The sequence below is a fragment of the Tyto alba genome, unplaced genomic scaffold (genome assembly GCF_018691265.1).
Source record: "Tyto alba isolate M040663 unplaced genomic scaffold, T.alba_DEE_v4.0 Super-Scaffold_18, whole genome shotgun sequence".
Lineage (NCBI taxonomy): Eukaryota > Metazoa > Chordata > Aves > Strigiformes > Tytonidae > Tyto > Tyto alba.
This window is the reverse complement of record NW_024881280.1, coordinates 419,238-703,356: the sequence shown is the minus strand read 5'-3', so window position 1 is coordinate 703,356 and position 284,119 is coordinate 419,238. Positions and strand designations below refer to the sequence as shown.

Genomic DNA, 284,119 nt, shown 5'->3' with positions numbered 1-284,119 from the left:
CTATTCAGCAGCGCAAATGATCATAGGCAACCTGACTTCCAGAGCAGCTTCTTTCCATTTAGAGGGACAATCTCAAGTGGTGGACAGTCCTACGCCAGGTTTTGTTAACATTCATTTGCCTTCAGAGGTAAGAGCTTACCCAGAGACAGCAGCAGAGATGGTGCCTACCAAATGCCCCTGTATTAGCTGAAACTAGCAATTTACTTCATTACATTTTCCTTTTTAATCCAGGAAGGAACTACAGAAATATATGCTTCAACACACACACACACAAAAACCCAACTGCATACAAAACACTGCAGCAAAAGAACAAGATAAAATAGGAAAAACATTAAAGTCACTTGGAATAGCAGCTACAGCATAGTAGCCTCTTATTAAGGAAGGAGGAACAAGGGACGCAATGCACACATACCTATTCTTTACATCAGTGTGTCTGCTCAAGTAAGACCTTGAATTGTCAGATGAATGTACCCTGAGTTTTTGGTTTATAAATATATCTCATTTCTTTTCTTCCTTGCTCTTCCGCTCCAGGCCTCTAAAAAGTATAGGACCAAACACAATTTCCTCTCACGGTTTTGATTCATTCTTGAGAATGTAGATTAGAAGCAGGAAGCCAGGGAGACCTTGGGATGATTTTAATTGCCTGTGGTTTCTTTTGGAAAAGAGCTGAATAGATATGCAAGATCCTCTATGAAAGACAGATGGATGACTAAGGTCTACCTCATTATAAGCTACCACAGCACAAAAATGGCATGTGGCAGCACTCATTTGAGCAGACACAGTATCTTACCATCTACTCACAAAGACAGGCAATGTTAGAGGCTCTCCACAGCTGGACAGCAAGTTCTTGGGATGAGACTATGGTGTGCATGCATATACTGTGAAATGAATTAGGAATGGACAGTGAGAAAGGAGGGGAAGAAAAAGGGCAAAGTCCCGAAAGGATTAATTTCACAAGTTCAGCAACCATGCTTGCACTCCCCCAATAATGCACCTCTGACTTGGCCAGGAGGAACTTTTCCTCTGATGCAGAGCACCTACCCTTTGCCTCATGCTGTGTCTGCTAGAACTGCTTGCTTATTATCTAGGTTTGCACCTCACTGGCAGCCAGAAGGATGCCACAGACTCCTTTCATATGAATCATGGGAAGAAGCCACAGCTAACAGTCACTCTGCCAGAGGGAACCCTCATCTCTCATTTTAAGTTGACACTGTTTTATGCAACCAACCTGTTGTTCCTTGTTCTCAGGTTTACAAAGGTCTGTAAAGCCCCATTTCCTTAGGGTCTGGTTAACCCGTTGCATTGTTTGCATTAGACTGATTGCTTACTTGCATCTGGGTATGTTCTTGCTTTCCTGTGCTGCTGAGGAGGAGGAGCTGCCCAGTGAAGAAGGACAAAGAGAAATCCAGAGTTGCTAAAACCTCAGTTTGACAGGTTGGCCCATATACCATTCAAGGGCAGCAGCTGTTCTCTACCAAAACTCTCACTGCTATTACCACATAAAACATTTCCTTTGAGAGAAGTTTTAGGTAGAAAAGCAAAGTATAGAGATCAATACCTTTGTGTCACCATGACTTCTGAAGTTCAGTTAGGCCCTTGACTGAAGGGCTGGCAGTTTGGCAGACATGCAAGCAGCAAGTACGCTCGGTGGTACTGTCTAAACTGAGGATAGTGCTTCTCCTTTGGATGCTGCTTTGCCAAGCCCATGAGGTCAATTGACTCATTCTTCCCTTGGATTGCCAAGGAAAAGAAATTACTCATCATTTGATTTATAATTAAAAACATTTTATAAATTCATGAAAGAGCAAGCAGTTTCACTGTTCTAAGAATAAGTAGTTATATAGTGTCATTTTAAAGTTTTTAAAGAAAGAAGGATACTGTCAAAGATATTTGACAGCTCCAAAAGAGAAACATGAAGAATAAATTATATATGGAGATTAATGGATTTACAGGAGACATTTCAGCCTCACAAAGTCTTTGCAATTCTTTAATGAGATTTCTGATGTCCTCCTGGTGGAGTCAACGTTGAGGACATACCCAAATGGTACTTCATCACAGCAAGCAGCAGACATAGGAGGCACATGGCAGTAGACTAAATGAGAGACTAAATAATTTGGCTTAGGACAAAAGTGCTACTAAGAAATTATATTCAAATGACTTACAGGAGAAAACCACAGACATCCACAGGAAGCAATTTGTATCCTATTTTGCTGCTTTTAATACAGCTTGAACATAAAAGCCAGCATATTGAATCTACACTTTCCAAAACAGGGCTTGGGCAGGAAAGCTGTGCTGTATAGTTTGATTAATACAGAGCCAGAAAGCAGCAAGCTGGATGTTTGCTTTTATTAACTCGTTAAGTCAGCTCTGACTTCTGTAGTTTCAGTATACTTCCAGCACTTCTGGATTATCCAGTGTCATGATGAGCAATTTTTGACAGCCAGGACCTAAGAACCCAGACCCTGGTCTGCAGCACAAGGCCATGGACATGTCACTGCCTGAGAGCTGTCGAAGGGACGCTGAAAGAACGAACCCGACCCCAGCAGCAACTTTGCACTCTCCTGTGCACTGGGATCGAAGCTGCAGCAACCAGCTCCAACTTCAGTGGGCAATGCATCAAGATCATACATCATTAATACCAGTTAATGAAGAAGGCACTCTCTCCTAAGCATTACAAAGCCCTAAATTGAGACTGAACCAGGAGAAATCGGGAGAAGGAGATTAATTTCCCCAGGGAAAACAGAACCAGGCTTATGGAAAACCTCTGGACATCACAGGACTGGGAACTGTGACTTTCCAACAGCGCTACAGAGCATCATTACATGATGAAGTGTCTGAATACTAACAGTAGGGATGTGCTGTTAACTGCTCTGTACACAGGAAGAAGCTTCAGGTGGGCTTGCTCAGGAGCCGATAGAATTTTTTGGAAGACACATTACAGGGGAATATCAAAGTATTGAAGAGATTCCCTGGACTTTTGCTGCTGATGTTCATTGTTCAAGGGGACCAGAAAAACATAAGTAATTAAAAGCTCACATTTCTGGTTTTAGTACTGAATCTTTTATTATTTTATCTTTAATTTTATTTTATTGTTTCTGCAAGTTAAATAGATGTTCAAGGTAAAGCTTTGCAGATAATATGGGTGCTTGAGCCTTTTGTGTGGGTATTGGCTACCATTTTTTCAAAGTACTTACAAAATATCATTAAAAATTCAGACCTCTTGCCTCTTTCCTGTTTGTGTTCTGTGAATCACTACATGCACTGTAATGCAAACTGTACAATATAACATATCTATACTACCTGCATCCTGTCCATATTGTCACAGCATCTCACAAGAAACATGATTTCAGAGCCAGGCAAAGCCATCATTCCCCCCTGTGCAGGAGTGTTTTTAGCCATTTGCATCGTACCTGCAGTAGGACAAGGACAGCTGCCACATTTAAAGATGTGAAACATCTTTTGTGGCACTCATGACAGCAGAATGTTCTTGTAAGGGCAGCTTCCTTTAAACCAAGACAACTTCCAGCACAAGCATGAAAGCCTTTAGTCCAAATCACAGATGCACATAAAAATCCAAAAGTAAAGAGGGGAGACTGGAACAGTCACCACGGTTTGCACTAGAGGCACATTAAGGAGCAGTAAGGAGCCTTGCAGGGTGGCAGAGGTCCTGGATGCCCCCGACCCCCCCGGCTGTACCACTGCCCCACACATTTCCCCCTCGCAGCACCGAGTGGCCTTTCACTGGGCTGTCTGTGTCAAACTAGTTCAAATTCATCCTCACTGCCTGACAGAAGTGACCTGTGAGAAGCATCTGACAAGCAGTCATTTCATTGCTTCATGAAAGACGGCCCTATTCTGTGCCATTCAAGCTTGATTTTTCGCAAGAACAAGGATGTGCTGTTCTAAATGCTGCACTCAGCATCTTGGAATGATGCCTCTGATCAGGGGTGCCAGAGCTGGCAGAAAAATGAATTATTACCCAAAGACGGTCTCTTTGTCCATTTCTACAGTTTAAGGAAAAGATTCAGGCACTCAACCAACTGACTGCTTGATCCTGTTGTTTCTGTAATATTCAGGACCCTGATAGATTTCCAGCACATAGGCATGACCAAACTGTGCTTCTGAATCAAATGTCAGCCTACTTGATTCCTCAAAATGGTGGTGGTGACAGTGTAGGAGAGGGTGCTGTGCCTCCAGTGAATTAGAAATCACTTTGTGATAGACAAAGACACACTAAAGCAATGTTTTGCTTAAAAATGGCAACAGAAGCATGACTTGTGATAATTTTTTCTATAGGTTGTTCATTTTTATCTATCTTGAAATTGTTCATGAATAAATGAGATTTTTTTTTTTTTTTTATCAAAGTGCTTTGCCTGGAAAAGAAATTGTTTGCTAAATCATAAATATTTGCTCTTCTTCCCAGGAATAATCACCTGACTTCCTCAGACCAGGAGAGTACTTAAGCCACCCTTGGCTCATGCTCAGGTGCCTCCTTTTATAAAACTGAACACCTATAAATTGTATTATAGCAATTATAAATATACACATTAACAAATGGGGAGCTGTAAAATCTTGTGATGCAAACTGAAAACTAGACAGGCAGAAAACTACAGAAAGAGGGAGAAGGAAAATAAAAAAAAAAAAAAAAAACCAACCACATGACGAAGACAATGAGGTGAAACCTTCTAGCACACCCACATCCCTCTCTCCGAAACACACCGTGCACTGGGGTGCACTGGCTCGTCACAGTCCATTTCTCCAGAGAGAACGGAGTTGTGATTTATCATGCATTCATGTGTGCCCATGAGGTCTCCAAGGACGTTCTCATTAAAAAGACTGCTGGAAATCCTGTTGTTTCATTGCTGCCAGGTAGATTCCTACCTGCTGGCACACTCCTCTCACCTGCTTCACCAAACATCTCCCTGGCCAAATAGCTCCCTCTTCCCTTGAGCTCTCAGAGTGCAGCACCAAGTACGACCAAATCACACTCTTTAGCACAACTGTGGAGTGATTCATGCTTTATATATGTAGAACTGAGATCTCCAGGGACACAGGGCAACTTCATTCACTCTTCACTCATCCTGGGATAAAATACAAAACCCAGGATGCAAAGACTCCCCTTGAAATGCCTAAACCCTGTTTCCTTCTACCACAGGTCGATACATCCTGTCCAGACTAGACTCCAGCTCGAACCAGTCATATTTTTGCCTCTGTTTTTTGATAGGAACAAAATTGTGCTGTTCCAAATTCTTTAAGTGGAAGCCTGCTTCAGAGCCTCATTTTTCCTATAGTTAAAAAGTTTCTTCTGATTTCTAGCCTAAATGTATTCAGCACCAGTCTATGCCTGCTGTTCCTGTGCCAAGACTCTCTGTTAGCTTAAATTATTACTTCCAACACACAGGGCAAACCCCTGTTGGTTTTACAGACTGTAATCATATTGCCTCTTTGCCATCATCTTACTGTGCGACACAAATCTTCTTTTCCCTTTGTATTACATTTTCATTAAAGCAAACTGCCACTGAACATATTTCTTAAGTTCATCCTTCTTGAACACGAGTGACCAGAACTGCACTCTTGATGCCAAATAGACAACAGCTTTAATGACCCCCTCTACTGACTCTACAGATAGGATTGCATTTGCCTTTTCACCAGCTGCATCACATTGGCATCTCATGCTGCAAAGTACAGTATAGGTTTTCAAAAAACATATGGCACAAGATTAGCCCAATCTTTTTCTGCAATAAAATAATTGAATTTGTAGACAAAGCAAATGCAGCAAGTGTTATCTGAACCAAGCCACTAGCATCTTTCTCTGCTTCATTCCTCTCTAAATTATGAGCCCAGTTTACAGCAAAGTGGATTATGTTTAATCCTTAGGTGAATAACCTTGTATTTGGTACTGGTCCATTTTACAACATTTCTACTGCTTAATCTTCAAGGTCATCCAATTGCACAATATCTTGATCTTCCTTTTACTGATGTGTCTCACAACTTTGTGTCAGAAACAGAAAGCTATTTAATTAACTCTCTTCACTTTCTGAGCCAAAGTCACTAATAAAAATATTAAGCAAGATAGGTCCCAAGACTGCTCCTTGATAAAGTCTCAATAACCTTCCTCCAACCTTTCTTCCCCCTTACAGTATCACTTTGTGTCATCTCCCTGTTACCCAAGTGCTTGTACTACTTTCTAATACCTGTCTTCTCCAGTTTATCTAATTCCCTGTGAACCATGGCATCAAATAATTGTTTCTTGCATTTCTTTGCCAAGGCGATCAGTCATTTCACTACTTAAAGGCATCATATAAATTTGGCACAATCTCTGAAAACCTTATGCTGTATTTTTTCCTACTTTGCATTTGTTCTTGCTCATTCTCTGCTTCTTAAATTGGTCTATAGTCCTGCATACTTACCGAGGTTAGATTAACATGTCTGACTGTCTCTGAGATTTCCTGTTCTTTAGTTAAATGGTGCAAACTAAGACTTCACAGATTTGTTTGAAAAAAAAAAAAATTAAAAATCCTAATTTCCAAACTGCATCTTCATGTACAAATTGTAGCAGAATTCTGGGAAAGATACAACCAACCACTTAGGCATGCCTACTCAGAGTTTTGCATCCACCTTGAAAGTGGTAGTTGCCTCTCCTTCATACCTTAAAGCTACTAGCCACCCTCTCTTTGTTCACTCCAGGTGCTGAACAAGGGTGGGAAAGTATTGGCTTGATCAGGTCCAACTAAATCATCTTTTCTGAACAGAAAGGCAAAGCAGTTTCCTAGATTTGGAGCTTCACCTACATTATATTTCATTGTAACTCATTCTTACTGTGTAGTGCATCTTCCCCCATCCCCTCACTCTTTCCTTGTTCTGTATTATTTGATTGCAAGATCCTTTTTCTATTTGCTTCCCTTTGCTTTGAGTCTAGCTCAAGTTGTTTTTTGACAATTCTTACTTTCTCTCTAGGAGGCATGCAGTATTTCCCTCTTAGTTTTAAACTTTTGTGCTTATTTAAGCTACCCCATTAATTTAGACCTGGGGCCTAAAAATTCTATTTCTCCTTTTTAGAACTTTTTAATGTCAAAAATGGGAATCACCCACTGGGATAAAAGAAATATTAAGGCTGAACTTCTCTAATGATCATGTTCACCATAGTTTAAACATCTATCCTGAATAACTTTTCCAACTTAATTGCCCCAAAGTTTGAGAAGAATAGGCAGAACTCCCAGAAAAAAAAAACATTCATGTTGTTTCATTCCTCATTAAGTATCACATTCTGATATAGTTTCATTCTTAGAAGTTAAACAGTTGATTGTCTCCATAATTAATTCTTCCACTTTCTTTCAATGGCCAAGGGTGAGATCCATGATTATCTACTAAGTAAGTAGTACGTTGGCTCACATGAAAGACAGAAATGCCTCCCAGGGAACCCACATAATAAACAACAATAACAAAAGATGACAAAGCTCAGGAATAGTTTTTACTACTAAATACACATTGGAAGAAATGGGGAAAAGAGAAGACAAAAAGTTACAGTTATTGCTTGCTTGTTATCTCTGCTTACATGTATGGGAGTTCACACCTATTACCATGTCTCATTAGCAATTCCCCTTCCAGATACACCGGGCAAAATGGGCGAAGAGGTATTTATGTCAAAGCAAATTCCCTGTCCTCAGAGAGCTTCTGACGCTGCATTGCACTGGGGCGGCGAGGACTCCGTCTAGGCAGGGAGCTTGGGCCAAACCCTGCGGCCGCTGTCTGCTGGGTGCTCCGTGCAGACCTGAGCTCTGGCAGCTCTCCATTGCTTCCAGCAGGCAACGGCTCCAAGGTCAGAGTTAAACTGTCTCGCACCCTGTGGTGCCCCAGGCTTTCAGCATGCTCTTCTTCAGGCTCTTCTGGAGCAGTGAATTGAGTGGAGATTATTTTTCAACAGCATATGTCTCTTCTAACAACTCACATCATATGGTAAGCAAGGCAGAAAAATTGAACAGTACTTTTTTCCACTATTGAGTATCCAAGTAATATATTTAAGAAATGAGGAAAGGGATAGCATTTATATATAAATGCAGGATATAGAGTTCCCTCTTCCGTATGCACTCAGAAGAGTAGGGAAAATGTGCCACGGAGACATCTGGAGGGATTTCAGGACTTGAGTGTTTTCCATCTGGGACCATAAATAAAAAAGTACCACTGCAAAAATTTTCCATTTCTAGACCAGACAACAAAATTACCTACCCCAGAGCCATTAGATGCCAGAACGGGAAAAGACATCTGACTAAAATAGTCAACTATTTACATCTTCATTTTTAATAACTATTGATCAAAACTGAGCTGCAGTTATATGCGACAGTAGCTGGGGCAGAATTGGTAGCACACGCCTGCAGATCAGCCAAAAAGGACAACTGTCTACTACAACTACAAATGGCAAATCCAACAGGGACCGCCAGCACGTTTGTGGGCACAAAGCTGAGATGCAGCGAGTTAGCCCAGGCCTGATCCCGCTGTCGGCGTGCCCACCAGAGCCCTGCCCTGAGTGCTCCAGCTGGTCAGCACGACTGCTGCGTGAACCAGCTACGCTGCTCAAGAGACACATGCACTCCAATATAGCTGGAAAAAGCAGCTGACAGTGAAACTCTGGCAAGAGCCTGCTGTTGTACTGGCCAAATCCTAGCATTTTCTCAAAAACCCAAAGCGAGCAAATCAAAATTCCCTCTGTGGTCAAGCAGACTCTTGTACAAACATGGCTAACTTTCAGACAGTAACTGTTCTCCTCTTAGACCTCTGGCTCATTTCTGGAAGCACTTCTATAATTAATACTAACGGATTAGAATTAATACTACCACTAAGACTGATGTTTGGGAATCTGCCTGGGTAATACAGATGCCCATTCCCCTCAATTTTTAATGGGAACTGAGCATCCAAATGCCTTAAAACTTTTCTCTGTTCTCATGCAGTGCATAAAACCCCTTCCTTGAGAATATGCCCTAACTGCTGAGCACAGTCCTGGCTGAAGCAGGACCACGTTCTCCAGTGCTGACAGTGGCACACACCCTGGCCTGCCTCACACACACACATGCTCAAGCTGGAGAACATCTTTATCAAGCCGCTGCTCCAGCTAGTGCAAATGTTTTATACCAAACAAAGCAAGGGGTAAATCCAGCTTTAAAAGGGAAAAAATCTATCCTATACAAGTGTGCATTTTTCACTATAGAGGGTGATTTACATTTATTGCATGCAGAGAGAAGACTACATTTTTGCAAAATAGACATTTCTTTAAAAGAGAGTAATTTATAAATTGTTTAGAAAAACACCTCCCTTGAAACTATGTAGGGTATTTCAGGGTAATTCCATCTCCATCATTTGTTTCTCATCTTTAGGGTGGACTGGCCATCTGGATTCCCATACCCCTCCTCTTGTGGGACTGTCAGTCAAACCATCCCCACCTCCAGTGGTGAAGCATCAAGTCTCCAGCGCAGGAATTAAAACAGAAAACCTGCAAAGTGTCTAGAGCAGGACTACAATCTAACATAAGATTTCAGTTCTTGGCTTTCATTCCCTATACAATCCACTTCTGATCATGACTGGACAAACACCATACTACAATCCACCACCTCAGTGGCCTGGGGACAGAGCGGATGAATTACCATAAATGTGCTTCTAAACACTTCACAGTCCAGTGCCACCAGTTTGCAAGGCTTGAGCACCATTAACAGTTTTGGCTCTAAGACAACACATGGTTCCTGGCAGAGGCAGCACTGATGTTTACACTGATGTCACTTCACTGAAGAAATTGTCCTTCATCCACGTAGCATTGTCCTGGTTTAAGAGAGGATGTCATTTCCCATCTGTAATCTCCAGAAGCACTTCTGAGTGGCACTTGGATGCCACATTCGTAAGTGCTGACACCAAAGAACAACTTAAATGAAGAGATAATGGGGTAAACAGTGGCCTGTATATTTGCTGTTGTTTTCTTTTTTTCCCTTGCAGAGTAGCACTGCATGCAAAAGGAGTTCTGCATCACAATTAAATCATCATCAAAGAGCACTGCAGTCACGCTCTTACTCACAGTAACCTCTTAAGGTTCAGTGTGCCACCATTGCTACACGACTGCCTGGAAGGTGGAAAATTCAAAAATGTCCTTTCGTAACAAACTGCTTCCTATTCTAACTCACATGTGTTTGCACGGCCTGCCTCTGCCCCTAAATTTAATCTGGAGTTGATTCTTGGACTCTTCTCAAAAAACCCAAAAAACTATTAATGAAAAAAGTCACCAAGGTTTATACAATCTCCCTGTGAAGGTGCAATTTACTTAAACTTCATCTGAAATAACTACTAAAACACGAGATGGGAAGGACGCTAGACTGTCTGTGCTGGAAATACTTGGCGTTTTTCAGGAATGGTTCAGAAATGAACCAAGACTGAAAGCTATAGCAGCTTGTATGATCCAGCCCCACAGCTCTGCCACTTTACACAACACTGTGACAAGGGGGAAGGTGTGGGGGTCATGCCAAGAGGACCCGACTAAATCTGTTCTCTTCTACTAAACCAAAGAGAAAAGTGCCCCAAAAACTGCAAGTCTCAGATTCAGCTATAAAACAAGGTGCATCCAAGACTTTTCACCAGGAATTGATTTGGTTTAATATGTTAGGACTACATAAACAAGTGGTCATGGCAGCCGGGCACTTTATTGCCCCCCTAACCTTTTCCAGTGTAGACATGAAGCAGCATATATTAATCATTATAAATTTCCACCTAAAAAGAAAAAAAAAAACAATAAATGGCAGTAGTACCTCTAAGAGCTTATCCATAAGGGAATATTTCAAAACTATTTCAAAATCAACTAAGAATCTATATCTGAGGCACAACAGCTATCTTGCTTTCACTACCCATCTGCACACTCCCCTTTCACATTAAGGATTCCTTTTTCCAGTTTAGTGTCTGAAATGATTATGCCTAAACTGCACGACAGCCTTCTCAGTGTGGAAAAGAGTGTCGAACGCGGCAGGGGCAGAATAGTTGTTTCAAAACCGTGATTCCCAGATGTCTGAACCAATAAACCTGAGGAGAAGCCTTTCTCCTGCATCAAAAATGTGAGCAGCAATGGACCTACTGGGTGCCCCCTAGAAACTGCTGTCGTGTACATGCATATAACACAGGGGTCAAATTATCTCTTTCAAGGTGATGCAGGGATTTCATTACTTTGAAAATGATAGAATCCAGTAGAGGTGAGTCCTTATTAGATGGAGTGGTCAAGTGAAACACATTGTTTTATTCATGATGAGATCGTGACTGTATTATCAAAAAAGCCTACAGGTCTCCATTCAGCATTCCCTAATTTTGCTGCTCTGATTCAGACCAGATATCCCATTCTTTGGTTTTCCAGCCTTTCAGCCTTTCCCTCTTCCAACATATGGAAAGGAAGCCCACCAGACTGAGACCTGAATGCTTGACTTGGTGACTCAGTGCTCAGGACACTGACCTGAACCATACAATCATGGTGTGAAGTCACAGATATTTTGGGGCCAGCTGGATCTGATATGGTTGAATGGCACCAAGGACACTCCTGCCTTCAGATTTACCTACCAAGATGTGGGGAAAGAACAGAGGAGACTGAAAAGGGCTAAGAAATCTGGGAAATGAGGCCTCCATATTCCAGTCCTTCCTGTGGCTTACCTCATCAAAGCCCCTCAGCTGATCGCATAGTTCCTCAGTGCCACTGTCTTCTCAGCTGACTCACGAGAGCATCGGAAACTTGAGCACCTCATGGGCTCAGTGCTACACAAAATAGCTCTGGTGGGTTACCAGAGCCACCGGGAGCACTCAGGTTTGCAAAAGACTTGGAAAGCATCAAGAAACAGTGTGAGTGCACAGCATATAAAAACTTGCATGTTTTTGTTGGCGGTGTGACAGACCCAGTAGACCTTGGGTGAGGTAGGAGAGCTGCGGAGACATTTAAATGCCTCCCTTCATCACCCTTCACTCAGCACTTGGGTCTGCACAAACCCTCTGGTCCCCCTGTGCTTCTCCCCTTCTGCACCCGCCCCACACACTCTACATTCACATCAGCACTTGGAAGTTCAGTGCTTTTTGAACTCCAAACATCTGCCACCAAATTATTTCTCTCTCCGGTTCACCGAGCAGAGATTCTGCATCACTGAACTACAGAGTTTATCCACCGACAACAGGCTTATCACAGCAGCGCCAACCTTTTGCAGCTAAGGTGCGCTTATGTGAGGGGAAGTACACAAAGCAGTCTGAAAAAAAAGAAAGGGGATGGTTCCCCTGATAAATACAGAGAGCAGCTTCCCTTCCCCAGCTCAAAAAAACCTTCAAAGCAGGTATCTGATACAGTAAGCAGTCCATTAAAATGAGCCAGCCACTAAACGACAGTGGAACGCCTATGGCATGAGCGGATGTGCCCGTTGTGTATGCAACAAATTGATTAAGGTCCATGCTGTCACAAGGAACAGTCAATCAATCCAGAAAGACTGGTTGCTAATTTCTAGCCAGGAGGCAGCTTCCCCACTACATGGAGGATTATGCAAGCCTGAATCTATGGGCACGCTTTTCCCTTGATCCCTTGGCAGAGCAATGGGCATATGGATAACGCTTTTAAGTGTCCATTTACTGATTTAAATTAGAAAAAAAAAATAATCCAAAGTGCTTGTGACATCTACATGAATGCAAAATGAATTCATCATGATTGGCGCTATTACGATAAACAGCAAAAGCATTCATAATGGTAGGACATTTAAGAAGTAATGTGTTGCTGGATCCCTTGTCTATAAAAGTGATAATAAGAAAATGGGTGCATCACATAAATTTAAGAGGAACTCAGGCACTGGCAAGCTGCTACTTCAAAGGCTCAAGAGAGAAATACAAGTGCATGTGGTTTTTAGCACCTCAGCTGCAAAATGATTGTTGCTCTGTACTGTAATGGATGTTTTTCCATCTCTGAATCTAGACCACTTTCCAGCACAGAAATGTTCCCTATAGGATACTTGCTACTGCCTTATGCAATCTAATTTGCAGACATCTGAAAAGAGAGACATTTGATCATTCCTCTGGAAAATTTTACGCAGTCTCAGTAAGGTTAAGGACCAGAACAAGTACCTGTAACTGAATCCAAATCTCTTTTCTTAATTTGTTCATCTACAGTCAGGATTAAATCTGGAAGATGTCTAAACCACCCAAGTTTTTTTTCCTCAGTTACATCAGATCAACCAGATCACTGAAGGCAAGTACTGGCTACTATCAAACTCATCTAAGTGCAAAAATATGCGAGGGGAGTGTACGAGTGGGCAGGTACAGACTAGTAAGGCCAGAAACATTCCCTGGGACAGGTATCCAAAACCTCCCCTGCAAATGCTTTATCTGGGTTCAGTCTCAGCTTCACACCCTGAAACCCTTAAACTCTGTTAGTGAAAGCCTGCCTTAATAGGTATCTCTCCAGCAGAGGTACACAGGCAGGACATGGAGCACACAGTACTTGCACCACTCCATTTCAGCAGCACACAATTGCCTTCACAACAAAAGGCAGGGAAGAGGAACAATTTCTGCCTCTTTCTGTCTCCTCTTTTATTCCTCTTCAGATGCATGGCTCTCATGGGCACTCAAACAGCTCGGACACAGGCTCATCTTTTTAAGCTTTCCATCAAGAAACAACAAAGGAAAGCCTGGGAAGAACTGGGCCCATACCTGCATTGCCTTTCCATCTGTGCCAGCAGGCTGGTGCTGGTGCTGAGAGCAGTGCAGGGTGTGATGGCCCCAAGCATGGGAAAAAAATGGGGACAAGTACTCGGTGGCAAAGTTTTCAGCAACAGCTGTAACCAAATCACACCACCAGCAGAAGTTGTGCCAGCATTTGGCAATTCCCTTTTTCCTCATCCCTATGATCAAAGATTAAAAGTGCCTCAGGTTCCTTTTTTTTATTCATCACAAAAACTCGGGGAAGAAATACCACACGGGAAGCAGAGCACGTGGAATTGCTGAAGTAAATGAATGCAGCGCCACTGAAAACTGGGTGGTTGCATTGCTCTATACCACCAGTGTTGATTTTGGCTCAGTGCCTTCAGCACATTATGGAAATTGGAAGCCCTTTGGCCATTCCCACAGAGGACATGAAGTCAGCTCTCCTGTGAACCTCCTCAGGTTTGTGAGAAACCCACGATCCACAATAAAATGGCTCTTTTCCCTACTCCTCTGATGTTGTCCCTTACCTACTCTCTGTGATGAAAAACTCCGTGTTTAACACATACAGGCCACAGCAGGGTGATGGAGTTACATTTTACGCTTGTCCTATAAACTGAAAAAGAGTTGGATACTCTTTACTTTTTTATCTTTGAAAAGGGAAGAACCATTTTCTGGTGCTGTCTTAAGAGGATATTCCTGGGAATGCTTTGACAGCAAAAGCATTTATAACTTTGGCAATTTTATTTAAAAAATTAAAAGCTCACATGCTAAGAACAAATAGATTTAAGCTCTTATACACAAAAGCAACCTCTAGGTACAATTTTAATTAAACCTCTATGAAAGGTAGTGGTCTTTATGTTTTAAGCTGCTTTTGAAAATAGGTGACTGGGAAGGAGTTCTTCCTATGTGCTTTTAAAATGTGTCTTGATTTACAACCAATTTCACAAGAACTCGGCAAACAAACTTGAAAACATCTCCCTCTCATATTTGTTACATGGTGCTAATATACAAGAGACTCTCATTCAGCAGTTCTGCTTTTGTGCTTTCACTTTGCTTCAACATCAATGTTTTTGTAGAAAAATGTCACATTATGCCAAGCTATGCATCAGTCCCAAAGAGACACCGTTGTGTGTTTCTGAAAAGGAAACCAGGAAGCAACTAATAAATACACTTGCAAGGTGTGGAACAGCTGTTATTGCTCAGTAATATATAAAAGCATTGCTACAGCGAATTCGTAAGAAGAAGGTTACCCTGCTTTGTGATTTTTTGCTGGTTTACAAACCAGAGAATAACCGTGTCACACAATTCTTTTGCCATGTTTTCCATACAGCCACGAAGCCGCCCTGCGCCATTTGTGAACAACCTGGTGAGCGGCAGGAACCTGAGCCGGGCTTTGTGCTGTGCCTGGGCAGAGGCTGGCGGCCACCGCTCCGAGAAACTGCCCGAGCGCCCAGCTACGCCCAGGCCGTGTGGCTTCCACACTGAGATTTATTTCTCCTGTTGACTGTGCCTGGATTTTGGATAACAAGGGAGAATCTTAAAATTCTTGTTCCTTGGAGAGACATTATATTTGCAGGACATTTCTTCCTCTTTCAGAGGCCAGCTCCGCTACCAAGGCAAAGTGCAGGCAAGAGAGGCTCTTTCCAAAGTGCAACAAAAAAATGCACAGTGCCAGACTTTACCACGTGCAGGCACCAAGGGTAACATATCTCACTAAAACTGCAGATTTTGCAGAGTCAAAGTGCTAAAAAAAATTATCATAAATTTCTGAAAAGAAAAAAGTTAATTTGCAAATCCTGCCAGGTACTCAAGCTGGATGTCAAATTACAATCAGCTGAAAAGTTCTGTCTTTCAAATACAAGTCTTATTACAACCTGGCTACAACAGTGGCTGAGTGTACATTTTGCGTGTTTCCCCCCATATCTATCTCACTGTGACAGTAAAACAAACCAGTGAAAAAAAAAATCTTAAACACTAAGTATGCACCCTTCCTGTAACGGCCTTCCCTCTGCTTTATTGTGTACAAGGAGAAGGTAAAACACTGATAAGAGAACATCCAACAATATATGAGACACAGATTAAAAAAAGTAATGTCCCCAGTGACCTTCATGGGCTAAAACATGATATCGTGAAAGCCAGAGAAAGCGTTAAAACCAAAGGGGATCGGGGTGGTGTGACTGCTAGTTTAACACGCAGAGGACCCTGAGAGCAGAAGGCAGGCAGGCAGTTGGGTCACTCATCTTGTGAGACAGTTCACCACCTCCCATCCTGTATTACCAACCAGCCACCCTCGTGTAACAGCTTCTGGTCTCTCAAACCCTTGTGCCCCATGCAGAGGCCTTGCTGGACAGATATGCTTTGGCTGAGCACAGCTTATGGGTCCAGTGCAGCAGCACTGATGAAATTCCCAGCCTTGACTTATGAGGATGCCAGGAGGGACGATCTGATAGCTCATTCTAACCTCAACATGTGGTAACTTGCTGAAATCATGCCCTTCCCCTCAATGACTTCTTACCACTGCAAACCAGTGGAGCCTTCACACTTGCTTTATTCTAAGGAAGCATTGCCTAACAAATAGCAGCAGAGTTAATTGGCCTTAGCATTGAAATCATAGGCTAAGCCATAAATAACACTCCAGTCTTGGAGCAGAGGAGGTAATGTTTACATCTTTCAGAATAAAGAAACTTTTTCAATGTTTTTGTTTACTTAAATGGAGTGCTATCTCTGCTGACACAGACTCTGACCTGGTTTATCTACACTGAAAATGCAATTGCATTACCTACTCTTTGGCAAGAGAGACTTTTTTAAAGATCAAACATAAAGCAAGACGTTAGGGAAAAGAAACTGAGAACCTCTAAAATCTGGAACTGAAGTTTTAGAGTGGTGAGAAGCTATACTGACTATCAGCTCCTTCCACACTCACCAAGGAACCCCCGATCATCAGTCTTCGAAATTTAGTGCTGTTTTAACAAAGAGAGGATGAGCAGATACAACAGCATAACTGGGATTCTGGTACGCCTGCAACTTGATAAGAGAAAGTAATCAAATATTGTGATGCCAAAAGAGCTCTTTCCATGATTTCCCTTTCTGGAAGTATGAAAATCCTATTTGCAACTCAACTAGGATACAGCAGTATATTAAAAAACTATAAAAATTTGACCTTTTTCAGCTACATGACTGCTTCACTCTGAACTGATAACTCATCATAGCCTTTAAGAAAGGTATTTTGGAGAAAAAGAGAAACTATTACTCTCCCCTGCTCAAGAAACATAACCATGGCACTAACAGGATGACTGCAAGCCCTCCTCTGCTCACCTGAGAGCTCTTTTGCCCTGTCACTAACATGCTTATCTGTTTAGACTGTAAGATATTGAAGTTATACAAAATACCCTTCAAAAAGCATTTCTTGGGCATAGGGCACAATCTTGTCCTCTAAGTTTTCATGAAGTCCACCAAAGCAATGTTCTCAGGCATGCCATCCTTCCCCTGGCTCAAACCATGAATTAATAACATTTAACACATGATATCTTGCACAAATACCTCAGCACGTTACTAGCGTGTGCAGCAGAAGTGAAAGTGTCATGACTCTGTGATTTATTGCACCACTTCTACCTATGGATGCATAAGAATAATAAACATAACTTTACAACTTGGCACTATCTAGCTCATAAGCAAATTGCATCAAAATATACTTTCTAACTGCAGCTCATTACCACTGTGCTGAAAAAACATTCAACCTACATAAATTTGAAGTAGTGCTTCCCTACTCTTATTTCTGTGTATTGTCTGAAAGGTAAACGAGATATCATGAAGGCGAGAGGATAAGCCATGCTTTATTTATTTATTTTAATGCTAAAGCAGTTAAACACACAGCTTGCACGCAAGAGAGGTTCTGAATCCCCTCGGTAAACTATCAAGGGGTTTTACGCCACTGCACTCCATTAAAATAAATCAGTACCTTTCAGGTAAAAATCAATAGTGACATTCAAGACTCCACCATCTGGCACATCTCCCCTTTTGGGGTAGAGCCGACTTGTGGTTTTAACTTTAAAAGTATTTCTAGACGGTGACAGAGCTTGCTGTGGAAGGGTTAGCACAGGACACTATGGGGCTGGGCTTGGGTGTTGTTTGCACAGTCAGCTCAATGACAGAGATTCCTGACCCATGACTGGGATGCCTCCACAGACCGGCAGTGCTGGTAATAAATGCTGGTTGATTTTCCCCTGCGGCACTGGTCAGTGCCTCTCACGTTTTATGCGTCAGCAGGAGACTGCCCCTCACACCCCATGCTGGAAGCGGGGAGCTCCCAAGCTTTCTGTGCCCCGGACGTTTCAAGAAGATGTTTACAAGTAGCTCAGAAGAGGCAAAATCAAAACAGATGGTAGACAGATGTGAGTGGAGTCAGGAAGGGAATAGCTGCCTGGAAAAGTTTTTAGCACTGTCACTCTCTGACTTACGCAAAGCCAGCCCTCAGGCATTGACATGGAGCGGAGGAAGTCCTGCACAACCAGAAAAAGCATCTGCATTGCCTACACGGTGTTCAAGAAAGGCCTGAGTTTTCACATGTTGAACAAACCCCAACGAAGCCAACAGCACCTCCTTCCATTCCTCTGCATCACCATTTCACCCCCCTTCAGAGCACAACAGGTCATACACGATGGCAGCTCCCCTGCTCCCGTGCGGACGAGGGGTGCAGACCTTGCTCCAAGGGAGCTGCAGCATTGCGCCAACAGACACTGATCTGGACGAGCTCTGGACAATGATTATCCACATGTTGTAGATGGACAAAGAGAAGCAGACAGTAGAGGTTCATGCTTGCAGTCGTACAGGAGGTAAGTCGCTGATCTAAGGAGGGATTCCAGGGGAGCTGCCTGCCTGCCTGTCCTCAGCTGCTCTGACCACTGCTCCAGGCTCCCGCCCGAATCCTGGGGTTTTGCTGCTGACACACAGCATCAGGGCAAAGGATGATGGGCACAGGTTATCCGCCAGCTATTAGGAAATGAGTAAATGTCAGGTCTCCATCTTTTAAAATGAAATCTACTCCTGTATGCCCTTACCAGACAGCAGAAGATAATTTATTTCTTTAGAACAAAAACTTTAATATGTCACCCTAGCAGCCTTCTGCAATATGACCCCCACACTAATCTTATTAAGAGAGAGGTTACTGTGCTCTTTGTTGGTGAACAGCACATTAATGAGATCTCCTTGAAATAATCCCATCTCTAATATGCAGGGAAAATTACATTTTCCAGCGTAATTACTATGTCAGTCAAAAACCCCAACTCCATCATTAATTGCTTTTTCTCCAGATTCCAACAGCTTCTTGTCAAGCAGTAAAACTCCAGGAAGAGGAGCGGGAAAGAAAGCCAGGCAGTTCATCTTATTAAGTAAAACCAACAGTGTCTCTGGGAGGCTTTGCCTGGCTGGACTCTGTTGTTTTAGCGGTGGGAGCTGCAGACATCCCAGCGGGTTGGTCAGAAGTATGTCGGTCAGAAGTAGGTCATGTCGTTAGGGCTCTTCATTAGGGCTCATCCATCTGCCACATCTCCTCCCCAGAACCTGCGAGGCCACTTCAGCCGCAGCCCCTGGGGCACCACGCAGCAGAGCTCATCCCCAGCAGAGGCCCCGAGGCCAAACCGCTCTCCCTTCCAGCCGGGTCTTGCACGTGAGACGGGCTCAAGCCCAGCCGTGTCTTGAGAGGGCTGGCTGAGGAGAAACCCATGCCGTGAAGGGGTGCGTGGTGAGTTGGAGGGTGACACCCATGTCCTTCTGCTCAGCCCTGAGCGAAGGACCAGGGCAACAACAAGGAGGGAGTTACACACCATTATCTTTTAGATAAGACACAGAGATGCGACCGAGAGACGGTGCTTCCCAGAGAGTGTTTAATATCCCCTCAGGACCGGGGAGCGGGGAAGGCGAGGAGGGATGCTGCTGGGCAGAGGTGGGAGGCAAGGTGTCACGGGGGGACCAAGACCTACTGCAGCACCAGGGTGTGCGCCCCCATGACACCTGCTGGCACCTGCACCCTGCCACCACTTTGCTTGCCCTCGGTAAGGGCGTTTAGCTCCCTGCTTAAATTTTCCAGTTTGTTTTAAATAAGTAAATAAATTTCAAAGATGGTGGGCTCCCACCTTCCCATCTGGTAACAAAAGGGAGCTGAAGGTCTCCTTCAGAAACTGAACACAGGTAAGTGTAAACAAGGAAGCTAAACCTTACACCTTGCTTGTAAACAATACAGCTGTAACTTCCCTGTACTTTCATCTTCAATAAAATCATAAAGCTTTGTCTGAGAACAAAAAGACTATAAAGCAATAAAATATGGGTCTTCCACAGCCTCTATCAGAAAATGAGGTTTACATGAGAAGATTCTATGCAGATACACAAGTCAGAATTGGGGCTTTAGTAAAACATTAACAGCTTTGGGTCAGTAATCATTTATCAGGTGCTTTGTGCAGGAAAACGGGTGGCTATTGCTGTATATTGCTGCCAAACTGCAGAGGGGTTCTCCTTTCCCCCCACCCTAGGGGTTGTGAAGGATAACTGACAGAGCATTGCTTTTAAGTCAGGGGAAGCGTTAGTCAGCTCCAGCTGATGCACACCAGCTCCCCAGGCTGGGTAACTGCAGAAATAGCTCTGACACTATGTACACACCTAGTGCCTTCAGCAAGCTCCCTCTGACCCCAATAAAGCCTGGAAAACAGCACACAAGAAAGAACATACTCCTAACAAGCATGCACTTGCTAATAGACAAAGGTGAGAACAGAAAAGGTAAGATTTCTGGAGGGAGGCAGGAATATACCTAAGAAAAAAGGTATTTGAAGGAAAGAAATAATACACTAAATTAAGCCTTTTTAATCACTTTTCACTGAAGGTGAAAACAGGAAACAGTTGCAAAACATTAACCAACAGAAAACTTACCCATCTTGCCTGCAGGGAAGTCCATGGAGTAGGGGCCCTGAAACATCTGCCCAAGAGGAAAGGAGTAAAGGGGCCCCTAACCACCCAGATCCTTGAAAAGGGACAATGAAATAAAAGAAACAGAAATCACACAGCAAGGAACAGCTTTATTATGAATGGGAAGAAACAAGCCAGCTAAGAGGTTTCCAGTCCACTTGACTAATTGTTGATGCCCTGTTTTGCCAAAAATGGAGGAATTGTTTTTCATTAAAATTTACCCCATGAAAACCCTCCTTAAAAACCCAGAAGTGCCACCCAGTACCTATCCCACACAGTGGCAGCACCGGGTGGAATCACTCTTCTCCCTGCAACTAGACCTCCCTGGGGTTCCTATGTGACTTGAAATCAGCTGCACAAAAGAGAGATGTACCCAGACCTCCTCTTTGTCTATGCCACATAGCCGTTTCCAACAACCTCGAGCAAGTTGGCCATGTAAGAAGAGCAACAGCTGAAGAACAAAGTCTTGGCCACATTGTGAGCCCTATGCAAGGCCCTCAAGACATACAGACCGACCTGATAACTAGTGCTGATAGCCGAGCAGCAGGCAGCCTTCCCAGTGTCCCTGCCTTGTTACCACACAAGAACCTTATGCATCTCATATGCAAATAAGCCACTTTAATAAGATACACAACACCACATCAATTGCAGGATGCTATATTTCTCTACTTCAACCATTTTTAGCACAGAAGTTGCAGGGACAGAAGACACACCAGTCCTTCTTTGGGGACACACAACCAAGCCTGTTTTCTCCCCTCTCCATCATTTTATAGTCCCTTTTCCCAGGTGCTGATTGAGTTGCTAGCGAGGGTACACCTCGGTGAGAGTCGAGAGGTTTCTCAGCATCAGCCTTTAATAAAAAAAGCCTCTCACTGCGAGGGCCTGCCCCACCCATTAGCCTCTCCAGCAATACCCTGTTTTATTATTCTACACATGAAACACAACCCCTAGGGAGGGAAGAGAAGAAAACCCCGCACCAACAAGGTAACAAATGACCTTTCCTTTGTCCCTGGCCAATCAGCCTCTGGAGGCTGCTGAGAACAGCAACTCGGCTAGGAAGATGGGAACAAATCCCCTGTTTGCTGAGTGAGGGGGGCAGCAGGCGGCTTCTTGCGGCTGCGGGAATCTGCTCGTGGCCCAGTGAGGCGGGTTAGGGCCCAGGGAGGAGGAGAGATTTCGGTAGTGACCTCCTCCTTCCCCAGTCCTGCACACACTTGGCTCTTCCTGTCCCCGGGGACGACCAGTCCATCCCTGCAGCTTTGGGAGGGGGCAACCCTCCTTCCTTCTGCTGTCTGACGTCTAGCTGTCAGCAGCATCTTTGAGACTGTCACCTGGATGAGCTGTGTGTGTGCTCCGAGGGGTGCTGCACAATTCATGGCTCGGATTTTAAAAGCGACTCTCCCAAGCCCAGAGAGACTCAGTAGCAGAGACTAGAGCACCCAGCTCATTAAAAAAAAAAAAAAAGGGTTCGGCAGCATTAACTGCTACTTTGTCATGTAAATATTATTTATTTTTTAAATAACTGAATCAATTGGGAAAAAAAAAAAAAAAAAGAAAGATACCTACCACAGAACGAATTCTGACATGGCCAGAGAGCCCAGTTCAGCCAATACAAGGTCTGGAGCAAGATTTGAAAACGGGAGCAAAGCTGGATGCAGGCCACCATTTTATGTTGTTTTCGTTTGTTTGTTTGTTTGTTTTTTTTCACAGCAGCATTTGGATGAGATACGAGAAAAAACAGCCTTCCTCTAAGATCCCTTCAGCTCTTTGCACCCCTGAGTACAGACCCGTTGTTTGGGGAATCAAATTCCCCAAATTCAGGGAGACTTCTCAGCTTGGGGTGGGGGGGGCACACACAGAAGCTTTGAACCACCATGGCTGAACGAAAGTGTTTTGAATGTGCCTTTTTATTCCTGTGCATCTGACTCATTAACTGCTTTTTAAGAAATAAATTCATGTGGGTTTTTTTGTTTGTTTTGTTGTTTTGTTTTGTTTTTTTATTTATTTATTTTAAATATCGTATTATATCAGATGGGAAAACTTGTTATTTCAGAACGATCACATTACTTTAAGTTTGTGAGGAAAAATGAATGCATTTAAGACCTCACTCAGGCCTGCACCTCCTGCAACACAAAATGACAGGACATTGGCACAGATGCCACAGTGTAAATTCTCAGATAAACTTAAGTGATTTTATCTGATTTTTCATTTTTTTTACTCTGCACAAAGTCCACCAGCTGGGCTGGATCATAAAATGAATATGAAATTTGATTATGAACCATATGATATCAGCAGGAGCAGAGAAAGTTGAAAACTACATGAATGTTTAATATTGGACACTAAAGATAAACACTTTCCCATTCTCTTTTATTTAATTTCTCGGGCTTTTCTAATGCTGAGATCTCCCTCGATCTGCCCAGCCTGACAATCACTTCAGCTGTTAACAGGAACAGACTCACAACCAAACCCACACAAATTAAAAGAGTCCACTGGCCAATAATTAAAATGGGTCAGACCCTCATTACAGATTTCTGCCCCATCCATACTGACAGGTCACCCACTGAAAGAGCCCTTGTACAGCTCTCTTCATTAATTATGTGCAAAGTGGGTCGAGCACCATTTGAAAACTGAAAATGATGTGATCATGAAAAAAATTGCCTGGGTATTTGAAGAGTCAATCACATCTCTGGCAAAAATAAAATTAACAATAAAAACATGACCCTCTCCAAGGACTTTCATTTTATCTGCATGAACTTGTGGGCTTTCCATTCCCAGCTGATGTATTGACTATTTTTGGATGAAATGCCTGATCATTTATTGCTAAAACTCTACTCAACTATTAAAATGAAAATATATCAAAGAGAAAGGTAGGTCAGAGCAAAGTCTTTCAGTCAGCTAACCATCTGTTAGGTGAGAAAGGAGCACCACATTATAACTCCTCAGTAAAATTCTGCCTTTAAATCAGGCTGAGAAAGTAGCTCATGGATTCCTGCTGCTTTCATATGGTGAAACAACAGACGTTAGTGCCAACAGTACCAAAAAGGCGCTACCAGCAGCTCTGAAAGGGATGGTAGGACAGTTGGTGTTGGTATTGAGTTCCGTGGCTCCAGAGGGATATTGTTCCAGGGCACTGAGCCATTCTTACTAATAAGTAGTTCCCAGATTTCATAAATAATTATCAGATGCTTTCTGCCATAAGTCAAGCCACGGGAGAAGTCACTGTACATACCCTGAAGCAGACATTTACTGTGACATTTCTCTCCCCATGCCCCATCTCTTCTCCCTTCAGCCACTACTGATGACTCTGCAGCCACGTTGCCAGCAAGCATTGGAAACCCCCTGTGAGGGAGGAAGGCTCCATCAGTCCCTCCGGCACTTCCACACAGCAGGATCTTCTGGACTGCCCAGAGCAGTGCTTAGGCACCCCAAAACCCTACCTTGTACACACAGACCTTTGCAGCACAGCCGAGGAGAGACCTCCAAATAAATGCTCTACTCCACACTTACCTGTTCTATCATGTCCCAGTGATTCGCCCCACAGCCTTGAGTAGGGCTTGCTGCCTGACCAGTGCTTTCCATGGGCAGGAGTGAACAAGCCTGGGAGCTGAACCCCTACACTAGCTCTCATCTTCTCTCCAAGGTCTGTCTGCACCTATCTTATCTCTAGGGGCTCACATGGGCCAGAGCAACCAGGAGCTCACGTGAGCCAGAGAAACCAGTAGCTCCCTATATAGGTTTGAACACCATTGCGGAGCTGGCTCTTTCCAAAGACCTTAGGACTGATTTCCATGTCTCGCAGGCCCTCTCCATCACCTCACTGCTGTCTGACTAAGGGCTAGGAGACCCTGAAGTTTCATGTGTTGTTTCTACAAAGATCACAGAACTACTGCTATGGCTGGCTGGAAGAAAAGAAAACAAAACAAAACAAAACAAAACAAAACAAAACAAAAAAAAAAAAACAAAAAAAAAAAAAACAACCAATCAAGCAGAAAAATACCAACATTTTGTCTGTCCTCACTTGAATAAACTGTGGGCAAAAAAAAAGCCATTGTCACTGCTGCTCAAAGAAAAGCACTTGCCTCAGCAGACTAATGTAGAGGGGCTGGAAGGAGAGGTGTTTGTCTTGTTGCTCAGCCTGGCTTACTCTGAAAGGTGACACTCAAGCAGGCAATGTTGCCACTGGTAAGATAGATAAGAGCACCTAACACTGCATGGAAATCCCTCAGGCAGCAGCACCCCTCCGCCAATGGCTTTTGGCTCTCCATGGTGCTCAGCCTCCCTTAAGAAGGATACCCACACCCTGTCCCTTCAACATAAGCCTGTAAAGCACGGTGTTGTGTCTGTTGTGTCTGTTCCTGGGGTGTGTGCCACTCTGGGACAACCCAGCCTCTCCTCAGAAGTGTTTTGAACATGTTCATGAGCCTGTTTCTTGACATTCAGTGCTGTGTGGGAGCTCAGAACCAGCTGGTCAGGGCTCGGGGAAAAGCAGTCGGTATTTGGTTGGCAATACAAAAGAGACCTTGGTGAAGATCAGAATAGGGACAGCACAAGGCTCCACTCTTGTTTTAGCTACGGACCTGTTTTCCATCCTCAGGCCACTGTGAGAGTTGACCATTGACGCCACTGCACAGGTTATCCATGATCAAACAGCCGTAATCAAACATCCAAGTGGCTGAAGCCTCTCTGGCATAGAGGATGCTGGCTGAAATATCAGTATGGGGAAGCCTGGCAGGTTGATTATATCACACTACCTCAAACCCACCATGGGTCCCCTAAGAGGAGCAGGGTGCTGGACTCAATGATCCTTGTGGGTCCCTTCCAACTTGATATTCTGTGTTTCTACGGGCAGACACAGGAGGCCTGGTGCAGTTGCTCCAGCCACGTGCGGAGTATATCTGCAGACCCTGCGTGTTCTTGGAGTGGGGTCATCCAGACCACACCTGAGGATACTACATAGGGACGGATCAAACACTCCTGAGGTTTGCCCATGGCATACTTAGGGGGCTTGCAGGACTTGCTTCACAGACTAGATGATGTAGGCATGGCCTGAAGACAGCTACCAAAAGCTCTGTAACAGAACAGACTGGAAGAAGTTAGTGGTTTCCCAAGACCTGAGCTGCTTTTGATAAACAATTATCATCAAAAAGGAAGACAGCCCACACGTGCCAGAGGGACTTGCACTGAGGTGCTCACTGAACCCTTTTGAGTCAGCTGCATTTCCTGTGTGCTCTGTCTTTCTCCAAAAAACAGCATAATGCTCTGCCTGGCTGCTTGCTGCTCTGAACATCCTTCTCACCTCCTCACTGCACAAGCACCACCACAACCAGAGTAGAGTCCTTCACTTTGGAGAAGGACAACTGACCAGCTGTGGCTTCTGCAAAGTCTCTCTTCAAAGACAGTACTGAACAACATAACCAAGAACATACAGGAGTAAGAAAAGGGCTATTTGACTGAGAAATTGGCCAAGAAACTCTCAAATCTTACTTCAGCTTCTGGCACTGTTACCTCTAGAAATTTAGCAAAACTTCCTAGTCCCCATTTCTCTATATTTTAAATGGATGAGATTTGTCTTCTGGGACGTGCCCCATGTCATATGCACACCATAGAGCAAATATTGTTACTTGGGTTTTTATTACTGCCTAGTCTAAATGCTGATCTTTCCCTTCTTTTAATTAATGTGCAAAATGTATGCTTAAAATGTATATGGCATGTAGGCAAGTTCACTGAAGATGCTAGGAAGATCCTAGTAGAAAATGAAAGCATGAGGATTTATAGAGAAGATTGCTGTTAAATCCAAACTATCGTAAACTCAGATGGGCTCATTAAATCAATACAATAAGCAATTAACAGATCACTTCACATGTTCTGTTTTGGAGGAGAGTCTGTCAGAACCATGCTGAAGCTAACAGAGTGAGAGCCATGATTACTTAGCTGTTTATTCTGAAAACTAATTACTACTTTGTTTTATTAGAAATTAAATAAAAATAAAAACTTCATAAATTTATACAAAACACTTTCATCTTACATGAGAGCAGAAGACGAAAAGGACTCAGATTATCTGCACTGTGAGAGGACTTGATGCTCCAGTCCTACATGAATGCCTCAACATCATTTTGAGTAATGAATGGCTACATGCTTCCACCTCCCATGCTTCCCTAGGCTCATGTCACATGCCTGTGTTCCTTCACAAGTGCACTGAAATTAAGATAATGCAACAACAGAACAATGGGGCAGTAACTGAAAAAAGGAAAGAAGTGGCTGAAGTAATGCTCCTGCTCTTTGTGCCACAAAGTGACTGGAGAAGCATTTTGTGCATCCAACGTGCAGCAGCAGGCAAAGGATTAATGAAACAGATGCTTCAAAGCAGAAGATGTGGCTCAGGTCACCAATATGGATGCTTTACTCAGTGCCAATGCTCTCTAATAAAAATGCTAATGTTAAAGTGAAAACAGAAGCCAGAATCTCCTGTTATGTATACCTAGGGAAATTGGGAACTATTTTGATTAATTTTTTAATTAAACTGTTCTCACCTCAGCATGAGAGGAACTAGGTCTCTGTTCCCAGTATGGGAAAGCTGATCAGCTCTACAAGAGCAGAGTGTTTTTTCTAAATCTAGGCTATCCTTCCATGAGGAGTCCTGGCATAGGAAACACTGAAGGTCTGTATTCTAGCAACTACAAACTGCAGAGATGTTATCACTCGAGTTTCCAATTATTTCGTGTCTTTTTTTTGTATACAACTTACTACTAAAGCAAAGTATGGCATATACTGAGGACAAGAAAAGTGATATAAACATTATACGGAGCCTGTAAGCTGTAATATTGCTTTTTGACATATAAAAGTTAGGGTAAATAGTCGCCTGTCAAATCAAGCAAACCACTTGCTTTTCCATCATCCCTGGAAGATTTTGTGCTTGGGCTGATAGGCTTTTCCATGACATTTGCCATAGTTTAACATTTTCCCTTCAGATTAAGCAGGGGAAAGGTAAAGCCAAGCTGAACAGAAAGAAAATTCAGGAAGAGCAGAAGGAGAATAGAAAAATGTTTCTTCAAAACAGGAAGCTTCCTGTTTAAGCATCCACTCTTCAAACATATTCTTTGCAAAAACCCTTTTAAAATGACTAAGCATTAGTTAAATCTCCATTTGCAGCCACATCAATATGCCCCATCTCAAGCCATTTCTAATCAAGCTGAGACAAAAGAATGGCAGATGGGAAGACAATGGACAACTACTCCCTAGCGGCAAAGCTAAGCTATTAGCTCCATATTGGTCTGTGTAAGGTGAGTAGATTGTTCTGGTTCATAATTTAGTCTTCTGCTGGGATCCTGTTAACATCTCTTTACTGTGATGGAGACAGCTTTAGCTTAGCTTGGATTCCGCAAAGGCAGTCCAGGGTTGAATGGGTGCTCAAAGTCACTTTTGGAAGTTAGTTTAACAGACATTATCCTTGATACATAAAATTTAAGGCACTTGGTAGGTGATGCTACAAAAGCAACCCATGGCCATAAAAACCAGAATTAGAATCCAATATCACCAAAATTCTGAGAACTCCATGCAGGATCCATACACCATGTGTTCTACCAGAGTGTCAAAGGCTCATTTTGTCAATTTTAGGCCAGTCTCCAGCTTTCTTAGGGTTGTATGTGATGCTTAGAATAACTACTAACTGGACCTAGGAAAATAAGCCATGTGGAAAGAAAGTATGGTTTCTGGTATACCACAGTGTATTAGTGTTGCCAGCACAGAAATGGCTAAAGGACACGTGAGACTTTTTTTACGTGGCAGAGAGGACTGAAGATAAACGGCAAAAGCAAGTCATTCTGAGTTAGCCATTAAGGCAGAAAGATTGCCTTTTGCATTTCTAAAGGAGCTTTCATCATGCTACAGAGCAGCAGTGAAACACCAAGCCCATGCAGAAGGCAATGGTGTAAGATATAGGGAAGAGGAAAGACCAAGAACATAAGGGAGAAGTTCATCTCACGAAGGGCACACTTTAACATCGATACAAACTTCTGACTTCAAAAGTTTAAATATAAGATATGGACTTTTACATAGAGTAGATCATGTAAGCTAGGAAGGTGGTGCCTTCTAGTTGGTGCCTCCTCCTACTAGAAGGAACCAAACAACCTAGCTCTTAGGCCAGCACGTCCCGCTTTCGGACAATCTTCAGTCTCCACAGACAGTGCACCATGTCTATGGAGAGGGTGCAGGAGGAATTATGGTGGCAAGGGAATGTTTTCCAGAATTTCCAGAGTGCTTTGCTGGGATGGAAATAGAACAGGTGTCCCTGCTCAATGCTGTGTCATCGGTACCTATGGAGTCAGACTGCCTTTCACAATTACTCCTTTCTCTGCTGCAGCAGACAGCCTCACTGGCAGCTGCCACAGCCCAAGCAAGAAAGGTCTCATATACTCAGTTGCAAATTATTTCTAAAACCTGTTGCAAGGTCCCTGGGTGCTGCAGCCTCTGATACAAATGTTACAGTAGTTTCAGGTATATTCTATTTTCAAGGCTTATATTTAACTGATAGAGTAGCTCCTGATTTTTTCTTATTTTAAAGCAAACTCTATATATAAACTACATTGAGAGACAGAGACTGTATCTGTATATAGTGTATTTATATATAAATATATATACAGTATATAGATAATTTATAAGCTTCTCATTCTAACAGTTGTATCTTTTCATGTTACTACATAGGATAAAGAGGCAGAGGTAGAAGGAATAACACTGCCTATAATTGTCTGTAGCAGATAGAGGATCACACTGTCTGGGGCTCAAATGATTCAAACTTCTAGACAAACTGCAGCTGCAATTCTTAGTGTTATTTTAAACTCTGTTATCCCACTCAGACTGTCTTGTCACCTCTCTCCATCTCTGAGACACACACATTAAACCACAGTCCAATAGTGTTATCAGCAGCTTTGTCAACAAAATATATTTGTCTCCCTGAGATGGTGAAATGTGTGTCACAAATGAATGAGATTTCTGGAGCTCACCAGCAATCTACAGGGAAGTGTTAATTAGAACAGACTGAGACACAAGGAAGCTCAACAGACACAAACGAATTAGCCCCAACAAGTGTATCAGGGCAGCTCTGGGAAGGCCACACTCCATCACTGGCTTCAAAGAAGTTAGCACTCTTTCCTATTTCCTGTATTTAGTCTCAAAATGACATTAAAATACATGCCACCAGACCAAGAGCCCCACAACCGTATAGCAGGAAGATCTGCTTTTTCTCCATCAACCAGTTACCTTCATCAACTCATTCTCACTACAGTATTCAACTCAGGCTATCCACAGAGTCAAAGATCTTCAAGATTTCATCGAGGCAGGAGAGGGTGGGTCTTCCAAAAGGTAAGCATCCCTCCTGAGTCTCAGATAGACTGACAGTCTGCAAGTGCTACCAGTTTCCTCAGGGAATCTAGGAACATTAGACATCATTCCAGAATTAAACTAGACAGCTTCAGTGCAGAACAGCAAGGGCCTCTAACGGGTCTGGCAGGAATCTGTGAAAAGAGGAACTAGAAAGAGACATTCAGCATGTCATCTTATGAGATTACATATGTTACATTACCTGATGTTAGTCAAGAAAAAAAATGCTTCCTAAGTGTTGCATCAGATGTTCTCCAGATGAATTCCCATTTTTTCCCAGATGCAGCCTAGCAGATGGACTTGTGCACAAATAATTCTGTAAGCAGATAAATAAGAGGCAGGAGGTGCTAAAAAAAAAAAGATAAAAAATAGCAATTAGTATGAAGCATCATATTCAATGCTTGTTTCTCACATTACTGTGCTCATTAATTTCCTCACTTTTAAGGGAAAAGATTTCAGACTGAATACAGGTAATACATAATACTAGTAATCAATTGGTCAGCATCCACAGTTTCCCTAGCTTCTTGCTTATAGCTATAAAATTGAGTAATACTGTAAGCTGAAGAACCCATACCCACAAACACCTAAGACTTCAATAACCTGATTTGCTAAGTTTCACCTTTGTGCCATGGCTATTTAAAACACTATGTGTCCACCAGCTCATATTTCCCTCTGTCAGTGGCACAAACTCCATCTGGATTCAGGTATGTAATTCCTTTAATAAACACAACAATGGTAGAACTCTTTATTATCTCATCCTCTTACTTCTTTTGGTCAAGAACTTACCTCATCTGATAGGCACAAGCTCCACACCAGTCTAAATGTGCTTGACAAGCGTAAAAGAATGTATTGTTAAAACTGGTTCCTAAGTAAACAAAAGTCAAAGTACAGGTCCAGTCAAAGATAATGGGAACTGTGGATGCATGACACATGTTAAGAAGAAAACATTTCAGCATGCTTTTAGATACATGTGTTCAAACATTTTAATAAGCAGCACCTTTTAGCACAAATGGGATTAGAAGGACATTTTTCAACATTAATGCTGTGACCAGTCTCTATTGGCCCATACAAATTTCTCAAAGCATCTTATCTCAAAACTGAATTTCAGATACCAAAGAAGGTAATATTAGAAAAGCAGGGAAAAAACAGTGTTCTTGACTCTGCTGGGAAAAAAAAAAAAAAAAAAAAAAAAAAAAAAAAGAGAGAAAGACTAGGGTGTTAGGTTCAGCACTTTTGAAAACCATCCTTTCTGAAACAAACACCTAGCAGCAGGAGAGTCTCTCACCTGCTGTCAGTAGGGCAGACAAGACCTTACAGTCTGATGGCTAAGGGCACCATCCTCATATATGACTGGGTCAAGAAGGAGCTAACAGGCCAAATTCTTTTATTACTGCATTTAGATTGCACAACAATATATGATCACAGCAGTTTATGAAGGATTGAAATACATGTACATCCTCTTTAAGCCCTGTTTTGTTTCCTTCTACACTAGTAGAGAACTGGGACCAATATTATGTGCTCACAGCAACATCATGGCCCCTCCTGCTACAGAAAGGAGCTGATCAGCTATCCATTGTGTACTGAAGCAGATGGTGTGTAAATACCAGGAGTGTAACGATACCTAGCATTTCAGAGATCCCATTTCTTTCTCACAGCAGAGTTTAAATTAAACTGCAAATGCTGCAAAACACATAGGGACAGATTCTTTCTTCTCACAAACCACTGCAATAATAATGAACTCCAGTCAAGTCAACAAAAATAGAGGTGCAAATCACGTATCAGAAGAGAATCAACATTCTTCAAAGCCATACATGTTACAGGAGGCATCAAGATTACTTCTATTGTACGATTGTAACTGCATCAATCACATGAGGTCTGTGCAGATTGGAGTTTTTGCAATGGGCACACACAAAAACCACCTTTTCCCCTGCTACCCACTACTTTTACCCAGAAAAAGCAGAGGGACAGAACTGTACTAAGCAATCCTTGATTTCTAATTGCTTGGACAATCTGGAAGGGAATTATGTTACCTAAACCAAAGCAATCATGCAATTTAACATGCTTTTCATAGCTAAGCAACTAAACACCTACAGCATACCTCAACACACCTCAGACCACTTCAGGCATTTGCCTTGTAGGTCAGCTGAAGCCTTGTAGGCAGCAGTTTGAAAGACATTACATTAAGACACCTTTGCTTACAGATAATTTTCTTGTTGTTATTTAGGCATTTGCATGAGCTATGACCATGTAGATTATTTTCTCCTCTTGCTGCTAATTCCTCACCATCCATCAGGGCAAGGACAGAAATCTGGTCAGATATATTCACACACCCTACTATTTCTTACCTTTATCTATCACCCTTGTGGTCAACAACAAGCAATAGGCTTGCAAAAGACCTGAGACACAGGGTAAAACGAAGCCTGTGGTCAAGCAAAGAACCAGTTAGGCTCTTAGAAAGCAATTGCCATCTCTGAGACTATTCAACAGACTGGTGGCTATGAGAGACAGAATTCTAAAAACATGGTTTTCTTTTAATTATGATTCTGTGTCTTTCTTACTTCCCTTTCTCCTAGCAGAAATGGGTAAGGGAGACACTGCTACTTTTGTTTACAGTTCATTTTAATTCTGAGCTCAGAGAAGAGCACAAGTGAGATCCAGGCTTGCAATCCATTTCATTGTTTCGCCTGTACTAACACAGAGACTTAAGCCTGGCTTGCAAGCATCACTGCAAGCATCACATCGATGGACTTACCTGAACAAAGAGGAAAAATTAAAAAATATTTTGCTTCTTCTCCCTCCCCTCTAAGCACGCACATGGTTCTGAAAATCATTTTCCTTTTCCCTTGAGCAATAAAAAGAATAATCCTATGCATCATCAATTGCACACCCAAGAAATGAGGCACCAGGTACAAATTTGTTTAATACCTGATCAAAGGCTGTGTAGCATAAGTGAAACCAAAATCCTACCACTTCTGAGGCCGATTAGAGTGACACTAATATAACTACTCTGAAGTGCCTAGGTGCAAAGCATGTGCTGATTTACTCCTTTGGCTTTGGAAAGATCAGGCCAGCTCCTGTACAAGTCTACCAACCCGCTTTGTCAGAAAGCTGCACTAGGTCTGTCTGACTTGATGCAGCATGCTTTAAGCTCTCACGGTTAGACAAACTGATTATGAAATGAAATGTGATGATGAAATACACTAACTATCAAACTCCTAGATCAGAATGGTGGCTTTTTTATCCAAATTTTCTCATCTGAACAGTAAAAAATTGCTTAAAGTGTCTTTAGCACTTACTGTGTAACACTGTTGCTATGGTTCCCTGCAGCCATACGGGTAATTGGGAGACCTTGTGTAGGACACAGCTGCTCTGATTTGCTCCTCTCTTCGTACACACTGGGAAGAAGAGCATAACTAAGGACCAACTTTTTCTCATTGTTTCAGTCAGACCAGGAAACTCCCCCCAGAATAGTTTATTTTAGTCATTTCTTTATGGCATGGCAAGTTATAAGGGCCTTGGTGCACTGTACCTGATTTTACTGGAACAGCTGAGCCCATGTCTCTGTACTGGAAACCTCGTGGCCCACGTGGTAAAGCCATTCATGATCCAAAACCTATGCCCTTACAGTTTCTATCCAGATAGAGCAAGGTAAAGTTAGCAAACTCCAATTCTGTTTTCCCCCAGCACCCCAGGCTGTGTATCATTCCAAAATGTAGAAGGTACTTCAGGACCCATGAAGTCATCTTCCACAGTAACCTCTGAGAAATGACCAGGACAATGCAGCTTAATCTGGTGCTGCTCAGAAATTACAGACTGCACATAAGGGAGAAACCAGTTTCAGTTCATGTAGCTGAAAAGCAGAGACACAACAACATGCGTACTGAGTTATTAATGACTTATAATGTGGCAGTATCCAAGGTCCCAAGTCCCAAATGAGGCACATTTCACGTAAATCTTCTAAAGCCTGGTTCAAACGTGTAGGGCCCTTCATACACAAAAGCCAGGACATCCTTCTCTAATACTTGGAGACAGTCACTTGCTGCTACAAATTCTACTGTACAACCTTCGCTTTACATGCAAAGCCACCTGGTGCTAGCAGTAACGTTTTGGATTAGCACTGCTATTCTCCCACTGCCAGGGAAATAAAAATCTCACAGTACCACTCTCAGAGATTTCTGTGGCAACTCAGTGAATAATGGTAAAAGCAGCTGCAAAATAGCATGTGAACAAAAACTACAGAGATATAATGGTGACTCAACAACATTTCAATTGAGCTATTAAAGTGTCTGCAGTTCCTTTTATGCTGCAGGTGAATCAAAAGTGATTGAGCAGAATTAATCTCTCCCTAGAGCATTAAAAAAAAGTTAAAGTTTCAGTGCAGACTTGCTGGGCTCTTTCAAATCTGAGTTTCTTAAAAATTCCTCCCTGCTGTAACACCAATGAACTGAATGTCCAATGAATTGAATTTCAGCAGATCTGAGGTTTTGAGGACTGAGTTAAAAGAATTATGTGAATTAAAAGTATATATATTGAAATGATAACCTTCCAGTTGAAATATATAAGCCTTCAGGAAATACCGATATTGAACTGCAAACCCTTGGTGTCTTACCAAGCACCTCAGCAGTGCTAAGCACATGAGGTACTCGCCATGCCCAGGGAGCTCTGACTGACTGCATGAAAATTTTTAAAAATTCCATACTGAGACCACAGATATTCAGGCATGTGAACAGTCATTTTATAGGTTTAGCATTAATTTAAACACCTATTTAGGAGCCCCACATGAAGACCAGGCTCCACAGTTATGGCTTGGAAACCTATGGCCCCGAGTGATATATGTATATCCAGCACTTGCATTGTTTTATGATCTAAGAAGAGCAATTTTCCTCACCTTGCAACAAATACCAAAACTATAAACAGCAAGGGGTTTATGAAACTTTTGTTGAATGATGGACAAAGGAAAACAAATTGATGACTAAAATGATTAATGTGGAAAAGTCAAAGCTGTCTGGGGAAAAAACAGAAACCACATCACAGATTTTTAAAGTTTACAAGAAAAATACAATCTGCACATTTTCCAAATGTCTGGATAGGCTTCTCTTCTCCTTCCCACAACCACAGTTTCTCCTAAACAACTTTGTGTTTTGGGTTCAGAACAGGACTATAGAGTCAGAGGTGTTATATGAGACTTACTTCAGGTGCATGAACGATGAGATTTGGCTGTAAGTGAATTTTGGATGGCAGTTTATTCAACCCAAACCTTAGCCACCCGATAGTTAGCACCAAGTGAGCAGGCACTAAAACCAAATAAAAGCATAACATTTCTGAATCAGGAAATAGAAAGAAAACCAAATACATTCTAGGACAAATGCAGAAACCTTAACATAACTAAGGATAACACTGGGACATGTGAGGTTTTTGTTTGTATAAATTGCTAGCTCTAAGCACAAGTTTACTAATGGAAGCTGATTATCAAATATACCTCTTTGCAGAAAAACAGGAAACCCAGTTGTTTCAGCTGTTAGTGTTGCTGCTCCCTGCAAAATTCTTTCTTTTGAATGAAAATTCAATACATCTCTGCCAGCCCTCCTACGCCGCACAGAGTTGAAGAGAAAATTCAACTATTCTTCACCCACCTCTCTCTAGGACATCCCAGTATCATTCATTGCAGCAAATCCAGGAAGGCAGGGCTTTAAAATACAGACTTAGAGCTCCCAAAAATCAAGAGCAACTCATATCTCCATGGAATCAGAATTGTCAGTCTTACTGTGCCCTCTCATCTGTTTAGCTCTATTTTCTAAGGGATCAATTTAATTTTTGTCTTCCTTGGGTTTGTTGGAAGTTCTCCATATGCTCATCTGTGCCAGAATCCTAGTTTCTAGACATGTAATTACTCAAAATGACTTACAGCCTCCATGTGAAGAGCTATAATATTAAAGGAGTTCAATATCAAGGTTGCTTTGTCCAAGTAAGAGCACGGGCTGCTCAGACCTTCATTGCTCTCTTTGATTTCTACAATGTGCCTAAGCAGAGCTTTGAATATGAAGACTTCAGACTACAACTGAGCAAATCCATAACCAAAATCTGGCTTGTATCAGGCAAGAAAGGAAATCCTTCACTGATCTACCCTCCATGCACAGCCATCCAGGATCCAGGCAATGAAGAGAAAATTTAGAGATGCACAGGCTCTAGAAATTAAGGACAGTGTCTGTAATAGTAACAAGAGTTTATTTTTCTAAAGACACACATTCTGTCAGCTGAGTTATAAAAATTATAAAGTGCTCTTTCACTTTTTATAAAGCAACAGCATCTCTCAAGAATTTTATGTACAATACACCAGAACTCCAGTATTAAGTGGATGATGACATTTGGCTTTTTGCCCCTCATAACCACTGAAAATATGTGGGTATCTAAATGCAATTGCACAACTTGATCTGCATTATTACTCATATCATGGCTTATCACACTGGATACTTAGTGGCATTTATGAACATATTTAATGCTGATATAAGCAACACAAGAGTAAGCCAAAGAGTAATCCACTTTACATGTTCTTAGCTTTTACTTCAGGTTTGAGCAAGGCCAGCTCATTGAAGCCAGGTGTTCATAGAATCACAGAATGGTTTAGGCTGGAAGGGACCTTAAAGATCATCCAGTCCCAACCTCCCTGCCCCGGGCAGGGCCCCCTTCCCCCAGCCCAGGGGGCTCCCAGCCCCGTCCAACCTGGCCTTGAACCCTTCCAGGGAGGGGGCATCTACCACCTCTCTGGGCAACCTGTTTCACCACCCTCAATGTAAAAAATTTCTTCCTTATATCCAGTCTAAATCTACACTCATTCAGTTCAAAACCATCACCCCTCATCTTATCTCCACACCCTCTAATCCAGAGTCCCCCCCCACCTCTCCTGTCCCCCCTTTAAGCCCTGGGAGGCCGCTCGAAGGGCTCCCCGGACCCTTCTCTTCTCCAGGCTGAACCCCCCCAACTCTCTCAGCCTGGCCCCCCAGGGGAGCTGCTCCAGCCCCCCCAGCATCTCCGTGGCCTCCTCTGGCCCCGCTCGAGCAGCTCCGTGTCCTTCTGCTGTTGGAGACCCCCGAGCTGGCCGCAGTGCCCCCGTTCAGTTGCTTTTAGGTTCCTGCTGACCAGATTTTCCAGGCAGACATGGATTTCAGCCAGCACGGCAGCCACAGCAGCAGCCACTGCTTCCCGCAGGCCCTCAAGGCAGAGCGCACTCTGCTCCTCCTGCCAGACCAACCACCATGCTTTACCAAACTCCTGCTGAACATATATTTTTGCCTCTCCAGGTTACCTGCAGATCTTAGGAGAGAAAAATCCCTTTTTAAAGGACTGCCTGGATTCAGATAAAGTGTAACTGAAACAGGTAACTGAACTTTGGCTAAACTCCGGGAGATGGCCTCAGAACAGAGTCTGTACGACACTGTCTTGAAGGGGTAAATTTCACATGAAACTCATTCCCCCCTTCTTTAAGTGCATCCTGATCCTCCTCTAGGAATACGGGCCTAACAGCTCCCAGGATAGAGCACAGTTCTGCTGCGGGGCCCAGGGGCGGCAAACCCCTGCCACCTGTACAGAGCTCACAACGTCCCTGTGCTCCAGAGTGCTTCTGATCCCTGTTCCATCACCACATGGGGCGTCCAACGAGCACTGCATTCGTGAAGAAGAGATTCTGAAAAACAAAATCCCCTCTAAGAATGAATGTACGGCTTGAGACTGGTAGATATAGAGGTGGGATAAGCTAAAGCTATGGAGGCTCAACAAAACTGACAGGGTCATTTACCAGATAATGGCCACTTTCAAATGTCTTATCTCAGTTACCAACAATTAGGCTACAAGCAGTAAAAAGAAACTTCATTAAAGTCGTTTTATTTTCACCAGGAAGGTTTCAAAAACTAATATTAAAAAATGAAATCATAGTGAAAAGTAATTATAAACAGCTACAGCAGCAGGGTGGAGGACCATTTTCCCAACAAAACCGTGTCATTCCTTCATTGCTTCAAGGCTTCTTACCTTATGTACAAAAAAATTGTCTGGTGAAAAATCTGTTTTGTTCATTTGTTCCTGGAAAAAATATGCGAGTGAGCAGAGGCAGGCTGTGTACTTTAATTAGCAGAACCCAGCAATGTTCCTGTGGCCTGTAGGTACCAGTGAAGGACTGGGTAGGACAGAGTTTGTGGTCAGACAGTCTTGGATTAGATCAAAGAGTAGAGCTGGGAAAAGCAGAGAGGCTTTTGGGCACACAGATCATCATTAGGTGCTGCCTCTGTGCTTGAAAGCATCTTTGACTTTTCCAGCTGTATTTGCTGGTTTAATACAATACATTATCTCTGCAAACCTTGGATTGCTTATGTCCTTAGATTGTCACAACTTTGACAACACACCAAACAAAAATAATCAATGAACAAAACAAACCATGTTCAAAAACTGATAGTAGTTACCGGTTCAGCATGTTCCTAAATTTAAAGCCTGTTAAACTGATTTTCTTCCTTGTCAAAGTGTATGCTATACTTGGTCACAAAGTCCCAGGGACATGAAGTCTAGTTTCATGACTGATTTCCTTGTTTCATCACGGTAACTGATATGATTAAATAGTTTTCCTCACCAATTAACTACCTCCCCCTTCCCATGAAAGGCAAAATATGCAAGACTAGTATAAATATTTTTAATGTATTGCCTTTATCTCTAAACAAAGGTCTTTGAGACATAGGTCTGGGTCCTGTCATTTGTAGAAATAGAAGTGCAGGGGCAATGCCAAACTAAGCCTCTTTTTCCCTAGACTGACAGAGAGGAATTTGCCCTGCCAGAGGCAAATTAGGAGGAATGCCACTTATAGTACCAAACCAGCCCTGAACACAGTGAAATGACTGGCCATCTTTTTGGATCTGGCCTGTGTCTACAGATCTCAGCAGATAACTGGCATCACATATATTAAAAAGTTTTTAAAAGGTGCATTGAGTTGACAGAATGAGTCTCAAACCAGAGAACAACAGGAACATTATGCAGTTCATTACACTGACAGCTTATTTTGACACCTCTTATGCAGAAGATGCTGCTAATCCTGATGAATATTCAATATCCTCTGAGCAGGAGCCTGAAATGCAATGCATAAATTCACACCTTTCAAATAGGACATCTTTTGGAAGCCATCAAAATACAACTTTCTCCACCCATTTTCCCACTTTGGCTTGTCCTTTGTATTTCAATTAATTAAATATTACCTGCATGTGACTATATGTACATAACAATGAAAACCACTGTGTTCTCACAGCTCAGGCCTCAATACCAAGGCCATACACATACTACTTACTGGCACATGAACAAAATTTTTTTTATTTTTCCCCTTAACACACATTGTTCATGCAATAAAACAATTCCTTGAAATATTATAATTAATTGCATTTCATGGCAAAACAAACATTCTAAGGGAAATACAAGCAAGTAATTAGCATTTTTAATGGTATGTACCAGACCCCAAGGTTTAGGGGCAATGCAGGTCTCACACTTTGAGGTAGCCACCCCAAAAAAGCTAAAATCCCATGGATCTTCACTCTTACCATGGAAGCCTGAAGAGACAGACAGTCTTATGATCCAGAAGATCCTGGGGCTAAACTACAAAATATTCTTCTTGACTGTGGAAAGGAGAATCTACCAGAGGAATAAGATCACCAAATGCCAATCACTGAAGGTGGGAACTGAAAATAGGATCACCAAGAACAGTGACAGAATAGTAATTGCTACAGATGATTTACAGGACTCTGTCACAAGACACAGAAAGGCAACCTTTCCACTAAGCAGTTATCTGAGAGACATACTTGTGCTGAAAAGCAGGGTGACCTCTGTGGAGCTGGTGAATTCTGACCTCCAGGGAAAGTTTCACTGGCAACTGATGGACAATAATGGTATTATTTCTTCCCCTTACATCTAACTTCACTGTTTTTAATTTTGTTGTGACTTAGTGGGACCAGATTTCATTAACACCATTAATTAAATGCCAACAGTTCACAAGTGACAAGTGCCTTACAATAGTCAAAGCAAACATTTTTGTTTTATCCATGGAAGAAATGGTGGCAAAAGGAAGATCTGAAGAACAGTTCAGGCTTTGAAGCAAAATGCCAGGATGACTTTGAGGCTTAGTACTTATTTGTAAAACTGTTTCTAACCAAGAAGTTCCTGCAATGACTCTGGTGGAGAGATTCTCAAATTGCTCAGCATAAAACATGATGAGCACTCTGAAACCTTTTTAATTTATCCAAGTCCCTGAAGGGGAGTTTCCACCCAGTGCCTATATACTGTGCCCACTTTTCCTCCCGCAGGCATTACAACATGTCCTAGAAATGCACAGCCTCAGATTCTCTTCTCTTAAGGAGAGCAAGGTCTTGCAGAGGCAACAGCACTTCGTCTGGACCCTGTGAACTCAGACTTCTCTGTCAGAAGATTCTCACATCGGATGTCCTTGACAATGAGCTGAAACCTGGAGAGGCTGTTATCCACATTATCCACAGATAAGTGATGGGACCAGGTTGGTTAGGATCTACTCTATTTCACTGGTCAAAACTGGGCAACTTTCAGGGAACAGTAGCATGACTACAGCAATTCCAGTGCAACAGTACCAAAATGGGCATCTTATTTTTCTTCATTATCAGAAGTAAAATTATACAGAAGCCAGGAACCCAGGCCCAGAAGGATTTTTCTGCCAAGCCAGCACCATCCTCTTACCCCAAAACCACACAGCTAACTGTTGCTACCAGGAGCTGGCACAGTATATTCCACATGAAACACCACAAGGAAGCAAACACCAGCATTCTCCCATGAAGTCTGAGTTACCTTCATGGGTCATCTCACAAAGAGCACACTGCAGCAATATTAGAGTATTTTGTGCATTTTGCAAAGATACTTGAACTTGGGGAAAAAGTCACAGGCAAAAGGAGTGTGACCTTGCTTCAGAGGGGTTTTCAGTGCTCCTCAGAGCAGAGACTGCCTTAATTTATATCTTGTACATACAAAGAACATAGACTTAGCAAAATAGAAGCTTTGATCTAATTTCCACCTTTACCTACATGCACTTGAGCCGAGCAGAATACATGAGGTAAAATCTTGTCTGTTCAGGGTCTACTCAGAAGGACAAAGGAGTAATAATATTAGGACTCAGTGTTCTGGACAAAAGGACATCACCTCCCAACAGGGTCCCCTTCTCACTTTAAGAACTGAGGCAAAAAAATGAAAGGAGCATCTTTGTGTGAGCTTCTAAGAAGCTACTGAGAAGGCTGAGCTGTTTGAAGATTTAAAAAGAGGACCATGATGTTTAAATAATAGAATTGCTTTAATTAAGATTAATCAGAAGAAGAAGATATTCTTCAATCATCCAATAGGGTTTTTCTCGGGGGGGGACAAGGGAGAAAAGTAATAAAAATCACTATACTGATCAATATAATGGCTTTAACCAGATCATTAGATTCTTTCTCCCTCTGCGTTCCATCCGCTCCATACAGTATGGCCTCTGCAGCAAACAAGAAGGGATGCAGCAACTTTCATCCCTCTATAAGCCCTTTCATTCTCAGATCAGGTCCACCATGGTCAAAACTACATTCAGTCTCAATACTGATCCTTTCGACATATGTTTCATATGTAAGTCAAAATCAAAATTAACTGCAAGAGGAAATTCTAGAGAAACCCAACAGAGCAGAAGTACCATAAAGTGATCTCACATAAAGTGATTGTCACCTTCGGGAATCAACAGCCAACCTACCTTGCAGACCTCCTTCACTTGGGCAAACACAGCAGCTTACAGGAGCAACAGTTGTTGGCATTTGTATTGATCAGCCGGAGCAGGAACAAAGCAAGCTGCCAGCGGGGTTTAGGTGTGCCAGTTGACAGCACGTTCTGCAGGACATCTGCCTGCAGGGAAGCCCGACCCTCCTCATCCCCTACTCCTTCCTTTGAAATGCCCTGAACGCTCCTCACCTCACAAGCAGCTGGGTCAGGCAGCTGACCCAGGGGAAACTTGCGTTATTTTTCCTGGATTGCCCAGTAGGAACATGCCAAAGGAGCGAGGGAGTATCAGGCTGCCACCTCTGGCAGCAGAGTAGAGTGAGATCCTGGCTGATAGCAACCATGGGATCCTCTCCAGAGGGTGTAGGATCTGGCACACTTTCTTGGGCACAGATCCTCCTGCCTTTTTTCCCACTTGCTCAACTACTCCTAGCCTGTCTCTTCTCCTGTCTCGAACTAGAGTACAGCATATCCATCTTTGCTTGCTCTGCTCACCAGCAGGCTGGTCAGCTGTAAGCTATGGGACAGGCTTAGCCTTTCAGGGAACAGAAAACCTTAATGTTCATCAAGAAAACTTTGAAGTGACTTCTGCACACACATGATAGGGCTTAAAACTGAGCAAATTCTCACAGAGGGGGAAACACTCACTCATGAACTCAAAAGCCACCCCTCTGCCAAATCCCCAAACTGGCTTCCAAGGATTTGGGGCACTCCATCTTATGGAGAAAGCAGCTTCCAAGATGTGTTTGCTCATTTATTTTAACATAAAGCAACAGTGTTCTCCTAGTATTCTTCCTGAAAAAGGATGGACATTTTTTTGGATGGAAACCTAAAAATAACAGGATGAGATAGATAGCCCAGACAGAATATTTCAGACAAAATCTTTATGATTTGGTAACACTATAATCATCTGAGAACTGCTTAGGACAGAGAGCTGAGATGATCTTAGTAGGTGTACTATCAAAATTTCTTACTGCAATTAAAACAGACACAGAAAAAAAAATAATCCTTTAGAGATGATGCTAGATACTATCTGCAGGCAGCATCTTTGAAATGGCACAGGTCAGCTCTGATTATGGGCACGACTGGTACCAGCAGGTAGCTTTCTACGCTGTAGGTTTCCTTTTAAATAACATGGTTAGCTATTGGTGAAAGCCTGTGCGGAAAGTTCTCTTCAAAACTGCTCACAGGGCATCCACCAGCAAAAACTCACAAGGGTCAAGGGCAGGAGGCAGTACAGGCAGGCAGCTGAGCCAGCACGCTCCCTGCAGATGTGCTTATCCTATTAACCACCCATCCTGCTGGGTACAGAGGCTCTGCCTCTCACCTTACGAGGCAAGGATTGAAAGGACTGTGGAATTGGAAGAGGAGATCTAATAATAAAAATCAAGGCAGGAGAATCATCTCAGGTGCTTATCTGAGTGGTTGCTGTTTTGAAAAGGAGGAGAGAGGTAAGCAAAAAAAAAGAGCAAGGGGACATCCTCTTCCTGCCAAGGTCTGCCCTGCCCTGTCTGCACAGCAGCAACAGTTGCTGGAGTGCTACCCCGTCCAGATTTTGAAGTTTATAAGCCTGGAATGGGAATTTCTTCATTTGTTCTTTGTAGATTTATTTGGCTGCTTTCCAAAGCTCTGGTCTGCTCCAGGGGTGATGCATTTTGTTGTTGTTTCGAGAAGTTTAATTAGGCAACTGGAACCGAGTGCCAAAAATACCCTCTGCACAGAGCTCTTCCCAAAATAAAACCTGATTACTCTAAGTAAGGGGCATGCCTTGAGAGAATTTGCAGTCCTCACACTATTTTCAGCCCATCTTTTCTCTTCATTCATTTGGGAGCATGAAAAAAAAAGTAGAGACCAGTCAGATGGGGTTATTTCTCAGTGGCACTCACTGAGTATCTGCTCATCAGCTAATTGGTTTTGAACCTTCGGATGCTCATCTAGCATATATGTGGAAATTTTCTTTGCATGGGAGGATAGCAGAATAACTATGCATTTTCAATCTGAATTTAAATTGAATATCTCTCTTGTAGGAGGCACTGCGTGCAGTCAGACTGCTGTAAAGCAGCTTCTGAAGTCAGGGAAATGGCAGCAACGCGACAGCATCATGTCTTACACTTTAGAGCTACCTGCTTCCAACACCGCAGCCAAACTACTGCAACTTTCAACAACTTTTGGCTGCCACATTGCTCACCAACTGTTGCATGGTTAAATTGAGCATTGCCTTGGGAAATTAGAGAGTACTCACACCTACAACAAAATTCTCAGAGAGAAGGCAGGCAGTCTTCCCCCTTATACTGGCTAAATGGGACTTTACAGAATGAGAGATTAACCCAATCTTTGTTAGGAAGTCTGGCACTGATGCCTTCCTGGAAAGGATCCATCTTTCTAATGTCATGGAGAGAAGCCCTCAAGCTAGTGAAGCACTTTTTCCCTACTCCTTGAAGTTATATCCAAGTTTTATTGCTTTATAAACAGAAGAAAGAAAAAGCAACTTCCTTTCCCTTCCTCAAAAAACAACAGCAGCATGTCAAGTAATAACTGAATATAAAAATAAAATAAAAAAAAAAATTTTGGAAAGATCTGGGTCTGTCCTGCCAAAGCAGTTCTATGCTCCACCCCTGGGAAGGCAGGCAGATGCCAGCACAGCAGCGGGTGAGGAGATGTCCCCTCTCCACCAGAACCATACCTGGCCTTGCTCACTCCCCAGGCTGGAAATTCACAGCTGGGAAAAGTCGTCTGCTGTGAAGGACAAGAAGAGAGCACTCCCTTCCAGCCCTCTCCGTAACGACCAGACTCACTGATGGCAGGAGGCATTTTAATCCACATGCCACACCAAGTGCCACAGCCACCTTGATCTACAGTCTCCACACACCGGGTAAAATTCTCAAAAAGATTTTGGCCCCTCAGTGGATCAGGGAATTAATGAGGGGAGAAAGATCTCAGCCTTTGCCCAAAAGTCCCTGGAAACACAGCAAAGCCTTACTGAAAACATACCAGCTCCAGCAAGCGATCAGGACATTAAATTCTACTTTGCTCTCAAACTGTCCCTGCCTTTTGCAGTCTACTTGTTGGGTGCTCGAAGATCAAAAGTGCAGATGGAGACTTGACTTCAATTGTTTTGGTGTTTTGTTTTAGTTTTTTAAACATAGCTTTAATTGTTCTTTTGGGTTCTAAAAAAAATTCTGGCTGTGCAAAGGGAGATTTATATTCAATCATCCTATGCATCTCTGTAAAATGCAACTTTGTAAGATTTCAACCACTGTACTTTACAAAAGGAAAGCTTTCACTTGAGAACAACAGGTCATGTAATGCAGGGAGTGATACATAGAGTAGCTGCATAAACAGCTGCAGTTGAGAGAGGACTCAGCTCAGGGTTTCCTCCCAGCCGCGATTCTGGGAAACCACCAGCGCTGAGCGGCCAAGGGGGACGCGGGGACCCCATATGAGTGACTTGCCCAGGCTCAGATCAAGTTTATGGATGACAAGATGCTGAGTTCACATCTCCTGACTCTTGTACTTAGTTCTGTTGCTTTGCACCTTGTGCAGTCCTTGACAGAGGGCAGAGCAAGCCTGCTGACCAGACAGGACATACACACTTCTCTGTTCCTGGCCCAAGCACTCATAAGCGTAAAAAGCAGGCAATTAAAAACACATTTCCCCCTCCCAGCAATTTCAGGAACAGTCCTGCACAAATATCCAAGTCCATCTGTTTAAGAGGCAGTTTAGTTCCCTCAGAAATGATAACAATAGTGTAATATCTCATTAGCACAATGTGTACTTTACCTTCTGATGGCCGCTTGGTTGGAGTGCCAGGTAGCTTGGCCCATATAAAGGAGGGTTAATGAACAACAGTTCTTTTTCAACACAGCTGAAGAATACTTGATTTTCCATACATACCCTGCTAACACTGTGTCTTGCTAGAGAATATCTATTTCTTTAAAATCCTGGAGCAGGTGCTAGTTTCTTCACTGTGAAATAATAAACCTCTATAAGGAAATGATAAAGAAACAGACGATCTAAGAGCAACGCTGCCCAGCAGGCTTGCACTGTGATGTTGCCCAGCCATTTTATAATTAACAGTTGAAACAGTGAAATGCACATGCCAAACCCATGCAGTTTAACAGTCTGGAGTTCAGTGTGGGATTAGCTGTACCTAATCCTTCCTGCTCTTCTGTACAGCAGCTGCAGCAAGAACACGGGCTCTGCGCTGGCAGTGAGAAACTCTCCAGCATCTTCCCCACAGTCCCGATGCTTCTGTGCTCTTGGCACCTCCTCACAACTACTTTCTCTACCTCCTGCTTCCTTGTACCTGCCTTCAGTGTATTTATCCTTTGGTGACATTTAACTGTTGTTCCCCAAATTCCAGTTTATTTTTCTGTACCATTTACACTTAGCTCTGCTAAAAAGCGAGCTGTTTTCTCCCTAGCCTGGTCTTTGAGAGCTATAACCCCATATGGATTCCTACTTATGTGTTAGTTTAACATAGAAAAGATCAGTTAGAAAAGCAAAACAATCCACTGCCACCTCCAGCTTCTCAAAGAGCTAGCATTCTGGTGACTTCCCTTACTTTTGATGGCTGAGATAAGGTCCTTTTATGGCCATGAGGAGATTTATTTTCAGAATAAGCAGATCCTGAACAGAGACACTGGCTGTTTCAGCTTAGTGAACAAGGTGAAAAGTCCAGACACAGCAGCAGAAGAGATTACAGCGTAACAAGATGGAGTCATAGTTCACAAAGCACTCAGCATCTAGCAGTGCAGGTGAATAGGCTAATGAGTGTTCTGGGTGTCACTTTAACTGTCCTGCCTGGGAATGGGCCCAAAATGGTGGTCCCTTCACCACTGTGACTATTAGTACATCAGAAGCAGTAGAAAACAGAGGGAATTTGTATATTGTAATACATTCAGTGATTGCCAAGGAGTACGTTACATCCTGCTAACCAGGTCTAGCTCCAAGTGAGGACATGAACTATACCAGGCAAGCCCTTAATTTGCTCCCCTTGCTTACTGTCCCCACTAAACGAGGGTTCAAGACCACTCCAAAATGAATAAATATAAATAAATAAAATTTAAGAACTATGTATTTTATTATCACCATTGCAAATATCAGTCAAGAAAAAGAGTGGGGGTGCAAGTTAAGACAGCTGAGTGCATCTCTCTGCAAACGCTGCTGTTAGTAATGCAGTCACATCAGCAGAATTATATAGATCTACAGTGAATGTTAAAGCATCATCTCTGACTGCATGAGCCATAGCTCCCAATGGCTGTGTCAAGTGGTAAAAAAACCCTCCTAGACCTCTTCATTTGATCTTTGATTTCACTCATTCTTGGCACACTGTCCTGGCTGCAGAGCCAAAAATAAGCAAGATGCACGTGAATCATCTGCTCTCGACAGTCCCTGCCTTCCAGCAGAGAATCGGCTTGGCATTCCCGCAGCTCGCGGGTGGTGCTGGAAGACTCTTCCTGTGACAGAAACTCAGGGTGACCAGAAGGCACCTGAGGTAAGGTAATCCTCCCAAAACTGCCTCTTCCTGCCACTCATCAGCCCCTTCACCTCATTTTTTCTGCCCCACTCAGGCAATGAAAAAAATCTTACAGCGGTCTGTGCAATTACCCCCAAAACTGGCAAATACATTCTTTCTGCTTTGCTATTTCCTAAATGGTGCTATCATCCAGTGCTTCTATGGCCTGACGTATTTTCTGACTAATAGCACAGCTGATTATTCAAGATTGCTCCAGCCAGACCCCGCCAACCCGTCCCCCATTTTACTTAATGAATTAATCTGAAATTCATGTCAGAGAGTCTGATATGAAGCTGGTATAAGTGGGAACACTGAACAAGCCACTTATTAATAAGGAATAAGTACTTGCAATAGTTATTCTTAATGAAAAATAGAAGGTGGTAGTGATAGGAGTACTTGAGAGCTAATAATAGTGGGTTTAAATTACAGAAAGGAATGTTTAAAACAGACGTTAGGAAAAGCTTTCTAGTGCTCAGTGTAGGAACAGACTTGTGCTGACTTCCTGAAGAGGCTGTGGAATACCACCACTGAAGGTCTTTATTACAAGGTTACACAAATATCTGTTGGAAACGGCAGACACAAATGATCCTGCCCTGAGGGAAGGGCAGATTTTGATGCTCCCTGAAGCATCTTTCCAGGGCAGATTTTGATTCTCCCTGAAGCATCTTTCCATCTGTGTTTTTTTTTGTGGGTTTCTATGTTCTGCTCTGGCATCACTGACAGGCTGTGGCAGTGGCTGCGAGCTGCCACGGGCAGCCCCCTCCAAGCCTCACTGCCTCAGCTCCTGCTACTGCCAGACATGATTTCTCACATGTAAAAGCCTAAGCCACAGTCAAGAGCTAGTCCTCCATCACACTGCAAAGTTTTCCATGCAACAGCTTCAGCAAAAAAGGCGGTGGTCGGTCAAAACCAACTCCTGAGTGAGGTTTGAGCAAGGCAGGGCAAGCCCTGTCAGCCATCCCTTGGGCAACTCTATCTGCTGAGATAGGAAAAGCCCTGTAATCCAGGCTCAGCAACCTCAACACAGAAAATGTACAAAAAAAGCAGCATCACATGAACACAGCTTGTTTACTGTGTGGACTGGAGGTGAGGGTCGCGGCTAGTTTCCACTGGCTTTCCTGGATCACAAGGATATAGGTAAGCACCAGAGCTCCAATTCATCTTTAACCGCATCAGAAACAACTACACACCCTCTCCATCACATATATACTAAAGTAGCCCCAGGACTCTCCAAGAATAACAAGGCAATTTTAGGTTTATTTGGGTTTTCTTGTTTTGTGTTTTGGGTGTTTGTTTGTAATTTTTCTGGTTTTGTTTTTGTTTTTTAAACAGCTATCTTATCAACTGCTAAAAGCTGGAGAGAAACAAGTGCACTCCAGACAATTATGGAGGAAGTGGGTGGTTGGAAGTGACACAAGATGCTGGGGGCCTTCATGCAGGCAGGAACTATTTTTAAACCCTGATGTGGAATGTTTGTTCTGCTCAGAGAAAATCCATTCCCCCATACTGTGCCATGCCCACTCACTTTAAATTGAGTGACTTCAAACACCATCCATCTACTCTTTCTAGTCTCTACTGTAGGACTAAGTATGTAACTTCTTCATGGGAAGCACATTAGATCCAAGAGACTGTAAAACATTTTTTTCTCCGTGTAAGAATTTCCCCCCCAGTTGCTTCCTACCAGCAGTAGCACAAGTACTGACTCCAACACATACTGGCAACTAATATTTTAATCTCCACATTAAAAGCATGACTCACTATGGCTTTTTTCTCCCCACTCAGCTAACACATCTGACAAAGCGTTGGTATTGTTCCCAGTAATGGGATATTTTTTGAATGGGGGAAGGGAAAAGGAGGAAAAAAATCAGCTCAGATCCACCGTATCCCTATGCCTGCTGAGACAGGGACTGTCGGTGTGCCACCTCGTCTAGGATCAAAAGGCTGCTGGGTAAATCAGCCTGCCTTCCCAGGACGTGGGGTGCAGTCAGAGGGCAGGACAGCTACGATGTGTATGTTAGGCATAAAAATTAACATATTCGTTTAAGATCCTGAGGCACTGACTCCATGAGATCCAACTCCTGCTGCTGCAGAGGCACAGGGGGGATACCCCAACCTGCGGAGGGGCACTGGGGAGGGGAACTGCATGGGCAAAGCACCACTGACCTGATCCAACCAGGGCCCTGGCATCATCCCCTCGGTTCTTACCAGCTTCGATTGCTTATGAAAGACAGGCATATTGTCCCTGTCACTCATTCCTCCATCCCACCCTGCGGGAAAGCACAGCCTGTGCTCCCCAAAGGGGACGAGCTGCCGCGGCATCGCTGACCTCTCCTCCTGGGAGCCACCAGCCTGACCTACTTCTGCCCACAGCATAGACTAGAGCACCATCAGCACTGATTGCAGCTCAACACGATTGCAGAAAAATCCAGTTATCTCCTTGTTGGTACAAACACAGCCTTGTCCATACTATTAGTGCTATTTTTTTTTCTGTGGGAAATGCATTACTGATCAATACAGTATGTGCTACTTTGTGAGAAGATGAGTAATTGGATGTATTACGAACAGAAGGTCCTTCTCTTCTGCTGACACTATCCCTCACCCATTCTTTCTCCTCTGCATAAATTCTGCCTGGCATCTTAGGACTGAGCCAGTGAAAGATCTCACAGCCAGAATAAGATTCATGATTAGATCTTTACCTGCAAGTCAGGCCTCCTCAGTTCATAAAAATTCAGGGTTAAGTCTCCTCCTTGCCCCAATTCAAGTCAGATCCTTCAGCCCAAACTGAGCGTGGGGATGAACCAGGAGAGAAGAAAAGACTGTCAAATACAACACTCAGTTGCTTTATCACTATTATCATAATAAAGCTTTATATGCAGGCACTGAGGGTCTTAAATTAAATGTCAAATATTATCTGGAACCAGGAACATGAAGTATAGTTGCCTACAGGGAAAAGGAGCCTGACAGCCTTGCTCTGCTTGTCAAAACAGCAGTTGCCTCATTCAGCTTTTCGGGCAAATGAACCACCATTTGACAAACAAAAAGTTACCAGAATATACTCACTGATGCCTACAAAAAAAGAGAAAAGGAGGTGCTGGTAACTGTAGGGAGTAAGGGCAATTTTTAATTCCTATTCAGATGTTGAAAAGATTGATTTCTCCACTTGTAACAGTGGAACAGAAGATATCGAGATGTCTCTTTTATTATATATATATATATATTTTTTTTTTTTTTTTTTTTTAAGTTGAGGTCAAAACAAGGTCATTAAATCTTCTCCCGTTTCAGCTTGTCTGCATCTTCCTCACCAGTTAAACAAAATAAATGCCCTGAGCTTATTTCCCTCTCAGGCAGCCCAGGAACTGTTGCTGCCTTTTTGAATAGACTCCAGAAATCTTGCCAGCTGAAGTTGATGAAGTCTAGTTAACTGCTTCAGAATATTGATTTCACGTTTGTACGGGGAAATGTATAGCTGGAGACACTGCTAGTCACTTAGCCCTCCAACGTCCGGGGCCACGGCACAGTCACGCTGCTCACTGCCGTGCTGGAAACCCTGCTTGGTGGGGCAAAAGGTGGGATCCTCTAAAGCAGCAACTGCTACTGTGCCCAGAGCCACAAAAATACTCAACTTTCCAAAGTCTACAGCACTGATGAAAAGGCACATTACTCTGAATTGCTGATCATCATCCAGATTCTACAAAATGTTCTACCAAAGACAGAAATTTTGCTTTCAGAAGAGCAGAATAATTTAGATAGTAATAACTTCTCCTAAGCACCTGATTTTTGTCAACCAGAAGCATTGTGTGCCCCCACAGACGCAGAGAGCAGCCCTTCCAGGGTATGCAAGCAGGAGGAGGACACAGGGAGAAAACAGCAACTCCCAACTGGCCCAAGCGGGTGCACTCACATGCCTAAGCATGTGCTGGGAAATATATGGCAATTACAGCTGCCTCCCTGATGCATTAAATTAATTTTAAGTGGGGTTTTGGGGTGTAAACTGGAAACTAGACTTAGGTGCACCAGGAAACAGCTATGGTGTATGGCACACCTTACTTGGGGGAAAAAAAAAATCCATGGGAACGACTGTATTCTGGTTCAAATACAACACCACAGCTGTGCTTGGACATGCAGAGCCCAGGAAGGAGAGTAACACACGAGACACAAGTGGAGAGAGACCCAAATTCATTCTTGACATTTTATACTGAAAAAAATTCTTTCCCCATGCCCTCACAAGGGCAAACTTGGTGTCTGCAAAAGTCAAGCGCAGATATGTTAGCTGTGGGAGGAAATGGAAGAGTGGATGAAAATATTAAAGTAGAAAGTAAAGCAAGTTTCCACCATGAAAGTCCTGTTTGGGTTCTTACATTCTTAATCAACCTTTCTTCTCCCAGCTTGCAACAGAAAGTGCTAAAAAGGCTTTTTCCAGGATGAAGATTTACGAAGTTTACATGACCGCAAATGAGAGCAGATATTCTAGATGTGCTGAACTCTAGAAGGGATGCAGGATCCGCTCTGCCCTACAGCCATGAGCCAAGACTGCTGGCCCTCTGTTGTGGTTTAAGCCCAGCTGGCAGCTGAGCCCCACGCAGCCACTCACCCACTCCCCCCCCGGTGGGATGGGGGAGAGAATTGGAGGGGTAAAAGTGAGGAAACTCGTGGGTTGAGATACAGACAGTTTAAGAGGTAAAGCAAAAGCCGCACACACACGCAGAACAAGCCAAGGGATTCCTTCCCCCCTTCCCACGGGCAGGCGGGGGCTCAGCCACCCCCAGGGCAGCCGGGCTCCATCCCGCCTAACAGTGGCTTGGGCAGACAAACGCCGTCCCCCCCAGCGTCCCCCCCTCCCTCCTTCCTCCCCCAGCTCTCTGTGCTGAGCAGGACACCCTACGGTCTGGGATGTCCCTGGGTCAGCTGGGGTCACTGTCCCGGCTGTGCCCCCCCAGCCACTCGCTGGTGGGGTGGGGTGAGGGGCAGAACAGGCCTTGGCTCTGGGTGAGCGCTGCTCAGCAGGAACGACAACAGCCCTCTGTTATCGGCACTGTTTCCAGCACAAATCCAAATCACAGCCCCACACCAGCTACTGTGGAATAAACGAGCTCTACCCCAGGCAAAACCAGCACACATTTGAAAGTCTTTAATTAAAGAAATAAAAGGCAATTTTGGGCATTGGGGGGTGATGTTGGAATCCATCCAAATTATAGCGGAGAAAGGAAAGGCTGCGAGATTTGTAGGAGACAAAATCATAAATCTTCATCCACCCTTTGCAGAGCTCTAAAGTTAATGCTAAAAATAACTACAGCACCTGTGGGATTTCAGCACTTGGATTAATCAAGTCTTGCAGTGTTGGGGACGGGGGGGAAAGCAGCAGAGGAACAAAGGGCGGAAGGATTTCAGGACCTGAGTGTACCAACAAGGACACAACACCCAGAGAACAAGCTGCCGTTTGTTCCTGGCTAGGGCAGATGTTCCATAAGGATTACAGCAGGGGAAGGAAGGGGAAAAAAATAGGGCAGGCACAAAAGCACACTGAGAAACGGGCCAGGGTAGAGCAGAGCTGTCGGCCTTCCCTACCCACAGTATTAAAGCTTAATTAGTCTGAGATCTGTTATTAAGGTCCACAAGTCAGGATAGCCTATCCAGGAGCTGCATGTCTTCAGTCACAAATTCCCTCCATGGCCTATCAGATGCCTAGCATTGGCTTGCCACTGCTGTACAACTTCCACACCTGATACAAACTTCACAAGCACTGAAGTATGTAACTCAGCAGCTCAGAAGGGCAGAAACCATCATCATGCTCCACAGGAAAACAGATGTTGAGGGTTAGAGGTGGGAAAGACCTACTGGGGTATCTTGGCTAGTTGCTCTAGTCTCTGGCTTATGCTGTTATTTTATCCCATTCAATTTACATCAAAATAAGACAGCTAAGGTTCTGGTGTCTTCCTGAAAGGAAAATTATTACTGATTTTGAGGTTTGGGACTTTTTTGTAATGTGTGATCCCAATTTGTTTTTCCTTACAGTCATGAAAATCTTCTTGTACAAAACACTGTAATCTCAATCCTACCAATGTTTTATTTTACAAATATGCTGTGGATTAGAAGAAAACTCTCTTCTTTTATGTTTGCTTATAAAATGGTAATACTAGATGGTGGCTTTGCTGTCTAGCTTCCTCACTCCTGATGCCTCGGTATCTAAAGCCACATCATTTGATACTTCCATTTTTTGCTTTTGGTTAGCTAATTAGGATTTACACTAGCTGTAACCATCAGTGGCTCTTGCTCCAATGACAAATAGAGAATCCAGTACTATAGTTGTTGCACCTTCTCTCCTATTTCCAGAAAGACCTTGCCAGGCAACTTTGTCAAATTCACCCCTACTGATCACGTTACTTCTCGTGTGTTTCCTGACATTGCATGAAAGGCTGAGAACAACTTTGACTTCTTGTGATGCTCCAGTATGACTTTAGCTACAGCCTGGCAAAGTCTGGACCTTTCATGTGATGCTTGTCCAAAGCAATTTTATAACGAAAGCTAGCCCTTAAGGCAAACACTGTGGTACAAGTTTATTAAGAATTTGTCTGCAGTTCAGAGAAAAAAAAAAACAAAACAAAACAAAACAACAAACCCACACTTACCAGTTACATGTTCATAGCCAGAAAATTGAGGGGGAAAATATGATTTACTACCAGACACACTAGAAGCCTGCTTTCTGGGTTTTTCTGATTGGCAGGCTTAATTAGAGCTTAATGTAATGTTCAGATAGGCATTAACAATACACTGTGCTTAGATCAAGGAGAATGAAAGACAAGAGCAAGCAAGTGAATGCTCAAACAAGCAATCACTTCTGTAACTTACTTTTGGGTCTGTGAACTTGAACTTTAGCCTTTCCACCATCTCGAGCCTGAGCAGTTTTCAGCACAACAGGCTCTGTGCTGTAACGATGGGGAGCAGAGGGCACTAGACAGCACTTACTTCAACTCTACAAAGCACAACAAAGATTCTCAGTAAACAATGGAAGGCAGCAATTTTTCAGCTTATTCTATCAGCCAAGTTGCAGCAAAACTATGAATACATTAGCCTGCCCTCGTGGGACTGCTTTTGTTCAGTCAAAAGGACCAAGAAAGAATGAAAAAAAATTAAAGAAAGCATGAATTGGTAAAAAAAAAAAAAAAAAAAAAAAGGAATAAAGAATAGCTGCCAAGTGAACTGGGAAACATGCTAGAATGAAAATTAAATGCAATTGCACATGCAATCCATTTTTCTCACGGCTTTTTTGCATCCTTGTTAATGAAGTTGGGCTATAAGAAATATTCCTGGATGTTCCACAGCCACCACGCAAGTCAGTGCCTCAGGAGCTTATGAGGGTCACTCAGTCCTTGCCTGTACAGGTATTAAATTTGCTCTTTAGAATGCACATGAGTGCCTGATAAATTAATACTCTGAATTTCTATTTTGATCTATTTATAAATGGGAATAGAGATAAATTTTTAAAGTTCTAATTAAGGAAGCAATCAAGGATGCATGCTTCAGGAGAGAAAAAGTGAAATGTGAGGCACCTAAGGAATAACTGAAATATTTGTTTCTTTTGCTTCAAGTACTCCTGGCCAAAAATTGTTCCTCTTATTTGAGAGGCAGAAGCTTGTTGACAAATGAAAGAGTTGAGGCAGAATCTAACAGAGGCTTTTTCCAAAAGTGTTTTCTGATTTTATCTATGGCATTTAACAGAAGAGAATCCAAAAAATGTGCTGACACCTTGCTGGAGGGAGGCTTAGATAACTAACCCCTGACGAAGAAGTTGGCATCCACAATGTCAATCCTCAACCTCCCACCTAATCCTAAAGACACTTGAGTGTCTGCCAACAAATTACTTTAGATATCCTTCTTCCTCCCTTTAGAGAGGAGACCACCTAAGTCTCAAAGATCAAACAGCCTAGCAGCAGCCTTGCACATTGTTTTCCATTTAATTCATCCATTCTTCTGCCTTTGCCACAGGCAGACCACATGGAAAACAAAATGAAGCAACGGTCTCATGACCCCTTTGTCTTGCGTAGCCAGGACCCTTCCAACCAAGATCAGGCTCAGCAATGCTGTCTGCTTGGTAGACCTGAAGCCAGGTTCTTTCAAGAGAAGTGCTCCAACTCTTGGTCTGCTGACCCTCCTGGGGCAGGATTCAATCTCTCGGTATCTCCTCCTCTCTGCATAAATAATTAGGTATCAGTCAGAACACAGAAAAAGCAGACGATTCATTGCTGTATATCCCAAGCTGAAACAGGTGTTCTTCTTGGCATGGAAAACACGGGATAAAACTCAAACTGTATATTTCTCCTAAGCACGTCTGTCTGTTTTGCTGATGGATCTACATTCTGGCTTTCCTAAATCACTTTCTCAGGCAGTAACTGTTCTCACACATAACAGGGGAAGCCTAGGCCCTAAATCAGAAGAGTAATTTGATATTACAGTAGTTGCCTGATGACTCCAAAGCTGGGAGATGTGATGTTTAGACTAAGGCTCTTTCCCAAATCTAGCCTCTCACAGACAGCACTCTTGACAAACTCCCTCTTGTTCATAAACCAAAGAGTGGGAAGAATGCAGGAGGTCCTTTTTGTGTTTCTGCCCAGCCATCCACCTCACATACCAGCGAGACTACTGGATTTTGACATCAAGTTGCTGCTATTTTTGTTTTATCCTGGATACCACCCTCTACCACGGACCACCAGGGACGAGAGACAGCTACACCAAACCAGCACCATCTGCTATCAACCACCACTCCCAACTGGAAACAAAGAAGTGGTGTAGATATCCTGCTTAGCCATGGTTCCAGCCTTCCAGCCCAGGGACATGTCACAGCACTGATGAGGGTGGTCAGTGCTAGTACAGAAGCCTTCCAAAGAGAGCATGGGGCAAAGATCAAGCTAAATTGACTGTACCACTGGAGACAAGGGGAAGTGGGAAAGGAGGTCACCTCCCAAGGGCCAGTGATGGCTTCCAACAACGTGGGCTTTTTGGATGCACCCTGGCTGACCCTAACAGCACCTCTTCTGAGGCAGGGGAATGTTCCCTTGCCGTACCACCAGCTAACACTACCTCGAGATTTTTCACTTCATAGTACTTGTCCCACTGCTGAAGAGCCCCTCTAAACTCAGTTTAACAGACTGTCACAAAACAAAATCAAATCCTATTTCACATGTATTTGGTTTCTGGTGCATAGAAGTGGATGAATTTCCCCAGATCCTCAGCCTCCTTTCTCACTCTCTCTCTTACAGAGTGCAAATCAGTACTGCATCCTCCACTTTGGACAGCACAATTATCTCTTCAGCAATCAGCTCGTGACACAGCAAGCATAAACAGCAGCAAGAGATAAAAGTCAAAGGCAACAATGTTTTCACACAGGTGCCCCAAGTCGCCAAACAAGGAAACTATAAACTTACAACATATGGTATGCTGGCAGGATTGCTTCCAAATAGGTACTTTTTTTCCAAGCAGCATCAGTGTCAAGCGTCCTAAGGGACTAGTAATACTCAAGACAGAAGGCAGAATGACTTAAACGAGCCAAGAAGCATCCCAATAGTCCTTTAACATTCCCCTGAAGTGACTGATAGAGGCAGAAAACAAGAACAATTTTCTCCTCCCTCAAGAGACAGGGAACACAGCGTCAGAGGCTGATGTGCCCGCGTCCAGCCGTGGCCCGGCCGTGCTTCAGCAGAGCGGGGCAGGCTCCGCGCCGCGGGTGGCCCCTGCTGCAGGGCCCTTCTGCACAATGAGAGACCGTCCCGGCCGGTCCGAACGGCTGCTGTCTCCTGAGGAAGCATCCATAACCTGGGGAGTGGGCACGAGGCAAGGCGCAGCGGGGCTGCTGAGCACGGGCGGGACACGAGGCCTTTATGCTTATACAGCCACATTACGGGTGATGGGATCTACCCCAGTGCCAAAAAAATGTTAGTCATTAAAGCCTTTCCAGTCTGGACAAAGCCAACAATTTGAAGTATGCACAAATGCTAATCCAGTTTATTTGGCCTCCACCTGACCCGAGCTCCCTCCACGCAGAGGGAAGCCTACTGACGCATAGAGGTGGATGCTCTCCTGCAAACCACTTCTAACTAACAGTTTTACCCGTGCCAGAGCCCTCAGCCAAGGCTCACCTCACACGGGTGGTGTGGCCAGGTACCAAGTGCCTGGGAGTGTGACAGCAGGACACATGATGAACACCAGCTTGCTAGCTCATATCAAGAAAAATAGTACTCCAAGGAAATTAAACCTTTAGCTAGCAAATATTTATCTTGTCAGTAATGGAGATGGGAGCATCATGATTAGATCTGGGTAAATATAAATCAGCAACATTCCATTAATTTAACCTGTGTACATTATAATATAAGAGTCAGCATGGGCCAGGGGCAGATTCTGCACAAATTGCAGGGAGCAAGGGGGTCATGCAGTGACAGAAAAGACTGTCTGTAATCTCCCTGCAACGCCAAGCCAGCCAGGGACCACTTTGCTCCAAACCAGACTCCAGGGAAGAGCTTAAGAAGGTGAAGGTGTCTCAAGGGGTCAAGTATCTGTACTTTCTTTTAGTAGCAGCTTGAACTAAAGCACAAAGTGTGAGAAGGGATTCTTGCCTCTTCCCAAAGCAGCGATGCTTGAGACCAAACTAAACTCAGCTAGCCATGTTTCTTCCTGATTTTCTCAATTTCTTGCTTTGCTTAATGCCTGAAGACAGACACCAACAAACAAGAACACCCACAGCTATTAGCAACCTTATCTGTGTGAGCAGTTCTGTGGCATAACACTTCTTCTAGAAAAAAGGAAAGCCATGATCTTTAGGAGGAACCTGAAGCATTAAATACAACAGGCTACTCCCTAGAAGAATTCAAGTTACATTTCTCCCATTCCCCCAGATAGTAGCCCCCATTTCTCAGAAACTTTAATATGCCAAATTTTGACTGAAGTTGCAGCAGACCCTGGGCACAAAAGAGGAGCTGTTTTTATAAACCCTGGCGACTGAAATCCCAACTTTACATGTAAAATATGCTAAGTATGTAAGTTTTTCTCACCATGCTTTAATCTAGCAGGTGGAAAAAAAAACCCCCTCACTGGTAGCCTTTTTGCTAATGCTGCCATCTGAGGCAACACTTATGCTTTATGCACTACCAATAGCTCCTATAGCCATCCCATGGCAACGGCCTCCATCACGGTTGGGAGCAATTTGGAAGCCAGAGGATGTATATTTTGCTAACAAATCCCCTGAACCCATCTGTTTCCCTCCCACACTGGTGCAGGTCTTGAACTTCCCACAGCACCCAGCAGTGAAGGGACACGGGAGAGCACAGGGAGCGTGTGCTTCTTCCACAGATTGCTTTGTTAGCTAATGAACAACGTGAACAACGCTCAAGTGAGTAATAGACTCCCAATCCCTGGAGGTTCATCCGAATATCCCCCCTTCCACATCTATTTTGGTAGCTATAAGGTTAAGACTATGATTTAAAAGCCTCCCACTGTTTCGCAGCCAGCCAGCTGCGCCCCGATGGCTCGGGGGGGGGGGGGGGGTGCCCAGCAGCTGGCGGTTCCCCACCCGTTTGGGCAGCGTGGGGGTGGAATGCTCGGGCTGCCCTCGCCCCGGTGACCACCAGCCCCCCCGGGCCCCCGCAGCAATGGTGGGTGTGGATGCTGGCCCACCCATGGCAGAGCCCCACACACCCGAAACGTGCCCACCGGTGCAGCGAAAGGCACCACGTTCCGCAACGCACGCCCCCAGTTTCCTCAGGGACAGCAAATCCACTCGATGTGGCACAGGCTATTATCCTTAATCTTGTAGTTAATTATCAGTACAATTGGCACAGTTGTTATCAGTGCTGTCTGACACGAACATTCGGCAGTGCAGCCACACGCACTGTAAATCTTTTGTCTCTGGCTTGGAGCAAGATCCTGCTGCCGGGCTGTGTGAAGCCCTTTTGCTCCCAACGGCTTGCCCCTGCTCCCCCTGTCCCCCAGTTTTGCTCCTGCACAGCAGGGGATGAGGACAGTGCATCCTCCGGCAGCAAAATCCATCAAGAAAAATTCTCAGGGAAAAAGGTCGTTAATGGTCCCCTTTATTTATTCTGCTAAACGGAGGCTAACGGGATGCTATTAGCTGTGTCCTAGCTTTTCTAGGGAGATGCATTTGTGTTTCTGTTTCATTACAGCTGCACTCAGGCATTTTATTCGAGTGGCTCCAGCCAGCCCAGCGCTTAAGCTCACAGCCGCTCACCTTTTGCTTGCAGCGGCATCTTGGGCAGAGCGGGAGCAGCTGCGCCCAGGGCTGCCATCCCAAAACCCCCTTGCCTTGCACAGGTGAGCGCGGCCACAGCTTGCTCCCACACCAGCTGCGGCAGCCAGAGCCAACCTGACACCCCAAAATACCAGCAAGGACGCAGGGGCACCTTCCCACCCATGTGAGGGGAGGGCTCAGGAGGGGAACTGTGCCACGGCACACAGTTCGGTGGGGCGGTGAGCGCAGGCAACGGCGAGCAAAGACACTCGGGCATTCGAAGCTATTTCGGGTGCGTGGCCCTGAGCTTCCTCTGGTGCACTCTCACGGGAGTGGGCCGTGGCATTTGAACCCAGTGCTGCAGCCGTGCAAACCTTACGCCCGTGAGCATTTATCAGCTTGCTTTCATACAAAACTGCAGTTGCTGTCAAAATGCCACCCGGGCACCCATTTTAGCCCTTCCTCCTCAGTCTGAGCACGGCAGGAGGAAAGCCACTCACCTGGCAGCTCAGGAAACCCCCCCCCTGTGCCCCAGGGAATCCCTTGGTGGAGAAATCCCTGCTGCAGGTGCCCTGGGGAGGGATGGGTGTGGGAGAGGGGGATGTGAGCATTGTTCTCTGCTCCTCTCTATTTTGTAATATAACAGACCACCGCATCTCCTTGGCATGGTCCTTGGGGGCTTTTGAAATGAGGCTTGTCAAGAAAGAAGTCGAAGGCCCCAGAGAGCCATCTGATGATGAGCAAGCGAGTTTTTATGTGCTCTAAACACTCCCACCCAATTTTTCCCCTGCTGCGAGGCAGTCCACCCCTTTCAACATGCATTACCGAACACCACAAGCCTATTGGAAAAAGTGCTGGAAATGAAAAATGAAATGTACTCTATTTAGTCTTCAATTAAGGAAGAAGAGTTTATTCCATCTCTCTAGGGCAGCAAAAACTGGATCAGAGTGTTAGGTTCATTGAACATTAATGATCTTTTCCTATTATGCTAAATTATTGTTTCCTTAGCGAGTGATCAAATACAATAGCTTTATTAAAGCCCATTTCAGTTAGAAAAAAGAAAGTGCCTTTCTGCTGTGGCAGCTCTTATGAATGACAAAGGAGCAAGAGCCTGACAACAGGGTGACTGTTGGAAAGAAGGGGGGTGATGGTCCCCGCTGCTTCTGCCCATGCCCTCACCTTTCCCTGCCCCAGTGACAGAGACACAGAGCTGCCTGAAGGAGAAGCTAATTGCAGCTAATTGCAGCTCTGTGCTCACCGAGCTGCAGGCCCCTCCGCTATGCGGCAGGCACCCCTGGGCACGTCTCTGGTGGGGCCCCACGGGTATGCAGAGCTCACCCTGCCCAAAAATATCAAAAACCTTAAAAAGACATTTAGCTCATGACCCGAGCTGGATTAAAGCGCATGCCTTCAGCAGCGAGGAGCAAATACAGGCTGTGATAACGCAGTCCTGTGGGGAAAAGATAATCTGAAACAAAATGAGCTGATATTGGTGCAAGTCTATGGAGGCGATGCTACACTCCTTAGACAAAATTTAATGAAACAGTTTTAGTGGCGTTCAGTGGAAGCCACAGTCCAAGGTAATTACAGTGGCAAATTGATGTTCTGATATAAGTATTCTGCCGTTGAAAGGAAAGGATATGAAGCCATGGTAAATACAATAGGTATAAAAAGTAAGGTTGAAATTAAGTTAAGGGATCATTACAAACCACTTCTGAAATGTATTTATTTATACCACACCCCTCTGTGTCCCTCTCTGGCACCACAGTGCTCTTGTGAGACGATTGCCTCTCTCTGGCGGCTTGGCACTACCCCGCATGCTGTTCGCGAAAAGCGGGTGCACAGCCTCATCTTCTGCAAGAGGGAAGCACAGAGGCAGAGGTGTTGTCTCCAAAAGCCCCTGAGCTGTGAGCGGCTGGGTGTCCCCCCCCTCTCCCTACCTGCTTGCCCCCAGCGGGTGACTGCTTTGACCCTGCCGGGTCATTCAGCAGCCGGGGAGCCTCCTGCAGCACTCTCAGGTATTCATCTTCACACCGCTCTCCCGTGGTATTTAAAATGCCATTGCTCCTGAATCTGTGGCATACACACACACAAAGAAATTACTTATGTGCACCACGGCTCAAATCTGAGTGGGTCTGAGTGGGCAGTGGGAACGGTCCATGCCATTTGCATGGCGGGAGGCTCATGGAAGAGGGAAGGGAGACAACTGAGTGCTGGCAAAAGAATGCTGCTGAGCACATGGAGAACAACTCCAGCAAACCCCCGCCTCCTCAAGGGCACAAGATTTGCTTTAGTTCAACAAGTTACTTTTGAGCTATGAGAACTTCCATTTTAAAGTTGTTTCTCCCTGCCCCAATCTGTCTCTGTCTTGCCATCCATGCCACAGTGCCCTCTGAAGTTAAATATCTTGCTTGAAATCTCACCTGGATAAGGGGAGGATCAATAAGCTCTCAGTTTTGCATCCATGGCAACACATACTTTACATATCATTTTATCCTGAACAAAGGAAAATTAAATACCTGATGTGAAAAGAATTGAGGTTTCAGGGAAGGAGGTGGGGGGAAGGGAGCAGGCTTTGCCTCCAGGTGCAAACCTGTCACACAGAATCCTTAATGCAATGCACTTAAGAAAAGTGTTGATAGAGCAAAACTTGAGGCTCTGTGAGGAGCATATGAATGCCAGACTTATTTCAGCTGACACTACTCACAGTATAATGCAAACAAGCAGAGCTGTCACCAACCCTCAACAGACAAACATGCAAACAAATCATTTTCAAAAAGTAATAATAGAAAAAAGACACCCCCCCACCCCCCACCCCAAAAAAAAAAACATATCAAGAAAGATCAGACATTTACATTTTGGACTAACATTCTAAAGTTGATTCTGATCTGACTTCTACTGGCAGAAAGCTAGAAAATCAGTTTTCATGCTGCAGCAGTTTAAATCAAAAGAAAGTCCTTCCTGTGTTCCTGAACCCTGGAACTGTTGCTAATACTAGGTGGCATGTGTGATTACATTGGGTTTTATATCAGATGATCTACAGGAGGCTCACCTCCATCTAATGATTTAAGTTCATTACTTTTCTGTCTTAATAAAGGTATATTTATTTTCTTTTTTCCAAAATGCCTTGATTTTCTTCTGCTGTGCCCCTAGGATTTTATTTACACAATGACAGAGTGAGTAAAATGCATAGAACTATACATTTCTTGTATGGTTTAATTTTACAGTCATTATGATCCACACTTTAAAAAAGGCAAATTCCTACGCTCACAGCAAGGCAGTGGGAAAAATTCCTAGTTATGTGTCTATCCACATGAAAAAACAGCACTGAAATTGGAAGCCTGACACTCCCGCATCAACTGTGCCTAAGGAGCCGGAGCTTGGCCCGACAGGCTTCACCAGCACTGAGCTTCTTCCTGATCTCATGGTAATAACACATCCAAAGATGCTCTAGCTGATTGCTCACAAATGCAGGAAGGAACAAAGACCGCAGCCTCAACTGAAAATTTGGACAGTTAACACAGTGCTGTTGGGTAAAGCCTGATAGACTTTCAGCATACTTTATGGTTTTGTATTAAACCACGTCCCCAGGGTGAGGATCCCAGAAGAAAACAGATGTCGGCATGTAAGCTATTGATGCCACGTTTGTGCTTGTTAAGAACAGAAAGATCTAGTGTAAATATGGAGGAAAAGAGAAATAATTCATCTGGATAGTGAGGAGCGCCTGCAGTCCATTGAATCCACATTGCTGGTCTTTGAGACACGTGTCACACAAGGACTCTGGGAGAAATACGACACCAACAAAGATGTCACATTAAATATGGGCTATAACCATGCCACAGCTTTCTTTTACTTGCAGTTATGACCCCGAGGCTTGTAACTCTAATCCCAGGACTGTGTTACCTCTTCTTGGCAGGGAAGCAGCGGGAAGGCACAGGGCAGAGGCGCCGGGGAAGGTGGGTGGCAGGAGCGAGCTTTCTGCCAGCGGCAGCATGGGCAGCCAGAGCGGCCAGCTCAGGGGGCAGCGGGTCCTCTGAGAGGCTGCCAACAGGGGCCCCTTCTGCCCGCGGCAGATGCTGAAGGCTCCCGCCAGCCCGCAGTGCCAAGAACACCTCTGAAGCCTGCCCAGCGCGGCTAGCAGAAGAAAACTTGCGCCCAAGGATTGGCAGCTTTGGCGCAAGGCTCACCTTAGCTTGCCTCCACCTTCAGTGCAGAATTTGCCAGACCTCTCCCATCGCTGGCAGGGTTTTCCTGATGTGGTAGGTGCTCCAGCGCTGCCCGTGCCCTTGGCTTCTCCATTCCTGTTTTCCCCTTCTGTAACACAAGGGCAGTAAGAGACTCACTACAAGAGCGCTGTGATGCCTCACTCATCTTTGCAAAGTGCTCCGAACCTGTTGTGAAATGCCCTGCCAAAGTCCAAAGCACTAGTGCAACATCATCAGTGTTACCACAATATTTATTCTACTGCTATCTCCAAATGGTCCATACCATTATCATTAAGCATGAATATTATTATTTAGTATCTACCCATGTTGTATCTCAGCTCCTTGGCAGTTGTACAGAGATGCTGTAAATACTTTTCTTATATTTGTCCTTTCTCAACAATTTCAGGAAGACATACGTGCATCTGAAATGTTAGAAGTCAAAATTATGTCATTTCTAATGCACAAAAGGATCCATCTGGCACACCTATGTTTTTCAGCTATTACGCAAATTGAGCACTGAAATGTTAATGAGATTTGTGAGTAATTTGTATTAGGCAGGATAATTTTTAAAGTTGTTCAGTGAGTACACTTTTCTTTCTGAGACAAAATTCTCTTGATGGCTGTGAACATACTGATAGTTGCTGGAATTGAAAGAAACGGATGGATACTATTAAATTGACAGCAGATTGAAAAATTACAATGAAGAAAACACTTGTTTGCATTTCATCATAAAATAGCATGTCACATGCTCCTTACACCCTAGCTGGTGTTTCTGGGGCATGATGTGTAAGTACGGGCAGGTCCTCCTAGCCCAGAGTGGCAAAGATGAGGCAGCACGCCCTGCGGGGCAGGCAGACGTGTCTGCGTATGGTCTAACCTGTAGCAGCATGTGCGAGTATCAGTGGTGTCTGAGGACTTGCAGCAACATGTGGACAGCAGCAAAAATTATCTAGATGGTAAAGAAAAGGAGTTGAGCTGTTTGAACAAGGCGAGGGGTCAATATGCTCAAGTTCCCTTTCCAGATGTAGCATTTGCTCGTTACCACATAGCTGGTGGCAAGGCACTCAAATGCGCCAGGGTGTCATCAATAAGTGTCCTGGGTTTGAGCGAGTGGTGGGATTTTTTGATAGCAGGGGAAGGGGCTATCGGGGCGGCCCCCTGTGAGAAGCTTCTCGAAGCTCCCCCAGCTCCAAGTCAGCTCCACCTCTGCACCAAAACTGAGCCCATCAGCTGCGCCTCTGCGATAACGTATTTAAGAAGGGACGTGGTGATGGGCAGTCGGACTTGTGAGGAGGAGTTGCGGCAGCTGCGTGAACACCAAGGTCAGTGGAGGAACGGAGGAAGAAAGGGGGGGGGAGGTGTGCCGGAGCAGAGACCCCCCTGTATCCTGTGGGGAGATGGCAGGGCGGCCCCCCCCTGCCACCCATGAAGGTCTGTGGTGGAGCAGACACTAATTTATGGCCTGTGCTTTTCGCCTGGTTGATCAAGGTGCTGTGCCCGAAGAAGGGCGGGGTCTTGTGGGAAAAGGCAGCCCCACTGCTGTAATTCAGTGCTGGGAGGATTGCAGCATGCGGGGGTGTCCCACGCCGGAGCAGCTCGGGAAGGGCTGCAGCCGTGGGAGGGAATCCAGTCGGAGAGAATTTGTGGAGGACTGTCTGCTGTGAGAGGGGGACCACGATGGAGCAGGGGGAGCATGTTCCAGCAGCTCCCCCCACCACAGATGGCAGAAGTGGCAGCACTGACTGCACCCCCCATTCCCTGCCCCTGCACCCCTGGGGGAGGAGGCAGAGATATCGGGAGCAGAGCTGAGCCCGGGAAGAAGGGAGGGGTGGGGGGAAGGTGTTCTCAAGATGTGGCAATGCTTCTCTCTGTCCTACTCTGTTAAGTGTTGTTAGTGTCTGTAATAAATGCATGTTCTTTTTTTCTTCCCCTAACGAGTCTGCCTTTTGCTCGTGTCCATAAAGGGTGATTTTTTTTCCCCATCCCAGTCCTATCTCGAACCCCAAACCTGGCTCTCTGTCCCTTCTCATTGCCAGAAGAGAAGGGGGAGAGCGTGGCTGCGTGGTATTTGGCTGCTGACCAGGTTCAAAGCACAACAATAAGGATTTAAGTATTTTAAGTGCCATCAGAAGAGAGGAGTTCTCTGAGGCGTGTTCCTTCCTGCTGGCCAGGCTCTGCTGAACCTCTTGCAGGAGCAGCTGTCCCACCCCCACATTTCAGCAGTGTCCCTGTCCCAGACTTTCCTCCAGCTGAGCTGTATGCAGCTGCAGCCTCCCTGCTTCCTGATGGATCCTTCTGCTTTTGCTCCCCAGCTCCGAGATTGAACCCAGTGTCTCAGGAAGAGCCCTAGCTGCTGAAGTGCTGAGCATGATCCTGGCAGGGAGAAGCATCAAGTCTGCAGCAAGGCAATATATTTTGTTAGCAAATACATGGAAACATCTGCTTTTTTGCCACCCAGTACCTGCTAGAAATCACGTGCTGGGTTTCTCACTTGTGTCAGACCAGAGCTGCGCCTGCCCTGGCTCCTGGCCCCAAGCAGGGCCAGCGACATGGGGCTGATCCAGAGAGCCTTCTTCTCCCGGGGCCAAACAAAGCCTCCCAAAACACTTGCACTCCCCAGTGTCCTGATTGATATCAACTGCTGACACTGCGTATGCATCCGTGATCTATGTACTAACCCAAGCTGCCCACACCTTCGCAAAGCATCACCCATGAAGCAGCCAAGACTTAGATCCGTGCTTCAGTAGGTAACCTGCCTGTCCTATGCCTCTTTGATCAGACCCAGCTTTCCTGATGTCACCAAAAGAACTGTTAAGACAAGCAGGACTGCTGTGCTGTTTTATAGGAAATAAGTGTTGCCACATGAAGCAATTGTCTGCTCTCCCTTTGGCATAAAGGAGCTAAACATGACAGTTTGAAAGAGGAAAAAATGGTAGCCTGGTTTGTTAAGATTCCCAAGGAAAAAAATCCTTTTTCTCTTTTACAAAACAGATGAAGAAATATTTTTAAGGATTTTTATGGGAATAGCTTAATCTCAAGAAATACCAGCTGTAGAGCCTACAGTACAGTTACTGCAGTGTCCTGATTGTGTAGGAGAGGTCTAGAAAATGAAACTGCCTGGAGACTCATTATTGACAAAAAGTGCCTCATTTATGTGCCTTGACTAGGAGAAGGAAAATACAAGTGAAATAACGATGTAGACTATTCACTGACAAGTAAATTACATTTCTAATTTAGTTTTAATCATCTGAGGCACTAGTAGAAACATAAGGAAGGGAAATGGTTTGGTTTTCTCCTTAAAGGAAAACAGGAGACTTAACCCGCTTAACCGCTCTGTAACGGCCTCCAACCACACATCTTCAGTCAGACATTTCATCCGCTCCATAATAAATGACAAACTGGTAAGAAAACTGTCAGTCATCGATTGTGGTCTTTCGTTCGACAGATGACAGGCACCTGAAGAGCCTGGTCAGCAGCCCCTCTGCGTGAGCGCGACAGAGGGGTAAGTGACTGTCCTGGGCTCGGTCACCGGCTGGCATCCCACTAACGCCTCGTGCTGGTCCCCTGGCTGCTCCCGTCCCCCTCTGCACCGTGACACGCTGTTGGGGAGGGAATGACTCCGTGCTACCCACTGACCACAGTAACAAGCCCTGAAAGTGATATAGCTGGGCTCAGTGTCACACTAACAGTTTGAAGGTGTTTGGGTTTTTTGTTTTATTTATTTATTTATTTATTTATTTATCTATTTGCTGCTCCTTTTGATAAATTCCTACACAGGTATCTGTTTTTATGAGCCAGATGACTGCCTCATCTTTGGCACAACCCAAAATATTCCTTGATAGAGGAAAATCTCATAGTATCTCCTGTCATCCCGACTCTCCTGGCAGGCTCTGGTTAGCTGGGCTCCTGGCAGCCCGCTGGCTCACTCGGCAGAGAAGGGAGTGAGAAGCACCACTCTCACTCCCCCTTGCCAGTTCTAAAAGTGGGAGGTATCTTTAAATGATACTCATCGTGGATATACTCATCACCAGATTTTGCATCCAAATTGCAGGCAAATTCATGCTCTTACCCCTGCAGGGCTGTAAATCAGAAAAGAATTTAGCCCGTTACTTACATTTAACAAATGGCTAACAGAGGGCTTGGTTTTGATCTCTGATGTCTATCAAACCAGGATTATCTCCACTGAACAGCTGTCTTGCTGGGTAGCTGGTGTGAAAGGAAATAATACCATTAATATCCTCCAGCTCCTTGCATCCAGGTTCATCCATAATGTATGCCACCTGATTTTGCGCTGCACTGTTAAAAATTTAAAAATAACTTGTCAGATGAGTAAATCCTGTATGTTTTTAACAAAACAAGGGAAGTGATTACTCTTCCTTAGCTTGAACATGCTAAAGGGCATTGAAAAGTTTGGAGATGATGAAGGTGACCCAGGTAAACTAAAGCAAAATAACTAATTGCAGTCACTTAAACAAATAAATTCTGCGAGCAGACTCTTATCTCGCCTACAAGAAATCACGTATGGATAGAAAAATTCACAACAGCAGCTTTAAACTATAGTTTATTAATGCCCTTTCCCCCACAGCAGGACACAGAAAGGAAAGTGGCAAGACAGGCGCATTAAAAAATGATGACTCCTCTGACTGAAACATGGATATGCAGAAATACACCCCTCATCTTTTGTGCTGGGGTTGGAGATGGTGATATAAAACGTGTTTGTTCCTTACCTCATTACTGGGTTGCATAAGTGTGTTAGTGTCACTTGAGGTAAATGCTTGTCTGTCCTCACTACAAGGTGTTTTTTAAGATCCCAGCCGTGAGGGGAGAAGGCTTTTGGCAGCAGAGGGACTTTAAGGGAGAGGCGGTTGGTGATGGCGGGGGGAATGAACACAATGCCTTAGCGGCTGCCTTTTGCTCTCTGTGAATCAGTAATTCTACCTCCCGCACGTGCTTTTGGGGAACATGAGGAGCAGCGAGTGGCAGCAGCTCCTTACTCCAAGCCACACCAAGCCCAAACCTCTGTGAATCCTCACCGTCGCGCAGCTGCAGGTGCAAGCTCAGAGGATGCCCCGAAGCTGACAGCATCCCCTAGTCCAAACAGTCTGGGAAGAGCTGGGCTGTTACATGGTTCTATATTAAATTGTATCCGTGGGGTTTATGGCACTGAAAGGAAGCTTTTTAATGAACTGCTCACAACTCAGAAGGGGGAAAGTAAAAGCATTTTCAACATTTCATGAGTTTTGGTAAATAATATGGAATGGGTTGAACTAAATATTGAAGGCAGCGAAAATTATTGAGCATACATAATGTTGTGCAGGCTGAAATCCATCAGAAAACAAAAACATCTAATGACAGGTTTTGAAAATGCGCCCATGCTTTCAAGATCACAAATTGTCAGAGGTCTACGCAGGGGAAGGGCAGGTCCCCTGTACTCGAGTGCCAAAGGCTGCCTGGTACACACATGTTCCTCCTTGTTCTGTGGCGCAGGCTGCCTAGAAAAGACCCATTTCAGAGGCTGTTGCAGGAAACCTGTCACAGAAGGTCAAGAGAGGGGCTGTGGGGGACACACTGCCTCTGCACCCATGCCGCCTCCTCAGAGGATGTTTGCCATGTGCCATCCCCAGCATCTGCAAGGATTCAACTGTGTCTCTGCCCTTTCCTGGAATGCTTTCCCCTCTATTCCTGTGTCTGTCTCACAAGGTGGCACACGAGAATTCAGCAAACATGTCCCTTTGCTGCAGACACAGCTGGGGTGGAATTTGCCTACTCTGAAGTGCCTGAAAACCTATTTCTTTTTTTGAACTTTCATGCCTTTGACTACTTCTTTGAAAATACCTTCTGCTGGCTTGCCACCAAGGGCTGGCTTGACACTGTGTGACACTTAAAAAAGCCCAGGTGACAGAGGGTAGGCAGGAGTGATGATATCCTGGCAGTATATGGAACGGTGCAATTTAAATCTGCCTGTATTAACCGTATTACAGTATGCTGTAACTTACACTTCCCCAGCCTGAATTCTGCTTGCATCCCGCCTGAAACCCCCCTACCTGCATTTCGCTCCCTGGGATAGGAACTGGAGGGGTCTGGGTCTTCAGGACGCTTGCTCAATTTTTCCTGCGTCAGCGATAGCTGCATTTTGCAGTCAGCCTTCCCTTGGGTTTGCTGCTTTGCAGAAGCGGTCTGAGTGCCACACGCACAAAAACCCAAACCCCTCAAGATGTGGTTGAGTAGCAGGATCACTCAAAACCAGCCAGCCCAATGGCAGCGCCAGTCCCTCTTTGTTGTCCTATTACTGTCGTTCACCCTCCAATAATCCAGCCAGAGCTCTTTTCCTGGGGCACAGCACTGGCTGGCTTTCAGGTGGGGTTACTCTCCTTCCTCCACCTGCACAGATCCTTCCACACCTGCACGCAGCAGCGTGCCCGACGCACACGGGCCTGTGTGCACGCTCCCTCCCCGTAAGCTCATCCTGCACCTCCGCCGTCACACCAACGTGTTGGGAAGTAACTTCTGCTGCGCAGAGTGTGCATTATTTCAGCGGGGAGAGCTACGTTAGCACCCGGGACAGCGAGGTAAAAGGTTTCCTAGGTCACGGAGAGTCGACGGCGCGGCGCGGGCACCCGTCAGGCACTGCTTATGTGCAGCCCAGCCCGTGCTCCTGGGAGCTTCGCCGCCTGTCACCTGGGCAGCACAGCTCTGAAGGAGCAATTAAATTTTATACTGTGGTTGCAAAGTAGGAATAACATGCAAAATGGGATTAAGTCTTAATGTGATCTCATATCCAAGCTAGTCCCGGACCACCTAGTAATGTCAGTGAGAAAGTTCTAAGTATTATTACTATTAAAAAAAAAATAAAAAAAAATGCACTGCACTTCAAAGGGAAAGCAAACCACAACAACTATGCTGGTGATGTTACGGACATGCTGTACGCCCAGTAAATCAAAGTGTAACGAACTACATTTTCAGTGTCTTCCGCTGGCCCCCCGAGTTATTTCCTGAATCTCTGAATGGGCTGCCACGGCCTCGGCTGGGCAGAGGCGCGTGGTGCCAGCGGTCACCGCGGCTCCATCTCCAGGGCAGCGGCTTTTGTGTGAGAGGCGAGGGGGCCTCTGCGCCTGCAAAGAGCTTCTCAAGCAGTGATGGAAATTCTCAAGGGGAAACCAACAATGAAAATAAATCCAGACTGGAAATTACTTCAGATGCAAGCAAAGGCAAAGGAGATTTGTGCTGCGAATGCCAGTCCCGCTTTTTCCCCCCAGGTGTGAGCTGCACTGAATTCACCCAGGCTCTGATGCCCAGCGCTCCCTGGGGGTACGGTCACGTTGCAAGCACAATTTTGATACCCCTTAGGCAGTTCTCGGAAGCTGTGAAGTTGGCGCTCCCTTCAGACTTAGTAGGGTTTGGAGGCAACATCCCAGTAACTATGAACTCAAGCTGAGAGTAGCAACAACCCCCTACCCTACACGCCTCCTTAGATTCCAATGTAAGGAAAAATCTGGGGGAGGCATTTTGAATTGAATCGGGGAAACATGGGACTGAATGAAGTGTGCATGCAAATCACAACATCCTCTAGACATTTTGTTCCTGTTTTTCTCTGCAGCTAGTGTTACCCGTTAAGCATGCCAGTCTCTGCAGGGCTGCAACCCAGCCCTCCTGTCTCGCATCTGGGACAGACAGCACGCTACCCACCCCGCCGCCCCAACCTTTTCAAGACTCTCCTCAGATCTGTGCGACAGCCCTCATCTGACCGAGGCACCCGTGCAGCCAACCTGCAAGCACGTACTCCCCTGAAGGCCTGCGAAAAGCAGTGGGAAGTTAAGGGCATCCTGAAGCGTGGTGCTGAGCGAGGCCTAAAGCCCTGCAGCCCCACACTGACACACGCCGGGTCGCCGATTCCTCGAGCCTCGGGTAAAGTGCTGCCAAGCTGCCGGCAATGTGCAGCCAAAGCGGCTGATCCCGCTACGGGAACAACCTTCTACTCGCAACTTCTATGTCTTAAAGCCTTTTTGTTCTCAAACAAGCAATGGTCTTCCTTGCCTGTCCCGTTACTGCAACTCAAAGGAAACTCCACTGGAAGAAAGCAGAGTTAGACGAGAGCCACTGAAATGATACTACAGAAAGTTTTACCCCTTTGGTTCTGCAGGAAGATAGATAGTCCAGCACCAGACAGCATACACAGCTAAAATGGCATGCAGAAAGTGTACCAGATCACTAATTCACAAAGCACTGTTTGCCTTAAAGAAATCACATGGAAGAAAGTAATTTTTCTTTAACGTGATGGTAATTCAAAGCTTTCTCTGGCACAGAAGCGGATGATCTGCACCAGAAGAAAAAAAACGCAGCCGATGAAGTGAAGTATCATCATCCACCCAAGCTGTTTTTCTCCACCCTCCTTGACTAGAAACGCATTTCCGAGTCAGCAACAGCTTCTCTAGCACAGCATCTCTAGTTTCACACCAATTTACAACTACGCCATTTTTGAACACAAAACCTATGTCTAACTTGAGGTAGTTACCAGTCACCAAAAAGAAAACCACGTTTCTTCTCGAAAGGTGCAATTATCTAGGCTCTGGCTCTAAAGATATTGCAAAGGAGATTTATTTCCCATTAGCTGTCAAAACCACAGTAGTGCCATACTTATAGAAGTACTTAAACAGAAGTGAAACCATAGATGTTTGTGGCACAGCAGTTTGCTCTTCACAGTGGTTTAAAATTTATGCCAGCAGTTTATTATTTAAATGTATTTTCCTTAGGTGAATACAACAGAGCTGCTGCATTTGAGTTACGAAGCAATGCTGAAGAAGAATTAAGAATTACACAGTTAAATTGTGTATTATCATGTAAATGGAAAAGGAATGTCACGTGGGACTCGGTGCATTGTTCGGAGAGATAAATGCAGTGAACTATAAATACAAGTTCGATAGAGTGCCCTGTCAGTTAAGCAGTTAGATGAAAGCAAGTCTTGGGAGCTACTGGGTACATTTTAAAATAAGTACTCATACACACAGTTTCAATATCTAATACAGCTAACTAATCAGCCACTACTTTTGTTCGTAAAACTGCCGTCTTGTCCTATGAAAAAACAAAGAAGGGAAACACCGTAATGGCCAAAGATAACTGTCTTTATGTGAGGTTTAATCTACATAAATTATTATTATGTAATAATTTATAAGAATTTATGTTATAATTTATAATAAAAGCCCTCCTGCAGGTCTGAAGGCACGGCCCTGGGTTCGGGGGAGGGTGAGCGCCTGACACACTGAAGACAGCACCTACATGCACAGCGGCTGCTGAGCACGCTGCTGCCTTTGTCCAGAGAGGTGCCTGTCCAGATGTAAAAGAGATTATGCTGCTGTTTGATTATAGCAGGATACATACTGGCGTTTGGGGTTTAAAGAGGATTAGTTTGTCCTTTGTCCCTATCCAGGCTTCATTTTGAGCCATAAACGGCCTCTTCTATGAATACTGGTACATGTTAAAAAGCAAACAAGAGGTGCAGATATTTTGTTTTGTACGCCCGGTGCTACTGCTTCGCCCTATCTAGAACAAAATTTTTGTAGGAAAAAACCCAACTATTTTAGCAAGGCTGAAAAGCTTTCCCGTTCTCCAATTCTGCCTCAACCCTCCCATTGCAAAGACAAGTAAAATGGGAAGAGAAGACCGAGTACCAATACAACCACCCACCACCTCCGGAGACAGTAAATGCTTGACGTGACCTGTATGGAGAGGCTGGTGACTGGTGCCAGCACACAAAGAGGCTGACGTGACGGCAGCTAAGCCCACACCATCTCTATCGGTTTGCTGAAACCAACTGCTTCAATTTTCGCAGTGCGAGTCAAGGCAGTTCATTTCAGGCTTTAAAAAACGGACAAAAAAGTCTATTCAGCTGAAGTATGCAATAGTCACATTATTTGAGAGCTTTTGCCCTTTCAAGCGACAGATACATCTAGGAAAAAAAAGCAAGAGAGAAGGGCAGGGTGTGAAAGTTTAACTCTATCCCTCCTCGCCTCAGAGGGGACGAGTAAAAGTCCATTCGTGGTGGTGGAGCGTGAAGCTGGGAAGAGGCGCCTCCGCTGCCCGTCGGGGAGGACCGAGGAGGCGCGCACTTCCCTGTCAAAGCTCAGGCAAACATTCAGGACAAAGAAGGCAAAACATTAACAGACTTTACTGAAATATCAGTTTCTTTAGTATGTTACAGAAAAAACTTATGAACATATATAATGTACATAAAAGGCAGACTTTGTAAAATAAAAAGGTCTTTTACAAAAAAATCAAAAGTCAAAGTAAAGTGCATGAAACAGTTTTTCCTCCACTTTAACTATTGCATCAAAGTCTTAGCACACAGCAATGTTTTTAAAATCTGGGAGATCCTCTTGTGTCACCCATTAGCCAGTCACTTCACTGGTCAGATGAAATGGCGGCGATTACAAACAAACGCTTAAGAATCAGAACAGCTTTAACCAGATGCATCCACAACAAAGACTAAGAGCTAAGGGAGTACGGGCTTCCTATACACTTGTCATCGACAAGATTTAACAATCAGCAGAAAGGTTCACTCTCGTTAAAGAAAATCAGTAAGAAACAAGCTTCATAAATAGGGCAGTTTTGCTAGTTAGGGGCTCCCCTACTGTGCCATCAGTTCTTGGTCTATGAAAATCGACATTCATACTTAAATATGCTGTTGCAAAAGGAAGAATATATATATATATGTATTAAAAAAAAACCGTCTCCGCCCGCCTCTTTTGGAGGGAGAAGGCAGTCGACCACAATCCAGACAAAGGCGACAGCTTTCCCACGGGGTGCCTCCCGGGGCGGGGGGGGCACCCCGGGTCCGGCAGCTCGCTCCAGATGCGGGGCCCCGTCGGGTTTTGGGGCTCTGGGAGCGGCGCCCCGGGCGCGGAGCTCGGCAGCGGGGCCGCCGCCCCCCCCCCCCCCCGCCCCGCCGGGCGGGCGGCCCCGCGCGGGGGGACGCGGCGGGGCCGGGCGGGCAGAGGGCGCGGCCCCCCCCCCCCCCCACGCGGCCGTCAGAGCGCGGCGGCCCGCGCGCGGCAGTGGGCGATGTGGCGGTGCACGAAGTCGACGCGGGCCTGCAGCAGCTCGGCCTGCCGCTCCGAGAGGAAGCCGAGCCGGGCCCAGAGCGGCTCCCGCGCCCGGTACCGGCGGCGCAGCTCGGCGGCGGCGCTGCGGCGGCGGTGGAGCTCGGCGACGCGCCGCGCCGTGCCCTCGCGGAAGACGCAGACGGAGCGGAGCAGCGGCTCGTTGTAGGGGTCCCACATGGCGAGGAGGCGGTAGCCGTGCACCAGCCCCGCCTCGTTGTCCAGGAAGACGAGCCCGCCGTCGGGCCCGCGGAGCAGGTTGCTGGTGGCGCGGCGCATCACCCGCGGGTCCCACTGCAGGCTGAAGAGGTTGCTGACCAGGCGGTCGAAGTTGGCCGTCAGGTAGTCGAAGAGGATCAGGTCGCTCCACTGCACCAGCTCCACCAGCTGCGCCGGCGGCAGGCCGCCCAGCTCCCCCGCCGACAGCGGCTGCAGCCGCCGGCCGGCGCCCGCCTCGGCGCCCCAGGGCGCGGGGGCCACCACGGCCGTCAGGTTGTCCACCCAGCGCGTCAGGCTGACCACGGCGCCCTCGGCCCAGTGCGAGCCGCGCAGCTCCTCCCGCACCGGCTCCCACTGCCGCCCGCGGGCCTCCACCAGGGCGAGGGCGAGGGGCGGCAGCCGCTCCTGCATGCCCAGCACCCCGGCCAGGTGGTACGAGAGCGCCTCGCCCTGGATCTGCTCCGGGTTGATGCCGTACCGGACGCAGGCGCGGCTCCCGTCCGACAGCCGCGCCAGCCGGTTGGAGCCGCGCCCGCAGCCGCCCCGCTCCAGCGAGGCCACCCGGGCGGCGCGGGCAGCCGCCAGCCACGCCGCCGCCTCCTCCGCCGCGAACCCCGGCGGCACCCGCTCCTCCAGCTCGCGGCTCCAGAAGATGCCCCGCTCCACCGGGGAGCCGCCCCTCTCCTCCCGGCCCGGCGCCGGCACCGCCAGCAGCGCCCGGAAAGTTTTCTGCTCGCCCCGCGGCACCGGCGGCCGGCCCCAGCCCCGCCGCCCCGGGCGCGGCTCCGCCGCCGGCTCCGGCTCCCGCCGCGGCAGCACCGTCCAGAGCCCCGGCAGGGCGCCCAGCAGCACCAGCCCCAGCACGGGCAGCGGCCCCGGCGCAGCCCGCCTCGCCTGCCTCATCCTCCCGCCGCTCTCACGCCGGTGCCGCGGGACGCGGCGGCGGTGCAGTCCCGCCGCTCGGCCGCTGGCGCATGGCCGCGGGCCGGGCCGGGGAGCGGCAGCGGCCGGTGTCGGCGAGCCCCGGCGCAGCCCCCTCCGTGTGCGCCAGCCCCGCCGGCGGCCGCGGGCACCCGCACCACGTGGGGAGCCGGGGCGGCGCGCCCGGCCCGCCCCGTCCCTCGGCGCGGCCCTCCGCTTAAAGCGGCGATGCCCCGCGCGGGGAGCGGGGCCCGCAGCCGGCGGGGAGACCCGGGCGGCGTGGGAGGGGGGGCCGCGCACATCAGCCGGCACGCCTAGGGGGGGAGGGGACGAAGGGGAAGGAGAAGCCGCCCCCCCCCCACCCGAGCCGGGGCACTGGCTCCGGCGGAGCCTCCCGCCCACGGCGGCACGGCGGGGTCGCGCCGCGGTCACCGGCAGATCCACACCCCCTCCGCTCTACCCCTCGCCGCGGGGCCGGCGGCCGGCGGGTTGCGGGCGCAGAGGGCTCGCCCGACGCCGCGCCGTGCACGTGCAGCTCGGGGCACGCGTGGGCACGCACACGAGCAACACCGCGGGGGACTGACTGTGGGCGAGGCGCGGTCGCGAGATACCGCCCCCCCCCCCCCCCCCCCCCCCCCGGAGCGTCACAGCCTCCCGCCGCCCGCGGAGGGGCCCGCCAGTGCGTGTCGCGGCGTGGCCCCGCTTCTCCCGGCATTTCACGCCCCACGAGGGGAAGTTTGAAGCCCGGCGGCGGGGCACGGTCCCGCCCCGCGGGGTTTCCAGCCCGAGGGAGCGCCGGCCAGCACACCGCACGCTCAGGCCCTCGGAGGTCTCTAGGGTGTACGCCGCAAGGTTGGAAGAGCAGCTATTTCTGCCAGTTCCCTGCCCTCCCGAGGCAAGAAAACTCAGCTCTGCTCTTCCCGTATTTTACTGGAGACCTCGCTGGGGAGGAACGTGTTTGTGAGCCGAGTTAGATTAAACACCTCTCCCTTCTTCAATCTGTGCCGTGGCTATCCTCCAAAGCAGTTACTGGAGTTGGGTCAGCGAAGCAGAACCACCGCATACGTACAGATTCTTAAACATTGCAGAAACAATAGCCCCTTCCTTGCTCACCCCCTCAGCTCTCCCTGCTCTCCCGAGATACCCCAACTACTAATTTTCCAACCACACCACAGTCTTCCAGGTTGGATGGAATGCAAGTTATTTACTACAAGAAAAGGGGAATTCTCTCTCTTTTCCGGGATTCGTTTAAAACATTCAAACTCTCCTAACCCGCTGTAACACCTTCCCGAATTCCCCTTTACGCCGGGACTCCAGGGCTCCCCGAGGACGCTGGGGCTGGAAGCTGCCGCCCCCTCCCCGCTCCCCACGCCGCTCCCGCCGCACCAGCTCCTCCCGCCGGTCACGGCGCTCCGCTGCAGCCGGCGGCACCGGCAGGACGGGGCGGGCAGCCAGGCCCCGCCGCCCCAAATCCTGCCCCTCGCCATCCCAAATCCTGCCCCCCGCCGCCCCAAATCCTGCCCCCGCCGCCCCAAATCCTGCCCCCCGCCGCCCCAAATCCTGCCCCCCGCCACCCCAAATCCTGCCCCCCGCCGCCCCAAATCCTGCCCCCCGCCGCCCCAAATCCTGCCCCCTGCCGCCCCAAATCCTGCCCCCCGCGATCCCAAATCCTGCCCCCCGCCGCCCCAAATCCTGCCCCCCGCCATCCCAAATCCTGCCCCCCGCCGCCCCAAATCCTGCCCCCCGCCATCCCAAATCCTGCCCCCCTCCACCCCAAATCCTGCCCCAAATCCTGCCCCCCGCCGCCCCAGCGGGGCGCCCAGGCCGTGGAGATTGACTTGCGGGACGCCCGTGGGAGGTGAAGGGCTGCCTCCCTCCCGGGTGGGAGGGTCTCTCGGCGAGAAACGGCACGGAAGGGAGGCCAGGACGCGTCAAAAATCGTGGCCGATGCCTTTTCTAACAAGACGACCTCGCATCTAATTGCGACTGGTGTGACTGGGCGCGTTAGTGCTGTTGGGTCCCCTGGGCACGTAGGGGCTTGCTGAAATAAAAATGAGAAATAGTCACCATCCTGTCTTCCCTCAACACAAGCTAGAATTGTCCCTCTTGCTACCCACAAATTCAGGTCTGGTGCGACCCTGACCCCGACGCCTCGCTGCCGGGTGGCCCGTTAGGCTTTTGCCCTCTGAAGCCTCAGGGGCTGCACCGATGGCACCAGTTGTGTGACCTGGCGCTGGGTATCTCCACCGTTCCCAGTGCCCGCTAGAACAGTACCAGTACACTGAGCCGGAGGCTTTTATCCAACAGCAGGCTGAATATTTTCACCAAAGAAATGGCACAGAATTGCCTCTGTTCTCTGCCACTTTCCGGCTCGAAATGGCTTTAAGAAAACTCCCAGTTTGTTGGAAAAGGACTGAAAGCAAACAATGAATTTTATTCCATATATAGGTTGGATGTGTATTTTGATTTAAGTGAATTATTTATTTGCCTTTCAGGGTGAATTATGCTTACAGTGAGCATCCAACTGCCAGTACCTGCACTGGGAAGGCCCCCTGGAGAAGTACCATTGGCGTGGATAAGGACACTACATTTTCTGTTATTAAGGTGAATATAAGCTCCAAGTTATGCACGACATTCATTTCAATTACAGCTTGCCTCTTGTAAGCTAAGCAGTTAATCATCAGGCTATATTGTGACTGCACCCTTAAATCAAAATAGGGAAAACAGCATCTCCCCCCAAACACCCAGCCTCCTCACTACACCATTTGGAAGCCGAACAAGCCAGAGTTTTGCTGAGCCATCCCGCTGGCTAATAGTCCTGCTTATAGGTTGGAATATTTTAAAAACCAGACTGGTAGAGGGTTAAACATCAGCCAAGCTGACATGCTGTTCAATTTACAGCATGTTAAGCATTCTTGAAACTGTGATCACTGATATATTTGGGTCAATCAGATGTCTTGTTACTGCTTTGCAGACATTGCAATGAGCAGCTTGGAGATAAAGGAGAACAGTCTCCAGGCTTCTCAGCCCTATACTGGGGAAGGGAGAGCTGGCCACCCTCCAGACCCAGGATCATAGCAAGCAAAAAGATAACAAAATAATTTCTGGCTTCCCTATGTTGTTTCTTACATTAACTTGATTTTAGTTGCCTGACAAAGCCAGGCTTATAGAATACCTAGCTGCTAGTGTTTTGCACTGATTTTAGCCTAGTGAAGGTTTTGTTCTCCCCATTCCCCTCTTGCCTCCCAGTACCCAGCTTCCTGGTGACATGGGGTAGCTGTCACGGCAGGCAGCGGCGATTCCTCCCATCAAAGGCAGAAGAAACGGGGACCGAACAGAGACTTCAGGATTTCTCCTCTGCATTGAAAGCTATTTCGTACTCAAGCCAAACTCTAATGGGTTTTGGTAGGATTAGGATTGTGGGGCTTTACTTTTCTGGCCACAGCTTGTCTGTGCTGGACTTGAGGAGCCCTGCTGGCCAGGCTCACAATCTCTGCTGGGCACAGAAGGCTGGTGAAGCAGGCGCAGGGTGAGTCTCCGTTGCACCAGAGCCCAAAACTATCAACAGCTCCAAAGCACCCAGGGACCCACTGGTGCTCTGCAGGGCAGGAGGGAGCCTCCTCCTGCGGCTGGAGCTGCAGCTGGAAGTGGGGTGCCCACAGCAGGGAGGACAGCTTGGGAGGGCTGCCCCAGCCATGCATAGGCACCCTCTGGCTCAGGCAAGTTCTGGCCTGTGGTAGCATTGCATACCTTCCTCTGACGCTCTCCCACAGCCCAATCCATCCCCACCTTTCAGAGGCATTGCCGTGGAAGGTATTCCCCAGCACAGACCTTTCTGGACTACCAAGATTAGCGTGGGCACACCCACCCACCCACCCACCCACACACACACACACACACACCCACACCCCCACCCCCTTTCCAGGCTCATGGTCATTTCTCTCTCTTCACTAAGCACCGACAGACACTTTCTGTTCATCACTGCGTTGCCAGATCTACCTGGCCTCAACACCAGGTTACTGAGTCTGGTGGCTGCCCCATGAACCCCCACACTGCTGGGGAGGCTGCAGCGGGTGAGCCTGAGCTACTGCTTCGTGGTGACTCTCAGTAGCACAACACGTGGAAGTCCTTCATTTACTCTGAACTGTGGTTTAGGATCCTGGGTGGGGTGGGAATAGGGGCTTTTTACCCCAGTCCAGCATATTTTCTCTAGATTTCACCCTCCTAAGACTTTTTATACAGCTTGTTCTATTTCTATCCAGCATTTCCTCAGCTGTCCCTAAGCAGCTTGTTCCCACCCCTGTTCAGCAGCTTTGGTTCCTGGCAGCGAGCCAGTGCCAGTGAGCTCCCAAACCCCCGACAGCCAATTTTGAAGGGATCCCCGTGATTGCTGTGAGGAGAGGAGCACTGAGCACGTGGTGCAGTGCGTGGGCACGTGTGGAACTGGCGGCTGCCCTGGGGATGTGAAAGCTGCTGCAGACAGGCTGTAGCGGAGTGATGCCCCTGCTTCCTCAGTGCTGCATGTTCCCATCCCTCCACACTTCCCCGCTTTGTGTTTCGAGCCACTGGGTCAATGAAAATGTGGCTCTTGGGAGCCTTCCATCAGGGCAGTATCAGCTCTCCACCTCCCAGAAACCGATACCGGTTGATTTACAGCGCTCCTGCTGATGACAGACTCCTCCTGACACAGCCCCCGCGGTGCCAGCTTTCCTGGCAGCGAGAGCACCTCTCGCTGCCCGTCTGGGATGCCTGAACCTGCAGCCTCCCGCCCAGAGCCCCTCGTCCCTGTGGCCTGTGTGTTTTGATTCTTTCCTTTGCAAGGAAGTTACTTAGACTATCCGGCTAGGGGAGAAGAGTTATGCCTGCAGAACCGTCTAGTACAGATCCAGGGTTGCCATCAAAACAACGCTAATGCCAGTACAGCTCGTTTCTCCTGGGGAAGGGCGGGAATTTTGGAGTAAACTACATTGGCAAAAAGTTAGTGTGCCAAAACTTTATGTGCTTAGTGTCACTATAAGTTGTTTCCACACTAGGAGTGCTTTGTACAAATACATCAGCAACAAAGCCCGTGTATACGCCTGACTATGGCTCTGTCAAGGTGGATTTGTATTTCTCAACCTCATGATGAGATATTCCAGCAACCAAAGGGCAGGATTTAGAGCTGCTTGTGACTGGGGGAGGGCTGAAGAAGTTAAGGTGCTCTGCATTTCATAGCGGGGAGATGAACTTTAGAGACCTTGCCCTGCAGGCGTGTCGGCAAATTACAAACCTGGAAGTATTTACAAACGTGTTTCAGCCTGGAATAGAGAAATCTGGAAGCTTTGCTATTGCTTTGACTCCATAGTTGATTTTGCAGAAAAGCTCCCAGACAGAAGGGACTCTACAAGGATTTTTTTTTTTTTTTTTTTTTTTTTTTTTGTAATCTGAAGCACCATGTAGAACATGAAGCTAGGCAATTTCTGTACACAGAACTGATCCTATCTCCCCTGTACTCTGTAACTTTCTGTTTTTAATATCTGTGACTCTCTGCTTTTAATATCAAAGCAATAAATGAGTAAGTGCTTGAGCTCTTGTGCCTGGCTCTTGAAAGTGTTCATAAGACTTGTCAGGTGCCTGATGATGCTCAGTCAGTTAGGAGATCCGTTCTCATCCTTATTAAAGGTGAACTGCAAGGATAGAAAGAAATCTGTGTTACACTCAGGCTGATGTTCTCAGGGTCTCCAACAAGTAGGCTCTGCAGAACGGCCGTGAAAGAAATATATTGAAATGAGAGGTCAGCAGCATCCTTTATACAAATACAACACAGCCTCTCCAGACAGCTGATGGTTCAGCTGGGAGGATTTTTCATATAAGCAACATTAGGCATGATGGCCTTGCTTTTCATGGCTTGGGGTGAGATCCTTGGCTGATCTGCACTGGCAAAGCTGCGTTCTGGTGAGCGGCTCACTGAAACTTGCAGCATCCACATTAAAACAGTTCTGGGAGGTCGCAGCTCCCTGCTCACCCTGAAATACAGTTCATTCTGGGAGGAAACGCAGTAGCCATTTGTGTCCACCACAAAAAAATAATATTTTTTTTTTTTTTAGGCCAGGAAGTAAAGATGTTCAAGAAACCTCTTCAAGTGAAACTGCTGAAGTCATTTAGGGAGACAAAAGGTAATTACCACATGAAAGGATAAATTATGCAATGGGTACTGGCCTCTGCTTTCAAGCAGGGCTTCCTGGAGGGTCATAGGCCATGGCCTGCAATATTCATGTCATATATGTCAATAACTTTTCTCCTCTCCTCCTTCTGTCTGCCAAAACACATGAGTGAAGAATACTGTTCAATACAGTTCACAGTAATTCCAGGCACCTGCCCTGGTGTAGCACAGCAAGAGAGAGGGGAAACCCAAACTCCATGTCTTTCTAATAGGCAGAAGCTCAAACCACCTTGATGATAGCCCACAGATTTTCTTTCCTTCTGGCTCATCCTGCAAGCCCATGAAATTGTACTTGCAGTAGCATGTACGGTTTGGAGAGATACTGCCTTTAGGTGGAGACTCTCCATCACCTTCTGGTAAACTGGGCCAGGGGTTAAATAGCCTCACTATTAAAAATATCCTCACCTTAATGTGTTCTCCAGGCACTTAGACAGCCCTGTGATGGGCCCAGTTAAAAACTGAGATGGACCAGACATGACTAAAAAAGTGAGGCCAGGCTAAAGGTAGAGTTACTATTGTTACAGGAAGGAAAAAAATGGTCGTAAAATTTAGCTTCTACTTCAAAAATACACCCAGGACACATCTTGAACTTTTCAGCAAGTCCTAAAAAAATGCAGCTTTTGCACTGCCAGTGAAACCGTTCTAATTAGTCTTAAGGTAAAAACCCTGGCTGCGCCAGTGAAAAGCCAGCTGTTCAGCTCTCTCTAAGCGAAGCAGAGAAAAGGACCAGCTTAAATAGCAAACCCGGTTTCCAGGCCCCTAATATCTTCTCTCTGTGGTGTTGTCTGGAGAGGCAGCTGGATTCTTTCCAAGGACAGAGGAGCCCCTCCAGCTGCCAAGAGTGCTGGAGGGGGAAGATGCAGAAGAAAGGAACGGATGAATTCCTCGGACCTTTGCTTTTCTTCCCCCAGCCTTTCCCCTCCTTGAATGCGCCCTCTGCCCCTGCGTGAAGCTGTGAGGTGAGGTGCTGAGAAAGGGGGGGCAGTGTCCCAGTCCTTCTCCTTCCCGCTGTCAGAGGAGGTCCCCTCTGCTCTGTGCCTGCCTGGAGCAGGGTTTCTCAGCCGGGCCCCGTCTCTCACCACGGCAGGCACCCCAGGGAGCCTGTGGCTCGCCCCTCAGGGGCATCCCTGGCCCGGCGCTCAGTGCTGCGCAGTAGCCTGCCGAGCCAGCAGCGCCCACTGCAGCGTCTGCAGCACCCCGAGGGCTCCGCAGATGGGAAGCAAGTCTGCTACTGAGGACAGGTGTGGCCTCACCTCAGGTGTCAGCGGAGTCTTTTTCATCAGGACACACCGAGGCCCTCTTGTTGCTCGCGGGGGACTCTTCCTTTTCCACATTCTCTAGGGTTTTGTTTTGTCCATTTTTAAGGGACTCAGGTGATGAGATTTCCACCCCTCCTAGCTCTATCCAGCAGATGTCTCTGCTGGGAGCATTCAATGTGGCTGCAATTCCTATTGTAATAGTTTTCCTACACATTCCACCTGTTGTGATCAAATTATTGACTGACACTCTCAGTCTTCACTGCAGAAAATTAATAGGGTTTACCTTGATGCATGTAAGGACAGCCAGACTGTCTGAAGGTAAGCCAGCTGAGCCTGGATGTGATTTAGCTGCGTTAGCCCAGGCTCCCTGTCTGAGCTCAGAAGCCCGGGTTCAGGCACAGGAATACTGCCGCACTTGCATGACCAGCCTAAATTAAGACTCAAGTGGCCTTATCAGTTTGGGTCTCTGCAACCGCAGTGATCCCTACACCGCGGTCTGTTCTGCAGAGGAGATGTCCCTCTCAGGATCCCTCCCACTGATGGGGTGAGAGGCAGGAAGCAAATGAACCCCTGTAGACCTAAGTCACGAAGCTGTCCCAGTTTTGAAGGTCCCAGCTCATGATTTTTCTGTGATTGGGGTTGGTGACATTGAGAAGTTTCCCTGCTGTGCGCTCTACATCTTAATGTGACTCATTTAAATTTCTAAGCCTTATTAAATACAGCATTAACATTCAATAAATGTCTCATTGATTACGTATTTACTTATCTTGTATTTAACTAGCATTCTCTTAAGGAATGAATAAAGAGTCAGAAGCAAGCGATAGTTACTTCATGTGATTTAAAAGGAACTGGAAAAGTACCCTTCAGAGGTTAAGGACTGCAGTCAGGAACTGAATCTGCCCAATATCTAAGTGCCATAAACATTTTTATATTCAACAAGCTTTATTAAAAATACCACAATGCTTTTGTTAAATCAAAATGTATTTTAACTCAGAATGAAATCCAAACACTTTATCTACAAATAGGAAAGCCCTTCAGTTACTGCCTAGCTAACCCGGCCCAAAGCAGTACTTGGTTCCTCAGCCTGCAAAGCCGAGGGCTGGCAGCTAAACAGCGCAGCAGTAAGGAGCAACGCCGGTTGGTGGCTGGAGCTTTAGGCTGTAAAACCACAAAATAAAGATATGATTTACGGTTCTACTGTAGCTGGGCTGTATGTTCTACCATGTGCTCTGGTAGGATATGCCTCTTCCACCTTGGTGGGGAAAGAAGCGCAGTTCATCTTCCTCCAAAAGCCTGAGCCAGGTTTAGGACTCCTGACAGCCAACTGAAGAGCTGCGTAAGAGGTTCCATGTTGTGCCTACCACGTGCTGCACAAAGTGTGTCTTTTATCAGGAATGATGAAATACAGAAGCATGAGAGTGAGTCTCTCCCTCAGCCTTTCTTGCATCCAATAGTTTGGCAAAACAAGTGATGTAAATGTTAGTTTCTACAGCTGGCCCTACTGCATTTCGCCTCTGTGACAGCGGGTGAGCCACTTGGCTTGCTTGTGCCCCAGTTTCTCCGCTTGCACAATGGGCCGCTGCGAAGTTATTTGATGATGTCTAAAGAGGTCTTCAAGTTCTCCTTGAGAGCTGGGAAGAGCTGGTGGACACTCAGGAAAGTCAATGCAGTAAAAACTTATTATTTTTGTTGTTGCTCAACAGTGTCATTACATCTAACTCCGGATTTGTGTAGGGCTGTGTCCTTCTCATGGATCTCAAACTAAAGATCAGAAAAAAAATCTAAAAGTTTGGGGGGATAAATGAGCTTCCTTGTCTTCCTGACCGGCTACAGTTTATTTAGTCTTCATCCCTGCTCAGCTCCCCGTGATTGCATTTGAACTTCCCCAGTATGTGGGTGGAGAGGAAGAGCAGCACAGATAATACAGAAAAGAGCTCTTTTTCCTCTGGGGAACCAATCAACATTTTTGTTTTAATTTAGTTCAGTTTCCTTGCAAACGACTTTCTGCCTAGCTGTTGAACTTTCTGTAAACAGTTTAGTGAGAGTCATAAAATAAATCCCCTAAAGAAGAGAAAAATAAACATAGTCATGAGTTACTCTCTCTTCCTCCTGCTGTTCGTCAGCCATCACAGGAGCTGATTTTCCACTGACTCACAAAAAAAAAACAGAGCAGGGAGATAACTGGAGGCAGCACAAACAAAGGCATCATAGAGAATATATACATTTATTTTTTTTTAAGCTTAAAGTCCTGGGTGACTCCGGGCTGGAGAAGCAGCTGCACGGGCACGTGTGCTGCATCAGCCCCCGGCCCCCCACCCGGTTAAGATCACCAGGACCTACCTGCACCCCTCTCTGGCTCCCTGTCCTTACATTAAAGATTTCCTTTAAGGTCCTCTTTAGGATTTTGGAATCACCGACGCAGATACAGGCATTCCAGGCCCCTTCACAAGCTCTGTACCATATGCTTTTTATTCTGGGACAGAACTAGGTGTAAGAAATCCGTTGCATTCTCTAATTGCCCTTTTACACGGTTCCTCAAATTAAGCACCAATATGGAGCAATTCAGCTTTGTAGGGCTTGTATTGCCATGAACCCTCTCAGCGCTCCATACGGCAGTGTTAAGCCGCTGTACGGATGGGCAACCTGAAGCAGTTCCGTAATATGACTTTTGGTGCCCTCACCTCTGCCTGCTAGGGCAAAGGACAACAAGGACGAAGCCTATGTGAAGACCTTGGACCTTCTTTCTGTATATCCTCTCACCGGGAGCTACAGCACTCAGGAGCCCACATGAGGACTCTGAGAGCTTCCTGTATCCTGCTGCCAAAACCAAAGAAAGCACAATATTCGCCAGGTTAAATACGCAGTGTGGGGCTGGTGCTCAGGCTGTGCTTAAGACTACAGGTGCAGCATGCTCAGAGGGGCTCATATTATGAATTCTGCTCAGGAAACAAAATAATATTTAATGTGCAACACTCATTTTAATTGCTTTATTATCTTAAAATGTCAAGGTTGAATGTCCTCATGGTCAAACGCTCTGAAATGTCCAAAGTAGTTAAAATGCTGTCAGTGTACCACTAAGCGTCTTTACTTAAATGCAAGTTATTCTGTGATTTATTGTTTTTAGTAGAGCTTGACAGTCAGAATACCAGCATAGAAGTAAACAGCTTGGTTCTTTCAAGACTTGTCTGTATAGGACTTATTCTCCACCTTGGATGAAATGAGGCCAAGGATGCAAAAGGCACATGAAAACAAAGTGTTTAATCAATAAGGTGTTGAGCTAAAAGACAGCGAAACAGGGGAGGTCAGGTTCTTTTGTGAACAAGCAGAACAAGGATTTGGATCGTGCCTCTGGCACACACAGCTTGCACAGGATTTGTGTTTGTGGCACATGGGGCTATCACTGTGTGGGAGAAAGTCAAAACCACACAATCAAAACCAGTCCTTGTGATGAGAGCTCTACGGATTGGGATTTCAACTTTGACATGAGATAGTGACTGCCTTCTGTGCACGTGCACTGTGTCCAGAAGCCAAGGGCAGCCAAGACCCAGCTGAGACATTTACTGGAGCTCAGAGCCCTTGACACCCTCTATTCTTGGACGAGGTTGACTGTGCTGACTGGGGTGTAATTGGCAAAAAGATGACATCATCTGGGGTCTGGGTCTTTAAAATAAAACAACAGAAGATGGAATCAATCTTTGCTCCAGGGAAGCTGGTTGCCTGTAGGAGTTTCCTTCAGGCCTCCTTGGTAGGAGAAGTGTTGTGCTATTTCCAAGATGTTTCTATTGGTGAAAATCCAAACACTGAATTTAGCTTGGCTATGAACTTGGCTGGTGAGGGGGCAATCATCTGGGCAATTGGATTGGCTGGTGAGGAGGTAGGAACAGAAATCATCTGTAGCCTGGCACATAGAGAAGGGAGCTCAGGGAAGAGAAGGTGTATCCAGGGATGTTCCCACCCTGCAGTAATAAGAAACTTGAGCTGAGGATTTCCTATGTGCAGTTTCAGTACATGGTTGTATGTCTCCAATTTTTGTGAAACTCCCTCTGCCATGGTTCTTTATTTAGGATCCTCTGTAGGATCCTTTAAAATCCTCTTTACAATTTTGGATGCAACTTAAGTTTTTCCCTACTCAGGCTGTGATTTGATATTCACAATTGCAGTTCTGATGTGCAGCATCAGACAGCATTGCTTGAATGTCCATCTTGATTTTACAAATGTTTTTATATCCCCCTTGGTATTTAGCACAGGCTCTACTTTGACTTTCTCAGAAACGGGCAGGTTCACTAACGGCCAGGGAGCCTGGAAAAGGAGAAGATCCAGATCATTTTACTTAGCTCTCAGTCTTTACTTGTTGTGCTCCTTGTTGTCCCACTGAACAGACTTCATTCCGGATCCTGGCAAAGCCAGAGAGATTATTCAGATAGCAGAAATCCCAGCTGGGGATCTATTGGGAAGGTAAGGTGTGGCCCACCAGTCATTTGCCTGGGCTGCCCACCAAATGTACCGGTAACCCTTGCTCTGCCGCAGACCAGCCTCCCCCGTGGGGTCTCCGTGGGGCAGCCACAACTCTTGCCTGTGCTTTTTCAGAGCTGTGGCTCTTCACCACTCCTGCAGTGAGTTTCTGCACAGTTGTGCAGTGTTCTGGTAGCGAGGCCTGGGGATTCCCGCCTGCTGAGGAGCAGCACAGCTGACCAATATTTTCTACTTCCCTAACCATGATTTATCCAGCTCCCTCAGTCTTGCTGCTGTCGTTAGCCATCTTTTCTCCTGGGCTCTCAAGAAAGTCTAAATGAGAGATTTTCACTCTGAGGATTTTACCAGTTTCCCCTTTGCCAGAAACACGTTTTCCTTTCATGTGCAAATAAAATAAATAAATAAATAAACTAGCGATAATAAAAATAAATCATGGTAATATGGCCAACAAGCTCTTTATTGAAATTCCTTTCTTTCATGGGTTTTCCCTGTACAGCAACATAACGTATGAGTACTAGACAGGAAGTATTCATCCAAAACCACAGGAAAAGACAAATGGGTAGAAACCAGGAAAATTGTTTCAATTTGGCACAACATTTCCCATTTTAGTCTCATGAAAAGTTCCAGGAATGATCTTGAATTTGCTTCCCCTCAAAATTCATGAGGTTCATGAACAGAATTTGAATGAAAAAAGTGTTCAAAATTAGAAAAGCAGTGTAGAAAATGTCTGGGTTTGCATCACAATTTTACTTCAAATTTAATTTAATTTTCCCCACTTCTAAAATTATTTGCATTTTTAATGTAATTTCCTGATATATTACTAGCACGCACTGCTGCTTCTGATATATTGCAATATGACATAATACAGTAGCTGAAATGCTTTATTATTTTAATGTAATTTAGTGAAATGTATAATGTTAATAATTAGCAGTAGCTGTTACTTAGAGCTAGTTAAAACTTCATGCCATATTCCCTAGGGTATTTTATCGTATTCTTTCAATCTGTGCTGCAATGTAACAGATTGACACTTCGTGCAGCATAAATAACTTGAGTGCCAGAATGAGTCAACAGCGATGATTTGGAGGAAGCAGTGTTAACAATGCTGTAAGAAATAGCTTAATATTAGTGGTACTTTGGGCTTAGCTCATATTTTCCATCCCTGTATCGGCAGACACCTTACTAAGACAATTAAATATCCATTCATTACTTCTGTTTTCCAGATAGTCAACCGGAGGTTCAGAGCAGCGCAGTGATTCCAGGGCAACGTTAATACCTGGGATCTGCATTTTGTGGGTACTGCTGTGTCATTTCCACACCGTTGTTCCTAGGGGTTTGCAGGTGCCACAGGAGTCCAGCGCAAGAAGAAACATGGCCCTTAAACTCTACCCAGCCAGAATTTCCCTCTGAATTCTCTGGTATTCAGGGGATTGTTCACTCCAGAAGGCCCAGTTTATCTCTCCTCTTACACCCTCCACTTCTGGTCTCTCGAGGGACCCTTAATCTCACTCATCCCTAAATGCAGAGAACAGATTTCACTCCAGTTTTAAAATGCAGGCTGCAAAAGTGGGATGTAGCAAAGAAGGGGCCTCTGGTGTCACACCTTCCCCCTCGTCCACTGCATGCCAGCAAAGACCTTAGTGACAAGCTGGGTCTAACCACGGACCAGCACCTCTTAAAGGGCTGGCTCAGTTTCTACTGCCTTGGACTTTGGATCAGACCCAAACTGAGCAATTTCTTTTGTCTATATTCTTGAGTGGGTGACCCCTTCTCTCAGCTATGGCTCAGTTCAGCCGCTAATATACGGGTCAGCACTTCATGTGGGTCATGCTGGCCTTGGCCATCTCTATTGCAGGCGCAACCTGGGGGCAAGCATCCTTCACGGCAAAAAAAACCCCATAGGGTTTGCTATTCTGCCAGAGGATGGCAAAAGCCTGTTCCTCTCCCTGTCCTTGAGAGGACATGTTGACTCAGAGCAATGAGATGAGATGCACAGAAGTCTGTTTGCTTCCTCCTCTCTCATTCACTCTCAGCTGTGCTGCTATTCCTAGACATGGACCTAAATCTGAGCCACAAGCATTTACATGGCTTGATATTTTTATAGCAACAGAAACGAGTTTCCCTTTAGCCAAAAGTGGCTGGAATCCCAGGTCTGGAACTGTGCTGATGGGGTAATGTCTGGAAAAGTAAAAAAAAAAAAGAAAAAAAAAAAAAAAAAAAAAAAAAAAAAAAAAAAAAGGAAATCTCCAACATGGAAACACTAAATGCTATGGCAACAAGAGGAGCAACAAACAGGGCTTAAAGACACAGGCTCAGCATTAATTTAAGTGCTGGAATTAGAGAGAGGGAAATATCAGTAGTTTATAAAGTTATGTTTTATCTGGGATGAGGAGATGGTATCCTATGCCCTTAACCAGCAAGGCATATGCGCTAGAGGTAGACAGACCAGCAGAGTCCTGCTGCAGGCTGCTGGCTTTCATCAGAATCCCTTCTGGCCACTCAGCTGACACTACATGTGGAAACTGAGCTCTTCTCACATTATCCCTTTTTCCTGAGCCTTCTTTTCAGTCATGTGCTGTAAATACAAAGGAAGAAGCATATCTGTGTAATTTGTTAATCCAGTGATAGGAGTTGGCTGAACTGCTGCTGCCAAACCATCCGCTCTTGAGTCACGGAGAGATTCCTCCCCTCCCCGAAGAGCAGAGATTTTTCTCCAGTGAGCTATACTTGCTCTGTGCTAATTGACAGCTCCCTGTTGAAAATGATATATGTGTTCATGATATGCTGGGGTTTGTCCCAGTTTATCCTGGCCCTAGAGACAACACTTCACAGGTCTCCCTTCAACCCCTAAACCCCTGGCAACCAGATAATTTCCATATGTAAACCTTCTTACTTCCATCCAGAGTAGCCCAAAGGAGGTTTTTCTTGTTTCTTTTATTTCCTTTGTGGATCTGAATCTCTAACCATCATGGCACAGTAGTTTCCATTAAACATCTGGAGTGGAGAGACAGGTAAAAAGTAGTCTGAGGGCACTCAGTGGAAGGCAGGGGCTTTTGAAGTCAGGCCACAGGCTTCAGCTCAGCAGATCTGAATTTAATACGTTTGCACTTCTGCTACAGACTTCCTTTGAGACCCTTGGCAACGCATGCCCTTTCACTACGCCTTCAAGCTCTGAAGTATCTATGTTAGAGACCATAACCCATCTGGGCAAGGAATCTCTCCCGTGTCCATGTACAGCATCTGCCACAATGAGGCGTCAACCTGGGCTGAGACCTGGTGAAGCTACTTCCATGTAACCCCTGGGTGAACTTCTCGTGTAAGGTATTGGCAAGCTGCTCCCTTGCAGCACACTGCGTTGCAAAGCCCAGTGCCTGGATTTCCGGGCTCCTGGAGCTGCTACTTCCTAATGATGTACGCATAATAATTTGGAAGTCATCTTTGTGAAGCATATTTCCTTGTGAGAAACGGAGAAATTTTCCACTGTGTGTTTAACTGTTGGGTTTTTTTTTTTTAATTAAAAAAAAAATGACTTGACAAGACTCTACTTCTCAGCATCCAACGGCAATGACATCTGAATCTCAGGCAAGTGCCTCCATCTCTTTTTCTTATTCAGCTGCTCTGAGCATCTCTGCCTCAGACTGGCCAATTTTCTCCTCTCGCAAGGTGATACTGTGTTTCCCCACTGTACTCGCCCTTACCCCAGGGCCCTGTCCCAGGCTGTGAGGAGTCACAAGGAGGAGACATATGGCCTGAACATTTGCTGCTCTGGAGACAGGACAGGCTACTGCAACACACCGAGGCTGCTGTGGGTCACAGTGTGCGTGGCGTGAGCTGTCCCTGCACGTGTGCAGTGCACGATGTTTGTGTAGCACACGACTCGGAGCGCTGACCGCAGTGCAGCAAAGCAGGGAAAGCCACTGCGAACCTGCCCTCTCTTAGTGATGCTGTTTCTGTGTACAGGCTGCTCAGGGTTTGGAGAAAAGCTGTGCCAGGGTGGCAGGAGGGGACGGAGAGTAGTAGCAGCAGTAGAGGGAGAAAATTAAATTTTCATCAGAGTGAATTCCTCCCTCTGAAGAGCAGACTGAGGGAGCAACTCTCACCTTCAGCATGTTTCATAGGGCAGGCTAATCATGGGGGACAGGAACAGGACAGTGGATATTTCTCTCCCCCTGCTCTACCATTTGATCTTGGATTAGTTCCTTCATTTCTTGTTGTATGAGTTCCCTTTTTCTATAATGACAGGATAGGAATACCCTCCTTTGTGAAGTCCTTTGATATCTGAGGAGGAAAAACATCATATAGAAGTTACAGATTATTAGCTTTATTAGCGTCACAGCCCTCTTCCTCTTGGACAAAGTCTCTCATTTGTACAAAGAACATCACTGTTGAATAACTCTCTCTGGTGTCACACTGAACTATATCTGCTTTCATTGTACAGAAAGAAAGAGAGTTGTGTTCCTTCATTCAAGGACTTGTTAAACTTCTCAATGTGTGTCCTGGCAAGGCATCACGAAGAAGTGGGTACAAGGGTAAATGAGAATAATGACAATCTTTTTCTTTGGCTGCTGTCTCAGTGGATTTGTGTTCCCAGAGTTTCAGCAATTTCCAAGTAAAAAAAAAAAAAAAAAAAAAAAAAAAATCAGTTTATGGTTTTCTCGATTTCATCCAAGTTTCCTCAGAACTGAGGCCAGGTACATTCCAGATGAAGGGATCATTTTTGACCAAACTGCTCAGTTTCAAGTGTGTAACATTCATTCCATGCAATTTTGTGTTTCAGCTGAGCACATTTCACACAGCTCTGCTCAGGACTAGGGCTCTTGTTTTCCGCCAGTTCCTAGAGGACAACATAGTGCCAGTGCTTCCAGCCTCACTTGCCTGACCGTCTCATACACATGTGAGCAGCTTCTCTCTGTATTAAGCACTGCTAGAGTACTGCTCGAGCTGCAGTGGAAATCTCCGTGACACTGTTTCCTGATGCAACCCTGATACATTTTGCATGGATGTAGAACCCAACATTTTTGAAATAAGAGTTAGCAGGGTCAGAGGTTTTATGGTTCACATGAACGTCTTTTGAAGACTGAAATGCTTTTGTTTTTCACTATGTCAGCTGTGTGCCTCTTGTATCTGGAAGGCAGTCTACAGACCCAGAGTAAGAGAAATCAGCAAACTTTTAGAATCATAGAATCATTTAAGTTGGAAAAGACCCTTAAGACCATTGAGTCCAACCATAAACCTAACACTGCCAAGCCCACCACTAACCATGTCCCCGTGCACCATGTCTACACATCTTTTAAACACCTCCAAGGATGGTGACTCCACCACTTCCCTGGGCAGCCTGTTCCAGTGCTTGATAACCCTTCCAGTGAAGAAATTTTCCCCAATATCCAATCTAAACCTCCCCTGGTGCAACCTGAGGCCATTTCCTCTCTTCCTATCACTTGTTAGTTGGGAGAAGAGACCGACCCCCACCTCGCTCCAACCTCCTTTCGGGGGGTTGTAGAGAGCCATCAGGTCTCCCCTCAGCCTCCTTCTCTCCAGGCCAAACAACCCCGGTCCCCTCAGCTGCTCCTCATCAGACTTGTGCTCCAGACCCTTCACCAGCTTCGTTGCCCTTCTCTGGACACGCTCCAGCACCTCAGTGTCTTTCTTGTAGTGAGGGGCCCAGAACTGAACCCGTTATCCGAGGTACGGCCTCACCAGGGCCGAGTACAGGGGGACAATCCCTTCCCTAGTCCTGCTGGCCACACTCTTGCTGACACAAGCCAGGAGGCCGTTGGCCTCCTTGGCCACCTGGGCACACCGCCGGCTCATATTCAGCCGGGTGTGGACCAGCACCCCCAGGGCCTTTTCCTCAGGGCAGCTCTCCAGCCGCTCTGCCCCAAGCCTGTAGCGTTGCGTGGGGTTGTTGTGACCCCAGTGCAGGACCAAGCCCTGAGCCTTGTTGGCTCTAGTGCTGCAGCGAGCTGGAGCTCAAAACTGGTGGCCATGAACTGTCAAGCCAGCCTGGGCCATGACATCCTGGTAAGAGTTTAGTTGAGCTTATTTGAGCTAAATGCAGCTCTTTTCTTAGACTTTGGAAACGATTCAAGAGAGGAACAAATGGGTCCATGTCTTTTATTTCCTTTTCTAGCTACAAAGAAAGCCTGAAAGAGTTTTTATTTTACAGATATTTTGAGAGAACTTTTCAACAGATACTTCATAAATGAAAAATTCAGAACTTGTCTCTACTGTTTTTCCTGATAGACTCTCTGGACAGCTTGAGAACTAACAGGATTATGATATCTATGATAAAGGTAATAGCATGAATAGCTGAGAGAGGAAGTAAATTTTATCCAGGCTGTTTAAAATGCTGGGTTTTGTTAGTACATGTTTAATGCAACCTCCCCCTGTAGAGAGCTGGAGAAAAAAATATCAATTTGCTGAAGATTCACCTCAGTCTGCTCTATACAGCAAATACCACAGATATCCATGCAGTTTCACAAGAAAAAAGCAGTGAAGATGAGCCTTGATCTTTCTGACATTTCAAAAGTTAAACACAAGAAGAGAATGGAGACTTTCTGAGAGGGAGAAAAAGTCCCACTTTGGCCTTTTTTTATGTGTCTCAATAAGAAACAAGAAGAGCACAGACTCATCTTGTACTTCCTTTTGCCATTTCACCTATGTGCTTCTCCTTACAGCTCAGGAAATGTCAGAAATGAGCCACAGTCAAGGCAGAAGTTTCTGGCTGAAGAGTCACCAAGCAGCAAGCTGTATGCCTCCCCCTCAGCCTTGAGAAGCCAACCTTGCAACTGATTCTGGGCTTGAAAGGTCCTGGAATGTTTAAAGTAATGAAATAAAACAAAAACAGCAATTTCTCCGACAGCAGGGTTTTCTGGGAGCACTGAAAGTCCTGAACAAAGGTGTATCATCCAAACAATCATTTCTACCAATTGCTTTGCATATCTTGTACAAAATGACACAAAGGGAAAGCTTTGCCAGATGTTGCCTTACAGTGTTTTACCAAGGGTGAGAAGTAGTCAGATTTCTGCCTTACATCCTGCAGGAACTAGCAGTCTTGTGGAGAATTAAATCAGGGAATACAAGAAAAGGAGGATGTCTTCTGCTCAAACAAGCAGAATCCTGCAGATTTTATCCACAGTTCTGTTACAGAGTAACACAGAAGACCTGAACATGTCATCTGGGTTCCATAAGGCAAGCTTTTCAGCTATTTGCATTTGCTTTTTCCAGGTTCCTCACTTGCCACCCCAAGATTTGATCAGCAGGAGGGTGGACTCTAGCAGCAGTAACAGAAGCCAGTGGAAGTCTGCTTTGGTATTGTCAGAAGAAACAACATAATTTAAAAGCAAACAAAGAAACAAAAAAACTGTCTAAGCATCTCATTTTGGACCACAGAAACAAATACACTCCTGAGCTTAACCTGCCAGACCATCTGTCCAAGCCCTTCAACTAAAAAATGAGATACAGTGATCACCTCCTTGCTCAGAGCTGTGAGAAAGTATTAATTAATAGTTATGAGGCATGAGGGTAGGTTATTTATTCAAGTATGTTTAGAAGAAAGATATTCACAGTCAACAATCCTAAGCCCACTGTTGCCATAAAGAGGTTAATTACCTTCGTGCCTGCTTTCAGTCAAAATCCAGTCAGATGTATACAGATATCCCACAGAGATGCTGATAGCAAGCACACTTGTTAAGGTACAGTTTACTATGATGTATAGGGTTCAGTGTAAAGTCACAAATGCAGAGTCACATGTGTATGGCAGCGGGAGGATGTGGAAGAAAACATAATGCATGGGCAACTGGTCAGAAAAGAATGGAAAATAATACCTGGTCCATCACAGAGATGTTTAAGTCTCCAAGAAAGCCAAGCAACCCATATTTTATTGAAGAATGATCAGGGTCCTGCCTGGATAGAAAAGAAATAAAGTAGTTTTAGAGAGAGGGATCACACCTGCCTGTAACCCCTGGAAGGCTTCAAGGGGAGACCAGGCTTGAGAGCTGCCATGATCTGCCCTGCTGAGTACAATGACAGGCTACAGGTGAGATGAAAGGCGTACGGACAGAGACCCCCCTGCCAGGGGAGCATGGAACGGCTGCAATGAATGGCTGGGAGAAAGGCAGAGAGAAATGGAGGGAGGTCCTCCCTATTAAATCTCAAATGTTTTTTTTCCTTCAATTGCTTCACCTTCACCTTTTATAAATTTTGTGACAACATTACCTATTTGATATTCCATGAATAAATACTTCTATTTGTAACTAATCTTATCCTGGCTTGAGTTAAGAGAGATTTCAAGGCAACTGGATAATAACAAGGCACTTTTCACCCAAGGCTATGCCGATTGATAAAGTGGGATGTCAGGGACACTTTGATGGTCTCCCTTGCCCCCAATGCATTCTCCACATTGTGCCCCCAGAGGATCCATATAAGCCAGTTCACAGAGAAAGAAAATAGCTCTTGTTATACCAAATGATATGGCTGGAAAAAACTGACAAGCTTTTGGGCTCAATCATGCTTGTGTGCTTGAAAGCTTGTCTGTTTTTTCCAGCTATATCACTTGGCCTGATCAATAATTTTCCTCCTCCTGTGAACTGTGCCATATTATTAGTCATGTGGTTTTAATCATGTCTTGACCCTCTGTTACACAAGGACAATATGTTTAAAGAGGCTGAGTTAGGACAGAAAAAACAAAGGATAAGAAAAAGCAGCAGCTAATCCCTTATGCTAGTAATATAAGGTAATTACACTTCTGGAGACATCTGAAAACTCTGTAAGCCTCACATTTGATGGGTCAATTTAAGCTAGATTACGATCTTGATTATGACAGTTCTTTCCCTGAGGATAACGCAGCAACTGTGGCTGGTGAACACGCTTCAGTCCATGCCCATTCAAGAAAACATTTAAGGACCCATTCAATTGTAAGCGTTATCCTTATGAAGATAAGCATCTATTTGAGAGCTTTTTTGACCGTGTATGCTCCACCCTAGGAGGGGGTCTCATATTGCTGGTGCAGTTCGCCATACCAGCCAGCCACCACATCACAACTGGGCATCCCCATAAGATGCCCTCTCTTACTGGCTGTCTGAGGGCACCGTCTGGAGACATCCTGGGTTACCCTCTTCAGCAGGCCACTGTTGTGCCCAAAGTGCCACTGGAAGTGTCACTATGGAAGTGTCACTGTGCCATCTCTGCTGCTGCCATCCTGGGGTGTACAGAAATAAGAGCACCTCTTCCTGCCATTTCTGCCTGAAGGGTGTTTGGGATAATATTGTAACTGTCATGTCAGGGAACATAAACACTCCAGATGTAAAATCTTGCAGAATACAGTGATTTGCTTAAATATAAGCAAAAGTGCAAAAAGGTAGGAGACAAAGTGGTGAAAAATGCCTGTATCTTAGTTTTTTCTGACAGGCATTTGACCTGAACAACGATAGAAAATTACTTTGTTCCTCAGTCATGGTGTTTCTTTCTCTGTTCCTCTTTTCTTCCTTGCTATCAAAGAGCTTGCTCTGACTGCCTATTCCCACACGTTAGGAGAAGACCCTCTGTTATGAAAACATTTCTTTGGTCCTCGCACCTGCTAAGATTTCCTGTCCTGTGTGAATTTCCCAGTTTTATACAGCCCATCACCAACATCTTTGCTTTGATGTTGGGCATCTTCCACTTTCCACTTCCCCCTTCTCTCTTGCAGAGAAGTTGGAGGAGCTAAGGAACACTTGCAGCCACCCCCTTCTCCCAAAGTGTTTCCCTTAGGCAGCCCATCAGTGAGGTTTAATGACTGGCACTTGTATAGACGCTGCCAGGCTCACTTTCCATAGCAGAGCAGTTCTGGAAACCAGGGCTCATTGATTGGGACTGAAGCGCCTGCTCCAAAGCTGCGTTTCTGCTTCAAGTAAAGGTATTTGCAGAATGTGCTATGGAGTTTGCTGTCACGCTGGCCCAGCACCTGTTTAGTTCTGTGTTTCATAAATTAAAAGTTATTTTACACAACAGGTAAGATGAGTAAATCAAAGGTAATTTGCAATGCTAAAAGAATCTCTGCAATACTGCGTGCCCAAGGCTGTACCCCAGACCAACTAACTGTCTGGCAATTAATACTTAGAACACCCATGTGTTAGTTTCTGAAGAGTCAAAAGACAGTACAGAAAAGGTAAATGCTTTTCATGGGAAACCCACTATCTAGAGATTAATCTTCCGTAAATACATTCCTTATTCAGGGGAACTACAAAGAATAAAAGAAACAATGATGCGTTTCTGTGGAGGCTGAAGTTAGGTTTTCATTGCCTGTGATCTCCAGGGAGTTCATATTTATTTTGTCGAACATTTTACTAACACTGGGGAAATAATATCTTTTCCTGAAAATTCACCCTTTGTCACGTTGACAAAGCTTTACAAAATGATGAATCACTCTTTAGCAACAGTAGTGCTATTATTCCTCATTTGTAAAGTAAGCAATTTTTTGGTACAAGAATTTCAGACACCTCATAGTGATGTTGCAGTGGGACCTAATGCTTGCATATTTGAGCATATGATAAAAAAAGGGCATGAAGCAATCTAAAAAAAAAAACATGATTCCTGTGGTAAAATTAGGCAATGCTCACACTGATCACTCATACCAGTTGGGCTGCATGTATACTAGATGGTGAGAGCCACATCATTTTAAATAATGGGGAATCACACAGAGGAAGACAGAAGTTCAGCAGGAACCATCTGAGGCTGCAGCAGATGAGGACAGTGGTAGCTGTGCCAGCGCTGTGAGAAGCTCTGGGCTTGGAATAGCAACGGGTATTGAAAGGCATAAATCCAGTGAATTCACATGAGAGTAAAGCAGCGAGCAGAGGGTAGCTGGTTGCCACAGCTCAGTTAGACTTCCCTGCAGCCCCTTCTGAGGTGTCTTATGGAAGGCTAGAAAACTACCATGGCTGAGAAACTAAGTATATGGGTCAAAACTGTCTGAGAGATAGGAAGAAAGAGTAGGAATGAGTGTTTTTTTCCCGTACCTGACAACATAGGTGTGGCGAGGTGTCTAACATGGATGTGAAGCCATATGTAGTTTAATACACATGTTAAAGAAGGGTGAGCTGAGACCTAGCAACTGTGACAGGTATAATAAGGTTAATCTGATCAGTCCAGACCAAGGAATGTCTATGAGGAACTTGCAAAGGGTCCAAGCATAGTCTAAGCAAGGTTCTAGGGAAGCAGACAACACGACAAGCAGCATTCAATACAAGGCTCAGAAGAGTAAGTTACCCCTGCACTTCCCAGTTAGAGGTTAGTTATCTCAGCTCAGGCAAGTGAGCTGGGCCCTGTGCTGGGCAGGCCAAGGAGGTGGTGGCTGCAGTGGCAGCTGCATCCCAGCAAGCCAGCAAGTATGGACAGAGAAGAGCATGATCAAGAGAATGATGTGATGCTTTGATCTTAGTGGGATCGGCCCTGTGGGATACACACCTCATCCCAGTCACTGCATTTCACATGGGTGTTGTGGGACTAAAAGATGGGGAGGAATAGGGGAGGGACAGGGAAAAATCATTAAACTGGTGTCTTAGTAGCAATTTAAAAAAAAACATGAGAATTGACTTGCCAAAAAATAGTAACCTCCTGAATCAAGAAAATGCTAGAGAGGTATGGGTTAACTGTTCACCTTGTCTTTTAGGAACCAAAGGGTAATTTAGTGAAATAGAAGGTGGCCAGTTCAAATCTGACCAGAGGAATGATTCTTGGTGCAACATGTGGTTAGATAATTGATCATTTCCAATGCATACTTCTGGGAGCAAAAACATCAGTTTAAAGGGAGTATTAGACATAAATGTAGATAGCAAGAGGTAAGGAGTATAATTGCTAAACCATAGATACTTTAGGAATTGAGTTAGTAATTATTAGTGGAGAAAATGATAGAACTGCGAGCTGGAACAGGTTATCCCAATGAGTTTACTGTCTATATCTGTTGAAATATAGTCTGGTCATTTCTGGAGGCAGAACACTATACAAAGAGGATACTCAATCTTGTCTGGCCTGACTGTGTTTATGTGACAATATTCCAACACACCTATGAACCCTAGGCCTGAAAGAAAATGAGGGACTGAGGAGTGAGGCTTTTTGGCAGACCAGTTTGTAGTCCAGTAATGAAACAGTGGGGGATACTTCAGGTCAGTCCTGAAGTGCACTATAAGAGCCATCCAGTAATAGAAGTCATCCATTATCACTCAGGCACAAATATTTTGAAAGGAAAAAATCTGGACAGGCTTGGAAAAGCTAGCTGGCTCATTTTTCTGATGAGATTTCCATAGAGAAGCTACAGTATTTGAAAGGTTGCCAATTTTTAAGCAATCCTCTCTCAGCCAATTTCTTTATTTCCCTCCCCACACTACCAAACATGATTGGATCATATTATGAAAGTATCATCTGCCAAATTTCATCTCCAGTTAATCATACTGAACACTGTGACCTTATAAAAGAATCCTAAACTGATTAACCTGTTTACTCTGTGTCTACATACAGAGAAAAAAAACAAAACAAAACAAAACAAAACGTGTCACCAACTTATTTGGAGTACTATTTATTAAGGCATCCTTATTTATGTTTGCCTCCTCTTTATGCAGTTGATACGCAATACTTCAAAGGGAAAGGCTGTAAAAGAAAGCAGTGGTTCCACCTTAGCTGTGATCACATGGAGGAAGGTGATGATATAATACTAAATTCACTCCAGATAGATGGGAATATGCACATCTCTGTCATTTGCATGTTATTGTTCCCATTTGCTTGTTTACACTGTGGCCCATGTGGTTTCTTCTGGTTGGGAAAATCATAAAACATTTAAAGCAGCTCATCTGTGCTGGCCAGTAAGTCTTTACTCTGCTAAAACAGCTGAGAAGGGCTGGCACTGAAGGCCAGATCCTCAAGTGGTACTTACCTGCCACCCTTCTGGCATCTGTATTCTGCAGCCAATATTTTGCTTCATGATGAATGGCAACCTGAACCAGTGCAATCTGTCCCATGAAATACAGGTTTGCAGATGAACTCAATATCGCATTTTACTTTTTCATATGGCATTCAGTCCTCACATAAGTTCACCACATTTGGTTTGGGTTCACCTTATCTAACATCAGACATCCTAAATGTTATTGTTTACATCAAAAGTAATAATCTAAAAACCCTTTCTAATGCATGGAGAAGAACAGAAAACTCATCCTAATGCTGATTTTTAAGAGGGCTAATAAATCACATACCAGAAGTTTCTAGTTCTCTCCAGTTATAAGAGCACCTAAAGCACTAACTCTGATATCTGTGTACAGTCATCTAACATTTGGTGAGATGGATGCTATTCTCATGTCTGAAATGGAAGACCCATGAAAGAGTACAAAATGCTAGAGGCCAGGACTGAGATATATCGGTTGAATTGAACCTTAGATCAGGAATAGATGAGGCAGGAGAACCCATTTTCACTGATTGACTCTTGTTGAAAGAACAGAAATTGCAGTTATTATGAAAAGGAAAGTGATTGCTGTCTACCTTATTTATGCATTGTAATATTCCACCATAAGCAACAATCCAATTAAGTGGGTCATCGAGTTGCTATTGTAGGTTTCTGCCCAAGATCTCTTATTCATAAAGACGTATGTGACAGTTATATTTTTACTGCAGAGGGATAAAAGCTGCACGTGAAAACTAGTTAAACATTTCAAGGTGCTGGTATTGACTTTGGCTTTGAGATACTACTGTTACAACCTAATTGTCTAAAAGCCAAGGTTTACTAGGTGGATCAGGAAAGATGCAGAGTTTATCAATTTTAACATGCCAAAACATTTGGGAAACACAGCTGACGACATCAACAAGAGAAGAATTTCCCTCAGAGGTCAAACAGCTGGATGTACTCAGTTGTGCTCCTGTCTTTGACAGCGGCTACTTCCGAAGGCATAGAAAAGCCAGCTTTGGATAGTTATGACATAAACAAGCCATACAGGAAACTTTTTCTTAATGTTTGTTTTGATAGTGTTTGGGAAAATCCTTGTTCATAAGCACGTTTAATTCAGGAAAAATATTATATTTAATTTACAATTTTGCCCGTAGTCACATGGATCTAGATGATAAAGTTATTTGAAGCGGTGCACTCATATTAACTATGCCTATATTGTCTGCAAAGGATGGCCCCATCACTTCCCCAGGAGATGAATTGCCTATCTGCCATAGGGTGAGATTCCAGGCATGGTGTGAGGTACAACTGGAGCAGTATTTCCATCATCTATAGGATCATGTGTGCCCAGGCCAGCTAAGAGGTAAGGCAAGACAAGCAGGAAAGGTAACAAACCAGGCTGAGAAACACTCCAGAGGTTTCTGTTTCAACATAGCATAGACATGGCCTTCAATGTCAGACTAATTTGTATCAACTAATTATCAGGGTCCTTATGGGGCTGCTCTGAAGGCCACTGAACTCAGTAGTAGTCTTTCCAATCACTTCAGTGGCTTTGGATCAAGTTGTTTTGGATTAAAAATGAATGAAGAGGAATCCAGAATGGATGTCAGTGAACAGAGATTCTTCACATAGAAGACAATAACTGAATACAAACTATGGAATTATGGACAGAACCAAATATATAGGGAAAAACCTCACAGTAGTCAATAACTCTTTTAGCACAAACTAAAACTTCTCTACTGGATCTAAGACCGGTTCTTCCGAGGTCCTTCCTGAAGCAGTTTAGATTACTCAAAGCAGACTGTGTAGTTCTGTGTAGGCTTTTCTTTCCTTGCATGATTTTGTGTGTTATAATGCAATGGGAGTTCGGGAAGGTGTCGAGGAGCCATGAACAGATATTAGAAGTTTAAAGCTATGCTATTATGAGGCACATACTCTCATTGTGGTTTCAAGATAGAGGAATAATAACAAGCATGGAGAAATGTGGATAATCTAGCAAGACAGAGTGCAATGGAATAGACTATTCCTTTCTGCTTAAACTTGTAAGATCAAAGTCCTGCTGGAGAAAACAAGAATTGCTATTATTTCTTTTCTACTCCTTTTTGTTGATTCTTTTCTATGAAGAAGTGTTCAAAGTAATAAAAATCAATACCATATCTTTCAGCTTGCACACTATTGAATGCTAACAGTCAAGGGGAGCAACAGTGGTGTGGTAAAATCTTTTACTTTGCTCCAACAGAGTTTTTTCAATCTTTAAAGGGAACCAGCAGTGTTGATTTCTAATCCTGGAAGCTGCAACATAAATATTTACTAAAAACTCTGATATACCTATTAACAATGAATGTTGAGGGCCGTCTTTATTTCAAAACTCCTGTCACTCTTTCAATATCTCTGAAGTAGTGGTCTGGTGCTAGTTTGCTGGTAATCCCAGTGGGAAATCTGGTCTGATGGAATCTATTTCTTTTTATTTCTTGTGCAAAGCAGGCAGCACACTGCAAAAGGAGAGCCTCATTCCTGTCTGCTGCTGAGGGCAGCAACTGCAGCAATGATAGCAATGCTCCACATCTCTGGAGGTGAGGGAAGGCCAGCCCAGGACTCAGGCAGAAAGCTTTCTGTGTGACCCCTGACATTGTCACTTCTCCCAGTTTCAGTTATTGTTATCCAATAGGACCTTTAGGCTTCAAAAAACTCAAAGAGTATCATTTAGCCCCACTGAATTCAGTGGGATTACTGATTTAACCAAAGTTAAGCACACGCTTAAATCTTTGCTAGGTCAGCTTAAAATAACATTGCGATCAGTACTGCATAGTATCTTCATGGATATTTTAAACAGAGGTCTTATGATCTATACAAAGTCTTCCATTAATCTGAATGAACTTTTTATCTCGTTTTTTTGTGTATGTTCTTTTTCCTTGATTAACAATTTCTAAATCTTCTACATTTCCCCATTTTGTATATCTATAAGTAACAGAATTATACTAACATGCATTTTTTTTGTTGCGCTAGATATACAGAAGGTGATTTCCTGATACAAACATATCCTACTGCTTACTAAGCATGAATTCCTTAAAAGTGCAACAGTTAGTGATTTGACAAATAGCACAACAAAATTTCCTGTAAGGAAGAATTAATGTAAGGGTGGTGGGTGGGATCTGTGCTCAGAATTACACTCAGTTTAAATACTGAGGGACAGTATGTTACAACATATGATCTTTCTGATTCATATCCTGATATCACTGCCTAAAAAATGATAAAAGAAAAATTATTAGGAAACTTTTTTTTTTTAATAGTTTTTTAAGTGAAACAACAGTAGTAGTCCTGTATGCCATAGTTCAAAAATTACAAAGATGACATGGAAAATAACTATGTGGAAGCAGGATCATCAGGACTGCCATCTTCCACACTGATGTCTCATAGGGACAGAGAGGTGGACAAGATGCTAATTTTCAGCAACTTGCTTTTCAACACCTGGTTTTGCACTAGATGCTGATGACTGATTATTTAGTTGTATGACATGCAAGACAACTGTATGAAAGGTGAATGATTTCATTACTCCTTGGAATTAGAATTGCACAGTTGTTCCTAACCAGACTTTTTCACAGAACAGTCATAAGGACATTTTGGCAAATGTGACCTACAGGGACAGAGAAAGTGAGCCTTAATTTCAGTTTTTACGGGAATCAATGAAAGAAGAAAAGGAGATAACAAAAAACCTGCACTTCAAACTAAGCTCTTAATTTGTTAGACAGCACTGCTCAAGTCTTATATCACACCATTATCTAACTTCAATGCAGGAACAGCTCATGTGAATCATATTCCCATAACTGCTATACTTCTACATTTCCAGTTTGGAAAATCAGACATGCAGCACCTCTGAAAAACTGACCTTCCACCAATTACTTTCAACATACATTTTTCTGACCTTTATTTCATGCACACATTCATCTGGCTAGACCTCATGCTGCAGTGGTAGGCTTGCCTCCTAGGTGGAGCATGGTCAGGTCTCTGTCTCAAAATCATATTCTCTTCTTGACTTCCATGCTGACTCACATGTACCCAAAACATAAGCCCAATTTAAATAAAGCCAAAACAGTTACTAATTTTCTGTGTTTTGGTGATCTGCCTGAATCTGCAATACAGACTAGAAGTTTTATTCATTAACCTAGAAAGCCTTATTTATTAACCTATGAAGCAAAACTGTGTATCACAAGAATTAATCTGCAGGTTGTTCATGTCCATGTAGGGAAATATGCAATTTCAGCCCTTTTTTGTTATCCCCTTCAACAGTAATATCAGTGTCTGACTGATTGTTAAGTAGGCTTGACTACTGGCTAGTTGTAATTTCAAACCAAATCTTCTACCTGTTTCTTTTCCTACATGTTGCTATGGTGAAGATCATCCTAGACTGTATACAAAATTGAAACGCAAAAGGATCACTGAAAAAAACATCCCGACAGATGACATGAAATAACAACTGAAAAAAAGCATATTGCTTGTTAGGTGCCATTAAGCAGTCATATTTTTATGGCCATATTTTGCTGATCACCTGTCCAGAAATGTATTTAGAATCATAAACTTTAAACTACCTTGATTTTCCTGACAAAATCTTTTCAACAAATACAACCATTACCACTGTCATTACAAGTCCCATTAGGTCAGGGGCTGTAATGTCTGTTGGCACTACAGCTCCTAGCTCTTTTGGCTTCTTCCATTCTCACCTGTTTAGTTTTCCTGGACTGTGATGCCTCAGTGATTGAGGACTAACATCCCACACAGAGATGGGTATAGTTTGTGGAACTCAGGCCAGAAAAAGCTGACACCTGTAGGTGCCTGTGTTTGTAGGCGGCCGCAATTCTACTGTGGTTCATAAATGCTGAATATTGCGTTGCACACATTTGGCAGAACTTGAAGCCCAAAGGGCAAAGTATACTCCTAGAAAAGTATAAAATGTTCCTCAGATGTTAAAGTCTGGGATTTCTTTTAAAAGCTGTATTTTGAAGACAAACACTTTGTAATCTCTCCTCTAAAAGGACCCCGTTATCCAAAAATAATGATTGGAGGGGAGGGATAAAACATTAGTGCTAATCTTTCATTAACTGCTCTTGCTGCTACTCTTAAAGCTCCAGGTCTGAGTTTAATTTGAACATTATTTTCCCTCTGAGATACAAGCCCTTTCCATCCTCTCAATGAGTCCATTTTCTTTTACAGTGGTAAATTACAATCTTTCAGATGGCTTCTTCAGATTTTGTTTGAGTGGCATGGGCATTATTGGACAGTCACTGAAGTTCAAGACCTAACTCCACCAACCCTGATGGAAGCACGTTTGATCTCAGATGATTCAAATTCTTTCTTTGGCACAAGTCTCCACTAGTTTCAGTAGGAATCTTGCCTGTGAGAAGAGAGAGAGAAATGGGCTCCAAATGTTCTTGCAAGAAGGATGTCCTGTGAAGGCATCCAATCTGTAGTAGCATCACTGAATAACATAGAAAATCACAGACTTCCTTCCAGCAGAACCTCTGGAGCTTTGGAAGATCATCAGGGCCATTTGGGATGAAATCATCTGAGCAGAAGTCACAAAAGAAGAAAGTTCTCTGGTAATGTTCCAGTTACACAAATGAGATATTTCAGTAGTTTGTGAAAATGGGGGCAAATAAAAAGTTCACGAAAATTTCAGACTGAAAAAAAAGTCCTTCTGGCTCTGAGACAGTGATTTTACTTCAAGTCCAAATTGATTTTATTCAGAACTATACATTAATCCCTAATTATTCTTCACTGAGTCCTCTCAAGCAGGAGAGTCCAGAGCTTCAAGTACCAAATGGGGTGAAGTTAGTGTTCTCTTCTTGAACCGCCACTGCTTCAGGATAAGAATCTCAGCCCATTTCCCTTCAGATCAGTTTTTCCCCAAGATAAAACGGTGGTGTTCTTTCTGTTCTTGCAGACTGGACCACACAGTGTTTTCACGTCTCAGATTTGATGGTGGATTATTAGAAGTGCAAGTTAGTGGTATTAATTACACATTAATTTTTTCATTCAGTGGTCAATTTTTGCTAGGTACTTTAAAATTACTATTAAAATATGATAAGTCTATCCATTTTGCAGCACTCTGTTTTACAATTCAGTTTCAGTGGAATGTGATTTTCAAACCTATACTCTAAGTATGTTCAGCAATAGGGCAGATACAAACATCGCAGCCAAATGCTACAACGAGATTCCTCAGCAGCACAGACACATGGTTAAGAGCTTTTAGCTTTCTTTTACGAAGGATTACATACCGTCTGAAATATTTGGCCAGTGCAATCTGCCTGGTTTGGTCCCTGCCTCTTAATAGGAATGGAAGAAGTGCATTCAGGAGCACTGTGCAAGTAAGTTGCCCAGAGTAACACCTGGGGCTAAAGCTACATCCCACCAGAAAACTCATGTAAATAGGCCATGTGCAAATCTGTGGGATCATGGCTGAATTCACTTCTTTGGCTGCTGAGCCATTTTCTAAGGAGGCAGTGGATCCACATCTACACTGATTTTGCAAGGTGCCAAGCTAAGTTAAGCTAACCCTAAAAGAGGTGTCCCTGCAGAGCTGCTCCTTGTACAGAACAAAAACACAACTTCAGCTGTGGCCCTTGTGGGTGTGTTTTTGTCAATGGTTCTGGCCTTTATGAGAAACCTAAATATCAGGTCCTCTATGTCTGGCCTTAACAGTCTGTTTCCCATAGAGAGATTTCTGCTCAACAGCCTTTGTTTCTTCAACTTTTACAAAAGCCATGAACATTTTGCCTGTGATGACAGAGGTGCAGAACAGGAGCTACTATGCAATATAGGTGTGTGTGGAAACTAAATTACTCTACGGGTGTCCGTGGCGAGGTGCTGGCAGTGGGGGCTGCCCCATGCCCAGCATTTCCAGCCGGTTCCAGACAGTTCCAACTGCTGGATCTTCCTCAGCTGAGCCCCTCAGCCAGGCTGGTGGCACCTTGGGGAAAGTGTGTTTAAGGGCGGTGTCCTGGGTTGAGTGAGTGGTGGAGTTTTTTGGTAGCAGGGGAGGGGGCTATAGGGGTGGCTCCCTGTGAGAAGCTTCTCGAAGCTACCCCAGCTCCAAGTCAGCTCCACCTCTGCACCAAAACTGAGCCCATCAGCTGTGCCTCTGCGAGAACGTATTTAAGAAGGGACGTGGTGACGGGCAGTGGGACTGGTGAGGAGGAGTTGCGGCAGCTGCGTGAACACCAAGGTCAGTGGAGGAACGGAGGAAGAAAGGAGGGGGGAGGTGTTCCGGAGCAGAGACACCCCTGTATCCTGTGGGGAGACGGCAGGGCATCCCCCCCTGCCACCCATGGAGATCTACGGTGGAGCAGACATTGATTTGTGGCCTGTGGCTTCTGCCTGGATTAATCAAGGTGCTGTGCCTGAAGAAGGCCGGGGTCTCATGGGAAAAGGCAGCCCCGCTGCTGTAATTCAGTGCTGGGAGGATTGCAGCACGCGGGGGTGTCCCACGCTGGAACAGCTCGGGAAGGGCTGCAGCTGTGGGAGGGAATCCAGTCGGGGAAAGTTGGTGACGCACGACAGAGCAGTGTGGGGAATGCTGCAGCCCATGGGAGGGACTCCTGTTGGATAAAGTTTGTGGAGGACTGTCTCCTGTGAGAGGGGACCACGATGGAGCAGGAGGAACAAGTTCCGGAAACTCCCCTCACCGAAGATAAAGCAGTGGCAGCACTGACTGCACCCCCCATTCCCTGCCCCTGCGCCCCTGGGGGAGGAGGTAGAGATATCGGGAGCAGAGCTGAGCCCGGGAAGAAGGGAGGGGTGGGGGGAAGGTGTTCTCAAGATGTGGAAATGCTTCTCACTGTCTTACTCTGTTATGTGCTGTTAGTGTCTATAAATACAAGTTCCTTTTTTCTTCCCCTAACGAGTCTGCCTTTTGCTCGTGCCCATAAAGGGGAATTTTTCCCCATCCCAGTACTATCTCGAACCCCAAACCTGGCTCTCTGTCCCTTCTCATTGCCGGAGGAGAAGGGAGAGAGAGCTGCTGCATTGTGGTTGGCTGCCAACCAGGCCCAAACCACGACCGGTGGGCAAAAAAAAAAGTCAGAGAGGGAGAAGGAGAGAGGAAAAAAGTGAGAAACAGCCCTGCAAACAGCACAGCCAGAGAAGGAGGAGGGGGAGGAAGCTCTCCAGGCAGAGCAGGGGTTCCCCTGCAGCCCCCCAGAGCCCACGCCAGAGCAGATATACACCCCACAGCCCCTGGAGAACCCCACACCACAGCAGATGGGCATTTCCTGAAGGACTGCAGGCTGCGGACAGCCCATGCTGGAGCAGGGTGGAAGTGTGAGGGAGGAGGAAAGAGCAGCAGAGAAGAGCTGCAGTGGACTGACCCCAGCCCCAGTGCCCCGTCCCCCAGCACTGCTCGGGGGGGAGGTAGAGGAGTCGGGAGTGAAGGCGTGAAGTTTACCCTGGGACAGCAGGGGGGGACAATGTGTTGTTTTACTTTTCATTTTTGTTTCCCACTACCCAAATCTATTTTAATTAGCAATAAATTGAGTCGGGTCTGGTTTGCCTATGACACTAACTGGTAACCAGCTTCCCTGATTTTACCTTCTCTCTCTGTCGTGCTGAGCAGCGGGGCGGGGGCAGGCGGTGAGTGAGTGTGTGGGTGGGAGCTTGGCCCTTAGCCAAGGTTAACCCACCACAATTAGTATCTATAGATCAGACTGAAACAGCTATAAAGATGGTGTTTGAGATGTGGAAGCTATATGTTTATTGGCTGATTGTTACTGTATTTGCAGTTAGCATTGGTTCCACTGCTGGGAGCCAGGCAAAAAGTCAAATGACAGCTAAGTGCAAAATGTCCTTCAAGGACCATGTTATGTTGACGTGTTCTGAGTAGCACTATGTACCATGATGGCTAAAATCTTGGGATCTATCTCTGGTATTCTTATATTAGTATTTTCAAAGGTATGTTTGCATCAGTGTTAAGAGATGTAGAGAAAAAAAGATCATGAATAATCATGAATACTTTGGTATTGTATGATATGAAAGGAGGACAAACACTACAAAGACTGTTCACAGTTAAAAGTCAATAGGTTGGTAGACAGACAAGCATAACCTAGAGAGATGTCTGGATAAAGGAATTCACCCTGTGAAAGACCACCTGAAATTGTAATGGATTTTCCACTGTAATAAAGTACTCAAGGTTTCCATTGGCTACTGCTCTCAAATTTTTGAGGTTGCTCAACATGCCTAAGAGCTTTACAAACAGCTGTAGGTATCTGTTAAAGCTTTCTGAGATACTTGACTTTCTACTCTGAAGCAAATGACAATATTTCAACTTCCCTCCCCCTGCTGATATATGTAAATTTTGAAAACTTCCTACAGAAATGAAATTGAGAAAGTTTGATTTAGAACTATGAAAAATTTCCTTTGGATAGTATTGAAAAATTGTGCAAGAAAAATATTAGAAAAAATGACATATACTGCTATGAAACATGGGCTGAAGACCAGATAAAATCAGTATCATGTGCTAATAAAAAAGGGAAAACAAAATATGACACAAAGATAAAATCCAAAATAAATGGTTTCCTTTGTTTGGATTGAACATTTCCTCAACATCAACATGTTCTGACAAAACATTTCAATTTTGCCAAAATCACATTTCCTGGCAGAAATGGACTCTGTAAAAAGGTTGTGACTAGCTTGAGCGCGTGTATGCCAAGTGATTCCTTTTGTGTTCTGTGGTTTTCATCTGCTGTGAACTTCTAGTGAGCTTCATTCATTCATCGGCCCCACCATTAAGAATGCACGGCTATTTTAAGCATGTTGTGCAGGGGAACATGCCACTTGGCCAGCTGCCCGGTGAGGGGAGCGTGGGCCAGCATCCCCCTCTGCACCCACCCCATGCCCAGACCTGCTGTTAGGGGCAGCACCCTGGGGATGTGCCAACCCCTGCAAGCCCCAGGGCAGCATGTACGAAGTGCCTCCTTCTGGAGATGTCTGTAACTTCAGCTCACCCACCGCAACTGGGATGACTCATATAAAGAGATATTCACATTTCTGTTTCTTCTCCCTTTACACTATCTTTCTTTCTGAGATGAAAATCGCTATCTCAGAGCTGAGCACTGAGCCAACAAACCCATCACAAAAGGGATTGGCTGCCAGAGTCCAGAAAGGGTTAAGGCAGCAGTTGGAGAGGTTTGGGGTGACGTCGTGCTTCTGGACGCCTGAGAAGTCTCTTGAAGGTAGTTCCCCTCTGGTGAGGATGGGAGCGAGCTGAGGTCTGAAATCCGAGATCCCTCGCAGCCTGGAGCTGGTGAGGTCCCAGTAAAAGCTGTTTGCCTGCTTTCCCTTCCCGAGCAGTCACACCGCTGCACTGGCCTGGGCAGTATGGAGCGAGCCCCCTGGACACATGTAGGACTCACTCTCCTCCAGCTCCTGCTCATCTCCTGCTTGCCAAGAGGTACCGTAAGTGAATGTGTGCGTCCCCGGCACAGCCGAATGAGTCCCTTTCCTTAAGTGTGGTCAGAGGGGTTTGATCTCATGCACTGTCATGGGAAGTAGAGAGATCTGCAGGAATGGTAATAATAGAAAGAAGGGGATCTGCTTTATTTATTTTTTTTCTTGCTGGTATGGAGTGTGTGTGGGGGGAGGTTTGCCCAGGGATGATTTCCAGGCAAACTTAATAGCCTTAAAGCGAAACAACTGGCTGGATTTTTTTGCCAATGGCCATCAAGAAAAGGGTATGCAATCACTTCACTTACTACTGCTTTATTTTCTCAACGCTCAGTGCTAAGGAAATGATGATAAAAAGAGGCATTTAAGTCTCTGAATTGTAAAGCGTAATTTGTTTAGTTTGGCAAGACAGAGACTTTCCTCTCCAGCCCCAACACCAAGAATGAAGGCAAAGGAGGAAAAAAGTGAAGGGAAAAAAAGGAAAACAAAAGTCACACATTGTTTCCGATCTGGGCTTTAGTTCTGCCAATATTATTCTTTCGAAGGGGAAGCCTCGTTAAAGCAGAATGATCTTTTTTATACTCAAGCCTGACTCCAGCTTCAGCTGAACCAGCATGTAAGGTTTCTTCTTAACAAGGTTAAGCAAAAAGCATTTACTACCGAGTGCAAATTTGCTGTTGTTATGGCCACGAACGTGGGCTGTTCACACCTGGAGGTGGCTGGAGCTGCTTGCAGCAGCTAGCTGTCAGCGTCGCAGGCTGCCTTCTGGGGAGCTGCAGCCCTAAGGACGGGGCGGTGAGGTGCCCTCAAATCACCCACCCTTCAAGCTGCCGCCAGTGGCAGCACTCCTGGCAAGGTAAGTGACTCTTACCGGGGAGCTGTCAGGTATGCAGGCACTTCAGCTGTGGTGGCTATAAATAACGTGCGTCAAGGACAGCACTTCAGAGCCCACCTCACCAGGGTCTGCCTCTGTAGTGCCCTTCCCTGCCAGACCCTGGGGCCCAGGGTGCAGGTGATGGGTGGTGGCCAGGGATGTCTGCCTGCCAGGCCGGCCACCAGCACCGTCCTGCCAGAGCTTCCCCGTGGGGCACGAGCACAGATTGCTTCTCCACACCTTTGTCCCACATGCACCGATTTGTCCCCCGTGGTGGCCTGCCCCTCAGCCACATGCCACCTTGCACGCCGGCCGCGCTCCGTGCCATGTGCTGGAGTGGCACAGAAATAAATAGTCCTGCTGGTGGCAAAGCAGCCCTAGGCATGGGCTGCGGCTGTCCAGTGGCTCGATGGGCAACGAATCCTTCCTGCTGAGGGGACAGATGGCACGTCTCTCATGGCGAGAAGTGGGCAGACACTGAGCTGCCGGGGGCCCCCTCGGCAGCAGCGACGAGGGGAGGCAGGAGGAAGGACAACGACAGGCAATGCGAGCTTGCGAGGGAGGACACTGGTTCCCCCCAAAACCAGCTCCACAGGCGCCAGGAGCAGTGAGACAAGGGCCTGGGGGACACATGGAGGAGGGCCATCCCCCTCGCCCCCTCCCCTGCTCTGCTGCTGGTGGAGTGCCCGGCACAGAGCTGGCAGCATGAGGGGCAGCCAGGAGCTCCCCTCGGCAGCGGCGGCGGGGGCACTCAGAGGCAGGGGAGGGATTCAAAAGTGTGGTGGCCTTAGCATGTCAGGGCAGGTTGGAAAAGAGCATTTTGCCTCCTCCCCACAGATGTATCCAATTTTTATCCATATTTATCACACCCAGTTGCACAGGGCTTGCTTCAAGACTTGGGGGCAGGAGTCAGGGAGGTCTGGGAATTGATTTTTGGAATAAGCTTGAAGTGCAAGTGACTCATATTTCCTTAAAAATATATGTGTGTTTGTGTGTGTTTCTGCCTATCTAAACCCTTCCCAACTTCTCTTCCCCTCCCCATCCAGCCTCTGTCTAGAGAAGTGGAGGCCAGATGCACTCAGATGTATCCAGATGCATTCAATCTTAGCAAATGGGTTACTTCAGTTCACATGTTTAGGTTCCTAGCATGGACAAATGGAAAGAGGTTTGCTTTCTTTTTTGGAGAAAATCTGGGGTTACTCACTCTCGACCCTGAGGCCACCTCAGAGGGCTCCCAGCAGCCCCTGTAATCCTGCCAGTGCCCAGCACCTGCCCCTCCAGCAACCCAGAGGGAGCCCTCAGCACTGCAGTGCGGCGTGGGCGCTGCCGGCAGTGTGAGCTCCCGTGGGGACGTGGGTGCCCCTCTCCCTCCTGCAGGACCAGGGATGAGCTGCAGGGCAAGTGGGGAGGCAGGCCACCGGGCAGGGAGACAAGCTGTCAGCAGGGACAGGGGGCTGGCTGCCTGAGGGCATCTGCAGCCCTTGGTTAGGGCTGGGCTACACATCCCTGGGGAGCCGTAAGGAGTAAAATTTGAGATGGAGGCTCAGGGGTTTTGCTGCTGCCTGTCTGGATGATTTCTGTCTGGACAACATTAACAGGAAGTAAAACTGCCAATGTGATCCAGGTCTCGCACCATTACAGCAAGCAACCACTCACAACAGGTCCAGCATCACTCCTCCATGTTTATAACACAAGCATATTCTCGCGTTATGTGGTCATGTAGCTGCCTCTTCTCCACAGATTCCCAAATATTCTCCGCTGTTGAAGAAGTCTAGCTTTGCCCCCCAGACCCTATTAGCAAAGTCTGGGCTCTCTAACCTCATCCAGGCTGTCACTAACTCAAAAGTGCTAAATTTATTACCTGTTTCTGTTCCTTGTCTTGCAGCACAAAGCAAGCAAAATCTCTTCCTGGTCACACTAGCATAATTTTTATGGTCTGTCCCTAAAGGGAAAGGAGGGGATAGAAGGGTTTGCTACAAGAAAATGGGGAAAAGGAGCAGAATTTCGACTTGGGAGGTATGGAGTATGGCTCTATTTTGCACGATGCAGCTTACCACCAGTGAACAAGGGCTGCTGAAATGTAGGAATAAAGGGAAGGGGAAGTTTCCAGCAGCAACAAGCATCCTACCCTGGGGCTACCTGTCAGTCCTGTGGAAGCATAGGGTGGAGCAGGCAAGAGGAGGGCCTGCAGGGCATGCAGGTTTATTGAAAGAGGAAAATGGTGGGAATGCCACAACCCAACAGGTTAGGCATCACAGCTGAGGAAACGTTGGCTGAGCAGTAGTGAGATTACTGAGGCTTTAACGTGTAGAAAGTACTGACAGTCCAGTTTTCAGTTAAGACTGGAAATAGAAAACCCTAGAGCTATTTGTGTTAATGCTGTTTTTGCATTATCCCACCATTACAGCAATTAGATGGGCAAAGTCTAGACCTCACAAATAGGAAGCACAATTTTTATTTGGCTTTCCTTTTAGTTACACGGAGTTACTTGATTTTTATCACAGACAAAGCAAAACAAAGCAGTGTGGAGAGCAGTACAAGCCTTGGAAGTCACATGGGAAATCCTGTTAAGGACCTGATGGAGACCTCAAAAATAATCTTTTTATTGAACTAACAGTTCTCTCCTTGGAGTAGAAGTGTCAGGAGTTTATGCTTTGTTTGTCATAGCCTAGTTAAGAATAGAAGCTTACAAATGTAAAAAAAGCACTACTGTAGGAGCACGATGAAGCAAACCTACAGCCTACAGGAAGAACTTCAGAACTATTTATTTCTGAATTTATAGCTACTAAACACTGTATGACAACAGGAAACCTGGAATAGAGACCCTCCTATTTGAAAACATTAGGCAGACCTCAATTCCTGAATCAAAGGAGAATGTGCATTAGCCTTTTTTTCTATGTGAAACATATTCTGAATTGTTAAAAAGGTAGAGTTTAAGACAACAGTGGTCTCATCCAGCAGAACACAGTTGTACTTACACTAAACAGGCTTTCAATGCATTTCTTAAACAGAATATACTTTCTGTAGTAGTTTAGTCTGCTTTCAACACAATCCTGCATTTGGGACAAAAAAGACAGTTGAGTTAACACACATTTATTAAGTGGACAGATTCAGCTTAGTATAGTTGGTTTCCCCCTGTGTTCACACACTGGCTTTGATTTTTTTTTTAATGGAAATCCTTTCTGGTTTCTCCCCCCCTACTCTTACCGCTGTGTGAAAGCACACGCTAATGGCCAGGAAAGGATGCTAACTGACTCTATAGGAGAAGCAGTCTAATTATTTAGCAAAGGTCTGCGACCCATAAAGTAAGCGCACTGAGTAAAACTAAAACAGGGATGTATTTTAGCTCCTCTTTTAATTAGCCCAGCTGCTAAAAAGAATAATAGGTACATAATTTCTAAAGAGAAGCAAGGGCTTTTAGAAACAGCATTATCCCTTTCATCCTCTTAACACATCGATTAGGAAAATAGGCATCATTTACACAATAGGTTATCTGAGGCAAAAAGAGGTTAAGAATAAAGACCTGCACTTTCCTTCATTATTAATGGTTTCGGCTATACCATTTTCCAAGACCCCTAGTAAAAGCCTCTCAGAGGGAACATCTCTTTCCTTCCGAGGTCTACTCCTCTTGGCCTTAATGAAATCAAATGAAAAGTTTTACTGTTCATCACAGTGGAGCCACAGTTGCACCCAACATGTTTCTCATTTCCAGATGACAAATTCTAGATCTCGTGTGCTCAGAGCTCTTCTTGTTGTTAACATCCACACACTTGATACCTATGGGGTAGGACCCAGCTTGCTCATCTGTGCAATGACAGTAGAGCTGAGTAAGTAAAGAGCAGGATAAAACAGCAATAAAAATGAGACAGACCTAAAGAAAATGTTGGCTGTTACTAGGTCTCACCTCTGTTGGAGCTGTTTTTTCTTTAAATGAGAAAGCTTCAGTTCAGAATTATTACATGGCCAAACATTCCTTAGTATGAGCCTTAAGAAATTGCTCCCTCAAACTCAAAAGCTCTTTTTTCTGCAGAAGGCAGTAATTGTTTTTGAGCATCATGCTGAAAAATTTAAATGCAGTCAAATAAAAAGGGGCAGGTTCTCATCTATGGAACATGAGCTGGTTGAATAATCACTTTGAAATAGTCATCCTCTATGGACTCCAATTTTAGAGACATACCTGTTCATACCTGGTTTTATTTACAATGCACTGTTAATTAGTATACCCCTTTTCAAAGTAATTTGAAACAATACTTCTTTGAACCTAAGTAGTGTTTTACCAATGTGCTGATGGATAAATTGAGGCATGGAAGGACAACTTATCTTTGCAGGGTAACAAAATGGACTTGTAGGATGGGAACTTTCATCAGTTCAGACCAACATATGGCTGTCCTTATAAAGCACTTACTTTCATCTTTCAGGAGTCCTGATAAATATATATATCCAGCAGGGTCCTAAGGTGCTCTGTCTTTTGGAGGACTGTAGAGCACATTTAGGTTGTAAAATTTTCTTTTTTTTTTCTCCCAATGACAGAAGGAGATGGCAAACTGGTTTTCTGCTGGATCTGTCCTCTGATCCCCCCACGTAGCAGCTAATACCAGCACAAAGACAGGGAGTAGGAATGGGAAGTCAGGGAGAGAAGAGAGGAAAGTGTCCCACCTCAGCAGCAGCATGGGCATATATCAGCTTAAAGTGACTGCAGCCCCAAAGAAGTCATTCTTCCAAAGAAGTGGAAGACACAAGAGTTAATTGGTGTAATCAGGCTTGCTTCAATTCACCTTAGTTCTTAGCCATATGCTTTTCCCAGCTCTTGGACCTTTGGGACAGAAATCCCCTTTCTACCTAGCAAGGTATCTATGACTGACAAATTCACCATGGCAAAAGACAAGTGTGCTGAAGCTGAAGTTTTACCATGATGAGCCTGACCCAACCCTGAAGCAGCAATGTGCTTGTAAGTATGTTCTCACTGTATATCCCACAGGATTCATCACTATTCTTTCTAGCAGACCTTGTATTGAATAGAACTAGTGCTTTAAGATGGTCTTATCCTTGCAGCTATTTTCTTATTACTTGGGCATCCTCTTTGAACTCACTGGCATACGTAACTTATCTCCAGTCTTAAGGGTGAGGGCTAACGGGGCCTTCACTTATCTTCCGAGGAGACTTCTTGATTTTCAGAATGGTGTAGTAAAAACTACCCTTTTGGAAGGTTTCATTTCCACTCAATTTCAAACACTATTTCTCTCAAACCTCCATCACAACCCTTCCCAAATACTAATAAAATAATTTCTTGTGTGGTTTTTATCACCTAATTTTCCAAAGTCCTGCCGTTTGGAACAGGATAGTATTTGAGGTTTAGCAAGGACAAAGATGGCTGAGTCATATGTGTGCCCAGACCATAAGGGTGATAGGAAAAACAGACACTCTTTGTGTGTGTCAGGGAGATAATGACTACATCACTAACTGTTCAAGCTCCTCTGCTGCACACCAGGCTGCCCAAGCACATCTTGGACAAGGAAGTCGGCATGTTTTGAAAAGGTGAAACAAAAATAAGAAGCAAAAAAGGGAATTCTGGGCCAGAGAAAGTGAGGGATGTAGGTGAGCCTGGCAAGACAAATCAGAGCTGGATTTGCTGCAACTTTGTAAAGGACGTTAGTGACAGCAGAAGCTTCATACTCCACCAGATTAAAACTAATTACCCTCCAAGCTATTGCAGCACGTGGAATAACCTTCTTCCACTCCTTCACTTCACTAGCTCCCGTGGGTTCATGGTACAGAGGCAGGCAGGCAAGCACCACTTTTAAAAAGGCAAACACTGAGCCAAGTCAAAATCAAGAGCAAAGGCTGAAAGTTTCACCGTTGCACTCTTGAGGATCTGTGGAGAAACCGAGGTCCTGCTACTGACAGGGAAAGTCAGTAAGCACTGAACTACTCAGAAAATGGGCTGTGCATTTCATTTGATGCCAGCTCCTTTGCAGATGCTCTTCATCTGCTTCTCAACAGCTCAGCTCCCAGCGCTGGCTCAGCAGAGGCCAGAGCAGGATCAGTCAGCCCACCCCTCCACACGGTCCTGCTGCACCTTCTCCTTGCTGCAGCTCATCCCCCACATGCAGGCTTTCACAGAGGAGGCTCAGGGCCACCTTTCGCTCCTCCAAGGCCCCGGCTCAGCACTGAGGATCAGGGGAGGTGGCAGCATTGCTGTGATGAGTTGCCACTGCTGTAACAATGCTCAGACTGACACCGCTAGCAGGGAGGACACCGAGTGGGAACATCCCCTCCTACTGCCATCTTACAAAGGCTAACAGCATTTAGGATCTGAAACTTGCTATAGGGAGTAGGCAGTCTCGCTAAGTGCAGAAGTCGGTGAAAAACATGAACGTGTTGCCATCCAAACCTGGAAATGCATGAGGATTACCAGCCTCCCTGCGTATGCCTCAGTGCTCATCTCCCACCTCACTTCTACCTCAGGCTGGACTGAAAGCTTCGGGTGAAATGTTGCATTGTGCTCTGCCAGGCTCTGAAGCCAGGGAGGTCTTCCCTCTGGCACCTTCCCTGGAGGTTCACATGCTTTCCCAACACAGCCATTTCTTGCTTGGTTTCCATGGTCTTGAGCTGCTTCCATGTGTACTGTTTACGCCTCAATTCCATGGGCTTTTCTTCCATCATTAAAATCCCATAAATTAATCCACTGTTTATTTGCCTGTCCAGAGACTTGTTTGTTCTTTTTGGCTAAACATTTTGCATGGGTTGTCAAGCAGCTCCTTCCTGCTTCTCCCACAATCAGGTCAAGCCACTTTCGGGACTGTGTTTGATGCTGGGAGATGCAGCCACTGCCTGCAAGCCAGACTGCCTGCTTTGGAGGATTATCAAGTCAGGCCTACAAAGCACCCCACAATTATCTCTGCCACAGCTGGCCAAGGCCTGACTTCCAGTATTTTACACAGTCAGTAAATCTCCCCCGACTCTTCCCTGACTCATTCTCTTCTGTTTTGGGGTAATAATAGCCAAGTGTGGGTGTGGGGAGCTGCCAGTGGTTACCACTCTCCAAACACACAAGGGGGAGTGGGGTTATGCCTTTTCCTCCCTGGAGCCCAGGCTGAGCTCAGCAACACAAACATTCATTACGCATGCTAGCAGCTCTGAGAACCTCCCTCTTAAATTTCTGAGAGAAATGTTTCCTTTGCCTTTTGTTCCGTAGTCTGGAGATACTTACGCAAAACAAAAGGGATCCTACCATTATTAAAGAGGTGCATGAAGTCTTCATGAAAATTTCTTTAAAGAACAGCTTCTACAAAACTTCAGAATAGATTTCATGATTTCTGTGAAGAAAATCTTAGAGGGGATCACTTAAAAAAAAAATCTCAAATGCACAAATTGCCTTGTCGAGGCTATATATGTTGCCCAAACTGCAGTACCTGAGAACCTGAAAGGGAATTAAAATGTCACTAAACCAAAAGACAGTCTATTTTAATTGTCTGAGTTGAGACAAGGGCAAGAAGTGAGCAAACAGCATTCCTAGGTAGCAGCAAATTTATCTTTACAATTATTTATGGGCCAAGATCTGCTGCTCCCATCTTAACACTAAATATTACCTTAAACTCAACTTACTCTACAAATACATTCATTCGATTCACCAAGAGTAAGTGTGGCATTTGCCTTTTGGCCCTGCTGTGTACACAAACTGTACATATAAATATCCATATGCACACAGACTCACTCTCTGCACACATACAAATACATGTGTAATATTTCATAGAAGCATAGAGTAATTTAGGTTGAAAGGGACCTTTGGAAGTCATCTGGTCCAGCCCCTCTCTCAGAGAAGTGCTAACCTGGAAGATATGTTGTGTTGCTCACAGCCTTATCTCACTAGGTTTTGAATTCCTGCAAGGATGGAGACGTGCCTTAGTTACCCCAGCACAACTTTGCCTGTGAACATTCGGATCATTTTACAGATGGCAATTTCTCTTGGGCAATTTACAGCTACAACCCACATGGATATAGACATTTTATTAATACGCTTTAGCAATCTTGAGAGAAATTAGATTTCTAGGGAAACATGAGAATTTGAAGGAAGCTCCCGAGTGTTGGGTAGTTATTTATTACTCAGACTTTGGGGAGTCCTCCTTCAACAAGGAGTGAGACCCCCACCCCCACATACCACAGAAACAGCTATTTTCAGTCATGTATGGTGAGATGTATAAAACTGAGTGTCAGTTCTAATAAGATAATTAGACACGTGTAACCAATTTGCCCTGGAATCTGAATAAAATACAGTTCATAGATAAATGGCTTCATTAAAAGAGAATAATAGCCATAGGTTAAGAAGTCCCAACTTGGCCAAGTTGACTGACTGCTGTTCTGGGAATTAGAAGGCATGAGTTTAATTCTGGCTCTGCTATTGTTTTTTTTTTTTTTTTTTTCTCTGGGACCTTGAGCAAAGTCACTTTACCTCCCTTGTGCTTCAGTTTCCCATCTGGAAAAAGGACTTTGTAGAGCATGTCGAGATCTACAGGGAAAAGGCTATATAAGTGCCAAACACCAAGGTTATTTTGATGCAAGAATTTATTATTGGAATAAAAAAATTACAGAACCTTATTGAATGCAGAAACGGCTTTCTTCTTCTGTTTGGAATGATTATGGGGGTGGGGAGGGGGAATAGAAAGATTTCAGCACAAACAGCAGCCTGGTTCCCAAACTCAGAGCAGTGGTGGACTCTCCCTGGTCAGTACACCAGACACAAGGGAAAGTCTCAGTTCTGAAGAGCCTGGGGGGCTGAATTTCATTTCCCAGCCAAAGGGAGAAAAATGAAGAAACAGTTTTGTGGTCCATTTTTTATGGGGCCAGTAAGTATCATTAGGGGAAAATATAAGCTTCCAGGAACTAGGCTTCATTAGGCCGTGGAGAACCAAGTGAGACAGAGCAGCAAGGTTCAGTGGTAGGGAGCTCCAGCAGGTACGGTAATTAGGTTATGAGGCACAATGAAACAAAAACCAGCAGTGTGAGAAGGGAGCCAGGTACAGGCACAGGCGGGAGTGCTGTGCCTTCAAGATGTATGGCTTGTTGCAATGATGAGGCAGCCCTGTTACTCAGAGTTTAAAACAAAAGAAAAAAGGATGTTACCTAACCACAATGGAAAAAAAAAGAAAAAGGGGAAGGAGAGAGGGAAGAAGAAAGAGATAGTCTCATTATGTTTCTGTCATGTCTTGTCTTTCTAGTTTGCTCTCTCTCTTTTTACCATCAAACTCCATGAAAGCAGTCATCAGGTCTGTCAGCTGGTTAGGAGACATGCTGACAGCACCATGTGCTCATTAGATTTCACTTTGTAGAATTTAGACAGCCTGCTGGTGAAGAAAGATGGGATCTGCACTTAGTATGGCAGTCCAGAGTCACAGTCTGAGGTCGTTTCCTAAAAGGGCACTTCCAGCATAGCTTAAATATCACCATATGAGCCTATGCTAAATCATAAAAAGATATTAATAATGTTACCATATTAGAAATGCCAGACAAAGTGAACCTTTAGAAATAATGAAAAATCTTGTTTCCTTTGGCAGTGAAGCCAGCTGTAACACCATGTACTTCTGTGTGAAAATAGGGAGTGGAACTGGCTAAAACCCAGCCTCAAAATCGGCCTTTCCTGGTGGACACCCTAGTCTTCAAGAGTAGCAAATTCACAAACAGAAAGATGACCAAAACATGCTATTATAACTTAGATAATCTATACTCCATATGAGTGCGTAAACCAGTCCTGCAATCTGAAGAAGACTTGCTCATGTGACATCATCCTCTGTGGTTTTCTTAAACTATTTTTCTCACCACAGAAGTGAGAAAGCCTTCAGGGAAAAGACTGAAGTGGACACATTCCTTCCCTCTGGTCTGTTTACCTCCTCTGGCTGGCACTGCAAAACCGCCTGTGTATTCTTTAGACACCCAAACCGAGCTGACATTTTGGCCACGTGTTACCACGTAGTTTGGGATTTCCTGGGCTGGGATTTCCTCCACCAGCCTCATGACACACATGATCTGACAAATTGCTGAATAATAGATCCTGTCAATCCTTGGCAGATAATGGATTATTTTCATGTGTCCCCCTCTCTGTTCCTCACTTGCAGAGTACACGGTGATCAATGAAAACTGCCCGGGTGCCGAGTGGAATATCATGTGTCGGGAGTGCTGTGAATACGACCAAATTGAGTGCATCTGCCCAGGACAGAAAGAAAGAGTGGGCTACACCATTCCCTGCTGCAGGAACGAGGAGAATGAGTGTGACTCCTGCTTAATCCACCCAGGTATGTTTAGGACCACATTGTGTTCTCACCAGATCTTTGGCCAAAGCATCAGCACCTAATGGTAGCTGCTGGGCAGTGGGGTGGGAAGGGCAGGCACATCTCACTGGGGTATGGGACTGCCTTGCATCTCCTCAGGAACTCTCCCTGCCACACTACTGACATTTGGCAAAGTGCCCCTGCATCACGTAGAATCACTGCCAGAAAAAAAAAAAACAAAAACAAAAACAACACTTTCTACCAGCAGTGTTGCCCTCAGGGCATCTTGGGCAGGCTTGGGAGCTGCCAAAGGGTGACGTTGCAGATGGCTTCACACCAGGAGTGTTTTGTAGGTGCTCTGGGATGATTTACATCCCCAAAACCAAAAGGGAGAGATGACTTGGAAGTCCAGCTAGCAAGGAGGAAAGGGCAAAATTGAGAGCAGGAGGAGACAGGACCAGGTTAGAAGAAATCAGAAACCACTTGGTCTGGGCCTGAGCGGCACCAGCATCCACATTCAGACTCCTGAGACAGGCTTTTACAGTTGGAGCAATGAGATTGAGAGATTTGGGCAAGTCAGACTAGGAGTTTGGTTCCAAATTTCAGAGTCTGAGCTGCCTAGGGTTTGGGGGAGGAGGTTGGGTACGGTTCAGTGTGGAAGCTGTTAGCCCTGCAGCAGTCACTAACATCACTAGCATTTTTTGTAGAAAAGAGAGGCTTCTCCTCTCCCCACAGGACAATCCACCTTGCCTTTCCTCTAATGCAGTGGCTCTCCTTTCAGGCTGCACCATTTTTGAGAACTGCAAGTCCTGCCGTAATGGTTCCTGGGGAGGGACACTTGACGATTTCTACATCAAGGGGATCTACTGTGCAGAATGCAGAGCTGGCTGGTACGGAGGGGACTGCATGAGTAAGTGTCCTACACGGGCAGGGAGGTACGTCAGGGACAGGGAGTGGTGGGACGGAGCCAGAGCCATGCTGTGCCTTTCCAGTTATTCCTGTACAGTGACTTGCAAAGAGCACAGGCAGAGAGGGCAAAGACAACCAGGGAGTAAGCAGAGCTACAGTGGGGAATACTTTTCTCCCAGTGCTCATCTGCTAGGGATCGGCCTGGGCCTGAAGTCATGGGAGGTTACAATCCTACTGAACTTCTGTTTTGGTTTGGTTTATTTTAAAACTTTAACTACTGTGACTTTGGAAATCTTCTGTTCTCTGCATTTCTTGGACATACTTCAGCAAAACTAATTCCCCAGAGGCCTTCAGCAAAGCGTAAACACTTACAAGGGCAACAGCTATACCAAAGAGCTTCTCCTCTTGTCCTCCTTCAACCCCTGGGCTGCAGAACCAGCCCCAAGGAAGTCCCAGTACTTCCTCCCTCCTCCACACAGCTCTAACACACTCCAGGGCAGCTCTGGAAAACAGCATCTTGCAACTGCAAACAGTGCTGTGATGGACTGGGAATGTTCCAGGCTCTGGTAGTGATATCTGAAGCTCTTATTCCCGAGGGTGTACAAAAGCTCCCACTACTCGGATTTTGCTAAGATGTTGGTCCCAATGCTATCTCTCAATAACATATTCCATAAAATAATTTGAAACACTTTAAGACGAGAATTTCCTTTACCAATTTCCCATCAGTGAAGGCATAGCGTCTCACCAACACTCTTTCAATTTTTATTGACTGTCTCTGCTCACATTTCAGTGAAAGGGATGAAAGCAGAGTCTGTGTTTCCTACTCTGTTCTGTCCATTACGCACCCTAGTCTTGTCGCCTCTTAGTCATTGATTTTAAAGCACCAATTGAACCTGCTTTCCTAACACAGCTCATGACCATTCAGGAGATGAAAGCAAACAAAATAAAATCACTGCTTCAAACAGCAGAATACGGGGAATCAAGTTTCGGCAACAGGGCTAACTCAACCTCAGCACTTCAGAAGCTGATAAACCGAGTCCCTTGCAGTTTATGGTGTGATTTCTGAATAACACTTTAAAGTCCCGTTTGCTCTGGGTCGATGCTTGAGCTCCCCTGGCACTTTTTATAAGAGCAGAGCCAAGAAAGAATCATTAGCTCATCAAATCCTTCCTCCCTCTGCCTCAGTAGACTGGCTGGCTACAGTATATTTCAGCCTGCTCTGCTGATTTGTGTTTTAAAGCAAGTACACCCTCACACCGACACCTATTTGGACATTTCTGTAATACTGAAATTTTGCAGAGCTTTCTCTGATACTGTTTTTTTCCCGTTACTTACTCTTCCGAGGGCAGCAGCGTGACACCCAGGACGTGGTCTCTTTTGTGCTGTTCTGCAGTACTTCAGAGGCGGGGAGGGATGGGCAGACAGCACTATTGTCTCTTCCACTGCCAAAGGGGAGCACCGGAGGCAGTTGCGTTCCCAGCACGCTCCTGAGCTCCCTTGCTCTGGCTCTCACAGCTGTCTCACTTTGGGCCTTGTCAATAGGCCGGGGACCGCATTGTCTGGCGAGCAGGCCGTAGCCATGCCAGGTGCTGGCCTGCAGCTATACGGACATGCCTCTGTCGGATCTGCAGGGCAGCCAGCCGGTCCCCTCTCAACGACAGCATGCACTGGCCGCTGGAGCAGTGCCCGTGCTAACGCTCCACATGTTGGAGAGCGCAGGAGGAGGCATCCATCTCTCTTTGGTGCCTGCATGCGGGATCGCATCCGGAACTCCGCAGCCTGCCCCAGGCGCCTCGCCGGTGGCAGAGTGCCAGTTAATCCTGGAAACACACAGGAGCGCAACCACAGTAACGGGGGGGTGTGTGTGTGTCTGTGTGAATGTAATCTGCCTACTTCATCCTACACTGCGAACGCCAGTGCCCCCTGCTCGCAAGCGCACGGACGGCCTGCGAGACCTGCCCCGACCAAGACGGTCGGGCACACGAGCTGCAGGCAGAGCTTCTCGCCGCGCCCGGCCGGCGGCCGTGGGCAGCAGCGCGGCCCCGGCGGCCAGCCAGGAGGGCTCCTGCTGGCACAGCGGCCCTCGCAAGGGGCCCCCGCATCCCCCCGCCCGCCCCCAGCTCGCCCCTGCCCCTGCGCCCGGCCAGCCTGCCCGCTGACCCCACGCCTGAGCGGTTGCTGGCGGCTGCCCGAGCGCGGCGGAGCTGACGGACGGGCGGGCCGCCCGCCCGGGGAGCGCCGGGCTTTTGTCTCCCTCTCGCGGGGTGCGGGCGGCGTTGCCGCGGAGCACCGGGCCCCAGCCCCGGGGCTCCTGCTCCGGGAAGCGGCTCCCACAGGCGCCGCAGGAACCGGGCGGCCATGCCGACAGCCCCGGCCCCCCCCTCCGCTGCCGCGGCGGGCGCTCCCCCGCCCCGCCCCGCCCCGCCCCGCCCGCCCGCCTTGCCGTTTCCCTCAGGCGCCGCCGCGAGGTGGCGCGCGGCGCCCCCGCCCGCCCCTGTCAGCAAGGCGGGGAAATGGCGGCGCGGGGGGGAGCGGGGGTGAGGGCCGCGGGTGCGGAGTGCGCGGCTGCAGTTTAGCCTGGGGGCAGGATGAATGCCTGTTTAATGCGGCGGCGGTGGTGGTGTGGGGGGCAGCTGTGGGGCAGGCGCTGGTTACCCTCAGGGCAGCTGCCTGCGCGGCAGCCCCACGCCCCTGGGGTACCCCGTCCAGCGCCGTGGGCTGGCAGCACTGCCCCAGCTACAGGGCAGCGGTCGTGGGGCTGCCTGCAACCGTGAGGACAGGATGAGCCCCCGGGGGAGTCGTTTCTGGGAACTGCCAGCAGAAGCAGTGATGTCCCCGGAGTGCCGCGGCATGGCCTGGACCGTGGGGCCGCCCGGTTCGTACTGGCTGTTGGCACAGCCAGATGCGTGGACATGGTTGAAAAGTAGCCAAGGGACTCCAAATCATTTGGCAAAAAGAGAAATGGTATAAGGTAGTTCAAAGGAATGTTATTAGGAAGAAACCGCACTGATGAATAGAGTTAATTGGGTCCTGGGACATTTCCTAGTGGGACTGTTGATTGGATTGGGCCATCATCCCCTAAAAGGCACATCAGAACCTAAAACCAGATGAAAAATAACCCTGTAGGATCCTTTTCTCTGTACCCTACACTCCAACAGCTATTGTCAGCCTCTGATTGTCATATTGCTTGAGAACACATACTCCATCAAAGCGGGGAACAAGGGGGTGTTATCCAACAGCTGTCCTGAGCCTCACTGTCCGAATGTGGTCCCTGTGGCGAACAACAGTACTTGTAGTGTTAGAGACTTTGCTGACATTAGTGTTTCACATACTACTAGCGTCTGACAAGCAACAGGTAGCAACAAGGCATGACGAGTGACAGCTGCCTTCCCACATCAGCCTGTTTCTGAATATTAGTAATGTTTCTACTGTCATTCTCTGTTCACTCATCTTGACCTTTGAAGGAGCCCCACATCGATCCTGTGGCGATCAAACAGCAGATAATGAGTTCTTACCAGAGGTCTCCTCAGGACCTCTCCCTCCACTGACCCATGGGTCTCAGTGGGCTACAACTCAGAGGTCTCCTGAATTGTTTTCTGTTAGTAACAAGCCTTGGAGGAAATCTTAGAGTGGCCCTGAAAGCTGACTATTTTTTGGGAACAGGAACGGAACAAGGATGCTGACACTCTGCCAAAGTGGATTATTTTTTTGGTAAATGAGGCAGAATTTGCCAGCATTTGTGTTTAGGATGTAAATTATTTTTGAGAGCTTTCCAGGTCTCCCGCAGATTCAGAATGGGAAGAGAAAAGACTCCTTTTGATCAACAGATGATTGAACTGTTGGTCTCGGGAGTCATCCTAACTTGTACTAGAAGAGCTGGAGATACAAGAGCACAGATCTGATGTGATTGCAAAGGTGCTTCATGTGGAGAAGGTTGGTAGCAAATCTGAGAACATTCTTTTGGAGACAGTCATTGAATGGCTCCTCTTTGGCCTCTGGACCACCTGCTTTGCTGGCCAAACCTACTTCCTTGGCACTAGTGTTCAGAGAGTTCAGGCTGTACCACTGCAAAAACAAAAGTGTGTTTAGTATGCCATGCATACAAGTATCTCTTTGGACCATTTCTTTGGCTTTCCTTTGTTAAAGGCATTGAAAACTCAAAAGCTTTTTGGGATGAAAGGGAAACTTTCTTTGAGGTGGTCCAAGCCCCCTGTCAAACCATCTGAAGATTTTTAGCAGCTTTGTCTCAGGTTGTTTTTGAGGCACAAGCCAGCAGCAGGACAAGGTCCTGTTTCTTGCTGTGGGAAGGAGCATTTTCATGTGCACCACAGCAGATCCTGCTGTACTTGCTGAATCCTAATGTGGTTGCTGGGCACAGTCATTAATCCTTGCCTTTTTCAGAGGGAACTAAGCAAGCCACAGAGGAGAATGCAACACTTTTGAGGAACTCTTCTGAGCAGGATTTCTATTTCCTTGGGTCCTGCTTAATTAAGGGTAACTGAGGGTAAATGAACAAAGGGTATTTCATTTGAGCAACACTTTCTGAAGAAGAAAGGGGAGTAATTGACCTGCAGTTTTCACATTTCCCCATAGACCAGATTCAGCAGGACTGATTTCCAGACACTAAGATCAATGGGAACCGCAGATGCTTGGTACTTCACCAAATCAGGTCACTGTCACCCTCTTTTCCCAAAGGAAGGAAAGTCCTGAGACGAGTGTTAAAACCCACTGTTTCAGTAGGAAACATTCATCTTGTGTTACTAGTTAAAAGTTTAGGGTTCCTCTTTGGAAATAGATGTAAGGAGCAGGGCTTTCTGTTGGACTAAAAGGTAAAAAGAAGCAAGAGAGTAGCTGTGGAGGTCTTTTGGGTCATTTGTCTTTTTACTAACGCTCATTATCTGTGGTGTGCAGCCTATCAGAGTCCCCTGGTTCAGTGATGCTGTTAGACTCAATTGCAATTTCTGGGTACAGCCTCATCCCCCAGCAAAGCAACAGAAGGCTTACTGGGGAATGTAGCCATGTACAAGACTCCATTCAGAAAAATGTAGTCAGGAAAGTAGCAACTGAGAAATTAGCTCTGTTTGGTGCTTAATGATTTAACTCTGCATTTTGCTAGCACTTGCATTTACAGATCACAGAAGGCTCTACAAGGATGACTAAACAACTTTTCTTCCACAGAGAAAAACACCATTAGCCATAATTTATAGCTGGGAGAAAGGGAGAGGCTACCGAAGGTGAGAGAGCTCTCTGGGCTAAAAATGTTCAACATCCAAGACGAAGAATTAGAACAACTATACCTGGACAGCTGCCTAGGGACAGCTGCAGGATAACCATGAAAAGATATTGCTTCCTCAGTGTGTGACCTTGTCTGTGGTTTGTTCAGGTCATTGTTCTCTGATGGTTTTCTCAGACTGGGCACAAATGACCAGAGTACCTCGTCTTATTCTGTTGATGCTGGGCAGTGAAGTACATTTCATAGTATGGTGAAAAGACGAGAGTGACACAGGCAGAACGGGACAGGAGGAGAGGAAGGATAGGGATGAACCTGAGAGAAGGGATGAGGGCTGTGTATTACATATGTCTTACGTTGAGTGGAGGAGCTGTGGTGGTTATATGTCTCCATTGGCATGGTGGCATTAACATGTAAGGACAATGTGGTGAATTCTGAGGACAAACAGATGTCTCCTCTAGGAATACTTCAGCTGTTTTTCCTCCAAGAGACTCCTTGTGAAGGACTCGGAACTGTGATGTTGGGTGCAACAGCTTGTCCTCTCATTGTTTCACTCAGTTGAGCTAATTAAAGTGTTCATTGTACCTTTGGCACTTTCCAACTAGCTTCCTCAGCTTCAGTGGTTACACAGGTCAACAAGAGATCCATTAAAACTGTTCTGAGCTGGAGCATCAGCTAGGTGGGTGGGCAGGCTAATCAAGAGTGGGGCAAAAGCTGTAAGAAATGGCTTCATGGGTCTGCATTGCAAACCAGGGAGAAGCAATCAACTAAAACCTTTCTAGGGGCGTTCTTAGCCTAGAACTTCAATAGCCTATACTTCAATAAAGTCATAACTCTTTACAGCCATTGTGTGGCTGTCCCATTATTTTATATACTGCCTTGTAAGGAAGCATGTATCTTCCTAAATTACTCTGTCTTCTCATTCCAGTGTTGCTTCTACATGTTGTAGTAGAATTTCTGACAGAGAATGGCCATGATATTTTGTTGCAAGGTTTGGACAATCCAGGCCTGAGATCAGACTGCTAACAACACCTGTGTTATGAGGATGACCTTGAAGGGCTGTGTTGTGAGGAACTGTATCTGTTAATGAGGAATTTTCTCAGCTATGTATCTGGCTAAGCTAAGCACAAGTATGCAGCAAACCGCAAGATGCTTGTCTATCACAGTTTCCCTTTGGGTGCGTGATAAGTTGCTTATGACCAATAATCCAGGGGTATGGGGGGCGTGAACAGCTGGTGCTTGCTGTGCAAAGTATATAACCAAGTGATTCGGGCAATAAAGTGGGACGACATGTAGCCGCATCAGTGTGATTGTCGTTACTCGGGCCACTCTCTGTATTGGGACCCTCTTCAACATGTATTTTCTTCAAATGCTTCTTGAAGGTCCATCATACAGATTTTTTCTTTTTTTTTTTTCTCTCTAGGGTGTGGGCAGGTTCTTCGGTCTTCTAGAGGTCAGATTTTGCTGGAGGGTTACCCACTGAATGCACGATGCGAATGGACTATTCATGTTCAAGCTGGATTTAACATTGAATTAAGGTAGGTCATACTGACTTTTTGCCAGCACTGGTTTCAGGTGGACATTGGAGCATGTGGATAGCCAGGAGTTAATGAGGATCAACATCCGGGAGCCCTGGGGCAGTGAAAGTACAGCCACCACTTTGCATTTGGTGCCTCAGCTCTTTCCCCTGGTCTAGCATGTGATGGGCAGCCACTGCACAAATAATCAATGCTGTGCCTTCAACTCCCATTTAGGACAGCTGGATGCTAGGGAGAGTTTTTCAGATATTGAGCATGATGTATCTCTCTAGAGCCCTCTTCAAGACCTTGATACCAAAGCACCTAATATTTTCTGAAGAGTGTACCAGACTGAACTAAGACATTCTTTGAAGAAAAGCTGTAGGAACATTTTGATATGATGTCTCATTCCAGGAGAGAGTTGTCCATGGGACCTGCATTGCACTTAGCCTACATTTTCCCTCTTATTTTTCTTTCACTCATTTTACCAACCCTGTCCTCTACCAGCCTCAGTTATTCCTCTTACCATTCCTGTGTCTGGAGGGTGTGGTTGGTTCTCCTGCAAGTCATTGCTCCTCTGACCTGTGTATGCTTAGACCTGTTAACCTGCCCCTGCTGACTCAAGATCACAGTTCTTGATTGAGTATCCTGCCTGGTGCAGGAGAGTCCCTAGTTGGGGTAATTAATACTGTTTTCACATGTGTGTAGCAGGGAGCTCACACATGTAGCAGGAAGCTTGGTAGGGGATTGTATTCAAAACCCACTAGCTAATAGAATAAAAACAGTAGTTAAAGCCTTCACATCAATATTTCACCAGCTTTGGATACCAGGCAAAAGAACTGTGCTAGATACGCAAACAGATTTCTTCCTATACGTTTAAAGAGAGATTTACTATTTAATAAGAGGAAGTGAAATCAATTGAATAGAATAGAAGAGCTTGTGGCATTCCCACACTAGTGCCCTTTTCTTCAGACTTGCAAATGCAAGCCTATTGTGTAATTATGAGCAGCTGCAATTATTGCCTGAATAGCGTTGGAGCCTCTCGACTCCGGAGAAATGTGTAGGAGACACGGGGGAGCAATGCTGTGAGGAGGAGTTTTGTGTTCTTACGACACAACTGTGTATCAGTCTCAGCAGGTATGAGCTGTACCTACCTTTTCTTAAAAGATGTTGGCTAGGCGTATGATTTGCACAGCACAAGCTCGGGGAGGTGGCAACCTGGTATTTTTTACATTTCTGAAAAAGGCTTTGCCAGTTGTAAGGCTGAAAAAGTGCTTCAGGATCTACAGGTGTCACCTTGTCTTCACTTTTATGGGGGTGCGTGTGAGCGTGGAAGTGGATGCACAGTCACTAGTGCAGGACATGCACATCACTAGTGAATGCACCCATCTCCCGGAAAAGAGTTGACAGCCAGGTGGCACCAGGCACAATGTGCAAGAAAGGGAGGAAAGGCTATTTTAACAAAGGACACTAGATCCAACAGCAGTACTTGCTGTGGCTGCAGTAAGGAGACTCTCATCCATTTTCAAGGCAGAGGAATGGGGAGTGCTGTAAGGTAAACTGACAGGTACTAAATCTTTGGAGAAATCAGACCTACATTCTAGACCCTGAGCACCACCCACATGCATGCTAGGGAGATGTTAGTGTCACGTGAGATCTGTACAGTTCACTCTGCTTACCTTTGCTGTTACCAGAAGATAGAGAACTTTAACGAGGGACGTCCTGCAAAGAGTGCCTTTTTTCCCTGTGTCCATCCTTCCTACAGTCAAACAAACACAATACTAGGCATCTACTTGATGTGACATAATGTTACATTCTAACTGTGAAAGTCTACAAGAGGGCAGCCTGAGCTACCAACCTTTGGTTGTCAGCAACTACATTTATCTGAGCTGGGTAGCACTGGAGAAGCCTAAAGCCCTGTTCCCAGCCTGAGCTGACCTTGATGTCTGGGTGCCTAAAGATCCCCAGAGATGACACAACACTTCTAGGGAAAGATCAGGAACTGTCCTGAATGTCCACACTTAATCCTGCTACCCTGCAAGTCAGGATGCATATGAGGAAGCCTCCAGGGCAAACACACAGCATGAGGACCTATATCTACCTCATGCAAGGTAACCCTGGAGTGTGTTCTGAATCAGCTGAGGTTATCAGGGTGGACCACCTCAAAGCTGGCCATTGAGGTAATTCAGCAGTTACTGTGGAAAACTGGTACATTTAGCCTAAAGCTTCTCTTATTAGGCTGTTCCTACATAGAAGGGCAGGTACAGCTAAGCAGGCCACCAGAGTCTTCCTCCTGGGTCTACCATCCATGCTGAATTGTGGCCTTCACTGCATTTTCATATAAACATGCTGATCTCCTCTTGTGTGCTAGCTCTGCTTAGAACTGTAATGCACAGCCAACTTTGTACTGAATCAGCACAACTGCTAACAAAAGAACTCATTTTTTCACTCTCTGTGCACAAATCATGTTTGCTGACACTGATGGCTTGCGATGGCAGGGATGGGGACAGTGTGATACAGAAGGGGAACAAAGTGGTTTGTCTCTGCTTACATAGGGCAGGAAGAGTCAAACTCTCAGGAGCACATATAAATCTTCCCTTGCTTCAAGCTGTGCCACACAGTCCTTTGGGGGTTGGCTAAGCAGAGCTGTTTTGATAAATGGTACCCAGATTGTGGTGGTACTTTGTTTTTCTGCTTTTTTCCAGCCCTGTTTTAATTTGGATTGTGATGTATAGGCTCCCTCAGCCCAAGCCATGTCAGAGATGCCATACCACAGTAGAAGCAGCTCGCAACTTTCAATCATTTTCTTTAATGCCTCAGCAGAGATGCAGTTTTAAATATTTTCCTTTGGCTAGGAACTTTCCTCAGAGTGGTTGGTGAATGTAGTCAGACTGGATGCTGGCACGCTTAGTTTCATAATGTCCAAGAGAATTATAATATTGTTACAGTTTCACAGGTGAGGGAACTGAGGTTCATTACATTGGCTGTACCTGTGATTTAAACAGCAATAGACCTCGTGGTCTGTAAAGGGTCCTGTCAACCCCGGGCCATAGCCAAGAGGCTTTGAAAAGCTTTGGCAGGTTTCCTGACCTGACAATTCTGAGTCCTTATCATGGGATCCCATGTCATCAGTACAGTGTATCTGATTCTCTGTTAAGTTAAATAAAGTGCAAATCTGTACCCCCTCTGCCTTTCACATCTTCCACTCTGTTTTTATAATTTTTTAAAGCAGATAAAGCAAACAATTAAAAGCAATATTCTGTGTATGGCTCTTTCATTCTGTGCCTTCACTGTGTACGAGTATCTCTTGATATTCTTTGTTCAGGAACACACTGCTAGACTATTATTTACATCTATAAATAATACTACTCCCATTACATGGTGGGCATCCCAGAAACTTTCCTTCTGTACTTACACACATACGTAATTTTAATCAGCAGTGTACCTGTTCAGAGAAGTGGTAAATATTTTTCAGATTGAGTCAGGATAAACTGTAGCCTGGTAAGTGTGACGAGGATGAATGGGTTAATTTGTATTGCTCTATATCTTCCATAAGGGTAGATCCCTGGGGTATGATCCACCAGTGAAAGAATGTTTGAAGATGTAGTGTATAACCTGATGCCTGTGAGGACATGTCTGGCAAACCTGACAGAACTAGAATTCAACTCATGCATTTTATGCAAAGCTAGGTTAAATTAATCTCTCTATTGCATATTTAAAGCAGATGTCCTTTTCTTCTTATCCTACATTCCACCAAATGATTTAAAAAATGAGGGGCTCAGCTCCATTGGTGTAGCTTCCTACAGCTGCTCATTCATTTCTCTGTATGTAGTGTACTCCTGATGCTCTAAACCCAACCATATGACCTGGAGAAAGATAGTGAAGAGGCTTAAGTCAGCTCATAAGTCAGAGAAAGGTCATTTCACAAAACATGGGGGCCTCCTTAACATGGGGGCCTGAGTCCCAAGAAGAGAAGAGCAGGAAATAGGCTCCAGTACTCTCTTGCCTCTTCAGGCTGTGAGATCCATCAGCAGATCCAAAATTTGTCTCACCTCTTTGGTGTGAAAATGCAGTCTTTGCAAATCATGAGGCCCACACTGGAATAGGCAAGTGGGAGATGTAACCTAATCCTGAATACGTCTGTGGCATTAGGAGCTCTTGGGAAGACTGAGTACATGAGTTTCATATATAAAGTATTCTGCTGAACAGTTAGTAGCATGGCCTCTCCCAGGCCCAGATCTTCTCTTTCTTATCTGCTTCAACAAGGCTGGCCCCTCCAGAGGCACTTGGTGTTTCTCTTTTTTTTTCTCATTCATATTCTGGTGGGATGCTTTGGCTCTGTGCCCCACTGAATTAAAACCTCAGCATATAACATTGCTGTTAATGAACAAGAGCCTTGCACAGTGGCTGGATCAAAGCTAGGAAAGACAGATATTGTGAGAAAAGGCTTTAAATATTTCCCTTCTGCACTAACTCCTGTCCCTTATTTCTGCCCTCAAAAGAAGAGCCAGGCACTGGGGATTTGCTACCATTTTGCTTTCTAATGCAAAACATGCTGTTGTGGTTTTGATTCCCTTTCTCTGCCTATTTCTGCTTCTGTTACATCCTCAAGCTTTCCTTGTACCCCTGATTGCTGACTTGAACATCACAGTGTACATAGCTTTTGAGCCTTGGTCTCTGATACTGTTACTTTCAGTACTTATAACTTTATTTAGAGAAAGGAGAGCAATTTTTAGCGAACAACCATGGTAGAAATATGCCCCCTACAGTGTCTGACCCTAGGTGAAAGTTCTAACATTGTAATGTGGTTGGGGACCTGATGCATGTGAACAGGCTATATGACTTCAATTTAGACTTCACTGTTCTGCCAGTTAAATATTCTTATGGAGTGACTGTAGAGTTGAGCTGGCTTCCAAGGATCATGATGTAAAAATTGAGATGAAGTGAGGGGGACTTCACGTGCTTAGGGACTTGTTGATTCATTGAGGCGGAAAAGGCACTAACACAACTAAACATCCAAATAAATCAGAGTCAAGGTGCACAGGTGAGATTATGCGGTCTGACTCTGTGTCCTTGTTCCCCAAGATTTTCCATGCTGAGCCTGGAGTTTGACTACGTGTGCCAGTATGACTATGTGGAGGTCCGTGATGGGGACAATTTGGATAGCCGAATAATTAAGAAATTCTGTGGAAATGAGAGGCCAGCTCCCATCCGAAGCACTGGGTCTTCACTCCATGTCCTCTTCCAGTCTGATGGATCCAAGAACTTTGATGGATTTCATGCTGTCTTTGAAGAAATTACAGGTAAAATAATCTGAAAGTGGAACATGCCACTCATTAATTCAATTTCACTAATCTCTCTCCTTGTTTTGCTTCATTAAAAGCTTTCATGCTGTGTTGCCAACATCAACTTACACAAAGTCAATGCAGGGAAGATTCAAAAGCCGTCAGATGGCATGTGAATATGAGGCTCTTCTAACAAAGACTTGAATTCCTTCTACATGTGTGAAGAACAAGCACATCAGCGAGCACTGAAAAGCTGCTCTTTTGTGAGACTTTTCTGTTTGAGTCTGAGAACTAAGAGCATGGAAGGATATAGAGGAAGGGTCGTGTGTATCTGCAATTGCAGAATTGCTCAATGCTGTTTGCTGGAGTGGAGTCGCTGTCTCAATTAGCAAAAACCTGTTGCAAAGCCTCATAATTAGCTCAGTGGAAGTGCTCTGACATGACTCTTGTGTTGGCTCATGTATTGTACCATTAGGGCTTAAAAAAAGAAGCATGTACAAAGGACAGATCATTTACTTTAAGACATAAAAAAAAAGAGGCATTTCCCATTATGTGATGAACTCAGTGTTATGAATGACAGAAGCAGGGCTCCTGAATTCCTGTGTGTTTGTTAGTACTCCGTGCTTAAGTTCCCCACACTGCTTTCAAACATTTCTTTCTGTCTGCAAAGTAACATTGGAAGTGTAGCTGGCTCCTCATTTGGCCATTGCATATGATGCAACCTCTGTACTCCTCCTGCATCTTCCTTGTTTAGCTATGTAGGGAATGTTGATCAAATCTATCCTCAGTGCTCCTGGCACAGGAGGCTAATCAGAGTGTGCTGCTTTGTCATAGATAAACCCTGCAGGACCTGTGACTCACCATAACTTGCCCTCTGCACACCCTGGTGACCCACATTTCATGAGGTCATCCAGGGTATACCTGGCTCAGGAAGTTTAGTTAGTTCATATAATCCTTGTATAAATACAGAAACCTACAGTGAATCAGCTGTTAACAGTGGTTGGGGTGGAACTAGAAATCTGAAACGTGCATACCACTGGATGCAGTGCCTATGCCATTTCTTAGCCTGCCCTGTTCTTCAAATGTTACATCCAATACCTGTTAGCAACATAGCAGGAGCAGTTAACTATTGATAGTTCACCTGGGTTTGCAGCAGGAGAGATGATATAGAACAAATGAATGTGGTGTGGACTATGTTGCATAAGGGCTGCCTACACTTAGGGAACTAACATTTTCCATATGGTGCAAGCTGAATTGATTCTGTTTTCTCTGCCCAGCAGGGAACACTTGGTATTTGAATACTGTTGAGCACTTTATTTCCGCCTCATTTTTAGTGGTAATTATTCTGAGGCTGGGTGGCTGCAAGTGTGGTAATCCACACAGAGCACGTTCCAAAGGGCTTCTTAGAGTTTGTGAGGATGTCTTATTGTGCACTTGATTATGAGGCTGTTCTGGCCCAATGTGTAGCTGCATTGAAAGGCTTTTAAAACACTCCCAGTGTCTTTTGATTTGAAGCATTAACCTGGCCGGCAGGACAGTTTGAAGGAAGAACATGGCATGCATGGGGCAGTGTAGAATTGAAAGTGAGCGAAGCACAGGATCAAAAGCTCTGTCAGCACATTGCAAACTGAAGCATTTCCCCTGAAATTTCCCTCTGTGCACAGCGCTGCAGAAAATCTGAGGTCCTCAGAACAGATTGCACAGGGCTTGCTAGAGCAATTCCCTGTGCTGCAGGTGAGAGCAGCAGCAGCATATGTGCTTACAGGATGTGCACCAGGCCATAGAGGTGATCTGATGTCCCCAGCACCTTAGGGGTGTAATGGAGAAGACTGAAGAAGCCTCTTGTGCAGTCAGAACTGAATTCCTTCCCTTTCCGTCTTCCCTTCCTCTGAGCTCTGGGCTGGCTGAAGCAGTGGCACTGAGTGCATGGAGGTCACTGGTTCAGCTGCTGGAAAGGTTTTGATTGATACAAAATAAACTGCAAAGCCTATATCCCTTTTAGAAAAGGTCACTGCATGTGTAGTTATTAAAGAATGAAACCACACAACCTGCTGTGCTGCCTGGTCTGGAAGCAGGTGTTAGGTCCCATCCCATGCCGAGTGTCAAATGGGAGCCAATAATTGGCATGAGTGACTAGAAGTCACTCAACAGACTTCAAATGAGAAGGATGGGGGGCCAGATGGGTAGGCATCAGGGTCTCTTAGGGATTAGACATATACTGGATCTAGTTAGTTGAAAGCCTGTTATTGAATTTCAATAATGCTTTACTTTCTGTACCCCTAAGCTAGTGATCTTTGACACAACATAGGGACTTTAACCTTTTGTAGTACTGTCTGTCCCATGATGTTTGACTGAAGCCAGGAAATCAAGACTTTTTTAAAAAGAAAACTATTTAGTGCACTTGGTATCAGGCATTTTCAAGGACAGTATCTGGCACTTATCCTTGTTCACTTGACATGCTTACTTTTACAGTATCATGAGACAAAGCTGGGACAAGGACAGAGCTGAAAGTTCACTGGCTTCAAACCAGTGACTACAAAATATCAGTATGTACAGGCTCTTCTGCTTGTCCTTCCCTTTCTCAGTGATATTTTACATTAGTTGGATACAGTACAATTGCCACATACATATTCCTTTTAACAAATTAATTACTGTCCTTAGTTGGACCTTAGTCTTTTATGAGACCTGGAAGATACTCATTGCATGTATGAGTTGCTGTTATATCACCACATGAGACCTCCAGAGAAATCCATATGTGGCATCTATATATTTCTTGTCTCTTGCCATCTGGATGTAAGAGACTCAAAGATTATGCTTCAAGTGAAGCCTTTGCAAGGAAAACTGCTGATTCTGATGTCTGTCATTCTGGACTGCTGCAGAGAGAATGTTTTAAATGTAATAGTACACAACCTCACCATAGTCCCCCAGGGTGAGTTGCTCATGGTTGCAACACTCAACAGCTGGTACAAAGATTCATATTTCTGTTAAAACCAAAGTAATCGGTGTATTTAGCATAGAAGGACAATGATGATCTGTAAATTAATTGGAATGTAGGCCTTTCTAGCAATTATTATTTCAGAGTTTAATCCATAAGTTATCAAGCATGCTTGGATAATTCTTTGAGATGGCAGGAAATTTGTTTTGGAGTCAATGTGAGCTGAAACTGGTCTGAACTTCTGGTATGGATCCAGATGTGAACTTTGCTGCAGAGTCTTGTTTTCTTAAGATGGACTTGAAGCAGGGCATCAGATCCTGAACTCCTCAGGTGTTGGAGCTACTTGAATATTAAACTGGATCTAAATCTTGAGATTTTGGCTCTACTTTCTGTCTGCTAAAACCCACCCTCAGTTTGGAAAATAATCTAAGTGGAAATTATTTCTTTGTATTTTTGAAAGTAAATTATGTTCTGCTCACTCATCTCCCTTTAGAACAGGCACAAAAGTGTGTGTGTTACTGCACAGTGGAATTTGCTGATATTAAATGGTGCAATTGCACATTCTGATATTAATTTATGCTAATATGGTACAGTTTTATATGTATCATTGTTAGAATTGTATTCAAGAGCTTCCCCATCAGACTTAGGGTCATCATGACCATTCAGAGCTTCCTGAACCCAACACCAAAGAAGTGCTCCTCAGGGGCAAAGCAGCTCCCAAAGTCTGGGATGACACTATCCGAGGCCCAAAAAACTCACCAGAACCATGGATCCCAGAGTTTATCTGTAAACTCTGGGGTGAATGGCAAAAGAAATATAGGTTGATGTTAATTTTCTTTAATTTAGGATAAGCTCTAAACACTGTTGGAGATTGCAGTAAATTATTTTTCTTCCACAAACCCTTCTCACCACTTGACTACAGTTAAAGGAAAATGTTAAGAGTAAGTGATGAATGCTGAGAAAAGAACTGCCCATCCCTGTAAGATCCCCTCTCCAGTAAATAAGAAAGAAGAGCAGAAGGCTTTTTGACATTCATTAAGCCCTTTACTGTGTCTTCCTAACTTTTAACCAGAATATGTAATTTACCTCAAGACACAACCATCATGGGGAAAAATAGGTACCCCATCCTATGAGAGACCGTGAACACTTTTGCTTTTCTTTTGTAGCTTGTTCTTCATCTCCATGCCTTCATGATGGAACATGCATTCTAGACAAAAGCGGTACCTACAAATGTGCCTGTCTGGCTGGCTACACAGGGAGTCGCTGTGAAAACTGTGAGTACAGGCACTGTGTGTATGACCAGCCTCCAGGGTTGTTACTGATGCAGGCCATTAATTGTCAGGAGTGTCAATGATACGTAGGTTAGGTCAGTCACAGTGCCAGAGAATGCACTGAGCTTGTGGCATTTTTTAAGACACGTTGCTTGCAGTTTATGAAGATTTCTACTAAATAGTTCTTGAGTTGTATATGTGTAAAAATGTAAAACAGAATTGGAGCTGAGAAACAGCCCACTAGAAATCTTGTAATGGCATAGCCTGTCAGACAGAGATATATCTGCCTGCTATTTTCTACTGTGTGGATCAGCTGTTCTCTTCTAAAAGCACATACCCCAGCTGAGCCCTGCGCTTGATGCTCTAGCCAGAGTCAGTCCTAGGAAGTTTGTCTTCCTTTGCAGCCATCTGAAAGGTAGAGTTCTGGCACCATAAATGACAGAGACTTGGGATCAAAACAAACAAAAAAAGGTAGATTCTGTCCCTATCTGTGTTGGTCATCCTCACTGTACATATAATCATACATCTGGTTTTGTCCTGCCAAACAAATTATACAATAAATGGGTTCAAATGAGTTCAAATCAATTGTCAGTTCTAGTGATTTAATCCTTCATGCTTGAGCAAATGTCTTCATCTAACAGGGCTTGAAAGAGCAATAAGGATTAAGAATTGTGCAACATACACCATGATAAAGGCTGTACCATCTCTACTAGCTGAAAGGAGCATTGTGCAATATTTAAAGTCACTGAGCTAGAGCTCCAGACGACCCTGGACGATTTCAGTGGTACTAGTGAAATCCACTTGGGATCGTATTTGGCCCAAGACAGAAAGCATGGCTTACTGTACCCTGCTGTGGCATTACTCTGGCCATAAGGCACACAATACCTTGACTGCTTCCAGAGTTTTAAATTCACTGTCAGAGCAAACAATATACACCAAACCTTACTACTTCAAAATCTTTTTGCCACATGTGCCATTGTCAGGAGTAGATTTCTCTCCTGGAATTGCTTTTACTTCATCAGCGGAGTTAAATCACAGTGACATGGTACCTCCTTGCACAGATCATTTTGAGATAAAAGATCTTTCCATTTCTACAGATCCAGAAGTAGCTCATTAGACTTGACTTTTTTTCCCAGCAGATCAGAGGAGAGGTAGTTTTACATTTTCTATAAGCTTGAAAAACTTTGGTTCTGAACAGCATTCCACATTCTGCCAGATTGCACAGAATCCCACAGAGATGTTTTCTGTAGGGGAGGGGTTGCTAAAAATTGAGAGTTCCTGACCTCAGGGCTAATGTCACTGGCTCTTCTGCTAACAGCTTCTTTCCTGTGAGTTTAGCACGTCATTTAGGGACTGGAAACTCCTGAGCTCTTTGCAACAGCTCAGTTAGATTAGTTCCATTCCTGTCTTTAGGAGAGAATTAAAAAAAAAAAAAACAAAACAAAACAAAAAAACCAGACCCACGATTCCTGTCTGGTTCAGAACCAACCTAAATTTCAAATTAATTAAATTTCCAGCAAACCTCATCCCTAGTTTTGGCAGGCTCTACACTACAGTCAAGGCAAGAAATGAAGCTCACATTCCTTTACTAGTTTTCTTTTGTAATTTCAGTCTAGAAACCTCACCCATGCAGCACACAGAGCAAACAACAGATGAGGTAGTCAAAAAACAATAGGATGAGACTTCTGTCATGCTGTAAACAATGAAGGGTATAGGTAATAACAGAATAAAACACTTAATAAGACACTTAAAAATATATATAGTAAGATTTTTAACTTGACAGGAATCCTGTAGTTTGATTTGTGAAAGAACAGTTTAGGTGGATAAAATACTGTTACTTTATGATGTTTACATTACTTTATGATTTTGCTTATGCTAGGAAATAATTTTTCCAGCACCTATATTTCTGCATTTCATTACATAGATAAAGGTTGACTTTTTTTCTTGTATGTGAATAGCAAACCTCACATTGGGAAAACATCATGGCAGATCTCTGTTCTCTTTGGCTTCAAAGAAGTTTTTTCTTAAGATATTTCCTTTAGTTTTGCCAAAATGTATCCCAAGTATTTTCCAGTGTTTGGGGGGAAAAAGGCAGAAAATTAAAGTTGCATTTGTTTTTTAAGAGCAAAAGGAAGAACTGGAAAAATTATCTGTGGTGTAAGGCTTTAAAAATTAGTCATGTAGTTTCCTGAACAGCACTGCAGTTTAAGTGCTAAAGGAAGATTGTGTCATGCTCAGAATCTTTCTGTCTGTTAAGGTCTTGCAGCAACAGTGCTGTCTTGTGAGGTGGAGCCAAGGAAAACAGATTTATTTCTGTAGAAGGCAATCATAGAATGGTCACTTTTGGAATATTGAATCTGACTTTAAACACTGTGAGGCTAATTCTTTCAGTCTGGTTTTCTTGGAGCAAGTCAGGTGCAAGCCCATTAAAGTCAATGGATTTATGTTGCTGAAAAATAGGCATAAAAGAAGAAAATTAGATCCCCTTAATGTTAAGTGCATGTAGAAGATTTGAGGTGGTGCAACAGAAGGTACCCAGAGAGATATGAGGGTTTTTAAGAAATCCAAGGGACATACTTCAGAGGAAGGGAGACTGGGATTATCTCATTGAGGAATAAATTAAAGCCAAATTAAATAAATTCAGCAATGGACATTTCATGACAGAATCAAAAATCTTCTAAGTCCCTTACCATCCCAATCCAGCTGTGTCTTTTTGTCTGTTACCAAATTTAGTTTTAAAGATGTGGGAATCACTGTTGGAGCTATGGAAATCACCTTAATGAGATAAACCACAGGGAACCTATTTTTTCCTCTGTTAAACTAAATTCCACCTATTTAACATCATCCAATATTAACATCATCCGATCAACATTGGTCAAGCTGCTTTCCTGCGGTAATATTCAACCCTAATTGCTCTGTCAGTTATAATTTGCAATATTAATAAAATAATTAAAGGCCCAGGTTGCTTATTACGATCAGTCTCTTTTCTCTTCTATTATGGCAGCCAGAAAACTGTCTTTTTGTTTATAATTTGAGGGGCTAATATAGTGATTTATAGGCTTCAACTGCATGAAGTGAAATGCAGGCATGTATCTTTCTAATAGCTATTAATATTTCAATCAGTCCTGCTTCAGGGCAAGAAATATTTTATCTAAATATGTCTGATATCTGATTTCAATTCAGAGGCTGTTTTAAAGAGGAATCTATGGGAAATTGTAAAACAAACGCTAACCAATAGAGCAAGAGCTTTCCTTCTTTCTTCTGCCCTAAAACACAATAAAGACAAGTCCTAGACACCAGCAACAAAAATACTTTCTTAAACATAAGCATGCTTTGTTATGATGATACAGTAAATAGAGAAAACTAATTCCTGTTTTAAATACTTGGGCTTCTTTCCAATCTTAAATTGAATTTGCAGTATACTTGCATACCCCTCCCACTGACCCCTTAGCCATGCTGACATGACTGAGATCAAACTCACGCTTTTCTGTCTGACCTCTGTGAATTTTAATGCAAATAATCCTGCAATCAGAGGCTTTAAAAAAAAAAAAAAACCCAAACCAGATTTATTTTGTTCTCTTAGCCTGCAATACCCTGAAACAGAGCAGCAACTTCCTCAAAAGATGCACGTTAGGGAAAAAGTAACAAACTGACTAGTGGCCTCATCCCGGGTGCTCTCCATGCAAAAAAGCATCCACTTAAGTATCAGACTGTCAGTGACTCTGTAAAGCATGACAACTGCTTGTTCAACTCAAACTAAGAAAGGTCTTTTCCAAAGTCTTAGTGTTGAGTTTGCCTGCTGAAGATGCAGCTGTAGAGAGATGGTACTGCTGGTATCCCGTGGCAAATGCTCTCCCCTTCTGCTTGTCATTCTCTTAGGACAGGGTGTTCTGACTAAAGAGTCCTCCCAGGGCTAGCTGACCCCAAAGCAAGAGACCTTGACCTCATCCTGCACTGAAATTTCCTGTTACCTTTATTTCAAACAAAGCTAGGCGAACTTGAATTCCTACGCAAATAAGAGGAACTCATGTTGAATGGGGAATTCAGGGCTCAGATCCGATTTCCATTTTTATTCTGTTTCTCAATACTGTCTGCCAAGGAGAAGAGGTTTGTTCTGCATCCTAATGAAGGATCTAATCCAACTGACTATGCTGTATAAACTAACTCCTTGCTGTAGCTTTTGATGTTGCTAGGGCTGGCCTTACTATGTTCCAACAGGCCTCTGAATATAGCTTCCAGGCCCTTCCCCACTGCTGATATAATCCCCTTCCATCTTTCTTGGCCCCATACAACTGTGATTTGGACTGGTTCTTAGGGATGCCCTCACCCTTAATGGACTGACTGACTGATATTTAAGACAGGGAGAAAGCATTAACACTCTTCCACCCCCTGCCTTGTTCTGCGATGGGAGAAATTATCCCAGCTGTCAGTGGTATAGTCTAGACAGAGTTTTAATCCCAGAAGAGTCTAGGATGAGGCACTGGGGAAAGGTTCTTGATATTCAACCTAGTTTTCTTACCTAATCATGGACGTGTAATTCAGAGTCTTCTGAGGGAACGCTCGGAGTTTTTTAAAATTTTGTCAGAAAGGTTCTCAGTAATAGGTTTCAAGGAGTGCCATAATCACTGTCTATAATCACTGGTATATATTGTGCCATTTGCAGCCCACATGTGTAGGCTATGCCTGCGCTGCATGATTACAGTGGAGAACTTCAGGTATAACCAAATTCCCCTGAGCCCTTTCTTGCCACTCTGGCCTGGAAATCAGTCATATTCCAGTTAGGGAAAATGTTCCAAAAAGAAAGATGACTCAATCTCCCTACTCCTAGCCCTGCCTTTGTTTTTGTTTCTTTTTTTTTTGTTGTTGTTGTTTGGGTTTTTTTTGTTTTTTTTTTTGTTTTTTTTTGTTTGTTTGTTTTGTTGGTTTTTTTGTTTGTTTTTGTTTTTGTTTTAATTGGTTGTTGGGGTTTGCTTATTTTTTCCAGTGGAAAACAGCTTATTACCCCTTTTTTAAAGGGACAGAGTTCTTTCCTACCTGTGTCAAGGAGGCTTTTTTGGTGGCTATGTCAAAGAGATGAGATTAATGTCACTCTTTCTCCATCACATTCCTACTGTCCTCTCTGTAGGCTTGCATGTATAGGATGGGAAATAAAAACCCAACTCCTTTTACTGCCAAAACATATATATACCTGGAGCTGCTCAGGACTAAAGCCTTTTTTCACTATTACAATCTAAGGATTCACTTGCCTTGCAATGCACACACTAGCAAAAACCTTTAAATGGAATGTGGCAGTTTTGCAGACACATTAGGGGTTACTGGCTAAAGCTTAACCCAGCACCACCCTTTAGCTTGTCTTACAGCAGCCTTGTGTGTGAACACAGGCAGGATGCTCTGAGGGGTGGCTTGGTCTCCAGAACCTTCCTGGGACTCCCTCTGAGAGTCAGCGTAATATCACTACTTGTACCTTGAGCACTATTCCTTGGTTAAACCACTATTTATTGGCAAGACTGTTCAGAAGGATGGTTAGTTCGGACAGGGTGAGATAATCCTGCAGTGAAGACATGGCCAGTGCAGTCATACAGGAAGCTTCATTGACCCACATGTCTGCAGAGCCAGGTGAGATAATATCACTGCAGTCCTTAGAGAGGTTTTTAATAAATCAGTTCTGGTGGATAATGTCCTCTTTTGTTCTCCTGAGCTGATCGTGAACATTGTGATGCTGGCTAGACGTTTGCTAGGATGTTATCCTTGCTGCCCCATACTGCCCCATAACATACTGCTTTCCAGGAGAATCATGTGTTTACGAGGTGACATCTGTATTGTTTAGTGCCTAGTGAGTGAATTTGAAGGGCTTGGCTTGAGATGGAGGCAGAGATTTCTGCTTCCAGTTTTTACTTCAGTATATTTCCTGGAGGTTTCTCCCTTGGTTAGAAGGATGCTGGAACTGTTCACACAGCAACTGCCAAAGCACCAAACATGATGTCTGGTGCTTTAAGGTAACCTAACATCAATTTTGGGTTGTCTTAATTCACTGAGTGATAAACTAAAGCTTTTCAGCTCTTGTTACACGAACAGCCAAGATGCCCCATAAGAGGACAGAAACACCTAAGAGAAAAATGAGGTTAATGGCTGAGGATGGAAATTTCTACAAATATCTGAAGCAATTCACTGAACAACTGCTGCTTGTGAATCAGCCTGCAGAAAACTAGTCTCTAGGACTGCTCTTTGCTTCAGCTTTGTCAGTATGACTGTTGAATTGGGCAAGTCATGCAGTTTCTGGGAGGAAGTTGCTCATATGATTTAGCAGTGTTTGATTTCATAATATTTTTATAGTGTTTTGAAACTCCAGTAAATAAGTGTAGCTAACAGCAAGGCTGCAAGAGACAGGACATCTGCTTTATTGACAACTTCTCTTGTCCCTTTGCTGTTTTCTCAGTGTCTATTAACTAGACAATTTTTTAATTTTTCAGAGAGTGAAACATGTCTAGTAAAAACCCATGGTATTCTGCCTATAGCATAGTCCTAGGCATTGCTATCATCTAAATAAATCAGGAATTCTTTGTTAAATTAATTCATCCGAGGATACCCCTGCCATAGGAAAAGAGGTGTATTTCTAAACCACATTAAATGGATTCATAGGGAATCTCCAGTCGACCCACCCCAAAACTGAGATTTTTGCTCAGTCTGCTAACATGTCTTAGAGATAAAACCATTCACAGAATTCTCCTTGGTATGACTTGCCATGTGGAAGGATGAATCAGTGTTGCAGGAGGATAGGTTGGACCATTTTACATTCTAGGTATTCTTGCCACGCTGGATGGGACAAAGATACTTTTCCCTGTCATTTCATCACTGAATACTTAGAAGAGTAAGTCTTCCTGACAGGTCTGCTCTAATGTATGGCATAAATCAGCTCTTCACCAAAGAATAACTTCATGCAGACCAGAGAAGCAGTTTGCATTGCCAGCACACTTTAGGCTCAGCCCCGCCTTTTGCAAAGGTTACAGACGATGGGGGTGGACGGGGTGGGGTGGGGGGGGCTGGTACACAGTTCAGAGTTGCTGATGGAGATTTTTTCTGCCTCCTGGCTGAGGAGGAGGAGGTGTATCTTTCGGTTTCTTTGGAGCTAGAAGAAATGAGAGAGGCGCCCAGAGTAGATTATGGTTTTGAGGTCTCTGTCTCTAACCATTCCTTGTCCTCTCTGAAGACTACTGATACACTTTCGAAGTTCATAACTTCTGGGGTGCAAGCATACAGACTGCACATTCTTGCAGTGTAAGCCTTGGGGATACACTGCAGTGTAAGTTTGGGGTAAGCCTTAAAACTGCTTTGAAAGTTTGCTGAAATAACTAGTGTGCTTAAAAGCTGACAGTTTTGGGTTTTCCCAAAAAAGTTTGTTCAAAGCCTTTTTTCCACCTGGAGGATTTTACACTCAGACATCACTGAGGCAAGTTACCTTACTCACTTCCCTTTGTTGGGCTCATGGGCATGATTTCACTGTCTTGCACACTGTTTGCAGCTGATACAAAATGCTGCCAAGGCAGAATGGCTCCAGGCGGTAGGAATGATGACACAAATGACCAGGCAGTATCCCACTTGCTCTTTCTTATGGCTCCCATACTCCTCTTTGGTTTCTTCAAGAGCTCAGGAACTCTGTATTTCACAGCCAACCAAAATGCTCTGCTACTTCCTTAGTACTCTCCTGCTTTTTAGTTCCCTTAATTTTCTTTTTTCCTACACTCTCATCTCCACACTTGGTAATTTCCATCTCTTTTTCTTAAACAGGCAATGCCAGATCTTCCTTTCTGTCTGAGATCCCTGCAAAAGGCTGGCTAAACTGCTCTGTCAGATATGCTAGAGTGAATCCATATCATTAAATGGTGTTTTGCTGTTACAGTTAATGCACATTCACAAACATTGTTTCAAAGAAATATGCATTTCTTTAGAGTGTCTTTCTCATCCCGCATTGCCTGGGCTTGTTCCTGTTCAGCTGGAAAGCTGACATCTCCAAAATGAACACCACAAGATGATTTACTTTCCTTTGTAATTTGGTATAATAATGAGCATATCAGCTTTGTTGCCCTACAATCTTCCCCCTGAGCAGACAATGCTATCCTCTGTAGTGTGATACTGTGATGTTTTCCAAGGGACACACTGGGGAACTTATTCTAAATATTAGTTCTTGCCACTGATAGACAAAATGAATGTTGAGGATCGTTAGGATTTCACTCACTCCAGTATCCCATGCACAAACAGGTCCAGTTGTGTAATCAAATAGGCCGTCCAAGTACCGGAAAGGTTGTATCCAGAGACACAGCTTTCTAAGGGCTAGGAACAATGCTGATAAAGATCAAGTGGCTAATTGTAAGCAACAACCTCCAAATTGCCTCCGGATGAATAAATCACAGTGGGTGATCCAAGCATATTTTCACATGGATACGGTCTCATTCACAGTAGCAGGGAGCTGGAAAACATCAGGGGTGAGTTCCAATTGGCTGGAAGGGAATGAAAAGATTTGAATTTCAGTAGGGATTATGTCATAGATTTGTGTAATTACTCCTAGCTGGTGGAACCACTGCAAAAATGAAGAGGCCCAGAGAGCAGGACTGGAAATCTACTATCTCTGGTACTTGAGGTTGGCTGATCAGCTGCTCTTGTTATGATTTCCTTTGACATTTCCAAGATTAATGTGAGCACTGGCAAAATGCAACAATGAGAGGAGATTTGAACTTCCAGGGCTCTTTCATGGGGGATAAATTAAGGCCAAAATTCTTTGTGGTGAATTGTCAGTCCAAGCATTTCTGCATGAGCTGTGGCTGGAGCTGGGCATGGAGCTGGACAGTGTGTCCTGGGGCATCACAACAGGCATGAAGGAGGGTGGAGGGTTTCCTCTCTGTTGAAACATAAGTAAGGGCAGAGATAGTTTATCCAAAATTCTCCTTTTCTAGCAACCTGAATGGAAGCTACTGCAATGCAGGGGGGCCCTTTTGGGAAATAATTCTTGTTACCCCTCTAGGACTTGTATTTGATACTGAAGGCCAGTCCCTAAGTGACGTTTAGGCACCTGTTGGCTCTTTTAGCTACTGAAATCACTGTGACATGGGCACCTTTGTGGATCTGGCTGTTAGTATCTTAGCCTTGCCAGCTAAAGTGCCTGTGATAATGTAGAGGTTGGAGGTACCTCTGGGACCCCGGCCTAAAGCCTCACCCACTCATTGTTGAGTCTGTGGTAACAGGCATGGCCAAGCAGAACAGTGCTGTTTGGGTGTGTGGCTGTAGCTGTTCAGAGCATCCTTGTTCTTCAAAGTTCAAGAGTCTCCTTATTCCAGAAAACAGTGCCATCACTGTGAACATCTTTTTATCATAGTGTTTTCCCTGACCTTTCCTGTACAGGATCCGCTTCAGTGTTTGCATGTATTTGTTCTCTGCTTTGAGTGTCTTGCTTTAAAAAAATAATTTTCAACCCCAAACCTTAGCACTCTTGGCTTTCCTTGTTCACCCTCTTCTAGTTTCTGGTTGTAAAAGTTGCAACCAAAGTCTTTTTTCTCCTAAAATGCAGGGCCTGCCAGCTCCAAAAAAATAAAAGTTCTGAAGGGTGACAAAGAAGACAAGTAAGCATGCTAGACATCACCAGCTCCCTCAGACATGGTCTGTGTAAACACACACCATCCCCGGAAAGCATTTCGTTCAGAGAGTCCTGACCAAGACCAACCACCTGTCCTCCAAAGTGGTTCAGCTCCCAGCAGTCTGTTCCTGCTGTGGGGAAGAATGATAATCACATAGCAAAGCTAATACCACTGAGCTTCTCCTACTCTCAATCACCAATCACATTCAACTCTTCCCAGGGTCTGGACGAGAACACTGGGCTGCTTGTCGGTGTGTGGCTTCCCTGTCAGCAGTGCTCTCCAGCGTAGGGAGAGGTGGGAGGTTCAGGGAGGTGGTGGCAAGAAGGTTAATGTCCTTATGGTGGATCTCACAGTGTTTGCTACCATTTATTCAGGAGAGCTTGAGCTGAGGGTTGATCTTGAGAGCAGCATCAGAAGATGCCGAGCTCTTTCCTGAGTGTAAGCACCATCACTGTGAATTGAGCTACTTGTAGGAGCAAAGCCTGTGCTGAAATGACTGCAGGCTCGGGGAGAGTGTTAGCAGTGTCACAGGGAGAAGGACACCCCCACCACAGCTTGCACAGCTTGCTCTATGAGGCGCTGCAGGACCTCATGAATCCAGTGTTGCCAGCAGCAGACTTATGCTGTGCAGGTGATCCCAGCGTGCAGAGGACCTTGAAGGCAGACAGGAGCCAGGCAAGAACGCTGTGACTCTAAGTCTGGAGTCAGGGCTCCTCTGCACAGAGGAGGGTGCAGGGCCACACTGCCTCAGGATGGCCTGATGCCTCCTGATGCTGGTGGGCTATTTCATCAAATCATTCGCCAAACTCATACGCTTTCTTGAAATCTCTGCTCACTGCTTATGGCAAGGAATAAATAAGCAATTCTCCTCAGCACTCTGAGCCATGTCCTCCAGAAATCTCTCACCTTATTCCCTCCTTGAGGACACAGCCATTCCAAAAACATTTTGACTGCCTATGTCCTTACACTTTTGGCTAAAGTTAGTTTCTGTGGGCTTATGTGTTAGGCATTAACTGTCTCTGGGCTTCTATGCCAAGCTGCAGAGGGATGATGTCTCAGGAGAGCCATCTGAGTCCTCCCCCACATCAGTTCTTTTCTGCCAGCAAACCCTGGGAGAACCTGGGGCATATTCACCTTGTGGGTGCACGCTGGGGAGAGAAGGGATAAGTGTAGGAATAAATGGCATCAGCAATTTACATGGGCCAGCAGAATTCAAGGGCCAATATTAGGAAATAAATTCTGTTATGAGTGAAGACCACAAATTCTGTAATTCTGAATTCAGGAAAGCTTTTTACTTATGGGGCTTTGCAAAGGGCATCATAATACCCAGCAATACCTGCTAAGCTGTTCATGGCTGATTCCCTCCTTAACTCCTCTGCTTTGCGTTCAGGCAAACTGAGCTATCTACTCCCATATGGCTCCATCACGTTTGTATAAAACACCACTGCTGAGAATAATGTGTGGATTACGTAATGGCATAATTATTTAATGCTGATTTCTGCACAAAACTGTGTCAGTTTAAATGTAAACATAGTAAGAATAGCAGGAGATGACAGGACTGTTTCTAGCTCTGCCACTCACTCACTGTTTTCCCTCAGACAGATCACATAATATTTCTGTGTTACGGCTTTCCCAGCAGTAAAATAAAGACAGACACTAATTTTATAAAAAACTTCGGAAATACGGAGATTATAAGATTTAAGAACGGTTATATACTCAGGTAATCATGTAATCAGACTTGCCCTCGACACAAAAATTAAACCAAGAAAAAGAATTTGTTCAAATCAGAGACTTGGCAGGTCAAAAGTCAAGCCTAATGGTATTTACCACTATTGACTTTGGCACCTTGGCCATAGGCAGCAACTGCAAATATCAGTGAGCTGTATAAAGTGGATATAAGCAGAGCTAGCTGGGAGTTTTTTGTTAGAGTGATTTCATAGCAGTAAATTTTCAAAGAAATGTATATTTTCTGCTGGAATTTTAAAAAATTATTATTTTCTTAATCAGAGAGAAAACAAAAGTCACTTCCACATACTCTGCATGTTATGCTCCCTCCAGCAACAGCATCTTGGAGCTGTGATTTCTGGAGCTTCCAAGTTCTCTGGCTCCAGAGCACTTGCGAGCCACTGCCATGGAGCCAGGAAACCCCAAAGTTCAGGATACAAAATCCTGATGCTGAGGTTCCCTGTGCAGCATTTCTCTGGCTCAGGGGCTGCTGTGGCTTTTAGCAGCATGCTGGGTCATGATAGCATTCACTGGAGAAAAGAATGTCATTTAGGCTTTATCCTGGCAAAATGTCTTCTTTCTGAGGATAGTTATTGAAATATCTTCAGTCTCAGTGTCTATCAGGCTTTTTCTGACAGTCATTAGACTGATTTGGCTAGGATGGTGGCACCAGGGGCCCCAAAGCAAGTCCATAGCTCTCTTTTGTTGCAGAAGACATATGTGAGGATTCATAACAGCAGAAGATGCTCTACTCCCCTACTTGTTACCAAGTGGCCATTTTCAGTGTTTGGCCTTCACTGGGCATGCCAGCACACCTTTTGTGAAAGCAATATTACAAGTACATTGAAGAATGTTCCCCAGAGGCACTACTAGGTAGTCAAAATGTGCTATACGCATTATCATGGGTCAGCCTGAAAGCCACACTCTGACTTGGGAATATGCAGTAAGATAAATCTCTTTAGCAGTAGCAGTATTAAAGAATCCTGTAATCAAATTAAGAACAAAAGTCCATACAACTCCAACAAGCTCTTGCACCTAATATTTCAGGGCAGACAAAAATAGAAATGTAAACCTTTTATTAGTACCAGCAATGAGAAATGAGATTTATTTCGAGCATGCAATATATTATTGAAAAGTTGTGCAGAATTTGGAGATAATGTATGATATGTGTGAGGGGGTATGTATTATTTAATGAGGAAGTGGGTGAGAGGAAGGCAGCAGAAAAAAATGGTGTTCATTTAATGAAGGGACCCTGGGACGAAAGCAAATGATAATTCTATCGGCAGGATTTGAAGAACATTGGAGAGAGAAAAGTGTAGCTCAAGAGATCATATAATTTATCTCACTGGTGATGAGTATGAAAACTATTTCTAAATGACAGATAATTCAGAGCTGAAGAATGTCTCACATATAATTTAAAAGGGAGAACAATTTGCACTGTTATCATTAATAATGGATCATATTACTTAAAAACTCAGGAACTTACTGTTCCTCTAGTCTAGTTTTTCTCAGATTGTGGAAAGTTGTCTGTGAAATGTGGAGCCATTTTAATGTTTCATATGGGACAGAAATATTGTTTTTTCCAAGACACCAAAGTAAGAGGCAAGAAAGGTGATAGTTTTCTTGGGAATCTGTGAGTTTGTTATACAGACACTTGAGACAGCTCTAGTTTTTATTCTCTGTCTAGCAACTAGGGTGTCACAACTGAGCATTTCTGCCAGAGGTGCCTGTTTCCATCTTGTCTTATACCTTCCTACTTCAGTCTCTTATGAACTGTACAGAACTGTATCAGGCCAAAACTCACCTCAGAGCCTAAAGTGACAAGAGTTAACCTATATGCCTCTGTAGATTAACTGTGGAACTTCAACATTGTGTAGCAAAATACAAAAGAATTAAAACCAAAAAAATCTCTCAGCTCATAATAGGCTTGCTAGTGCCACCCTATTCTCTCCAAAGTCTGTTCCAGTTTTTTTTTTTTTTTTTAGCTGGAGTTTCAATTTTCAAATTATGAGACCCATGTAATTTTCACTTACAACCTGCTATGCCTTTCAAACATTTGTCAAGGAGACTTTTATAGAGTTTTTCTTAAGTAATAATTCTCCTGTTATTAATTTAAAAACATTTTACTGTATCCTTTCTGGTTTTAGCTTTTAGATTATTGTAGTTTTTAGCTTTTGCATAACCAGGGTGGTCATTCTTAGCTCTTAGTCAGTCTTATGTTTATATTTCCCTAACATTAGTTTCACCGTTCCCTGAAATCTCTCCAGGTTTCTGATTGTTTTCTAGATATAAATTCACCAGAATCTTTATAGGTGTGATGACGCCATGGGATGAAAATGGGGTCAGCCTGACTCTCATGGAGTCTCTGAGTTGCTCAGACTTTTTTTGGCAGACCTTGAATGAATGTCTTTCATATTTGGCTGTCCATTACAATCTCATAGCAGAATTTTGCAGTCACCTAGTCCATTTTCTGGGTTTCTGGTGGCTTTGGTCATCTGTCTGTGGAGAGAAAGGTGCAGAGACTGAGAACTGCAACCTGAAATCCTGACCCTCTTAGTTTCATTTCAGCAGGGTTGTCTCAAACCTTACAGTTTGGGGTAAATATTGTTGACTTCATGGTACATTTCATAGGTACTTCTGCCTGAAGCCCTCTACCTTGTGTTTTGCTTTTTCCTCTGCCTGCTTTGCAAAGTGCACTGAGAGAAAAGGTAAGGCATTAATCTTGTGAAAAGCTGGGCAGTGTCTGCTATTCAGAGGGCATTGCACTAACACTAGGGAAATAATGATAAGGCCTTTAAATTGGATAAGATGCATGGATACCAGTTCTTTCTTTAACCACTGCTGTGTCAGTGAGAAATTCCTCCCATGGGTTATCAAGACAGATCATAGAGTCATAGAATACCAGGTTGGAAGGGACCTCAATGTTCATCTGGTCCAATCTTTCTTGGCAAAAGCCTGGTCTAGACAAGATGGCCCAGCACCCTGTCCAGCTGAGTTTCAAAAGTGCCCAATGTTGGGGAATCCACCACCTCCCTGGGGAGATTATTCCAGTGGCTGATTGTTCTCATTGTGAAAAATTTTCCTCATGTGTACAATTGGAATCTCCCCAGAAGTGACTTGTACCCAATACCCCTCGTCTTTTCCATGTGACTCCTTGCAAATAGGGAGTTTCCATCTTCTTTGTAGTCACCCTTTAAATACTGGAACATAGAGATAAGATTTTCCTACTCCTTCCTCTCTCATTTTGCTATGGACAAGTAATGCTATAGCCAAACAGCACAAACGACCCTTGTCTCAGACACCTTAAAGGTAGGAAGCCAGGGTCAAAGGACAGTTGGAACCATTTACTTCATGTGGGGCAGAGCAGTCTAACTAGTGGCTTAGGAACAGTTCCAGCCCATGGGGTGCTCCTGACCAGCCCACCACCTTCTTCCTAAGGAAGTGCTATCCAAACAGTTCACAGCCCTGTTTCTGCTGTAGCAGTCAGGCTAGACCGGGCACAGGTATATCTGGGGGTGGATACAAGGTGGGATGAGGGTGGCTGTGGGTGGATGAGGGCTGTGAGGAGGATCCAGCCCACATGACTGTGAAAGCTGGACCATGTAGAGAAGGAGGACTGGTATTCAGAAATACTCAGTAGATGGCAGGATCAGGCCCATCCTAACCTAAGCAAGGGAATCTGCAATCATACCAAATATCTTAGAGAGCTTAGAAACTGAAGAGAAATGGGTTTGCTTAGGTCATTGGATTTTATGGCTAGTGTGTGTATCCAGGGGGTAAGGGCAGAGCTAGGTATGAATGACATCTACAGAATGTTCTTTTCCTTTCTTTTTGACTTTTAAGAAACATCTGTTGGAGAGTTATAGATACAGTCTTACACCAGGAGATAATGTTTAAAGACTTCAATAAAATACTCAAACAAATGAGGCTATCCTAAAATTGGAATATATTGCACATTCTGAAAGATGTAAGAACCAGTCAAACTCACACTCTTGATGGGAAGCTATCCATGAAAACATGAGAGAGAATTGGATGAAGTACACAGGGGCTAGGATTCCCTTCACAGTAACTGTTCAAAGCTCCATTGCCTAAAGTGTTCACAAGTAAAGGGAAAAGGTGCAGAAGAGCTGCCTGAAACATATTAGGTGAAAGGTGTAAAAGGCAAGTCAAAATGAAGAGGGAAAAAAGCTATAGGGCTCAAACCAAAGCAGTAGATGCAGGTACTAGAGTAACTGTATGTGACTTTCAGGCTAGATAATATAGCTGAAAACAGAGAGCTCAGCATTGATACTGAGACGCAGGGAACACCTCAGGGTTCCAAACCACATTTAGTTTGTAGAAAGAAAGAGTGAACTTACAAAATGATCCAAAGAAAAAATAAAGTGTGTGGCTGTGCCTCCAGTGGCAAAATTTAAAAAATAATACAAACCATGTGGGAAGATCCTGTGTTACAACAGGACAGACAACCAGTAGATAAAGGCATGAGTAGCAAAAGGGACATGTCTGTTAATAATAATTAGGTGTTTGCCATCAGAGAAACCCCACAGTGACTGTGTGACCCAAGTGGGTATGAGCTTATAAAATCTTGGTGAAGAAAGGGGTGCTCTCATTTGTTAGAAACAGCAGATGAAGCAACTTACCCATGGCCACAGTTTTATAGCTCTGAATAGATCTCATGACCTTCTGCCTCCATATCCTCTATGCTAGGCCATAGTTCCAGCACTAAATGAATCTGCACATGAAACGTTGAATTTACATCATAAATAAGACCAGAGTTGTTCCAGCTGGGTCACACTGGTACAGGGAATCTAAAGAAAGTCTGGCAACCAAAGCAAATCAGAAGGACTAGAAACTAAATATCTTAATCAGTGAGGAGGCTGAACAAGAACAGATACTTATAATTCATAGAAAAAACCAGTAAGTGTAGTTTGGTGACGTTTTTTCCAGGATGGACCTAGAACACAAAAGCACCAAAACATTTGTTCTGCAGAGCTGAACTGGACCACAAGCAAAACAGAAAACCTGTATTTATGATAAAAAGGAAAACTCCAAGTGGTGCACAGATGTTTCTAATCATCTTCTTTTCTCATTTGACAAGCTGAGTGTGACTTTACATCGAAAGAAATATAGTGAAATTAATTGCTGTTCAGAGAAAGATATGGAGGGAGCGACTGGAAAGACAAAGATCATGACTGGGAAGACAAGTGTTCTGGGAATTTAAAACACCTAGAAAATCTGTGCTCCCATTATTTTCCTTTCAGTTATGTATGTGCTTGTGTATACACATATGCACCTATATATGCATGTATATGTATGTGTGCCTATATTTCACATGAGAAACATCATGGGCTAGGAATTATTTTTCTTGAATTTTTGTCATTATTCTTTCAGTAATGATGACATTGATGCAGAACACTTGCAGCCAAGCAGAAATGTTGAGCTCCCCTAACTGGATGTGATTTAATTTGGAGCAGTGAGTCTGAGGCCTTCTCTAATGCTTAAATGTTAGACAGTTTTTCCTTCCAAGACTTGTGCTTACAAGTGCACAACTGATTCTGCCAACTCATTGATGTTTGTAGTAATCCATAAATTGAGGGGAATTTCTTTGGTGCCTTGTTCTTGTGAATGCTGTTGCTTTAGGACAGTTATTCAAGAATCTCTTCCTTATGTGAATAACTGGATGGTCCACAATCCATATAATAGATGCATTCATGTGTGTTCTATGCAAGGACTAAATGGCTGAGACCTTAGAAAAGTTTTTTCTCTGGAAGTGTAAGGATCAAAATTTGGCTGTAGGTTAGTAAGCAACCAGCTATGAGGCAAAACACAAAAAGTCACATTCTAAAAGCATAAAGTAGGGATGATCTCTTCAGCATTCATCTATCTTCAGCAGAGTACCGCAGCTCCCAGGTGAAAAATCAATATGCATATCTAAATTTTGCCCTGAATCCTTTCCTATGCAGTTTTCCACAATGGATGGCCAGGCAAAGCCAGAGATGCACAGAGAGATGGGTAACTGTGTAGATACTAAAACCTGTGTTTCCTACATTGCTGTAATTTATACAAACAGAAATACATACATATAATTTGTACATTGGTCTTAAAAAGGGACTTGGAGAAATTGAATAGGGATGGACATTCTCTGTCTCTCATAACAGAGAAAGTAGAGCATCAAGTAAAATTATCAGATGGCAGGCTAGAAACGAAACCAAAGGTGGCACCGTATTTTTCACACACTTTGTCTGTATTATTCATTGCCACGGGATATTGTGAACACCAAGTATGTAGCTGAGTTTAGAAAATACTCAGACAAATTAATGTTAACAAAAAAAATCACCAGGGTATGTTATACCAAAAATACCATTGTACTTCAGGTAGTGCTTAAGCCCCAGATTGCTGAATGCTGTCAGAATATGCAAGGAAAGTATTCTATGTGCTTGCTCTGTTTTTATATTCATTCCATCACATCTACTGTTCACTACCACTGAAGAAAGGTTTCTGTGCCAGATGGACGCTTGTTCTGATTTAGTATGGCTGGTTTGATGCTTTCAGAGAAATCTTGCTGATGATGTTTAATCTAGTATTTACTACTTGCAGTAGTTAAAGAGACCATTGTCTGTATTTTCACAATAGAGCAAACCCTATGGAAATCTTGCTGATGATGTTTAATCTAGTATTTACTACTTGCAGGAGTTAAATAGACCATTGTCTGTATTTTCACAATAGAGCAAACCTTATGGAAAAGGTAAATATCATAGCTTGGAAAACATCAAGATTCCTTTTTAATGACATTGTGACAATGTTTAATCTACACAAATAATGATGCTTTAACATTTCAATTACATTATCTGAAAAACTATATAAAAATGGAAAGAATTTGAAATATTTTCAATATAAGGCTTTTAAGGATCTAAATTTTTTCTTGACCAAGCATGGTAATTAATTCAAAACCCCTGTTAAGATGGAAAGTGCTTCAAGTGCTATTATTTTGAGCAAATGAGCCCTAATGATACAAACACTTATGCATATGATCACTTCACACTTGTGAGTAGTCCCATTGACCTGAATGGATGTTTTGAAAAGTGGCTTATATGTAAGTGTGTGTAGAACTGATGTCTAAAGAACTTTCTAAAGATTGGTATATACCTGTCTTGTAATTTTGACTCCTGTGCCCATTTTAATTGGTTTTTCAATGTTCTAAATAAAGAATCATCCTAACACAGTCCTGTTTTTGTAATAAAGTGGATTTTTTTGAAATATCTGAACTGTCAGTGGTGATGTGTAGGACTCCAGGTGCTCCCGCTCATGGTATTGTGGAAGGAGATGACTTTAAATACGGGGCCCAGGTTTACTTCAAATGCAACGCAGGTTACAGCTTAAAAGGCAGCCGTGTTGCCTACTGTCAGCTTGATGGGATTTGGTCAGCACATCATCCTGAATGTGGTAAGGTCACTTTAAGTTTTGATTCTTATCAAATGTTTTGGCCAATGTATTCACATGAAAGTAGAATAGCCAAATCTCACTTGAAATTTGATAGGTCTATGGCTTAACATGATGTTCTTTTGTCTTTCTGTCTTTAAGAAGCAGTAGGGATTCTTATTTTACTCTGCTGGAATCAAAGCCTGCAAGACTTGCTTATATAAAGGTCTGAATGAAACATCAAGTGACTGAAAAATAATGTCCCCAGAGACTTTTGGCATACAGCCTTCTTACACAGAGACTGAAAATGTCTAGGACCAAAACCAAGTGAGGGACATTGTGCAACAATGAATAGCTACTTCCATTTCTGTGTACCTCTGGTACCCTCTCTGCAGAAGTCTGGTGCACTCTGTGGAGGTGATTAGGGGTTTACTGCATGAAGACTAGACTCTTATTTCAACTTCCTTTCATTCTGGCTGTGCAAGTTGGCATGCCTACCAATTCACATTGATTCAGCTGTGAAATTCCAAGGCCCTTCTTCTCATCCAAATAGACTTTTAATTTTTCTTTAATTGTTTTGTATTGCACAATTTTATTCCCATATTCCAGAATAATTTGTATAAATTGGAAAATTGCTTTTACAGGTGTATTGTGGCAAATGTAAATCTGGGGGGGAGTGTTGCGAAACAGCTGTGTATAAATTCATGTGAAAGAACAAGCAATAGGCATTCTTCTATATATAGAGAACATCTCCAGTTGCAGTAAATGTAATCTCAGGACTGTGCTGAAGTCCCTGCTGCATGATGTCCCTGGCTAAAGATCTGTTGAAAGTTCTGTTGCTACACTTGGCTGTTATTGAAGTGCTAGGTGGTGTAATTTGTGTCTTTTCATCCCAGATGTTTTCTCTTTGTTTTTTAATCCATCAAAAAAGTCATAACCCTGAGATTAGGGAAGATTAGAATTACTGTTCAAGTTACTGATAGGCATGGGATTAAATAAGAGAAGGCCTTCATTGACTGACTTGGTTGACCTTAGGGACATTTGGAAACATGCACTCTGCTCATCAGATGATGCCTCTAGGCTAGGTATCAGTGCAGAAAGCAACCTGCATTATCCTGTGGGTGATTCCCTGTAGTCTTTAGCTGCTATCAAGTTATCAGTCATTTGTAGTTCACAGGTGAGACAGCCTGTGAGGTACAGAGAAGAAAAATGGAGAGAAATTAAAAGGAGAAAGGGCTCTGCTTCTCCCTTTTCTCCTGGTTGAGAGGAAGTTCAGACATCCTCTTTGTTTACTGAATACGACTTATATGGAAAAGTATTTAAGTACATATATAACCTTCAGCATATGCTAAAATCCAATGTTGTTAAAGAAAGCACTGAAAAACATGCTTAACTTAAATTACATACTCAAGAGCTCTTCATTGAATTTGTAGTGTTACGGTTAGCTATGTGCTTACATGCTTTGCTGAGCTGGGCTCTGTCTGATGACATGAGGATATGGGAACAGGACAGGGGCATGCTTATGCACTGTTACTGTGCTGATTTCACAGAGATTTAAATAAATGTTTAAGTGCTTTGTTGGTGCTTTTGGGAAGTGAGGCTCAGCAGGCAGCTGAGTCTGAAGCAATGACATGAAGAGGTCACATCTGGTCAATTGGTACGTCTCAGTCTTCTCAGCCCTTCTTAAGCAGAGCAGCACCAACACTAGCTGTCTAAACTAGATGTTCACTGGTTATCATGCAATGAGACATCAGACAGAGGAATTAAACAGTTTTGCATGTTACTGTCAGCCTGACAAGAAAACTGAGATGAAATCCAAAGGAAAAAAAAAAAAAAAAAAAAGAAAAAAAAGTATGTTTTCATCTGCTAAATAGAAAGAGCAGAGGAGTAAAAAATATAGGGAAAAGCATTTATTAGCATCACACAGGGAATACTGTCATCCAGATTTAGGCCAAAACTTTAAGTTTATTGAGAGAAAACCCACAACAAATAAAAAGGGGAAAATATTGGGAAAGAGGAAGCAAAACAGGTTTTATAGGCAGAACCTAGCATGATTAAGTTTTCCATATTATTTTTTTTTGTATTAGTAAATATATATACACACACACACACATATATATATATATATATGTTCTCTTTCAATTCCGGTACTTCTCTGGATTATTGAGCTCTCTCTCCCAGTGCTAAGAAGCCAAAATGCAGCCAAACATAAAAGTAAAATTAAGTAGTCTAGTTTTATTATCCAAGTCCAGTGAAGTATTGAAAATACAGATAAGGGAAAAGAACGCCAATTGCCTGTTTCCTGCAAATAGTTTAAGTGCTTCCTTTTATGCTCTTGAAGTAGCCCTGTTAATGTTAATGGGACATTAACATCATGAAAAGTCAAGGTTCTCTTTCAGGGTTGTCAGCTACGTTTTAAGGTCTTTTTAACAATTACAGAATCTTACTCTTTCAATGAAGACTAAAGTGTGTATTATAAACAGACATCTGTATATTATGATTTCTTCTTTAATATTTGATCTTTTTGAAGACAGAGATCCCTGATGGGTCTTGGAAATGCATCTTTAATAAAGTATAGATTGTATAGTAACATCTGAATGAAATGCCAAACAATCTGATGGGTGAAAATAATGCTGTGAACCTGATAAAATGGTTACTATTTTTTTCCCTATCATTAGTTCTAGATGAAAAAAACTGCTCAGATCCTGGTGGCCCACTCAATGGCTACAGAAGAGTAGTAGAAGACACTGGGCTCTTGAATGGACGCTATGCAAAAATTGGCACAGTCATTGCTTTCTTTTGTAACAACTCATATGTTCTTAGTGGGAATGAACAGAGGACCTGCCAAGACAATGGAGAATGGTCAGGGAAGCAGCCAATCTGCATAAAAGGTAGTTTACAATCTTTTTTACCACAACTCACAAAAGCTGCTATGGTTTTACTGGAGTTTGCTTTATATAATTTACATTTGCCAAACAATCATTTTTGCTAAGAATAAATTGTCTGACACCTGACACAGAGATTAGTAGTTTGCCAGCATTACTGGTTGCTAAACTCAGCCAGAGAAGATGCCAGCGATTCCAGAAGATGTTTCCATCTTTAAACATGGAAAGGAATGTTCCCTAAGACCCTTATTACCCTCATTCTAGGATCAAACCTGTGTAAGATCAGAATCAAAGATGAGGAGGGAACTGAAATAGAAGGAAAAAATTGTCTCATCAGAGTTGCTGTCTAGCTCTCCTCTCACAATCCTTTTAAGTCAATGGGACCAGTCATGAGTGTAAATGGCCAAGCTTGTAGATCGAAGCCTTGAAGGCCTGGTTTAGAAAACCACTTGAGGACACGCTTAAATTATCTGTGTTCATCAAAACACATCTTTAAATACTTTGCTAGAAAGGGTGTTATGCTGTTGACCTGGAGCTACTCTCAGCATGTCTGAAACCCTGAATGGGTGAATGAGTTTGGGCTGGGGAACTGCCAAATTCATTTTCCAAAGCATTTGTTTGACACTTATTGTGATGTGGGGTTTTTTTTAAAGTGAATTAATGGTAATATAAAGAAATATGTCTGTCCCCTGGGGAATTTCATAGAATCATAGAATACCAGGCTGGAAGGGACCTCAAGGCTCATCTGGTCCAACCTTTCCTGGCAAAAGCATGGTCTAGTCAAGGTGACACAGCACCCTGTCCAGCCAAATCTTAGAAGTGTCCAATGTCAGGGAATCCACTACTTCCCTGGGGAGATTATTTCAATGGCTGATTGTTCTAAGTGTGAAAAAATTTTTCCTTTATTCTGTTATTTTAGATGGAAACTCTTTCCCTGAAGCATATAATCATCTGTGGAAAGCATCTTTATTGATGTTAACTTTGGTAGTGACATTATGGTTCACATATACAGTAATCACAAAGAGCTAGATATCGTTAAATCCCACAGAACACAAGTTCTCAGGCATACAGATAAAATCCGTCCTGCAAGATTCCTTCTTTTCCACTGTGCGCAGCAGGAAGGAGGTCCTGGCAGAGTTATCTGAACTGATAAAGCTGAGTATTTTATCCTGCTCTTAAAGTAAATAAACTGAATACGCAAACTTAGAAATCCTGGATCTCCCTGCTGTTATTTTGTGTGTATTCAGGTAACTCTGAGGTGTTCCTTTGAATCAGAGTCTCCAACTCCTTCCAATGGGTGCCCAAGCAAACAGACTCTTAGAAGTCTGTAACAACCTGCAGCCTTTCTTTGTATGCCAAGTCACTGGGATTAGCTGTGTGTGGCTACCCAGATGAAAATTAAGTATTTTTGAGATAACTCAATTATTGCAAAAGTCTTCTCCAATTCCAGACCATCAGCTCTAGTGGTGTAAATCTGGCATTCAGACACAATGATGGATAAATTATCCTCCATGGCTGAAAGTGCCAGTGCAGAAGACACTCAGTCGCTTCCACCACTGTAAATGGAATAGATCTGGTGATCTGTGGAGAAGTATTTTTCCAAGGCTTTAGGTTTTAGGGCCTAGCTTTATTTTAATGCACATAATTTACTGCCTCTTTACTTAATCCAGTCTACTATAGCTAGTGAGAGGAAAGCGTCGAAATATGTATGAACCGTAACACTTGAGCTGTGAATGTGGAAAAGTACTGTGCTACATTATATTTTTTCTAGCCTGCAGAGAGCCAAAGATCTCTGACCTGGTGAGACAGAAAGTGCTTCCAATGCAGGTTCAGTCAAGGTGAGAATGCAATATCTCAACTACAGTTTAAAGAAAAAATGTGATTGCTTTTCCCCTTCTCTCCTTACCACCCTGTGTGTTTAGCCTGCCTGAGCAGCCATTCCTCCAACTCCACTGATGATAACCAAGCAATGAGAGCTGCTGGGAGGGGAGGTCTGATTAGTCATGGGTTTGCAAGCTGCTGGAAGCAGCCAGGAAGAAATGCACACTTAGAGATGTGCAGACTACTAGATGATGCTGGAATTAGGTTTGCAAGCTTGTGACAGGCTATGAGAATAGTCTGAGAACAGTTGCTTGCGGCTAATGATGTGTCTTAAAATATGAATATGTGCCGTCTTAGGGAAGAAATGAGTGGGGAGAGCACAAGGACAGAAAGGGGTATAGTCACGTAATCTGATCCCATCAAGTTTCACCACCCAAAGCAATATAGCACAACTAATATAAAGTTAGGTTTGGGGTGGGCATGGGGGAGAGGAGGAAGTAGAGTAGGAGGGGAGGAAAGAATGAAAGATTGGACCCTGTCTGGGCTTACCCTTCTGCTGATTTATTGAAATAAGCCCAGTCTGAATTAGTTATGCTGCAATGTTCAGGTTCATTTTTGTCCAAGTAGCAAATTCTCATTTCAGTTTTTTTTTTTTGTTTGTTTGTTTTTTTTTTTTTTGTAGTACATGGTTCATTTATTTTTAAATGCAGTGCAAGAACTGTCCTCATCTTTGGTCTTGAGAACAGCCATACCAGGTCAGAATAAAGGTCCAGCTCAAGCCATGTCCTGTCTCTGGCAATGGCCAGTAGCAGATGCCTAGAGAAGACTTAGGAACAAGGCAAGCACACACTTCCCAAATACCCTCCCACTCTCCAGCTTTGTGATGTATGATTGTAGAGATGGCTCTGAGAAGCCATCAGGAGGCTTTAGCAGCCATCAGGAGATTTTTCTTGCTTAAATTTCTCAATTCACTTTTGAACACAGGTCTTTTTATGCTAAATGCTTCAGATATTAACACCAACTGTATGAGAGCGCATACATGCCCCCACCTCCATTGCATCATGATGGCATCTCATGTTCATGGACTGTTTTTATCTCTTGAAGTAGGATCTCCATTTCACAGATTAATAGTGAGGCAAAGTGTGGATTATGCAATATTGCATGGTCACATGTGAGTAGGGAATGGGTCCCTGGCAGTCGAAGCATGACCACAGCAGCTCTCATCCTTCTTCCAAAATACAAAGAAACTTACCATTGCTCTTGTTCTTAATAACCTTACTTTCCTTGAGTGCTGTTACGTATTGCCTCACAGATTCTATATGACAGAGAGAGTCTGTGTCTCTCTGTGAACAAAAATGGAATTACCACATGAAAAAACATTCTTATGGCTTTTCTGGATACAGGCAGTACCAGAAATCTCAAGGGAAATTAATTCCTGCTGAATTTTCCAGACATAAATAGTTTTTTCTGCAGATATGCATTTTTAAGCATTAGAGCAAGGGACACATTCTAAGTGTGACTGTAGTCAAACTTACGGTCTATATCTAGGCTGGTGCGTATATTTATTTTTTTAATTATGTGCCTTGTTTCAGCTAATCAGTACAATTTCTAAATGGTAGTTTAGTGATTATTGCAATTATGAAATCTCTGTGGTGAGGCAATTATCTCTGCTAATTGCTAAATCAAGCAACTTTATCAACATGATTTAATCTGAATTGATTCCTAATACTGCCTATTAAAGTGTTCACTAGAGAAAAGATGTGCCTAACTCCTCTCTAGTGAGAATTAATTATGGCAATTTCAACTTCCAGTGTAATTTCTTTATTTAAAAACATGGTATCTCAGTCCTTTTGTGAATGGCAAAACTGTTCTACATTCAGAGGCAACTGGTTGCAATCCAGGAACTGTAAAATCAAAAAAAAAAAGAGACACAAGTAGAAAATTTATAATCATCTATATATTTATATATGTGTACATACATATATATGAATAAAATAGCTGGGATGTAAATGGGAGTATTGCTAAACTATGTTGGTATGGTATTTTTGCCTTATTCTTTCACAAGAAAAATTCATATACTTTTAGATGATACTTAATAGCTGGTGATAAAGCTATGATAATGATTGCATTATTATTATTATTATTATTATTATTATTATTATTATTATTATTATTACTGTTGTTATTATTATTTATTATTACTACCTTGTGTTCTTTGTGCCTTGAAACAGGGAAACACCATTACATCAACTTTATTCATCTGCATTCAGCAAGCAGAAGCTTGAATTCTATCCAACCAAGAAGCCAGCACTGCCATTTGGAGACCTGCCCCCAGGGTACCAGCACCTGCACACTCAGCTTCAGTATGAGTGCATTTCTCCTTTCTACCACCGCCTGGGTAGCAGCAGGAGGACTTGTCTCAAGACAGGAAAATGGAGTGGGAGAGCCCCTGTGTGTATTCCAAGTGAGTCTCTGAGGGGAGAAAATTTGCACACATCTCTGAGTGGATGGGGGAACAGGATGTGTATTCATCTTAGACAATCAGGGAGTCCTAGCAGTGTAGGCTGCCTATGCTTCCAGCTGGGAGATAGAAGCAATAAAGCTTGGAGGATATATGCCTCTTTTTATCCACCAGTAGAAATTATGCAGCTGATGGTAAAGGTATCAAGCTTTCAGCACTGTAATTTGCCATCAATTTTTCTACTCTTTTACTGAGCAAAAGGTGTAGTGAGTTTCTTTCCTGATTTGAAAATGTTTTCGTACTATCACTTCATGTTTTCCTGTATTACTGCAAATGTGATTTTTCTTTCATCTCTACACTTTAGCACACAGCTGACAAAATCATCGAAGTTCAAGCAATAGAACAGAGTCTGCATTTTAAAGAGGCTCTTCCTTTAATATACCCTGCTAAAGAAAGGTTCATATTGAAAACTGTAAGTCCAGATAAAATCTCATCCAGACCTAGTACACAGAGCAAGTTAGGGTAGGAACATCACAAGATTTGGTACAACCCACTACTGACATCAGGCAAACTGTGAAAACTAGCTCCTAACGTCAAGCAAATTTTTAGACTTCTTTATGGTTTTGCTTTGAGATCACCTCATGTATTGAAAAGTATTGCGTTCAGTCCTTTTCACTGTGGTGATGCACACACTACATCCCAGTTAAAAAAAAATGTCCTAAGGAAGACTAAAAAATGTGACCACATGATGTATCTCTTTCAATTGAAGTAAACCTTTCCTAATACAGGAGATTCTACCCCGGGTCTGAGCCTGGGTAAGATATTCCCAGAACAGGGTGAAGCTTTTTCTTTTCCTCAGGATGGCTGTTGATTTAGATGCATTTGCTTCAAGGCTCTTGTTGCAAGACAAGTCTATTCTCATCAGCAAGAACTCATCCGTGCTAAGGTCAGTTCTAGGAGAGGACCTCACAATTACTCTCTGACTGCCTAGGGTGAGTTTCAGTGCACTGCTGACTTTATAGTGTTTTATTATAAGCATGAATCAGAGGTTTTTCTTTCCATTGCTTTGTACAGTCATCTCATTATAGTGCAGCTTGATAAGGTTCTCATGAAAATTCACCTGCTCAAGTGCTAAATCCACATTCCTACTTCAGCCAGGAATTCAGATAATAATGGGAAAATTGAAAGGTTTATTTTTTAAAGCTATGTAAAATACTCTTAAATTATAATTTAAGAGGTTGGGGACAGAGGCTAATTAGAAAGCTCTTCCTTATGCTAAACATTTGTTGTGGCTTAACCCCAGCCAGCATCTCAGCCCCATGCAGCCACTGCTGCATGCATCCCCCCCGGTGGGATGGGGGAGAGAATTGGAGGGGTAAAAGTGAGGAAACTCGTGGGTTGAGATACAGACAGTTTAAGAGGTAAAGCAAAAGCCGCACACACACGCAGAACAAGCCAAGGGATTCCTTCCCCCCTTCCCACGGGCAGGCGGGGGCTCAGCCACCCCCAGGGCAGCCGGGCTCCATCCCGCCTAACAGTGGCTTGGGCAGACAAACGCCGTCCCCCCCAGCGTCCCCCCCTCCCTCCTTCCTCCCCCAGCTCTCTGTGCTGAGCAGGACACCCTACGGTCTGGGATGTCCCTGGGTCAGCTGGGGTCACTGTCCCGGCTGTGCCCCCCCAGCCACTCGCTGGTGGGGTGGGGTGAGGGGCAGAACAGGCCTTGGCTCTGGGTGAGCGCTGCTCAGCAGGAACGACAACAGCCCTCTGTTATCGGCACTGTTTCCAGCACAAATCCAAATCACAGCCCCACACCAGCTACTGTGAAGAGAGTTAACGCTACCCCAGCCAAAACCAGCACACATTTGCAGTTTGGTTTCTTTTGGCATATCCTAAGCAGGAATCGGGAGTAATATTCAGATTCCTTGGTGGGGAAAAAGTGTTACCTCATTCTTGTTCATGTTTCCTTAGTCTGTGGAAAAGCAGAAAACATTACCCTTCAGAAAACAGTGACCTCTACCAGGTGGCCCTGGCAAGCAGCAATCTATCGGACAGCCAACGGGGTGAAGAACAGTCTCCGGAAAGGGGCCTGGATCCTTATCTGCAGCGGGGCCCTGGTGAACGAGCGCACCGTGGTGGTGGCAGCTCACTGTGTCACTGATCTGGGCAAGACCATCGTGCTCAAGACAGCAGAACTCAAGGTGGTTCTGGGGAAATTCTACAGAGATGATGACAGGGATGAAAAGACCATCCAGAACCTGCGGGTGAGTAAGTCTGCTGGGAGTGGAAAATTATGAGCACACACAGATGCTGATCACATCTGTCATGTATGGGGAGAAAGAGGTTATCCTCTGAGCAACATATTTACGGTTTTACACCCTGTTCTTTGAAATGCATATCTAGAGACTCAACTGGCAGAACTGTCACGGCACAAGGAGGACACATGCTGTGGTTCATTAAATTCCCCTGACACTGTCCAACTTGTAAGTTCACCCCCTAATGCAGATCACTAAGAAAATAGCTCAAGTTCCGTGGGCCATAATGTCTTGAATGATATTTCCAGAAAATAAGTAGAAGAGATGCCAGCTACTGTCAAAAGTAATTAGCATAATTTATGAGGGAAACACTTGTGCTCTAGATCCTGGTTTGACGCCATGAGCACATTTCACATCTCAGCCTCGAGGCTGTACAACTCTAAACTCAAAAGAAGTTTATGTCTGACTTCAGCTCAAAAAATAGCACCTCAGGCTCATCAGAGTGGTTTGTTTTTTCCACATAGAACTAGGAAGACTGAAGTCAAAATAAGAAGAAATACAGCAATTTTGGCTTTATGTGTCTCTTTTTCTGGAGTGGGGGAGTATGTGAGTTAATTAATGGATTTTATCCAATAAATCATAGTTAATTTGATTCTTCCCCACCCCCCCCCCCCCCTTTTTTATTTAATTTCTTTCTCTAATTCCAGATTTTTCAGACTTTTCCTATAAGGAAATACGTTATTTTTTGGCAATATTTCCTTATAGGTATCCTATCCATTCTTGTAGTATTTCATCAAGGTAACTAGCAGTAAAGGTTTGGCCCCAACATTACGCAGTGTGTTGCTAGTATCCTTTTTTTTTGGTGGAAAGATGGTTGAATTTCAATAAGAACATAATGTTTCTATTCAGACCCCGCCCTCCCTTCAGATCCTATAGGCTGAAGACGACATGGCAGGTAAAATCTCTTCACTAAACAGTGGAAAATCCTGAACTGCACATTAACTCCCCATTTTGCTGAAAAAGTCCTGGGCTGCTTTTCATTAGGAAGAGTTTCGTGCAATAAAAACTGTCCTGAAACCCAAGCCAAAAAGAAAGTCAGAAGATGCTTGATCTCTTTGCATGTTTCTCATTTGAGTGAGCACTATGGTGAAAGAACAGTTTGGGAGTGGAGGGTAGAGGAGAAGTTTGCAAAATAAACTAACATGTATTATAGTAGTATGGAAAGAGTGCTGCTGACTTGCCATTGCTGTTAACTCTACAATTCTTCCTACTCTGTTTCCTCCCCAGATTTCTGCCATCATAGTACATCCCAATTATGACCCTATATTACTTGATTCTGACATAGCTATCATAAAACTCTTAGACAAAGCCAGAATCAGCAGTCGTGTTCAGCCCATTTGCTTGTCATCTTCTCATGACCTGACTTCATCCATGGAGGATTTAAAAATAATGGTTACTGGTTGGAAGGTATTGGCTGACATTAAAGATCCCGGATACAAGAATGACACAATCCGCATGGGAGCTGTTCGGATGGTGGATTCACTGTTGTGTGAGCAACAGTATGAGGATAATGGGATACAAGTCAGCATCACTGACAGCATGTTCTGTGCCAAACAAGACCACATAGCCTTTTCTAATATCTGCCCTGCTGAGACTGGTGGGATTGCAGCCATAACTTTGCCAGGAAAAGCATCTCCTGAGCTCAGGTGGCACCTGATGGGATTAGTGAGCTGGGGTTATGATAAAACTTGCAGCCTAGAACTCTACAGTGGTTATACTAAAGTTCTTCCCTTCAAAGACTGGATTGAGAAGAACCTGAAATAAAAAGCTGTGTCTGGAAGTGGCATTTTATAACTATCATAGTATCTCAGTCTCTGCTGCTTTAGGCTTCTCATCCCAGTGATGAGCCCCATCTGGGATAAGGCTAAGGCAGACAGCCTGGTAATTTGTCCTAGGATCAGATGTTCCATCAGGCTACTTTTACTTAACCCACGTCAGAGGGTCTTAGTGCATGAGAAGTTTTGCCATATTTCGCCTGTCTCCCCTAGAGGGAGGATGATGCTCTGCTTCTGAGTCTGACATACAGAAACAGGACAGCAAATTCTGACTGAAATCAATCTGTAGTGTGGAGTCCCCTAGAGAAATTAATGGCGAGCCTCTCCCAAAGATCTGTGTGACTGAGTGGATTAGGAGGCTGGAAAGAGTACCCTGAATTCATTACGATGGATGAGCTTCTTATGGTATGTGCTGCCTGTATTGCCATAGTACAATGTAATCTTGTTCCCTCCCAAGTACTTTACACATTTAAATAAACCGTGGTTTGTTTTTTTAACCTATATACCCATGTCTGATATTGTTTAGAATCCTTGTTGCTTTCTGTGTCGCACTCCAGGGACTCTCCACTGCCCTTGTGTGTTTCCATGTGACTCTCACCTGGGACTCTTCAGGCACACTGAAAGGCAGAATTAGCAAAAGAATCAATTATTAAATAAATAAAAAGATTTTTTTTTCTTAATACATCCAGTGCTGCTATTGTACATGAACCATTGTAATGAAATGTACAGGGCAGTTCTCTCCTATCTTGTATTCTGAACAGGTGAAAACCTGAAACATACTTTTAAAAACATTTTTCCACGTGGATTATTTCAAAGGCCTATGAAAACCTCAGGAAAACTTCTGTTTTCCATCAGTTCACATATTTTTGTGGCAAAATAACTCTTCTGTAGCTCTTCAGGGTGAAGAATAATGTCCAGATCTCACACTCAGCAGAGGCTTTCCCTGACTGGACTGTTTGACATCAAAGTGTAAGATTCTCCCATTGGGCATATTGTCCAGTGGAAAGACTTCGGTCTTCTCACAGTCCTTAATCAGCACTTTTGCACTAAATCATTCTCTATTCAGTTGTGGCTAAAGACTAGAGATGAACCCTAGAACAAGTCTGAGAGGAAGGACAGGGGGATGTCTCCCATCAGTAATGACTCCTGGATAAGTCATCTTCCACACCCTGGAATTTTTAGGACCTCCAAATCGTTACAGTGCCCAAACCAGCTCACAGCAATAGTTGGATGTGAAAGCGGTGGATCTTGATGAAAGGATTTAGTCCTCTCAACAAGAAGGACTCTGAAGATCCTGAAGCTGTGTTCTGCCTAGCCTGTTGTGTGGCTATGGCAGTTGTAAGCTAACAAGTCGGATTTCAGCTCTGCTTCTCTGATGCTGTGAAATCTTGTTAGGAGTTTCTTAGCATTCAGTAGTTTCCACCTACTTCTGAATCTGAAAATTGCTGCTAAAACAGCAATTAGTATTGGAGGTCATTCCATGTAGTTTATTTTTTTATTTCCTGGGCATAAAGACTTAATGTGTTACGCTTTTGCACTTTTCTTATTTTCACTGGCAATGGGACCAGGGGATGTTGCTTGAATCAGAAAGTTTAAGAGCTACAATCAAAGTATATTGCTTTTCTTTATCTTGTTTGTCTCTCCCCTCCTGCCAGGAGATTATGCTTGGCTGACAAACTGTTGGCAACAACAGCAACAAAAAATCTGAATTAAATTTGAAAAACAAGATGTGTTTCATTCCTCTGCTGGGAGGAACATGTGCCAGTGAACGTGTGGCATTCCCCAGCTGACAGAAGGGGTTAGAGGAAATTAGGTGACCGTTTTGGAGAAGGGCAAACTTGCAGAAAGTCAACATGTGTTTCTTCCTAACACTATCTATGAAGAATTACATAAGAAAGGAATAGGATTGTTTATTGGAGCCTGGCTTGCCCAGTCAGAGATCTTCCACGATTACATTAAATGAGTCTCTACACTCTAATGGTAAGAGAAATGCTCGTCTAAAACAGAAATCATAAAGGTCGGTGAGCTGGTTCTTTCCTCAGTTCTGACACTGTGACTGCATTGCTCTCTATAGCTTTATTATTCTCCACTGCTACAACTGAGAGAGGAGAGCCCAAATGTTGTTGTTGGTTTGTCTGATTTTGGTTTTGTTTTGTTTTGTTTTGTTTTGTTTTGTTTTTTCCTCCTCTGGGTTTTGTCCAGTAGAGAACTAGGTAGTCCACACAGATCTTCAAAAGTCTGTGTTAATTCCAGTTTTAGCCCTCACTCTTCTTTCAGTAAAGATCAGCCATGCTGAGTATTTACAGATCCTCTAACTTCTCCTCAGTGTTGAATCCCATCCCCATTTGGCTTCAAACCACTCACAGATCTGGCAACGAATAGCTGAAAGTTTCTGGGCTTGGGCACCAACAATATAGCTGTTCCCTGGCTGTGGATCACACAAAAGTATAGTCTTGAAGAGAAACTTGAAGGAATTCATGGAACAAAAATCACAGGAGGAGGTTTCTACAGCTGTGCATGTACAGCAGAATTCACTCCCCCCCACCCCACTCCCTTCTTTTTACAGTCATGATGCTCTTCAAAGTAAAGAGAAACAGGAAAATGGCCAGGCTTCTCTCAGCCCCAGGATTCAGATTTTAGCACCATCCTTTATACAAAGAGGAATTAGCTGTAGCATTTGGCTCTACTTCTGGACCTTAACGATGTTTGAATCCTAGATTCAATTCTGACTAATCTCTAAATGCAAACATGTTTTATTTCTACTGCTGTAAGACATATGTATGCACATGTACAGGTGGGCAGTCATATCAACATATCCAAGCACCTGCACCATCCCTAGTATTCGCAGGAATTACAAATCAGCTTGTCCATCCTGCCTGGCAGGCTGACCCACAGTAGTTCCACACTTCCAGCCTGAGCATAATGGGGGTTAACATCTAATGCCAATAATGAGGAAAAATGGGGGATGAATATCTGAAGAAACACAGCCTGTGATCTGGAACCACTAATCCCTTTGATAGCTAGGATCTATTTTTAAGATGCAAGACTATTTCAAACATCTCTTTCTAAACAGGTGAGGATCTATGCCATCTGTTGGAGAACGGGTGTGAAATAGCACAACATGGATAGCAACACATCTTCCCTCCGAGGAAAAGAGCTGTGCATTCTGGAAAGGCCATAAAGATATTGCTATGAGTGAAACAGTCTCTGCATTCTAACCCACTCCGACGGATTTATACTTCTCCCCTTGTATGTTTTTTTGGGATGGGGGTGCATTAAATTACTTCCAAAAGACAGGGCGCTTAGCTGAAAGACAGCACTGTGAGCACATGGGCACGCTGAAGTACATGGTTGCCTCAGGCATTGTCAGCAGCTCTGATGGAATGGCCCTGGTCGCTGGTTTCCCTTGAAAACCTAAGTCCGTGGTCAGATCGTAAGGAAAAAAAAACCAAAAAAAAAGAAGTGTATTTTGCCTTGGCCTAGGGAAGGCTGCACCTGCCGTTTCCAAGGCCAGGTAGCGGGCCCGGCTCGGTTGCAGGCACGGCGGCCGGGGGCAGGGCCCGGCGGCCTCTGCTCGGCTCCGCGGCCCCTTCCCGTGCCCGGGAGCCGCCGGGGCGCGGGGGGAGCGGCTGCCGCGGGCGCGGGAGCCGTGGCACGGGCGCCAGGCGGGAAGCCAGCGCCTCAGCGGCGGGGCGCTGAAGCCGAGGTGCAGGGCGGCACCCTGCCCGCGCCCGGGCACACGGCTGCGGCCCCCGGAGGGGCGCGGCGAGGGCAGCAGGAGGAGGAGGAGGAGGAGGAGGAGGAGGAGGAGGAGGAGGAGGAGGAGGAGGAGGAGGAGGAAGGGCCGCTCCGGGCCACCCCCGCGCCCCCCCGCCAGCGCCGCCCCGACCTTCCCCGCCGCGGCGAGGCGCGGCGGCCCGGCGGGGCGGGGCTGAGGGGCGCGGCGGCGGCGGGCGGTGCAGGTAGGGCGGTGGCGGCGGCGCGGGCCGGGCCGAGGGCGGAGGGCGCGGGGGGGGGGGGGGGGGGGGGGGGCAGTGGCGGCCTCGCCCTGGGGTCGGGCGCTGCTCCCGCGGCCGCGCCGCGCCGGCGGCTGGGGCCCCCCGCCTGGCCGCCAGGGGGCAGCAGCGCCGCGGCCCCGCTCCGGCCCTGAGGGGGGGGGGGGGGGGGGGCTGCGGCGGGGCCGAGCGGGCGCGGGGCAGGTGCGGCGGCGGCGGGGGAGGCGGCAGCGGGCCCCGGGGACTCTGGTGCCGGTGGAGGGCCGGGCCGCTGGCCGGAGGGCGGGGGGGCGTGAGGTAACACCCGCGGGAGGGTCGGGGGGTGTGTGGGGGGGTGTGTGTGTGGGGGGTGTGTGTGTATGTGTGTGGGGGGTGATTCGCTCCTTCCCGCCGCTCCCGACCGAACCCCTGCATCCCCGGCAGGCCCCCTCGGCGCGGAGGGCCGGGCCCGCCCTGCCCTGCCCCGGGGAGGCGGTGGCGGCCCGCGGCGAGCGGGGCAGGTCGCGGCCGGCAGCGACCGGCCCTCCCCCTGCGAGGGGCTCGGCCCCCCCCCCCACCCCCCCCCCCCCCCCGCTTCTGCCAAGGAGCGGTTGGGGGGATTTATAGGAGTAACAACGGCTCGTGATGTCAGCCCGTGCCTAAAATAGAGAGGGATAGACTGCAAATCCACGGCTCGAGGGCTAAAACCTTCCAATCCCAGCCTCAGACAGCACCGCGCCGATGTGAAGTCACCCCCACCTCCCGCTCACACGCACACGCAGCCCACGGCGCGGGGAGGCGCCGGGACCGCAGCCCGGGTGCCCGCGGCTCCTCGCCCCGCCGGGCTCCGGTGGGCGGCCGCGGGGCGCAGCGCCGGTCCCGGGGCGCGGAGAGCGGCGGGCTGGGGCAGAGCCGAGGAGCGGAGCCGGCCGAGCCTCGCCCGAGCGAGCCCCCCAGGATTACAAGGCATTGGTGTGCTCGTCCCCAGAGGCGAGCGAGGGCTGGCTATCCCAAAGAGCCCAACCTCCTCCGCGCCCTGCTGTCCAAAAGAATCCCTCGGACTCTTGAGAAGACGGGGGCTTTCAGGACCATGGCATCGACGGAAGGGTGAGGGGGACCGTCTCCTGCGAGGGAGGGACGGGAGGGTAAGGTGGGGGTTCGGCATTGGGGTTTTGGGTAACAGTTTCCTGTCATCTGCTTCACTGTTAATCCTTGCCGCTCGCCGTTCCATTGCGGAATAATTAGGGAGCGAGAGGAAACGAGAAGCAGACGAGCCCCATTTAGGAGAGTGAGAGAGAGGGGAAAAAAAAGAATTTCAAATATGAGCCACTGGAAAGGCTTCGTTTTTCCTCCCATCACTTCTTTCTTTAACCCCTGCAGGTCAGATCAAGCTTAAACCACCTGCCTGGAAGAAAAGTCCAAGTGAACGGTTAACTCGGAGGTGGAGGGGGGAGCAGCTTCCTAGATAATAATCAATAGTTCAAAAAGAATTAGGGAGCTCTTCCCCCACCCATCCCTTGAAAAGGCAACAAACAAATCCAACTTTTCAAGGAGTTTTGCAATTTTGCAGTTTTGTGCCAAATGCATTACAGTGCTAGCAAGAGAAACGCTGGGAAGGGCAAAGGGTCATGCAAGAGGCTTTAAAGAAAAGCAAACACAGTTCAGCCCTGGTAGCGTCCCTTGGAAGGAAACCTGGATCCTCACCTGTGACAGGGTTGCAAGGATCAGCTGCTTCATTGCTCTGATGAGGCTGGGGGTCTGTTCATTTTACAGAGTAACTGGTAGTAGGAAAGAAAAGAAAACGTTTCTTTGATCTCTGGTTGCCCTCTTATAATACTACCTAGTATTAGGCTGCGTCTGGTGTGAGCCTTCCCTTTATCCCTAGGTGTTGTCAGGTTGTATCAGCATGATCTGCTCTGGATAGGACTCTCCGAGGACAGACTGCAAAAGGAAGCTCTGGTTATATTGCTTTTGTGTCTCTCAGGCTGGAAGGCATGCTGAACTGATTTAAATAACTCGACACATGTCTGGGAGGGTGTGCATGCCAGGGTCCTCTTACCTGGACAAAGGAAGGAACTGGCTCTCTGTGGAGTGGCCCCCGAGCAGTTGGCCTGGGAGGAGTGGAAGGTTAGAAAGTATTAGCTTTAGTTGGTTTAGAGAAAGGACAATCCCCCAGGTCCGACAGAGGGCAAATCTGTGAGGCTTTTCTGGCTTTTCACAGGGCTGTGACAGAGGTAACTAACTTACCATTTACTACTGCCTTGCCTTTACGGGGAATTTCTACTCCAGATTTGTACATTACTGTTTTGGTAGCAGGCCAGCAATTTAATCTGCCCTGTAGCTTTTTCTCTGACAATGAAATCACTTAATTAGATACTGTCAACTTATAATTGGAGCTACGAGGAAGAAGCTTGGAGGTGAAGGAACCCGCCTGTGTCCGTAGGGTTGCAGCTCTGTCCCCTCCATCCCTTCTGCACCCCTGGGCTGCCCCAACTTGCAGTCCCCTCTGGGTGCTCTGGTCACCTGCTGTTTCCATTCCCGTGGAAGGCGGCTGTAGAGGTCTATGCTTGTTTCGATCCGGGGGAAGGAATGCAGGTTCTGTTGTGCAGGGGTTTAATAAGAGTAGACATGATGAGAAGTGGCTATGCGAGATGGATTTGTCAACTTTAGATGAAAGGAGGTTTTAAATGTGTGTAGAAAGAGAGGTGCTTTTAAAAGAAGTTGGCTGAACAGGTGGGCTGAAAAAGATCTGAGCACCAGAAACAGAAAGGCTTCAGTAGATGCGTGCTTTTGCTTTCCTTACTGGACAGAGCTAAAGTGTCAGGGTGAGAAAAGAAAGAAAAAGTTTAGGCTTTGCTTTGAAACTTTCTAGTAAACTTACCTAGACTAAGGCAAGCTGAAACTGTTTATTTGGTATGATTCAACTAGTGCTTGGCGATAGCTGAAGGAGGTGTGGAAAACAAGTTGAGTGGGAAGCATTTCACTTGTCAATCCCTTTTTACCATTGAGAACCTCTTCCAAAACCAAATTGTCATCTTTCCCTCTCCTCAGGTAAAAAGCTGAGGATGGAGATAAGCTTTACACTCTGGCCTAAAGGTCAGCAAACTCAGGCACCATAAGGATCATCAGGGAAAGTGAATACTGACCTGGCCTTGTTCAAGAAGGGCTTTCCACCAGCACCAGCACAGTGGGAGAAAGATAGCAGAAAGTGCCCATTGCTGCAAGCAGAGCCGTGTAGCTATCTCAAGCACACACAGGTACACGGAGAAAGACCTGCTGGAGGTGGGGACAAACCAGGCACTCCAGGTTTACGTCAAGTGGCTCTTGGGATGTTTAGATACATTAGTTGAGTTCTGAAGTACCTAAAGGCTTTATTTTGTTGTGATAGAATTACTCCAACCACAGTCGTTTTTGCAGTGTGTTATTTCTCCTCTGACAGGGGACCTTACATAAAATCTCCAAAGTGGGGATGTCAGTGATGTGACAAGATACTTGGTGAACGGCAAAAGGCCCCAGTATATACACAGAGGAAAGCAAATCTATATTCCACTGTTAAGAAGTAGTGGTCACTTAGAGCCAGGATTTGCTAGGAAAGATTTCCTTGTCTGCACCTTTCCAGTCTTTTTTTTTTTTTTTTTAATTTCAGTGTCTTACTTGGTTAAGCTTATCTATGTATGCAAATTTGCTGACCAAATTTTTCTGTTCCAAGAGGATGGTGGACAAGGGGAAACTTCAACTAGTTGAAAATGAGAAAGGAAATGTCCCACAACATGGCAAAATCAGACCCATGTGTCCTCTGGGTCTACCTTGCTGTAGTTCCAGCTAGCGGGACTTTGGCTTAGTGTTGAATATGCTCTCTGTATCTTGACTGTTAGGTCTTCCTTTCACAAAATTCCCTGATACAGATCTCACTATCAAGATAGATTTTTAGTGTTTAGCTGGTGCTGAAAATGAAAATGGTTCAAGGAGGAAGGGCTAGAGCCAAGTATTGATACTGTTCAGGACTGTTTTTTTTTATGTTCTCTGTTTAAACGTCCTCTGCTGGCCTTGACTGCAGATGGGGTGCTGCTGGGGGAAGTGGCCTTCTGATCTAGGCCAGCATCGCCCTTCCTCAGTCCTTAGCGCGTGCTTCAGAGATCCAGTGACACCAGTTCATATTCACAGATTATGGTGTGTCTGTCATAGGTAGGTTGAACCTATGGAGACTTACTGTAGCAGAGCATTTAAGCATTTCCTTTGCTTTTACAGGGTCTGAGAGGACCTAAAAGTTAAGTGAGATAGACTCTGATCCAATTGATGCCCATGCTTGCCTTCAGACCTTTGAGCAACATCCGGAACACCTTGCTTCACGTGGTTTTGTTATGACTCTCATCTCTCTCTTTAGTGTTTCTGTTTCCAAAAGGAAAGAATGCAATACCTTCCTACTGTCTTTTCAAAAAAAAATCCACTTTTGTATAACCTAGAGATAGGTTTTAGACGTTAAATCAGCATCCAACTTTGTAACTCAGATATTAAACCTTGAGTTTTTAAATTATTTATTTTACCTTTTTGAGTGGTGCTGTTTTAGATACTAAAAAAGAGACGCGTTTGTATTTTGCATGCCTCCGAAGAATGGGAGTTTCAGGTGTGAAGTTTGGGTCTGTTCCTTCAAGAATACAGCCACTAGGAGACACTGTCAGTGCGTCTATAGGAGTAAATTAAAGCGAGGCAGAGCAGGTGTCGGAGCCCAGAGCTCAACCCCTGCCTGCAGGTCAGCCTTGGAGCCGTCCCACTCTGGCTTTGGCCAGGCAGCCCTCTCCCAGCTCACAGGCATGGGCCAGCGGCCGTTCCCGCCGGGCAGCTGGTATGCGATCGCTCTGTGTTGGAGAGTTTAATAATACTGATGTGGGCTCTTGCATTTCTGTTGGTCTCAATGCTAGAGAACAGCCCCCGGGCGGGTTTGTGAAAAGAACAGAGAAGTTACCCTTGCGGATATACGGTACACAGTCAACAGGCAAGTCTGTGTGTGCGTGTGTGTATGCACCCTGCTGCAAAATAAATCTAGTGAAGTGGAATAATACGCTGAAATGTTATTATGATTGAAAGTACAGAAGTCGGGGTAATTGCTTAGTGTCATGATTTGATCAGTGAAATGGTTTTAAGTGCTTCACAATTTTATGTACACTTAATATAAATGATGTTTATGTAATATGAAAAGGTGCAGATGCAGAGCTCCCGTTCTGTTCAGAGTAGCAGATACGCTGCATGAGAGTACAGAGATCCCTGTCTTGATACTTGGCAATCAGTATCTCACTTAACAGGAAAAAAAAAAAAAAAAAAAGAAACACAAAAACGTCCAGCAGTCGTCCTGATTGTTCCTACATTCTTCTTCCATAGATACTCTTTTTCACCCCAAGTTTCACTGTTGCTGAAGCTACAGTTCCACGGTCATGAATGTGGTTTGTCTGTACTACCTGATCACCAAACACTAGGTATTTGATCCAGATCAGAGAGCGTATGATTTGAGTGCTCTAAAATTAGCCACAGCATGTAGTGTGGAACTTATATGGGTTTTATACTAGCTGTAGAAAGATGATTATTAGTCAGTTCAACATAAAATTAACACAGGAGGCACAAATAATAAATACCTTACCTACCATCAAGCCCTGTGGAAGCAAGTTAACCTGTCAACATTTTTTGAACAAGTTTGAATCATAAGAATTAATTTATTATACAGGATTAGTATTTTAGTCATGCAGTTGTGGTAGTTTTGGATCTTGGAGTAGGAGTCCTAGAGCCATTTGCTGCACTGTCAAGACAAAATCTCACTGAAAGGGATTGCCAGCACATATTACGTGCCTAGCCCAGAGACAACAGGGCACACCTGGGTGAGTCAGAAAAACTAGCTTTGCATTTCATGGCAGGGCTCAGGCACCTACATAGGAGAGTGGGTTTTCAGGATCTGCCACAGTATGTACAACAAGCACACCCACAGATGCCTTGTCATCTGAGTTTTTGCCCTGTAATTTACTCACAAAATTCCTCTAAATGGAAACTTGATGAAATGTGCTGGCGCAAATGTTTAGGTAATTCAGAGGATGAAATCCTCCAAGTGCGCTCACTGTTGTTTTTATGCAGGATTGAACAGCACTGACTGAGGATGGAGATGTTTTACCCTATGCTCTTTCTCAGACATTTTCTGGGACAGATGGAATGGATGTAGCCCATTAATTAGACATATCAGCTGTAGCTCTGACCTCATTGTGCTGTTGATTGCAAATCTCATTGATTTCAATAAAATAGAATTAGGGTTTACAGAAGATAACTCATGTTCCTTAAAACTGATCTGATGACATGATAGTTCTCATGGCCCCAACCTTCAGTTTGGCCTTGAGCTACACTTCCAAAAAGAAGTTGTCACCTAGACATTAACTCCCTTTTTCTACATATCCAGATTCTTATTTAGATGCACAAGGATTAAAATACTTCCTGTAAAGTCTACAGGGGCTTATTTATTCTGAACTTTTTGGAAAATCAGGTTATAGTATTGGATTAGGTATGCAAAGGCTAAAGGGAGACAGTGCTTCCTTAAAAAATGGCTGAAGTTTTCAAAACTCTTGCCTTACTGTAGCTTTCTCTAAGATAAATAAACACATATCTGTACACCCTTCTCCATGAACATAAGTGCAGATGTGTACGTACAAGTGCACGAAGGACACAGCATTCAAAGCAGTACTGCGTTTCTATACTAGCAAATTATTGCATTTAATTTTTCTTCCTCATCATATCTGTTTCCCCTTGATCTACAGGCTACCACAGCCAAGATTGCTATTAACTGTAGATTTGTGAGACGTGTTTAGAGGGTCACAGTTTTTCACTTAGAAAAGGCTGTCACTAAGACTCCCTCCTCCTTCACCTGTGTAGCAGTGTGGTTGGCATGCAGCTCCTTCTTGGAGTACACGACGGTGGGATGGCCGGGGCTGCGGGTGGGGGGGTGCGGACCCCACGCTCAGCCTAGCCTGCAGTGCCGGGCGGTCTCTGCAAAGAGCTGTCTGCATGCAGGAGCAAGCGGTCTGTTCGGGAGGGGTGCAGAGAGAAGGCCCAGTGCTAACAAGTGGGCCTTCAGCTTCGGTACCTTCTCATTTAATACCTTTTCGTTTTCTGCAGGATTTAATTCCCCTCCCCAACCCAGTGCGTTGCAATACGTGCTATTTAGAACAATTGATTGTATGAGTTCTTGAAAACACTGGCTGGATCCATCAAATCCATCTTTTCTGTTATTGTCCATCTGCTAATGAAAACTCCTCTCTCGCCAAGTCAGTACAAAATTTCATACTTTTAGCCTCCAGCTCGTTAGTTTAAAATGCTACTTCCAGAGGCACACAAACAATGAAAATAAGTGTGCGTTTATGTATTTTATCCTACTTCTATATTCATTTCAAAGCCTCTCAGTGTACTTAAAGCTTTAAGACAATTAGTGCTTAAGAAAGGTAACAGTTTAGCTTCAAAGATCATCGTATTTTCTAACTTATATCTAGAACATGTTGGATCCTGTGTAAGCAATTCCAAATTGCTTCCTTACAAGGAAGAACAAAACAGAAGCAAGGCATAAACGTATTAAGGAACACTCCTAATAATTAAAGGTGTCTTTAGGAGAACGGCATGAAATTCACAAAAATGCAGTATTTCAGGTTCACTGACATGTCTGAGAAATCAAATTCATTGAAGTGTTTTAAAGAAAATAAGGTGGAAGGGGAATAAAAATGAAAAACATTTAATTTTTAGTTTTCAAAAATAAATGCTTAGTTGTAGCCCAAACATTTTCACTTCAAACCTATTTTTCAATTGAAAAAAAAGGTCAGTAAAAAAAGGAAGACTAAAATGAAATGGTGGGGGCTGCAATACAAAGGAAAACTCTGCACTGTGTTAAGGAAACATTTTTGGTTGACTAAAACAATATTTGTCCTTTTTTGTGTTTTTTTGTTTTTTAAGTTTTGCTGACAAACTTGAAACGTATCTTTTTGAGTGTGACTGCAACTGATCTATTTCTTGACTTTTTAAAAATATAAACACTAAGTCAAAAAATTGGTAATTTTTCCAGGCTGCTTTCTGCTGCCTTTTTTACTATTTAATCAACAGGAGTTAAACTCCAGGCTATTCCTGTAGGCATTTAAATTTATATAGAATCACAGAATAGTTTGGGTTGGAAGGGACATTCAAAAGCCATCTGGTCCAATGTGTCTGCAATCTTTAACTAGATCAGGTTGCTGGAACCCGCTCCAACCTTGCCTTGAATGTGTCCAGGGATGGGACATCAACTACCTCTCTGTGCAGCCTGTGCCAGTGTTTCACCACTTATCATAAACAATTTCTTCCTCATATCTAGTTGAAATCTACCATCTTTCAGTTTAAAACCATTACCCCTTGTTCTATTCAACTGGGCCTGCTAAAAAGTTTGTCCCCGTTTTTCTTATAGGCCCCCTTTAAGCCCTGGGAGGCCGCTCGAAGGGCTCCCCGGAGCCTTCTCTTCTCCAGGCTGAACCCCCCCAACTCTCTCAGCCCGGCCCCCCAGGGGAGCTGCTCCAGCCCCCCCAGCATCTCCGTGGCCTCCTCTGGCCCCGCTCGAGCAGCTCCGTGTCCTTCTGCTGTTGGGGGCCCCCGAGCTGGCCCCAGCACTGCAGGGGGGTCTCCCCAGAGCGGAGCAGAGGGGGAGAATCCCCTCCCTGGCCCTGCTGCCCCCCCTGCTCTGGCTGCAGCCCAGGGCACGGGGGGGTTCTGGGCTGTGAGCGCACGGGGCTGCCTCACGGGCAGTTTTCCATCCAGTAACACCCCCAAGTCCTTCTTCGCAGGGCTGCTCTCCAGCCACTCATCCTCCAGTCTGTATTGATACCAGGGATTGCCCCGACCCATGGGCAGGACCTTGCACTTGGCCTTGTTGAACCTCAAGAGATTCACACGGGCCCACTTCTCAAGCTTGTCAAGGTCCCTCTGGGTGGCATCCCATCCGTCAGGCATGTCAGCTGCACCATACAGCTTGATGTTGTCAGTGAACGTGCTGAGTGTGCACTCAATCCCACTGTCTGTGTCATTGATGAAGATATTAAACAGTACTGGTCCTAATATAGACCCCTGAGTGACACAACTCATTACCAATCTCTATCTGGACATTGAGCTGTTGATTACTACCCTCTGGATGTGACCATCCATCCAATTCCTCATCTACCGAACAGTGCATCCATCAAGGCCATCTCTTAAATTTAGAGAGAAGGATGTTGTGGGGGACCATGTCAAAGGCCCTACAGAAGTCCAGATAGATGACATCCATAGCTCATCCCTTGTCTGCATCACAGAAGGCCACTAGGTTGGTCAGGCAAGACTTTCCCTCCGTGAAGCCATGCTGGTTGTGTCAAATCACCTTCCTGCCCTCCATGTACCTTAGCATAACTGCTAGGAGGATCTGTTCCATGATCTTCCCAGGCACAAAGGTGAGGCTGACAGGTTGGTGGCTCCCAGGGTCCTCCTTTCTACCCTTTTAAAAAATGGGTGCAATGTTTCCCTTTTTCCAGTCACTGGGGACTTCCCCCGGCTGCCATGACTTTTCAGATATCCTGGAGAGTGGCTTGGCACCTACATCAGCCAGTTCCCTCAGGGCTCTGGGATACATCTTGTCGGGTGCCATAGACCTACGTGTATGTTCAGGCTCCTCAGGTAGTCATGAACCTGATCTTCTCTTGCAGTGGGAGGGACTCTGCTCCCCCAGTCTCTGCCTTGAGGTCCATCCACTCCAGAGGTGTGGGAAGAGAGGTTGCCAGTGAAGACTGAGGCAAAAAAGTTGTTGAGTACCTCAGCCTTCTCCTTGTCCATTGTTACCAGTGTGCCGCTCTTGCTCATCAGGGAGTGGTACGCTTTCTTTGACCTTCCTTTTCTGGCTGACATACCTGCAGAAGTCCTTCTTATTCTTTGTGTTCCTTGCCAAGTTCGGCTCTAGCCATGCCCTGGTCTTCCTGACCCCATTCCTACACAACAAGGCAGTGTCCCTATACTCCAGAGGATGCCTGTCCCTGCTTCCACTGCCTGTGCATTTCCTTCCTGCCCTTTCATTTGACCTGTCTCTGGTCAAATAAGAGTCTCTTGCCTTCCTTCCCCGTTTCTTACACCTGGGGATCAAGAGCTCTTGAGGTCTGTGGAAAGCATCCTTAAATGCCTGCCAGCTCTGTTTTGCCCCCTCATCCCTGAGGGCAGTTTCCCAGGGGATCCTATTGACTAACTCCCTGAACAGCTGGAAGTTTGCTTTCCTAAAATCCAGGGTCCTGACTTTACCCTTTGCCTGACCCATACCTCTCAAGACTGAGAACTCCACCAGTGCATCATCACTGCAGCCCAGTCTGCCTCACATCTTGACATCAACGTTCACTTGCACTGGTGACCATCAGGTCCAGTATCACATTCCCTCTGGGAGGGCTGTCTGTTGCCTGGCTGAAGAAGCTTCTGGATTGCGTATAGATCACGCTGCTACTTTCCCAGCAGATGTCAGGCCAGTTGAAGTTCCCCAGCAGGACGAGAGCCTGTGAGCCCGATGCCTCCTGTAGCTGGAGGAAGTGTCCGTAGGCTCCCCTTGACCAAAAAACCCCACCACTCACTCAAACCCAGGTCAGGCGGCCTGGAGTACACACCAACCACAAGGTTCCCTTTGTTGCCTTGGTCTCTAATTCTTACCCATAAGCTTTCAACCTGCTCGTGGCCATACTTCAGAGAAAGCTCTTCACACTCTATACATTTCTTGATGTAGAGGACAAACCTTCCACCCCTCCTTCCTTGCCTGTCCCTTCTGAATGGACCGTAGCCTTCAATAGCTGCACTCCAGCCATGGGATTCACCCCACCAAGCTTCAGTAATGGCAACTGGGTTGTAGCTTTCTAGCAGCGCTGTGGCTTCCAAGTCTGCCTGTTGGTTGCCCATGCGGCATACACTGGTGTAGAGACACTTCAGCTGGGCTGTTGGCTCTGTCACCTTCTTAGAGGAACACCCCTTAATGCCTGTGAGGTATTTCACTGCTGTTTCCTTGTTGTTTCCTTCTACCTCAGGAGCCCCTGGCTCATCTCTGTATGACTTCCACTGGGCCCTTGCTAGTGCCCCATCCCTCTAACCTTGGCATGTCATCCCACAGTTGGTCATGGACGAGCCTGATAGTATCCCCCTCCCCCTTCAAGTCTAGTTTAAAGCTCTGCCAATGAACCCTGCTACCTTGCGAGCAAAGACCCTCTTTCCCCTTTGAGAAAGGTGAATCCCATCTAATGCCAGCAAACTGGGCGCCATGTAGGCCATTCTATTATCAAAAAACCCCAAATCGTGGTGGCAACACCAGCCACGGAGCCATATATTAATAGACTGTTTCTTCCAAAGTCACTGCCCGCAACTGGAATATTGCTCCAGATTCCCTTACCAGCTGCCACAAGGCCCTGAAGTCTCTTTTGATCACTCCTGAACTATTTGTTGCGGTTTCATCGCCACCCACATGGAAGAGCAATGATGGGTACTAGACCGAGGGCCACACCAGGACAGGAAGTTTCCTAGTCTACAGCTATACTATACATTATGTATAGGTATATAAGTGTGTGTCCATCCGCACATATATGTATGCTTCATTGCACCATTTCAGATACTGTCTCCTTTCTTCAGCTGTTTTATTTAGTAGACTTTGCTGCTGTTTCTGTCACACCAGTGCATGTTAATTCCACCTCTGTGATATATTTCCACAGTAACTTTTGGCTTTCTCTTTTACCATTAGATACTGGTCTACTTCCTACACTTCCAGCCATCTCCGTTGTCATTCTTTTATTTTCAGTCCTTTGTGGCTTCTGTTTTTGTTTTTTTTTTTTTTTTCCTGGTCACCAGACACTGACAATTCACCTAGGGTCTCTGTGAAGACAGCCAGTTGAAAAGAGGTTTTGCCAAGTCTCTGTGCTTCAGTACTATTTTGTTTAGTTTAGAGTAAAATGTTTCTTCTTCTCTGGCTGCATACAAAGGCATATCTGATTCTCTCTTCAGCTGATTCACTGGTGTTGCTTCCAAAATTGCCAGGAACTTTTGAGCCTTTTCTCTGTCAATCTCAAAACCCGTTAGTGTATTTTGCGGTGTTGATTTTCACAACAGCACATTGCAACACTGCTTTTTAACACTGGTGACGGTGTATAGTCATAGGGGCTGCCTGCCTGTCTGTTGGGTTGGCAGGATGCAGCTACCATTACCAAAGTCAAGGTCCTGTAGCTCCATCCAGGAATTGAGCATTTTCTTATTCTGTGATAGCTCATTATCAGCTTGCATCCCCAATGAGAGATAATGGACAGCACCTCTGAAGCAGATATGTTGGGGCATTTGAATTTAATCAATCATCTGTTTTTTCAAACCCAGAATAATCAGTGATGTATCCAAGTGTAAAACCTGTGTGAGTGAGAAGATAAGTTCGGCACTAGAACACTTAGAGAGGGTATCAGTAAAACCTGTATTCAAATTAACACTTGCCAAAAATGTAAATGTGTTCATTTATCCCTGTTCATCTACCCCAGGGAAGACAGGTAAACAGGTCTCTGGGGAGCTATATCACCTGCTAGTTCACATTTCTGTGTGAATCAAGTTAGTCTCACCCGCTGCCAAATTTATGCTTCAGTTCTGAGAATGACTGCACCTCTGATTTACTTGAGGCCTTCTCAGGTCATACCATGTGGTTTCCAGATGGTGGACTTATCTCTCCTGAGGCAGGAACCCCTGGTGTTTGCCTTTCCAACCGTTAATTGTACTTTCCTCCCATAATTTACTGTGCTAACCACAGCAGCTGAGTGAAGTTTGGGTCCTGGAGTTCTGCTTCATCACAGGGACAGTGACAGAGATCGCCAACAGAGAAGTCACGTGCACGGCTGAGCTCCTGACATGCCGCACATCATTCACAAAGGCTGTTGGAAGGTGCTGTATATAAACCTAGCTGCTCTGCTCCTGTGGTCAAGTGTGTCTGATGCAGCACCCTCTTAGAGGGGTTGACTGACACCCCTGGTACATATTTCCAACCTGGAGGAGCAACATGATCAGGGACCAGTTTAGATCCTGGAGGTGGTGTAACTGTATTAGCCTGGCATTGCACCCAGGCTAATGACTGCCTCTTAGCCAAGCTAATTATCTGGAGCACAGGAAAGAGCTAATATGGATGTCCCAGGCTAGCACAGAGGCAGACATGGGTGCCCTTTATGTCCCAGGTCAGGCCCATGCAGAGCCTGAAAGCCTGTTTCTCAACAGGTTTCTCAGTCTAAAGAAAAAAAGATTGATGTTATTTCTTCTAGAGTATGAAAATTATGGCCAGCATGTGTGATTTCTATCTAGGCCTGTGGCTTCCTTAATCTAAAAAAATGCCAACACACGTGTAACATGTAACTGGGGATATGAGTGTAGACTAGAGGCTCTCCAGAGGTCCCTTTCAACCTTAACTTTTCTGAGATTCTGATACCACAGATACATGGTATTCAGCTGTCTCCATGAGCTATCTTCATATCTCAGTTCTTGGATACGGTGTGATGCCATACACTGCTGGCATACCATACTGCACTATACTACGTCCGCATTACTGACTTTTCATAAGATTGGCTTCAGGCTATGCATACATGAATAATAGTCCAGACCAACAGGAATAGTTGGTCCTGATAAGTCCATACTACATCGGTTAGTATGTGGAGGGCCTTAGGTGTGCTCCTGGAGTGCATTTCCTGGTGTAGCTTAATCCAAAAGCAATTCAGTGCTTCTGCCCCAACACAGCTCCGCAGTGCGAAGCAGAGTGCAGCAGGTGGGCATCGTCAGGAAGTTCGCTCCAGAAGCTCGCTCCTGATTTGGGCTGAATTTCTAATTTAAGTTTACTCTCGGTTGGTTACTAATACTCCTCAGGTAAGTGCTCCCCACTTGGGCAGGTTCCTGGCAGGTTCTTGTCACCTTCTCGATACTCATGTGCACGCTGGCAGCGTGGCTGCTTCTGCGGCCACAAGCAGAGATGCTGCCATGGCCTGCTGAGATATTTGCGTACATAAGCTTCTAGTGAACAGTGCTTGGCTTGCTCGTCATGAGGAGCACAGACTGGGGCAAAGCGTGACTGGACGTAACCATAGTCTCCCATCATACAGAATGTGGAGGCTTCTGTTGCAAATTCCTGCCAAAAGTGCTGAGGGCTCTTGGCCCCACACAGTGACAGAAGCAGCATACTGAGTATGTATGGTTGTAGTACACTTCCTCTGAGGCAGAAAGCTATCTCATTAATTAAGCATCGACTTCTTATCTGTGTAAGAACTACTCTTGCTATAGTAACTGAGAAAAGATTTGTCCTTAAAAGCACACATGTATATAAACACATGGCATCCCCACGCACTTACACCTATGGGAATTAATTAACGCCTGGCTGCTATTTATACCACAGCAATCTAGGACAGGAAGTGAAAACCAGATCAGACTCCCTCACCTGACAGTTTAGGGTGACTTAGAACAGGCAGATGGCAGTGTCCCATGCTGGAAACTGCCAGGAAACACTATTCCTATTGATATAAAAAGTGCCAGAAGAACCTTCACAGCTATTTAGGTCAAAAGGGCTATAAAACCTGTCCCCCTGTAATACCACAGCATCTCAATAGCAAGCCTTCCACTGCTTCCAGGATGAGCTGCTGCCTTCCTTATTGCTTTTTTTCCTGTCCCGTTTGCAGGTGCGTGTTCCCTGGTGGTTGTCTGAAGGGGGTCCCCAGCAGCCCTTTCCGAGGGTAACCTGGAAGACCCTCTGAAAGGCATGGTGCTGGGCTCCAAGGGTAGAAGGGCCCCATAGCAGTCACCGTCTCTTCAAACGAGGTGGTGGAGTGCCTTGAGGAGGATATTCCTGTCTCCCTTTTCTGGGAACAAGTTTGTGTCACATGGTGGCACCCTTGCAAGCTGAATAAAGCTTGAACTCCCAACGCAGCCTCTCCCAGGGAGGTCTAGGGGGTCTTTTCCCTCACTCAGTAACTGAGGCTTGAATGTCTTTCAGATATTGAGCCCCTGATTGTGTCTGGCTTGAAATCAGTGAACAGGTAGAAAGACTTCCCTGGCAGCAGGAAACAGATAAAACGCACTGGGATGATGCAGTTCCTGGTTTTTTAGGTGACCTGGCAGTAAACACAAAATCATAGTGCAAAGAGTAAGATCACAGTGTATTGGTTGGTATTTATCATGCCTGGCTATTTTTGCAAAGACATTTTTTTTTCCCTTGCTAATATTTAGCAATGAGACGTTACTATCGGTAGCAGTTAAGGATTTAGTGAAACATAAAGCAAGAATATAGGTAGCTAAATTCAGACTGAAGGAATCCCATTCTGGCCACCTGGATTCTTGCCAGCTTCCTGCCTTGGATGATGGTATTATGTTACCAAGTGCTCTTAAACAGTTATTCTGTCTTTCGCCAGATGAGGTAGGCTGTTGAGTTTAGGTACCTCGGTTTCATAATTGTGCGTGCTTTGGAAGCCTCTGTGTTCTAGGAGATCAATCTTCTTGAGATCTTGCCGTTAGTCATTGTGCTGGCAGTGTCCAGAAGCCTCGGCTGGGGATCAGATCCCAGTTGTACGTTAACTGTTACATACATTTACAGCAGAAAGATAGTTGTCTGCTTTGGACAACTTTCACTCTCTCACAGAGATCCAGAAGACTGCTGCAGTGAGAGTGTGGCAGTGTTTCTTACCAGAACTTCTTTGTGCGCTGCATTTTTTTAGCTAAAGAAAGATACCATCAGTTGTTATGGCCCTTTGATGTAGGGGCCCTGATGAGAGCAGGAGTAAGGTGGAGTCCAAAACCAACTCAGTTTGTAGGTTTTATTTATTCACTAACTTACAGATAAATGTTTCTGATTCAAAGTAACAGTGGTGTTAGTTAATCTGGATATATTGTCCAGATCAGGAGGAAAGAATGTATTTTCCTGTCTTGAGGGAATAGTCAAGATGTAGTCATGGAAAGGCTCAAATGCCAGTATCTTTATTCCTGTCCATTCTGAACTTTGGGTCGCCCCCAAAATATCTCGTGGAGCCAGCATTTGTAGCCCTTAGCAATAAAAACATGAATTACAATAATATTTAATCAGCTAAGTTTTGCCCTGTGCCTGGATCACTCAGTCTAGATTTGCCATTTGCTTTGAGAAGTACAAGTGATTTTCTGCTGTATGTCATGCTATTCAACCTGCATATGAAACTGGCTTAACCTCCTTGACAAATTGATGTAACAACAGTGTAGGATTGATATAATCGACTTGAAAAAAGTGTTAAGTGACAGTTTAATTCTACTGGGTGGTAACAGTTCATAATATTTTCTATTCAGACTCTGCATTGAAGGTACGAAATCACTGTAATACCTCAATCAGCATAGTACCCATCATATCCCTCCTCCTCATGCAAATACAGGAGGATTTCAGGAGTCAGCACGTGCCTGAGATCACTAGGCTGCTCTGGACAGCAGTTACCCACTGAGTGCTGGAGGCGAGGGGAGAGCTAGAGCTCTCGCTCTAAAGCCACTGGCTCTACATGTGTGGAGGGAGCACTGAAAGTCGTCACTTGGAAGCTGGTCAGAGCTGGTGAGAGGAACCTGCCATGGGGTGGACAGACACGTGGAATGGGAGCTGCAGAAACAGCAGTTGGTACCTGGAGGTCAGACTTGGCCTTAAGACTGAGAACTGAAAAGCAGGGGACAAATTAACTACTGTCTTGTACTTGTGTGTTAAAGCCTGGTAATTACCCTGTGTTACACAGTGGCCATACATCATCCTCTAAGTGAAGTATTTCCATAATTTTGGCCAGCATAAGGAAATCACAGTAGCCATCATACACCGTTTCTTCATTATTTCCAAGGGGGAGAGAAAGAAAAGAGAAGGAGGATTTTAACTTCCAGCCAGTTTCCCTGCTATTTATTTTCCTGCTATATTATTCCCTTCTGCCATCAAGAAAGACAATAGTTTTGGCAACATCCCTTCTCATCTATGTCCACATTGAGGTGGTGTTTTTCCAATCTACTTATTAGTAATGCTGTGATACCAGAATGCCCAAGATGTGTCTCCTTGGTGCTAAAATGACATGTACAGAAAATTAATGTCTCCTAATTTATCTTCTTGTCTAAAGAGAAATCAGAGACAGCTTAGGAGAAGTAACGTATTCTCATCTTTGTAGATGGAGAGCTAAGGTGTGAGGTTTGCTCCCCGTCACATAGGAATCAGTGGCTGTAGGTAGAACAGTTGGCCTGTCGCCATGGCCAGTCAGGTAGTGCAAAACTACCCATTTCCTACACTCTTTGTCCCAGGTGATGTTGGTTGCCATTTTCCTGCCTGACGAGAGCAGAGGGTGGCCAGATGAGGGGCTGAACCTGCTTCTCTGTGTGGACCTCCAGTGGCTTCCCTCTTCTTGCAAAAAGAAGATACCAGGTTGTCATCAGATTTGTTGAATTGTTTGGGACTGGTTGAATTGTTCAGGAATGTTTAGGTTCTCCTTTAGCCTTCTGTTCTGTTTTGGTTTTTTTTTTTTTTTTTGTTTGTTTGTTTTTTTCCCTGAAGCTTAAAATATCCAAAAACCTGATGATGACTCTTTATTTTTAGAGACAGACTGCATTTCTCAGAACTGCTGTTTCTAAGCACTGTTGTGAAACTGATGTGTTTATTAATGGTGGCTGATTTGTAAAACTAGGCTTTTAGACATCAGAAGTACATACCTGAAGGATAGATAGTGACAGAAAATACACTAGTACCAAATGTACATCAAAAGCCAGAATGGAAAGATCCTTATTGGCAGATGACCAGCTTACTGCATTTCACAAACCTTCTTCCATCACTATTTGTTTTGCAGACAGTTACAAAAAAATACTCATGAAAAGGAAAGTCAAAACCTAGCTGAAGCTGATGGTTTCTTTAACAATTTCTGGCATAATGTGTCGTGTTTCAACAGGTGGATTCTTTCTCATGGCTTATGCTCTTGACATAACTTCAGATTCTGCCTATCAGGACAGAATAGGAGACAGAAAAAAGTTAGTCTATCAGTTATAACACACCCGTAGGGCATTTTTTACATGTCAAGGTGTAAAAGAAGAACAGAATAGTGTGTGTGTGTTGAAATTGGCCATAAACAGTTATTATCAAGGGTCTTCCTTATTTAAAGAAGATGCTCACAAATCTACTGAGCCACGGAAGACGTTTTTACATACAGACACATACTAAAAGAAACACGTGCAAACATGCAGTCACTGTTATTTCCAAGTGGTGATCTGCCATCTAGTTGCCAGGTGTCTCTAGGACATAACTGACAAACATGACATAGTTTTAAATTGCCCCATTTGATATACTACAAAATTTACATTAAGGTGGAGATGGCAGAGCTATCATTTGGTTTATCTTGTGTGAATGTTACTGGCCTCAAAACAGATTTCTTAAAGATTTCTTGACAGGTTCTCTCCACTGTTTCACTATGCCCTGATTTCAGTATAAAAGAAGTATTTGGGCTGTGTGGAAGTGATCTTCATATTCCCATCCCAGTATAAATTAGAATATTCTAGCAGGTTCTTTAATTTTCAGCCTCTGGGATCATTTATAATGGTGAGTGAGTGTACTAGACATCCTTATATTGTGTTTCCTCCTCAATATATCCGTTGTGCAGAGTCTCTGGAGAAGGTGGTGTAGGAGTTGGCTGAGCTGTATCTGTATCTTTCAGTGTCTTTTCAGATGAGTGTCCCTCTGTCCAATAATTGCACTCTTAATTCCTTTTAAAATACTCAAATGATGTATGTGGAACAGAAAAGACTCCAGATTTTAGCCTTAAATCTAGTCCTCTTCTAAAATCCTTTAGTGTATCTAACATTCGTCCCTGAGAAGTTGTTCCACTTGTCAGTGTTTTCAAACTATCAGCATTAACTTGCCGTAGTGATTCATGTTTGTTTTTTCAAGTGCCATAAGGCCCTGCGAAGATTAGGTGGATTAGCAGAAACAAAGTCAGAAAACAATAAGGCAGACAAAAAGGTGCATCAGATCCCATGCAGGTCTACAGTGTATAGGTAGAAAAAATATAATAAATACCCTCTGTAAAAGAAAATATGGCATGTTAGCTTATCTGTTTTGTGACAGTAATGAATCTGATTTCACATAAAAAAAAATCCACTCACAACTCGGCAAAGGATAACGATCAGTGACTCCCCCAGCAGGGAGAGAGACCTCCTTTGACTTACTGTTCAACATTGCTAACAAGAATTAGTAGTCTCTACCCTTATCTATGGATTCCGTATTAGTGACACCACTCAAATATGTTTCAGTGGGTTTCAAATCAATTGAAAGGTCTACATTCTGTATGAAGATCTCAGAGTTTGTAAGTTTTGTTTAAAATGCATCCTTCCAAGTCAGTGGGATCATGCATTATGAGTTTTCCTGTGCAAGAATGAAAGCCAAGAAGTTGTGTTTCACCACCTAGTTATTATTTGCCCATAACTCTTATGTTTAGTTTCTTTTTTTTCTTATTCACTCATCCACATACAAAGTGGGAGTTTCCTACAGCTTGCTTAGTGCCTGTGTGGATGGAGCTTGTCCTGAAGACCCTGTGTGCACTGCCCTCCTTGACGGGCCCCAGCAGGCTTGGTAAACGGTCTCGTGTGAGTGTGTATTCTCAGTGACTGTGAGTGCAAACACCCACATTCATATGGACATCAGTGTTCACATGCAGTGGCCCACAAGTTTGCCCATACATTCTAGCATGCCTTAGATGTGAAGATTTTTCACGCTTTGTTTTTTGAACAGATCAAATAGCGACCTCCTAACAAAAAGTGAGGTAGGATTTAACAGTTCTGGCTACCTGCTCTGTTCTGATTACTCTATAAACCTCTATATCGTACTTTTTCCTCACACTATGAGCAACAGTTGGTCACCTGAACTAGAATCAGATTTGATAGTTGCTAGAACTAATTCATGATGCAAATGTCACATTTTTATTGAAAAGGAGGTGAGGAAAAAAGGGCATTGTAGGATTTTCACAGTGCTACCTCATGCTTCTTTTCATAGGTGAAAGGTAGGTATTCTGCTCATTTGTTCCTTTTTAAGTCTTTACTTATTGTGAGAACTAATACAAATTAATTACAAAGGAATGTGAGGAAGGTGGTACACATTTAATTGCAGTTCTCCTGGCCAACTATGCATAGTTTATTTGGGTTTGCCAGTACAGACTGCTCTGACTGTTTGCCCATGGTCTTGCAATTGCTTCTCGTCAGTTATAACAGAGGAAAATTTCATTTCAGGTTTACTCTTCCTTCAGTGAGACTATTGCCTGTGTGGCTGGCAGAAAGAAAGCAGTGTCAGTGGAATATGCTGGTCTTTTTGCTCCAGTCAAGACTTCCATAGAATACATGACACGTGTCGGGCGCAAATTCTGATGCTTTGCAGGGTTACCTGTTGATCTGCAAGTTTTTCTTTAGAAGTCCTTCACAGCTACTCACAGACATGCTAGCACTCTTTGGAAATGTATGGACTCGCCTGCTGTGAAGCAAGCTATTTGGCTAATTGGCTGTGCACTCGCTACTCTACACTAATTCCTCATGCAGATACGCTTACCCAAAGCAAAGGTAAAGTGGCTGACTGTATCTTGAAAGTGTAGGATAGCCAGCATGGTACCTTTGCCTGCACTGCCATAGATTCCCAGTGCAGGCAAGCCTTAGAGTTGTAAAGGCTCTGCTGTCCTAAAAAAATCACATTTTCTTTCAATTCACTGCGAGTGTCAGCAGTTTCGTTTTCTCTGGCTGGGTTCTGAATGATGGCCCAGATGAGGCCAGGAGATGGGGTTAAAGAATTGATTTTGACTGCTCATTTCTGACTACCCTCTAGCAGTACATGAGACACCCTGCAAGTTTGAGCCTGGCAGCTAATAAAACCGCTGGATTTTATGCACAAAATGCATTTGACTCATACGTACTTGCCTTAGAATTATAGTGCAGCTGTGTTAGAGCGACAGGCCTTTGCTTGTTGCAGACTTTGTCTTGTTCCCTTGGTAGTGCAGTTCCCTCATGCTGTGGGTGTAAAAGGAGCAGGACACTTGTGAAAACAAGTAGCGTGCAATTGTTTGTGGCTCTTTTGGAGATAAAAAACCAAGTAGAGCTCAGAAACATTTCTGTGATATGTAGAAATGGGGGCTAAAAAGCTAATGTTCTCAGTTCTCCCTTCATGAGGCATTTTGTTAGCAGGAAATGCTGCTGTACACTAATATATAAACACAAGGACACAACAGAGCTCTCTGGGAGGGTGTGATTAGCACTAGAAAAAGATGACTGGAGCAAACCAAAGCAGGCCAAGTAGATGCTTCCCTAATGAGGCTGTGAATAAAGTGCCATAAATAGGCTAATGAAACTGTTTAGGAATACACTGACAATAACACTTCCAAGTTGCAGTTGCAGAGTGGCATTTTTTCCCTGCCTTAGAAAACTACAAACCTGTAATTCAATTGTGCCAGCAGATGGACAGAAAAGACTCAGTGTGTTAAAACCCCTAGAATTCACAATACTTAATCTGCTTTATAATATGCAATATGGTATATTTTGAAAATTACATCTGTGATTTTCTTTGGGTGCTCCCCAAATGGGAAAGGAAGTATGTGGTACATTTCATCAAACCCAGATAATGGCATTTTCATAAGAAGTGGAGAAAGATCAGTCTCTGCTCCTCCCTGTTTGCTTAATGCTGCTGTATCTGGATTCAGAGCAACATGCTGGTAAAACTCAGTTTGGGACACGCAGGTGGACGCTTGGGGGTACAGAAAGAGCTAGGCTTGGTCAGGAACAGACCTAGCTGAAACTTTGTTCTTGCCTCTTCACACGGTTAGCCTGAAGGTGCAGATCTTTCAAACCGTTGCTGTGCTGAGGCCGCTGTGCCAGTGCCCTGGGCTGGAGGGATGCGAGGCAGCTCCGGCTGAGGACAGCGGTGCGGCTGTGTCAGCCCAGCGCTGTGGCCCAGCTAGTGTGCCTCGCCTGCCAGCTGGGATTATTGGCCTGTGTCTGGCACCGTGCTAACCCTTCTGCTCAGCCCGAGCAGGGGCTCTGTTCCTGCCTGCTGCACGCTGCTTGAGGGCTGGGCGTCAGGGCTGTGCTGCACCAGCCCTTCTGCAGGCTGCCCGCAGCCCCTTGCCCCGTGCAGCCAGGAGGACGTGGCTGTCACGGAGCTGAAATCCCATCTCCATCAGGTCTCCAGACAAGAACCCGAACCCAAAGGCCAACCCACCAGCAGCACCCATTCTCTAGGAAACTGAAATCTTGTCTAGACAATCAGATACCATTCTTAGTGCATTTTATACAATACTTCTAATCGGGATAGTCATATTCTAGAACAACATAAGAGAATATGAATTAACATTCTCTCACCTATTACCCACCTCCCACTACCTTATTCACAGCTCATCCCAAATACATGCATGCCAAGCTTCTCTTTCCTCTTCATTTGCCTTTCAGAGCTTAGTCATATGAAGTTTCTCTGATTTTTTTTTCTTTCCTAGCCTTAGTTTTTAATTTGAACCATAGTTACCTGATGGCTTTAGCATACTTGTTTTCTGCTCTAGGTCAGAGTGAATTCATTGCTCATGAATGATGCTAAACAAGAAATGCAGAAGAATAGATTTCAGTCAATATTTGTCCGTGGGTAGGAAGGTCTCAGTCTTCCAGCAAGGCTTCCAGAGAGTCTTCAGTAGGGTCTTTCAGAGAGGCCTCCAAATATTCAAGCATCTGATTTGTGTGCATTTGAAAAATCTCATCCTGTCTCTTGCAGGGTGTAAATCCAGGCCCAACAGGCAATTTATCCTTTGGCTTCTCTCTGCTGTGTCAACCACAAGTAATATTTTCGTGGTTTGTGGGACTGCTCCCTAGGAACTGAAATCACTTGTTTCACATATATCACAAAACTGCCATTAGTGGTTGCGCGTTTCGGTCACAGCTGAGCCAGTCTGGACTGCGTCCAGGGATGAGCCCAGCTCCCCTCCCTTAGGCATCCATCCCACTCGCTTGCAACCAACACCCTCCACTATGTAAAATTCTCTGCCTCTCCCAAAATAAAAGTCCTCATGATATTACACCATGCTGTTGCTACATTCATCATAGAGGAGTGGCCCTATTAGAGAAGCAAGGCTGACTACATGTGCGCAACTCACACAGTAGTTGTTAATAATAATAGCAATTGCTTCAAGCTGGCAAAAATGGCCTAAGTTACAGGACCCTCCTTCTGAAATCAGGGGCAGCACCACAAAGCATCCCATGTATCTGTCACCACTGCTCCTGACTTACTTTCATGCTCCAGGGAACTGAAGGAACTGTGAAAAAATGTGTCAGTTTTATGTCCAAAGGACACAGGCTGGAGCTGTTCTAACTCCAAACAGGGTGGCTGTACGTGTGCATGTATGCCCACAAGCAACTGGTGCTCTGTTAGGAGAAATAGATCCTATTATGAACATGAAACCCAGCAACTATTTCCCAGGAAATGCAGTTAGAAAGAAAATGGAAATGAAGGGTATTTATTCTTACTTTCCCTTAAACAGGAGACCTTGCAGACAGTGAGATATATTTTTAGTTCATGTTCACTGGTCATCACTCTAGTGACTTCAGTGCAGTTCTGTCGGTGTACATCAGCAGAGGTGTGACCTTCTGCTTTCCTGAAATTTATACAGACAGTCAGAAGCCTGAAATTTATACGGATTTATCCATCAGCCAGTCAGTTGCAGACTGTGGGTTTTATGGGGCGACCTCAGCTTTGGTGTATACAAATCTACCCTTTGTCAGGACATGCACTGTTCATGTTCAAAGAAGCCGAAATGCATTTTTATGAATAGAGATCTCAGCCATTACTATGGCAACCTAATACTGTCAGTCAGGAGTAAATTATTAATGGTTTTCAGCAGCAGAAAATGAAAAATTCTGTTCCTGATGGCTGTGCACTGGGGGGGGTCATGCGTTTTATTGAGAAAATAGTGCAAGATTTTTGTAGCACATGGATTTCGTAGTACATATTCATAGTTCATATACATATACATAGTTCATATGTAAGCTATAAGATCTTTTTTCTTTTCTTTATATATTTTTCCTGGAGCTTTGTCATCTACTCTCAAGCTTTAAGCACCTCTAGCAGTTTATCTAACCATTAACAGACAGGCAGAATGGGTTATGTTTAAAAGGGAATTTCTTCCTCTGAGCTTCAAAATTCCAGTGCAAAATTTGCTTGTTTTAAATTTTGTCTAGAAAATGCCTCCTGACATTTAATAAATCACTATTTTAAATTAGAATCTGGGTGGTAACTATAAAAATCAAAATTTAGGGAAAATAATGTGTCTGATGCCTGCTAGCTTTTGATACAGCTTTTCTGCAGCCATGCTTGTCTGCAACCATTCAGAGATAGCGTGGTTGTGGAAGTATTGCAGAAGATGTAGTTACACTCAAAAATACTGGGAAAGTGATCATAAATTTGTTTGTAGAAGCAACTAGATAATTGAGTAAATATCAATCACGTCATAAATTTTTCCACCTAGGATTAATATGCTCATCAAATGGTCTGTCCCGTGTAGGTGAATTTTCATGTTAGATCTGGAAGGGTTGTGCATGGGTCTTTCGCAAGGCTGCTGCTCCTGGCTGGAGAGGGACCTTTCCTTCCACCGTGGGTAGCTGAGGCAGGGTGCTGTGCGTAGCTCCACCTCATGACTTGTGAGCGGGGACTTGCGTCTTTGGGCCAAATTTAGAGCTTGCTGTAGGGCTGTGCAGCTTAATCAAATTCTATGGATGTCTTCTCCTTCCAACTTTTCCCATTGTGATGGCTGGTATACTCAGCCATCATTGTATGCTGATAATTACTGTTGCAATCTTTACTAGTGCAGATTTTTCTGCAGCTCTTCTCTTCCTCTCTTCACACTCTAGCTAGGCTTTGATGTGCAGGAATGAGACCAAAGACAGGTTTTACATGCAGGGTTTGAACTACCCAGTCTAGGGCAGATATTATAAGCTTATCAGCCGAACAGACAAAAACTGTATCTGCCTGGCTGTCCATCACAGGCCCTTAATAAGTCCTTCGGAAAAAAGATAAAACTAGGATATCAGAGCTGTAGGATGCCTCACTTTGCTGAGACAACTGGCAGGTGGCATTGATCGTTTCTAGGAAAAGCAATAAACTGAAGAGTAGGCAGCTTTTTTTGCCAACTGTTCAAGCTGGATCATGCTTTACTGCAACTTTATAGAGGTAAACTTGTGATCCCATTTCAGAGGAATTGCGAGACCTCAGCTGTTCATCAAAGCTGGGAGCAGATTGGGCCAAACAGCCGACTTCAAATGAGTGGCAGCACAGCAGGCCTCTTGGAGAAACTTGAAGCTCAAAGCACAGACTTTTGCTTTTTGTCAGGTTTTTGTTAGAAGTAAGTTTTCTGTACTAGGCCACTGAAATATGAGGGAGAACCATTATTGCCATGGGAAGGAGAAACAGTGATTTTAGTAAAAGTTTTATGTAAGTTACCCGTGCTTATCAGAGGTCATTCTTCTGCTGGGCTCTGAGCTGAGATGTTGTGCTGCAGGTTGAGACAAGTATTTGTACCATTAAGACAGGAAGAAAATTAGTTTGCTTGGTCCTAATGAGATATAATTAGGAATAATCAGATGGAAAAAAACAAGGGGAAAATGAGCTGGAATTTACTGAAAAAAAATCCAAATGTATGGATGCATTTATATATTAATGACAAGATTCATTAGACAGTTTCAGAGATTCCTGGGGGAGGTAGTGGAAGATAAATTCCTTAAAACTTTAACAAGCGGCTGGACAACTCTTTCTGATACATCACAAGGCACGTCACCTGAACTGCCTAGGAAGTACCCAGATGACTTACTAGATACCTGATTTAGAGCTTTGTTTGAGAGGAAAAAGATCCAAAGGCAGTAATGGAAAGTTAAAAAATCCAGCCCTCATTTTTCTACAGTGGGATCCTGTTGTCCTCTGGGGTTTTGAGACCTTCCACCAGATTCTTGCTGGACACACTGAGTGTGCAAAATAGGAGGAAGAGCAGTTGTTTATCTCTGGTTTCATAATCACTGCAACATCTTCACCACTGTCCAAAAGCCACCTTTTAGCAGGAAAGGAAATATTCCTTCCCCTTTTAGGGTGCAGTCTGTGGTAGGAAATTATCTATTTTCTAAGGCCAAGGAATGATCCTGAAATATAATCCACTGAAAACTAGACAGTGGGGAGGAAGAGAGGTGGCCTGTGGGGAATGTGCGGGGCCATAAGATTAGCAGTGGGGTTGTCTTTAGCAGATTTTTTAGTTATGCAGTAAACTCAGATAGAATCATGATTTGGGAATATTCAAAGCAACTCCCTCTTGCTTGTGACTGAAAGAGGAAATAGTACAAATCAGAGGACAAAAAGCAGAGAAAAGAAGAAGGAAAAATAAAAAGTAAAAAGGAAAAAAGGAAAGAAAAAAAAAAAAAAAGAAAAAGACAAAGCAGGAGAAAAAGAGAAAATAAAAACCAGTAAACCTTCATGAAAATCCACAGGGCTGGGGGATAATATGTATTTTTTGCCTGCTTTGTGTTGACTGCCGTTCAGCCCGCGGGGGCTTTCTGTACTTGCTTGTGTGCACTGTGCAGTGGGCTGTCAGAGGCCTCCCAAAGGAAGGCTGGTGTGCGAGAGCGTGCGGGGGAATGGGAAAGGCCCGAGCCCCTGATGCATGGACACAGTCATTGCTTCACGGTGGAGATAAAAACAGAGGATTAGCAAAACCCTCAGAAGTTCTGATCGTAACAAGAGCAGTGCTGCTTCTAGCTATGTCTCACCCGCCCCTAACACTTGTGTGTTTTCCTTGGCCCTGCAGCCAGCCCAGCCATGCCTCACATCCAGCCCATGGCCACCGGCTCTCCGCAGGTTGGCACGTGTTAGGCCCTGCCCCACACCGCTCCTTCCCCTGCATCGGTGCTGGGGGGATCAGCCACGGGATTTAACAGCAGAAATTCATGCCCCAAGAATGGCAAAATACTGCAGGTAGTGTCTTGTTTATAAGATCTAGTCGTATATTTTGAGAGACGTTTATTTGCAATTACGAGGCATTCCCCTGTCCAGAGTTCAATAAACACCTCAAGCTAAATAGTACATCTAGGTGTCATTTCACCAAAAAGCATGGATTATCCAGTGTTTTCTTGTACGTATATCTTCTTATTTCCCTTCCTGAAATGGACAGGAAAGGAGGATGACTTAAGCATGGGGCAGAAGAGTTCAAGCCTGGTTTTGCAATGCCTGCTCGCATAAGCAGTCCCTGTGAGGCTCCTTGGAAGCATAAAGGCTGCATTCTTCCTGTCTGCAGAGCACATCAGGAAGCTAAAGGCAAGGGTTTATTTCTTACTGAAGAAAATCAGACTGAGGTCTGTGCCCAAGATGTGGTGAAACGGGGAGGTGCCTGCCAGAGCACCCCCATTTCCCATGTGGCCGTTACTCCAGCACAGATCAGGAAAACGTAATTGGTTCTCTACTTCTACCCAGCTGGGAGCAATCCAAGGCCTGAGTTGTCACGTCAGGACAGATGGAGTCGGCTGTTTGTCTTCCTCACAGCTCTCGTATGTGTGAAATGGCCTTTCCTGTACCCATATGCCCGCTGTGCACATGTGTGTGGATTTCTGCCTCTGGGACCTCCCTCACACTGGTGACCCGCACCTTTATGCCACCTGCAATAACCATACTGCCATGTTTCCCAGTACAAGGGAAGGGGGCACTCAGAATAAGCAGCTGCAAGGCTGTGGACAGGAGAGAGGTCTCTCTGTCTGTCTCCCTCTTCCTGTCTCTGTCTCACAGGTTCAGGCTGTGGAATTGCCAATCACAGGCTCCAGTAGAAAGGCTTCAAAGAATGTAAATGGCTGTGACACTGTTTTTATTATATATTAAAATTTAACAACAATACAAATGCACCATTCTGTAAAATGAAATATGTTTCTCCCTCAGTCCTTTTTTTCCAACATCCCAGCTACAGAGGCTAAGATAAAATTAAGAAAATCTGAGCAAGCAAGTCTGATGCATATTTTCCTGTCTCTGAGGTGCAGTGAATAATTGCAGGCAGACCAGGCAAATTCATGGATTGTAGAGCTGCTAAAAAGACCATGGTAAGAAACAGAAGGCAACTAAGTGCATGTGGCTCCCCCACCTTTTCCAGGCTGCACTAGGATCCCAGGGAAGCATTGCATGCCTTCTGGTTCTCTTCTCTGCCTTCCTTACCCTCTTGTATACGTAGCTATAAAAGAGGCTCAATTGAAAAAGCATTTACTGTCTTTCTGTAGCTCACCACCAATCTAAGATAAGATGTATCAAGAGAGCAGCCTAGTCTGTGATGCAGCAAAGATTAGTTAGGCTTTAAAATCAAACTCTGGAAAAATTGTTCACTAAAAATAAACTGTCATGCTTTTATCCATCAGTAGGTACAAGACTACGAATAGACACCAGTGTTTAAAACAACATGGAATCACAATGCAAGAATAAATAAGTACCTGTCTTGTTTTGAGATGTGTAAAATGTTAATACCTCTGCACTAGATGGGCTGTGGTGGTACCCTGGGTTTCTGAAGGAAAAAGAAATTCTGCATTATTTGTAATGGTTAAATGGCATCTTGTTATTAAGCAAGCATACATATACATATGTCAGTGGGAATCTTCCCACCTATGAACATCACTGAAATCTTTGGTGCCAAAAATGTCTTGATATCTGGAAAGTGGCAGTGTGCTTTACATCCCAACCAACCCTGATACCACTGTTAGGGATTTATCACATCAAAACTGGTTTACAGAGAGCAGTGTGACTCCTCTGCCCAGCACAAACTGTAAAACACATTCCGTGTCTGAGGCAGACAGATAATTAGTAAGAGAAATGTAATCAAGCAAGTAAAGCCGTTTGCTGTTTGTTTGTATTAATGCTTATTGTACCTCAGTGGAAACCAAAACAATACAGTAACCCAGCTGTTATAGTGTCAGGAAATAATGCTGCAAGGGACCTAAGGATGCTTTCCATCTTTCATCTGAGACAGGATCAGTCGCTCTAGTCTCATCTCTGACAATTTTTGATTTAAACTAGAGCGTCAGTGAAGGACACACCCAGCCTCTGCAGGCTACTTCTGCAGAAGAGTTTTTGTAGCACCTAACATTAGCCTCCTTGCTAAACCGTAAGTTCTTTTCCTTCTATCTACCACAGCCACAGATAGAAAATAGTTTCTGTTCCAAAGAGCAGCTTAATCCATAATGGAATGCTTTTCTGATACCCACTTAGTGTTATATCTTAATTTAAATACCTAACATTTAGTGGGAAGAGTTACATTTGTTATATTAAAGCATACAAGAGGTACAGTCCAGTACTCAGTTCCCACTGTACAACCACAGAATACAATTCCCCTGTTGTTCCAACCATAATAAAGCTATCAGTCACTTAGTTTTAGAACGTGGTATTTTAGTGATGGTTTGCTCTATTCAGCATAACCTGTTTCCATTTCACCAGCAGGGAAAATTCAGTCCCTCTCTTGTACACACCTTGCAAAAAGGACCCTTGTTTTGTGACAACTCTACTTTTTTGCATCTGTTCAGAGAACCAACTTTAACTCCATGAAATGGAAGTTATTTTGCTTCTTAATGAAGAATGTCAGGAAGATGTCTTTGGGGACTAGACTCATTTTGTGGCATTATGGTGTTTGTATGTCTGGCACTTTGGGCCAAATGTAGTGATAGTCTGTACTCTGCACCTCAGTTTATGCTCTCAAAATCACAGACTGGCCTTTGGATATAGAAAAAAGAAGAGTGAAGAACTTTGCAGATGGAATCAATCGCACTGTTCAGTGGGTCATGAAGTGTTCTGCATGCTCACGTAAGGGAGTGTTGTAATTAGGACCGTAAGGCCAGCGATGTCTATCTTATTTTTCAGTTTTTGTTTTGTTTTGTTTTGTTTTTTCTAGAAAATCTTACTTTATTTGTTCTTCCACTTTATAATGTAGAAGAACTCAAAGAGCTGCAGTCAACAGCTCGATGTCCAAGTGCAGAGCAGTGACGAGTGGCGTTCCTCAGGGGTCAGTGCTGGGACCAGTGCTGTTTAACATCTTTGTTGGAGACATGGACAGTGGGATTGAGTGCACACTCATCACGTTCACCAATGACACCAAGCTGTGTGGTGCGGTGGCACGCTGGAGGGAAGGGATGGCATCCAGAGGGACCTGGGCAGGCTGGAGAGGTGGGCCCAGGCAAACCTCATGGAGTTCAACAAGGCCAAGTGCAAGTGAGTCAATCCCAAGCACAAATACAGTGGGATGAATGGCTGGAGAGCAGCCCTGCGAAGAAGGACTTGGGGGTGTTACTGGATGGAAAACTGCCCGTGAGGCAGCCCCGTGCGCTCACAGCCCAGAACCCACCCGTGCCCTGGGCTGCAGCCAGAGCAGGGGGGGCAGCAGGGCCAGGGAGGGGATTCTCCCCCTCTGCTCCGCTCTGGGGAGACCCCCCTGCAGTGCTGGGGCCAGCTCGGGGGCCCCCAACAGCAGAAGGACACGGAGCTGCTCGAGCGGGGCCAGAGGAGGCCACGGAGATGCTGGGGGGGCTGGAGCAGCAACCCTGGGGGGCCGGGCTGAGAGAGTTGGGGGGGTTCAGCCTGGAGAAGAGAAGGGTCTGGGGGGACCTTCGAGCGGCCTCCCAGGGCTTAAAGGGGGGGCAGGAGAGGTGGGGGGGGACTCTGGGTCAGGGGGTGGGGATGGGATGAGGGGTAATGGTTTTAAACGGGCAGAGGGGAGATTTAGATGAGATCTAAGGCAGAAATCCTTCCCTGTGCGGGGGGTGAGGCGCTGGCCCAGGGTGCCCAGAGCAGCTGTGGCTGCCCCCTCCCTGGAAGGGTTCAAGGCCAGGTTGGACGGGGCTGGGAGCCCCCTGGGCTGGGGGAAGGGGCCCTGCCCGGGGCAGGGAGGGTGGGACTGGATGGTCTCTAAGGTGTCTTCCAACCCGAACCATTCCATAATTCTATGATTCTCTAATACTGGCTGCATTTTGAGAGTCTTCAGTTGAAACCTGATGATCCCCATTATGAATAATGGTGACAGTGTCTATCTTAATATTAGCTTGTTGCAAATTTAGGTGATGTATTCTCCTTTTCTAATAATGTTTCATTTTCTTTATTCTGCTTAGCCACAAATAGGATTTCATTTACTAGGCTATTTTATCTTCCCTTTGTTTTCCCTCTGTAAAGGCCCCATTTGGGAAATGTAATTAGAACAAAATAAGAGTTTAGTACATTTTCTGGATTAAAACACCCTGCTGTTTGATTAAATTTTCCTAGAAGCTGACAATAAAAGCAATATGGTTTATTGAGTAGAGCATGAGAAGGAGATGATCAGATGATTATCCATTGGTGGCTAAGTAAACTAATTGAGCATACAGCAAAATGCTACATTGTTGGTCAGTTTAGCTTTATGCTATTTTAACTCTCGTAAGGTGAGTGATTTAAGAAAATGAAAAAGGAGGAATAAAGCCTGTGATGACTCTGCCCTAAGAGTGCTCCAGGACATGGAAAAAAATGTTCTTGGGAAACGTCAGAAATTCTCAACAACATAGAATGATACCTTAGCATTTTCCATACAGGTCTTTAAAATCTGTTTTCCCTCTCAGTACAGAAGGTAGACAGCATAAAAGGATTTAGACACAAGTTTGCAGGGAATTTATCTGTGCTTAATATGAGGAAGGTGTACTACATAACTGATTTGCTCTCTCGAAGCCTGCTGGGAGGACAGGAAGGATAAAAAAAACCCCACACTGGCTTTTAGTTTATACAGATAGAATTGCTAATCGGTGCTATGCAAGGACCTTGCATATGGTAATGGTCAGTGTTTGCTTTCATTGGAAAACAGTCTGCGGAGAGCTCTGGGCTATGAAGGACTAACAAAACAGGTACCTTGTCTGCTACCACCAGCCCAAGATAAAGACTGCACTGCTGAGTTATGAGACTTTCTCCTAGGTTTCTGTTCTGTGGCAGCTACTTGTGTGCTTTCCAGGCTCAGGAGATTGTCCATGAGCAGGCAGTGGCAGAAGCCTGGAGGCTTGGCCGTGAGTCCTGCCGTGCTTGGTGCTGCATCAGCCAGATTGAGTCACTGCACCGATGGGTCTCGCGCTGGCCCCCGGCACGTGCGCTGCTGGCCTCCTCTGCCGGGGGGCTGCTTCCCCTGCACCCCCGCGATCAGATTTCCCTATCGAAGGGGAAATAAACCAGCAGCAAACCCGCTGTATTTCTGCAGTGGCCTTCGAACGTGCTTCTCCATCTTGGCAATGCTGTTGTGAGCAGCATGACATTTACTGTGCTGGCAGATGAATGGTGGTACAGAGAACTTCAGCAAATCACCAAAGAACCCATGACAGAGTCAAGGACAAGCCTAAAGTAGTTATAACTCTAAAAAATGCTAATGAGCTAATTCATCATTAACTAGCTTATCTCCACTAGTGTAAATAAAGCTGAGGTGGTTTACTCCACTCTAAGTTTTTTCTCTTCTAAGTGCCAAATTGTCCTAATAGTTGCCATTATAATTCATATCCTGATTCAAACTCACAGTAGATAACAGAACTGTAGTGTATATCTTTGACTTTCAGCAGCTGTCTTTTCTCTGACAAAGCAGTTGATGATGCCTAGGAGGAACTGTCTTCAGTTAGGCCTTTGAAACAGTTGCAAGGTATCATAAAATTCCTGCATATGTTTCTGGTCCAAGATCAGTCTTTCTGTCAAGTCTGCCACACAACTTCTTTCTGGATGGTTGACACTTTTTTCTAGGGTTCAACAGTTGTGATTTTTTTGTTTTGTTTTGATTTTTTCTTGGCTAGATTTAAACATGCTACGCCTTTGGGCAAAGCTTTAGCTAACTTTGAAGGAGAAAGGATATGATCAGAAATGTGACTCCTCTGCGTTTTCCTATAGCCATTGTAGTTCTGCCTTTAAAATATGTCTGTGTAGGACATGAAACTTAACTTTTTCTTGGACTGATTGTTTTTATGCCTCCTTCAAACTGACAACTATATATATTCTTAATAATAAGTTTTTAAGATTCTTGAGAACTTTGTATTTTTTCAGTGAAAAAGAAATAAACAAATGTAGAGATCCTGTTTGTTTTTCAAATCCAGACTTGGAAGTCTAGAAAGAAAGAACGTATCAGTAAAAATCTGCGGTGAAAAACATTTCTAAAGGCAAATGCTTTGAATAACCTGCACACTGCATGTATAAAACTAAATAGGAAACTTTCAGTGTATCTGGCCTGGTAGTAAATCATGCGGGCACCTCCTCTTGTTCTGTTTGCAAGAGCTCTCCCTGAAACAAGGGGGCTGATTGTTCTTCTGAGTTTATTTCAGCTCACGCTAATATTGCATGCTTTAAAACTAAATCTGTTCTTTCGTTTGGAGCTAAGTTGTACACTCCCAAAAAGTCAGAGGGTGTTCTGCTTAAGGAAGTAATTAGGTATTTGTTTGACAGTAATGTATGGAACCTTTTTTTCCCCCAAGACATTGCACATCTGCACTCAGTATCCCCAAAAGCAACTTGCATAGCCAATTATTTTCCTGCTCCAGTAAGAAAAGTTTGGAGATGGGAACATTCTTTGATGGCATTTCAGACCCTAATTGCTGAAAAAAAGATTTGAAGACCCCCTGTACAGTATATCAGTACAGAAGGATTTTTTATTATTCTTCGAATGCTTCATAACTGAGCTAGAGAAAACAGCTGGGGAGCATAGTGTAAGTCTCTGGAAGAGTTGTCGCAAGGAGGGAAATAATGGATTAGTATCTGTGAGATTGTAGGGAACAACTTTCATACTAGACAGAAACAGAATCACTGCTCTTAGGAATTTAGTCTGCCTTTTTGGACAGAGCTTTATGTAATGAAGCCAATAACATGAGAAGGGGATGAAGAAATGGGATTACTTTTCCACATTCTTATTCTTGTCTGTAAGGGCACAGACGTACATTGAATGCAACTGTTACACAGTATTTAAGATGAGTGCAAGAAATGAAGTGGAGGCTTCTCTGGTCTGTGTACCCTCAGCGTTAAGCATTGTGTTTTTCATTACAAATGCCAGGATAATCCAGTTGCCAGCCTATGTAGTTTACTGAGAAAGAGCCCAATTGCTGAGTGTGACAAAATGTACTCTGAGGCACAGCCAAATCTCTGAGCAGTCTTCCCACCATCACTGTCATTCTTTCATGTCCAGAGGGAAGATGGCATGCTCTCCAGATGTGCTTGAATCTGTTTGTTTTTTTGTGTTGTTTTTTTGGTTTTTTTTTTCAAATGATATAAAAATCTATTGCCAGCTGCGTTGTTGTGCTTGAGCAACTGCGGAGAGATTGTGCATAAAACCAGCAATGAGCTAATGAGATTCATGTCTACAAAAGCAAGAATGGAGTAGCTCCTTCTTTCTACTCAGGTAAATCACTTTCCTGGCATGCAGCTCAAGATTTTCAGAGAACAAGGAGCATACATCCTCCTATCAGGCAGCCTTGAGATTTGAGTACTTTCTCTGAAAATCACTGAAAGAAACAGGAATCCTCTGTTAACTTTAGTATTGATTGGTTCAGGTTCAAAACCATGGAGCCTTAGAAGAGAGGAGATCTGGCTTCTGTCTCAACTTGTCTAACCTTTAGCAAGTCACTCACATTAGAGCCCCGAAGCTCTAGGTGACTGTGCAGTTCTGGAGGACTGTACCCAAGGGAAACATGCTCTGCTCACACATACAGGAGGATCCAGTGTGCTGCCTTCTGCACCTGGCATCTCAGTTTTTTGGCATGGAATAATGGGGACCTTTATTCAAGTCCCTTTCTGCTTCCTTTGGAGAAGCTACAGCTTGCAAAGCACTTACCTTGTGTAACTTAAGCTTTGGATTTTTCATTAAAATATAATATGATAATTGTCACGCAGCTGACTCAGAAGAGAAATCAACCACTGACTGGCTCATGCAGCAGCATGATGTGCCTTAGAGGGCAGGACCATAATACTAGCCCAGGGTGGCATAATCTGAATCTATAATGCTCCTATAATATTTTAAATGATACCAGCTGCCCCAAGTCCCAGGCAGTTTTCATGGCAATCATCAATTCTGGTTGTTGTGATATCCAGTTACTTTTCCTGTCTGTAGCCTTTTTATTGGCTGTGGAAAAGGGCTCCTGAGGCATCTGATCAAGGGGGATGCATCCAGTGATAGCTAAGTGAGCTTGAAGACAGTTTGGGTCAGGCTAAGTAACCAGACAGGCTTTCTTTAAAACCTTTTGCTTTATCGTCTCAGCTTAGCCCATGAGATCACGACTGTCTCTTGTGTACATGACCGAGCACTAGGAAGCTGCAGATATCACACAGCACTTCAGCACTTGAGCCTCCCTCTTCTGAGCTCAGTCTGTAATGGTTGAGTGCAAGGAAGATCTTCCAAGGTAGTGTCTTGCTCCTTTGAAATGAGAGGTGAAACTGTGTTATGAGCATGAGCATGAGTTGATCACAGAGCAAAAGCATCATTGTAAAAAACATGCCTCTTGTCTTCTCTTCATGCTCTGAACAAACCCATGGAAGTCTGTAAGAGCAAAGTATGACAATCTTTAGAGCTCACCGAGTCTGGACTAGGGCAGACTCAGACTTGCAGTAGTTTGCATCAGGGCGGAGGTTTCACAGGCCCTAGTAAATTCTTATGAAACAGCAGTTGGTTTTCCCCCCATGTTTATTTTTCCTGTTGTTTGTTTCAAAGTGTGAATCAAGGTTATACCTGTTTCTCCATTGGTAACCAATGGAGAGGAATCCACAAAAAGCAGCAGCTATGCAGAGAGAGTGACCACAGTGAGGGCATGTTGTTTGCTGTCTGCTAACCTTTATCCTGAGTGCCAGTCGCAGATGCACCTCTTGAAACTATTAAAACAGGATCTAAATCAAAGCTACTCCATCATAAATAACATTTTGTTAACTCCAGCACTTTTAATTGCACAATAGTACCAGGTTTGTGCCCCTCAAAGATTTGAGATTTGAGTATACCCATGGCAAAGTTTGCTTTTGGAGAGGTTTTTTATCCCATTTGTATTTTATAGCAAGTAAGAGAAAGTGTCCTTCTTCATGAGGTCCTGTCCTTATCTTTAGAAGTTAATAGCTCCCATTAAAATTTCCCTCTTTCTGTTTTCCTTGTGTACACATCTTTTACGTCAGAATGTGAAGTTGTGAAACTGGAGTTGGGACATTCACATGCTTTTACAAAGAACAAAGGCAGCATTCATTCAAGTGGCTTGTGTTGTTTGCTTTCTTACTTTCTTCTTCATTAATCTCTCATTTTGAGTCTATATTCCACATTTTATACTTTTCTTTGGTTACAGGTTGCTTGGCAACCTGTACAGCAAATTCAGCTGTTAAAAAAAATAAATGTTCTCCCCCCCCCGCCTTTATGACTGGTTGCAATAAAATAAAAATTTTAATTCAGGCTGCAGGAAGATTAAGGTTGAAAATCCCTAGCAAGGAGCAGGAAGAATTAAATACATGTTCACCATGAGACAGCCTGTCTTCTAAATCTTCCGGACACGGTAAGACCAAACCAGATGCCCTTCTTCCTTCAGACCAGTACAACTGCTGCAGCCCTTGCTAGCCAGACATGTCCCTTTTCCTGCTTCATATACCACCTCATACACTAAAACTGCTCAGGTGAATGAGTGACACCTGGCATTAGTCATGGTTTCATCGTGCCCTAGTAAGATGGTTAATTTTAAAAGTCCTATTGTGCCTGCTTCTAGGTGAATGGGAAGGGAAGTGCAGGTGAGCTGCTGCTGCTGCTGCTCTCTTGTGCAGCACAACGGTGTCTCACAGCCGTGACAGAAGAGGCAAAAGGGAAGACAACTGGCTGCAGAGCAAGAGAGACTTTGCATCTCTCCAGGGCAATACAGTTGCGGTGCATCTATAAGACTTTTCTCACCACTGCAGTGCCCTATGTCCTCTTCTAGTGAAGGATTTTAGGATAAGCTCTCCTTCCCCTGTAGCACCTCACAGAGGGGTGATGTGAAAAGTCTGGGTATCTGCTTGTTGAAAATAGAAACAGACAAGAAATGTCTGGTTATTAATCCTCTTTCCTTCACATATCTCTGGTAGATGTTTTCTTCATGCCACTGGGCTGGAGCCTGTATATTACTATGGAATGTGTGCTAAATCAATGGACGGCTGGTGAATGAGAGGCATGGGGGCAGTTAATGTTCTGACCAAATTCCACTTTAAGCTTTATGTTAAGGTCCATTTTCACAGCACCATTCACACTACATTGAGAAAAAAAGCATTTAAAGCGTGAATGTTTCTATAGTACAGGTTCTTCTTTGAAAGTTTTTTCCACTTCTACATTGAAGGGAAGTAAGACAAGCATTTCATACCCACGGCCTGTAGGCTGGGTTGCTGGACATAAGGAGATGGACAGAAGCAAACAGTGAATAGAAACACTGAGCTCTGTTTTTTTAAACTCTGATTGTTTATGTTCAACAAAATTTTCCACATGAATTTCAAGTTGGTGGACTTACACCAGGTAAAGCATAGTAAATTTATTATTAATTTTTAAATCCTAATTGCTGTTAGGATTTTTGTTTTGTTTTTAAGTTCATAACTAGTCTATGGGTTAAATCTACTAAATAACATGGAATGGATGTAGCATTTTCCACAGGAGAACATAATATCCAACATAGTCACCACGAAATAGGACAGGTAACTTAGTCAGGTTCTTCTGTTGTCTTTCTGGCAAGTAGTGGTGGGACAGGAGAAACTAAAGTTTTGGGTTTTATTGAATCCCGTTTGCTCTTTTGTCCACAACTGCTGCATGGAGATAGACTTGAAGAACTGAGGTTACCATTATGTAACTCAGTAATCATGTTTTCAGTGTCCTCTCCTTCAGCTGTGTATGGATTCTTTGTTTTGCTTCAGCTCTCTGTAAGAGATATATGTGAAAGGAACTACCTACAAAAAGTCAGGGTCAAGTACCAGTTGTAGGAAAGGTGAGAAAGTTTGAATGTAAGATCGTAGTTTTGTGTTGATTAATTTTCTTGCAAATGAGTTTCCAACTTTACTGTCCAGTCAAATATGGCTTGAATACATCTCTATTATGTGCTGCTTTCCAGCCCCTGCATCTGTGAAAAAATTCCTATGACACTTTACTCTGCATGTGCAGAGTTTCCAAAGATCTTTGAGAACCTGTAGAGCCCAAAGCATTTCTGTATTAAAGAACCTTTCCTAATCTGCAGTGCTTTAATATTCCTCCACAATGAAAGATTTGCCCAGGGGAAAAAAAAAGAAGAAAAAAAAAAAGCTGTGGACATGTGACATTGTTTATTGTATTACATATCATTTGAGTTCTATTTTTCTTGGTTTGTTACAGATGTTACATGCTTGTTGGTGTACTTTTCAAATATCAACATTAATTTTTATGTCTGTTCTCTTGATTTAATCTGCTTTAAAAATTTCTAACATAACCATTTTTGGGTTTAGGAATGCTAATACTAAGCCTGACAAATACTGACAGTAACTGCTAAAATTTTCCACTATAACAGCATTTTTGATTGCTTATAGAATTTGCTTTTGAGGGGAAAAATTTTCCTAGATTTTATGTGCAACCATATATATGATAAATATATATGAGACATGGTAAAATCCCATCTCTTAAATTTTTTACATTTGGCGAAAGAGATTATTGCTGAGCTTTATGTACTAGTAATTTTGGTCACTTATGGAGCCAGGTCTTTCCCTCCCATACACATCTGCACAACCATCTCTTCCTCTGTAGAAGTGACAGGAAAAAAACCCACAACAGACAAAGAAAAAAACCAAGACAATTCATTAGTGGGCTGAGGCCTTAAAAAAAAAAAATCATATAAACCGTATGTCTCTGTCAGTGACAGGTGGCAGCTCAGAAAAGTTGAAAAATAAGGAGATTAAAGGGGCAGGCCAGTGAGAGACAAAAAAAGGATGTACTGACATTGTTTTACTTTGAAAGGCTAATAAATAAAGAAGAAAAATATGGCTCAGGGTTCAGCATGAAGGTGAGCTTTCTTTCAGGTGATGCTTATTAACAATCTGGGTCGTTACTATACAGAATATCAGTCTGAAGAGCAATTATTTCTAGTAGAAGTAAGTGGGTCAAGACTGTAACATACCAGTCCAGTGACTTCATAGAAAATCTGTGAATAATTTTGTTCTTAGACTCTCTTCTAAGCAGAAAAACTTCCCACTGGGAAGTGTGGACCATCAACCTTTTACATTCCAAGTTAAGAGCAAAGGGAGTTGAATAGTTGAAATGTGATCTTTGACATGCACACGAATGAAGTAAGGGACTTCCCCTTTTAATAAGATAGTGTCTGGTTTATACAGTTTTAATGACAATAACACTTCTTTCTGTTAAATACAGAACTGGAAACAACAAGAGATAAAAACCAGGTAGCTGTTACCAGGGTTATTGAAACAGGCAGCAAAGGACTGGTTTATACAGAGAGGGTGAGGTTATGCCACGAGGTAGTCATTGCGATCAGTTTGCTGCCGTAGTATATTTCCAGGCTTTGGGGATGTGACACAAATGTAGTACCATCAGGGAGGGCTAATAGAAAGTGTTGGTGGGATAGCTGATATGTAGAAGAACGGGTGATCGTGGACTAATTTGTATTATATTTAGACTGCTATATGCAGTCTAAAGATAGGCTTTTAGTCCAGAAGATACTTGAAGCACTTTTGTTTAAGATGAGCTGCAGTGGCTTTCTGGCTACACATTTATCTTGTGCCTAGGTGAAGAAGTTTGATTTCCGGTGCCTTCCCTCTTAAAATAACATAAAATGCAGTGTAAATAACCTGTAATCAGATTTATCAGTCATCTAGGGAAACTGCCTAGGGAATAAGTGCTCAGGCTACAGGGCACATCGGATTTGGCATTTGGAAAAGAATGAAATATGTTGGGTTACTGCTGAAGATAGGTGTGTGCTAGACTTAAAATCTTTCTACAGAAACATCAGCTTCTGGTATTTAACAGTTATTTTTTCCTTATATTTACTGCTGATAAACTCAGTTCAATGGTAGTCTCTTACTACATCAGTGTACCACAAGTAATTGAATTAGACACAATGGCCATTTACAAATCGAACAAAAGGGGGCTCTCTGTAGTCAGCTTTCCTTTTCCAGCAAGGACAGATACTTCCTCTTGTATAAGAAATCTTCTATCTCTGTTGCCATTCAGGAATCCTTTGTGCTTTCAATGAAGAGCCTTCTGGCTCATTACAAGATTATGTGTAGCCATATCACCCATAACAGAGAGGAAAGAAAGGGTTTAGGAAATGACCAAAGACAGTTTCAATTGTCCTTAAGACTAAGGAGATTCTATGAATCTGGAGTACTTAAAATTGCATTCAGGACACAGTCTGATTCCACCAAATACTGGAATTTAGCTAAACTATTTTGGTGCTTAATGGACCCTGTACAGTACAAATGCATAACAGGGAAGAAGTCCAGATAGCCTTCACAAGATGTGTGGTCTGTCCATGCCTAATTGCTCAAAACAGCAGCACCTGCTTAAAGCAGACCAGGTCTTGCTGATTGCTGCAACGGCTGTTAGCAAACCTGGTACTGAACTCTGGACTCTTCTTATCATGACAAAAGTGGTCTAGGACAGGGGAGAAAGGGGGAAACAGCATCAGGAAACTTTGTTTGTTAGGAAGGTCAGAGGTGCACGACTCAGCAGCAATCAAGTGTAAGAATTACCATTAAAACTTTTGCATTTTTATAAGGTTTCTCTCTAATGCTCTTCTGGCTCTTCTGGCATTTAGCAGATCTTGATAAATCAGGTATCAAGTGCAGATTCTGGGCTCTACTTCTGCAAATATTTTAATGATAATTCGTGTAAAAACAGGGCAGAACTTCTTGGCGTCAAGGATAGCTGCGGGGGCTTAGTTTCCTCTCGCCTCTGTAGTGCCCTGATATGTGGCAGTACAAGGTACTTCTGAGGAAGTTTTGTATATAATAGGAAAATCTCTGATGCATCAGATCTAGTGTGATGGGAATGCTCTGAGAGTCCACAGCGGTTGGTTGTTGTAGTCCATGGTAAGGGCTCAGGGAATGCACAGTGGAAAGAAAATTATATCGTCAGGTTACACCTACAGAGAACTGTGAACCCAGGAATGGCTTGCACCTACCTCGCACTAATACAAATGGCATTACAAACTGTCAAGATTATGAATAATCCTGCTGGGTCTCTCAGGGTTTCCTTCTAGAACATTCGTGGCTTAAATATGGGGGACACTGGGATACAGCAAAATTTTCCTGTACATATTGTATGGTAAATTAGATGTGTTATCACTTTTACTGCATCCTCTACTGAAAGCAGAGAGAGAAAGTGGCATTTTACACCTATGCATGCCCATCCTGGACTGAAGTTCTTTAAACTGCTTAAGCACTTTAATTGTGCAAAAGCCAGAATTGACAATAGGATCTGAGAGCAGAGAGAAGGGCAGAGGCAAAGAAATCTGAGAAAGATTATTTCCTCAAAGATAGAAAATCCAGCATAGGCTTCAACTGTACCCATAGAAAAGAAGCCAAGCTACTGTTGGATAGCTTCATACAGGTTTTAGTAATCTCAGAATACAAAGGTGAACTGTAAAATATTCCCTTTGCTCTTAGTTCAGAGAAAATAATAGAAGGAAAATTTTATAGCCAACAACCCCCTTAGTTTTAGAAAGCCTATTTACTGCTGTACATGCTTAAATCAGTGCTTGATGTCAGCCCATAGGAGTGATCCTGAGAAAGGTGCAGGAAACCTTCTCTGTAAAACAGTTGTGGAGTACTCCAAGAACATTGTTTCATCCTTGCTCCTGGTAAAGAGGAATTGGACTATGCCTTTAGGATGTAGGCTTGTCCTCTATCTATTTGTATCCTGCTGGTTGTAACCAGAGTGAAGGATATAAAAGCTGTAAGATGTTTGCAATATTTCATGTGTCTAATGGGTGAGTGATGGATATCAACTGTGTTGTTTTAACCTTAAAAACTGTAGTAACGTTCTGTTGAATTTTCCCAACCCTCCCCTTCTTTTAGGCTGCATACAGATAAAACCTATTTGATTGTAAAAACAAACCTAGGCGTAACATGTTTGACAAAAATGTGTCTGTGCTAGAAAAATACTGTGTTAACAAAGCAAACCAACTTCCCTTTTAATGACTTTAAAAGTAGGTTGGCTGCTAGTGCAGGTGTGCATTTCATCATCCCAGGCAATCTGTAACACACTTCCTGCAAGCACAATAACAAGCCAAGTTGTTTTCAACCCTAGTGATGTGTAAGAGGAGAAAGATCAATCAGAATAATGTTTTTTCTTCTTCATATAGACAATACAGGAAACTGTGTAACAAGCTCTGGCATGAGCTAGTTAAGAGTTATTACTGTACGCAGAGGTTTGCAGGAGGCAATGTAACTCAAGCAGAACTCGGGCTCCAAGTTCTGTTTGATACAGATAAGGCCAAAATAGGCAATGCAGGAAAATTCATATCTCCATTCTGTCTGGCTTTGGGATGCATGAGCTAACAGGGGATGCATGAGCACAGATTATTCAGGGGTTTAGGTAGGAGAAAACTGGGGTGATATTTGATGAAGCTGCTTGGTCTGAACCAGTTCCTTCAGTCATTGCCAAGAGATTCCTGTGGCTCAAGTCTGTCTCCCAGAACCTGGAAATGTGAAAGTATTCAAAAGCAAAGAAAAATGGCAGAGTGGAAAGGTCATTCTTAGAACAGGGCTAAAGCTTTGTTTTCTCAGATAAGTTCAAGGCCAGGTTTGGGTTGCACAGCGTTGTCATGTCTTACTAGAACATGCCCCAGTGAATCCAAATGAATGAATTATCTAGGAAACTTTTTGTATTACATGGTGAGCAAAATGCAGATGTTTGACTCTGAGATAGAGAGGACTAGACATGGAGAGAGTAAGTTTTTTTCCTTAATGTATTTCTAATTCAGGAACATTTATTCGATTTCTCTGAGTCATTTTTGGCTTATAACTTTTTCACAAACAGTTGTGTGTACCTGAATGGGCGTAGCATGGCCAGACCTTCAACAGGAGGAAGTTAAGCCACCTTAAGGAAACTTCTGAGCATCTCCTGGCAGAACTGAGCACGGCCTATCCTCACCTGGCACAGGGCTGGCCTGTGCCCCCAACATATCACTTTGTGCCCTGGAGAGACCTTAGTGGGTCTCAGTCTGCAACCCAAAGAGAGCCCAGGGAGAGCCTGGGGAATTGCTGGGGTTATGTCTGTGGTAAGGAGGAGCCCGGGGTACTCTGGTGGTCTTATTTAATGGAGAGGGTTGTTGGCAGTCATCCTGTGGCCTTTGACTTTTCCATCATTAGTGCTAGCTATTCTAGTATAGTGGACTGTCAAGCTCCATGTCATCTAGAGATGAAAAGCTAAAAGGAGAAGCTGAGAAGCATTTCATTTGATAAAAATATACAGTTAAAATGCAAAGGTCCTATATTGTCATTCAAAGGTGGGATTTCATATGTGAATGCAACAGGATAGGGCCCCGATTTGTAACTTTGCTCTGTTGTTGTATACTTTCCCAGTTATTTGCCTATAGCATGTGTGTTCACCCTTACTGTTCACATTTCATGTTTATTTTTAAGCATAGGTGAAGAATGTATTTTCTCGGCTAACACCTATGCTTCCAGTTATAAATAATCACTTGAAAAATACCTGTGAGTCATTATTTGTGCTACTAATAAATGTGCAAGCAAGGCAGTATTGAAATGCTTGGAAAATGTTAAGGGTATAAAAATCTTTTGCGTTAGTCTTTGCCATGAAAGTGATCATATTACTAAAACTGAGAGCCAGAGGGAAAAATGCAGAGGTCATTAATTACCAATCTCACTATCTGCCTGGTTTGTGAAGGCAAGGCCCGTTAGCTAACTTGGACTCATATGACATGAGCAAGTGTGGTGGGGTGAGGTGCTGTTCAGTGCGACTCTGCCCAAGCCTCTGCTACCTTCTGCAGGCCTGTGCCAGCTCTCAAACCACTGTGGGGAATCAAGTGTGGAGGTATGTCAAGAAAGCTGTGAGTATACCTTCAAGATAAATCATGTTTTCTAGATCCTGTCACTAGAAGTGGACACATTGGGTTATCCAGGCCATTTCAGATCAGTCTTCTTTCCCCTGAAATGATGCCCTTGTGCTGCTCTGGTTAGTAAAAAGAGTCACGTCCTCCTGCTCAGTTGAAGATCCTTTTTTTCATTAGGTATTTTAAGCTCCAGTTGCTTGAGAGTTTAAAGCAGAACAGGGAAGGAGTCAGAATAGGAAATTCAAGGTTAAAATAAAGTGAATTGTATTATAAAATTATTTGACAAAATAATTTTTGACAAATTGACGAAGTCCAGAACTGAAAAAAAATAGAGGAAGTCCCAAATGTCCCCTAGTTTATTTTAGTCTGGGCCAAAATTAGGGCTCAGTGCAGTTTTTAGGAAACTGGATGTTGGTTTAGCTCTGCTTGCCTTCTGGTACTGTATATCAATGCGTAAGATATTTGTTTTAGAAGCACATAATTTTTTACGTCCAAAAGGTATGCCCATTCATCTCCAACAGATTTCTACCATGTAGCAGGAGGGAGGGAGATCTTTCTCTTTGTAGGTGGTGCCACGATTGCCAGGCAAAACCCTTCTTGAGGCTGCTAGAAGTAAAGCTTTATACCATGCCAGGAAAGCTTAATACAGTATTGTTTCCAATGGACTTTGACCGTACTGCAGCTGGCAGAGGGAGTTTGCTGCAGCCAGATGAAACAAACTGTACTTTTGCCCTGCGAAAGGTCAGGTGAGCCTGTCAAGAAATATAATAAATGTAGTAATTATTGTACGAGGAGCAATGCATTGGTTCTGGCTTGAAGTTTCCCAAAGGTTGCTCTCATACCCTCCTAGAAAGTGACTTTCACCTGGGTGTGGGGAGGCCCGCCTGTGCGTGCAGCACCATGTGGCTAGAGTTTCTCTGCGGGCAAGCGGTGGGGACAACGAGGAGTGGGGAATGGCCACTGGCTACTCCAGAGGAAAGGAATGGGGACAGACGAAGAGGAGGCAAGAGTCAGGGACAGAAATTGGTCAGAGAAAATGTTGAGGGCGCCTTTTCAAGAAGTTAATCCTTTGGTGTTTTCTCAGGGCAAACATTTTGATTTTCATGAATCTTCTGCTTTCCAGCAGCTGAAGGAGCCTGCTCATCACATTTGGGGATGGCCACGGTGCTCGTGTAAGTGTCCTCGAGGACAGCTGTGCATTTCGAAACACACTGTGACCAGTGCCATAGGAAGGGTGCAGCGACTGAAAGGCATGTGGTCATGGGAGACATTCGCTTGGGTAGTGACCTTGGGCTGCTCACAGAGCAATGGGGTGATATCTGGGCTGCACCACCAGCCTAAAGAAGCATTAGCAGCAGAAGAAACTGGGTTAAGTATTTCAAGAATGGCAAGACCAGCTTGTTTAACTGTGTTACAATACATACAACCATGAAGAAATATAATTTTAAGTAATCAGAAGGTAGCAAGGTTAGTGTATAAGACTTGAACTGGGCAGAAAGAGAGTGGAGGAGAGAACTCAGCTGAAATATGTGGTAAATTCAAGTTTGTGACTCCATGATGCGTGAGGAAAGACACATAAATGCACAATCGCAGATATTTCCTAGAGCTTTTCAAGTATTTCACTGGTACAAACTTTGTCCTTTGATTGGTATCACTTCATAATTAATCAGGCAGGAAAGTACCAGACATTAAACATTGTAACTGCAGGATACCTGAAAAGGGTATTTTAAAGAGCATTTGAAGAGAATGCTTCTTCAGTTAGGTTTGTTAAGCAAAAGAAAGTGTCAAAATTTCCCACTTAAATCTGTATCTTAAATACTTAGCTGAAGACAGGAAATTAAACTAGCACATACTGCGCTGTTTGCAGGGGAACAGAGCTGTCATGTACTCCGTGGACTTTTAATAACGATTTCTTTGCTAAGCTGAAAGCAAAATTCAAGTGCTGTAAGTGGCTCTAAACATTGGAACTGCTTGTGATCTATGCCTGTTTACAAATTCAGCCTAACCTGAGCATCATCTTGCCATAGAACGTAGGCACAGCCACAGCATTACCTAGTCCATTGTATTTTTAGTGTGTCCATCATGACTGCTTCCTCACTTTGTTGTTTTTGACAGAATAAATTTGCTGATGAGGAATAAGCTGTAAATGTAAATCATCAAAACATCGAATGACTTGCACTGAGGACACCCGTGGTAAGTTGTGTTGGCAGCCAAAGCTTGAGTGAGAGTGCCAGGAGTCAGAAGAAGTATGGCCAGCTGGGACTACAGCTCACTTCTGGCTACAAACAGTACAGCAGCAATGAATTGTTGTTTGAAGTGTCCTTTGCGATTAAAGTTTTCAAGCAACAAAATACAACTGCAGTAGATAAAAGCAACATAAGCTAAAGCTTCCCATAGTTCTAAAAGTCAGAATTTTCTAGATAATAAAAAAAAAAATAGGGTTTTTTTAAAGTAGTATTGGCTTCAAAGTCCCTAAGTACTTAGAATTCTAATATTTCATCAGCATTCAAAAGATAAGCTAGGATACGTACTGCTGTTTGTCAAAAATCTGTGTTTCTCTTGATCATTATTTAGGCATTGATCGCTTTCAATTTGCAATTCTATTGTAAGATTTTTTTTTACAAGAAATAGCCTATTAAATTCTAGGGATGTATCTTCCTGCAGTTCATTGATTAGGGACCAGTTCAGTCAACCAGATAAACATATACTTTAAGAACATGTGTAAGAACTGCTGAGTTAACACACAGCAGTGTCCCAGGAGATCACTGTTCATTAGGTTGAAAGACCAAAAGATTGTGTCTGGGTGTGATGTGTGCTGTAAAGTGAGCCTCCTGTTCTGTGTACTTACTCTGACGTTGGCCCAGGGACAGGCCAGTGGACACTGATGGGTGTCACGCTTCACACAGTTTTACTAGCCCTTTTCAAACTCACTTGAAGACATCCATTGCTTAGACGTTTAGTGGTGTGGGCTTTTTTTATTTCTTGGCAATAATTTCCTCTAAAAGTGCATGAGATTTTCCACAGCTTAAACTTTAGGTAAACATTCAAGTGACTTTAATAGAAATCTCAGTAAAAACTCAGTAAAAGCCTCATGGAAGTTCATTACTGGGCTTAGGGTTTTTATTCCTTGGACTAAAGCACTGTGCAATACGTCACCATTTTGCTGGAGATGATGTTTACATAATATGCTTTGGAATTCACCATAGAAAACATAAACATAGTAAATGGGGTTGGGGTTAAGATCGTTCTGTAATTTATGATTTGAGATGTAACTGAGCATAATTCAAGCTAAAACTCTGCAAGCTTTCTACTTGTAGAGCACAATCTACAAGGGTTCCCAGTGCCATCTCAGGCTTGGTCTCTCCTTAAGCAATCTAGATTACAAATCTCACAAGGAAGAATGGGGAAAATTGCCTGCGGTGTGTGCTTACACTTTATTTTTCTCACTTTCTACTGAAGGAGTCTTACAGTTTATGTCTGGATAACACTTGAAATCCACAAGCCACGGGCTGCTGAATGCCAGAACAATATTTTGGGAAATACTGTGTTAGATGCTTGTTTTACAGTAATGTCCTGGGTGTCTAGAGCTGGTCACTGTCAGAGATTTCAAACTGGATTGAATGAGTCCTCTAGTTTGACCTGCTTCAGTCCTCATATTAAAAGCCATTAGGGTGAGGACCACAGAATAATTTTGAAAATTAACCTTTTTAGATTTCCACTAACTTTGAAAAATTCAAGTTTCCATGGTTGATTTTGGTCAAGGTTAGAAAATCCAACCTGGTTTTCACAGAAGCTGTTGCATCCTCATGCAGTAACAGTAGTTGTATCATGCAGAAACTCAACTGTTGCAGCTCAGAGAAATGAATCCTGATGTTGAGCCTCACAACTTTTGGATATAGAGTTTTGTCTTTAACACATATAGAGCAACTGTGCTACTCTGTCTTGAAGCAGAGCATCTCCCTAAGAAGGCACCACCAGGCTGAACTAAAGTAGTTCAGCTGAGGCCACCCAAGTGTTATGCTACAGTCAAGTGGACAATACTAAGTAAGCAGCAAAATTAAAATATTCAAGAAAATGTCTTGCTAGGATAGGGACTTATGGAATGTCAAAAACAATCTTGTTCCTGACAGCGCTGAAATTCTCTCAATTCTTTCGCATCTGTAAAATAAGTATAAGCAGAGCCTGGAGAGACAAAGGCAGATCCTTTGATGGAGTGGCACGTGCTCTGAAGGCGTCACATATATAATAGATAAGGTATAAAACAACCCAATCACCCATCTTCAGGCCCATAATCCTAAATATACACTTCTTTGTGAAAGCTATTTTGTATTTATGAGCTCCCATCTTAATACTGTTGCTTTTCTGGTTGTCGTTTCCTAGCAGGCATCTCTGATACATTGGTAAGGTGGGAACAATATAAACAGGTCACCTAAACAACATATTTATCTGAATGTTCATTCCATTTCATACAGCTACTAGAATAAATTCCTAGTGCATGTGAATAGGAAACTTTTCCCTCCTTTTCCAAGAATGTGATTGCAGTGTGTTTACTGCCGTTTTTCATTTGTTTTAAAGATACAGTATGAACAAAAGGCTCCAAACCCTAATTATGAAGATACATGAGACAAAGAAGAATATGCTTTACATTGGGTGAAGATTATTGCTGTCTTTTAGGATTTTCTCTGTGAGAAGGCTTTTTCATTCCGGCAGATGGCATGCACTCATCAAAGCTTGCTGTGTGTAATCATAAATACTGCTCCAAGGAGCATGCTGAGCTGTATAGCTAAAGTGATGTGTCACAAGAGATTCTCTTATGCTACACCTGATATCTATAGTCTCTTTAACATACTACAGGAAATTAGTATGTCTTCAAAACTAAGTTTCTTCGCTTTTTCAGGGCCCAACTCAGGTGATTTTTGTTGAGACTGTTTTCAAGGAACATGAGCAGAGTTTGTCCAAAGCAATTTTGTTGGAGCAATAGTTATGATTAAAGCAATCTGAATGTCTGACCATAATAAAAGCATATTGGCATAAGAAGAGAAGCAGGGACTCTGGAAAAAATAGTAACAAAATGAGTAAGAGAAAAGAATGACTAGAAGTTTCTTGAACAGGATGCATTTTAAGGAAGAATATGCCATATGGTGGGAGAAAAAGCTTAAAGTGTCTTTTTTGTTTTTCAGCTTGTGAGATAACATTATACTGGTAAACAAATATAGTCTGTTTATAATGTAATGCTGCAAGACCTTTGCACTTTCATAAAGGTTTTTGGCACTCAAGAGATTGCAGTGGTAAATTAGCTTTGTAGTTGTTTAAAATTTCCTTGTAAGTCAGATTTTGGAGAACAGCTGAGAAACACCACTATCTACAGTCAAAGCAGAATTAACATCTGTTAGGGTATGTAGGAGCAAACTGGGACTTTGAGGTTCTGTACACTAATCCAAACTCTGACATTTTCTGCATAGAAGTTCAACTGTTTTCTTGTAGTGTCTTTAGTAGTTGCTCTTTGTGCAAACAGTTTCTGACTCTATCCACAATACTTTCTGGCAGAGAGATTTCCCCCACAGGAAGGATTGAGAAATGTTTTAGAACAGAATTAGTGCTGGATTCAGTGTTACGTGCTGGCTCATTGGCAAACATTCCATGGAACTGAATGCATTTTATATTGAATTGGTTGCTTTTTATTAAAGTTATCTGAAGTATAATGAAACTTGAATCTATTTGTGCCCTTTGCAGGGTTTAGAGGAAAATACTGAAAATGTGAAGGGTCATCTATCTCAGACGTTAGCCACTACAAGTTAGAGAGAAGCTCTGATTTTTTTTTCCATCTTGATTTTTCTAGTTTTTGTGGTTAAATGTGTATAGCAAACCTAGCACTATCCAGTCACTTCTCAGAAAACATTTACAAACTAAAGGTTTTTTAGTACTCTGAGAAGCAACTCCTTGGATATATAGCTTCTAGAGCATATTGGAAAAGAAAGATGAATCTTTGGTATCAGAGGGAACTTCTGCTTGCAGGTTAAAGCAGTGTCATCTGTGGTCAGTTTTCACTTGAAAGATACTTTGGAGCTGTGTTTCTTGAAATCACCTAGACGTTTATAGCATTTCATTACAGCACAGCATTAATAAGACTCCTAATGCATCTGATGAGTACTTCCATGCTGCTATCAAAGCTATAGGGGATTTTCAGAGTGGATACGAAGCAGTCATGACGGGCCAGGCAAGGAGGGGTTTCCTCATTTTTTGTATTTTTTTCTGCTCATTGACACATACCATACTTTTTAAAATAAATGGTTAATATGAAGATTAGTGAGAAAAAAATGAAGCTATTAAGATTAGGCCTTTTTATTCCTAACTGTGTCTGCATGAATGCTAATAACTGTGTTCAGATTTAGTTAAGACTTATGTTATCGTAGATCTCCGATGCACCAATTCAGCCATGGGGATTTATGTGGCCACTATAAACTTGTTCTGTGTGAGTGATGTGGTCCAAAAACACTGGTGTAGCTGCTTTCAGTGACAATCCTGTAAGAATTTACTGCAGGAAGAAGTGTTTCAAGAGCCATCGCTCCAGAAATACATTCATAGGAGAACTTGCATTTTATTTCCCATTGTCATGACAAAATTAATTCTTACTATCTATCTCAATCAGAGCTCCTTGTTCAGTCTGCCTTTCTGTGAATTACTCTGAGTTACATAAACAAAACCCACACTTCTCCTTTTTGTCCCTAGCCAGAATGCCTAGGAGCTGCTACGTTTCTGATCTTCACACATTCTCACTGGCTTAATTTTTGCTCAGTGCACTTGAAAACTACATTAACCCCCAGACATTTCATAGCCTTTTTCTTTGTGCTACCTGGCACACCCCAGGTAGAAGCAAATGCAAGATCATGATGTTACTTGCCTCTGAGTTTCTGAGCATGTAAGTAGATAATTTTTTGCACAAAGCACATTGTTATTATATCCTTTGCCTTAATAATAATAATATGATTCATCCTTAATTCTATTACTTTTCATCTCCACCTCAGTACGTAATTCTAGGGTAATGAAGCATGCAAGTTCCCAGATTATTACACCACTATAAAGCCCTATCAAAAATTTGACAGTTAAAAAAGGTATTCCACGTGTGCATCATTACATAAATAAATTATTATCTTTATGGTAGATATTATACTGTATGGCTTAAAACACACTTTCTTGCTTTGGACTCTGAATGGTGGATAGGATGCAAATCTCTGTAGATAGAAATGCTCCTTGTTTATTCCAAAAGAAGAAGCAAACCGAAAGCCCTCCTTCCACAAAGAACTGATATCCCTTTAATGTCTAAGATGTAGAGTAAATCTGAATCTTTACCATTTAGTAGTAGGATTTGCTTTTTTAGGTTGATTAGACTTGAGATTCAGTATCAGAAAAGCAGAGATAGTAAACAGACAGAGCCAGAGCTTCACATAAATATGTCAGTGCCAAATTTAAAGACTTGTTAAAAAAAAAGTTCATGTCCAGATCCTCAGCTGGTATGAATCCGAGGACTTGGCAAATAGGAAGAATTATAGAAGCTTTTTCTTTGTCTGCTAAAACGCATGCTGTATTACAAATTCTGTCTTATAAACAGTAACTACTCTCTACCAAGGCAGTGTTATTTCACGCTGGAGATGCTCACAAGGAGAGGAGTGTAACATAAGTCTTTGGTCACGCCCTGCGCTTTGCAAACTGGGCAGTGCGTGTAGACACAAGAAGCACCTTTGGGTCTTTCAGTTATTTCTACAAGGAGTGGATTTCTGATCACTAAAACTTTTGTCCTAGTAAAGTGCTGGGGATCTTCCTTGCCAAGGACCATGTCTTGTGTGAGGTCTGGATAGCTACCGTGACTTTGTTGTTGGTAACTCTAACTTAATCTCTTTCTGTCAGGCTTTGTCATGCCACTAAATTAGAAGGTTAACTTGCTAACATACCCACAGACAGACACTCTGACACGCATTTTCTTTGAGGTGTTAAAATCAGGTTTTCACAAGACTAGGTAAGAGGCACCCGAAGGCACTGCTTTGTGGGGTCCTGCAGCCAGCAGGTTCATGGCTGCCTGGTGGAAGTGTACCTGTAAAGCTTCCCATGGCTGCCTACCATCAGACCGATCACCCAGGGTAGAGAGTTGGTGTTACAGATCTCCTTTTTGAAACTTACTGCAGAAATTTCTATCTCTCTTCCTTTCAAACACCTGGGTGTTACCCTCTTTGCTTTCTCTGCTGCCTACCTGACACTTCCAAAGCATTTTTAGGTATGCAGTTACATACCTGTTTGTGTAAAATACAATTATCTTCTTTCTCACAAAACCAATGTGATTCAGTGTGATCTGTTGGCTTCACAGGGTTCCATAAAAAGTGAGCTTTAGTTCACAACCTCTCCATAGGGACACATTTTCTTGTCCATATAATATGCCATGAAATGCTATATAAAATCTAAATTGAAAGTTAATGGAAGAAATCTTGCACAGGAAGAGGCTTTATCCATGCTCTGCAGTCTGTCTGAAAAGATTGTTCAAAGCCATGTATGTGGACATACACAGGATGTATGATTGCGAGTAGAAAACAATTAATTCCTGCCCAGCAGATCCATCACCTTTACTTCTCTTTCTTATTGTTCAGATCTATTGTTGCAGCCCAGTTAATAAGGCAATACATTAGTCAATGATCAGACATAAAGAAACCCCAGGGGGGGAAAAAAAAGTCTCTGCTCCATGGTGATAAATATTTGTGAAAAGACCTGGATAGATATGTAAAAAAGGGCCATGTACTTGTAAAAAAATCGTGTCATGCCTTTCTCCTGCTTTCACAGGGCCTCTAGACTACCCTTTCTCCACTGTACAATGAAGCTTCCCAAGCCAGATTCAAAAGCTAGAGAAACTTAAAGGAAGCATTTAGTGAACAGAAACCTCCTTCCAATTCTAACATGGTTTTAAAAACACAAACAAATGGAGCCTAAATTCAAAGATTGCAAACTCAGAGCACGAAGAGTTGTTTTCCTAGATGACCTCATGGAACAATATTTTTAAAAGATATCCATGTGACTGCTAACTAATTCAGGGACAAGAGTGAGTTCATGCAGACTACTCTTCCCTGCAGGTTCAGTAAGGATGCTGCTGGTCAGCTATTTAAATATAGAAACATAGCATCACAGAATAATTTAGGTTGGAAAAGACCCTTAAAATCACTGAGTCCAACTGTAAACATAAAACTTCCAAGTCTACCACTAAACCATGTTCCTAAGCGCCACATCTGCAGGCCTTTTAAATGCCTCCAGGGATGGTGGCTCAACCGTTTCCCTGGGCAGCCTGTTACAGTTCTTGACAACCCCTTCAGTGAAGAGATTATTTTCCCCAATAGCCAATCTAAACCTCCCCTGGTGCAACCTGAGGCCATTTCCTCTCTTCCTATCACTTGTTAGTTGGGAGAAGAGACCGACCCCCACCTCGCTCCAACCTCCTTTCGGGTGGTTGTAGAGAGCCATCAGGTCTCCCCTCAGCCTCCTTCTCTCCAGGCCAAACAACACCGGTCCCCTCAGCTGCTCCTCATCAGACTTGTGCTCCAGACCCTTCACCAGCTTCGTTGCCCTTCTCTGGACACGCTCCAGCACCTCAGTGTCTTTCTTGTAGTGAGGGGCCCAGAACTGAACCCGTTATCCGAGGTACGGCCTCACCAGGGCCGAGTACAGGGGGACAAGCCCTTCCCTAGTCCTGCTGGCCACACTCTTGCTGACACAAGCCAGGAGGCCGTTGGCCTCCTTGGCCACCTGGGCACACCGCCGGCTCATATTCAGCCGGGTGTGGACCAGCACCCCCAGGGCCTTTTCCTCAGGGCAGCTCTCCAGCCGCTCTGCCCCAAGCCTGTAGCGTTGCGTGGGGTTGTTGTGACCCCAGTGCAGGACCAAGCCCTGAGCCTTGTTGAACCTCATACAATTGGCCTCGGCCCATCGCTCCAGCCTGTCCGGATCCCTCTGTAGAACCTTCCTGCCCTCAAGCGGATCAACACTCCTGCCAAACTCGGTGTCATCTGCAAACTTACTGAGGGTGCACTCGATCCCCTCGTCGAGACTATTGATAAAGATATTAAATAGACCTGGCCCCAGTCCTGAGCCCTGGGGAGCAGCACTTGTGACTGGATGCCGACTGGATTTAACTCCATTCACCAGAACTCTTTGGGCCCAGCCATCCAGCCAGTTTTTTACCCAGTGAAGAGTACGCCCACCCAAGCCACAAGCAGCCAGTGTCTCCAGGAGAACGCTGTGGTGAACGGTGTCAAAGGCTTTAGTAAAGTCTGAGTGAACAACACCTACAGCCTTTCCCTCATCCACTAAGCGGGTCACCTTGTCATAGAAGAAGATCAGGTTAGTCAAGCAGGACCTGCCTTTCATAAAGCCATGCTGACTGATCACCTGGTTGTCCTGTACATGGTTATGATTAAACTCACTCATATGATTATGTTAAACTCACCGAATGTATAGTAAATGCTAACTCAGAGGAAACAACATGGTTGTAAAAGGATTCAGGGAGAAAAGTTCTCCCGCTGCAAAAAGGCAATTCATGCTTCACGATGTTGCTTGTAATACCAGTCCCTTGGCCAAATCAGGCTCCATACTAAATGACTAAATCTCCACTCAGAATTCATTAATATCTTACAAATAACAAGAAAAAACCTACATAATGCAGTTAAAATTCAATAGAAGGGCTTAGTGGCAGCAAGAGGCTTAAAATAAACCCCTTGTTAATGCAGACTAAAGCTTATGTTACTCTTGCTTGTAGTTTTGTGTGTCTGTTTTTGCATTTTTTTTTGTTTTTGTGAAGAGGCTGAGACATGACAAGAATATTTTATTCATGTAGAATACAGTGTTTAACAACTGGACAACACGTAGCAGGAGTGATGTCAAAGCTAATGTATACTTTGCACAATAAAAATATTTTAGCTGTTTCTCCTGCATGGCCTGTCATATTGTGGCTGTATATGATGAGCTTTACCAGCTCCACTGTGGTTTGAAAAAATATATCTAATCTAAGAAAATAAACCCTCACACTACAGCACATACCATGGCACAGTGGAACAATGTAGTCTCTGACTGCCTCCCAAAAGAAGCCCATCAGCTGTTTTCTTGATATAATTAATTTAAGCAGCAGACAACTCTATTTCAGCTCAAACTAGAAGTTTCTTAGTAAGCTGATGCTTGAGCCCTAATTTCACAAGAGTTGTGGCAGACTGTCTGGACTGCTCGCATCCAGATAGCGAAAGCCCTCTTGTTCTGGTGTTGTTCCATAAGTTTTTCTAGTCACTCATCTTTTACCTAGCAACCAGAGTAGACCCTTTCCTACATATGGGATAGGAGTAAGCTGATTGTGTGGGGTGGAGCAGATCCATACTCCTTCTGCTGGTCATGAACATAGCAGGTGATCCCGAATCATTGGTGTTACACTGTCTCTCCAGGGAAAGGGGAAGAGTTACAACCCTAATCCAAGCCTTGCTGCTAACAAACATCCTTCAGGGCAGATTAAACTCTCATTTACTGCCATGCTATTCCACTGATTGCTAGGACGAGCTCAGTCAGTGAGAATTCAAGATTACTATGCACCAAACTTCACTATACCACTTTTGCCATGACTTTTCAGCTGTGACTGCATTTGAACCACCTGTCTGAGTGTTAGGTGGTTGGCAAGAAAACTTTTGCAGCTTGTTGACTTTTTATTCTGAGGTCAAGCTAGTTCAGCTTTCCACACACCACCCCAACCCCTCACCCATTTTTTTTTTTTTTCTCTTACTAAGGCCAGTCTTACTAGGAACAACTGAACAAGTACTGACATATACGCCTGCTGTTTACTCATTGCTTCAGAAGAGAGTGGTGCTTGGTTTGATGGCAAACATCTATTTTAAGAGATGTTCTTAGATCCTGAACTGAAACTTAATCCAGTCTGTCCAAGGTTGTTTTCTCAAAAACAACCCTTCCTACTTAGGTTGAAGTAATTGCTACAAACCAAACTGGTGCTTTATTCATAGTATTCCAGGGAAAAAAAAATTAAAAAGAAGTTATTTCCCTAAATATTTTGCTGAAATGCTGAATCTCTACTAAATAACCCTTAATAAGCCTCCAAGAGCTATTTTGCCAGGTCCCCAAAAATACAATTGTAACTCATTCTGTTGTCCTACTCTAAAATACCTATTTGCTATGCTAACAAGAACCTCTCCTCTAAACAACTCACCATCCCCAAAACTAAAAGCCAAACCAACCTCCAGGCAGTGCTAACCAAAATAGACTTTTATACTGAGAATTACCTGCTTGATTTATTGACACAGGTGAAATACCTTATACGTATTAAACACGGTCCTGCTAATTTACCTACTCTGTTTTCACTAGCCTTGTTATGATCTTTGCTTACATTTTTCATTTAGATGAAAGGTGATTTTTTCCCTCTAGTCTCCACTCTAGATTTATGCCAAGCTGGGTAAGTATTTGGGAGATGCAGAGTTCTTTAGCTGTAACTGACTGAAAATAAATGCACATTGTCACGCAAGCACTATGTAAACTATTAACCCTTAATTTTTGTGAGGAAAGGAGTTATATTTGGTAACCAAGGAAAATAAGCAGTTTTTCCAACCTTTTAGGCCTAGAGACTTCAGTGGGAACATGAGAAAGAAAAAAAGCAGTTGAAAAGAAATAGAACAGCAGACTTTCTCAGAGGGAAGTAAAATAAAACCTAAGAAAAATACTTGGAGGAAATAGGAACAAAAAATCCCAGCGACCCTGCTGTTCTAATAAATTGTTTTCCTGCATTTTGACACCATTACATGTAGCAACTGGCAAGAGAAACAGAATACAGCTTAAAAATTGCAGATAAATAGATTGTCTCATATAATACTGTGTATCTCACATGCTAAACTGACTGTAAATATTTAGATATTTAGATAGAAATCAAATGCTTACGGACAGATTTTTTTCTTGTATCCTGTGCTTACTGTGGGGATGAGGGGCAGTGGAAAGACCAAGTAGTCAACTTCTTGATTATTCAGGCAAGAGGTTGCTTCTTTGCTTAAAAGACAGTAAAATTGCAATTTAATTCTCATACTCATTTCTATTAATGCGCTTAAATATTGCCTTGACATAATACAGCGTATTTGAAGTCAGTGAAAATAGGTTGTTTTCACTTTAAGACACCTCTGTACTCTCCTAAGGTGAATAAAAATCAAATTTCCTGGGCCCAAAGGAGTTCCTCTCTTTTTCTGGGGATAAGTGCTGCCTCAGAAGGCAGAAGGATAGATGACACTGGGCGAGACAAAAGATCATACTCATATTCAAAAGCCGCCACATATGTCTAGTTCTTGGTATGTACTGTTTCATATGATGTGCTGTATCATGTGACTACACATTTTCCAATATTTGGTTCATTTTTTTATAAGTCCTGTCAATGTTTTCAAGTGCCTGTAGTTGTCAGAAAATACTATCTTCCTTGAAGGTCTCAGTTGTTACAGATCTCTGTGGGCCTATTTTGGAGCTTAGCTGTTTGGCTGCTTGTCACTATGATATGTGAAAATAATGAGCAGAATTAATTTATATTATATTGTTCTGGCTTCAGTGAAGTTAGACTGAAAGAGGTTTTGGCCTGATCGGTTTCAGACGATCATTCAGAATGCCTCATTTGTTTGAATAGCCATAGAAGCTCTGTGCAGTGGAACAGTGGTTTATTTAACCAAGGTAATCATTTGCATGTTAGAAAGATCACAGCTGCTAAAATGCATTCTGCACTGTTTTGTGATACTTACCTCTGCACAGAAGTATAATTAACATAGAGATTATATCAGCAGTGTTCAGTTGTGTAGCAGGGGCTCATGTTGTTGGTACACTTCTGGCTTTGCATTTGAGTCCCAGCACTGTCCATGAGTTCAGGTGCAGTCAAGCTCCGCTTTCTCATGCATTATTTTTTTCCTTCAGTAAGAAAGTCTGAAGCAAAGGAAAGCCTTATACATATTTAAGCCCCTTCACTACATGCTTGAATGTGGCACTGTGGCCTTCATGGTATGGAGAAGGTGTGCATTGATGTCAGCAACAGACAGCAGAGGAGTAGGACAGATCCAGGGGGATGCAGTCCTTAAGGGCCCAGACTCTGCCCTGACTTACATCTGAGCATCTTCCCTTGACTTCAGTAGGAACTTCTTGCAGTTATGTCATTATGTGACCGCAGGTTTCAGGTGCCAAAAGTTCCGCATTCTTCTGGAGCTAAATATTGTTTACAAGATGTAATAGAGGCACAAAACCAGCACAAGGGATGGATGGATACAGGCTCTTTAGGAAGGACAGACAGGGGAGGTGAGGAGGGGGAGTTGCCCTCTATGTCAGTGAACAGCTGGAGTGTATGGGGATGGTTGAGGAGCCGACCAAGAGCTTATGGGTCAGGATTAAATGGAGGGCAGGGACAGAAGTTATAGTGGGGGTCTGCTACAGGCCAACCAACCAGGAAGACTGAGCAGATGAGGGCATCTGTAGAGAGATATGAGCAGCCTCATGTTCATAAGCCCTGATCCTTATGGGGGACTTCAACCACGCCTGTATCTGTTGGAGGGACAACACTGCAGGGCATAAGCAATTCAGGAGGTTCCTGGCATGCATTGATGGTAACGTCCTTCTCCAAGTGATAGAGGAGCCAATAAGGACGGGTGCTATGCTGGACCTTGTTCTCATGAACAAGGAGGGATTGGTAGACAATGGGAAGCTCAAGGGCAGCTGTGGCTGCAGTGACCATGAATTGGTGGAGTTCAAGATCCTTAGGGTAGTGAGGAGAAAAGGAAGACTAGGGAAAATGTGGGCCCTCTCTAGAAGGAAACAGGAGACCTGGTTACCTGGGATATGGAGAAGGCTGAGGTACCACTCTAGGGCACATGGAAAATAAGGAGGTAACTGATGATAGCCAACATGGCTTCACGAAGAGCAAATCATGCCTGAAAAATTTGGTGGGCTTCTACGACAGGGTTACATCATTGATGGATAAGTAAAGAGCTACTGACATCATCTGCCTGGACTTGTGCAAAGAATTTGACACATCCTGTACAACATCCTTGTCTCTAAATTGGAGAGATATGGATTTGATGGATGGACCACTTGGTGGATAAGGAACTTGCTGGATGCTCACACTCAAAGAGTTGTGGTCAACAGCTCGATGTCCAAGTGCAGAGCAGTGACGAGTGGCGTTCCTCAGGGGTCAGTGCTGGGACCAGTGCTGTTTAACATCTTTGTTGGAGACATGGACAGTGGGATTGAGTGCACCCTCAGCAAGTTCACCAATGACACCAAGCTGTGTGGTGCGGTGGCACGCTGGAGGGAAGGGATGGCATCCAGAGGGACCTGGGCAGGTTGGAGAGGTGGGCCCGGGCAAACCTCATGGAGTTCAACAAGATCAAATGCAAGGTCCTGCCCATGGGTCGGGGCAATCCCAAGTACAAACCCAGACTGGGCGAGGGGTGGCTGGAGAGCAGCCCCAAGGAGAGGGACTGGGGGGGTTGGTGGGTGGAAAACTGCCCGTGAGGCAGCCCCGTGCGCTGGCAGCCCAGAACCCACCTGTGCCCTGGGCTGCAGCCAGAGCAGGGGGGGCAGCAGGGCCAGGGGGGGGATTCTCCCCCTCTGCTCCGCTCTGGGGAGACCCCCCTGCAGTGCTGGGGCCAGCTCGGGGGCCCCCAACAGCAGAAGGACCCGGAGCTGCTCGAGCGGGGCCAGAGGAGGCCACGGAGATGCTGGGGGGGCTGGAGCAGCTCCCCTGGGGGGCCGGGCTGAGAGAGTTGGGGGGGTTCAGCCTGGAGAAGAGAAGGCTCCGGGGGGACCTTCGAGCGGCCTCCCAGGGCTTAAAGGGGGGGCAGGAGAGGGGGGGGGGGACTCTGGGTCAGGGGGTGGGGATGGGACGTGGGGTAACGGTTTTAAGCTGAAAGAGGGGAGATTTAGATGAGATGTAAGGCAGAAATCCTTCCCTGTGGGGGGGATGAGGCGCTGGCCCAGGGTGCCCAGAGCAGCTGTGGCTGCCCCCTCCCTGGAAGGGTTCAAGGCCAGGTTGGACGGGGCTGGGAGCCCCCTGGGCTGGGGGCAGGGGCCCTGCCCGTGGGAAGGGGGGGTGGGACTGGATGATCTTTAAGGTCCCTTCCAGCCTAAACAGTTTTATGATTCTATGACTCTGTGAGTCAGTGCATAAGACAAAAGTTCATTTCCATGATTCTGAAGTCAAACAGAGTTTTATCTTCTAGTAATTGGATAGAAAATTTCTGCTGCAAAATACTGATTTTGTCATATGCTACAAAAGAAGCTTAGCTTATCCTTCATGGAAGGTTTTTATTTCATTATTGTTTCCCCTCTCTTCTCCCTTTCAACGTACTTAAAAGCCTGGAACAATACTTTTTAGTCTGGTGGTAAAAATCTGATTGCTAAAAGCAATGCTAATAGTGCAAATGCTTAGATTATTATCCTTTGTGGTACCACTTTTCATGTGATGAAATTCATCTGTCAATGCTTTTTGTAACCGATCTTCATGGTTAGCATATTTTAGTATTGGGTCTTTTTATTTAAAAAAATCCCATAGCAATCAAAATCTCAGTCCATGCTGAAGATTCACTTACAAACTTCAAGACCTGGAGAATGTAAACCCCATATTTTGCATGTGAGGGAAACACACAATACAGTATGAAGTTCCTGGAAATTTAGGAATGTCCTTAAAGAGCTTTGTGTCTTCATTTCCTTCTCTTCTCAGAGGGTATTTGGATATCTACATTTTACATGGCTGAACTTTTGAAGTAGATGGTTGCTATCGAATAAAAGCTCTGTGTTATTTTACCACCTCAAGTGCGGCTGGACTTGGTTCACTTGGAGTATAATCCTGAAGTAGCCTCTGCAGCTGTGGGAGTAGGTCCACCACCCCCTCCCTTCATGAACCTGTGTTTCTATGCTGACCACACTGGGAGCGTGAGGGCAATCTGGCCAGCAAACACCATGCTATCACTTAGAAATGGATGGGAATAGAAATAAGGCTTGAATACAAGATCAGGACAAGTGGCCTACTTCTGCATGGGAGGCCTTATTTCAGCAGTGGTGTCAGGGTAATGATATGCTTCTATTGCCTGTGAATTAGAGGAATGGCTCACAGCCGAAGAAGCAGAAATTTGTGAGGTGGCTTTCCTTTGGACTATATGAAACTATAGTCATGGCTTCAGATGGGGAAGGGTCCAGGAATCCAGACTAAACCTAGCCCAAAGGAAAATCCTAGAAAGACATATAACATCATCAAGTGCTTCTGTTTACTGTCCCATTCCAGTCCTGCCTCATTATTTGCTAATGGAAGAGCCTCTAAGGTTTTCCTTTGAATTACTTTCAGCTGTCCATATTTCAAACTTTCAGAGGAATATATAATCAACCTGTAGTGAATAATAGGTCTAAACAAGTTATACGTTCATATTCAGAGTGCAAGTAAAACTAGATGTAATGCCCAATTGCAAAGTTTGGACCCCAAGTTCCTTGACTTTGTGGCACATGTCCACCTGTGATTTCATGGCTCTGTGGCCCATGTGCATGGTAGTCACTGTCTCATTTTTCTCATAATTCCTTAAATAACTGCTATGCACATTATCCCCTGCATAATCCTTACGTATCTGTGATGCTTGCATTCATAAGTCTTCAAGAAGTAGGCATGCCTCATATTTAAGCTGTCAGAATGTACACTAATATTCTTGTTTGTTATTTCACCATCAGCAGTACATTTCATTGCCACTACCATTGTAAAATATTTTAAAAGGTATGAAATAAAAATTACAACACTTGGAGGGTTTTTTCCCCTTGGAAAAAAAAAAAGTGTTCTCTAATGCATTTTCTGCTGGTGGTACTTTTTAAATAACCGAATGTATTGGAAAGAAATGCTGTTTCACTTTGAAAGGGAAAATCATTGAAGTACTTGCATCAAAATGACTGCATTCATATTACAGGTCTAATCATAACTTTCTGTTGATAAACTTTATGAAGACAACAAGCTATACTATATATAACGAAAAGAAGTTTTGATTCCCTGGAGGTTGTTTAGTACTGAGAACATCGAAGCTTTATAGATCTTTTCAGAATTGTTTTAGGTCTGTAGACCTCAGTCTGCTGTTGTAGAGGAAGATTTGGTTTCCTTTTTCTAAAATGGTGTCCTAATCTGGCATAAGACCAGATCTCAAAAAAAAAATTGTTTTATTGATAATAAAAAATTTGTTCTTTATCCATTTCTCATATTTAAGTAGACAGCCTTAACTCTTAAGGAAACTGTATGTTTTATTTGTAGTAGTATTTTTAGTATTTTTTCCAACTACATTATAATATTGTGTATATAAAAAGGGAGTTTATTGCTAATGATTTCTCAGGGCTTGAGAAAGTTAGATGCATGGCTTTTGATGTCCTGCACTCATGTGCATATCACTTACTCAAATATAAACCAGAGTTAGCCAAAAAACTTTTTCCTCTAAACACTGCCAATTCAATGAAATCAAATGTTTTCTTGAGGAATGCATAGTTTTCTGACTAATTTTCAGTGGCAGTTGTTCAAGTCTCATTAGAACCATGTTGAAAAAGATTATTTTTACCTCAGTATTCATATTATATTACAATAAAATGTTAATGTTGAAATCAAATGTTTTGGGAAGATAAAGCAAAATATTCTAGAGTGCTTTATTTTGCAAATAAATCCTCATCTTTAAACTCTTTTACTGAATTGGAATTAAATAAGGTATTGGAATCTGCATTTCCTGCTAATAGAAACTTTGTTCTTCAGCTCTCTCTCCTGCTTAAGTAGACAGTCATGATCTTTGAGGAAACTGAATTTTCCAGCTCACGACCAATAGTTTAGCCCGTGAAACCGCTGGGATGATATGTCCAGTGAATTAATTCTGTTTACATCTCCACCATTTGAGAGATAACTGCAAAAAATACCATAAAGGCTTCACCTCTAGAAGGACAAACCATTGCCATTTCAGACAATTCTTCAGATCAGTAAATATACAGTGCTTGTAAAATGTGGGCAGCAGTGAAATATGCATCAGATTCCCCAGTTATATATAATGGAAGTAATCCAGACTTTCCTCTCACTTTTGGCACCTTGTGCTATAACTTTTACTTGATTTTCATTTTTTATTCTAGTGCCAACAATATGCCTAAGCAAGTAGAAGTGCGGATGCATGAAAGTCATTTAAGCCCAGTGGAGCACAGATCCAGGAACGTATGTGTGCAGTTCTGCCAGTCACTCCACAGGAATCTTCTCCTGACTCTTACTGTATTCGGTAAGCTACATCTGCTGGTTTGGGCATTCTGTGTGTTTGTTCAGGTAGTACCACAGACCCTGTCTGTGGTCATCAGCTGTTCCAGCTGAACAGCCAGAGAGTAAACGGGATGCCGTAGGCATCATCGCTTTAGTGCAGGTGTGCAGGGTATTACTGACACAACATGGAGCAAATCCGCACTGAGATACATTCTGTATCTGGTTTTGAATGGAGTCATCTAAATCCCAAGGCCAGACACATCAATGCCATTCAGTAGAACCGAATGCACTACTCATTTTTTCTCTCAGTTATCTGAAAAAAGACAAAAACTCTTAAAAGTTTCCTTTCCTTCATCTTTTATCTCTCAGTTCATGCTCCACAGATTTAAGGTTTGTCTCCCTCTCTGTAGCTGTAAGCCAGTGCTCTGTGATCTCATCCTGAATATTGCCTCTGGCTTTAGCAGCTTCCAAATATGGAACAGTTTGACATTTTATTGTGGTTCACTGGCTCTTTGCCTGCTTCTTTTTCACTGAAAGCCCAACAGCCAAATGCAACAAATTCATAGACATACTCTGTTTTATTATTGTTTGAAAGACCAGCTGCATCTGGTCTTGAGCTGCAAATTTCACATCCATATTTTTCAGCCTTCAAAACCCATATAGCTGAAGTGTTTAAACAGTATTTGCTTTGAATCATCTTTAGAAGGTGCCTGATGCAGTTCCAGAAAAAGTTTTAAATACACATATATTTTCCATTTTATCAAATTGATACTTCAGAGAGTTGTAGTTGCTTCAAATCAGGCTTTGGTGTCAAGTTTTACTACACTGGAGACTTGGGCATGGGATCAGGAAAACAAAGGCCTCCTGGATGTAAACATAAAATATCCATTCATAAAGACCATGTTATGAAGGTAAACATGACCTTTTTTTTCCCTAGACTATGCTTCAACAGCCACAATCATGAGAGGGGGGCTTGAGTGTTATCACCGTACAATTCTAAATAAGCGATGAAGAGATTGTTTGTGATTTCAGAATGTTAGCACAAAGAAAAGAGAAGGATGCAGACCATCAAAGGGAAAGAATAATAAATAAGTACTAAGAATCAAGTTTTCTTCCATGATATGTGCAGTATTCCAGATCAATTCCAAAACCCCTCTAAATGAAACTTGAATCTGTTTTCCTCACAAGACTATTCTAGATTGCCTGCAAGGCTTTTCTTAGTTTGTAAAACAGCTACTTGTGCTGGCCTTGTTTTCAAGTGGTACCATTCTTATGTTGAGAGCTAGATGTCATACTCTGAAGATCTGGGTCCTAACCCTGGCTATTCTGTCAGTTCTATATGGGCTTGTATAAATCACTTCACCTCTTAGCACCTCAATTTTGCCAACTGTAGAATGATTATATGAACATGATTTTATGTTTATATAATACCAAGCTGTGTGGTGCGGTAGCATGCGGGAGGGCAGGGATGGCATCCAGAGGGACCTGGGCAGGCTGGAGAGGTGGGCCCGGGCAATCCTTGTGGAGTTCAAGAAGATCAAATGCAAGGTCCTGCCCATGGGTCGGGGCAATCCCAAGTACATATCCAGGCTGGGCGAGGAGTGGCTGGAGAGCAGCCCCAAGGAGAGGGACTGGGGGGGATTACGGGATGGAAAACTGCCCGTGAGGCAGCCCCGTGCGCTCGCAGCCCAGAACCCACCCGTGCCCTGGGCTGCAGCCAGAGCAGGGGGGGCAGCAGGGCCAGGGGGGGGATTCTCCCCCTCTGCTCCGCTCTGGGGAGACCCCCCTGCAGTGCTGGGGCCAGCTCGGGGGCCCCCAACAGCAGAAGGACCCGGAGCTGCTCGAGCGGGGCCAGAGGAGGCCACGGAGATGCTGGGGGGGCTGGAGCAGCTCCCCTGGGGGGCCGGGCTGAGAGAGTTGGGGGGGTTCAGCCTGGAGAAGAGAAGGGTCTGGGGGGACCCTCAGAGTGGCCTCCCAGGGCTTAAAGGGGGGGACAGGGAAGGTGTGTGGGGGACTCTGGGTCAGGGGGTATGGGGATAGGACAAGGGGTGATGGCTCTAAACTGAAAGAGGGGAGATTTAGATGAGATGTAAGGGAGAAATTGTTCCCTGTGTGGGGGGTGAGGTGCTGGCCCAGGGTGCCCAGAGCAGCTGTGGGTGCCCCCTCCCTGGAAGGGTTCAAGGCCAGGTTGGACGGGGCTGGGAGCCCCCTGGGCTGGGGGAAGGGGCCCTGCCCGTGGGAAGGGGAAGGTTGGGACTGGATGATCTTTAAGGTCCCTTCCAACCTAAACAGTTTTAAGATTCTATGGATTATATTTGACTAGCCCTCAATGTGTTGCAAGGCTTATTCAATGTTAGTGAACCTCAATAGCATTGTGGTTTGCAGCAAATTTGTATTTGTAGAAATGGAATAGTACATTAGGTGTAAGCTCAGCTGGTGGAAGATTCTACATCAGAACCTCTTTTCTTTACTCATGAGATACGTGGTAAGCGTGTCACAGTCTCAAATTAATCAGAAGGCTAAACCTTCCAAAATCTGTCTCTGTACCAAAAATTGACTGCCTTGTGTAACAAAAATTAGTAGCGTTTTTCTTCAAGGCTGTTCTTCTAAGTGATCAGTGCACATTCAGGTGTATTTATGTTACCTACCTGCTCTGTTTCATCCTTCTTCGAGGTGTTATCCTGGGTGCACTGTGTGGGGGTCTTCTTCGTCTAGCAACACCTATTGACCCTGACATCATCATGTTAATAGCCTTCCCAGGAGATATACTTATGAGGATGCTAAAAATGCTGATCCTCCCCTTAATTATCTCCAGTTTAATCACAGGTAAGATCTATTAGCCATAAATATTTTAAGATGCTTGCTACAGATATCACCTGGTTTGGTTTTTGTGGTGTAGGAAGAATAGTGTGATCCTGTCAGGGATTTTGCAGTTGCAGTGTGTATTTCAGAGTTAATTTCTTATTAACTTAATTGGCTTTAATATGTAGATGATCCACTGAATTTATTTTCAAACACATGCACACATACTACCTTCTTGAACACCAGAAATTTCTTATTATGCTATTTCACCTAATTTCTGGATTGGACCTCGCAAATAAAATGGCATGACACTATCAAACCTAGCCTTCTTAAAGATGTAGTGTCAGCCACATGTCAAGACCAATTTGAGCAATCAAGGGCAAAAGAAGGTATGATATCTTCTCTATTTTTCAATGCTTCCTCTGCGATAAGATGGACTCCTAAATGGTTGTCTTCAAATTAGTAGCAGCAGACACTGTTCACATAAGAACTGGAGGGAGAAGCTTAAGTAATCTGTCTAGTGGTGACAATTTCACAACGACAAAAGTAGGTACCTGTAAGCAGTCGTTAAACTTTTCAAATTATAAAGGATTTTATTTGATGATTATTGAATTTGATATCGAGTTTCAATATATTTATTTGTTTCTTAAAATAAAAAAAAACTGCAGGACTGTCTGGTTTAGATGCTAAAGCAAGTGGCCGGTTGGGTACAAGAGCCATGGTCTACTACATGTCCACGACTATTATTGCTGCTGTGCTGGGTGTGATTTTGGTTTTAGCCATCCATCCAGGGAATCCGAAACTCAGGAAACAGCTTGGTCAAGGGAAGAAGAATGATGAAGTATCTAGTCTGGATGCTTTCTTGGATCTGATCCGAAACCTGTTCCCTGAAAATCTAGTCCAAGCATGCTTTCAGCAGGTAAATCCTTCTACTCCTTGGTAATATTTATTACATCTTTTGCTAGCCATGGATGTCTGTAGAGTTAATGTCGTTGTTTAGGTGAATGACAGAAATAATGATACAAAGAGAAATACAGTTCTTAAGTCTTGAGCAGGTAAATAAAATAACATTATTTATAGCTGCTTTGTTTTACATTGTCTTTATTTTTTTAGAGTTTTTGAAAGTGATTTTTAGTAAACTTTTATTTTTTCCCTGACTTTTTATACAATATATATGGTCATGAATGCTGGCTTGGGGCTGAACAGCTGATGAATTATGAGATCTTTCACCCAGACTGAATTTGATCTTGGTTGTTAGTTACAGAGCTGATGGTTCTGCAATGCTCTCTTTGTAATATACGGATGATCTTCATTCCAGCTGGTTGCCAGTGGAAACGTACTGCAAAACCCAACCTTTCATAACTTCTGTTGCTGTATTAGAGTCCAGACTAGGTGGGGATAGTACAGTCAAGCAGCTGACCCACCTACAGGCCATGCTTGGAGCATGCTGGGAAAGAAGGATGCTTGCATCATGTGTTACTTGCTCTGTAGGTAGATAATTTTGTCTAAAGGATTTTCACCAATGTTTAATCAAAACAGCTTCACTTTGAGGGGTAAAAGAAAATAAAAATGCATGCTTTGTAATTTCTGCTTAAACATATTTCCTGTTGTTTCCTTCCTATTTGGCAATCATGCAGACATCTTTTTTTTTTTTTTTTGATGGAACAGGTTTTGTTGCCAAACCTGTTCTTAAGTGTTCCCATGTGAAATGGCATGATAGATGGAGCTGTGGTTATGGCTAAAGAATAAAGTGCAGAGAAGAGGTGGGAAGGGAGAAGCAGCCATGGAGGGTGGAAGAATGGAGGTCAACCTAAGCTGCCAAGAGGACTTGGATTGCTTCACTTCTTCCATGGACTTTCACATAAAAACACATAGTCCTTGGGAGTTTAAAGAGACAACATTCTCAATATTTCCAAATCATCATAGGAATGTCAATCATGTGGTCAAAGTGTGGGTGGCTAAACATCACATGCAATGTGAAATGTATTTTTGCAAAACTGAGTGAGGGGAGAGCGAGATGCTTATGTTTTTTTCTTCCTTTCCTTCATTTGAACTGTGGAAAAGATAATTAAATTTCTGGTCAGTTGAAAGTGGTCACATATCTCAACAAAGGGACAAAAAGCAGGAGAAATATGAATTCAGCAACCCATGTCAGATAAGTTTCTTGGAACCTTAATACTGCTTTTTCAGTGTGTGTAATATCAGTGTTCAGGTCACTTCACTAGTTATGGGCCATTGATTGTTTTTTAAACTTAGTCAAAAAAGCTACTGAGCTTTTTGGCTTTCCAGTTTTATCAGATTCCAGACTAATTGCCAATGAAAGCCTCTGCCACAAAGCCACCTTTCATTTGCAAAGTAAGTCACAATCCTTTCCAGATGGAACTTGTGTCTTCTGTTAGCCCTTAGTTTCTCAGTAAGGAATTAGGCCTTACTCATCTCTCTATTTAGGAGGAAAATGAAGTGTTTTTAATGGTGTCAGCATATATTTTCTCTTCCTACATTTATACAGACCCTCTCCATGATCATTCAGTCTTTCCAAGCTGCCTTAGGAGGAAACATTTTTTTTCAGAAATCCTCCAAAGAATGATTTTGAAGGGTGCACATCAATGGTACTGTGTAGCTGTGGTCTGTGGGAGAATTCTACATGCCTTCCCTTGCAACCAGGCAGAAAGCAATGAAGGGATTGAATTGCAATTTTGAGACGGTTCATTTGCAAACTGAATTCTGAACCATCATGGGATTTCAATATCTCTTGAATTTTTGTATGGTCTACAGGAAAGTCTTAATTTATAATGAAAACTGCTATTGCATCAGAGACATAAAATCTTATGTGCAATGAAAGAGAGTGGGACTATCATCTATAAATATGACTGTGACATTTAAATGGTTTTCTAATCTCAGATGTTGTTGTCAAAATCTAAACTTGGTGTTAGGCTCAGCATTTTTAGTGACTGTGCCATTGTGCAAAAGAGCTGAGGACCTTTGACTTAAGTGACTAGTGGACTTCGTGAATGTGTAGTCTAATGTTCTAAGATTAATTTCTGTGACTCTGTTCTTACGTTTTGGATACCTCACATCAAAAATAATGTGTTGACAACATACCTCAGATAAATTTTAACTCTGAAAAAAATGTAAACGTGCAGGAATGTTGGGTTGTTTCATGACAACTGAAGAGATTCTCATACAAAGCTATGTAGGTTTTCTGTCTATGTCCACTTCTCTAGATTTAGACAGCATTTTTTGAAAGGAGAGACGTAAGGTATTTTAAAACCCCATGGTTTTAAAATATATGGATTGAATCTGGATCATTATCCATAGTATCCATAGTACTACAATGTCCATCTCAACAGGAAGGAGGTGCAAATGTTCTTTAAAAACCTAATGCACTGTTTCTGATGCCTTGCTCGAACATGTTTCTAGGAACAAGGAAAGTAGGGAGCAGGTAGGAAACCATGGCAAATTGGTCATAGCTTCCTAACCATTTTTCCTGTCCCAGAGCCATGAAGAGGCCGGAAAGGCTCAAAGTGTGAAGTGGGAGGAAAATGTCCCTTCTTAAAGCAGCAAGTCACAGATCTCTTTTCCCACTCTCTCCTCCCTTTTTTCCTATTCATAAACTCAAGCTCATTTCTCCTCCTACCATTCCTTCCCAGCTTTCCCTTGACCCTGCCTTTCATGTGCCAGGAGGAGTCCAGATACATTCAGATGCTGATGTCTTCTTTTTTGAGGTGGTCAGATTTGATTTAATAGGTATCTGTTAGCTTTGATATTTTTTTCTGTTATGTGTCACTCACAATATTTTAATTAGAGAACTCAGGGGGGCTGTGTGTATTCCATTTTGAGCTTTCAGTCACCAAGTGTTGGAAATGTCCTAAGTTTCTGATTCAAGTTAACCATCAAACTGTGATAACTTGATCTGGGCAGACTATCCTGAATAACAAGCCTTACTGCAGAGTTGCTGCTCTGATTGATCTTAGAGATGCCTGCCTTTTGGTGCTAAATAAATGGTATCAGCACATAACATACAATCTGTGAAGCACCATTTGTGAACCATCTGGACAAAGGGGCTAGCTATCTGTAAAATGTTACATTGTAGTCTAAGGAACAAGCATTTGCCATACTTTCCACTCTAGAGTCATGAGGAAGACTCCCAGGACTTTGTGACACTTGGAAGTATTAAAAAACAAACTTATTTTTGGAAGAGGGGGTAAGAGGTTGTGGAATGCATGTCTAATCCTTTAAAAACATAAGTCCCTGGAATTTCTAGTGAAGATGTTTTATTATTATTTCCTGATCTTCCATACGGACTACATTCAGTCTATTTCCATTCTCATCCTCCCTTTTTATTGCCTTCAGATCCAAACTGTCACCAAGAAGGTGCTGGTGCCACCACCCATTGAAGAACCACTGAATGTCACCGACTCTGCTTTTGCTATGATGAATGAGACAGTGCATGAAGCACCACCAGAAGCCCAGCTGATCATTAAGAAGGGACTTGAATTTAAGGATGGCATGAACGTCCTGGGTAGGAAAACCTTTTACCTGTCAAATATATATGTCATCTGTATGACACAGCTTTTGGCTGTGACTGGGTAGCCAGTGTGATCTGCTCTTCAGCGGAAGTTTCGGTTCCCCAAACCATCACCAAAAGTTATAACCTACTGGCTGCTCATCAATCTCTGAGATTAAAATCCAGTGGTTTTACTAGAAATATGACTGTATCACAGAAACAATCAAGTGAATTATTCTGGATTGGCAGCTTTGCAGGTATTACCTGGAGTACAGTGGGGAAGCATGGAGGAGGTACCCAAAATATCCTTTAATCCTAGAAGTAGCCTACCCAGACTAATACCAACACATATTGGCAAAACAGCATGGGGTAGAGCTTCAAGAGCCAGTGTTTTACCCACCCCCTGATGAAGCTGAGCTCATTTGTTTCCCAAAGGTGTCTCAGGCATGCTGAATTAGGATTTGGCCTGAGGCAGAGTCTGAAGTGAGAGGTGGGGTGTGAACCGCACCACCTAAGAAAAATCCCAGAGAGGCTTGACACATCTCTGAGTCACAGCTCCCTTCTTCTTTCATTTTAGCTGCTGACCTTTACCAGCTGCAAATTATGAACAACTGCCATTGTGCCATCTTGTCTGGACAAGCCAGCAAGTGGGGGTGGTACGAAGGCTTTGCCTATCTCCCACCCCTTCCTGAAGCACCTGTTTGGACTGGGGCAGGGTGTGGGGGAGTGAAGAGCCACCACACCACTTCTATTTTCTCTTCTGTGCCTAGACTCACCATTTTGTCAGCCCAGAGAGGAGTGCTCCTCCCTCACCTTACTTTCTGGTTGCGGGTGAAGTCAGTCACAAATTAGCCCCCGATTTGTAGCCTCATTGGCACGCCTACACTTGAAGATACACATGCTCTGTTTATAGGCGTCCTCCAAGTAGGACAATATGTGTCAGTACCTAAACCACTGCTTTATCTCACCACTGAGCCATCACTTTTTAGGAACAAATGGCCCCTTACAGAGTCCTTACAGCTGATGAACTGCTTCTGTTGACACAGTGATTGCTGTGCCTGCAGAGCTTCTCCAGGTCTTGATGAGTTGGTTGGTAGTGGCTGCTTTGCTTAGACATAGGGGAGACAGCATCAGCAAGCTGAACAGAGATGATTTGTTTCTCTGCAAAGCAGCCTGCTCTACGAGAGCCAGGAGCCTCTGTATTCTGCCTGCCTCCATGGCTCCTCCTTTCATTCAGTGTCTGTGGGCAGAGGACCCACTTTCTTTCAAAGCTGCAAATTGGCATTCTGCACCCTGTGTGAAGCAGCAGCTCATTGCTTATGCTGTTACTCTCAACTGCTTTTTTCTTTCCTGGAGTTCTGCTTATGCATTGAAATGAAACAGTATTTCTAACGTGAGAGATGCATTACTTTTAGTGCTGGACTTGTTTTGTGTGGGCTCTGTCATGGATAAGAAAAGAGCTAGAAGGTTGAATACAATTCCTGCAGAAAGGAAATGCACAGTTTAAGCGGGGGTTTTGCTGTAGTATTTTGACCAATGATGCTCAAATGTTGCAGAGTTTTTTGCTTTCCTGTGGTTCAGTTTGGTTTTGAATTAAGTAAAAATATTGGGCAATTGCCATCCAGCTTGCATGAACTGTACAATCCTGGCAAATTCCTGCAAATATGAACCATCTTGACTCTTATGACTAATGCAGCAGCTCATTTGGAATTAACAAACAAAACCACCTACTAACATTTTCTGGTGCAATCTGAATTCCAGGAAGTTACTTGGTCTTTGACTGAAAATCTTTTCATCCTTTCTCTATGCTCTGCAGCACACAAGCATACACTTCACTTCCCTATTCAAGTGACTCAACAAAGATAGCTTGGTGCTAAAGAATGACTTTATATCCAGGAGACTGGAATTAAAAAAAAAAAAAAAAAAAAAAAATCTGGTTGCTAAACCCAGTGTGAGGATGTGGGACAGCCTGTCTTTTCCCAGAGTACGGGTAGCTGAAATTCCCTTCTCTTGAATGCTTTTGTGTCCTGATGGGTTTTTCCTTTGGAATTTCCCAACTGAGTTCACATATTTGTTAAACTTATATCATGACTGAAAGTTTAGCCTCAAAAGGTTTCTGAAGATTCAAACCATTTATCAGTATCAATTATAATCCCACCCTAGATGCTGAAAATTTTTGGATGGTAAAGGTTAGTATTGGAGACACAGCTCCAAACTAATACATGACAGAGGCACTTGGTTTTTCACCCAGTTAGTTCAATACTCCAGACTTATACCCCTTGGCATTTAAATTCAGGAGCACAATGTTACTCGTACTGAATTCTGTGATTATGTATCCACTCATAGCTGGTTTCAGTGAAGTTAATCTGTTTAATGGGAGTTCCGTGGTTTAGCTTAAAGTTCAATACCCACCTTCTTCTCCCACCCCAATCTTTTTCATTTAACTGGAATACTCCTGGCCTACCAAGGTTATGTTCTGGGGCTGCTTTAGCCTTTCCTTGTACTCTGGGACTGACTAGTCTGTAGGTTGACTCTATCAAAGGACTTTTGTAAAGCTTGAGAAGAATGCTCTTGGTCTCTAGTGACTGTTTTAGAAACAAAGAAGTCATGATATGGTGCTGTGTTGCCTCTCCTATTTGCTAGGGGCTATGAGGTTTCTAACAGTTGCACGGCACTGAGAAGATTATGGCATAGGATTAAAACAGGGAAAAAGAAGAAAACACAGTTGGACTGTGCAATTGGTATTTAGTAAAATATTGAAGAATAAAAGATGTTCTGAATATGATAATGAAAGTTGAGAGTGAGTCCATCCTGAAAAGTCCCAAGAGATATGTAATACACTATAGTTCTGAAAACCAGATTAGTAGGTAGTATCAAGACATTCACTAGGTGCAAAAACTTCCTAAAAACCATGGTTTTACTTGCTTTTTTTTGTCTTGCAATTTTTTCCTAATAGGTTTGATAGGATTCTTTATTGCTTTTGGCATTGCTATGGGGAAAATGGGAGAACAGGCCAAGATGATGGTGGATTTCTTCAACATCCTGAATGAGATTGTAATGAAGTTAGTAACTATGATCATGTGGTAAGTTTGAATTTCTAACTTCTAGAACAAAAAAAAGATGCAAAAATAACCCTCATAAAACCCTAATATAGCATATAGTGACCACAGTTTGTTAGCAAACAATGTCATTAAATAGTTCATTTTTTAAAGCCTTGACAGGTATGTTAGAACCACAGCAACATTATTTCTATTTTCTATTTGTTGAAGATTATTTAGGACCCAGTTTGTAATATTTCTGAAGGTATTCTGTTCTTTGTTTACTGAAATCCAAGACATGCAGTTTCCAGCAAAGGTCTTCAAATGCGACATTGATTACGGAGGTTCATTACATAGAAGAACACCTAAGCAAGAAAGAATGCCCCACGTAAGAACATCCAAACATCCAAATCTTCCTGGGATATAGCTCCTGTGATACCATGGGAGCTACTCCCAGGGTATTAGTTAGGAGGTAATTATTACAAAGAATCCTGGAAACGCACTTTAGTCACTGTCTTCTGTAGTAAAAATACTTGACCACTAGATAAAATTTCAGTGGTTTTCAGTGGTTTTCAGTGATGTGTAGTCCCTCCACCCATAGTTTCTGCAGAATCTACGTCTTACAACATCGCCACAATGGGGTCACTGAAAGGTATCCATCCTGTTTTTAAAGTATATCCATTCATAATAATGGGGCCTGAGCTGCCTTCAAGGGAGTAACTACCCAGTTAATACTGAGCCCTTGTTTACATTTCTGGAAGGGGATTCTCTCTCTTTTTTGAGATGTTTCTTCCAGGGGCTTCCCCAGAACTATTTGTATGTAGTGTCAAGTGTGGCCATATCACACAAAACCAGTTTTTCAGAACATAAAACCACATTGCTATGTTTTTACTACCATGTTTCATATCTCCTAAGTCTTTGAGAGCAGAAATAGCCACTCCAATACAACACAGGTATCATGGCTCATTGCTCCCTGTGATTCCCTGGTGTCCCTTGATGTGATTTCCTGAGTAACAAGACTGCAGTATGACTCTTCTCTGAGGCTCTAGATGGACACAGTTTATAGAAAAGGGAGCAGGGTGCCTGAAGTGTGAGTCTTCACCATCATCAGTGTTTCAAAGGGTAACTGTTATGCAAGAGTGATGCAGATAGCAACAACGATGTGGAAATGTGTAGAGCAAAAGAAAGAACTTGAAGCAGTGACTTTGCATTCCTGTTATGCTTCAGCTTTTCTGTAGATGATCTTGCTGCATAGAAACACAGTCGTTTTTATTCACAAAGCACTACTACTTTCAACAGTTATTGTAACCTGATGCTCTCGACTCTGTGGAGAGACAGTGACTATATTCTCATAATACTTCAAGAACTAGAATTTACTTTTACTTCAGTTAGCACCACTTGGTACACCCAAGACATAATACCTTGCCTACAGTATAAATTTTCTGTAGTAGTCACTGTTACAATGTTAGGAAATCATGAAAGTTTCAAGAAATTCACTGTAAATGTTTATTTTTTACTGATGTGCTTTTTATTTCTGTTTTCATGAGAAAGGAGATTGATGTTAGGAATTCCACTTGTTCATCTCTGTCTAGAATTTTTAAAGAACTGTTGTGGCCACAAGCAGGTTTTTAAATGTCTGATCATAAAGACAAATGCATTTCTTTATGCAGAGTTACATTTTGTTTGGTTTATGATTTCTCTGCACAGAGACCTGTAACTCCCATGGCAACTCCAGACTCTCAGGAACACGGCATTGCTACAGAAACATAAAACAAATCAGACATCTGGCTCTGACACCATGTAATTCTTTATAAGAAATACACGTTGTCATGTTAATTGAAACATGGCTTTTAATGATACTCACTTGGCCTTGCATTCAAGTGACTGAGGGCTTTCCAGGTTTTAAGCACATTGCTTGAGAGACCATGAGATGTTTCTTACAGAAAACATGAAGCACTTTAATTCTGAAAGTCAGTTTCCTTTGTCTTTAATTAAGCATCCAAATAAACTAATCACTTTTGAAAATATGCATTGCCATTTATTTTCAGAGGCATTCTGTTTACTGTTTCTCCACATTGCACACGTTACTTTCTCCCAGTTTAAGTTTTATAAAACAGATAGAGAAAGTGAATGTCACTTAAAATTATGTAATATACTAGCCTGTACCGGTGCAGGTGTAAATATTGTCTTCTATCCATGCGCTTTCAGGCGTTTTTCACTATAGTTGATTATTACATTTTAAAATAATACCTATTCCTTTCAAATTTTTTTATTACCAAACTGTGCTACCATTATCATCCTATTTAAAACTTTCATTTATGCCATCGAGGAATCACATGACTGAGGTGACAAAAACTCTAAGTAAGAAAAGCACATAAATCTTCGTTGAATCCATAAACAAAAAGCATTTGTTCAAATTATTGAAAAAACATAATGGAAATGTTTGCAGCCTTCAAGATAAAAGTTGAACAGATAGTTCAACTGAAGCAAATAATGCAACTCCCTGAAATCAGATAAGCAATGGATTGTAAAAGTTGTGTATTAAGAACAAATACGAAACCACTCTTCATAATGATCCAAGCCTGCATAACATTATAGTATTCTTGTATGATGTTATTCCAGGATCAAATAATATTCAGGAAATGTATATTCCATTTGATGGGATGTAATAAAATGAAGTAGATGGGGAATTTGCTGGAGAAGACCATTATTTTTTAAGATGTGAAAACTGCCCATTGAGTGTTGAGCCTTAGAGCCCCCTACTCTTTTTCTAGTGTATATTCTGTTGAACATAATTTTTATGACTACGCTTCAAAGACTAGTTCTCTCTATGCTTGTTCTCTTCCTCCAGGTATTCCCCTTTGGGCATTGCTTGCCTCATCTGTGGAAAAATCATTGCAATCAAGGACTTAGAAGTAGTTGCTAGACAGCTTGGCATGTACATGGTCACTGTGATTGTGGGTCTTCTCATCCATGGAGGGATCTTCCTGCCGCTGCTCTACTTTGTGATAACAAGGAAAAGCCCATTTTCATTCCTTGCTGGGATTTTCCAGGCATGGATCACAGCACTAGGCACAGCTTCCAGGTACACTTGAGAAATAACAGCTTGCTTCATTTTTTAGCAGATTTTTAGCTGCTGTTTGGAGAGAATAGATCTGTTGTTCTGAACTTCACTGCAAAGTCATTTTATGCCATTGAATAAAAGCTATTTTTAGTCCAACCGTGTTGAAATAAGTAAAAATAACCACATGCCTTTGGGATTTTTTAGAGAGGTTGTACAGCCAACTGTAGAGAGTTGGGAGACCCACTTTTTGTTTTCTTTTCTGTCATGGCCAAATGACTTGTGCAAATTGTGTTACCTCTGTACTTCTTTCCTCAACTGGGAAACAGTGATAATTCTATTTATTTTGAAAGCATGTTAAGGCTTGTCTTGCTGCATTGGAGAAAAAAAATAAACAGTGCTAGGTTTCAAGAAAGAAGTTAAAAAGCCTCTCATTTTATTCTTTCATCCATTTTGGCAGAGTAAGAGTACTTCACTGAAGAGCTGAGGATTTTAGACTCATTGCTAATGCACAGAACAGATTCAACAAAATGTGTAGGCAACTCAGCTCTCAGGAATAAATTGATACTTTGCATTTAGGCAGTCAGTAGATCTTGTGTTGAAAATATTTTTCAGTTAAATACCATATTTTGAAGTGTTTTTATTAAATAAATATTTTATTTCTGAAGAAAATGTAATCTTCCATTTTAATTAAAAAGATGAAAATAAAAAAGCCTAGTTCAAAACTGACCACCGGAAAACTGAGCAATCTTAATTTCAGGAATGCCTTGAAAGAGCTGTAATTCAACTGCCTCTTTGGGTCAACCCAAACCACTGTGCTGAACAACTTCTCCCCTGATGAACATGAGGCCCTGGGGGACCTGGCTGACGTGCATAAATATCTGATGGGACAGTGCAGAGAAGATGAAGCAAGGTTCTTCTCGGTGGTGCCCAGTGACAGGATGAGAGGCAGTGGGCACAAACTGAAACACAATAAATTCCATCTTGAACACAAGAAAAATAATTTACTGTGATTTATTGTGATGGTGGTTGAATGCTAGCACAGCTTGCCCAGAAGAATGGTGGAGACTCCATCCCTGGAGATAGACAAAACCTGTCTGGGCACAGTCCTGAGCAACCTGCCCCTGCCTTGAGCAAGGTGGTTGGAATAGGTGACCTCCAGAGGTGCCTTCTAACCTCAGCAGTTCTGTGTCTCTGTGATAAACAATGTAGGATTATAGTAGATGTAATCTGTCCAAGAGTTTCACTAAACCACAGTTCCCCTAAGGCTTTTGTTCACTGAAGTGTTCCAGTTTCCACTTAGATTTCAAAACAAAATTTACAGTGTCCATACACAAAATGTTTTTTTTTAGTATGAAGTAATGTTTTTCTGCTGGACTGGAAAAATCGAAATATGTAGGGGTTTCAAAGTGTTTACAGCATATGGATTTACCTAGATACTTGCTTTACTACCTGACTGCTATCCAGATCAGAGTTACTGGCTAAACAGAAGTGGACCAGTTCATAGCACCACAGATAAGTGACTACATGACAACAATCACCACGATATGGTCTAACCTGGTACCTCTGGAAGTTGCAAATGCTTCCTCTTCAGGATCTATTAAAGCTCTTTGGCTGGACTGAGGAACCATGAAAGGCACCTATGTATTGTGCTCTTCTAATAAAGAAACCTTGTCTCCATGTCCTGCCCAGCTGTCATGGTGGCAGAACTGAAGGGGCAAGATATTTGCATAGTCCCTGCTTGCTGAGCCCGATGGGGTTCATGGCAAGTAGTAAATTATGACTGGTGCACACCTTGTGCTGATGATCTGATTTGTAACAGTAAAGGTAAGGTGGGACTTGTATTTCTGAAGGAAAATAACCTTATCTGACTGAGTTTCAATGTGTGTCACTGAACTACATTTTCTATTCTATTTTTCTTTTAACAAGATATAGGAATATCTTTGCTGTAGGAGGCAAAGTAATGCTGGAACTGACTTGAAAACTGACTAGTAGTTATTGGCTAATGGCTAAACCTACCAAATGTTAAGCATTTGATTACCTTTGATTAAAACCACAGTAAAATAAATCATAATTACATATATGTTTGTGAAGATGCTAGAACACAGATGGTTGGTACTGTGTATCTGGCTTACTGGTATCTGTTAAAAAAAATCACCTCTGTGAACAATGAATAAATAGCCCACCCATTTGAGCAGAAGATGGGGAATCTAGAAGTTCATATCTTCTAACTCATGTTTCTGTAGATGTGGGACAAGAGGAGTCATTTAGAAAGTGACTTGGGCATCTGCCGGTTGAGAAGGGTTTGGGTTTTCCATAAATACCATGTCAGATAGGTCAGCCTCATGTGTTTGTTCCAGATAACCTTGGACATTTATTATGACACTGCATTTTTATAGATATCTCAATCATTCCGTAATCTCCCTTTTCCATGGTTTAATTATCTGTAAAATGGAAAGATTACATTTTTTTGTACCCAATAGCATCTCTATGGTAGTGGATGAATGAATGAGTTGGAAAGACCCTGCAGTTGCAAGGCACTAGCACCAATATGCTGCAAGTATTTATCTGAGAAAATTTGGTGAGTCTGTTCCTTATTCTTCTATGAGCAAATTAGTATTTTTGCAGTGGAAATGACACCAGCATTAGTGGGATATAATAGTGATGACCTTTGACAAATTCCCCCAAGTCAGCTGAAGAAAAGCAAATAAACCACAACAGCTGTGCTCCAGCTGCTTCTCTATGAAACACCAGTTAAAAGGAATTTCCCCAGGTCAGCTTTCTTTTCAGAACAGCTTCTCAGGCAGCAAACCAACTTCACTTAGTGGTGGACTTGACCTCAGAGATGACACATAAAATTAAGGAATCAAAACGTGTTCCTGTGTTTGGTTTCATGCGTGTTGCAGCAAGTCATTTGCCTGAAGCAAGCAGACCTGCTAGGGAAAGGAAGTAGAAGATGTTTGCACCTACAGGGAACAAGAGTATATTCTGTTTTCAGGAGTATTTTGTGTTGAAGGTGTTTGATTTTGAGCAAGTGAATGTAATAGCCTGAACTATTCCCACAAAGGTAAGGCACTGTGGTTCTGTGCAAGGAACTGTTCCCCTCTTCTAACCATCTTTCACAACTTTTCCTGTCCTCCAGCTGTGTTGCATATCCTTTCCCGTCCTCCAGTGTCTGGGAACTGCATGGGGTTGTTTTGTTTTGTTTTGTTTTGTTTTGTTTTTTCCTGGCTTTGTCATTCATTGAATGATTTCTCCATTCAGACCAAATTCACAATCAAAGAAAACTTAGAACAAAATTTACCATCAAAGAAAACATTTGTCATTATGCTCATATTTGTATCCATCAGAAAACATTTGTAACTTGTCTTTTTGAAGAAAATGCAAGAAATAATAAATGAGTCTGAGAAATGCAGCTATATTCTCCAGCTCTCATCCCTCCTTCAAGTCATGTACATGTCTTGGCCTCAGTCCCACCTCCAGCTAAATGTAGGCTTAATTTAAAAATCTGGTAAAAAAGGCTTGAATCACAGCAAAAAAAGTGGAAGTAGAAAATGTAAATAATAGCCAAATTTCTGACTTTACTGCCTTATGTGTACATATTCTATTGTAATTATGTCTTCTGTACTTTTTTGCTTTCTCTCCTTCAGTGCTGGAACGTTACCTGTCACATTCCGGTGTCTTGAAGAAAATCTAGGCATTGATAAGCGTGTAACAAGGTTTGTTCTTCCTGTTGGAGCAACTATTAACATGGATGGAACTGCTCTTTATGAAGCTGTGGCTGCCATCTTCATTGCACAGATGAATGGAATTGAGCTGGATGGAGGCCAGATAGTTACTGTGAGGTCAGTTCAAAATACTTGGAGGCTTTGTTTCTACAGACTGTAAAATGTAGAGTTTTGGGTTGGATGTCTTCTGAGTAGCAGTGGGATTCACTGTGAAATCTATGGATATCTAATAATGATATGCAAAGGGATGTCATATACATAGCTCCTGGTTCTCTGGTGACATGTTTTCTATCATTTGCAGCTTTAGTGCATGCTGGTGGTGTTCTACAGAGTTTTGCAGTTGACAGTACAATGTGAAATACAGCATTCCGTGTCCAATGCAATGCCTTTTTTAGTACAGAGGGGATGCTACAAGTGATATATGGGGCATTAACTTTCTAGAATATATCTGTTTATATGCATTGGAAGAAAAAGTGTACCTAAAAAATGTATCCATGTATTTATGTTTCCCTGTACTTTTTCTGTGACTTTGGTGAACAGCAAACAAAATAGACTGAGAATAGGCCAGGCTGAGGGTGAGATTGCCTGCAGCACAGTCTGAATACTCCCAGACTTTTTATCTTTAACCCAGCAAATATTAACTCTAGTCTTTTCATATCAAATTATCCTATATCAGACTAAGGTGAATATCTGGAGGACAAAGAAAAGTACCCATTAAAAATAGGTAAGAGTGATTGAAGACTGTTTACTGTAATAGAGTTTTAAGATATATTAGGTAGGATGACTAATAAGAAACAATGGCAAAGTTATGGCTGCTACAGCTAAAGTTAATTTACAGTGGAAAACTTGATGAAGACACCAGACCTAACACTTTGAATAGTTAAAATGGAAACCACAAGTGAAGGCTTCCAAGTTTGCCTTCTTCCTGTGGTTTTCACTCACCCACCTTTCTTTTATTAAACCCTTTTAACACTAAAGATACTCCTGAAAAAGGATGTCTAATTCTATGTTTCTTGCCCAACTATACTAGTTTTACATTTTCCATTGCTTTACTTCCTGCCTTAACCCCTGTTGTGGTTTGAGCTCAGAGGGCAACTGAGCACCACACAGCCACTCACTCCTCCCTTCTCTCCCAGTGATGAGAAGGGACAAATAAGCCAGGCTTGGGATTTGAGATAGTGTTGTGGTTTGGGCCTGATCGGCAACCAACCCCCGCAGCTAATCACCCTCCCTTCCCCCTCCCCACCTGGGAATGGGGGAGGGGATTAGAGGGGTGAAGGGAGACTCGCAGGCTGAGATAAGAACAGTTTAATAATGGCAATAAAACGAGAACAATAACGATGACAGGGGGAAAACAAAAAGAAATATATAAACAGGCAATGTACAGTGTAATTGCTCACCACCCGCTGACCAACCCCCAGCCTGTTCCCGGCCAGCGACCCCGAGATACCAAGATCCCACAATCGCAATCCTGGAAGCGAGAGAGCTCCTTCCCAGCCACCCCTCCTCTATATAGTGAGCATGACGTTCCATGATATGGAATATTTCACTGGCCAGTTTGGGTCAGGTGCTGTGGCTGTGCTCCCTCCCTGCTCCCTGTGCCCTTGCGCACGGGCAGGACATGAGGAGTCGGAGAGTCCTTGAAGTCTCAGTAGCAGCTGAAAACACCAGTGTGCTATCAGCATTTTTCCCATACCAAACCCAAAGCTAAATCCAAAACACAGCACTCATCTAGTCCCTGAAAAGGAATATTAACTCTATTTCAGCCCAAACTAAGACAGATAGGACCGGGAGGAGCAAATCACCCATTATGGTCACAGGCAAAAGGCAGACTCATTAGGGGAAGGAAAAAAAGAACGCATTTATTACAGACACTAACAACAACACATAACAGAGTAGGACAGTGAGAAGCATTGCCACATCTTGAGAACACCTTCCCCCACCCCTCCCTTCTTCCCGGGCTCAGCTCTGCTCCCGATATCTCTACCTCCTCCCCCAGGGGCGCAGGGGCAGGGAATGGGGGGTGCAGTCAGTGCTGCCACTTCTGCCATCTTTGGTGGGGGGAGCTGCTGGAACTTGTTCCCCCTGGTCCGTCGTGGTCCCCCTCTCACAGCAGACAGTCCTCCACAAACTTTCTCCAACATGAGTCCCTCCCATGGACTGCAGTGTTTCCTTACACTGCTCTGGCGTGGGTCACCAACTTCCTCCGACTGGATTCTCTCCCACAGCTGCAGCCCTTCCCGAGCTGCTCCGGCGTGGGACTCCCCTTCATGCTGCAATCCTCCCAGCACTGAATTACAGCAGCGGGGCTGCCTTTTCCCATGAGACCCTGGCCTTCTTCGGGCACAGCACCTTGATCATCGAGGCAAAAACCACAGGCCATAAACACATGCCATAAATCAATGTCTGCTCCACCGTAGTTCTCCATGGGTGGCAGGGGGGGACGCCCTGCTGTCTCACCACAGGATACAGGGGTGTCTCTGCTCCGGCACACCTCCCCCCTCCTTTCTTCCTCCGTTCCTCCACTGACCTTGGTGTTCATGCAGCTGCCGCAACTCCTCCTCACAAGTCCGACTCCTCCTCACCACATCCCTTGAATACATTATCGCAGAGGCACAGCTGTTTGGCTCAGTTTTGGTGAAGAGTTGGAGCTGACTTGGAGCTGGGGGAGCTTTGAGAAGCTTCTCACAGGGGACCACCCCTGCTACCAAACAAAACATCACCATTCACTCAAACCCAGGACAACCCCTGAAATAGTAAAGCCAAGGTTTGTAAAAGGTTCAAGGCCACTTCTAATGAAGGCAGTTGCTAGACCGTCATGGTGCGTGTTTGTTGCTAAGACTGAAAAATGTCATTTTAGAGATGCCACATATTAAACTAAATAGCGACAAGAGAAATTCAAGTCAGAAATCAGATGTTGTCCAAGAGATTCAGTAGGCTTGAACCCAAGTTACTCTTCTAATCCTCTGAGAGACTGATCCATTAGCTCTTCCCGATCTCACCATTTCAAGGTTGGTGTAGCCAGCTTTGTGACTCCCATTTACTAAGCAGATGGCAACTTTGGGATCTCTGTGAGAAAACCATTGGTTCTTCTCTTCATGCAGTATAGCCTTTTTGCTATAACAATATGACAAGAACTGTCTCTTGAGGGGCCAGTACAAATGAATTAAAGATTATCAGGTTTTGTCTGTCAAATCCAGTTTGTGATACTGAGGGTATTCAAATGATCCAGACATAAACTCATGAAGACTTAGTTAGCCTTTTATCAGCTATAGCTGTTTCATATAGGTCATGTAGATCCTCTGATTTCCTGTCTTCTTTGGGAGAGGGTGATCTTGGAAATGATAGCTAAGCTAGACTCTCTTTAGACCTGAACAGGGCTAGCTTCATTCCCCTCCAGGCCTGTAAGTGCTTCTGTGGGACGTTTGTCAGCATTTCCTCACGGAGCTTGGAAGCAGTCTCTTACCAGTTCAGGCTGGAAGTGCCCAAGGAGCTGGCACCATGTGTAAGAGCCTGACAGCAGAGCAGAGCATCCTGCCCACATACCTGCTGGACCTATCTGGGTGTTCAGTAGGCCAGGTTGCACTCTAACCCAGACATCTGACAAACACTCTGCAACTTGTATTGTCTGGGTCAGACCCAGCCATCTGCCAGCTATAAATCAGACTAACATCCTCACATATTAGTTCTGTGGCTAACGGTCAAGGATTTCCCCTACAGAGACCTTTTTTTCCCCTATTTCTGTGTTGGAAGCACTTTCAGATTTGTTGGGTACTCCCACAGATTACAACCATGTTACTCATCTCTGTGTTTAAAAAGATAGAGATAACTTTTTCTTCTTTCCTTTTTCCCTTCCCTCCCTCTCCCTCTTCCTCTCCTTCTTTTCCCTGTTTCTCCCCCCTTGGCTTGTTCTCTGACAAATTTATTTTCCATTCTTCATAGGATTGTCCAATGTTGTTGGTATTTGTTATGGTCTGTGTTGTACTTTCACAAACATTTGGAGCACAGACATTCACTTTTCTGGTCTTCATCAAAAAATAAGAGACACAGAAGGACAGATTTGGATTTATGAAACAATCAGATGAATTTTGCTTTTTTCATCTAGGGTGATTTGTATCTAGGCTTGATATACCACTGGCTTGTACTGCAGGAGTTTTGGATACCAAGACTTGTAATCTTCTGCATTTGATAATAACTACTTTCTCTCAGCCATTACATCACAGTTCAGTCTTCAAGTATCACAAATAAACAGAAATGAATCACCCTGAATATTCAACCTGTAGCCACGAAACTTCATAAAGTCTGTTCAGAAAGATGATCAAAACTCAGTATTCAACACCCTGCATGTTTTGGTAGAACTCAGAAAACAGCACCAGGCCAGAGATTTGAATGTCATGAACAACTTACAGAACTTAAAGCTCTCCGACAACTCCCTTACAGCTCTCAGAACAAACCCCATAGATCTGGCCTCCCCTAATAAATATTTTTGGAGAAACACGTGTGAAAGCTATGGCTTGAGCTTACCATGATTTATCATATAGTTGTAGTTTTCTGGAGGAACTCATTAAAAATAAGACCTTCCTAGTGATCACATGATTATGCAATGAAAGTGTATGTTTCTCTTCCTGTTATTCCCATTTGATTTTTGTTTTTGCAGTTTGACCGCCACCCTTGCAAGTGTTGGAGCTGCCAGTATTCCCAGCGCGGGACTTGTCACTATGCTTCTGATCCTTACTGCAGTGGGTCTCCCTACCCAGGACATCAGTTTGCTTGTTGCTGTTGACTGGCTTTTGTAAGTTGTGTTGACTCCAGTGCTCAGTGCAGAAGAAGTAGTGAAGTAATGCTTGTCTGTGTGCTTCTCTGCCAGTGATCTTAAAGAACTATAAGAGTGTTCCCTACAGGTGAAGCAAAGGGGGAAATAGGCTATTTGATGAAGTAGGAAATGCCGAGATCAGCTTCTTGGCTGATACAAGTTGTTATAGAGCTACTGGAGCTGGTTTCTGTGAGCCAAGGATCTTCTAGTAAGACCCTTGGGCTCACACTAATATGTTTTCTTCTTCCAAATGATGCCTCTCCATCACAGACATAGCTTGAGAGCAGTTTTCTGATCTTTGCTTTCATATTTCTATTTCTTGTAGTTCTGGTCTAAAATTAAGGGCAAATGCTGAAAATGCAGGTTTCATCAAGGTGTTGTCAGCGAGTTACAGGGTGGTTTGGGCATTTGTAGTATCAAATGTTTTATGCTCACAGTGGGAAAAGTCTATTTATTTTTGTATATAAGAAAGTAAAATACTTTTAAGAAAGAAAGTGTTCTAGAGCAAAATATAAAGCAAAGACAAATAAGAAAGCAAACTGAAAGAGAGAAGGTCATTCCCTGGTTTGATATTACTACGGATCTCTCAAACTGGGAAGACTTACTTTCATTTTCAAGGACTTGAGATCAAAGTCCTTCGGTGCCATTGCAGGTCCTCCAACGAGAAACAGCTAACCCACAGACAGTTTTCCAAGGCCTTTGTTCTTCTACATTTGAATAGAGAAGCTGTAAATATAGACAGAGCATATGCCAAGCCACATCCTTTCTCATGTTGTCATTTGCCAATGTGGATATCTTTGTCATCTGTGCAGAGGTGACAAGGACTCAGTAGTCCTCTAAGTTGTACTGGCCTCTAGAGGCTTTTATATTGTCCTGTACTGCTGCAGCACAGTATATTCTGTGCAACAGCCATATCTCCCCTAATATTCTTTCATGTAGTAAAGATGTATGTTTCTGTTGTGCCAGCTGTGGTGCCCAAAAGGGGAGATGTAAGTACCACTCTGTATTATTTGTGCATTTCTTCCTACACTAGCAGCCTCAGCTGCTAGCTTGTGGTAGCTTTTAGTCCCAGGTACACTACTAAAATTATACAAGAAGGAATAGCAGAGTTGAGAATGTGAAGATAAAATAGAAATCTAATTTTTTTGTCATCTTTTGACTTATTGAGAAGAATTCAAGAACTTTGTCAGTCCTCTGACATGTATTTTGGATCTACTGCGACAGTCTATCTGTTTTTACCTATCTTGTTACTAAGGGTTTTGAAGAATAGCACACAGCTCTGATTTCAGCTTCAGGGAAAAATGAAAGAAGAATTTACAGCTTGGAAAGGCAAAGGGAAAAGATGACTTACATATTTTATATGTAACTGAATATCGTGACTCAGAATGGTGAAATGAGGCAGGGTTCAGCAGTCAGAGTACAGCTGGTGTAGGGAAAAATGTGATATTCTGTGGGTTTATTATATTTATGAGGTCATGGTTGAAAACAGGAAAGCAGCATAGGAATCTGCAGCTGGGAGGAGGAGAGCAAAAGGGAGGTGCATACTCATTTTAAGTATATGTTTTTTCTGGCTCTCAAATTAAGGCAAATAGGTGGGTTTCTGCAGCTGGTAGGAGGATGTGCAAAAGGAGCCTATGGTTTGTTTGATTTTTTAGGGTAATGTAATTTAAAAATATTCCTGTGGACAGAGAAGCTCTGCCCACAGTAGCAAACCTCACAGCTGTACATTTACCGCAGTTCTGATCCACAATAGGGGTTGCATTTCAGGCACAGCTTCAGCAGCATTGTTCCCCCTGGCTCATCCAACCCTGCTTGGGAAATAAACATGTCTGTACTGTGGAGCTGTAGCGGTGATGAATGTAAGTACAGGAAGAATAGCACTTCTGAAAGAAATATTTCAAGGTATCTTTCCAGAATAAATGCCAGGCAAAAGAACCTTTCAGCACAAATGGTTTGGTTTGGATTGTTCTGGCCTAACAATCAGCAGTGCAATTGCAGTGTGATTCAGAATTGAAAGATAGAGGGAAAAGGGAAGAGAGATAAAAAAGGAGATTAAAAGCTCTGTCCCACCAATAGTGCTGCAAAGTTAAGACAAAGTTTGTTGGTGGAAGTGTTGTGCTAATTGATGTATGTTCAACAGCCAATAGCTTTATTTTCCATCTTACAGTGGCTGTCTTGTGGTAGCCATGATGATCTAATGAGATATGGAAAATGATGCTGCTGACATTGCTGATGTTAAGAAAAGGCACAAAAGCCAACTTTTGAGCAAGTTTTTGGGCACACACACTGGACCTAAAGAATATCTGAAACAAAAGGTCATAAAAAGATATTTTCTTTACTTACAGACATCGTCCTCTACCATTTCTTTAGATCATCAAATACAGTAGTATTTCTAACAGAATGTAGAAGAGAAAACACATAAAATATTTAGGACCCAATTCCAGCTGCTTTTCTGGAACCAGTGTGTAAATGCAACCAGCCATGCAGAAATATTTGGAATAGATCTTTTATAACATTTCAAATCCAGATAATGAAAGCTTTTTAAAAATTACCTACTTTATGGTTTTTCAATATTTCTGATGAAAGAAAATATCAGAACATCAATTGATTTTACAATACTACCATCATATAAAACTGTGGTCTTACCAAAACAAGTTTCATATTATTTGGTCATGGTGTAATAGAAAGCTGACTTTTGATTGTCCTTAAACTTGTCACTCTCTCCTTCAAATTGGAGCCAAAAAGTGTCTCTATTGATTTCTTCTCAAGCCTCTCCAATGTCTAGAGATCAGGTTGCTCAACCTTTCCCCCTCCCACGCATACATACAGAATGTGAACTCTTTCACCAGGCAAGTTTCCCAAGATTTCACGACTCTCCTAGTTTCTCAGTTTAAAGCTAAGCACAGCAGAGCAGTGACATGTAATAGGACAGTATCTATATGCCAACAGCTGGAAGAAAACCAGCTTCTTTTGCTCTAACCAGAAGCTGTCTACTTTCCAGATATGAGTCTGACAAGCTTAGTAAATATCATAGCACAACCTTAAATACAGTGGTATTTTGCAATTAAGAGAGAATTAGAGAAAATGGGCTTGCATGGCTGATCTGGTATTTAAACCTTCATTCTGTAACTCAGAAAAAGATTGCTTGAGTTCTGACTCTGTTCCTTGGCTTAGATCTAAATTCAGAATATTCAGTCCCAATGGATGTATGGATGTTATGAACAGGGCCTTATATAAATGGAATTAAACTGTAGAAAACAGGAGCTCTTTCCCGTAATGCTAAAGAGGTTAGGCAAGTTAAATGTGTCACCTTGCCTTTAACCTAGCAGGTGTACTAAGATTTTTGTCTCATTTCTGAAATCTTGTAAGGTTGATATACTGGATTTTCAAGCTTTCATAGAACAGGAGTAATTTTTTTTGCATATTAGCATGCTATGTAGGTACTATGACATTAATAATAAGGGAGCATGATTCAGTTCTTCTCATTTCTATTTCTTTCATCCACAATGTTAAGCTTTCAGTTCTTCTGATTTACGCCAAATGAGGAAATTAGGCATTAACCCTTCTCAGGATTTAAAGAATTACTTGTCAGTTACTCCAAAGCCCATTCTTGCCAGATGTTGAGTTGGCTTTTGAGAAACAACTTTGACTTCTTAGAAGCTATTATGGACAATGCAGAAGTATCTGTGTTGAGGCAAGTCATTTACTAGACTGCAGCTTTCCTATATACTGAAAATAATTGGTTGGTTGTTTTTAACAAAAGAAAAAGTACAATCTTTGTTCTTCTTAGGATGTTCTTTGGCCCAAAAGAGGTCGGTGGCACTCTTCATTCCTGACAGCTGAGACTTTGTCCTTTCTGTTGTAAGGAATTTGTTTACTTCGGTTCATGCAGTATAGCATGTTCTGCAGTAGTGTGCAGTTTATATTGCTGAATCTCTTGGCCAGTAGTCTTGCCACCTGCATGTGGACTGGAGCATCTCTTCAGATGACCCTTTCAGAATTTGAATTGTGCCTCAATTATATTTATGTATTCCCTCCACCTTGTTTTTTTGGCATCCTATACTATCTCTCTGTCTGGAATCAGTAAATCCTTTCAAAATTTAGTATCACTCATACAAAAAAATTAAGCTGCTATGCCTTTTTTGGAGCTGTGTTTCTGGATTCAGTATATTTGATGGTCTTAATTAAAAATTACACATAGAAAAGTAATATTTTCCTATTCTGCCACTCTGACCAGGTTTAAAATACTCCTCACAGACAGGGGATGAGAACTGTATAAAGCATTTAATATGTGTCAAGCAAAACTGGAAGGATGTTTTCCTCCTATGGGCTGTTGGTTGATTTGTTTTTTGAGAGGACTGTTGGAGGTTTTTTTTTCATTCTGGGTATTCTTTTGATGACAAAAAAATAAAAATGAGCTGTTTCAACTAAGATATTACACCACAAACTCCAAATCGGTAAGCATGATAATGTTGAGGTAGAGGTGAGAAACCTGAAAGGGAATACAGTTCCACAGCTGGGAAAGGCAGATTTACAGGTAATTAGAGCAAAGATATTGAAAAAGGCTCCAGAGTTCATATGGCCATGAATAGGCATGTGCAATTAATGTTTATCAGTTTGGGGTTTATATACTTTGGTGTTGTTTTTTTTTTTTTTTTCCAATGTTCTACAGGAAAAGGAGATGTCACACAAATGTAGTACCAGATTCAAATTTATCACCATCATGGGAAATGAGGTCTTACTTGCTGGCTTTTCTATCATTTGGCAAATGTCCACACTGTTTTAACCTGCCCATTTTGTGTAAATGAGTCTTTATGTATACACCTCTGAGAAATAGTCAGTGTAATCACTTCTTTGACCTACTTGACAAAACTAGACTCAATTGCTGCAGTAGCTTTAAATTGTAAACCTCAGTCAGAAGGTTTTTAAGAGTCTCACATTTAGTTCAGATATGAAGAGGCAAATTAGATTGTAAATTATTTTAACATGTAATACAGCCTACCTGCAGTATGAAGGATAGCAGGAGCCCATAGTCCTGCAGTGCTCTTTAAGACCATCTCCCATTTCAGTGGAACTTTGGGCAGGTATGGGGCAGAATTCTGAAATCAGGGAAAATCCACAACCATGATTTCACTGCTAACAGATAGAGCTACTTTCTAAAGACAAGAGAAAGGTGACATGTCTGTCCAATGGCATCCCATCCAGGAAGTGTCAACAGACACATTTCTATGTAATGAAGCACATGAGACTCTGTTGGCACCTTCCTACAAGAAGGGGCACTCGTTACTGAAATGCTGTCACAGGCTCGTCATTTTGTAGGCCATGACCTATATTTGGTTGGCTCATATGCTGAGCTCTGGCATACGGTAGTGTGCGTGGGCATGCTGCCATGCTAACAGATGATCATCTGCAAAGAAGGTGCCAGGTGAGGATCTTCGGTGGCCTGAGCCTTCTGGGGAGACTTCAGGCATTTTTTTCCCCACAGTTTGCTCATTGAGAATAAAGGGAGAGACCCTTTGTTAATCCATCCCAGAAATGGTAACACTTCATTAGATCCAAAATCCTTTTCTCTGGCTGCATTAAGTTCACTGCTCTGATAAATTCAGATTAAACAAAGGACAATGATGTGAGCCTGACACCCTGACACTGAAACCTCTGGCTCCAGCAGCAGGCGATGGGGAGATCTCAGTCAAGCACAGCTCTGCAGTTTGGCTGTGTCTCTAACACAAGTTCTTTGCCAAAATCCATGAGTATGAGCAGCTGGGACATGGGAGTTTGCACATCCTCCCTGTCTAAACAAGTCCCCTGGGAAAGCAATTTTTTTCAGTTTCACTTGAAAGCTCCTATCTTTCTGTTCTAAAGATGCCTTAAACTTTCTGAAATAAATGCAGTAACTGTAACATTAGCAGGGCTGTCATGCCCTACTATTTCTTCCTTTCATGACATTCAGCCTCTGCCTTTTGCTTCTTTTGTAGGGACCGGATGAGAACATCCGTCAATGTAGTGGGAGATTCTTTTGGTGCTGGCATTGTCTACCACCTTTCCAAGGCAGAACTTGACACCATTGATTCCCATCATAAAGGGCACGAAGACATTGAAATGACCAAGACTCAGTCAATCTATGACGACATGAAAAATCATAGGGAAAACAACTCAAACCAATGTGTTTTTACAGCTCACAACTCAGTCATAGTAGATGAGTGCAAGGTACCTTTCACATTTATGGATATTGAGACATGTATATAGCACTGCATGCTTTATTTTATCTTCTTTTTTAACCTGCATGTATTTTTCAAATCATTCTGCAAATAACAATGTGACGACAAGGTCCACGAAACCCAGACATTTTGAATGAGTTTGGGCAGTTCAGAAGATTGGTTTTTTGCACTTTTCTTAAAAGTTGTCATTTGAGGGGAAAAAATCATGTTTACATATAAAAAGGCAAGATGCAGCATATTGTGGAATATGCCAAGATGCAGAGAATATGGCATCACACCTTCTATGGACATTTACGTAATTTTCTATAGCAACAGAGAACTTAATTGCCAACCCAAATAAAGGATAGCTGCAGTTCACATACAGGTGTTGTCATTTGCTGACTGCCTTCCACGATATGCTGTTCCAAGATGGACATGTTGAATGCACTTTAGCATGAGAATGCTCTTGCACTCATACAGCATGCTTATGCTTTGCTTCCATCATTGTTCCTGAGTCATTAAGACACAAATATTGTATGGTTTCTCTAATCCTTGCTGTGACTAACATGAATTATTAATAGTAATAATAACATCTTGATCAGAGCAAAGTGAGCTTGAGAAACCTCACCAGTTGAATGAGAAAACACTTGTGGAGGTTAGTGGTTAAAAGTTTCCGAAACACCCACCACTAGGACGGGGCAGTTTAAAATTGAGAGAAAGTTTTTGAAAAGGAAGAGAAAGAAACTGAAACAAGCTGGAACTTTTAATTTCATAGGCTTTTTTTTTTATTATTTAATAATACTCTGATATGATCCAGTGAGCCTACCTCAGCCATTTATCCAAACAGATTATCTTGCATCTTCCAGTTGCCACAACTGAGCCAGTATCTCACTGTGAATGCCCACACTAAGTCCATTAGCAGATCACCATATATATTGGGAACTTAAGTCCTATTCTATCTTTTTCACCTGTCTACAGCCTGGCTGGAAATGTTCTTTAGAATATATTTTTTTCTAATGCTTAGTTCTAGGTAATGTCAGGTCAAACCTGAATTTCCAGGGGAAAATGTAATACTGAATTCAGGAAAGAAAAAAATTTCATCTTATCCTCAATTTTTTTCCTGAATCTTCCAATTTTTTAATAAAGTGATTTTTTAAAATAAAAACATTTTTTTCTGATATGGCTCCCCCCTTCCTCTTCTGACTCACTCTTTTTTCCATGAGAAAAATTAAAGAAAAAAATTTTGAAATGGAAAGAGAATACATGCATACACAAAATTAAAAATTGTCATTAATTTAAACTTCTCAAAAAACTAAAAGACACAGAAGAGATTAAAATTTGAAGGAAGAAAAGGAAAATCTCTCAAGAGAAAGATCTCATTTGATAAAAGATTTTTTTCATTAAAAACAAGCATGCACGCACACACACACACTTTTTGGTTAACTTCTTTTGGAACTTTTGGAAAACTGTTTTTCAGTGAAATAGACCATGCTAATTTCAGTGGTCTTAAGACAAATTCAGTTACCACATACCAGTCTGAATCAGATTCATGGAATTGAATACTGATAATTTTATCTCCTTCCAGTCCCTCAGATTTGCACAGAGATCCTCCAGGTCATGCTAGAAAGTAGTATCCAGTTGATGCAATACTTGCTTCACTTCCTTTTGTTCTACAGTTTCTCTTATCATTTTCACTCAGTTGAAGTGTTAATTTACCTCAAAAACGTGGATAAATGGTGTGGTATCTCATCCTAAGCACACCCTTTAATTAAAACTTGGGACCAGTGCTTTATGAGCTAGACTTTTTTGTCTTTTTCCATTGTTTTAGGTTTGCTCTGCTTGCGAACTCATTTTGCACTTTTAAATTCATGGAAAGAGCCAGGATTTACTGGATTGAGCACAAGACTGACTCTGAGCAGGTCACTTGTCTGTGTGTCTGCCTGCAAACTGACAAAAGGATGTGATGTTACAGTCTGCTTTATAAGCTATGAATATGTGCTAACATTAGCAAAGCATTTGGATCATGTTGAAGTGTTCTACAGCTCCCAAGTGTTAGAGTAGCAAAAGCAACAGAGTATAGGATGTGGGGCTTCAAAACAGCCAGCTGTTAAATCTGAAGAGCCATCTCTTTATCCTGTCAAATGCACTGGTGGGTTGAAAGGCTCACTGCAACTCTGGTCAGAATTTGAAAAAGTTAATCTACTAGCATGTCCTTTCTGTTTACTTACTGTAATATATTCCATGTATAACGCTACTAGATAATAATTTTGCATGGTCAATATATATTTTTTCTAAGTAGTTTATCTTTATATGGGGGTAGAATGGTTATTATTGCATGATATTTTTGTATTTTTTTATTTCCATATTTCACATGACTTTATGTGATTTTAATTTGTGAATAAGCTGTTCATTTCTGTATTTGCATGTTTCCCCCTACCAATTATCTGAGAAAAAACTTGACCTAGTTTCAAAAATCAGTGCATTTTGTCATGTTTCCATGTCCCAATGCTTCCATGCATCTAGTTTATCCAGCATGGGGAATTTCAGCTCTGTCTTTAAGTTTTCATTTGAAGCTGAGGATGTTAACTTACAAGGTAAGTTACGAAAGAGTGAGCCATCCATTTAGAATTAAATGAAGGGTTCTCTCACAGTTATAAAGATCCAGATTACTTTTGTAAAGTTAAAGTGACATGTTACCTTTTTAAAATTTTTTAAGTCTTTTGGCTGGAGCTATTTTTCTTGAAGCATGGGTTTATTTATAGTGATTTCTGGGATGCAACATAATGGCCAGTGCTTACTGTGAGTTGGTAGATCACTATAGGTCTTCTACCATACTTAAAACCTAAAAATTTTAGCACATATCTTTACAGACAAGAGTGATATTTTTCTGTACTTTGTTCAAGACAAACATGTCATTGCTATGAATTTTTGGTCTGACTATATTTGAAATCTTTCACTACATTATTAGAAATAATGGTATGATCAACAATACTTTCACAGCATATCTTTTCCTCCATTTCTATAAAGGTGATGTAATTGTAGGTGAGTTTGTATAGATACACATCTATAATTAATCTGGCCTTGTATATTTTTCATGTCCTTGCACCATCTATCTGGCTTTTCTAAGGAATTCCACTGAAAATACATGATTTCCTACATTAAAAAAAAAAAAAGAAAAAACAAAGTAATCTGTTTTTTGAATAATCCAGAGAAATCTATAAGAGATAGAAAGGAGTAGAACCTGAAATATTTATTTAAAAGAAAGGAACTACAGCAAAGACTAAGAAAATATGGAACTTTTTTCCTACTGCTAGTGCTTTCTAGTCAGTGTAATAAATGAACAGGAGTCTCACTATTTGGGAGTGTTATGAATTCTGAATAAATATATTTCAGAGATATAATAAGACATGGTGTATGTAATTCCTGTAAATATCATGATCTTCCATATCAAACTCATTACTTTTCTTGTCAAAGTGCCTTGGTGTTTAAGTTGGTTGTTGATGATAATTACTTGCAGGTAACACTGGCAACTAATGGCAAATCTGCAGATCTCAGTGTTGTTGAAGAAGAGCCTTGGAAACGTGAAAACTAAGGGAAGAGATTGCTAGCTCCATCTTTAATAAGCCCTGAAGCTATCTTCTGGCAAAAGATATCACGATTAAAGAAGATTTCTCTTTTTTCTATTTAACATCTACGGTTTCTGCTTACTTAATTTCTTAAGTGAAACTTAGCAAAGATCTCATCAAGTCATTGTAGTGTCTTTGCCAAGCATAACCATCTGTCTCCCTTGTGTTAATGTTTGGATGATGCAGCTGGAGAATTCTCCATGCAGTGCAGTGTGCTCTCACCTGCCTCCCCTTTTATTCAAGACACACAGAATGTAAATGCTGCAAAATGGGAAGATCAAAGTGCCAGTACAGTTCACTACAGGGACTCAGGGCCACAAATACAAGAGAAACATAACACCACGTAAACCTTCAAGTGTTTTGGTGACTCTTGTGTCATACCTGATCTATTTAGCACTGTATGGCTAAAATACCTTTTGAAAATGTCCATAAAGATTTCTATTTGTTTTAATAATAACAAGCACTGTATTTTTGTGCCTAGTTGTACTTTAAACTGAACTTAGATCCAGGAGCAAGACTAATGTATAGAAGTCAATAAATTATCCCAAACTGTTTGTTAGATCAATGCAACTAATCCTTAGCATCAAGAAAAGACCTTAGATTTGTACGTGCATGTGATATGCTTTCATCAGCTGTCCCATGGCAGGTGCAGCCTTTTTTTAATGATGGGGCTGTGCTGCTTTGTGACCACAATGCATCATATAATACAAGGCAGTATTATTATGGCAGGGGTGGTAGTTCCTTCACTAAATCTATGCCTGATGTACAAAATACAGAATGCTATGGGCTCAGTTATGCCATTCTTAATTAAAGTAGGTAGCACCTTACAACTCATCCCGCTCCACAGATGTCAGAGGGATTCTGTATGTGGACGGGACTACTTAAGTAAAGTGCTACTAAGACTGACTGACCACAGATTTCGTGATTGGGTACTTGATACAGAGCTATAAGCAAATTCTGAATCCATTACTCTAAGAAACTGAGAGTACTCTAAGAAACTGAGAGTTTTTGCATGTGATCATCAGTAGTATTTGGTGTGCAATGAAAACCATCTTTCAAATATATGTCTTATTTCAGAGAGCAGCTAAATCCCAAATTTGTTGCTAAGCCAAATTCCATATGAGGTTAATAGAATTTGGCCAGGGTTAGGACTGAATGAAGAATAAACCAGAATTTCAGGATTTAGACCAGTACATTGAATATACATATCTCTCTCTTTTGCAGAGTAACAATTCATGTAACTCTCTAATGTCAAATGTTTCTTAGAGAACATGGCTTCTGAATTAATGAGATGGTGTTTTGTCAAAATAGTACAGCTGACTCATCCTGTCAGAAAAAAATACAGTCACAGTAATCACCCTGTGAAGTATTTTTAAAGGTGCTTGTTAATATTTAGCAGTTTTAAGACACTGGTAAATGCCATTATACTGTTAGCAATGTTCTATAGCAAATCTGAGCCACATGGCCTTGGGAGGCTCTACACACAGAACAAGCTTTGTGCAATTTTTGGGGGAGCTCTCAGAGGTTCTCAAAACAAATCAGAATATGAGCATACAGTGAACTTAAAAATGACAGAAAACAGAGTTGAAACATTACAGAAATAGGCCATTCACTCTCTGTGCTCAGACCTGTTGTGTTTAAACAGGAATAACGGCTTAACTGTAGAGTGGTATTTGGCTCTGTAGAAGCCAGCAAATTGTAAATATAATCTGCTTTTGCTCATGTGCATTCGTATAAATATCTCCAAAAATGCACATGGATGTGAGCCAGCCAAGGCTACTTGCATGATTAATGATGTGCAAGATCAAGTCCCTTACCAGAATATCCCTCAATTAATCATTTGTTGTGGAATATTTTTCTTGCCATTGTATTTTTGTCCTCACTTGCATGCCATGGCTACAATCCTAAGCAAAATGGCCTATATAATTTTGCAATTATTGAACCACTGTGAATTCTGTAGGCCTCTAACATGTATTAGAGGTGGAGACCTTTTCCAGAGGCCTCCTGAAGCATCTTAAGGATTTTTTTTTTTGTGAGGAATGGAATTACAGGCTATTCAGAGAAGTGGTAGGCAGGTTGTCTTCTCTTTTCTTCATTTATTGATATTAGCATATCCAGAGTTAACCTATAGCTAGCTGCTGCTTCTCCAAATTTGCATTCGAAGACATTTTTACCACAGAATTATGTGCCTGGGACAATGTGTAGGTGCTCTAAAATATTCCTTACTCTTGAATGTGCTGGCTCACATCAAGTGAAGTTTGCTGTGACTTGGGTGGTAGTTCTATCCAAAAATAACATGCAGTGTTCGCCCCAGTTTATATCCAGAATTCTCAAGCTGTTTCATGGCACAGCTCACACATTAATAGGTGATTTTCCATCTTCTTCACTGTAGCAGTTTCTTAGGAACAGCTTTAGAAAACTGGTCCGTACACTTTTAGCTGTCATTTGAAACTATTAGCAGTTGGAAACAAATAGGAATGCCAGAAACATGTGACTAGGCATCTCCACAAAATTACATATTGAGAAACACTTAGAATATTCTTGCACTTATCCCCTTGGGATGTGTTGTTCTTTGAAGAGTGTTTCTTTGGGTGGAGACCGGGGAGGAAGGATTGAGATGATAGAGAAACTCCACCCACGTAAAGGAGAATAAATTTAGTTCTTTTGATAGGACTAGAATAGCAGACTGTGATTTTAAAATAGTAATTCTGTAGATACAGTAACTCAGGGATGTTTCAAAAGATAATTACGATAGTATTTCTCTATTTAAATGTAGATGTGGGAGAAGGAGAAATGCTGTTTTTGGTATACTCTTCTGCTTTTAGCCTGGCTGAATATTTAATGTAGTGTTACTCCAGCACAGCACTGTATTTAACCATCATAAAGCTTTCCATTTCTTTGGGAAAATGTAACTCACTCTTGGCTTACATTTCTCGATTTGCTCATTCCACATGAGGCTGGGTTGCTACTTAACTAAATAAACAGAAAATAACCCAGAGGCTGGCCACTTCAGCTAATACAAGGTTCACATTTACGCAGGCAGTGCTGGTTACTGACCAGTCTCCTTTTAGTTTCACTAGGAGTGTTGGTGCACTAATTTGCATCTGGCAAATCTTTTGTATTTGTTCGCAGTGCTGGGGTGGCAAAGTTAAACTACAGTGGAATATGATTTGTTTTCTGTGTAGTTCCTAAACAAATTAACATTTCTTCCTACATTCATCTCATTTGCTGCTCTGTCGGTTCCCTCCACCCATGTCTGTGCAAGTGTGCTGCCCTTTGCCCTTTGGATTGCTGACAGCACACTGGCACATGGAAAAGTCTAGACCAGGCGAAGACTCAGTTAATTTTATGCTTATTTAAGTACATGCTTATGCATTTGTTTTACGCACTTACTGCTGAAGCTAGGTCAGCATTCTCTTACTATCTGTTCACTGAAACTAAAGCGTACTGTATGCTCAAAGTACAGAAGAGGCGGAGCACTTTGCTACTGAATTTGTTTCTTCATTGCTTCCCTTAGAAGACAAAGGCTACATCAACGTTGTAAGAAACATGAGTGGGTCTCATACATAGAGGTGCTTCAGATAGGTAGGGGATAAACCATTTGAACCGTATTGTGGGATGTGCTCCTTCCATTTGAATTGGTGAGAAACTCAGTATGTCTTTGAAAAACTGTTTGCTGTAGTAAAACGTGTGCCTGCAATGCTCTGACTAGATGAAAGCCCCACTGAAATCTATGGGAGTCACAGAATTCCAGGGAAGGTCAACTCCCTTCCTGTCTCCATTAAGTTTTAAGACATTTCACAGTCCCATCCTAGGGAATAATCTTTGGCTGCTATTTATAATGAAGTTGATTCTCACATCCAAAAGATTTCTAAGATGCTTCTTTTTTTTTGCCTGTTTCTATGCTACAAGTCCAGCAGTGAATTTAAACTCAGCACAAAAATAAGGATCACTATCATTATGTTGTTTTTCCATTTCTTCCCTGAAATACAGCTGATCTTCATTTCTTTCTCAGCACATGGAGTTCCAAACTTTGTGCCACTGTAAAACATACAAGTAATGTAGATTTTCGATATGTTTTCCATCATTCCTAGGATCATTAGTTTTCCCAGAGTAGATGCTCAGGAGAGCAGACTGTTCATCTGAGAAGCTACAGCAGCAATGTTTGAACAAATTTATTCTGGCAACTACCTGGGTTTTCTTTGCTTCCTTGCCTTCACTTATGTTGTTGCAGCCTTGTTGTAGCAACACAGCAGCAATCACACAAATCCCTCAAACCATAGGCAGTATTAAACCTCACCTCTGACATTCACTTCTGTATTTATCTTTAAAAAGGCTCTGAGCTTAAGTACCAGGCTCAGAAGAATCCTTTTGTGTAGATGTAAAGATATAACTGTTTCTCATTTCATTAAGTTCCATTTGTGTATTTCTGTTGCTGCATTTGAATTAATCTACAGAAGGATAAATAAGGGCACTTTATAAAACTGTACTGTAATATTAATCTGTTATGAGCCAGAAAACTATCCTCGATTTTATTACTGTGACTTCTAAGGCCATGATTAAGATATCTTTCACATTAGTTATTATCATAGGTGTGTAGTCCATTGGAACAATTAACCTTGGCTATAATTCACTATATAAGACTATGTAAAATCTCCTGTTCCCATCAGAAAGCACTCTCGGGAAGATGAGTTATTTTCTTCTATCATATTGATGACTTTGAAGGAAAAATATTTACCCAATTTCCTTTGTCAGAATTATGATATGTAGAGTTTAGTTTCAAGTAATGAAAAAAAAAGAAAAAAAAAAAAAGGAATTGCAATACTGAAATGTCAAAGAAGGCAGTCAAGAGCTGTAAACAAATTGTTCATCTTTGCCATGTTATTTTTGAAAGTGTTATGTTCTTGCTCACAATTTACCTGAAACAATGTATGTAGTGCATATTTCTTCCAAAGTCATTGATATTTTTTTCCCACATAGCCACCAAGGCTGTGTCTCTCCATGGTCCTCAAAGCACAGACTACTGTTCCACACACCTAAGGCAGGACTCTGGTAAAGCCCCCAGCAATGGAGTCTGGGTACAGACTGTACAATGGGTGCCTCCCTCATTTTTTCCTCCTGCTCATGTCTGATGTTAAATTGAAATCTGCTGCTATTAAGGAATCAAACTGCTGCTGATGCCCAGGTGTCGGTAATTCTTTTACTTCTTGTCTGAGTGGGCTCCCTGGCACAAGACTCTGAGGAACCATCCCTTGCATGTGCCCACCATCCCAGAGACATCTTCCCCTGCTTGGTGGAAGCCTGCCGACTTCCCACTACTGGGTTGATAAGGTTGGTAAGGTGTCTGTGCAGTTGCAACTACAAGTCTTATGGAAAACCCAGGTTCCAAACATTGAAAAAACCCAGAGCATATGATGGAGACACTGAGTAGGATTCTACTAGTCTGGGATGGAAATAACCAACAGGATAATGTGGAATTTGGGGAGGCAAGAAGACTTGTAAGATTTCTCACTTCACCCAACCTTTAATTCCCATTCACTTCTAGCTACGTTCTGCTGCAGAGCCAATGCTGATTGATGCCAGAGTGTCCAACCCTTCTAGACTGATTTTTCAAAATTCAGGAGTCCTGCGATTGTTTTTAATGATGCTCTGTGGCACATGCCATTACACAAAGGGAAACTGACGTAGGCAGCATCACACAACCTGAATTGCCTGGTACCTGTATATTGCTTTGTAAAATAAATAGTATAGCTTGCAGGGATTTTTGTATCATTCTTTTCTATTTTCTTCTACAGTTTTTCAAAGACTGTGTGCAAACTGTGTTTACAAATTGATTTTGCATTCAGTATTGTAGATTATAGCATTTCCATTTTGGTGTTTTGTATGGGCTTGTGAGTTCTTCTGTACTACAGGTTGTCCTTCCTTCTTAAAGACAATTGCATAAACTTCCATCCAACATATCCTGCTCCTTTCTTGAATATATCCAATTTCCTATTATCCAGTGTGAACTCTAGCTTGGAGGATGCATGAGAAAAAGCTGCATATGTATTTATATTGTTAAATATTATATGCTCAATACTTATTTAGTTATTAATACAGGTGTAAGGGGTTTGTACTTGTTCTCTGGAAACTACAGTGTAGACTGCACTAAATTACCTAGTATCTGTAATTTACAGACACACTAATATTTTCTTATAATGTTTTCTATATGACCATAAAAAGTAGGGGAATAATCCTTTAAAGGTGATCTGTACCTTAGAACAAAAGCAGTTTTCTTATAACATTTAAGATCGATGAAATATTTTTGTGTTATGTTTAGTGATGAATTATAAACAAAGCACAAGATGCAAGAAGCAAATAGGAATTTCAAGATGTCCTTAAATGCTGCAGTTCATTATGAAACAATGTTATAATAATCTGAACAATCTTCTAGATTGACTGTCTTGGGCAATCGTCCCTCATTTTTGTCATTTTTCCTGGTGTTATGTTTGCCAAATCCTTCAGTTCTTTCTTAGGATCTGACCATGTGTAATTGACTGATTCAGAATACAGTTTATAGAAAAGTGGAGATCCAGGTAGGCAAAAAATATGCTATCAGGGTACCCAGTCCATCTTTCTACAATACAGTCTATGTGAATTCAGTCCGTGGAAAGAGTTCGTGATTTGGGCACCTACCTTTGCCTTCTTGAAAAGGGACCAACTGAACCACCATGGGACCAGTGTAATTGGGTAGCATCTGTACAAATACCTCCTGCTTTCTTATGTATTTTAAAGAGAACAACCACTATATTTTTTGACCAGGACAAGTAAGAGTTGCTTCTTTATTATGGTCATCTGTTCCCATTAGGCAAATACCTGTTGGCATTAAGGCCGTGGCTATAATAATTTCTATTTAATTAGCAAGGAACTGTTTTAAGAGGAATAAAAATAAATAAATATAAATATTCATAACAATTATATCACAGAAAAATCTTTTATTGCCTACTAGCTCTTTGACTGTGATTCAAAACAAACAAAACATTGAATAGCAAGTACTGCTGTCCCAGTGTGACTGATACTCAGAAATCTATGGGGCCATGATATTCTGTTGAGGATTTGGAGACTAAATTTCTAGTAGATAAACATGTAGGAAGTGTGTTGATACACCCTTGTGTTTTAATCTTTGTTGTATTTTAAATCAGATATACCAGGTATTATCTTAATAGGAACCACAGGTAGAATAGTGCTGAGTTACTAATAGTTGTAAAACCTTATTGATACCAGTTTTGACATTTTGTTGAAGCATGATGTCCAGTGCCTCTCTGCACTTAGTGTAGATAATGTAGCTATCAACATGTAATTTCAGTGAAATGGTGTATACATTATGTGTTAGCAGTGCTTTAATTTAACTGGTGTCTGTGTATTGAACCATAGTAAAAAATTAGACTGTCTTTTAAAATTTTGTTCTACTTCCTGTTTTTCATTTATATCTGGGTTTATATCCTTTTGGCCATTCAGCCGATTAGATTCCAAACTTGATAAATGATTTATCTGTCTATTATGGAGTATCTTGTTCTGATAACATCCAGGATTGTGTATGCAGCCAACTTATTGTAAATATGTTATTTTTAGTTTTCAGCTATCTAACCAGTGTGGTGTATGTTAGTACCTGCATGTGTGTAGTTCCCTGACAGTGAGTGAAAGTGATCCCAGCATAGATTTGCTGCCTTGTGAATGCAGCTGTTATGACCTTAAGAATTAGTGTTCACCTACAATGATTAGTTTCTGTTTTGTTTTCTTCTTCTTTGCTTGAAATGTTGGGGCTCTTTATCACCAGAAGTTAGTAAGTCGCTCTTTAAACTGACACAGTGAATAAGGGTGAATCCATCAAACTCTACATTCCCTCTGGATGCCCTGGCTGGTTTTGACTCGGTGCACTGTGCATCATTCAGCCCTTGGTCACGCCACAGCACCGCGGGATCCCTCCGAGTCACTTCCAGTTCCTCCCTGACCACAGCCACTGGCAGCACGAGTGCAGTCACACAGCGGTGATGGGGCAAGTCCTCCCCGGGCTGCCCAGGACGTCAAAGCAGGAACCTCTGCCTTATCCCCTTGGCAGGAACAGCCTCTCAAAAAGATTAATATACTCACAGACAAAGGTTTCTTTCATAGTTAAAAAAAGCTATTAATACTGGAAATTAAATGCAGAGCTGAATGCTTCTCAAGCTACTGTGGTTGTTGTACAGGCCTGTTATTCACAAAAAGTATGTCTGATTGTGGAACAGACGTGTCAACTGTGTAGTCAGTGGCAAAAACTTTGTGAAATCAGGGTTACAGTTCAAATCTGTAAGAAAGACCTTTCTGCGTCAAAACCTGAAGGTGGTTCTGAAAGAGCTTGGGACAGCAAGAAGAAGCTGGTTTGTTCCTAGATGACATGGGCCTGCACCTCATAAATATAATCATCCCCTGTAAGTGGAAAGAGATCAAAATCAGGCCCCAAAGCACAGGCATTATCCTGCTGGGTGAGTCCTGTTACAAGGCTTCAAAGGCTTCAGTGTGAATTGAACACTACAGTACTGTGTGCTGCCTATTCATCTTCCCTACCCTTCTGTTAAAAGTGACCAGGCATGAGCTGGAATGTTTTGAGATGTTTCATTTAAAAAGGATAAAAAGGAAGAGAGATAAGGTTGATCTTTTCCTTACACTGAAAAAGTTCCTCAGATTTTGAAATGACATACTGTACAGTATCTATAGCACAGTTTGTTTAAAAACTAATGAATGCAGATGATAAAATTTCTCCCAACTCTGGGCTCTGTTCTTGTATATGGTAGTTGGAATGCCTCATAGACTGAGTCTATTTTTGTAGTTCAGATCCTTTCCTCCTTAAAATGATCAGTAGTTAGTTGCTTTTAATGCTTTCTTACGGTGTGAACTGATTTCTGTAACTTTCATGTGTAAAACAGACTAGACATTCTTTCTATACTGGAAACAGCTGTGAATATAATATTTCACTAAGTGTTGTACCTCTTATGTACATATCATCAATAAATGTTGATTCATAATTTTCATGGCTTATAATTGTGAGTTTTAATGTCAGGCTGGGCTCAATATGGGAATGTTTTGAGTAGGAGTTTAGATGAAGCAGTCTGATGTGAGAGGCTGCCTGTTCTGAAAACTGCAGGCAGGGTAGAAGATGGATCTGACTTTGCCAAAGTTTTAGAAATCTCACCCCTTACTGCGTCCTCCAAATATTCCAGGCTGCTGGCTACAACTGAGCCTGTTTGCCACAAAGGTCAGGATACACTACGGTTCTTGGCAATGAAGTCTAGTGAAATGGGAAGACATGTTAGAAGAGTAGGAGGATTCAATGCAGTGGTTGCCATTGCTTTATAAACCTACTTCCCTCTCCTGCCTGCCAAAAAGTAAATCTCTTCCTCATAGTCTTTCTAAAAAAAAAAAAAAAAAAAATAAAGCCTGTAGCTGAACCATCGGAGCACTTTGTAAAGCACTTTGTAACTCTATTTAATACGTGAATTAAGAGTTGCTCATGGAGTTAACCATGGCCCAGAGTACAGGCAGTTGCTAAGTATGGAGAGAAAGCTCTGATATTTCTGCTCAAGAGTAGCACACATTACAGAAATAGCGTAAGTACCACTATGTGATTAAGACACATGATTGAAACCCAGGTTGTGAGATTTAACAGTCTGCACAACCCTAGGCTTACTTCTTACTAATCTAAGCAAGGCCAGCATCCACTTGAGAAGTTTCCAAAGAAAATCCAGGCACGGCAGGAAGTGGCTTTGGAAGCGCTTCAGCTGGCAATCTACTCTCTGAGTCAGTAATGAACCAAGTCCTAATGCAGTGCTAGGAAGATCTTTGGGCAAAAGATAAATCTGAGGCCCCAGCTTTCTGCTGCCATTTTTGTACCACCTTGCTACTTCCTGCCAGAAGCAGAAAAGTCCTGATCTGTCCTCATCAACAAGCGTTAATAAATGCATGCTGCTGATGTAAAATTCCTCACTGAAGTTTGTTGCACTCAGGATTCCCCATCACTCACATATTTCCACTGTGTACATTAAAATCAGTTCCATAAAAGCTGGTTATTCTTTTGTTACACATCATGGCAAAAAGTTTGAAATGAAAGGCTCAACACTGTGACCTATGTTTGCTGCTTTTTTCAAAGCAATGTTTCTGTGAGAATGACCTAAAAAACCCAGTCCATGGAGGAGCCAATTCTGCAATTATATGAAGTTGTCTCTTTTAAAAGGAAAGGAACCCAAAGGCTGATTCTCTAGGCCCTTGCAAGACCCTCGTGTGCCCCTCTTTCTCTATGTTCTCAGCCTTAGAGAAAAACATTATTTCAGGAGTGTCTTTGTATCTGGAATACGTCCTTCTCTACAGGAAAGGATCTGCTATAAGGTGCTATAAAAGACAGTGAGTCATGAATCAGTGACCTGTATTAAGAGATATTGCTATATCCCCTCTCAGGCATGAAAGAAAATCCAAGAGAATGTCTCAGGGCTGCTAAACCTTAGTCTTCTCCTTTGTATGAGGCAGTAAACAGGACCAGGATGTGAAAGAAACTGGTGGCCCCAACTGACAGTGCTTTAGGAGGAAAACAACATTAAAAATTACACTCAGCTGGACTAACGAGTTATTTTTTGCAGCCAGCACTTCTATGGCAAGAATATACAAACACCGTGGCGGGGCTTGGCATCACAGCACTGCCGAAGCCCCCCAGGCTGAGCAGAGTCCCACGCAGGAGCTGGAAGCTGCAGTGGGGGGCTGGCTGCCATCTCACGTGGGCAGTGGGCAATGAAAGCACCCAGCTGCCACGGCCTGGGCAGGAAGGAAACCAGATTGCATGCAAGATCAGGTCTTGTGGTTGTAGCAGTGTGTGCAAGGCAGGTGGGTGCTGTGATAAGCGAAAATGTGTCTGCATAAACAGATAAATTACAAAGCTGACTGCTGCCCACCGAAACTCAAAGGGATGGGATCCGGAGGAATGAAGCCTCACACTGTTTGTGGTGCTTCTGTAGTACAAGGATGAGTATTTAGAAAAGCAGCTACGGTCTGTCTTTCACAGTGTTGTGTTCATTCTCACTTGTGACTGAACTGAAGATACTTTTGCCTTTCTTTTAGTCATTTGTAAGATTTATCTACCTCCATTGGACTGTTTTCTTACAGGGATGTCTGAAAGCACTCAATGGATTTCTCTCCCATGGTCCACAGACACCACTTGAGAAATGCTGCTTTGGAGATGTGCGAGCGAGAGATGACAGATGACTCCCAACTCAGTGAAGGGGAGAGGAGAGGGACTGGGCTAGGAAATGCACTCAAAATTCAGTCCACTGTTTCACCTATGTTATGAGTATTACCTAAATTGCAATGATCAAATAAGCTTTGTTAGCTGACTTTTTAGCAATGATGTTTTGAAGGCACTACTGAATATGAATGAAGATTGCTCTAAAAAGGGCTCTCTGGGGAAGACCTGCACCTTTGCAGCTAATCAGCAGCAGGCTGACCCTCTGAGCAGTCTCTGAACTGGTTTTTGCCATTTTTGACTGGCATGTAACTGACAGGTAGGCTTTAGACTTGTCCTCTGCACTGGGAGGGGAAGTCACCCTTCTTGAACAAAGGGTAAGTTTATTTTCTAAGTCACTAGCTGAACAAACAAGTATGCTTACTTAGAGTTCATTTCAGACTTTGGATGAATGAAAGAAACTAACTAGAAAATGAACCTCAGGGAAATATAACTATAAACTTGTTTCCATGGGTGAATCTGATGACCTACTGCTGCAAAACAAAACATGCTTAATTGAGCGGATGATTATAAAACAGTTTTACAGTAAAACAAACCCCATGTACTTGCACACCAGGGTACAGCTAGGCAGCATTTAGACACAAGTTGCCAGTGCTTGAACAAAGCGAAAACAGTGAATCATTTGTAGATCCGAAAAGTAAAATGAACCCAACATAATTTTTCTAGAGATTTACTGTGAGGCTTGTAGCATTGACAGTTGTAGTCCAGAGCACTTGCGGAAAGACTTTTCTCTCCCTTGTTGTGCTGTTAAGCTGAGATCACTGAGTCTTGGACACGGGGCTCAGCTATGACAGACTCATCTTGGAAAAACTCATCTTACAGACTCAGCCTGAAAGCTACTGAAAACTGTCTCTCTGAGCTAGCTATGGTAACAGTGCTGCTAGCAATCTGCAGTAGCAGCCCCGAACCAGGTGTTTGCTATTAAAAAGACTAGGCTGACAAAAAGTGGTGAATATGAACTCAGATTTAACATCCAATAAGGAGGCAAAATTTTCTTTTTTATTACAGTTTGTTCTGGGTAAATTCAAAGTGTGGAGTCTCGATTTATGTGAGGAAAATGTGATCACTGAAAATGATCTAAGCTTTTTTTTTCAGATTAAGCCAGGAGAAAAAAAAAGCCTTTTGAGTATGTAGTGCCAGAAGCGAGATGTACACCAATGACTGCAAGTAATTTTAGAATGAAAGTGTAAAGTCTGCTGTAACTAAACCATTTATACACTGAAACATGGCGCAGGGGTATTAAATCTGATCCCACCCTAACAAGATAGCCTGAGGCAAGGCTTTCAGATGCTGGGTACAAAATTTACAGCCTCTGGAGATGAGGTGAAAAATGCCTCATCACCTCATCTTCTTCTGTCCTGGGTTGCTCTGGGGGTTTGAAGGACTTCAGGACTAACTTGGCAGACCTGGAACCAGTTTCACGTACAGAGCTGCCACCGCCTAGGAGCCATATGGTGATTTCCCCCCCCAGCCTGCACTCCCCTCACTTCAGCTGTGCCTTTGGCACCGCTTACAAGGCAGCCTCTTGCCTCAGCTTCAGCACCAGGAGAAAGCTGCTGTTGAGCTCAAGCCTGAGTTGGGTGGGTGATTCAGAATGAGACTTGCTTGAGGTGTTTCCACTAGATATGCTTAAATTTATGTCAGATCACATTTGACCTGACAAATCTTTGTTTACTGTAAATTTACACAAATATTTTTTCCAGTGGAAAGAAAATTATTGTAAGAATTTCATTTTGTACAAAGGGAAAGCTATATTATGTATTAGGCATGATGAATCTCTTTCCCCACAGCTCCCAAAAAAAAAAAAAAAAGTATTTTTGCACAGCTAGATCTTCTATCTGGGATATTAAAATTAGCTAAAGCTATTTCTGAAAAAAAAAAGTTTCTCATTTGACAGTCTTTGTGGACTTGTTTTGATCCAAACCCATCAGCGTTCAATGCAGAGATTTGTGTGGCAGAGAATGTATGAAAATGAGTTTCATCCATTCATTTGTTCATTCAAAACTCTTTTGCCTGTAGAGTAAGAAGCTTTAATAAAAAAATTAGGACTCCTTGAAGCTGTTTCTCAGACAAATTCTTTCTAATGTTTGCTGGAACCATCAAACAAAATTGAAAGAAGGCTGCATTTAAAGCATGTGTAAAGCTTTCACTGCCTCTGCTTTACTTGCACTTTAACAGTAATCAGCTCCCTTGAGGTCAGGAGGGCTTCTTTGATGATGCATTCTCTTCTTCAGTTTCAACTCTTCAAAAAACTGTGCAGCCGCACATTTGACCTATGTGAGTCTGATACTTTAAAAACAGGAAGATGAGCAAGAAGAAAAACGTTCTCAAAATCTTGCCATTGCTAAACTTACTACAAATGGGTGAGACAGGGAAGACAAAAAGTACAGTCTCTGTACTGTACGAAAGACATTGTTACTCATTTTTGCTATATTTGTGCTTTGCCTCTCATTTCTCCTTGTCACAGCTGCTTGCTCTCAGCACGGTACTGGTGGGTGCCCCAGGCAGCATGGTATAGTAATAATGAGAAATAAGGTACCAAGGGAAAATTATTCAAAGTCAGTTTGCAAATGAAGTGGTGAATGTAGAGGGTGACTTGAAGGTGGGGGGTTCACAGAAAAAGACCGATTCTTTTTTCCTTCTCTGAGCTGTGAAACGTTCAAGTGCTAAAATCCTGGGGGTGTTGAAGGGACCTGGGGGTGTTGAAGGGACTTTCCCAGCAATAGCACAAAAATTCAATTCTCCCTTTACTTCCTTTTCCAGCAACTGCATCCTCCCTCCGTTCCTAAACCCCCAGAGCTCCCACCCTCAAAACACCTTTGCACAACTCTTACCCACCCATAAGGAACGAGAGTCTTGTCCACTCCCAAACAGCTGGAACTGCACCCCAAGGAACAGCCCAGCGCCGCAGTTTTCCTGCCACCTTTTTGACCTTTTCCTCTCCACAGAGGAAAACTAGTCTCTACCTGTGGTTACCCAAGGGTTCTGTATTTTACTAATCAAACCTCTTGCAACCAGAGAAGTCAGAAACTTGAATTGTCTAATAAGGCTAAGAAATAATTATTGCCTAATGACCTAATATAGCATAAAATAAATCCATTAACTGCTAGCTTACAAAATATCCGAGGATGATATTTTCAACCTCTGTCCCTCCCCAACATTGTTTCTATGTGCTAGACACTTGGTAATTGTCTCCTAATAATATTCCAGGCAACATGCTTCAAACTACTTAGTACAGAGGCTGTTGTGGTTGACAAAGGACACACACACAGCATCCCTATGACATGAAAAACATTGTGCAGAAATATAATTTTGAAAGTGATGTTGTGGAAAGGGTTTGAAACATCCACGCAGGTAGACATGATGGCCACATATCCTTTCTTTGCTTTAATCAAACATTCCTTGTAAGATCTGCAAGCAAACAGAGGTGAAGCAATCACCCCAGATAGTTTGATGAAAACATTGAATTTTCATAAAACATACCATCCCTCTGTTAAATATACCTACTGTTTTAGACAGTATTTCCATGAGAGAGGTGGTCTGGATTATGTTCATTTAAAACTGTTCAAGACAAGGAGTAAGAGAAACTGATGACAGGGTCTGTTCTAGGTCCAGCCTGGTCTGCTCAGCGTGTTTAGAAGACATCCTCGTTCTTCTCAGACACCAAGGGCAGACTAAGACCCAAATTCTCAGTCTGCACCCTGAAGGAAGGGTTGGATCTTGCCGGGCAAGGTGCTCTCCCAAATGCCCTTAGTTCAGTGAGCCAGGAATGGTCGTTGAGACCTTACTGGGTTGATCTTAAATTGAACCAAGTTGTCTGCTTCTAGGGGAAGCTGAGATAATTGCTAACTCCCAGAACATCTGGGGACCCTATGAGAGGCTGGCAGAGATGAGAAGGTCACACAGCATTCAGCTGAGCCTGGCTTAGAGTTTGCAAGCAGAAAAAATGAGCCCTGGTTCACCATTCTGTTCAATACTTCTTTTCCACTGATAATGCTGGTCTTACTTTTTATCCTCAGTATGGAATCAAGTTTATTTTTGGAAGTTTATTTTACAGTTCAATGTGGTTTTAGCAGTACTATTTCTAGTTACAATTTAGAGATGATATTTCATTTCATTCCAATTAATTTGTTAAATAAATATGCAAATATATCAAATGCTCTCT

At 43.5% G+C, this 284,119-nt stretch overlaps 4 protein-coding genes and 1 long non-coding RNA gene across 10 annotated transcripts in view; 3 read left to right on the top strand and 2 right to left on the bottom strand.

Annotated features, from left to right (window-relative positions):
* Positions 1-1,266, top strand: part of LOC122153297 (inactive serine protease PAMR1-like) — a 27,636-nt gene extending 26,370 nt beyond the window's left edge. The window contains exon 7 of the mRNA XM_042790927.1: positions 1,249-1,266. Coding sequence (XP_042646861.1) covers positions 1,249-1,266 — 18 coding nt within the window. The remainder of the gene's footprint in view (positions 1-1,248) is intronic.
* Positions 1,267-74,731: 73,465 nt separating this feature from the next.
* Positions 74,732-76,573, bottom strand: FJX1 (four-jointed box kinase 1). The gene has a single exon (XM_033011048.2). The coding sequence runs from the start codon at positions 75,961-75,963 to the stop codon at positions 74,770-74,772; it is 1,194 nt and encodes a 397-aa protein (XP_032866939.2). The 5' UTR covers positions 75,964-76,573; the 3' UTR covers positions 74,732-74,769.
* A 4,813-nt stretch (positions 76,574-81,386) lies between these two features.
* LOC116965882 lies at positions 81,387-175,552 on the bottom strand. The gene is made up of 3 exons (XR_004409756.2): positions 175,236-175,552; positions 95,739-95,817; positions 81,387-81,647 (listed from the first exon to the last, which is right to left on the bottom strand). It is a non-coding gene; the product is annotated as an uncharacterized LOC116965882 (long non-coding RNA).
* On the top strand, positions 111,049-170,060 carry PAMR1 (peptidase domain containing associated with muscle regeneration 1). Of its 4 annotated transcripts, none has more exons than XM_033011105.2 (12): positions 111,049-111,257; positions 122,234-122,410; positions 123,168-123,296; positions 129,949-130,063; positions 135,128-135,345; positions 139,429-139,536; positions 158,178-158,327; positions 160,982-161,194; positions 162,960-163,026; positions 165,241-165,473; positions 167,439-167,731; positions 169,010-170,060. In XM_033011105.2, exons 1-12 carry the CDS (start codon positions 111,185-111,187, stop codon positions 169,544-169,546), a joined length of 2,313 nt encoding a protein of 770 aa, XP_032866996.1. In that variant the 5' UTR covers positions 111,049-111,184; the 3' UTR covers positions 169,547-170,060. The 4 variants fall into 4 exon arrangements, with proteins under 4 accessions (XP_032866996.1, XP_032866989.1, XP_032867008.1 ...); XM_033011098.2 differs by having other exon boundaries at positions 158,157-158,327; XM_033011117.2 differs by lacking the exon at positions 158,178-158,327.
* On the top strand, positions 173,961-277,699 carry SLC1A2 (solute carrier family 1 member 2). 3 transcript variants are annotated; one of them, XM_033011222.2, is made up of 11 exons: positions 173,961-174,638; positions 236,763-236,902; positions 239,554-239,706; positions 240,351-240,601; positions 244,036-244,204; positions 247,146-247,272; positions 250,079-250,312; positions 253,939-254,133; positions 258,674-258,808; positions 264,805-265,036; positions 268,544-277,699. In XM_033011222.2, the coding sequence occupies exons 1-11, from the start codon at positions 174,622-174,624 to the stop codon at positions 268,616-268,618; spliced, it is 1,728 nt and encodes a 575-aa protein (XP_032867113.2). In that variant the 5' UTR covers positions 173,961-174,621; the 3' UTR covers positions 268,619-277,699. The 3 variants fall into 3 exon arrangements, with proteins under 3 accessions (XP_032867113.2, XP_032867130.1, XP_032867137.1); XM_033011239.2 differs by lacking the exon at positions 173,961-174,638 and adding an exon at positions 218,682-218,770; XM_033011246.2 differs by lacking the exon at positions 173,961-174,638 and adding an exon at positions 219,714-219,791.
* Positions 277,700-284,119: the final 6,420 nt, after the last annotated feature.

Bases quoted from the DNA above. Each gene is read 5' to 3' on its own strand.
- FJX1 (XM_033011048.2), bottom strand. From the start codon at position 75,963: ATGAGGCAGGCGAGGCGGGCTGCGCCGGGGCCGCTGCCCGTGCTGGGG.
- SLC1A2 (XM_033011222.2), top strand. The intron at 240,602-244,035 runs GTAAATCCTTCT...TATTGCCTTCAG, and splicing joins TCCAAGCATGCTTTCAGCAG to ATCCAAACTGTCACCAAGAA. The intron at 265,037-268,543 runs GTACCTTTCACA...AATTACTTGCAG, and splicing joins TCATAGTAGATGAGTGCAAG to GTAACACTGGCAACTAATGG.
- PAMR1 (XM_033011098.2), top strand. From the start codon at position 111,185: ATGGAGCGAGCCCCCTGGACACATGTAGGACTCACTCTCCTCCAGCTC. The intron at 123,297-129,948 runs GTAAGTGTCCTA...TTTTCTCTCTAG, and splicing joins GTACGGAGGGGACTGCATGA to GGTGTGGGCAGGTTCTTCGG. The intron at 161,195-162,959 runs GTAGTTTACAAT...TATTTTTTCTAG, and splicing joins GCAGCCAATCTGCATAAAAG to CCTGCAGAGAGCCAAAGATC.